We start from the raw sequence: 288358 nt of genomic DNA, 5'->3' as shown, positions 1-288358 counted from the left end.
TAACCTGTCAGATAACTCAAACAGGAGAATCTGTTTTGTAGTGGGCTATTTTGGCACCATGGGGTTAACAGCGGTCTGGCAGCTGGAAGGTAAGCTGGATTTCTGACTGACAGACACCTCACTTTACAAACTATGAAAGCTATGCAAAAAATTCACAAAGCAGAAATCTTCTATACATTTCCATGGAATTTTGTGAGGTTTCTCTCGTGAGCAGGGATGCCTACTTTGCGCTTAGCCCCTCAGAGGTTAAGTGAAGGAATCTGTACATTATCATCATTTCAATAGTAAGTTACATTTGACTCCTAATCAATACCATTTCTTTTGCAAGCTTTAATATAGGTACCTTGATATTGTGCACTGTTTTATATTATGCTGTAATCCACCGGTAGTTCTTTTTAGTTTTATACTGTGTAGTAAGTAACTCTGATTAAGATATTTTGTCTGTTATCTCTTGTCTGTTTAATAAATAATTCATTTAATAAATAGACTTCATCTGCCATCTTTAGAACTTGCAGGCCAGAGTAATTTCTTAACTTTAGGCTTCTGCCAAAATTCTGAGGCTAAGGCAGAGTTTGTCTGAAGCTTCCACATGTCCCATGACATTTTTGGCATAGTCAAAGGCAGGATGGCAAATGATTTTTAGAAACAAACCAAAGGCTTAGCAGATTACCTAGGAGGCACGGTGCTCATATTGAAACTGACAACCCTTGGCCAGTGGATAACTGGTATGACTGGGAAAAAATGCAAGAGAAAATAGATGAAAAATGGGGATCACTAAAAGATAAAAAAGGAGAAATTATTATTTGTCGTGCACTGGCACCATGTTTAAAATCTGCTTGGCAATAGAGGAAACAGATTATAAAAGAAACTGATAAGCTGAGAAACGAAATAAAGAAAACATGTGGAATTGTCTCTACAACACCAAGATGACAAATTGAAACAAGTTAAAAGAATCCAAGGGAAATACAAAAATCTTGGAAGAAAAATTAGAATTGACATTATTAAAAAAACCCAATTCTATGGATGTTTAAAAAATTAGAAAATTGATAACATCACCCAAAGATTGAGATGGTGATATTTGGGAAAGTTCTGATGAAATCAGTGATGAAAATATTGAATGGGATTCTGACAAAAGCACAGAACCCCCATCTCTTAAACAGGAAGAGGTTCCAGAATTTAAAATGAGACCCATAATTAAGATCGAATTTTCTGAAGGTCCCCAAGGAGGTCAGAGGAGGAACACAGTCAAAACTTCTCCCTGGATCCCCTGCAATTGGCAAACCTAAAAGAGAAATATCCACGAAGGTCAGGGGAGACAGAAACTGAATATTCGTGGAGAGTTTGTCTCACTGGGGGAGATTAGATATTATTGGACAGGGTGGAGAGTTTTGAGTTCTGGAGTGCAGGTGTTCTTTTGTACCTTGGACCAGACCCTCCTGACAAAGCCCATTCAATAACCAGCAGAACTGCATATTGGGCAAGAAGAATAAATATTATGGAGAGAAGAGAACCAGTCTCAATCTGCATGCAGTCAGTTAACGACATCTCATCTTCTGTTACAAAAACCACCTTTCTGCAGGCAATGTACAGACATGCAGAAAAAGACATTCCAATCTCCACAGAGGTAGATCCTGATATGTTAAGACCTTTGTTGAGGGGAGCACCAAATATGCTAAAAGGTTATTTGGTGGGGAGACAAAATGCAATCAAAAGAGATGTAATGCATAATGAAGCTTTCTAAGATGCACAAGCCCTGAGGACACCTGTCCCTACATGGGCAGAACTGCATGATATAGTAAACAATCCGAGAGAGACAGGCTGGGAAAAGCAGGAAAAGAACCCAAGTACTGAAATGTGGAAACGCCCTGAGAGACAGGTGAGAATTATTAAACATAACCCAACTGAGACACAAAAGAAAAACCTTACCAACCTAGCCTTCTCCAAGAGCAGAGAAATTAGTAATGGAGAATGGCTTTGGCTTTAGGAATACCCAGTGCTGCTTTAAGGATTAGATTAAATGAACAGGGGATAGAAGTGCCTTCAGCTAAATACCAAGGTCCCTCTAAGGAGATGCAGTTCCTGGTGATTTGCAGAAAAACTCCACAACTCATAAAAGTTGTAAAGTAGGTATGTATATTTATTCAGAGCCGGTGCATGCAGGATAGCTCCTCAAAGAACATGAGTACTCCTCACTCCTCGAGAGTCCAGACTCCCCCTTTGTCCCCTAACCTGTTGCATATGCATTAAGTTTCGAAGTAGGTCCATACATATTCATTTACTAGCCTGCGTGGCATTACAATTAGTCCTTATCAGTCCCTGCCTGAGAGCTCTCTGGTCTTCCATCTCCCAGGTATCTTGGCAGCTTCAGTTTTGGTTTGCTTCTAGTTTCAAGGTCCAAGGGGGCCCTCTTATCTCTCTCCAGCTTGGAAGCTCACATTCCTTTCACCTTGTTTGGGGAAGTTTTGCATTCTCTTGTCTACAGGCTTTTGCCAGCACAGCAAATTAACAGACTAAACAAGTTAAAACAACACACTTCATCTATGTGAAATTGATTTCTACCCCAAGTTAATTTCTAACCCCATGTCTCACTGGGAACCTGGTGGGTAGCAGGCCAAAATGTAATTCCAGATGAAACCATGACAAAATTAGGTGCTGTATCTACCCCTACTACTTAAAAGGAGCTTCAAAAGAGCATGGGCACTTTGGGATACTGAAGAAATCATGTTCATGTTTTTTCTATAATAGCAAGACCCTTGTACACATTAATGAGGAAAAACCAAAACTGGTAATGGCTTGACAGTCACAAACAGGCTTTGCAAACACTGATAGAAGAATTGAAAACATATCAATCACTTGGGCTAGTTCATCCCAGTGATCCTATAACAGCTGAATGGGGTTTTGCTGAACATGGAACGTACTGTGATATGTTTCAGAAAGGGTTGCATGGACCAGAACCACCATTAGGATTAATTTCCACAGCATTAAAGAATACTGAAAAGAGATATACTGACTGGGAAAAGGGATTATTATCTCTGACCTGAGCTCTTTAAAAAGTAGAAAAATTTCAACAGTGTGAAAAATGTGTATTTTATGATTGGCTTTTTGCAAATATTGAAATGAATATTATATGTGTTATGTTAGAAAGTTATGCTGTATTAATTTTCTTAAGTAGTGTGTTAAATATAGTTTTAGGTTATAAAATAATGTTAAAATAGAAACTATGCTATGTAAGATACTTTTTTTAAAGAGAGGACTTGCACCGAGATAGCAGCCACAGGACCCATAAATCTTTCAGAGAAAAAGAATTTATTGCTCTCCTATCAGAAGAAACTAACTTCTTCCTGCCTCTCAGCCCTGAAGATTCTGTTAGGATTCAGAGGAAGAAGCTGACACTGACCAGACAGAATCCTTTGTTTGAATGGAATTTCTGCATCATGTATGAGATGCATGAATATGCAACAGGCTATTGTTTTTACGGGTTAATCCTCTGTTAATGTGTGTCCTTTTATTTTTATTTCCTTTTAATTTTGCCCAGAAAGAGGTACCCAGACTGTCTGTAACTCTTTGTTTATATTGTCTCGTATTGTCCTAATCTCAATTGTTCAAATTTTTATTACTCTATTATATTACTATTTTTATAACCATTTTATTACTATTAAACTTTAAAAAATTTAAAAACAAGTGATTGGCATTTTTCACAGTTATCCACGGACCTTTCAATCTGTTAGCCAGTATTAAGAAAGGCAGTGCTCAGCCAGAGGGAATTGCATAAAGAGCAACAGTACACAAATGGTGTGCATATATCTCAAGGGTCACAAATCAAATTAATGTCGCTGAAGGGCCAACAAAACCTACAAAATTACAGATAACTGTGACTCCAAACATGCCAGCTTTGCAACAGCCATATAAACCTAGTCCTATGCTGGATGCTCCTGCATTCACTTCAGACTGAAGTTAAAGATGTCTGGCTCCCTGATGCCTCAGCCAAACACATTGATGCTAAATGGAAGTACAGAGCAATTGCTCTTAACACTGAAACAGGAATGGAAGTAGTAGAAGGAGGAATGTGAAGTGCATGGGTGGGAGAGTTAAAAGCTGTATCGCTGGCTGTAAAGGAGAAAGTAAGGATGGTGTACGTTGATTCTTATGCAGTCTGGGCTGGTTCCGCAGAGTGGTTGTGTCAGTGGGAAGCATTAGATTGGCAAGTGAATGGAAAAGAGATTTGGCAGAAGGAAGATATGAAATGGTTGTTGTCATAGTCTCAGTCTGAACAGATCCACATAGGATGGGTCAAAGCTCATGCAAATGACCAAGCTTTACAGACTCATTTGAACAACAAGGTGGACCAGCTGACAAAAATCAGAAAGATAGAAACTGATCAGTTTAAAGATCCACAACATTGGTATTGATTGAGTTGCACTGTAAATTAAGACATACTGGGCAAGAAGCTCTGTTTTTTGCAGCACAAAGCAGTCTGGTCATTGACCAAGATGTTTAAAGGCATTCTCACAGTGTCCCCAGTGCCAATTGAGACTTGAACAGAACCATCCAGACCTGGCATTGCCTTTACATATCAAAAGTAACAAAGCGTTCTGGTCCACTGGGCAAATAGATTATATTGGACTTCTTAAGACATCTAATGGTTTTGCAAACTGCTCCTACACTGCCACCGTCTGGTGGTAGCAACTATAGCATTTTGTCTGCAACTAGAGGCATGAGACTGATTTGCTGCCGTAACTGTCTGTGGGGGGGAAAACCCCTTTATCATTGTATAAGCTTTGTCGTTTTAGTTTCTCTAATAACCTTGGATGCTCAAGTATATCTTCGCCAGACAGAAAACTGGGTGTATATCCGGACATGAGACAAGGAGCCACTCAAGCAGCAGTGGGAAGCAGCATTGACTACCTACACATCTGTGAAGGCTACTGACAGAGACAAATAAAGCCAGTTCTGGACACAGATGGACCACACTGGACAGCACAGTAATTAATTAATCTGCTGTATCTAAAACTGCAACAGAATCAGAAACTCTAAAATGACAATCATTATATGATTTACCTTTTTATGTTTACAGGCCAACACTTTCCATATTGCACCACAGATGCTCCCACCTGGATTAGTCAGCCATCCCAACAAAACCTTGCAACTAACAATTGTAAAAAAAAAGAAAAGAGAGCAATGTTGTTTTTCCTAAGGGCCACTCTAATATAATACACATAGAACAAAAGCTACCTGACCCTTGGAAGAGAAATTCACACCTAAAGCTAATGCAAGCTGTGATGCTGATAACAAACCAAGTAACTGTTGGATTTGTCGTCAGTTTCTCACTCATTCAGATGAAAGTGTTCAGATGATGGGATTTCCAACACTAGACATATTTTTCAGTGGTCTTCCTCCAGCGGTCTTCCTCCAGCTGGAGTGATGCTCCTTCTGGAAGGAAAGACAGCCCAAATCTCCATAGATCAACAAATCCTGACAGTAGAAATAGCAGTCATTGAGACCTCCTGTGTTTGCAGATGCCTAAAGGGACCAGGAGTAGCTTCACACCAAAAAATGGAGTCACCTGAGTGTAACTAAGGAATAATGGTATGGGATTACCCCAAATATTGCTCATATTTGGATGTAACGGGAATAGACATTTTAGACACATGTTGGTGGTCCATTCCAGACAACATGGGATAATATTGGCTTTGTGGAAATCAATCTAGGAAAGCTCTACCCCCCTAAATGGCAAGGAATATGCACCACTGGAACTGTAGCCCCATAAATAAATATTATTGATAAATCAGAATTCCTCAGAGGATACCTGCAATCTTTTATAACAAGATAGAAACAAAATTTAAATCCCTTAACTGAGAGAGCCTCTGGATTTCACAAGTTTATGAGATGATTCTTACCATTGTTAAAAGTACCTTGACTGGAAAAGGCAATAGTGAATATATCCAGAGTTATTGAACAAATTGAAAATTGGACAAACAATGCAATCAATGCCTTGGAACAAGAAGTTACCAGCATTCCAAAGGTAGCTAAACAAAATTGGATAGCTTTGGATTTGCTTTTGGACTCCAAAGGTGGTGTGTGCACAGTTGTCAACACCAGTTGCTGTGTATATGTAGATCAGACTCTGAGAATACAGACTGATTTGGACAAAATTAGAACAAACATCAAAATCTTTCATGAAATACGAAAAATTCAAGGGGAAGATATATTTGATTGGTGTGAAAAATGCCAATCACTTGTTTTTAAAATTTTAAAAGTTTAATAGTAATAAAATGGTTATAAAAATAGTAATATATTTAGAGTAATAAAAATTTGAACAATTGAGATTAAGACAATACGAGACAATATAAACAAAGAGTTACAGACAGTCCGGGTACCTCTTTCTGGGCAAAATAAGCCCGAAAAAGCACACACGTTAACAGAGGATTAACCCGTAAAAACAATAGCCTGTTGCATATTCATGCATCTCATACATGATGCAGAAATTCCATTCAAACAAAGGATTCTGTCTGGTCAGTGTCAACTTCTTCCTCTGAATCCTAACGGCGTCTTCAGGCCTGAGCAAGGCAGGAAGAAGTTAGTTTCTTCTGATAGGAGAGCAATAAATTCTTTTTCTCTGAAAGATTTATGTGTCCTGTGGCTGCTATCTCGGTGCGAGTACCTCATTCTTCTCTTTAAAAAAATATCCCACATACATAGTTTCTATTTTAACTACAAAAATTACCTTTTAACTACAAAACTACATTCACCATACTATTAAAATGTTAATACAGCACTACTAATCAATATAACATAATACATATCGTAAATATCTGCATAGAGCCATATAATATGCACTTTTCACAATTGGATAACATCATGGTTTCCAGACTTAAATGTCTGTGGTGGTTTGAAAATAGCTTGGTTTTTGGCTAAGAGAAAAATTAGCCACAGAAGTCATTCTCTCTGTAAGGAACTTGTTAACAGCTTCCTCTGTGTCTGGCAGGGCCAATTGCTGGCTGGCTCTGAGAACTGACACCCTGCTAAGCCAATTAGAAAAGCTGAAGACACCTCTATGAACCATATTTAAGAACAAAAAAAACACAGGAAATTCCTCTTTCTTGTTCCTGTGTTTGGAGAGGTGGCCAGCGAGGGGGCCGCTGGGCCCCTAGTGTGGCGACCTGGGCTGGGCCAGGCCACAGCGCACCTGCCAAGATCCTTCCACCGCTGGGTCCCTGCCTGCAGCCGCTGGGCTGGGCCAGGCCGGGCCCCGTTGCGCCGCAAGCCTCCAAAATTGTCCACTGGAACCTGGGCAGCTTCCATTGCGGAGCCATGCAACCACCGCCATCATGGCCCGGTCACTGATAGACTTTGTGCGCCTGTCTGCTTCTAAGTGCTGCCTAAATAACTTAGGTCAAAGTTACAAGGTGCTTATGTAGCTTGAGTTATAAGATATCAATATAATCTGATATCAATATAGCCTGAGTCATGAATTTCCATATATCTATATAATCTGATATCAATGTAACCTGAATCATAACTTTCTATACTTATATAACCTGAATCATAGCTTTTTATACCTATATAACCTGATATAAATAACTTTCTATACAATATAATGGCTAGTATATGGTTAACTAGTTGCTCAATGCTGAATAGACAAAAAACCCACAAACCTCACCAGGTGGATAGTTTCAGAGAGAGATAAGTATAGTACTAATGAGAAATTGGCAAATGTAAAAACAACTAGCCACAAAATAAAGAATTTAGGCTGGTGACTTGTGGAAAAAAAGTCCACAACTTGTAAAGGTTGTAAAGCTGGTATGATTTTTTTCAGCGCTGGACGTATGTAGGATAGCTCCCCCAAAGGACACACGCACCCCTGAGAATTCCCACGTCTATTTTATCCCCTAACCTGTTGCATATGCATAAAAGACATATGCATATGTATTAAAAGTGTCTTATCAGTTTTTATGAGCCTGCACCGTTCTCCAGTCACGTAGCTGTAATCCAGATTCAGTTTTTCTGTCTGCTTCAGGCCCAAGGTCGGTGGGGCCCCTCCTTATCTCTCTTCAGCTTGGACAATTGTATTCCTTTCTAAGTAGCCTTGAATCTCCTTTGTTCTTTCTGAAGGCCTTTTGGGAGCACAGCAAGTTAACAGTCTAAACAAGTTTAAACAGCAGACTCCAGCTAAATCCAAAATTGGTTTCTACCCCAAGTTAATTCATAACCCCATGTCTCACTGGTTAGGACCAGACAGGCCAAGGAACACCGTAACTGTGCATGCTCCAAAGACAAAGTTGAAAAATTCAGATGTGAAGATGATTTTGGAAGCCTTCATCAAAGACCCCCGATGACCCCTGAATTGAGGAGGCACAAGCACAGTGCAAAAGAATGATTTATAACCATGAGATCATACTATGTAAATTAGTTCCAGAGCATATATGATGATGTTATAATGACTTAGTAACACTAAGCAATACTTACTGTATAAATATACCACAGCACTTGACAAAGGTGGGTGAGTTAGGAGGAGAAATCCCCCTCACCTCCAGCGCTGCAATAAACAAATATCTGCTGGTCTATGGGGATTTATTTCCAGCCTACCTTTCAGGCATCAGTTTTGGCGACCTAGCATGGCAGGACCTCTCTGCCTGGCTGCAAGATCCGTTGGAGTTGGGGACTCCCTTGGCATGCCCTGGGACTCCACGCTTCACTGCCTCTCTGCAGGGGCAGACTAGGACCAACCAACTGCAGAAAATTTAAGCTATCTGTAATTTTAAATATTTTTGTTTGGTTAGGAAACTCCCGTAAGACGTATGTGATGATATAAGCTGGGTGCTGTATCACAGGAGAATTCCTGAAGTTGATACATAGGGGTTAGAGGCCCGAAGGAAGGGGTTAGAGTCCTCAAAAGAAGACTGATGACTTTTACTATTGGTTTTGGTCTTGAAATTTTGAGATTGATTATTGTACGTGTTTTGTGTATTTTGTATAAAATTAGTGTTTCTTTTCCGTGTGTGTGCCAACAACTGTTACGGGCTGCTGTGTGTCTACCAAGTTTTCACTGTGTTGGTGCCTTTACAGCTGTTACTTTTTGGGTGTTTGCCAGAAGTTTTTACCGTTTGCTTTGCTAACAGTTTTAATCCATGTCCCATCCTGCTCCAATACCCTGTTTCATTCCTTCCATTTATAAGACCCCAATTCCTTGTTTTGTGTGTGGAATATTGTGTCGGTTCAGTGTCCTGTGGTTGTGTGACCCATGGGTGCATATTGAGTGTTTTAATTGTAAAAGAAAATATTGGAGTCTGTCACACCTCCGATATCTGCTGTGTGCTGGTGTTGTGAGTGGGGGCTAAGAGCTGACAAAAGTAGGATTTGTATTTTTGCTATGAAGTGCAATCATGTACAATTGAGATTATATTGAAATGGGTAGTTCCAGCAGTAAAGAAATAGTGATAAAGAGCCCTTTAGGGTGTGTTTTGGCCCATTGGGGGGAGTTAGGAGGCATTCCAGGAGGTAACCTAAAGAAAAGTGATTTATTAAAATATTGCAACCAGTGGTGGCACTTTATTGATTGGACAGTGGGGGAAAATGGCCTGTGAATGGTACTTTAAATTACAATATTGTTTTGCAGCTAATGTTGATTTTAAGGAGGGAATCAAAGTGGGATGGGGCAATGTACACAGTTTTTTTATTCTGAGAAATAAGCCTGAATGGCAGAGGGAATGTGGCATAAAATTGGCTCCACAGGACCCTTTGGTTTTAGCATTAGAAAAAGATACCAAGCAGACGATGAAGAGATGTTGTTCTGCATGTAGGATAGGGCAGAGGTGTTTGAAGTTAGCGGACAAGCATGAAGGAGACAGTGTTATACATGTTCAGGATTTACATCTGAATTATCCAAGGCCAGGTACACATTCTCCTCCAACTGCTCCCCCCCTAAGCCCGAGCGGTAGTGAGGATTAGATGGATGATCCTGGCGAGGGAACGAGTTTAGGGACTCCGATAACAGCATGGATGAGAAGTAAAGAGAAAAAGGTTTTGCCTTTAATAGCCCCTCTGTGACAGGTATTAGGTCCCTGGGGAGAAGCAATGCGAGTGAAGGTTCCCTTTTCCACTAGCGATCTGAATAGCTGAAGAGAAGTAGTTAGAAATTACAGAGAGGATCCCGGGAAAGTGTGGAAGGGGCTAACAGCGGGCCTGTTAGCTAAAGGAGCGAGAAGAAGCTGAGAAGTAAGAAGAAACTGATAAGGAGCTCTCTCCAAGGCTGTAACCAAGGAGACCGAGAGAGGAGGGACAGAAGAACTTTGCAGCTGGATGAAACATTTTTAGAAAGTTAATTAAGTCACCATAACTTTTTCACCAATAGTATTATGTTGATCTATTGTGGCCAATAGTAAAGATAGAAGAAGGATAAACAACTGGAAAGTGTATAAAAATCAGCCATATTCAATAATAAAGTGTTGCCAACTGAGACTGCTTGTGGTCTCTGCTTTATGTCGTGACCGCCTCGACAGCGACAGGAAAGCTGCAAAAAGATTTGAGTTTGTTGTAAAGAACCAGGACCCTGATTGGTGTGATATTGATTTAATGTTGTCACAGCTTACAGAAACAGAAAAGAAATTGATAATTAAAACAGCCAGAGGACATGTAGAGGGACAAATTGCTGGCAGAGACCTGCAGGGTACAGTGGAACAGGTGTTTTCCAATTCCAATTCCCAATGGAACCCAAATGATGAAGGAGATTATGCGTTGTTTGTTAGGTACCAAAATTTAATTAGAATCGGATTGGAAAATGCTATCCCAAAGGCAGTGAATTGGTCGATGATATCCCAAGTTAAACAAGGACGGTTTTTTGGACAGACTCCATGAAGCCTTGCAGAAATATACAACCCTAGAATACAACCCTAGACCCCTCATAAGACATGGGAAAGCAGCAGTATTGTATTTGCAGGGAGCCCCGACGAAGGCAGGAATGATGCCGGCGAAAAATGCTGTTTCCCAGAAAAGCAGCGAGTTTCAGTGTTCACTCTTGCGGCACCGGCTGTGAGCAAGCAAGCCGTACCGCCTCCGCTGTGGGACAGGCCGGTGTCGTCTCTCGCTGTCCCAGCCGCTGCCTCAGGGGAAGACAGCTTGGGACAGTCTGACGAACTACTTGGGGGGGGGGGGGGGGGCGCTGGGCCGGTCACAGGCTCCGACGCAGATGCTGATGCGGAGGACGGAGCCTCTGAAGGCGGCAGGACCGCCGCCAGGGGCGGCGGGGGTGCATGTCCCGCCGGCACCGATGCAGAGAGAGCAGCCACCGGAGGCTCGGAGGCGGCAGCCGCGGCTACTCCTGGTTCCAGGAGGGGCAGCGCCGGCGCAGTCTGCGTCGCCGCTGAACCGTTGCCAAGCAACACGCTGGGATCCGTGAGGGGCGGTGCAGAAGGCGGTGGGAGTGGCGGGGCGGGTCGGGGGCCGCCCTCAGCTTCTCAGCAGGCATCTTGAACGGGAGCCGGGCCGGCGGGAGGCGGTGGGGGCGGCGAGGCGGGCAAGGTCGCCGCGATTGGAACGATGACAGGCTGTACTGAAGGCGCGGCCGTTGGCGGGGCCGGCGGAGTCTCTGCGGCTGCCGGAGCGTTTTCGGGATGACACTCAGCAGCGGAGGCACGCCCCTTCTTGGTGACAGGCTGCCGTTGCTCACAGCTGCCGGCGATTGCGTTGCCTGGCAACCCAGACAAAACAGTGAGGGGCGGTGCTGGAGGCGGCTCCGCCGCTGCCAGAGCTGGCTCACATGCCTCACGGGGGAAAGGAAGAGGAGTTGGAGACGGCTCCTCTTGCGCATGCTCCAGAGAGGCAGAAAAAACTGCTTCTGAGTCGTGGGTAAAATGGAAAATGGGCCTCCCCTCCGCGGTGCGGGGGGTATGGGAACCAGCAGTTTCTGTCCTTGAACCGATTCTTCTGACGGCTGTGGCGGGGGGGCTGTCGGCCCTCTGCGCGAGGCGAGGTGTTCCCCCACGTCCAAGTCGGACATGCCCACCGAAGTGGATTTGCTTTCCCTCGGGATTTTGCTCCTTTGAGCTCGGGAGAGCATTGACCAGATCGGTAGTAGTTGGGGTACACTCGCATCTCGTCTGCGTTCCCCCCAGAGAAGGTGACCCAGTGAGTCCCAGACCTGCGGCTCCAGGGAGGTGACCTCACCCACGGGAAACCAATGACTTTTCGCCCAACTGAAAAGCTTGTAGAGAGCCTCTTCTGACACAGGGAGCTTCTTACCACGAATGAGAACTTTCCACACCCAAATGGCATCCTCTTCTGACGGAGAAAATCGGATACCTAATTCTGCAGGCATCTCTTTTCAACTGCAAACCCACCCCAGGTCGGGGGCAGTGCTGTTGTCGGGAGATCTGTCCCCCGCCCCTGCCTCTAAGGCTAGGGGCCAAAACGCTGTTCTGAGAGAGAAATCTTCTCCAGGAAAACGCGGGGAAGGGTTAATGTTACCTCTCCTGGGGAGGAGAAGGCGGCAGTGTCCGGTTTCAACAGGCTGCTCGGGGTCCGCGGGGTCCCAGAGGCTGTCCCTGCGGCGTCTCCCGTCCTGCAGCTCCACGAAGGGTCTCCAGACACTTTCCGAGAGGATTCAGCAGATCCTCACGTGTTCAGCCTTGGCTGCAAACTCCGCCCGATTTCAGGGTCTTGATTCTTCAGCTCAGGCTACAGCCAACGTCTAAGGGGTCACCACTTATTGTATTTGCAGGGAGCCCCGACGAAGGCAGGAATGATGCCATCTGACTCCATCTTATCAGAAGGCTAATTTATTACTTTCTTATACTATATTATATTAAAGAATATATAATATACTATACTAAAGAATATAGAAAAGATACTTACTGAATGCTAAAAAGATAATAATGAAAACTCATCACTCTTTCCAGAGTCCCAACACAGCTTGGCCCCAATTGGCCAAAGAGTAAAAACAACTCACACCACGATCCAATCAGGCAATCACCTTTGGGTAAACAATCTCCAAACACATTCCAGATGAGCACAACACATAAGAAGCAAATGAGATAAGAATTGTTTTCCTTTTCTCTGAGGCCTCTCAGCTTCCTAGGCGAAAAATCCTGGGCAAAGGGATTTTTTCAGAGAATGTGAATGCCACACAGCAGTTAGTTTCTCTAATGTTAGGGCAATCAATCTGAGACATCATATTTGAGCTTCAGAAAATGAGAGAGCCTTCAAGCAGGGACCTGGAAGCATTAATGGGAGAAGCTTGGAGAGTATATAATTATAGGAACAAGCAAGAACAGAAAAAGCTGACCATGGCTATAGTGGCTGCACTGAATCAGCACCAAAATGATGGGTGTGGTCAAGGACAGAGCAAAGGCAGAGGCAGAGGTGGAAGCAGCAGAGGGGGCTCAAATCAATCACAACCCAGACTGGGACCAATCAGTGTGCATTTTGTAAAAGAGAAGGTCACCAGAAGAGCCATAGCCCTGACTTGGCAAATCAAGTGCAAGAGGCTGTCACCACAGCTGTAGGTAACAGTGAGTGACGGAGACCAGCAGATCTGACCCTGGCAGACCTGCTGGTTAAAATGCAACTAGGGAATGATAAAGAAATTGAATTTTAATAAAGAAATTGAATTTTAATAGATACTGGAGCCACATTTTCAGTTTCGAATCAAGCTTTGGTGCCTGAAAGTGAAAAATACATTAGAGTCAAGGGAGCCCCGCCCAACCAGAAAATGCATTATTTTTAAAACTGCTTGAATACAAAATTGGGAAAAGAATGGGAATACCTCAATTCCTCTATTTACCTAATTCACCTAAATCTTTGTTAGGCAGGGATTTACTCAAAAATTTGGAAGCAACAATTGAATTTAAAGAAGGAGAAATAAAATTTAAAATGCCAGGATTAACAATTGAGTCAGACACAGGAAATAATGACACCTGGTTGGAAGAAATACTGAATCAGGTGTACCCAGGAGTATGGAATATTGGTTTCTTTGGGTTTGGATTGAAGGCACTTGAGACAGTAGTTCATGTTCGGACTCAGGTGTTTATTATTTCTTATCAGTAAAACAGTCTCACAATCATGAATTCGCCAGCTTTTCATTAAAAGGCACAAAATGGCTAACAATCTCTTGTTACAAGGTCTTTTAAGACTAAACTATCCAATTAAGAACTGACACCTAGATTATTTTCCCTTTTAACCCAATAACTGATCCTAAAGAGCCCGCAATGCAGACCTTTCTGCCCAATTACAAAATGCCACCCAAACCCATGAAGAAGAAGGAAGAAGCAGCATGAAGAAGAAACCCAGGACAACACCCTGTGCCCTCCATCTTGCTTCCATCCACAACATACTAAAAATCCCAAAACCTAAATTTCTCACCAAGTGATACACCTACACTACTCTCTATAATCTATTTCACACTTTTGTGGATTCTAGCCTATCTTGAAGTCTAGGAAACTTTCTCCATGAATGAGGGGGTCAAAGTCAGTGCTCCCCTTGGGGTCAGGACACCTCAGAGCAGAGAAATATTCCCGGGTGCCCTGGGTTTCCACAATGGAATACTGATACTCTGGGAAGATCAAAATTAGCTGACCCTATTAAAATTACAAACAGGAGCCAGGCCAGTGACTAAGAAACAATATCCCCTAAGATTAGAAGATAGAAAAGGAGTAGAGCCCATAATTAATAAGTTTCTAGCATCAGGACTATTGAAAGAATGTGAGTCAGAGTTTAATACCCCCATATTGCCAGTAAAGAAACCTAATGGAACCTCCAGACTATTACAAGATCTGTGAGTAGTTAATGGAATTACTGAAAGTATCCATCCAGAAGTAGCTAATCCTTACATGCTGATAGCAAAATTACAAGAGGATTTAATCTGGTTTGCAGTCATAGATCTCAGATGCCTTCTTCTGCTTACCTCTCACAGAAGAGAGTCAGATGATTTTGCATTTGAATGGGAAAATCCCAGTACAGGAAGGAAAAGCCAGCTTACCTGGACAGTGTTACCTTAAGGATTCAAAAACAGTCCCATGCTTTTTGGAAATCAATTGGCTAAAGAATTAGAGTAATGGCAATCTCCACCTGGGGAAGGTACACGTCTACAGTATTTAGATTACTTGTTGGTTGCTACAAAAACTTCTAAAGAGTGCCTTGAGTGGACAATGAGTGTTGTGTTGTGTTTTTTTATTTGGCATGTTTATTGTTTGATTTGTGGTTTAGTAGTTCTTTTGGGGTTTTTTTCCCCATTTTTAGAGTGACACAGACCTGCCTTAGTTATTTAATTGAGCCAGGTGTCAGTTTATCTGTTACTTAGCTACTTCCCTGCCAAGTTTCAAACCCCTTCCCCCCCCATCCAGTTGTTAACCCCTCCTATCCCAAGCAGTTTTTCTCCCTTGAAATCCTTTACTGGTTTATACACTGTATTCCCTGACTTGTGTTCCACCTCCAGTTCTCCTGATTAGTTGAACATTGTATCCTCCCTTGAGACCTGCCCCCCTTTATAAACTGTTGTTTGCCCCCAGTTCGATGCCTGGGTTCCCGGACTCGGGGAGTTTAACATCAAATAAAGGAACCTAGTGCCCCCCAGGCCCATGCTGTGGCCCTTTTGTTCCGTGTTGCGCCTGCACTGGTAGCTGGGATTCTGCAGAGCCCGAAAGAGGGGGACTGTCGCCCCCCCACTGTCACCATCTATCCAGGATGTGCAACAAATGAGCCTGTTGAACTTTTTGGGACTGAATAGCTATCAAGTTTCTCAACAGAAAGCTCAACTGGTGCAACAACAGGTGACCTACTTCCTATACAAGATCTCTGGAGGACAACGATCCCTGGGAAATACATGGAAGGAAGCAATCTGTCAAACACCTAAGCCACAGACTGTAAGAGAACTTTGCGTTTTTCTTGGTATGACAGGTTGGTGCTGACTGTGGTTGTATAACTATGGATTGATTGTGAAGCCTTTATATGAATGAGCAAAGATGTCTAAAGATGCTGTGGTATGGACTCCCGAAGCTAACAAGGCCTTCAAAGAATTGAAGTGCGAACTTATGAGAGCTCCAGCCCTCGGACTTCCTGACATGAGTAAGCCTCTCTAGCTGTTCTCACATGAGAGGCAGGAGATAGCTCTGGGAGTCTAAGCACAGCGATTGGGCCAACCAGTAGTACACAATTGCCTAGAAACCATTGAGGCTGTGTACTCCAGCCGCCCAGATCTGAAAAAAGAACTGCTCCCAGATGCCGACAACTGATAGCAGCAGTTTCATGAAACAAGAGATGCAGATGGCTGGATATGCTGTGACCACTGTCTCTAAGGTAATCAAGTCAAATTCACTACCTGCAGGAACTTCAGTGCAAAAGGCTGAGCTGATAGCTCTAACCCGAGCATTGGAGCTAGCCAAGGGAAAAATCATCAATAGTTGGACAGACTCCAAATATGCTTATGGGATTGTCCATGCTCATGGCCCGATTTGGAGAGAAAGTGGACTCTTAACAGCTCAGAAGAATGTTATCAAATATGCAATCAATGTCCTTAGACTCCTTGAAGCAGTGGAACTCCCATCACAGGTGGCAATTATGCATTGCTGGGGACACTACAGGTTACACTCTCCCTGAAGAAGGTAAGAGATTGGCAGATTATGAAGCTAGGCTGGCCGCTGAAAGGAAGGAGCCAGTACTGGCTGCATTGATACCCAGTGAAATAGATATTGGGCAACCAGTAAATTATCAGCCATCAGATTACAAATGGATGCAAGATAATAAAGGGAAACTTCTAGAGAATGGATGGAGACAGTTAGACCAATTAGTAATACCTGAAAGACCTTAGAAACATTTTGTGAAATCTGAACATGATACAACTCATTGGGGAGTAGACCCCCTCTACCAATATCTCAGAGCACGAGTTGCAGGCTTTGTTCTGTGCCATTTACATCTAACATGGGCTCGAAATTAAGCACAGCACAAAAAGGAGTGTATTATCATATTATTGGAATTTTAGTTAATGCAAACATAAAGTTCTCAAAAGGAAAATTGAAACAGTTTGTAAGGTGGCTTTTTCTGCACTTCCCACAGACTTCTCCTGAGGAAGTCCACAATATTCAATTTTGGGATAAAGTAGGGCATGAATTGATCACCTTGGGACAGTCTGGGAATACATCCTCAGCTAAATTTGTGTTCTGGAGCTTACAAATTTGGACTGCTTTGCTCAAAGAAAGGGAATTGGAGAAAAAGCCAAATATTAAGCCATGTACCTCTGCTCTCCCTGTGTCCCCCCCTTCCAGCCCTGAACCTCTTACCCCAAAATTTGGTATTTTAAAGAGAGCAAATCCTGCTCATGCGCTGAGAAGTTGACTCCCAGTGCAGGTTAAAATGCCTGAGTCCCCTTGTCCACAAGGCCCTGGCCAGGTCTCGTGGAAAACTTCCCAAAACCCTGTTTCCCCTGCTCTAAATCCCAGAGCACGTGTTAGCTTTTCGGAGAGCAGTGATCCCCAAAATGGCCCCCAGTGCCTAGGGCGTACCCAAGATGGAGGATGCCACGTGGCACCCTCCCAGACCTGGTCACCTTCTTCCCAAGATCCCCCTGAGCATCCCAAAATTCCTTTCCCATTCCCCTCTCCTCCTGTTCCTTGTGACACCTTCCCTCCCCCTCCTCTACCTGCTGTACCCTCAGCTCCGCCCCTCTACTCCTCACGGGGGGCGTCTGCCGAAGTGACATCACCAAGTGTCCCCGCCCCTTGCCAGACCCCTGTCCCCGCCCCCTGTTCCCACAGTATCCCCGCCCCCTGCCTTCCCCCTGTCTCTGCCCCCTGTTCCCATTGCGTCCCCGGCCCCTCCCTGGGTTCCCTCGGTAAGGGCACACCCACTGCATGTCCCCGAACGTGCTTCTGTGATCCCCTTGCTTCCAATGCAAGGGATACAGGGCAGGAAGCTGCAGACCCAATACAGGGTCCCACTTTGTCATTTGCTCCTGTTTCGTATCAGCCTGCAGCCCAAGGGGGAGCTGCTCAAACTGCTAGTTGGAGCTCTTTTGGACGTCAATTGATTAAGGAGATCTGTAAATCCCACAAAGAGTATGGTCCACACAGTCCATACTTCCGTGGCCTTTTAAAATCTGAATTGAGCAGGACTGTAGTCGTCCCGCATGATTTAAAACAGCTTTTCTCATGCCTCATGACATCTACAGAATTCAAATTATGGGAAGTAGCATGGAAACAACTGCTAAAGGAGGCTCTCCCATGCTTGAACGCTGATCCAAACACAGCGAAAGATGCTAATGGCATGCCAATTACCATTGAGCATCTCTTGGGTGAAGGACAGTGGTCTGCAGCCACGATCCAAGCAACTGTAATACCCGTAGAAGCACTGGAGAAGGTAAAAGAAGCTGCTGAAAAAGCATTCTTTTCCCTCCAACCTGAGGGGCCTTTTGAGCCCTACAGTAAGATCAAGCAGCTGCCATCAGAGCCTTTTCTGAAATTTGTCGAAAGGTTAACTAGAGCCATTGAAATCCAAGTTAAAAAAGAGAATGCAAGGGAAGAGGTTTTAGAGGAAATGGCATTTACAAATGCAAATGAACAGTGCCGAGCGGCAATTTTGAGCCTTCCTCTCGAACCCCCCCCTACACTAAAAGATATGCTTCTAGTCTGTAACAGGAAAGTGCCTCTGATGAGTGTTGCAGAAGACACCAGACCAAGGCTGCTGCCAAGACCACCTCAGCGTGTCGCCGTTGCCAGCCCTGCGCCCATTCCCTCAGCACAGCAGTACCCTGGGCAGCAGCGACAACCAGCAATGGTGGACCCCACAAAGCCATGCCTGATTTGCCACAACCTTGGGCATTGGAGTAACCAGTGCCCCCTGAAAAAGCAATTTGATGAGTTTAGAAATGGCACGGGAGGGAAATTAGAAACACTCCCAGGGGGTCAACAACAACAAAAAAACTGAATGGAGAGCGCTGGCCTGCCAGGTGTGCAGACACAGAAAGAGCAGGCCAAGGGAATAAGGGAAGCAAAACAAACCAAGCGTGCGGTAATGTTACTGTTTCTGTAAGTGAAGCAGATGCTTCAAAGACCACGTCTGCTGGTCCACTGTTAAAAACGCAACAAAATAACCTTTGTTATAATTTAAGTGAACCTATGTTAACCACGTCTTCTGTCAATGAGCCTTACAGGTTGCAGCTGACAGAATCACTCCATCTGAAAGACACGGACTGGCATTTTGTTTCTGTCAACCCAGAACAGAAGGGTACTTGGCACCGTATTCACTGTAAGTACATTGTCATTGGGGACACCAAACACACACCACATGAGATTGAAATTGCTCCAGGAATGACAACATCAGATCCTGAGCAATTCGTTCTCGGGCTGCACTGTTTCCACCCACCTCTGTTTCTTCCCAAAGGTCAAATTGTTGCCCAAGCTATCCCTGTGCCGTTTGTGCCTGAAGGCACCAAAAAACAAGGGCCCACAGTCGCCCGGGTCCAAGTTATTGGAAGAGATAAACCCAAATTATGGTGAAATGTCAGTGAGGGTGGGGAGTCAAAACGCATTGAGATGCTTGTAGACACGGGTGCAGACTGCACAGTGATCTCAGTACAGGACTGGCCTGCACATTGGCCTTTTCAAAACGTTGCTGGTCACATTAAAGGTGTAGGAGGCCTGCAATTGGCAAGACAATCCAAAAGCATTGTCCAAATAGAGGGACCAAATGGACAATTAGCGAATATCCGTCCATTTGTGTTAGATTATTCGGAACCTTTGTTAGGGAGAGATTTGATGGCCCAGTGGTGTGTCACAATTGATATTCCAGACTCCCCACAGGATTTTTGTACAGCGGTCATGGAACAACAGCGCCACACCCAAAAACTGAAGTGGAAAACAGACAAACCAGTTGAGGTGAAACAGTGGCCGCTCAGTAAACAAAAAATAAAGGCACTTGAAGAGCTAGTGGAAGAGCAATTGAAAAAGGGTCACATTGTGGAGACCACGTCCCCGTGGAACTCTCCAGTGTTTGTCATTCAGAAAGCTGACAAAAAGAGATGGCGGCTCCTCCACGACCTCTGACAAATTAATAATGTCATTGAAGATATGGGCTCTCCCCAACCTGGTATGCCATCCCCAACAATGCTTCCCCAGGATTGGAAATTAGCTGTTATTGATATAAAAGATTGTTTTTTCCATATTCCCCTCCACCCTGACGATGCACTGCGTTTTGCATTCTCAGTCCCCACCATCAACATGGAAGCCCCTATGAAAAGGTACCATTGGACAGTTTTTCCTCAGGGCCTGAAGGTTTCCCCAGTGATCTGCCAGTGGTATGTCTCTTCCCTGCTTTCCCCAGTGCGTGCAGCTGCAGAAAAGGCCATCATCTATCATTATATAGATGATATCCTTGTGTGTGCCCCCAATGATGATCTACTCACACATGTGCTTGACCTAACGATCCATGCATTGATTGTTGCAGGGTTTGAGCTCCAGGAAAAGAAAATTCAAAAGATGCCACCTTGGAAATATTTGGGCCTAGAAATTGGAAATAGGACCATTGTTCCTCAAAAACTAGAAATCAATCCAAGGATCAAGAGCCTTGCGGATGTCCACAAGTTGTGTGGGTCTTTGAATTGGGTAAGACCATGGCTCGGTCTGACTAACGAAGACCTTGCCCCTCTTTTCAATTTATTGAATGGGGGAGAGGACCCGGGTGCTCCTAGGTCTATTACCCCAGAAGCACGGAAAGCTCTAGAAAAGGTTCAGATTGCAATGTCCACAAGACATGCCAACCAATGTCAGCCTGACCTGCCATTCAAATTTATCATCTTAGGTAAGTCGCCATACCTCCATGGAATCATTTTCCAGTGGGAGGAAAAACAAACTCCTAAGGCCAAGGGCACACCTAAAAAGGGCCAGGACAAGAGGGACCCTCTCTTGATCATAAGAATGGGTTTTCCTCAGTCACAAAAGGTCCAAGAGAATGACAAAGCCTCAGGAGCTTGTAGCAGAACTGATCCGGAAAGCAAGAACCCGGATCAGGGAGTTAGCAGGATATGACTTTAAGTGCATTCACATTCCAATTGAGTTAAAATCGGGTCAAAATACTATGCAAATATTGGAACAATTGTTTTGAGAAAATGAAGTGTTGCAGTTTGCTCTGGATTCCTACTCAGGACAAATTTCTGTAGAGCGGCCTGCCCACAAAATGTTCGAACAAGATGTTCAATTTATTCTGAAATTGAGAAGTGCTCTGAGTAGGAGACCTTTAAAAACGGCTCTGACTGTCTTTACAGATGCGACCGGGAGGTCCCACAAGTCCGTTATGACTTGGAAGGATCCTCAAACCCAGCAGTGGGAGACGGACATTGCTGAGGTGGAAGGTTCACCTCAGGTTGCTGAATTGGCTGCTGTTGTTAGGGCTTTTGAAAGGTTCTCAGAACCATTCAATCTGATAATGGATTCTGCATATGTGGCAGGAGTAGTGTCCAGGGCAGATCAAGCAACACTGCAAGAAGTGTCTAACATCGCACTTTTTGAACTGCTCTCAAAACTTGTAAAGTTAGTCACTCACCGGGAGCAACCATTTTATGTGATGCACGTCAGGTCACACACCGACTTGCCAGGGTTTATCGCTGAAGGCAACAGAAGGGCAGATGCTCTTGCTGCACCTGCAGTGATGGCCACTCTTCCAAATGTTTTTGAACAGGCAAAAATCAGCCACCAGCTTTTCCACCAAAATGCACCTGGCCTGGTTCATCAGTTTCACGTCACTCGAGAACAGGCCAAAGCCATTGTGGACACATGCCCAAATTGCCAAAAACATGCACCCCCTACAGTGAGTACGGGAGCAAACCCTAGGGGTTAAACAGTTGTGAACTGTGGCAAACAGATGTTACACACATACAGTCATTTGGATGGCAGAAATACGTTCATGTTAGTGTAGATACCTTTTCTGGAGCGGTCTATGCCTCTGCCCACACAGGAGAGTCATCTAATGATGCCATTAAGCACCTCTTACAGGCTTTTTCTTTCATGGGCATCCCCAAGGAATTGAAAACTGATAATGGGCCTGCCTATAAATCCAAGGAATTCAGGAGCTTTCTGCAGCAATGGGGAGTAGAGCACAAAACTGGCATCCCCTACTCCCCTACAGTTCAAGCCATTGTAGAAAGGACTCACTGCAATATTACAAGAGTCCTAAACCAGCAGCAACAGGTTCTGAAGGTGGAACCCCCCCACATCCGATTGTCCAGGGCGCTGTTCACAATCAATTTTCTGAATTGTTCCTTTGGCAGCCTGAATCCTCCCATCCTACGCCACTTTGGGGGGAGCAGTCATACGTTGATGAAAGAAAAGCCTTGGGTTTTAGTAAAGGACCCTGAGACTTGGAAGACAGTGGGACCTTACAAATTGGTTACTTGGGGACGTGGATACGCCTGTGTGTCCACCCCCTCTGGGTTAAAGTGGGTTCCTTCCAAATGGGTAAGGCCCTATGTTCCCAAGGTCTCAGAGAAATCGAAAGAAGCACCCCAGGTTGCTAATGCTGCCTGGAGAAGGAAACGCCGCACGCGTTCTCTGGAGGAAATTCCATTTAAGCCTCCTATCTGGAATAGTTTGTAATATATGTTAGTCTTAAGTTCCTTGTACCAGTTTAGATCCCACAGTTCGTGTGTAGTCTCGAGACGCCATGAGACCAAGCCTGCTCCTCATCCTACTTGTGATCATCCCACCAGCGATCTCCTGGATAGTCCCTCAGCGCAAAGCACATATGGACCACCTTGGCAAAAGACCTCGGACATCAAGAGAGAAAGTGACAACTGGCTGAGTGGACTGTTCAAAGGCTGGGGACTCTCGGGCTGGTTGGGATCCATTCTGAAAACTGTGTTTTTAGTACTGTTTATATTAGTTGTTGTTGTAGTTGTTAGCATTGTTTTTGGACTAGTCAAACGCATGGTTCTCAAGTTGATTTCAAGCTCATCTCCCCCTCCTGAAGTTTACCATTTGGAAGCCATTCGTGTTCCAATGGATGACATGGAACCCTCAGTGGAGAACACTGACCCTCCTGTAGAGGAGGAACTGATTTACCAACCATGGTTTGGCAAGCATCCTGCACCACAAACCTAGTCCTCTTCTTTTTAAACAAAATTAGGGGGAGATGTTGCAGTGTGATGCCATTTCCTGTTTCACCTATCCCAACCCTCCATGTGTGCCAACCTCTCCTTTCCCCTCCCCCTGTCCCGGGCTTAAAAGGAGACGGGACCATGTGGTCGGGATTCTGTTGGGAGCTGTTACAAGATTCAGAGGTCTGTCATCCTGGAATAAAACTCTGGATTAAAACTCTACGGCAGAATCAATCCTCTCCTTTTTCTCTTCACCGTCGCCTGAACCTTTTCCACCAGATGTAAACTGAGTTTCTACTATGCCTGGATTTGTTCCAAGTGCCTAGCTGCAGCATCCAGCTGGCCAAAGGTATCTCTGAGGTGAAACACCACAGCTGCCGCCTTTGGCCCAGCAGCAAGGGTCAGACGAGGCCAGGCACATCCCACCCGGTAATATTTGGATTAATATTCCTTACACATCAGTATTATTCAGTACTAGATTTGAAAGATGCTTTCTGGGGGTGTCCAATTACAGAGGACAGTAAATAGTATTTCGCCTTTGTGTGGGAGCAGGAGGAAGGAAGGAAAATGGTTAAACAGCAATTAACATGGGCAGTCCTCCCACAGGGATATACAGAATCACCGGTTTTATTTGGGCAAGCCTTGCAGAAAAGTTTACTCCACCCTCGGGAGTTAGGTTGTTGCAGTATGTGGATGACTTGCTTTTATAAGGGGAACAGGAAAAGGTGGTTGAAGAGACTACTATGAAGCTGCTTAATTTTCTTGCTAAAAAGGGACTTAAAGTGTTTCAAAAGAAAGTGCGGTTGGTAGAGAAAAGGTTAAATATTTGTGACACATTTTGACTGGAGGGTTATGGTGTATTGATCCAGAAAGAATACAAGGAATTTTACAAGTATCATTACCCCAGACAAAGAAGGAATTATGGCAGTTTTTGGGGTTGGTGGGGTACTGCAGAGCATGGATTGAGGATTTTTCTATTTTGGCCAGGCCTTTATATGACTTTTTAACCCAAGACAGCCCTAATGTTGTGGTATGGACACCAGAAGGAGAGCAAAGCTTTAGAAAATTAAAAGACAAATTGGTTGATGCATTAGTCTTAGCTCTTCCAGACTCAGAAAAGGAACTTGAGTTATACGTGGATGTTAAACAAGGCCATGCTAAAAGAATTCTGGTACAAGAGCACGGGGCGGGGGGGGGGGGGGGGGGGGGGCATGGCAGTCTATTGCTTATTTTTCTAAGCTGTTTGAGTGGCCAGAGGCTGGCCTCATTGTCTGCAAAACTGTGCAGCCACAGCTTTGATGGTAACTGAGACCCAAAAACTGACAAGGGGAGGATATCTGATTGTTAAAGTTTCACATCAGGTTAAAGCTTTGTTAACTGAAAGAGCCTCTAAATGGATGACCAGCGCTCGGTTATTAGAATTGAAAAGTGGGAAAGGGTTTAACCCAACCTCCTGTCTGAACGGCCCTTAAGAGGGGGGTTGGGAAGAAACCAATGACTGTATTCAAGTGATAGATCCCCAGATCTGGGCTAGGGAAGATTTACGAGACACTCCCTGGCATGAGGGAGAAAATGTTTATTGATGTGTCTTCAAGGGTGGTAGAAGGGAAGCAATTTACAGGACAGCTATCATTAATGGAAGGGAATTAAAGGAAGGAGGGGGGTTACCGCCCACATGGTCAGCTCAGACAGCAGAGCTGTATGGGCTTGTGAGAGCCTGTGAATTATATCAGGACAAGATAGTGAATATTTTTACTGATTCTAAATATGCATATGGGGTGATACATGCATTTGGGAAATTATGGGAAGAAAGAAGTTTATTAACCTGCAGGGGAAGAACATTAACTCATCAGAGCCTAATTTCTCACCTATTGGAGGTGGTGAATTTACCAAACCAGGTGGGAATTACACATGTTAGGGGACACCAGGCAGGGTGCTCAGAGGAGGTATAAGGTAACAGACTGGCTGATGAAGAAGCTGACAGTTGCATTGTTACCAGAAATCTCTAAGATCCTCCCCTTGCTCCCAGTAACCCCACTGCTGCCAGAGAAACTGGCTTTTCCACCAGAGGAGCTTGAGCTAATTAAAAAGAGTGGGGCAGAGGAAAGAGGGGATAATTGGTTTACAAGGGATGGTAAGCAGTGGATACCAAAAGCTCTGGCCTTACAGATATTAAAACAACTCTATGAAGGGAGTGATTGGGGCTCTCGAGGACTGGCAGAAGCCTTCCTCAAAATTTATGTTACTGTGGGTCTTTTTACTCTGTCAAAACGAGCTACTGAGGGTTGTTTGATTTGTGCTAAAGCGAATAACAGGGTTACAAAGAAAATTGCCAGGGGAGGGAGGCCTTGCACTGTATGTCCTTTCCAATGATGCCAGGTGGATTTTACCGAAATGCTGGTAATTCCACGATTGGATTACGTTAGCTTTTGCGACTTTCACCTTCCTCTGACTTCTTCATCGTGTTTTTGTCGGCAAGAAGGCTAGAGGGTAGAATCACGACCCGCCGCGCCCACGGCGGACCGATCCTGGACAAGGACTTCTTTACAGCTGTCCTAGCCAGCCACAGTCCCCAAGCAGGGTGAGTATCCCCCGCGAGTGTTAGTGGGACCCCGGGGGGGCCCTCAGAGGGTGGGGGTGAGCTCCCGGTGCAGGGAAAATCCGGTCCCGAGGAGGGTTTGCGCATCCCGCATGGTCTGCGTGGGCAGAGCAGCTCCGGCGCTCCGGCGGCGCCTGTGCGCGGTTCTGGAGGCGGCGGGGTTCCATCAGTTGGGTATCTGCAGCTCGCGGTTCCCAGGAGCGGTGGCACCGTTGCGCGCGGCGCGATTCCGCGGCGCGGGCGTGTTTCGCAGTAAACCTGGTGCTACGGGCAGCTTTCACCATGGCGGCACGGGCAGTAGCAGAGTAGCTGCGGCTTGTGTTTTTGCTGTGAGCAGTCATGCCCGTGCAGCGGCAGACCCCAGCAGGTGGCAGCGGATCAGCGCGGGCAGCTCCGAGCATCCGCGCGGCACCCGCGTGGTCCGGGGTTGCCGGCAGCTGGCGCCTGCCATTTTAAAAACCGCGTGGTTTGTACGCAAGCAGTTCGTCTCTTCCCCAGAGAGGAGGGGCGGCACAGGCTGCCCGGATTCTTTCCCGGATTGGCTGTAGACTCAGTGCTTTCAGTTTTTGTTTGTGCTGGCTGTAAAGAAGGTAGATTGAGTGCTGCAGAGAGCAAAGATAGGTGCTAGGTTTTCTGCAACACAGAGAAGCATTTATACCCTAGTTTTAGACATCTTAAGTAGTGGAAATGTTACGGTTTCCAAAGCAGTTTTGAAACGGTTTGTTCGCTAGATATCTTTTCATTTCCCTCAGTTTACTCAGCAGAATGTTAATTCTGTCTCTGCCTGGGACAAAATTGGAGCCTTGTTAACAGCGAAAGCAGAACAAGGAGATGGGACAGTGTCTCAATTTTTTCCTGTGTTCCTGGTGATTCGGAAAGAAGTCCTAAAGAGGGATTTGAAAGGACAGCCAGAGCAAATCCCCCCTCATGCAGCTTCTCCTACCCCTCCTCCCCAACCGTCTGCCCCTGAACTGATAGAGACGAGCAAAGCTCCCTGGCAATTACAGGGTACCTGGCACTGCCACTGCTTCCCTGGCCTCCCACCTCTCTCTCAGTACCCTGGCCCTGGCAGTTGTGCGCAGGATGACAGAGCACCTTCCCTGCACCCCTCTAACCTAGTTCCTGTTACCCCAAATTCACGTTCCGACCCCCCCTATTCCCAAAATGGCTGCGACCACATGGTTGGCATTCAGGATACTGCTGACCGCATGGCTGGAGCCCAAAATGGCGGCATCCACATGTTTTTGCCCTCCCCCTACCCATCTTCTCCCCACAATCCCTTTCACCCACCTGTCCCCTCCCCCAACCCCTTCCGGTCTCACAACCCATTCCTTCCCTTGGATGCTCCTCCCCCTTCCTTCATGTCCCCGCCCCCATTACATCATCCTGTGACCCTGCCCCTGGTTCCCACGGTTGCCCCGCCCCCCTGCCTGTTCCCCACGCCCCCTTGCCTGGGTCCCAAGAGGGTGGGGCCAAGGGCTGGGGGAGTGGGCCCCTTCCTGGTTCCCACGGGGGTGGGGCAGGGGGAGGGGATGTCCCCCCTCCCAGTTACCAAGGTGCAGGGTGGGGGGGGCCAGAGGCAGGGGGTGTACCCTCTCCCAGTCCCCATGGGGGTGGGGTGAATGGTGTTTCCCCGCCTGCTTCCCAAGGCAGTGGGGCTGGGGGAGGGGGTGGTCCCCTTCCCGGTTCCCATGGCAGTGGGACCGGGGGACAGGGTGGTGCCCCTGCTGGGTCCCACGGGGGTGGGGCTGAAGGAGGAAACCCTGGGGTCCAAAACCGGGAGGAAGAACTCATCTCCTTGGTAGCCCCTGTTCAATACACGGGTGGTAGGGCTGGTCCTAGAACCTACCAGCCCTTCTCATATCACTCAAAGTGTGAGTTATGTAAAAGTCAATTAGAATTTGGGAGAAATAGTGAAATTTTAGAAGCATGATGAGAGCTACATTAACATTCCTTGAATTTGTTCCTACTGACATTGTAGATCTTTTCCAGTGCCTGCTTACCCAGTCAGAGTTTGATCTATGGGAAAGCTCCTGGAAGAGATCTCTCAAAGACCTTGTGGAGGAACTTAAGCAAACCCCTCAGGGTGCCAAAGATTTAGAGAATAATAACATTACTTATGAACATCTGTACAGCAAAGGGGAGTGGGATAACCCTGAGGACCAAGCTCAGGTGTTGTCAAGATTCATTCTAGATAAGATTTCAAAGACTGCAGATAAGGCTTTTAACCAGCTACCAACTGTGGAAGCTAGTGGTAGTTTCCTTGACATTAAACAGTCTCCTTCAGAAAGTTTCTTGCAGTTTGTCGACCGACTCCATGCACAGGTTGAGACACAAGTATGGGACCCCAAGACACAAATAGAGATAGTGAAAGAGATGGCACAGAGGAATGCCAATGAAGTCTGCAGCAGGGTGCTCCTGGGACTGCCTCTCAACCCCCCACCTACACTGGCAGAGATGATCGAGGCCTGTGCTAGGAAGGTGGAACTGTTTGCTGCACAGGAGGCGTGGTCAAGGCCGACAAACCCAGAGATGGTGACAGCTGTATTTCCAGGAGTGAGGAGGCAACAGATGTCACCAGAACAACTTCAACATGTCATTTGCTTCATATGCAATAAACCAGGACACTTTGCCCAGGACTGCCCCCAAGGCCAGCAATAAAAGACACCCTTCACACCAAAAAACCCCGATGCCAGCGCGCACCCGCCCTGCGCCACGACATAAATGCAGCGGACTTCCCTAAGAAAAAACCTCCCTCAAAACAGAAAAGGGGGAGAAAGAGAAGCGAGGTGCGGGAAAACAAAATAACCATTTACAGGATAAAATCTGGTGGTCTCACAAGCGTTTCAAGCTTGTGACCACCAAAGCTTTTGCTTTTAAGTCTACCCAGTGGACGGTCATTGGAGTGGACGTGCCAGAAGACTTGCAGAACTTGACAAAAGATTGCACAAGATTAGACAGTAAGTACTTTGTTATTGGGGACACTGCACACACCCCCATGGAGATTGAGGTGGCTCCCATGACCATCAAAGGGGACATACCTAACCTCATTCTCCTGACGTGCTGTCCACAGCCGCCCTTCTATTTGGCCAAGGGGCAAATCATCGCCCAGGCCATTCCTGTTCCAGCAGAAATTTCAGTAGATGACAAGGCACCAGGTGTATACTGGGCAGAAGTGGTTGGTGAGGACAAACCCATTATGGGATGCAACCTAATGCGTGGAGCAGAACATCTCCACGTGGAAGGGTTGCTTGACACAGAGGCAGATGTGACAATCATACCTGAAGGGTTGTGGCCGTCACATTGGGATTTGCAGCCCGTGGCTGGTCAAATCCAAGGTGTAAGAGGAGTCACATTAGCAAAGATATCAAAGAGCATTGTGCAAATTGAGGGACCAGACAGAAAATTGGCCAGTGTCCACCCATTTGTTACTAATTACAAAGCTCCCTTGTGGGGTAGAGACACCATGTCCCAGTGGGGGGTCAAATTGGTCATCCCTAAGACACCCCAAGATTTTTAGAAGCGGCCACTGTGGGGCGCCTCGCCCACAAGTTAACATGGCTGAAAAATGACCCAGTCTGGGTAAAACAGTGGCCACTCAGTAATGAAAAGATAGAGGCACTCAAGGAGCTTGTGGAAGAACAATTGGCTAAAGGACACATTGAAGAGACAACTAGCTGCTGGAATTCCCCGGTCTTTGTAATAAAAAAGCCAGGGAAGGATAAGTGGCGGCTCCTCCATGATTTAAGAGAAATAAACAAGAGAATTGTGGACATGGGGTCTCTCCAACCAGGGATGCCCTCCCTAACAATGCTCCCCCAAAATTGGCAATTGGCTGTCCTAGACATTAAGGACTGTTTCTTCCATATTCCCCTACACCCGGAGGATGCACCATGGTTTGCTTTCTCGGTTCCCACCACCAATCGAAAAGCCCCAATGAAGCACTACCACTGGAAAGTATTGCCACAGGGGATGAAATGCAGTCCATCCATCTGCCAGGGGTATGTGGCTTCATTGCTGTCCCCAGTGCATGCCCAGAAAAAAGAAGCAATCATCCTACACTACATGGATGATGTGCTTGTGTGTGCCTCCGATGACATAATACTCCAAGATACACTTGACCTAGTGGTTAAAGTTTTAACCTCTGCTGGATTCCAACTGCAGGAAAACAAGGTTCAGAGGATGCCACCTTGGAATTACCTGGGCTTGCAAATCACTGCGCGGACCATTGTTCTGCAGAAATTGGAAATCAAGAGTGATCCCAAAACCCTAGCAGATCTCCATTCCTTGTGTGGGTCTTTGAACTGGGTCAGGCCTTGGCTGGGCCTCACCAACAGAGACCTAGCTCCCCTTCTAGATTTACTGAAGGGAGATAGAGAGCTAGCCTCTCCCAGGGAACTGACCCCAGAGGCAAAAACCGCCCTCCAAAAAGTGCAGAAGGCTTTGGCCGAGAGGCAGGCTCATCGTTATAAGCCCGAGCTGCCTTTCAAATTCATTGTTTTGGGGAAGTTACCACACATACATGGGTTGATATTCCAGTGGTTTGAAGTACAAAAGGATCCACTTCTAATCATAGAGTGGGTTTTCCTCTCCCATCAGCGATCCAAAACCATCACACAGCCACAGGAGCTAATAGCTCAACTGATCTGGAAGGCCAGGTTAAGATTGCGTGAGCTGGCTGGTTGTGACTTTCAGTGTATTCACCTTCCAGTCCACCTTGCTAAGGAGGGAAAGAGCTCTCCCAAGAGGTTGACCAAAAAGAGGTTCAACGACCTGCTCCAGAGCAATGCCAGTCTCCAGCTATCCCTGGACAGCTACAGTGGACACGTATCAGTCCAGGCCCCGTCACACAAGCTGTTCAACGAGGAATTCCACCTTATTGCTTCTGAGAAAAGGAGTCGTAGGCCACTCAAGGCGCTTACAGTGTTCACTGATGTGTCTGGAGCATCCCACAAGTCGGTGATGACTTGGAGAAATCCCCAGACCCAGCATTGGGAAGCTGATTTTGAGTTTGTGGAAGGGTCGCCCCAGATTGCTGAACTGGCCACAGTCGTAAGAGCCTTTGAGAAGTTTTCAGAGCCAATTAATTTGGTTACCGATTCAGCCTATGTGGCGGGAGTAGTGTCCAGGGCAGAGCAGGCAGTTCTCAAAGACATCGAGGATGGGCATCTCCACAGGTTGCTCTCAAAACTAATTTATTTGGTTTCGCAGCGGGAGCACCCTTTCTATGTGATGCACGTGAGGTCACACACCGATTTGCCAGGTGAGGTCGCAGAAGGTAATCGCAAAGCAGATTCCCTTGCCGCCCCAGCAGAAAGGGCACACCTTCCAGGCATCTTTCAACAGGCAAAGCTAAGTCACCAACAATACCATCAAAATGTTCCAGGTCTAATCCGTCAGTTCCAGCTAACATGAAGTCAGGCTCGAGCCATTGTGGCCACCTGTCCCAATTGCCAGCTTCAGGCAGTGCCATCCCTGGGTGTTGGGGTTAACCCCCGAGGCCTTGGGAGCTGCGAAGTGTGGCAGACAGACATCACATACATTCTCAGTTTTGGTCACATGAAATACGTACATGTCAGCATAGATACATACTCAGGTGCGGTTTATGCCTCTGGCCACGCAGGAGAAAAGGCTGCGCATGCCAAACAACACTTGCTGCAAGTCTTTTCAGTATTGGGGGTCCCTAGGGAGATTAAGACCGACAATGGCCCAGTGTATGCCTCCAAGGAGTTCCTAGAGTTTGTCCAGCAGGGGGGAGTGGAGCATAAGACAGGCATTCCCCACTTCCCCACAGGTCAAGCTGTGATCGAGCGTGCCCATCATACACTCAAAGAAGTCCTGGCTAGGCAGGGCAATTCTGCAGCATGGATGACTCCACAACAAAAGCTCTGCAAAGCCTTGTTTACCATCAGTTTTTTTAATTGTTCATTTGAAAACATGAATCTTCCAGTAATACGTCATTTCAATAATAACAACCGGTTTAAGTTGTCAAAGCATCCACCAGTTCTCATTAAGGACCCAGAAACTTGGGAAACCAAGGGTCCTTATGAGCTCGTCACCTGGGGGCGTGGTTACATGTGTGTATCGACCCCCTCAGGCCCTCGACGGATACCCCTAAAGTGGGTAAAACATTTCGTCCCCAAAAATCCAGCTCCAGCAGACGGAGATAAGAAGCAAGCAGCTGTCGCCTCCAAGAGAAGACGCCGCCAGAAAAAGAAGGAAGAATCTTCCTAAAAGAGTTAGCTGCATTCCGACAGACCCATGAACTTGTATGTGTTTTTGAAAAAAATGTTTGTTTTCCTTTGTAGAACAGAAAATCTACCTCCCACCTAACCTCATGATGGGCCCTGTCCAAGTTGTCATCCTGTTCGTGCTGAGCAGTCTGACAGCTGCGTGGATTGTTCCTTAGCCACGCCAAAACATCTGGGTGACCCTGGCACAGATGCTTCAACAGGAAAATATATGCCTGTCCACAGCAGCAGCGAAAGACCCAATGTCTACCTGCCTGGTAGGGATTCCATTGCAAGCTGGAGAGTTCACAGACAAGTTAGATACGCCTATACCTCACCCAAGTCCCAAACCAAATCACACACAACCTCACAATATCCGTCACCAGTGAGCTGTAATGATTAAAAACCCCATAGAGGAGTGGCTGCCAAAGCTACCCAGAGCTGCTCAGGAGCCTCAAGAGTTAGAGCTGTTGGGCTCCTCCCCTGCACCATACTGCATACACTTCTTCTTTATCCCACATTCCAACACCAAACCTTTTAACAACATTAAACAGTATCAAGAGGAATTCACTGCCAAAAGGTGGTGTAAGGTTTTAAGCCATGTTGCAGCAGACAATCCAGACCATTCACATCCCAAAAGCCTCCCTAAAGGTTTGTTTTTAATTTGTGGGGATCGGGCATAGGCAGGAATCCCTTCTTGGCTTTTAGGAGGGCCATGTACCATCGGGCGATTGTCCCTGTTGGCACCTAACCAAACCATGATTGGTGAGTGGACTCAAAAGAACAATTCAGTCAGCAAAATTCATAAGAGAAGCGTTGACAATTTGGACCCAAATTGTGATGCAGAAATCTTCCATTGGGCCAAGTCAAAAAGAGTTGCTGTATCCCTGTTCCTTCCATGGGTTGCGGCAGCCAAGGCTCTAGGTGAATTGGGCCACCTAGAGTGCTGGGTAGTCAAACAGGCAAACTTGACATCCACGGCCATCAGCTCCCTCCTAGAGGACGAGGAGATTACCAGGCAGGCCACACTCCAAAATCGTGCGGCCATAGATTTCCTCCTGCTGCTGCATGGACACGAGTGCCAGGAATTTGAAGGACTGTGCTGCTTGAACCTAACATCAAAAGCACCCAATGTCCACGCGGCTCTCTGAGAAGTGAAAAGCCTGATCGAACGAGTCAAGCAGGAATCCAAGGACTGACTGGTTCAGCGGACTGTTCAAGGACTGGGGACTCTTGGCGTGGTGGACTTCTATAATTAGGACAATTTTGTTGTTTTTTGTTGTTCTTTTCCTAGTCATGTTAGCATTTGGGATTCTACGTCGCATACTTTTAAAGACTATCAACAGTTTGGTCTCCAGTACCGCAGAAGTCAACCGCTCAGAGTTTGTGGAACTAAAGCAAATTGACAGGTCTGCAAACCATGAGTGGTGGAAAAATTCATAATCAGCAGCAGAAATAGTCCGATGCATTTTCTTTTAATTTTAGTCAACAGAAAAGGTGGAGGTCTTGTATTGCACTAAATAGTTTATTTAGTTGTTGTTTTGCACTGGGTGATGGGAAATTTTTACTGAGTATGTTAGGTCACGTGGATTTTTTTTCCCCTCCCCCATTATTGAATATTTGACCCTGAATGTTTCCAGGTGTGGGGTGCCTGGCTTCATCTGGCCCTTGCTGCTAGACCAAAGGCTGCAGCTGTGGTGTTTTCACCGCAGAGATACCTTTGGCTGGCTGGGTGCTGCAGCTGGGCACTCAGAACAAATCCAGGCAAAGAAGGAACTCAGTTTACCTTTGCTGGAAAAGGTTCAAGCAGCAGTGAAGAGAAAAGAAGCGGGTTCTGTCATAGAGTCTTAGTCCAGAGTTTTATTGCAGCATGGTAGACCTCTGAATGTGGTAACAGCTCACAGACAGACAGCCCCGGGGACAGGGGGAGGGAAGGGACAGGTGAGGGCCAACCAGGTGTGTGGAGGGGAAGGTCCAAGGATACAGACACTTGGACAGGCCAATGAGCCCAGACCTGAGGAGCATCTGCCAACCACACGATGCCCTGCTGGAATGTTAAGATTGATGGACAGCTCTTAGGCAGGAGGGCAAAAGGGGGAGGGGGAAAGGTTGGCGCACCTGAGGGGGTTGGGATAGGTGAGACAGGAAACCACTGCAACACCCCATCACATGGTCTCTCCCTCACACACCCCCCCGTTATACACACCTGGTGGTCTTTCCGATGGGTACCCCTCCCCTCGCCCCTCCCCAATGGCATCCCATTGGCCGCAGTCCTCTCTCCCTGCCCCCATCCCCTTGGGTATAAAACTCCACTGCAAGGGTGCCACTCACTCTTTTCTACTTGGGTGGTCGCCGTCACCAGAAGTGTCCTGTCCCAAGCCATTAAACAGGATACTTGTCCCCACGTGGAGAAGAGCACTTCTTGTCTCTTACTTTCGTCTATGCAAGTCTGTGTGGGCCAGAGTCCAGAGCTAGCCGGATTTGGACTCATATAACAGCCCAGAGAGAGCCACGGATTACTGTAACGAGGGAGCTGGGAGATGAGCTTGCAAAGTCACTCTCCATCATTTACACCCAGTCCTATCTCACTGGTGAGGTTCCAGATGACTGGAAGCTGGTCAGTGTGATGCCCATTCATAAAAAGGGTGGGAAGGAGGATCCTGGTAATTATAGGCCAGTCAGCCTGACCTCAGTACCTGGTAAGGTTATGGAGCAGTTTATATTGAGTGTCATCACACAGAACTTACAGAATGGCTGAGGTATCAGACTCAGCCAGCATGGGTTTAGGAGGGGCAGGTCATGTTTGACCAATGTGGTCTCCTTTTATGACCAGGTAAGCTGCCTGGTGGATGCAGGAAAGGCTGTTAATGTTGTGTACCTGGACTTCAGCAAGGCATTTGACACTGTGTCCCACAGCATACTCCTGGAGAAGCTGGCAGCCCATGGCTTGGACAGGAGCACTCTTTGCTGGGTTAAGAACTGGCTGGATGGCTGGGCCCAGAGAGTGGTGGTGAATGGCGCTGCATCCAGCGGGCAGCCAGTCACTAGTGGTGTTCCTCAGGGGTCTGTGTTGGGGCCAGTTCTTTTCAGTATTTTTATTGACAATGTGGATGAAGGTATTGAGTCTTCATTAGTAAATTTGCAGACGACACTAAGCTGGGAGTGTGTGTCAACCTGTTGGAAAGTAGGAGGGCTCTTCAGAGAGACCTGGAACAGTTGGATGGATGGGCAGAGTCCAATAAGATGAAGTTTAACAAGACCAAGTGCCGAGTCCTGCATTTTGGCCACAATAACCCCCTGCAACGCTATAGGCTGGCGACCATGTGGCTGGACAGTGCACAGGCAGAAAGGGACCTGGGCATACTGGTCAACAGCCAACTGAACATGAGACAGCAGTGTGCCCCAATGGCCAAAAAGGCCAATGGCATCCTGGCCTGTATCAGAAATAGTGTGGCCAGCAGGACCAGGGAGGTCATTCTTTTCCTGTACTCGGCACTGGTGAGGATGCACCTTTGGTACTGTGTCCAGTTCTGGGCCCCTCAGTTTAGGAAGGATGTTGAGATGCTTGAGTGTGTCCAGAGGAGGGCAACAAGGCTGGTGAGGGGCTTGGAACACAAGCCCTATGGGGAATGGCTGAGGGAGCTGGGGTTGTTTAGCCTGGAGAATAGGAGACTCAGAGGTGACCTTATCACTCTCTACAACTTCCTGAAAGGTGGTTGTAGCCAGGTGGGGGTCAGTCTCTTTCTCCAGGCAGCAACTGACAGAATGAGAGGACACAGTCTTAAGCTGTGCCAAGGGAAATATAGGTTGGATATTAAGGAAAAGTTTTTTATGGTAGGGGTAATAAAGTACTGGAATTGTCTGCCTGAGGAGGTGATGGAGTCACCATCTCTGGATGTGTTTAAAAAAAGACTGTATGTGGTGCTTGGTGCCATGGTTTAGTTGAGGTGTTAGGGCATGGATTGGACTTGATGATCTTGAAGGTCTCTTCCAACCTTGTGATTCTGTGACATCAGGTACCAGAGAACACATTTTTAATTTAAATTGTATAATTAGGTTACAAGCTGTCTTTGCAATTACCAACCAGACATCTACAGCTCTTGACCTTCTTGCTGACCAATTAACTCAGATGAGGAATGAAATACTTCCACATTGGATCGTATTGGATTATCTATTAACAGAAGCAGGGGGAGTGTGTGGAAAATTAAATTATTCGAACTGCTGTTTGCAAATAAATGACAACGGAAAAGCGACAAAACAAATAACAAAGGGAATAAGAAAGTTAGCTCATGTACCAGTCCAAACATGGAAAGGATGGGAATGGGACATGTTATCGTGATTACCTGGTGGACTATGGGTTAAACAAATGCTTTTTTTTTCCTCTTATGGGCTGTAGCAACTCTCATCTTTTTACCATGCTTAATCCCTGGATTAGTACAACTTATTCTACATGTGATTGAGGGGATGCAGATAGTAGCCATGCCTACAGATCCAGAAATGGCTACAAAGGGACAGAAATTATGTCACTGCAAAAAATTGAAAACCAAAAAAGACCTAGGAACAGAAAATTAGGTCAGTGGTAACTAAGGTTTGTAAAGACACATTGAGAAAATCAAAGAGGAGCAATTGAAAGGAATGAGGAATTTGTCTTTACAAACAAACTGTGGGTCTGCTAGTAGATAAAACTAACACTGAGAGATAAAAGAAACAATGGGAAGGATTCCACTGGCCGATTAATGGAATGAGAGAGATTTGTCTTTACAAACAAACTGTAGGTCTGCTGATAAATTAAATTGGATACTGAGAGATGAAAGAAACAATGGGAAGAACCATAAATTCCATAGGAATTCCACTGATTGACACAAGGAAAAGATAAAGCAGGGGGTATACATTAGAAGGGAGTCTCAGGTATTAGGCTTTCTGGGAAGTTTGTACCTCTCAAGTACCTCAGCCAATGGGGAATGAGAGAGGGAAATGCGGCCAGGAAATTAGGATATAAGGGAGACTGTGTCCTCTAAAAATTTGAGAGACCCCATGGGAAATGCCCATGACCTCTCCCTTTATTCTAATCATGTTACAGGACTCCTATGTCTCCATTTTGGACATAAACCTCTGGTTTTTGTGGATTAATTTTCCTGACAACGTGTTGTTTCCTTTGTTCTCTCTGTTGGCCACATGGCCCAGAGAGGGGACTCTGCCATTTTTGTCTGTGTTCCCCAGGACAGTAAGGGGGACCTCTGCATTTATGGGTAAGGGTTGAACCATTCACCTTTGAATCTCTTGGTTATTGCTGTTTTCTTTTAGTAAACTGTTATTTTTAAACTTATGTATCTTTGCATTTATCTCTCCTTATCGGTAGACGGGAGAGGTTGAAAACTAAGGGGAGATAACTAATTTCAGAGTTTCTGCCCCATAAAATTTTTTTAAACTAAGACAATAGTCCAATATATGAGCCCATACAAGCCTTGTACATTATCACACAACAATAATGAGTGATAATGTATATTAGCTAGACACCTACCTCTGACAGATCCTTTCATCAGCTCATCAGCTTAATGGCTGTCTGCACCCCCCCCCAAGACAATAAACATAAGACCATTTACCATTGTGATGTGTTTCTAGATGTTGTTTTGCAGATCACTTCTCCCCTTTGATGTCCCCTGGTACTTCCATACCCAGTTTGTGATAGAATTCCATCTGCTTTTTCATTTCCACTGTTTAAAATAGTAAATATTAGTTTAGCAATAATGTTCTACCACAATATTTTTCATGGTATTCCAAAACCTTCCTCTGTTCTGTAAAAGAAGCTTGTCAGGCAGGAAGTGGTATTAGCCCTTTTTGCTACTTCTCTACTCTTGCTGCCATAATTGAATTAACCAAAATCTTATTCTTGAGAGCCAGAATACTACCAAGTCATTTGCAGAGCTATCATTACACCATTCTGTTATTACATATTAAATAAATTTTAAATGCTATAGCATACTTTGTGTTTTCCACATTCAATATTTCAGTCAAAAAATACTTGTTTTGAATATTTATCCATATTTTCAATTTCCAATATCCTAGAAACAATTTAAAAATAATATCTTCACCTAAAATTGTTTATAAATCTCCTATAATGTCCTCACTTGAGAGTTTAAATGGATTGAAATATTCTACTTAAATCATTGTAGCAACATACTGTTGAAAAAGAATACCGAACAATTTCTATAAAGCATTTTTTTAGTTCTACAGATTCATTGTCAAAGTAGATTATAAGAACACAAATACAAATGTACCCATCAGCAAAGGATTTAAGTACATCTTAGGAGAAGAAAAATTCACTGAAACTCAAAGTTATACTACATTAGTATTCTACCTCTGAGAAGGCTGCAAAGCTGTCAAAACCGACATGAATATGTACACAATTTATTAAAAAAGAATGTATGCAAATTATAGAATGCCAACATGAAAAAGTTGCAGTGCTAACTAAATTTACATAATGTTACTCTTCCCTGAAATAACACCAGCATTTTTCATTCCTGAAGTTTTTTCAGTAATACTGCTAGTACAAGTAGAAAATTTAAAGAAAGAATGAAGTGCAGAGGAAAAGTAGTGTTAAAACTGGAGCAAGTGGAGATGGTGTTTTTCATCCCTCCATGAACATGTTCATCACTTCCTCCTTTGATTAATATAAGGGAACTATGTCTAAATCTAATATTCAGTAAAAATTGGTCATAGTAGAAAACTTACCTTCTTGGAGGCCTGGCACAAGTTTGTAAACAATATCTTGCATTGTTCTATCATGACTAGCAGGGAAAAAAAGAAAAATTGAAGGTTTAAATTAGCCATCTTCATTTGAAATATTTCTCTTAAAGAGATTCAGTATTAAATCAACTCTGCAAACCTCCAAAGTCTTGTAAGAAATAAAAATATCTATGTTGAGTAACTGAAATATCAAACATGAAATAACAGCAAGGAAAGATTGCAGATAAGGTTCAGTCTTATCTAAGAACTGACAAAAGTTTAACAGAAATGCTAGGAAGGTTGGTCATTATGATGCAAAGGATGGCATCCCGTGAGAGATGCCAATAAACCTGGATGTGTTTCAGTAATATAACTCTCAAAATTCCTTTATAATTTTGACAAGGTATTTTTTATTTTCTGTTTCTAGACACTTGTTTCTAGAAACCAAACTGTTTCTTATCCCTTTTAATTAATCTCTTATGTTGCTAGGTTGCTTAATTAACTGTACTGGGCTTTTTCAAAATCACGAGGAAAAAAGTCGATAGGGAAAAAGAAGAGAGCAAAGGAATGAAAATTTGCATTTGCTCTTATAATCCAACATTTTACCCAAGAGCAACATCATATAGCTTAGCATCCCATCTAGCTAAGAAGGGTGGAACCCTGGTGACAAAACCCAGGATGATGAGGAGTTTGAGATAAGGATAGTAATTGGAAGAGGTAACAGACAAAACATGGACTGAACTGTCCTTGGTAACCCAAAATGTACTCCATATCTATCTGTGCTATGCCAAAAATTGTTACTGTCTCTTTAAGACTAAGAGGCTGGAAACAGAACCATTGAGGTCTGGTCTTAAGGTTGGGGTTGCTCAAGCAGAAAGGCTCTCTTGCCTTGCCCTTTTGTTCTCGTGGGGAAGCTGTGATGGTGCAAGGCAGAAGTCGCCTTTTTTTTCTCTCTGACCTAATTTCTTGGCTTAGGTCTACAAGAAACTGCATTTTGCAATCCTAGGCTGTTTTAGGACAAATTTCGCATACACCTGTCTACATCTGTGGCACCACGCTGAGAAAAATGGAACAGCTCCTGTTCCATATGGTCAGCCTGGCCTACCAGCAGCGCCTGGTTGAAGTGGGAAGGTATAGAGTCTAAGTCGCCCCAGCAGGCTGCCAGCCACTTTTGCCGAGGAGAAGGCGAAGTGCCTCCACGAATTCCAGACGCTGAAGAGATAAGAGGGGCATTTGGCTGTTTTTGAACTCTAGGTTTTCTTTTTGTTGTGTCCTTATTCCCTGTTGGTTGTCGTTTGGGGGGAGGAGGGAGTTTTTGTAATCTTGTAGGTTTGGTTTCTGTGTTGTTTTTCTCTGTTGCTCTGTTGTCTACACATGAGGTTGTCTGCAGAGAGTGCCATCATAGGGAGGAGGATTTGTCTGCCATTTTTCTATCTCTCTCTTCCCAGGGAGTCCACAAGATTCAGCAACTTTGTAACTAGTGTTTATGTTATAGATGGGTAATGCAATGGTTGGCTCTCGCAATTAAGGGATGAATATTATGTGTATGTTAAGAGAAGTTTTATTGCTGTACAGTTATGTTATTGTGATTTGTTGTTTGGATGGCCTCTGTTCTCCCCATAGTCCGTCCCCTCCCCCCCCCCCTCCCCCGTATGGTTGCCAAGGGACAGCCTTGGTAGTTGAGACAAGTGGAAGGAGGGTGTGTACCTGTGCCCCTTGCATGGGGCATTTGGGAGGAGGGAAGGCTTGTTACTAGGAGGTGCAGCATGACAACACCTGACTTCCAATCAAGTTGCAAGAAAGTAGTCTCCACCAATAAATGGCAAAGAAGAGTTGACTGACAGACTTTAGGAGGGGCCAGGGTTGCCTGATGAAACCCCCAAGGGTATAAAAGGCAGAGCAGCCATTTTGCAGATGAGCTTGTGGTTGCCGTGTCACCTACTCCCAGCATGCTGTCCTTTTTCCTCATTCAGTCGTTTATTGTATTTTGGTTTTTTAGTAAACTTTTATTTTTTAACTTATGTCTACTCGCACTCATCTCTCATTGATGATAAGGGAATGGTTGAATCTAAAAGGGAAGGTAATGCATTTTGGAGTGTCTACCCACTTAAATTGTCTTAAACCAAAGCAACTTTGGGGCCCAACTAAAGAGGCACGAGACAGAAAGTGAAAAAATAACAATTTTGACTGAAACATTTTTGTATTAGGTAAAGAACTCACTGGTAACCATGCTGTTCAGTCTAATAATGGGGGTGTGGCACCTAAGCTTGCATACTTCTCCATATATATGGTAAAATTTGCCTGCGATACAGATCTTTTTTGGACCAGTGACACAAACCAAGATTGCTTTGTTGATATACTCTGCGATATCAGTTTATATAAAGATAACATCAGAGGCAATGAAGATCATTTGGGATGTGTTGCTGTTTGCCTGTCCTGGTCTTGGCTGCTACTTCTGGGGGTCTATTAATAATCACACCCAGCTTCTTGGGAGAACAGGAGGGAATGATTTTTCCCAGCTTTTCACCTTTCTCCTCTTTCATGTCTGACACATCACTTTTTGAGAATGTTGAATTTCCTCTCGATGTTAAAGACACCATATTTTTGTTGCTAATTCTGCTATGTCTCCTCCATATGAACTACAACACATTTAGAATCAGGACTGAGATTTCCAAGTAGGTTGCCCAGAGATCTGCCCCAATGGTGGAAAATCCTGGGTGGCATGGAATGTGGGAGGATATAGGCCAGATTCTGAAGAAATACTCTACCCCAGTAGTTTGGAAGTTCCCCTCTGAACAAATACAGAACCCAGCTAAGGTAACAGAATATATGAAAGAAAATTGCAATGACAGCTCATTGCACTGTGCTGGGCCCTGGCTAATGTTTATTGCATGCTGCTCAATACTGTACAGCAGCAGCTACAGCCAGAGGGGAAGTAGAAAAAATCAGCAGACACCATGGCCACTCAGGCTGCAGTTAAACCAGAAAGACAGCCTAGGCCAAAAGCAGTTGCCCCTGTCCAGAGGAGAAAATATAAGACCATATCCATTAGCCCAATGGATGACGATGGGGAGGCAGCACCCTAACAGCCAGCAGAGGAATCAGAACCAGAAATAATCACTGAATCTTTATCCTTAGAAAATATCTGCAATCTGAGGAAAGACCTTACACAATGAACTGACAAGTCTATATTGAGCTGGTTGATCTGAGTCTGGGACACAGCAGGTGATGGTACAATTTTGGATGGTACTGAAGCAAAGCACTTGGGATCTCTGTCACGTGATGTGGGTATTGACCAGGGGATCATGAGGAGGCCAGAACCTCTCAGCCTCTGGATGCAACTCTTAGCAAGTGTGAAGGAGAGATACCTTTTCCCAGAAGATCTCCAGCTGCATCAAGGCCCTTGGAAGACCATGGAGCAAGGAACCCAACACTTGCGGGAACTGGCTGTGTTAGAGATCCTTTTCTCAGACGATAACCAACCCACTAAGAGTCTAGACCTGGTAAAATGTACAACATTGATGTGGATTAAACTTGTGTGACTTGGGACACAGGCATACTCCCAATTCCTAGTGATGCTGCAATGGAATGAGGGAGACAGTGAGTGCTATGACGAGAAGGTTCCAGACATATAAAGACACTCTCCATGCCCTGATAAGAGCCCAAGTCTCAGCAGTGGAAACAGACTTGACTAAGCATATGCAGAAATTGGAAGAGAGAATTAGAGACATCAGAAACTCAGCAAGGAACTTAAAGAGGGCCTTTCCCAAGTTTTATCAGTACACACCAGAGCCCCTCCTATCAGAAGCAGGATTCCCCTGGCTAGGGAGAGGAGGTACACCCCATGAGGTAACCTGTGGTTCTTCCTGTGTGAGCATAGGGAAGTATATTGGTTTTGCATGGCCTGATTTTTGGTAGTGAGCCACAGAAATCACTTTTGTGAGAAGCTGCTAGAAGCTTCCGCCATGTCTGGCAGAGCCAATCCCTGATGGCTCCAAAGATGGACGTGCCACTGGCCAAGGCTGGGCCAATTAAGAATGGCAGTAATGCCTCTGTGATAGTATATTTAAGAACAAAATCAAAACAAGGGTTGGGGTGCAGTTTTAATTCCAGCCAGAGAAGGGCAGGGTGAGAACATGTGAGATGAACAACTATGCAGACACTAAGGTCAGTGGAGAAGGAGGGGGAGGAGATGCTCCAGGTGTTGTAACCAAGATTCCTCTTCAGGCTGTGGTGCAGACTATGATGAAGCAGTCTGTCCTCCTGCAGCCCATGGAGATCCACGGGGATGCAGAGATCCATCCGCAGCCAGGGGAGGAGCCCCATGCCAGAGCGAATGGATGCCTGGAGGAGGCTGTGATCCTGTAGGAGACCTGTGGAGAAAGGGGCCCTGTGGAGAGCTTTTTGGATAATTGGCTAGCTGAGAAAGGCCACTTTGATGTGATACCGTTGGATAAGGATAGGGGAAGCAAGCTGGGGATTAAGTAATCAGTGTCCAATCACTGACAAGGGTCATGGTGACCTTTGCTGCAACATGAAGATGGGGGAGAAAATCTTTTGCCAGAAAAATGAAGATAGCCTAGGTAGAATAGCTACAAGAATGTAAACATAGAAACAAAATAATCATTAGAGCATAGAAGTAGGTGTGGTTGATTTAAGTGTGTTTTAACCAATAATGAGCTCAGCTTTTGCAATATGTATAAGCTTCATTAACACCAATATAAATATGTGTGAGTTATCAATAAACTTCGAGATTTGTTGTTCACGCATATTGTGTGCTGCATTTCTTCCGCCGTTCACGACAAATGGTGACCCGAGACGTGTTTCGCCGGTAGCCACGGTCGATCGGTGTAAGGAGTTCGGGTCCTACCGCAGCCGAGGATGGCGAAAGCACCGCTGAAAAAGGGAAAGTGCCACACCTCGGGGACCTCGTCAGAGACCCCGGCCGATACGTGCTGCCGACGCCTTGAAGGGCTGCAAGAAGCGCGCTGTTATTTTTAACATGGATAAAGAAAGGCAAGCAGCATATGATTTATTTACTGGCTTTTTACAAAAGCGTCAGGTTAAGGGTATAGATTTGCAGAAAGAGCTTCCTGGGTTGTTAGCTTATGGGTATGCACAGGGACTTTTTCAAAATCCTCACACAGTGCATGAGTTAACAGAGTGGCGTAAATTTGGGGATAAGTTGTGGCAGGCAGTCATAGATGATGATAAAACTGCAAAAAAGTTGGGAAAGTTGTGGCGAGTTGTGCATGATGAATTGTTGAAATATCAGGCAGAGGAAAAATCTGCTCAGCAGGCCAGTGCAGCCCATGAAGAAAACAAGAGTTATGGGGACTGGTTTGGTTCCCCGTTGCCCCGTTACGTCCACAGTTAATCTGCCGCCGGCATCGGCTTCTGCTTTAAACAGCAGTTCCCCACCGACATCGGCTTCTGCTTTAAACAGCACTTCCCCGCCAACATCGGTTCCTGCTTTAAACAGCAGTTCCCCGCCAGCATCAGCGCCTACTTTAAACAGCAGTTCCCCGCCGACATTAGCTCCTGCTTTAAGCAGCAGCTCCCCGCCAGTATCAGCGCATGCTTCAGGCAGCAGCTTCCCCCCGCGTGTGCTCCAACAATGCCGTCCGCACCGCCTGCCCCTGTGTCAAACCCTACACCTCCTCCTCCTAGTAATGCGCCGATCCTTGGGTCAGAAAATGACCTAGCGGGGGCCATTGCACAGCAGCAAAGGGAGGCATGGGCAGCAGTAGCAAAAGAAATCATGGACACGGGGGATGACGAAGCTATAGCAGCTGCTATGGAAATTGCCTGTCCAATGGTTTATTCTCCCCTGGCGGGGGGAGGGTTTCAGGCTAGAATAACTGCTTTGGATTGGAAATTGTTATCACAGTTACGATCCACGGTTAGTCAATTTGGAGTAACCAGTGAGCCCACAAAACAAATGCTGGATTACATCTGGGGCACTCAGGTTCTGCTGCTGGCAGATTGCAGGGCATTAGTGAAGCTTATCTTCACTCAACATCAGCAGCTTTTGTTCAATGCTCATTGGCAAATGATCTGTCAGCAATACGTCGCAATAGTACGACAACCAGGCGACCCGTTATATGGGGTAACCCTGGAGGAATTAATGGGGTTCGGGCCTTTTCTTCAAACGGAAGCACAAGCATTAATTGGTCCTGAAAAATGTAGGGAAGCTATGCGGTTGGTACGTTTAGCTATCGATAGAATAAAGGAGCCGGGAGGAATTCCTTCTTACATGGGAATAAAGCAAGATAGAGATGAGTCATTTGGAGCTTTTATAGATAAGGTAGCCAACGCTATTGAACGGGCAGGAGTCCCTGAATTCATGAAAGGGACCTTGCTAAAGCAATGCGCCCTCCAAAACAGCAATCAGCCTACCAAGAATGTGTTAAATACCCTGGGAGCTAATTGGTCTATAGAGGAAGCTTTAGAACGATTAGCAAATGTTCCAGTAGGATCACAAGCAATGCTAGTAAATGCTATTAAAGAGATAGGAGTCGGGTTACAGAAACAGGCAGAATCATCACAGAATCAGATGCTAGCAGCCCTCGCCCCACTCCAAGCAGCAGCAATAAATACTCCACGAGCTCCATCTACTGGCCGATTCAAATGCTACCGGTGTGGAGGTACGGGGCACACGCGACGGGACTGTCCCGCAATCAGTGTTTGGTGTCATAATTGCCACCTGGATACCCACAACACCGGAGCCTGCAGACGCCGCTCGGGAAACGGGAAAGCCAGTGCGCCCACCAGCCGCCGCGCTCAGACACAAGTAGCAGCTGTCACCGCTTCATCTCAACTTCCCTTCAACCAGCCACCGCCGGGAGCCTCGGATTGGATGTGGCAGCCTCAACAACAATAACTTTGATGACCACTCACCCAGAAAAGGTTCCAACTGGAATAAAGGGACCACTCATTATTGATGGATTACCTATGGGAGCTTTGCTTTTAGGTCGTTCCTCGGCTACCATGACGGGATTATTTGTTTTATCTGGAATAATAGACGCTGACTATACAGGGGAGATTTCTATTATGGTGCATACTCTTTTTCCACCTATGCAAATCGAAAAAGGACAAAGAATAGCTCAATTGATTCCTTTGGAACAGTTGGCTAAAACTATACCCCCTCGTCAAGCACAGTCGAGAGGAGAGCATGGATTTGGATCCACTGGGGGGCTTACTCTTTTAACAATGAACCTGAATGAACGGCCAAAGTGCACTGTAATATTGGATTATCGGGGTGAAAAGCAAACCTTGGTAGGATTATTAGATACTGACGCAGACTCCAGCATTGTGAGTCCGGATTTTTGGCCCCACAACTGGCCATTGCAGTCAACCACAGTGCCAGTAACCGGAGTTGGAGGCCTGACACTTGCAAGAAAAACACCTATGCTATCTGTGACTATTGATGGCAAAACTGTGCGGAGTGTTTTATCAGTTGTACCTTTGCCTCCTACTGTGCAGTGCCTTATTGGTTGGGACATTTTGGCTCAGTTGGGAGTAGTACTGACAAATGAACACCCTTTGGGCTAAAGGCCATTGCATGGACTTTCCCAATCCCATTAACCTGGACCACGGACGTTCCAGAATGGGCTAAGCAGTGGCCATTAAAAAGGGAGAGTCTCGAACAGGTTTACATACTGGTACATGAACAATATAAACAAGGACATTTACAGTTGTCAACAAGCCCATGGAATACCCCCATCTTTGTTATTAAAAAGAAGTCGGGGAAGTATTGCTTAATACATGATTTGCGGGCTGTAAATAAACAAATGGAGACTATGGGAGCCTTACAACCAGGATTACCTAACCCGGCTATGTTGCCAAGGGACTGGCCACTTTTGATTATTGATCTGAAGGACTGCTTTTTTACTATTTCTCTTCATCCTCGAGACACTAGGAGATTTGCATTCACTCTGCCAGCTCTAAACAGGAGAGAGCCGGACAAAAGATTTGAATGGGTTTCTTTTCCCCAGGGCGTGCGCAACAGCGCCACCTTGTGTCAACTGTATGTTGACAATGCTTTACAACCCTTACGGCATGCCTGGCCTGAAACAATCATCTATCATTATATGGATGATATTTTATTTGCACAGCCAAAACCTTTTACAGGTCAACAAATTCAAGCAATATATGATGCTTTGAAGCTTTATGGACTGACTGTAGCTTCTGAGAAAATTCAATTATCTGCACCTTGGAAATATCTGGGGTGGATACTTACTGATCAAATTGTTACCCCTCAGAAATTGCAATTAAACATTAAATTACATACATTGCATGATGTTCATAAATTGCTTGGTGACCTACAGTGGCTGCGCACCATTGTCGGTATCCCTAATGAACTGTTAGATGAACTTCGACCTTTGCTAAAGGGAACTGATCCGGCACAGCCTGTTCGTATAACCCCTGAACAGGTTGAGACACTGCAACAGATATTGGACTGTGTCACACAAGGCAGTGTTCGGAGACGTGATCTTGACCTTCCCATACAGCTGACAGTTTGGTGCGGACCAAAATTTTTACTGGGTGCACTTACTCAGCATAACAGAAAAACGGGGGAGATATGGGCCTTGGAATGGATATCTCCTCCACTTCAACAACATAAAACCCTTCTTCAAAAAATTGAAATTTTAGCTGATTTGCTCAAAAAGGGTCGTGAACGGGCGTTACAGATTACGGGAAAGGAACCTGATCAGATACAGATACCAATGAAGAAAGATACATTGACCTGGTACCTGACAAACAGTATGGAGTTACAAGAGGCCCTATTGGGAGCCGGTAGTGTGACTGCCACTGATGATACTCCCAATGTACCATTGAATTGGATAGGACAGTGGGGTTGGATTCAATGCCCAAAAAGATCACTAAAGCCCTTATCGAATGCTATAACTGTTTATACAGATGCAAGAAGAAAATCCAAAACTGCTGCAGTGACCTGGCAAGAAGAAGGACAATGGCATCATCATATACTCCAAGCTACCGAGATGGACACTTTGCAAACAATGGAGCTATTGGCTGTTGTATGGGCCATGATGCATTTCTCTGGACCTCTCAACATTGTAACAGATTCTTTGTATGTTTCAGGAGTGTGTGAGCGAATAGAGGATGCCTCTATAAAGGAGGTTCAAAACAGGACGTTGCATGAACTGTTTATGTAGCTGCAGAGAGCAATTAAGCTAAGAAAGCATTCTTTTTGTGTTATCCATATCAGAAGTCACAAATGGGATATTGGTCTGGGAGAGGGTAACATGCGAGCAGATAAATTAGTCTCAATCACACAAGCAACTCCAATTCCCAAACAAACCATAGCCAGAGAGGCACACTCCATGTTCCACCAAAATGCAAAAGGCCTTCATAGAGAATTTCAGATATCTATGGAGGAGGCACGGGCAATAGTCAAAGCCTGTCCTATATGTAGTCATCATAATGGAGGCTGTGGTTTAGGTCTGGGAGTTAACCCGAGAGGGCTGAGCACAAATGAGACCTGGCAGATGGATGTCACACATGTGGCAGAGTTTGGGAGGTTGAAGTACGTGCATGTTACCATAGACACTTACAGTCATTTTATATGGGCCACAGCACAGACTGGTGAGAAAGCAGGGCAGGTGGAGAGACATCTCAGTAGTTGTTTTGCAGTAATGGGAGTGCCACAGCGCATCAAAACAGATAATGGGCCTGCTTACTGTAGCAAAAGAATAAAGCAATTCATGCAAATGTGGGGGATAGAACACGTAACAGGCATCCCTAATTCTCCTACAGGGCAAGCGATTGTAGAGAGAGCAAATGGTACTTTGAAAAGATATCTGAGTAAATACACGGATACCAGAGAGCCACAAGAAAGATTGTTAAAGTGTTTGTTTTGAACCACTTGTGTGTTTTCAGGGAAAATAAGGTTCCTGCTGTGATTCGTCACTATGTACAAGAAACAGATGGTGTGAAGAAAGATGTATGGGTAAGATACAGAGATCCTAAAACAGGACAATGGCAAGGTCCTGCTAAAGTGTTATATTGGGGCCACGGATATCTTTGTGTTTCTACCCCTACAGGATCTCTGTGGGTACCTGCTAAATGGACCCAAGCAGCTGTGTTTGATGGAACACCTCGATCAACTGAGTGAAGAGGATCGTCAGCGAGTGGAGACGAGGCTGTTGATCATCCTTCGACCGATACTTCTTAAACTGAAAGGACAGTGTGATGCTGCCATCGATCGAGCAGTTGATCGGTGCAAATCTATTGATAACATATTAAGCTTGCATTCAATGTTTTTTGATTTTGAATTTAAAGGGCCTAGAAATTTAGCTTGTATTAAGTGTCAAGATAGATATTGTGCTGCATGGATACTGCTTTTTTGTGGAGGTTTTCAAGAAACTAAGTGGGTATATCAATCCCAATTATCTGAATTGTGGTGTGGAAAGTGTAGTTTCTATTGGCAGTTTAGCTCTTGGCAGAGAGAACTTAAATCGTTTACAGGACTACCTGGCCTCCAAGGGTTACAGTTGTATGAATCCCCAGAACAGAAAATCCTTGCATGGTTTAGATGGGAAACACAACACTTAGTCAAATGTGTTTTGGGGCTATCTCAGTCGTATATTTTGCAGACTAAGTGTGATAGAAATATTCCTGTCACAGTCAAGTGTGATAGGTCCTATTTCAGAAGGTCAGGATCCCAACCAAGTGTGGAAGGATTGTTTGAAGAACCTAAAGAAGCTAAATCTGAGAAAGAAGAGATATTCTTAAAAGTTTGGGATAGACATGATGGCTGGGTGGTTCAAAATAGTGCCTGGAAAGATCAGGGTGAGATGGAAACTTTATGCTATTGCTTTATTAATTTTCGCTTCTTTTGTGGACAGTGTAGACCATCAGGCATGGGCCCCACTTCAGCCCAAGACTAACATATGGGTCACCCTGGCAAACTTGACTAAACAGGAGACTATTTGCCTGTCATTATCTTCTCCTGGCAATCCTTTCACAACTTGTTTGGTTGGATTGCCGGCAGATCCCTGGCCGTGCCCTTCACATGTACCAACTTGTAAGGTCAGCAATGCTAGGACGAGTGTGGATAATTGGGATCAGTGGATTTCTCACTTTCCTATGGCACCGCAGGAACCCCAAGAGTTGGAGCTGTTAGGGTCAGTGATGGCAGATGCATGTATTCATTTTAACTATAGAAGCCTGCTGTCAGTCAAGAACCATTCTAATGTTGTAACTTCCAGCATGGCTGTCTACCGTAATGCATCGGCCTGGTGCAATTATACAACAAAGAGAGTGTCAGTCTCATCAAATGACCCTATTCAATTGCCAGCAGGATATTTCCTGATATGTGGAGACCGTGCTTGGGCCGGTATCCCATCAATGCTGCACGGGGGACCATGTACACTTGGACGGCTGTCTCTACTTACACCTAACATGTCTATGATACTGAACATGAGCCGCCGCCATCGTAGAAGCAAACAAATGGCTCATGCATTTGCAGCAGACTGCCGGGATGATGTAAAGTTTTGGTCCCCAGCGGCCATAGTTGCAGCATCTTTCTTAACTCCAGGGGTATCAGCAGCAGGTGCTCATGCTATTTTAAATAGGTTAGGATGTTGGCTTGCTAAACAAACAAATGCAACTTCTTTGGCGATTTCTAGTCTTTTGCTTGATGTTGATTCTATTCGCCATGCGACACTTCAAAATAGAGCTGCAATTAATTTTCTCTTACTTGCACAAGGCCATGGTTGTGAAGAATTTGAAGGCATGTGTTGCATGAATCTTTCTGATCATGCGCAGTCTGTTCACTCACAACTCTCTGAGTTCCGGAGGTTAACTGGGAACTTACAGGTAGAATCAGGCCTTGGTATTGATGGATAGCTCAAATCTTTAAGCTTAGGATCATGGTTACGCTCTATTGTTAAGGTTGGCATTGTAGTAGCCATTGTAGCTTTGTTGTTAGTATTAATTTTACCATGTTTTTGTATATGCTTGCAGAATATGGTGCAAAAGATGATATCTACCGCATTTAATCAAACCATGCTTGTTCAACAGAAAAATGGGGGAAATGTGGAGAGCTTTTTGGATAATTGGCTAGCTGAGAAAGGCCACTTTGATGTGATACCGTTGGATAAGGATAGGGGAAACAAGCTGGGGATTAAGTAATCAGTGTCCAATCACTGACAAAGGTCATGGTGACCTTTGCTACAACATGAAGATGGGGGAGAAAATCGCTTGCCAGAAAAATGAAGATAGCCTAGGTAGAATAGCTACAAGAATGTAAACATAGAAACAAAATAATCATTAGAGCATAGAAGTAGGTGTGGTTGATTTAAGTGTGTTTTAACCAATAATGAGCTCAGCTTTTACAATATGTATAAGCTTCATTAACACCAATATAAATATGTGTGAGTTATCAATAAACTTCGAGATTTGTTGTTCACGCATATTGTGTGCTGTATTTCTTCCACCGTTCACGACAGGGCCCTGTTCCTATGCTGGAGCAGCCTGTCCTTGAAGGACTGCACCCCATGGTAAGAGTGACCCACACTGCAGCAGTTTGAGGGGTACTGTTGCTTGTGGAATGGACTTACGTTGCTGCAATTTGCAGGGAGCTGTTGCTTGTGAGATGAACTCACGTTGGAGAAGTTAGCGGAGAACTGTTGTCATGGTTTGACACTGGCACAATGCCAGGGCCTCCATGAGAATACTCTCTCCCTGGTTTCTGCTGTGAGATGTGACCAGGAATAAGCAAAGCAGGCTCCTACTTAAGGAAAAAAAAAAAAAAAAAAGTTTATTAACTAAACTACAAGGGAAAGAAAAGAACACACACAAGGAAAATGAAAACTTCACAAATACATCTCCTCCTCCTCCCCACCAAATTCCCAATACAATACATCCCCCAAATCATCGACTCTCAGTCTGGCACCACCCTTCAGAATACTCAATGCTCAGTTCATCAAGAGGAGAAGGAGTCCTTCTTGTGCCAGTGGTGACCTGTTCCTTTCATGTCCAGCGCTCTCACCACTGAACACGGACCAGAGCTGCTTCTAGGGTCGACTTTTAAGGATGCTTCGTCCCACTGCAAAAAGGCACAGTCTCAACTTTGGGACATCTGTCCCCCCCATATTTTTCACCCCCTGGGGCCGAGGGGTACCCACACCGAACCCTCTTGGTCCTGAGGCATTGCCTCCCCCTAGAATGCAGTCTCTGTATCATAAGGAGACATGGCTCTGTCCATGGCTACACAAAAAGAGTCCAGCATAAGCTACTCCATCATCTCTTCCACCTGAGTTCTTCTCTATTTCTCTCGTGGCCCATTTCCTCTTATCTCATCTCTATCTCTCTTCTCATTCAGCTCCAGGAGGATTAGCATTTGTAAGGTTTCCATCATCCAAGAAAAGGGTTAAAAATCTGAACCTCTGTCTGTCCAGAACTCCCACGGCTGCCCTGCCGGGCACCTTCTCGCACCCCCCCCTTCTCCTTCTCGGCTGGCCAAGCACAGGCACCAGCTCTCTCTCTGTCTCTCCTGGGGGCAGGGGGGGTGGCTGCCCGATGCCTCTCAGTGCTCCTCCACCCTTCAATCCTGCAGGGGCCTTCACCTCTCTTCTGTCCAGGGCCCAGGCTACCTCACCTGGCCACATGGCTTCCCCTCCCCCGCCCAGCCCGCAGCTGGGCAGGGGAGGTCTGACCTCTTTCACCAACCAGAACCCAAGAGAGCCTCCCAGGGGAGAGCCCTGCTTTTAACCCTGTGTTCTCAGAGGCAGATCCAATGTCCCAATGGCCACATTAGGTGCCAATATTCAAATCTGAACATCCATTGGCCTAACCACAGCATCCCAGAAAACATATTTTCTGTCAAACCACCACAACTGTCTCCGGTGGAAGGACCCCACAGTGCAGCAGGGAAACGACTCCTCTTCCTGAGCAGCAGGAGAAACCACAGGTGATGAACTGACCATAACCACCATTCCATCTCCTTGCAACCCTGTAGATGTAGAGCTGGGAAGGAGGGAGGGGTGGGGGGAATGTGTTCTTAAGGGCTTATTTTACTTCTCATTATCCTGCTCTGATTTTGTTAGTAATAAATTCACTTTATATCCCTAAGTTGAGCATATTTTGCCTGTGATGGTATTTGATGAGTGATCTCTCCTGGTCCTTATCTTAACCCATGAACTCTTCATTATATTTTCTCTCCTCTGTCCAGCTGCAGAGAGGAGTGAATGAGTGGCTTTTGTGGGTGCCTGGCATCTGGCCAGCATCAACCCACAACAGGAAGACATGAGAAGATGAGATGGAAAATGTAATTGTGTCCTAGCAGCACGGGTGTGTAAGCTGAAAGAGGAAACTACTAGAAGAGGGAGTTCTACAGAATGAATGTAGATCCAGTTTCCAGTGACTGAGCTGCTAGGCATAACAGAATGGAGGATGATATGTCTGATCCCCTTGAAGGGACCTTCAGAATGTATGTGCAGGGAGGGAACGGTGGCCAGAACCAGAGGGGCCCTGCCTCTAGCCAGGTAGAGGCCAGGGAAAATTTGGTCTATTGGATTGTATGTATCTGATGACCTGGCACATCAGAAGCACAAATATACAAGGCTTTGGTTGATACTGCCATACAGTGTACTCTGATATCATCAGTACGTGGGGGCAGAACCTGTTTCTATTGCTGGGGTGATAGGGGGGTCTCAGCAGTTGACTCTATTTAAAGTTTATGTGAACTTGACTGGGAAGGAGTGGAAGAAACAACCTATTGTGACTGGTCCAGAGACCCCATGTATTCTTTGCCTAGATTACCTCAGGAGTGGGTATTTCAAAGACCCAAAGGGACATCAGTGGGCTTTTGAGATAGCTGCTGTGGGGACAGAAGACATTAGACAGTTTAACAACTTGCCTGGTCTTTCAGAGGACTCTTCTATTGTAGGACTCCTGAGAGTTGAAGAACAACAGGTACCGATCACCACCACAACAGGGCATTGTCAGCAATACTGCATGAACTGAGACTCCATGATCTGAAGCCATAAGATGATTCATTAACTGGAGAGCCAGGGAGTGGTCAGAGATACTTGCTCACCCTTCAATAGCCCCATATTGTCTGTGAATAAGTCTAATGGAGAATAGAGCCTGACAGAGGACTATCGTGGCCTGAACGAAGTCACACCACCCCGAGTGTTGTGCCGGATATGCTGGAACTTCAGTATGAGCTGGAGTCCAAGGCAGCAAAGTGGTGCCACCATCAACATTGCCAATGTGTTTTTCTCCATTCCTTTAGCAGCAGAGTGCAGGCCACAGTTTACTTTTAAGTGGAGGGTTGTCCAGTACACCTGTAACTGACTGCCCCAGGGGTGGAAGCACAATTCCACCATTTGCCATGGACTGATCCAGACAGCATTGGAAAAGGGTGAGGCTCTAGAACACTTGCAGTACATTAATGACACCATCGTATGGGAGAACACGGCAGAAGAGGTTTTTGAGAAAGAGGAGAAAATAATCCAGATTCTTCTGAAAGCAGATTTTGCCATCAAACAAAGTCAAGGGACCTGCCCAGGAAATTCAGTTCCTAGGAGTGAAATGGCAAGATGGATGCCAACAGATTGCAATCAATAAGATAGCTGCTATGTCCCCACTGACCAGCAAGAAACACAGGCTTTCTCTAGGTGCCCTGGGTTTTGGAAGGATGCACATCCTGTAGTACAGCCAGACTGTAAGCTACCTTGTGACATGGAAGAAAAACAATTTCAAGTGGGGTCCTGAAAAACAACAAGCTTATGAACAGATCAAATAAGAGATTGCTCATGCAGTAGCCATTGGGCCAATCAGGACAGGATGTAAAGAACATGCCCTACATTGCAGCTAGGGGGAATGGTCCTTTCTGGAGCCTCTTGCAAAAGGTACCTGGAGAGATTCAAGGGTGACCTCTGGGGTTCTGGAGTCCAGGATACAGAGGATCCAAGGCCTGTTACACCTCAACTGAAAAAGAGATCGTAGCAGCTTATGAAGGGGTTTGAACTGCCTCAGAAGTGATTGGCACTGAAGTACAGCTCCTTCTAGCACCCTGACTACCAATGCTGGGCTGGATGGTCAAAGGGAAAGTCCTTGCAACACATCATGCTGCTGATGTGATGTGGAGTAAGTGGATTGCTCTCATTGCACAGTGAGCTCAAATAAGAAATCCAAATCATCCTGCGATCTTGGAAATCATCACAAACTGTCCTGTAGGTGAGAATTTTGGATTATCATCAGAAGAGGAATAGGAGCGGGTGACACATGCTGAGGAAGCACCACCATATAACCAGCTACCAGAAAGTGAGAGATGATACACTGTCTTCACTGCTGGATTGTCATGGGTAGCCCAAAATGTTATTGTATTCCATATATATCTGTGCCCAAAATTTGTTATAGTTGCTTTAAGACCCTGCAGCCAGAAAATGAAACTGGAGAGGAAGGGAGGGCATTGCCCTTTTTATGTCAGAGCCTTGAAGCAGGGAGCTCTCTCTCTGTCCTGGCAGCATTCACTGAAGGTGGAGACTCCACTTTGGAGCATGTTGTTTTGGGCAGTTGTTTTTTTTTTTTCTAGGCTTGCAATGGTAGCCACTTGGAAAAACTGCATTTCACAACCAAAAACTCTTTTGGAGGGAACTTTGCAAAGCAAGATGGTCCCTGGGGCTGGGTCACCCTGTGTTGGTGCCAACAGACCGGTTTCCCCCTCCCAACACACGCGCAGTGCAGAGGAACACAGCACCAACACTGGTGGAGTCTAGCACCCAGGTGGCAGGAGGAAGTGGTGGGTGGCAGTATTGACCCCACACGTGCTGGCAATTCTCATCTGCCACTACAACTGCTTTGTAAGCTGGTACCTTCCTCAGAGGCTTTGCCGTCATCCTTTTCCTTTTTCTCCCAGACCATACAGTAACCTGCGAAGGCTGCCATCTTGGGAGAAGGGTCAGATGCCATTTTCCCCTTGCCTCCCTACACGCAGTCACCTGTGGTGGGCGCCATCTTGGAAAGGGTATTTGCACCATTCTGGGTGTCTCTTTGTTCTTGGGGAGTTAATGAGATTTAGCAATTTTATATCTAGCAATTATTTACTGTTATTAATTGCCTGTTACAGTTTTGCTTGTTAGTAAACTGTTATTTTTTTCATTTATATATACTTGTATTTTATTTCTCTTTATTGGTGGAAGAGGGTTTGCCTGTCATTTTCCCTTTGTGTCTCCATACGAGGTTGTCTGCGGAAGGTGCCATATTTGTCTGCCATTTTTGTTTCTCCTTGTTCCCAGGGAGTCCGTGAGATTCAGCAACTTTTTAACTAGTGATTATCACTGGGTTCTTCTGCCTGTTGCTGTTTAATTTTTTTAGTAAACTGTTACTTTTTTCACTTATATCTTCTTACATTCGTCTCTCCTTATTGGTTAAAAGGGAGTGGTTAAAACTAAAATGGGAGGTAACTCATTATGAAGTGTCTGCCCACCTAAATTGTCTTAAAACAAGATAGCTCTTATAATCCAGTATTTTACCCAAGACCAACATCATATAGCTCAGAATCTCATCTAGCTAAAAAGGGTGGACCCCTGGTGCCAAAACCCAGGATCATGAGGAAATGGATATAAGGACAGTAACTAGGAGGGGTAACGGGTAAAACACAGAGTAAAAAATGCTGGACAGTGGAATGATTTGCTGTTGTTGTGATTGGGGTGAAGGGAAAAGAGGTGGACTGTGTAAATTGTCCACTCTCATTCAGTGCTGTGATAATGTTATTTTGATTTTGGTGTGGGTAATTTTTTTTTGTTGTTTTGCTGACATGAGTGAGGATTGTGTTTATAAATGTAGATCTTAATGATAATTCTTAAATATGTGATTCACAGAGGGAAGGGGTAGAATGTATTTGGTTTGCCTGGCAAGGTTCTGGTAGCAGGGGGGGGCTACAGGGGTGGCTTCACTTAGAAGCTGCTGTAAGCTTCCCCCATGTCCAGCAGAGCTAATGTCAGCCATCTCCAGGGCAGACATGCTGCTGCAAGGCTGAGCCAATCAGAGATGGTAGTGATGCCTCTGTGATAACATTTTAAAAAAGGATAAAAAGTTATTGCACAGAAGATTGTGGCCAGAGAGGAGTGAGAATATGTGAGAGGAACAACTATGCAGACACCAAAGTCAGTGAAGAAGGAGGGGCAGGAGGTGCTCCAGGCACCAGAGCTGAGATTCCCCTGCAGCTCATGGTGAAGACCATGGTGAAGTAGGCTGTCCTGCTATGGCCTATGGAGGTCCACAAGGGAGCAGAGATCCACCTGCAGCTTGTGAAGGAGAGCCATGCCATAGCAGATAGGTGGATGCCCAAAAGAAGGCTGCGACCCCATGGGAAGCCTGTGCTGGAGCAGATTCCTGGCAGGGACCAGTGGAGAGAGGAGCCCACGCTAGAGAAGGTTTCCTTGTAGGACTTGTGACCCTTTGGGGGACCCACACTGAAGCAGGCTGTGCCTGAAGGACTGTACCCCATGGAAAGGGATCCACACTGGAGCAGTTTGTGAAGATCTGTAGCCTGTGGGAAGGACTCACATTGGAGAAGTTTGTGGAGGACTGTCTCCCGTGGGAGGGGCCCCCATGCAGGAGCAGGGGAAGGACTCCTCTTCCCGAGGAGCAACAGAAACAACCTATGATGAACTGATCATAACCCCCATTCCCTGCTTTCCTGTGCTGCTGAGGTGGATGAGGTGGAGAATCAGGAATAAAGTTGAACACAGAAAGGAGGGAGGAGTGGGGGGGGGGAAGGTGTTTTTAAGATTTGTTTTACTTTTCACTCTAATTTTGATTAGTAATAAATTAAACTAATTTCCCTTAGTCAAGTCTGTTTTGCCCCTGTAATCAGTGGGTGATCTCCTTGCCCTTAACTCATGAGCCTTTTGTTATATTTTCTCTCCCCAGTCTGGTAGAGGAAGGGAATGATAGAACAGCTTTGGTGGACACCTGGCATCCAGCCAAGGATCAAACCACCAGTGGAACAAAAAAGACTGATCCAGCACATAAGGAAGGAAATGGTGGGCAAGGAAGACTGTTTAAGATTCTTAACACTCATGTTTTCAACCAAAGTTTAAGTTTCCATTTCCTGTATTACTCTAAAATAAGTCATTGCCTGAAAGGACCAGAACATTACCTTGACTTACAAACAATAAATAAAATCCAGTACAGGCAAAAATGTCAGCCTCAGCTGCTACAAGGACATTAAACCCAGAAGAGTTTATAATACCAAAATCCAGCTTTGACTCTCTGGTTAGGATTTTTAAAGGTCATTTACAAAATGCAGGAATATCTCCAAAAACATTTAAATCTAAATGAATGCTTTTAGCCATCAGCACGAGAGCTAAGGTGAGAATTTAACAGCATTCTTAATGATAAAACATGAGATGTGCTTGTTTTACCTATTCTCCAGAGGGATAGGGATGAATTAGATCCCAGATTCTTTTATCTAAGGTATAATGCAAAGTTCCTCCCTATTAATTCTCTATTGAAGAAACCACAGACTTCCAAAACCAGGTTGGAAAAAGGCTCTCTGATCTTTAAGGGGCAGTATTTTGCAACTAGCTCAAGAAAATACTTCTCTAGGAGTGCATCTTCATTTTTCAAAGCAGCAAAGCAAAGAACTTAAACTGAAGAAAGGGATCAATTTTTAAAAGGACATAGTATTGTGCATTCCATATTCACAAATAACTGTCATCCATTTCTAACTACTCAATTTGAGGATATGCTTCCAGGCCTCTCTTTGCATTGAAAACAGGCTTCTGAACCAATACATGGATGTAGGTACATAGTTTGTGGTAATTGTGAGTGGGGCTGTGGCTGAGCCTCATCCTTAATGGGCTACAACTGTGAAAAGCAGGTGAACGGTATTGAAAGCAATGAGACATGAAGTGCCAAGGTGTACTGACCAATCACAAAAGGGAACAGAAGGTACACAAGTGCAATGCATGAACAATGAGGGGTATAAAAGGTTGGGCAAAGAACAAGAAGTGCTTGTAGCCTTCTGGTGTGATATTGTGTTACTTTGTATGGGTAGATGCTTGAAGCCTTCTGAAATTGTATAATAATACTCTGTGTATTGTGGCTGTCTCAACTGTAGCATGTGCTGTGACATATACTGCAACACATGGATGTATTCCGGTAACTTTACAGAAGACAACCGTGTTGTCTTAAGTGCCATTTGTTTCTTCTTGTCTACTGGTATGGCTTTGTCATTACTGTTTGTCATCTTTTAAAATACATTCTAGTACAATTTCTACAACATTCTCAGAAGGTATAAGAAAAACCTGTCTTATTTCTGACTCCTGAAGGAGACTAAGTTTTGAGCAGAAATTTAGAAAGCTTTTATAGGACATGCACAATTCTCAGTGAAAGTGGTGAAGGAATCAAATTCATTTTCTATAGCCACTTCTTCAAAAGTTGAACTAGAACTGAGACATACACACTTGAAGCAGTGCCACAAATGAAAAGAAACTTTGCACAGAGGTAGACAAGAGTACACATCTTACAGCAGCTATTGTAACCACACTGTCTCAATACATTTCTATCAGTGAAAGTTGCTATGGTACAAATCTCTCATGCAGATGCAGCCAAGTCAGGTGGTATAAATATTTGACTGATACCTTTGAAATTTTTAAAATGAGAGGAAGCTGTTGAAGAAAAAGAAAGGTAGTGTACAAATAAACAGAAAATACACTGAAAAATAAGGAACTTATGATTTAATACCCCATTCATTATAGGTCACAGAGTAAGGGAGCCCTGTATGGGAATGGAAAGAAGTAGGTACAAATCTTTCAGAAAGTCTTTCATTCAAGATGTTGAAGCCACTACTCTAACTTTTCTGCTACCAACTTCCTTATCTGGATCTATGAAGTAAACAGTTCTTTGAAAGACTAAATCAACAATAATGCTGTATATTTGCAACGTCTTTGAACACACCCCCCCAGTCACTGAAAACCACTGTCCAATTGACAGTCATTGTTCGGAAGATTTACTACAAGTGTAATTCATGTTGATGTTCCATATATGCAACTTCTATGATCCAGGTATGCAAAACAGGAAGAGACTAAATCTCATTATACTTCACTCAGGAATCAAACAATAAAGTCTAGTGTTTGTCTGATTCAAGAGAAAAGGATTTGTTTCAAAAAACTTGCAAATTCACAGCAGAATTCAATACCTTACCTCTTTTATATGAATCTTCTATCTTCTAAACAAACTTCTTTATAGATATTTAAAATATTTATAAGCAAATAAAAAAATGTAGAGAGAAAGTCTGCTGAATTTGAGAAGTTTGTACAGCCCAGAGAGTAACTAGTTGTGCTATTCCTTTCATACCCCACACTTACCTGATATACTGTAATGGGTGGCTCTGGTGTATAACAATCTGACATGTTGGACAGGTGTTGTTTTCCTCCAAATACTTCACCAAGCAGCTTCTACAAACTAATAACAAGAACATTATTAATTATAAAAAATAAACCAATACATAGTTTGAAGAAACCTGTGAGGTCACTGGCAGTATCTGAGTGGGTCTCTGAATCCCTTTTGCTGTGTCTGTGGAGAGACTGGCTGGCAGGTGACAGACAGGTCTTGCAAGAGGGAAATATTGGAATTAAATACCAATATTGCTGGATGGAACGTGCCTGGGCTCGTCTGGACCTTGCTGCTTGACCAAGGGTGGCAGCTGAGGTGGTTTCACCTCAGAGACACCTTTGGCTAGCTGGATGCTGCAGCTGGGCGCTTGGGACAAGTCCAGGCATGCAGGAGCTCAGGTTTACCTCTGGCAGAAAGGATTCAAGGCGAGGTGAAGGAAAAAGGAGTCGGGTTCTGCTGGAGGGTTTCGATCCAGAGCTTTATTCCTGGCACACAGGCCTCTGAATGCATCAACAGCTCCAACAGAACAAAGGAACCGTGTGGTTGCAGTGTCTTTTAACCCCAGGGAGAGGGGGAGGGAAGGGGTAGGGATCCCACCAACCAGGTAAGGGGGGGAAGTCTCAGGGGACAAATGACACCTGGATGGCCCAATGTCCCCAAGGCTGAGAGGCATCTTTTGAACTCTGCCAATCACACGATGCCCTTGCTGGAATGCCAAGATTGACAGACAGCTCTCAGCAAGGGGGCAAGGGAGGGGAAGGGAGAGGTTGTTGGCACACCTGGGGAAGGAACTGGGATAGCTGAAACAGGCTATTACATCACATTGCAACAGAAGAGTAAGGGCTGGATGTTGCTGATGGTCTCCATGGCCAATTCAAACCCCAGGAAGATGCATATAACTGGGCCCTAGGGGGCCCAGCCAACCAAGAGTGTGGCATCAGTGGGTGAAGCGGTCCAGCTGGAGAAAGATTGATTGTCCTTCTCGGACGTGCGGGCTAGCTATCCAGCACCACTAGCAGTAGTGGGGCATTATCCCGATTTCCGTGGTTCGGGACAGCACCTAAGGCAAACACTCTGTGCTATGACAGCAGCGCTACCTTGTGGTAGGACGTGGCTTGGCTTATGGCTACAGTCAGCAGAAATAAGAGAGCGTTCTCCAGCTGTGGTGAATCCGGGTTTATTGGGTCCCAGAGGAAACCGACAACCAAAGAGACCAAGGGAGGGGTTGCAACAGCTTATAAGGAGGGAGGGACACAGGGGAGGAGTCAGTCCTTGGACGAATAGGGTTTCAGAGGGGAGTGGGATACAAAAGATTGACTTAGAGAAAACCCCAATGGGGATAACTTGAGGGTGGGGCCCCGGCCCCTGAGCCAATCACTTGACGCTCTAGCTGGAAGTTTCTAGAGAGTTCTAGAGAAGGGTGGGAGCACCGAGTGACGGACAGGGCACTGGGGAGGGATTTGAGAAAGGGTACATTAATCTCCAAGGCAACTGGGGAGGAGTTGGGATAACTGGCAGCACAAGGGAGGGAAGGGAGAACCAGGGCAGAACCATTGCATGATAGGGGGAACAGAACAGTCCAACTTATACAGACACAACAGAAGTGGGGGCATTTTTTTTCTGAGAACTACGAGACAGTAGCCTGCAGAAAGAAAATGGTCCCCACCTGCGACAACTGCAAGGCTGAGACTGAAACACTAACAGACCTGGCAAGGACTGAAATAGCTGTCCAGAGCTGAGGTTGCATGGAGCTGCAGTACTTGGAGGTCCCCGTGGCACCTGAAGGCAGCAGTGGATGTCATAGCTGCAAGCATGCCCATCTAGAAGAACTCAAGCTATGTTACAAAAGGAGCTTGACAGGCAGCACAGTATTCAGGAATGTGAGCGGGAGATCCATACATGGCGTTGCACTCCTATTATTCCATGTAGGCTCCAACGATACTGCAATGAGGCAAATTAGAACCATTAAAAGAGAGTATATGCAACTTGGAACAATGTTAAAAGGATATGGAGCACAGGTGGCAGTCTCCTCTATTCTCTCAGAGTAAGGGGTTCAGGAAGGAGGAGCCAAAATGAACAGGTGAATGCCTGTCTGTGTGGCTAGTACCATACTCAGGGTTTTGGTTTCTATGAATGTAGATCTACCTTTGAGAAGCTCGATCTGTTGGGAGCTAATGGGATTCATCCAACCAAGGAGGGCAAGAGGGTCTTCGCCGACAGGCTGGCCAGACTTATAAAGAGGGCTTTAACCTAGATTTAGCAGGGGAAACGGATGGAGTTCTGAGCACCAGACAAGAGCCAGGAGCTGATGATGTATTAGGAACCAACAGAGAAAAACCTATGAAAAGCCTGAAAGGATTAGGGCGTGTTCGTCTAAAAAGGTGACAAGGTAGGTAGCTTAGCTGAAGTGCCTCTATACCACTGCATGGAGCATGGGTAAGAAAGTAAAGGAGCTGGAAATCACTGTCCAGCTAGAAAGCTATGATCAAATCACTATCACAGACATTTGATGAATCGCACTGCAATTGATGGCTATAAACTGTTCAGAAGGCACAGGCAAGGAAGGAGGGGTAGGGAGGATGCCCTCTATGTACAAAATATGGACTGACTGCACAGAGGTGCAGTGATCATGCCTAGGTGTGATTCACAATCTTCAGGGATAGGGCCAGGTGAAGTGTAGAGCCAGGACCCAGTGGGACCGAGTGCACCCTCAGCAAGTTTGCAGATGACACCAACCTGAGTGATGCAGTTGATTAACTAGTGTGAAGGAATTTCATCCAAAGGGATCTTGAAAGGCTTGAGGAGTGGGCCCATGTGACCCTCATGAAGTTCAACAAGGCCAAGTGCAGGTCCCACATCTGGGTCGTTGCAACCCCCAACATCAGTACAGACTGGAGGATGGATGAATTGGGAACAGCCCTGCTGAGAAAGACTTGGGGATACTGGTGGATTAAAAATTGAACATGAGCAATGTGTACTTGCAGCTCAGAAAGCCAATCATATTCTGGGCTGAATGAAAAGAAGTGTGGCCAGCAGATCAAGGGAAGTCATTCTCCTCCTCTACTCCACTCTTGAGAGACCCCACCTGGAATACTGTGTCCAGCTCTGGGATCTCCAACACAAGAAAAACATGGAACTATTAGTGCAGGTCCAGAGGAAGGCCATGAAAATGGTCAGAGGGCTGGAATTCCTCTCCTATAGAGAAAGTCTAAGAGAGTTGGGGTTGTTCAACCTGGAGAAGAGAACATTTTAATGAACATTCTTAATTTCTGTTCTTAATTCTGAAAAGTGATGTATTGTAGCTATGTTAAGACAATTATATCTAGTTAGAGTCTTCCTAACAAATCATGTTTAAATTTGGAACAGAGTTCCATTCCCAAAGCTACTAGAACAGTATTTCAAATAGGTCGGTAGCATATGTACTTGTTCTTTTCAGCTTTCACAAAGGATGTTACAGACTCTGCATGCCATTAAAATATGTAGCCATTTTTATTTTTATCATGGATGCACATAGAAGAAAAATGTGTTATGATAATAAGCATTTGGCAAAAGAATAACTTCTTTTTCCTCAAGTCCATTGCTTTGAATCATATTATTCAAATGCAATTCAACTTTTCACTTTCACAAAATGCACTACAAATAGGCTTTAATCAAAAAATTTAATTAGTATAGGTTTTTAGTATACAGATAAAAACTCTTAAAATGAATGCTACATAGCACATACTTTTGGAACTGTTTCTAAGTCTATATATGAGGATGTGACAGCCTGGTCAGAGAGCGAGAAAACGAGATTCGTTTTCTCACAGTGGACTTGTGAGACTTTTTCGGGAGTTGTAGAGAAACGATGATAACTTGTTAGTATAAACAACCTGCAGGTGGTGTTTTCCTACTCTGTTTTTCTGTTCTTCTCAAGGACTGTTTGTGAGAAAGATGTTTTTGTTAATTAGCCAATCAAGTAGAATGTGTCGAAGCTGTCTATAAAAGAGGAGAGTTTTCTGTATTAAAGTTGTTGTTGTGCAAACCAGCCTTCTGGTGAATCTGTGTCATTTCTTGCTCATCGGCGACATCTATAAAACCTCACAATATTTGATTCAAATAAAAACAATTCTGTCATTTCAACCCGTACTACTGTTTTTCCACTACATTGCAGTATTGTTTTCCTGACTCAAAGTTCTAAATGAATTCCAGCTCAAATTTCAGAAATTAAAAAAGCTCAAGCTACCAAAATGATATATATTCTTTTTATTATCAAGAAAGGTTAAACATATTTTCTCTCAACAGTAATTCCTTTAATCTTAGGTAGTCTTACAACAGTCCTTATGGAATAAGATGAGAGAACTATAGCTGTAGTGCCATCTGTCTCTCAGACATGATGGTATGCTTGAATAAATACCAGTTAAAGCAAAAAAAGTACTTATATTTGCTTTGCTTACATACTGTATTTACATATTTAAGATTAAATTACTGTTGCTATAGAGATTATTATTGGGCCTATCCTACTAATTTTGCCCCCTAAGCCCAGATCTTGCATTACAGTCTGCTCCAGTAGTATATGCTACCAGATCCAGTTGCAAGGGTGAGGCCATAACCTGTTTGAAACAAGTAAACAGAAGAACCAAACTGATCTTCTAAAATCACTAATTTCTCACTTGTCATCATTAGAGCCTCCAGTTTTGAATACGGAGATACCAGCCCCTTCTAAACTAAATTCAGCACAGGTCAGCTCAGTTTGTCACAGACAAGCTAAAAAGGTATAAATGAAAACATTCTACAGCTGTTCTTTAAAAAGCTGCTACCCACCCTTCCATCCATAATGTGAAGCCATGTCTCCCCTCAGAATTAATACCATAAGACTCAGAATGAAACCAAAGGCAAGAAAAGTTTCTGAAAACATAAATTTCTAATAAGGAACACTACACAAGACACCCCATAGGTTTGCTCTAAAAATGCATTCCTCAGAAATGGCATGGAGTTCATGAACTGGGCAAACTTGCTTGCAGTGCATGTTTCAGGGTTGCAAAGGCATAAATAAATACATTTTAGAAAAACGAAAAAGTGACCCTCCAGCAAGATAAATTTTAATAGTTAATGGCAGCATTACAGAATTTGGGACAAAGCAAAGTAAAAGGTTAGACTGTGGCAGGACATGTCCTCCCCCTCTCTACTACAGATGGTTGGTGCATATGAAAGAGATAGCCCATGTGGGTGAAAGACCCAGCAAGGGTTCATCTCTGGTGCCAAAAGGGCTCAGGCCCCCAACTAAGAATCAACATCTTAGTCTGGATAGCAGATGTGGGAAGAGATAAAAGAAAAATTCTTGACTGAGAGGCACTGTTTTACAAAGACTACAAAAGGGACACGAATTATCACGGAGGTAGAAGCCTCCTACACACACACCCTGAACAGGTGTGAGACCTCCCCAGAGTTTGGACGCAGATTTTGTGGTTACTTTCCTGGGAATTGAGGGAAAGGATTTTGATGTGTACTTCATGATAAATTGGTTTGTTGGAAACATTGGATTCTAAGTTATATTATTTCTTTGCTAGCTTTAAAATTAATGGTACCTTTAACTGTATTTATTTACTTACTATTTACTTATTTATTTACTTATTTACTTATTTATTAATTTACTTATTTACTAGTAGTCTCTTTTTGTCCTTATTCCTGTGTAGTATGTAGTTTAAGTCTTATGTCTGTTACTTTTGTGTCTATTAAATAAATAATTCATTCTATAATAGACCGAATCAACCATTATTAAAGAACTTGTGAATGAGAGTGGCTTATGAGGTGCTGGCCTCCACAATAAAGCTACCACCTGCTGCTGGAGGCCTGGGCAAAAGACAGGGACTTATCTAAACCCCCACATCTATTCATAACATAGATTAGGGTTCTAAATGCTTTACCCCAAACAGAACACTAAGGAACTTCAGATTTGGAGCACATGGAGAAGGGACACAAGAATGAACTAAAAAGGGATTATAGGAGAAACAAAAAAAGCAAATACATTAAAGCTGATCAACAGCATCTAGAAATCAGATGTAGTGGAAAAAACATTTCTAGCAAATTTGAAACATCATATCATCTCTGTAAAGCATGTCACATTTCTTCTAATGTTCAGCAGAAAAGCTACATTCTTAAAGATATGCATCACCATTTACCATATATGGTTTCAAGTTTGTTCTTATTTTTCTCACAAAACAATATATTTTTCTTGAAAAATTATAAGTGCATAGCATTTGCTTTATTCTGGCTGATACACAATAAACAACTAAAAACATCTAGCACATCAAGTAAAACAACAGTTCTAGCTTAATCACAGCATTATATTCCTACTTACAAGTATGTAAGCATTCTGTTACAGTGGTAGCATCAATCAGGTATCCATTGCATAAATGACAGGTTATATGGGCATTAATGTCCCAAAGCTTAATCTTTCTAGTCATCATCTTTGGTATCTGTAATAATAAAAAAAAAGTCACCCACACATTACATAGCAGCTCAGATGTACTGATAAGGTAAAAGTAGTTTTGAAATAGGTGAGTAATTATAATTCACCATAAAGACATGCTTATGTAGATAGCTTGAAGCTCTTGTATACTTCTGCACATATTTTGAGTGAGTACTAAAATTTTAAAATATTATAAAATTATATGGTGAAAAACCTGAAATCGATACTGAAATAATCTTTATCCTGGGAGCACAGGATCTTCATCACTCTTCTCTCCTTCTCTGTTCAAACTTCTCATAGGATCACAGCTACTTTAACATCTGCTTACTTTAGCATGGAGGCCTTTGCTTGATATCTACAATTGGAACATTTTCATCTCCCCATACCTTCATGCATATAGGGAAAAAGAGTCCTTCTCCATATCTTTACAAGAGGATTTCAGCCTAAAACTAAATGCACCTCCTCATCCCTCCCATCTGGGACTTGACTTCTTCTCCACTGACCTCAGTGTCTTCATGTTGCTCTTCTACATTGCCTGCATTTTTGTTCCTTCTCTCACTCAAGGGAGGATTGAAGCAGTGAAGGAGTTAATATCTCACCTGGGGCCTGCAGATGATCACCTTACCCCAGCCTGTCTCAGTAGCTTGCAGCAGGAACTGCGGCTGGGGGGCTGATGGCTTCTCCTCTCCCCTGCCTGGTGGTTGTGGGTTAATCTCCATGGTGGTAGAAGCTTGGCTAAGCTGGCCCCAGCCCAAGGCTGGGCAGCGGACCCGGCTGGGCCACGGCCCATCCCGGCATTGGCTCCGAGGCCTCCTACCCTGCCCAGCAGCTGATGATGGGGGGGAAGGAGGGGGGGAAGGGGGGCGGGGGGGCGGGGGGTGTGGGTGCCCCAGGAAGGGGCCCTGGCTTGTGGCAGTGGCCACCAGGCCCAACCCCTGTTTCCTCTTTACCGTCTAGAAAAGAAAGTTCCCGGGTTCTTTCATCTTTAGCATGTGTTTTTCACAGAGGTCTGTTGGAAGCTTTGCATCACTTCCATGAATGCCTCCCATGCAAAACCACCCCAATAATTAACACTGACCAAGTGTGGTGGGTTAGTCTTCACTAACAACCCTATGCAGCACTACAGGCTGGGGAAAGACTGGCTGGAAAGCTGCCCACCAGGAAAAGACTTGGGGGTACTGGTTGACAGCTGTCTTAACATGAGCCAGTGTGTGCCCAAGTGGCCAAAGAAGGCCAATGGCATCCTGGCCTGTATCAGGAATAGTGTGGCCAGCAGGGCCAGGGAAGTGATTGTCCCCATGTACTAGGTATTGGTAAGGCCATACCTTGAATCCTGTGTTTAGTTTTGGGCCCCTCACTACAAGAAAGACATTGAGGTGCTAGAGGGTGTCCAAAGAAGAGCAATGAAGCTGGAGAAGGACCTGAAACACAAGACTTGTGAGGAGCGGCTGAGGGAACTGGAGGCTGTTTAGCCTGGGAAAAGGTAGGCTCAGGGGAGACCTTATTGCTCTCCACCTGAAAGGAGGTTGCAGTGAAGTGGGTGTCAGTGTCTTCTCCCAGGGAACAAGTGACAGGATGAGAGGAGATGGCTTCAAGTTGCACCAAGGGAGGTTTAGACTGGATATTAGGAAAAAATTTATTCACAGAAAGGGTTGTCAAATGTTGGAACATGCTGCCCAGTGAAGTGGTTGCATCACCATCCCTGAAAATGTTCAAAAAACATGTGGATATGGCACTTGAGGACATGGTTTAATGGTGAACTGATGGTGCTAGGGTGACAGTTGTACTTGATGATCTTGGAGGCTTTTTCCAACCTTAACAATTCTATGATAATGGTTCCTCTCTACTACTTCTTCATTCTCACACTTTCCCTCTGCTCTGTTGTGGGTTCTGTACAGACAGCAGTTTCTTTAAGAATATCCATCTACTCTGTAATGGATCCTCCGCAGGCTGCAGGGAATATCTATTCCAATACCATGAAGCGCCTCCTCCTTCTCCTTTCTCTGATCTTGATGTTGCCTCTGTTTTTTCTCACGCCTTTTGATACTTCCTCCTCTCTCTGTTCAGTGTTTTCCACACTTCCTTCAATATGTTTTCATAGAGGTGCCACAAATTTGCTGACGGGCTCAGGTTTGGTTTGTGTTGGGTCCATTGCCAAGCCAGCTATGTCCAGCACAGGTCAGTCTCTGATCTCTTCCCACAGAGGCCACACCCCTATGCTCTGTCCCCCTTGCCATTTACATCCAATACACCAAGGGATGCAGATTTAAGACCAAATAAGATTTTAGTCATTTAAGCATTTTCGGTCAAGCTAGTAATTAAGACATCTGAAAATGAACATACATGATCCTCCTGTAATTAGCAAAGTACAAAATCAAAAGGAATAGCTCTAATTTGACAAATTTAACCCTACTGTCAGCTTCACATGTCCTTATATTTAGGGTGTGATGTTGAATCTATATCTGAAAAAGGGAGATGAAAAGTTAAATAAACTGTGTTTCTTCATGTTTCTTAAACATTAAAAATCAAATTAAATAAAGAAAATATTGTCCAGGTTTTAGCTGGGATAGAGTTTATTTTCTCTTTAGTAGCTGGTACAGTGCTGTGCTCTGGATTCAGTATGGGAATAATGTTGATAACACATTTATGCTTTGTTTGTTGATAAGTAGTGCTTACCCTAAGTCAAGGACTTTTCAGTTTCCCATGCTCCATCAGCAAGCAAGTATACAAGAATCTGGGAGGGAGCATCTCCAGGACAGCTGATCTGAACTAGCCAAAGGGATATTCCATACCATAGAACATCATGCTCAGTGTAGTAACTGGGGGGAGTTGGCCAGGAGTCATTGAGCACTGCTCAGGGACAGGCTGGGCATAGATTAGCAGTTGGTGAGCAATTGTATTGTGCACCACTTCTTTCTCTTGCGTTTTGGTCCTCTCTCCCTCTCATTTTCATTACCATCAGTAGAGCTACATCCTGTTGTACTAACGAATGTGAAATACAAAGCTTTCCCCCCTTCCTAAATTAAAGGATACTACATCCACCATTTAAAGGCGTTCAGAATTAAAAAATTAAATAGCTGCTTTAAATAATGAATATCTGCCTATGGAAACTCAAAAAGAAGAGTAACAAAAATTTTAAAAGTCACTTCAAACTGTGATAGGAAACTAAGAAACTTTAAACTCTTAAACATACAATTCTCATAAACTTACAGCCAAAAACTAAATTCAAGCTTCCTAAACTTTCCTCCTCACCAATTTCAATACTTGGATTTATGTCCTGTTTATCTTCAGATTATATGCAACATTTTTAATTCCTTTTGTTTAAAATACAAGAGAAAATAAGTTACCTGGGAAGCAGATACATTCTGGTCCCCTTATATGGGTAGTTTTAAATATGATAAAGAAACTGCCTGCTTATACATATATATCGAAAAAAATTGCAATGGTAGCATAGGATGACAGCATTACATTTAATTAAAACAGGAGATTAAACTGGTTTACAATGTGTTACATTTGGTTCCCACACTACAGATTACCAGATTACACCGTTACCAGATAACCTTGCTCTCCAGTAAAATGACTAAGTAGGCATGGCTCACAAATACTTGTTTTAACTGAGTTCATTCTGGAATACATTTCAGAATTGGAATAGTGGAACATTTTTTATAGTATACAAAGCTTCAGATAGAAATATGATGAGATGGTAGCCCAAACCCTAAATTTGTTAAACACAGATTAAGGTAAATAGACTGAGTGGTAAACTAATGTTGTGGTTTGATGCTGGCCAAATGCCAGGCCTCCATGAAAGCCGTTCAGCTGGGCAGAGAAGAGGGGAAAATAAAATTAATGAAGGGCTCATGAGTTGAGATGAGGACTGGGAGAAAACACTCTAAGAGCAAAACAGGTTCAAATTTAAAGATATAAAGTAAATGCATTATTAGCAGAGTTAGAGGAGGATAATGAGAAGTAAAATAAGCCCTTAAAAACACCTTTTTTCCTCCAACCCCTCCTTCCCACCAACAGCACAGAGAGACAGGGTGTGGGGGTTTTGGTCAGTTCGCCACTCGAGATCTTCTGTTTGTTCAGGGAGAGGAGTCTTTGCTATGCGGTGGGGTCCCTCCCACGTGAGACAGTTCTCCATGAACTTCTCCAGTGTGGCTCTAATCTCACAAGCAGCAGTCTGCCCAAAACTGCTGCAATGTGAGTCCCTCTCACAGGCAAACAGTCCTCTCAAAACTGATGCAGCATGGATCCCTCGTCCACGGGGTGCAGTCCTCTAAAGATAGACTGCTCAAGTTTGGAAGCAAGGGCCCTCTTTCTCTATGTCTGGAAGCAGGGGCCCTCTATCTCCATTCAGGTCTCCCACTGGATCACAGCTTTCTTTGGCATCCACCTGCCCTGGTGCAAGTGCTTCTCCTATGAGCTACGAGTGGATCTCTGCATCCCCCGTGGACTTCATGGACTGCTGCAGGGGGAGAGCTTGTTTCACTATGGTCTTCATCATGGCCTGCAGAGGAATCTCAGCTCCAGCCTATTGTAGTAGCAGTCCCCGCCGAGGAATAATGAGCATTGACTCCATGATTACAGAAGGCTGATCAATTGCTTTATTGTTACTACACTATACTATACTATACTATTCAGAAAAACCCATCGCCCTTGCCAGACAGTCACAACACACACGTGGATCCAATTGGTCAATGAATCCAAAACACCATCACCAGTGTCCAATTAAGAACTCACCCTTTGGTAAACTAGTCTCCATAACACATTCCACATGTGCATACCAACAGGTGCAGCAAGTGGAGATAAGAATTGTTTCTCATTCTTTTCTCTGAGCTTTCTCACAGCTTCCCAGGAAAATCCTGGGAGAGAGCTATGTCTCTCTCTGTTCAGAGGATATGTGATTACCACACCAGCACTTGGAGCATTTCCTCCCCCTCTTTTTCCACTGACCTTGGTGCCGCCATGTGTTCTCCCTCACATGTCCTCACTTCCTTCTCTTCACTGACTAGAAGAAAAATTGCTGCCTGTAGGTACCATTGCCAGCAAGTTCCAACAATTCAAAGATTCTTGCAGAATTTCACAATGCTGAGAGTTTGATTTCATCTAGGTTCCTCATCAGGGAGTAGCTCGGCATGTTTCCACCGCCGGCCAGGTGGCTCCACTGCCACTGCATGAGCAGTGGTGGCCGCCATGATGCTGGCACCTGTCATGGTTTGACACTTCCACAATGCCAATGCCCCCATGAAGATACCCTCTCCCTGGTAGCTGCTGTGAGATGTGACCAGGAATAAGCAAAGCAGGCTCCTACTTAGGGAAGAAAGAAAACAAAACTTTATTAACTACACTACAACTACAAATAAAAAGGAACACACACACAGGGAAAATGAAAACCTTACAAATACATTTCCTCCTCCCCCCATCAAATTCCCAACACAATACACCTATTCCTCAAATCACCAACTCCCGGTCCAGCACCACCTTTTAGACAATCAATCCTCAGTTCATCAAGAGGAGAGGAGTCCTTCTTGTACCATGGGCTTCCCCTGGAAACACAGTTGAAGCCTCGTGTGCTTCTGTGTCACTCGTGGCACCGCCCGGAGTACATCTGCCGTTGTGACCTCTTCCTTTTCATGTCCAGTGCTCTCACCACTGAACATGGACCAGAGCTGCTTCTAGGGTTGTCTTTTTAAGGATGCTCTGTCCTGATCCAAAAAAGGCACAGTCTCTCCTTTGGGACACCTGTCCCCACAATCTCTCCTTTGGGACACCTGTCCCCCCCATATTTTTTCACCCCCTGGGGCCGAGGGGCACCAACACTGAACCCTCTTGGTTCTGTGGCCATTGCCTCCCCCTAGAATGCAGTCTCTGTGTCACAAGGAACATGGTTCTGTCCATGGCTATACAAAAAGAGTCCAGCAAAAGCCACTCCATCATCTCTTCCCACTAGGATTCTTCTCTACTCTTCTACTATCTCTCGCTCGCCCAGACCTCTCTCACACTTGCACATTTCCTTCCTCATCTTCCACTCTATCTTCTAGGAAAGGTTAATAATCTGTAAAGTTCTCATTCTCCAAAAAGGGGTTAAAAGCTCCTACAAGTGGCTGGCTGAACCCCCCCTTCTTCTCCTTCCCAGCCGTGCTGCCGGCACAGGCCCATGTTTATCAAGCTTCAAGGTTACAGTCCCAGGCAGCGGCTCTCTCTCTCTCTCTCTGTGTCTCTCAGGGAGGGCTGCCCGATGGCTCCCGGTGTCTCTCTTTCTCTCTTCCACCCTTCCACCCCCGGGGTCAGGCCTACCTCTCCCGGCCACATGGCTTTTCCCCTCCCCCTGCCCAGCTAGCAGCTAGGCCGGGGGAGAGACCCGAACTCTTTCCTGCCGGAAACCCAAAAGGACCCTCCCAGGGGAGAGCTCTGCTTTTAACCCTGTGTTCTCAGAGGCGGACCCATGTCCTAAATGGCCAGGTTAAATGCCAATATTAAAGCCTGAATATCCATTGGCCAAAAACACAGCATCCCAAAAAACACATTTCCTGTCAAACCACCACAGCACCATTTAACGCCCCTCTTCATGCCAGATACTGGGAAGGAGTTGCTGCCACCCCTGCCCTTCTGCCCGCAGAGTGGCTGGCTAGGGGCAGCCAGGCAGGCAAGGTTAGCCGCAGGCTGCACCAAGATGGTGGCAGCCACAGCGCATAGCCGCACACTGCGCCAGGATGACCCCAGTGGCGGTGCCTTGCCACCTCTGGAAAAAACTGTGCATTGCACTGTTTTGATTTTCTTCTTAAACAGGTCATTACAGAGGCGTTACCAACCTCTCTAATTGGGCCAGAAGCATGTCCATCTTCAGAGCCATCAGAGATTGGCTCTGTTGGGCATGGTGGAAGCTCCTAGCAGCTTCTTACAGAAGCCGCTTCTGCGGCCCTCCCCTGCTATCAAAAGACCAGGCCATGCCAAATCAACATAACTAAGCATAAAGAACTATTAGAAGCTAAACTTCCAAACTAATGTGAAAGATATCAGGATTGAAAAAGGTAATTACATTCCATTACAAACTACTTCAATGCATTTTCTCTCAAGCTCTCTAAGATCTACACTGTGTGATATATAAGAACAACTAAAGACTTTTAGATTTTGGGGTTAAAGTAATAAAATATACAGAAAGAATCCAAATTTGTTTTATATTGTGTGATATTTCATTAGCCTACTAATTAGCTGTCAAGGAAGAATGAAAACATTATTTATTCACACAGTATATCAGAAATATCAGAACCTGTACCAGGAAATTCCATTACTTCTTTTCTAAACCTTATTTTATAGCTAGGTTTCCATGCAACTTAATAGCAGACACATATTTATCAGTTTCAGTATAGCAAATGAGATCTTCAATTAAAAAGCTATATGAATTACACACATTTCTATGGCACAGGAAAACAGCTATTTATGACTATTCTTAAGAGATATTTAGGAGATGGCTTAAACTGTTGAACTGTTGTTTGAAGAAGTAGCCAAATAGGAAGTGAACCCTTCTGAAAGCAATGGAAAGTCTAATTTTTAATAGGTAAAAATAGTTTAGAAAGCTAAAAGTATACCTAAAATGGCAAACACCCAGGAACAAAAATAAGTGTAAGTCTAGTTATTTGATGAGGCAGGAATTCAGCCAAAACTATGGGTGTACATGGATTACCAAGGAATTAATCCAAGCATTAGCCAGGATGAGAAGCTAAATGGTAAAAACAGAAATAAAGAACTAATTTCTCTTGAGAATATTAGATATTTTCCCCCCACTATGTTGTAGTCTAGCAATGCCAAATGTGGCATCAACCAGTAAGAGCTGAGGTAGGACAAAATATAATAAGATGCAAAATAACTATAGGGTACCAAAAAAGTGCTACAAAATAGGTAGCCTAATTAAAGCTATTTTTGTCAGAGAAACAGAGGATAGCAAAGGTAGTACACATATCTAAACAAACATCCATTAAATGAATGAAAAATAAAAATCAGATATTTTTGGTAATGAAAAATATATATCTAGTAGAATTCCCTGATTATACCTAAGCAGCAAATAAACCTATGTCTTGGTTTAAGATAATTTAAAGAGGTGGAAACTCTAAAACTAGTTACCTCCCCTTAGTTTCAACCAATCCTTTTTCACCAATAAGGAGAAATGAAATATGAGTGAAAAAAATAACAGTTTACTAACAAGCAAAACAGCAACAGGCAAAAAATAACAGCGAATAATCACTAGATACAAAATTTCTAAATCTCACAAACTCCCTGAAAACAAAGAGACACCTGAAATTGCAGAATACCCCTCCCTTTCAAGATGGTGGTCCCCACAGTTGCCCCCATGGCTTGAAAGACAAATGGAAAATGGTGTAAACTCTCTCCCCCAAGATGGCTCTCTCCAGTCGACCATGTGGTCCAGGAGACAAAGGGAAAAAGATGGTGGCCAAAAAAAATCCTCCCAAGAAGGTAGGAACTTACAGAGCAGTTCCAGTGGAAGATGAAGACTTGCCAGGGCATATGGGGTCAGTGCTGCCACCCACTGCATCCTCCAGCCACCAGCTGGACTCCGCTGGTGTTGTTGCTGCTGTCCTCTGATCTGTATGTGTTGGCAGGGAGAAGAACCAGTCTGTCAGCACCAATACAGGGTGGCCCAGCCACAGGTGAGCTGCTGAAAGGGTTTGAAAAGTTCACTCCGAAACAGTTTTTGATTGCAAAATGCAGTTTTTCCAAGTTGCTACTGTTGCAAGCCCCTCTCCAAAGTGGAGCCTCTGGCTTCAGCAAATGCTGCCAGGAGAGAGAAAGCTTGCTCCTTCCAGGCTCTGACTTAAAAAGGGACTGCTGCAATGCTCCCTCTCCTCCACGCCTGGAGATTCCAGTTCTGGCTGCAGCACTGGGTCTTTAAGAAAGAGTAACAATTTTTTTGGCAAAGGTAGATATGGAATACAATAACTTTTTGGGTTACCCACAACAACCTGGTAACAGTTTTATAGAATTTGCAAGAAGCACACCAGAAAGCTCAGAAGTTCTTTAAAGAAAACACTGGAATCAATTAGCAGGATGTAGAGGTACAGACAACTTTTTCCAGGGCATTAGTCACTTCAAAATAAGATGAAAGCCACAATAAGAAGTTTCTCCAGAAGGCCTGGCCCATACTGACAACATACAGCTGTTAAAGCAAGATAACAGATTCACTATACATGCAGAGGTTCCAACATGCCAGTTCCTGCATGACATGAATCTCTGACAAGCCATGAAATTTTGAAAGTTTGTAAGTACTCAGCATAAGATTTCAGTTTAGCCTGCATATTGTGGATCTGAACCATACACAACTCAAGATACACGCTGTCCTTTCTTGACAGAAGAGTCAAAGAATTGGGATACATGTCCTGATTCCAGCCAGGACCGGGTTCACTTTTGCAGTAGTCAGGAGGGGCATGTCCAGGACCCTAGTGTTATTCTATACCACTTCATGCCGTAGACAGGGGGGTAGCAACTTCCCAGTTTGCTAGAGCATACAGGAGCGATTGCCTGTGAATTGTTTGCCTATCTTGTACACTCTGCTATTATTATTGTTAATGTTTGTTTTTCTTATTTCATTGCTGTTCCTTTAAATTGTTCTTATCTCAACCTGTGATCTTTACCTTTTGTGCCTCCATTTCTCCTCTCCAGCCTGCTGCAGAGGGAGGGGGAGTGAGCAAGCAGCACATGGTCTGAGGTGTTTTGGTAGGAACATTAAATTGGTTAATACCATTCCTAAACCATGACAGCCTTATTTGCTGCCCACTGTGGGACATGAAGGGTTGAGATAACAACAGATCTGCCCAGAGTGTGTTTGAAACAATTTTGATCTAAGCATTTGTATTAGATACAGAGCCACTGGTCACAATGTTGCTTGGTCTGTTCATGTGGGTATGGTACTGAACTCCATAAATGTTCCTGTATATGCAGCATGTGCCCATCACAGTGCTCTTTTTCAGAGCAGGGAGAAGGGATCAGGATTGCTTTGTTGCTGTACTGTGGGATATCCGTTTATGATATGATAACATCAAGAGCAATGAGGGTCATTTGGGATGTGTACTCAGTGTTGCTCTCCTGCTCTTACTTCAGGCGCTACCTCTGAGAATTCATTAACAATCATACTCAGCCTGTGGGGGGAACAGGGGAAGATGAATTTCCCCAGCTTTTCACCCCCTTTTCCTCCTTCAGGCCTGTTACAGCAGCTTTTGAGAATTTTGAAACCCCTTTGGATGTTAAAGAAAGCATGTTCTTGTTGCTTAGTGTTCCAGGCCTCCTCAGTTAAGTCCACACCATGTTTAGAGTTATGAAAGAGATTTTTAGGAAGGTCATTCAGAGATCTGCTCTGAGGGGGAATTGTGGGCACAGTTTGTGGTGATTGGGAATGGGGCTGTGGCAAAGCCTCATCCCTAATGGGCTACAACTATGTAGGACAGGTAAACAGTATTAAAGGCAAAGAAATGTGGAATGCTGATGTATATTAACCAATCACAAAAGGGTAGAGAGGGCACACAGGTGTGATGCATGTAAGATGAAGGGTATAAAAGGTTGAACTGAAAAACAATAAAGTGCTGATGCTTGGAACCTTCTTTGGTGTCAGTCATCTCCACCATCATCTGGTGACCCTGACATGATCCCGAGGTGATTCGGGCAGACGACTGCAGACCTAAGAGCCATAAGACAGTGGAGCCTAGCCAAATTGAGCCAGGCGGACCAAGAGCCTGAACGTCTGGATGACTTTTAAACAAACGCACCACCCCCAGGTGAGCAGCTGGGAACTTAGGAATGGGGGCTCAGATATCGGCACAGGAAGAGTCCATAATGGACATCCTTCTGTGAATATTACAAAGGAAAGGTATTAAGTGTGAAGAGCGGGCGCTATGTACCTTGCTTATTTGGTGCAAAAGAAACAGCGTCAAGGCGGATTCACAGACTGCCTTTTTCGTTGAACCATGGGAGGAAGCAGGAAGCCTCATCCCTAATGGGCTACAACTATGTAGGACAGGTGAACAGTATTAAAGGCAAAGAAACGTGGAATGCTGATGTGTATTGACCAATCACAAAAGGGTAGAGAGGGCACACAGGTATGATGCATGTAAGATGAAGGGTATAAAAGGCTGTACTGAAAAACAATAAAGTGCTGATTCTTGGAACCTTCTTCAGTGTCAGTCGTACTTCTGCCGTCAGGGAATAGTCATGAGTGGCATGGAATGTGGGAGAATATGGGCTAGTATTTGGAGGACTTCTCTGCTCCAATGGTTTGGAAGTTCAAACCTGAACAACTATAGGACTATTGCAGTAAGGTAGAAAAATTATAAGAGAAAGGCCTCATAAAATCAGGCCTGCTCTGTTAAAAGGGTGGCTGGCCTTGTCACTTAGCAAATTCCCATGTGAAAGCAATCCTGTTGTGGGCAGTTTGTTAACATAACAATCTATTCCTGGGTGAAAAACAGCTAGCACCTGCATTAACATTAAACCTATCCCATTAGAACCAGTGAAAAAAATATGTAAACAATTGAAGGGTAGAGAGATTTGATGGACAAGTAAAATACCTTTTACTAACCAATAAAGTAATTGGCAAGAAAGCTACTAACTAATTGGAGTCACAGACGAGGTCTGTAAAACTGTATAAAATGAGTTACGTGAATAAAGAATGGGCTTTTCCACCATGAAGAAAATGGACTCTTGTGTGATTTATTCCAATATAGGACCATGATAAAGTGGTAAAATATTTGAAAGGAAAATGCTCTAGTGATTCCAGTGAGGTGGGAGGTACTGCAATGTCCTGAGCTCTTGGCTACTATTTGTCAGACACTGTTCAATACTAGACAGCACCCTCAGGGGGACGAGGAGGAAAGCAGACCAACAGGCATCATGGGCACTCAAACCACAGCTGAATCAAAGGAACAACCCATGCCGGTAAGCATAACTGTGAGATATGCAAACAGACTTCAACCACCAGCCCGATGAGTACATTGTGACCTGATGCTGGGATAGTGTGGCTGACAGTTGGAAACTAGAGAGTAGTGAAGCCAAGCAGCTGGGATATCTGTCCTGGGGTGTGGTCATTGACAAGGGGATTGGGAAAAGGAGAGACATTCTCAGCCTCTGGAGGCGACTCCTGTCAAGTGTGAAGGAAAGGTATCTTTTCAAGGATGATCTATCAATGCACTAAGAAAAGTGGAACACCATGGAGAAATTTATCCAGTTCTTGAGAGAATTAGCTGTGCTGGAGGTAATCTATAAGTATTAAAATAATGAGTAGTCCCCTACAGATCCAGATGAAGTAAAGTGTACACAATCCATGTGGCAGAAGTTTCTATGAAGCATGCCATTGTATGCCAACTCAGTGGCAGTGATGTCATGGAAAGAACAAATGATGGATAATTTGTTTGCCCAACTCTGGCAATATGAAGAAAGTCTCTCTTCCTTCCTATGGGCCTGCATCTCAGCTGTGGAAAGACTGTCCAAAGATCTCCAGCAATTTAAAGATGACCTCTAGCAATTTAAAGAGGAAATGTCCCATGCCCTGCCGGTACAGACCAGTCTCTGCTATTGGAAGCAAGGGCCTCCCTGCTTGAGAGAGAGGGTGCACACCATGAGGTAACCTGTGGTTTTACCTGCATGACCATAAAGACACGAGTGGGATGGAAAACCCACCTCTGCCCTAGCAGCATGGGTACATGACTTGAGAGGAAGAACAACCACTGCAGGAAATTCTTCAAGGATAAATGCTGCTCCAGTTTCCTGTGGGCAAGGGCTCAGACAGAATGGAAGGGCTGATGTTACTTCCTATCCTCTTGAAGGGACCTCCAGTTCATCATATTTACAAGATGTGAATAATGATTACTATGACCAGGACTAGAGATGATCTGCCTCCAGCCAGGAGGAGGCAAAAGAGAATCAGATCTATTGGACTGTGTGCATCCAATGGCCTGGCACATCAGACTCAACAGAGTATAAGGTTTTGTTGACATTGGTGTACAATGTACCCTGATGCCACTGAGATATATAGGGGGAGAATCCATTTCTATTTCTGGGGTGACAGAAGGATCCCAACAGCTGACTGTACTGAAAGCTGAAGATAGTCTGACTGGGAATGAATGGCAAAAACACCCCATTGTGACCAGCCCAGAGGCCCTGAGCCTCCTTGGCACAGATTACCTCAGGAGAGGGTATTTCAAGGACCCAAAAAGGCATCATTGGGCTTTAGGATACCTCCTGTGGAGACAGAAGAAACAAGACAGTTGAATACTTTGGTCTCTCAGAGGATCCTTCTACTGTAGGACTGCTGAGGGTTGAAGAACAACAGGCATGTATCACCACTGCAACAGCGCATCATTGGCAATACTGCATCAACTGAGACTGTGATCCCCATCCATAAGATGATTTGTAAATTGGAGAGCCAGGGAGTGGCCAGCAGACTTGTTCACTATTTCATAGTCCTATATAGCCAGTGTGTAAGTCCAACGGAGAGTGGAGACACAATAGACTATTGTGGCCTGAACAAAGTCACACCACCAAGTGCTGCTATGCCAGACATGCTAGAACTTCAGTACAAACTGGAGTCTAAGGCAGCAAAGTGGTGTCACCACTGATATTGTTAATATGTTTTTCTCCATTCCTTTAGCAGCAGAGTGCAGGCCTTTAGCAGGGCATCTCACTCCCCACAAGAGCTTATCTATTGTTTGTTAACCAGTCAGATAAATCAAACAGGACAAGCTTTTTTCTAGTGAGTTATTTTGGCACCACGGGGTTAACATGGATCTGGCATCTCCCAATGGCCAATAAACACTGTAGCCAATATATGGAATATTAATCCCAATATTACCGGGTGGGATGTGCCTGGGCTCGTCTGACCCTTGCTGCTGGGCCAAAGGCAGCAGCTGTGGTGTTTCACCTCAGAGATACCTTTGGCCAGCTGGATGCTGCAGCTAGGCACTCGGAACAAATCCAGGCATGGTAGAAACTCAGTTTACCTCTGGTGGAAAAGGTTCAGGCGACGGTGAAGAGAAACAGGAGAGGATTCTATTGTAGAGTTTTAATCCGGAGTTTTATTCCAGGATGACAGACCTCTGAATCTTGTAACAGCTCCCAACAGAATGCCGACTGCATGGTCCTGTCTCCTTTTAAGCCCGGGGACAGGGGGAGGGGAAGGGACAGGTGAGCCACCAACCAGGTGGGAGGAGGGGAAGGCTCAAGGGATAAAGACACTTGGACAGGCCAATGAGCCTGGACCTGAGTGGCATCTTTTGAACTTCTGCCAACCACACCACGACCCTGCTGGAATGTTAAGATTGATGGACAGCTCTCAGGAGGAGGGCAAAGGGGGAGGGGAAAGGAGAGGTTGGCACACCTGGGGGGTTGGGATAGGTGAAACAGGAAATGGCATCACACTGCAACAAAACACCTTACTGTTGAATTGAGATCTGGGAAGATAAGATGGATTTCTGACTGACAGACACCTCACTTTACGACTATAAAAGCAACACTAAATTTTCACAAATCAGAAATCTCCTGTACATTTTCCTGGAAATGTATGGGGTTTCTCCGATGAGTAAGGATGCCTGGTTTGTGGTTACTCCCCAGGGGTTAAATGAAAGGAATCTGTATATTATTGTCATTTCAATGGTAAGTTACATTTGATTCCTAATCAATACTATTTCTTTTGCTAGATTTAATATAGGCACCTTGATATTGTATAGTTTTATGTTATTCCATAATCTATTAATAGCTCTTTAGTTTTATACTGTATAGTAAGTAATTCTAAGCTTTTCATCTATTATCTCATCTGTTTAATAAATAATTCATTTTTATAAATAGACCTGATTTGCCATCATTAGAACTTGCGGGCCAGAGTGATTCCTTAAATTGGAACTGTTGCCAAAATCCAAGGCTAAGGCAAGGCTTGTCTGAGGCTTCTATTCGTCCCTTGACAAGGACACAGTTTGCTTTCACATGGAGGGGTGCCCAGTACACCTGGAACCGATTGCCCCAGGGGGTGTAAACACAGCCCCATGATTTGCCATGGACTGCTCCAGACTACACTGGAAAAGGGTGAGGCTCCAGAACACTTGCAGTCTATTGATGACATCATCATGTGGGGCAACACAGCAGAGGAAGTTTTTGAGAAGGGGGAAAAGATAATCCAAATCCTCCTGAAGGCTGGTTTGGCAATAAAGCAATGTAAGGTCAAGGGACCTGCCCAGGAAATTCAGTTTTTAGGAGTAAAATGGCAAGATGGATGTTGTCAGATTCCACTGGACACAGTCAATAAAATAGAAGCTATGTCCCCACCAACCAGCAAGAAAGAAACACGGGCTTTCCTAGGTGTTGCGCGGTTTTGGAGGATGCATATTCCAGAGTACAGTCAGATTGTAAGGCCTTTCTATCAAGTGACCCAGAAGAAGAACGATTTAAAGTGGAGTTCTGAACAACAACAAGCTTTTGAAGAAATTAAGCAGGAGATTGCTCATGCAGTAGCCCGTGGGCCAGTCAGGACAGGAGGAGATGGGAAAAATGTTCTCTAAACTGCAGCTGGGGAGACTGGTCCTTCCTGGAGCCTCTGGCAAAAGGTACCTGGGGAGACCCAAGGACGACCCCTGGGATTCTGGAGACGGGTATACAAAGGATACAAATCCTGCTACATTCCAAGTGAAAAGGAGATGCTGGCAGCTTGTGAAGGGGTTCAAGCTGCTTCAGAAGTGATTGGCACCAAAGCACAGCTCCTCCTGGCACCCCGACTGCCAGTGCTGGGCTGGATGTTCAAAGGGAAAGTCCCTTCTACACATGATGCCACTGATGCTACACAGAGCAAGTGGGTTGCTCTGGTCACACAGCAAGCTCAAAAAAGAAACTCAAATCACCCAGGGGTCCTGGAAGTCATCACAAACTGGATGGAAGGCGAAAATTTTGGACTATCATCAGAGGAGGGGGAGGAAGAGGTGACGTGCTAAGGAGGTCTTAACATATTATCAGCTACCAGAAATTTAAAAGTAATGCACTGTCTTTACTGATGGTTCCTGCCGTATTGTAGGGATGCATCAAAAATGGAAAGATGCTGTATCAAGTCCTACATGGCGAGTCACAAAAGCTATTTAGGGACAAGGCGAATCAAGTCAGGTTGCAGAGCTGAAAGCCGTCCAGCTGGTTTTAGATATGGCTGAATGAGAAAAATGGCCAGCATTCTGCCTCTACATTGACTTGTGGATGGTAGCAAATGCTCTGGGGGGGAGGTAGACTGATGGAAAAAGACCGATTGGCAGCGCAGAGGGAAACCCATCTGGGCTGCTGAATTGTGGCAAGACATCACTGCCCTGGTAGTGAAGTTGGCTCTAAGATTACATTATGTAGGTGCACACATATCCAAGAGCTGGGCTACCGAAGAACATTGCAACAATGCACAGGTGGATTGGGCTGCCAAGATTAGTGTCTCAGGTGGATCTAGACTGGCAACATAAGGGTGAATTATTTCTGGTTCAGTGGGCCCATGATGCCTCAGGTCATCAGGGAAGAGATGCAACATACAAATGGGCTCATGATCGAGGGGGAGACTTAACCATGGACACCATCTCCCAGGTTATCCATAACTATAAAACATGTGCTGCAATCAAGCAGGCCACACGGGTGAAGCCCCTCTGGTATGGTGGATGATGGTTGAAATACAAATATGGGGAGGCCTGACTGATTACATCACACTCACAGAAATCCACCAAGGCAATAGCTACATGCTTGCAGTGTTGGAGACAACCACTGGAAGGCTGGAGATGTACCCTGTGCCTCATGCCACTGCCTGGAACACCATCTTGGTCCTTGAAAAGCAAGTCCTGTGGCAACATGGCACCCCAGAAAGTATTGAATCCGACAACAGGACTAATTTCAAAAATAGCCTCATAGACACCTGGGCCAGAGAACACGGGATTGAGTATCATATTCCCTATCATGCACCAGCCTCTGCGAAAATTGAACAGTACAATGGACTGTTAAAAACCACGTTGAAAGCAATGGGTGATGGGATCTTCAAACACTGGTATCTACATTTATTGAAGTCCACCTGCTTAGTTAACACTAGAGGTTCTACTAATCAAGCTGACCCTGCCCAATCAAAACTGCCATATACCCCCAATCAAAAATTCCCCTGGTGCATATGAGAAATATATTATGGAAGACAGCTTGGATTAGTCCTGCCTCAAGCAAAAGCAAACCCATCTGTGGGATTGCTTTTGCTCAAGGACCTGGATGCACTTGGGGGGTTATGTAGAGGAATGGGGAAACCCAATGTGTACCTCAAGGGGATTTGATTTTGGGTGAGAACGGTCTGTAATGTTGAATTGTATAATATTGGTTGCTGAATGACACTGCCACTCTGTGTGCCAGAACTGCCACTGACAATGAGTACAGACTGCTCCAAATACACCAGTCACAAGCTCCTGATGCAGCTTGCAACCAGCTGACAGCCACCTACCCTCCTGCCCTGAAAGACATTTAGGACAGATAGAACCCACAGTCATGGACTAAATGAACTCAGCAGACATTTTAAGGGGGACAGCCATTGACTAAAAGAATGATACCCATTCTTATGGGTATATATCTATATGTATATATATATATATATATATATATATATATATACACATATATAGTTGGAAGGTATAGGAGCTGGGCATGATGGTATAGAATAAGGGATGGATAACGTCCTGGTTCCAGCCAGGACAGGGTTAACTTTTGTGACTTTTGTGGTAGCCAGGAGGAGTATGGCCAGGACCCTGGGGTTATTCTATACTATTGATTTGCTTATTTCATTGCTGTTTCTAGTAAATTGTTCTTATATCAATACATGATCTTTAGCTTTTTGTGCCTCCAATACTGTCCATCCCACCTCACAGGGAGGTGGGGGAGTGAGCAAGCAGCATGTGATCTGGAGTGTTTCAGTGGGAACAGTAAATTGGGGAATCCCATTCCTAGACCACAACAATATGTTGGAAGTTATATAACTTTTGAAATTAATTATTTTGAGTTAATTGTTTTAATTAATCATAAGCAGTGTATTAGTCCTAAGCAGTGTAATTTTCTACTTTAGTCAGCACATAGCTAAGTTTCTTTTCACAGACTGTTATTGTTAGACTTAGATCAACAAAACTTAAGGTTTTGGTAAACTGTGATAAGCTTCAATGAACAAAGCCTGAGTTAAAGGTGGGACACCTGGAATCCAGAATTTATAGCCCTTCAGACATGTTGGAGTAACCAGAAGATAAAGAAGAGACTAACAAAGACATTACAGCCTGAGCACTGCAGACTGCCTGTCTGGGAAAAAGATGATAAAAGGACTGAAAAATGTGAACTAATTAGCAGGAGAAGCGAGAAATCAATAAGCAATATAAGACAGAATACTAATTAATGAAGAAAATTATGTAATTTAGAAGCAAGGAACATTAATTTCTTTGTTTTCTAAAATTGTATAAATAAGCAAAAAATTTTGAAAGTGGAGTGTGTGTGCCTGGAATTATCCCCTTTGCACCCTGGATGGAATAAAGTAGTGCCTACTTGCTAATACTAAAAAAATAGTGTTAGTTTCATTTATGTGTTTGGTGACAATTTTTGGTGACCCAGGTGGGATTCTGCTTCTGACACTCCACAGATTCATGGGATCAGGAGGGGATCCAGCATACACTAAAGGTTTTTCATGGAGATCCTCTGATTGCCTAATCCAGTGAGTTCAAGGCAAGACCCCTGGGATTTTATTAAGGCATTACTGAGTGTAGGGTATACCTAACCATAAGCTGTGGCAGAAATTCCCCATAGAAATTGAGCTCTATAATATAATTGGATTATAAAAGTGGTGATATAACTGTGAAAAGGGAGTGTGATATTTGGGTTTCAAAAGAGAAATCAGTAGTGATGGTATAATTCACTATTTTTTATTAAAACTATAAAAGTGAGTATCAAAGGGTTTGTGTGTTCGAGTCCCACCACCTAGTCAGAAGACTGTATAAATAGTTAACAGAAGTGCGTACTGTGGATCCCAGTCCTACTTGCTTACATATTAGTCCGACTTAGTGCCGTAAGCACACAAGCCGTGTTGTGGATTTGTGTTTGCACTGCCCAAGGTGTATCTATTGAAGGCCTTTAATAAATACCTACTTTATTCTTTTAACTCTGTCTTGTCTCTGTTCTAGGTAGCCACTCCAAGGCATCACTGTGGATGTGATATTGAAATGGTTTTCAGTAAATTGGAGATTCAGTATCATAAGTGGCCACAGTATCCATTAGATTATCAAGAGAAGTAGCCTGTTAATGGTAGTGTGGATTGTAATATGGCTTTGCAGTTAATGTTATTTTGCCAGAAGAGAAGTGAAATGAAGTATATAGATTTGTTTTTTGAACTAAGAAATAATCAGGATAATAAGAGGATGTTGAATTGCTGGAATGAGGGAGAGAGGAGCTGACAGGGGAGTGGAAGAAAGGATTTTGGGTTTGGAAATAATGCAGGGTTTAGTCAGATACTAGGGACTTATAGGGAAGTGCCAGGGAAATCTGTGAGGGTACTGAAAATACCCTGACTGGAATGATATGCTGGTGGTATTTGGATACATTGTTACTAGAAATTTAAGTTGTTAGAAAGCAACATGGAGAGTGTACAATGGTCAGGAGCAAAAGCTCGTGGCTGCATTAGTGGAACAAAGCCCAAAAAGGGGACGGGAGGGCACCACCAGGGGAAAACCACAAAGGATACATGCTCAACAAGTCCAGGAGGGGACAGTAGATGATCATTTTTGGTCCACACACTCTCGGTGGGGTCCTAATAATTAGGTTTAATGAAAGTTATTAACCCGTGTCCTAGGGTGACATTATGATGCTTGTATCCCCAGTCATCTGTTCTGTTTATGCTGGACATTATATTCTGTGCCTTCAAGACTGGCTCTGAGAGCAAAGGCAGGGAGAAGAAGCACGGAGTTTGTTATCAGCCTGCACTCACTCCACATTCGGCTGGAACACAGAATTCCACTGTGGTGTCTGGGCATGGATGGAGAAGAACAGAGCACTCCTTTGCTTTTTAGTTAGTTTAGCTAGCTGAGGCAGAGAAGTTCCCTGGACTGTTTTTCTTTCCCTTTTCTTGGAACTGTTTGAACCTGCTCCGGACTGGGACCTGGGGAAACACCGAGACCTTGCACTTTGTAGCCTACCGGGGCCTACTCTGGGCAGCAGCCTTTCCTAGTGCCAGAGGGACTGATAACAGTGACCACTCGCAGAAGAGACTTTCTGAATTTGTCATCTGTTCAGAGCGGCAAATGAGTTTTGTCATCTGATATTGTTCATTTTTTGTGCTGGGGAGTGCTTTGCAAGTTAAATAAACAGGTTTTTTTCCACTTCTTTCTGAGGAAATTCTTCCCGAACCTGTTGGGGGAGGGGCCATGCAGGTTTGCTTTCTGGGGGGGCCCTTTTTGGAGGTTTTCTCCAAAATTTGCCCTAAACCAGGACAGAATCAGTTTTGTATACCTCTTCCTACCTCCTCAGGGTAAGGCATAAAATTCCTGACTGGAGTAATTAAGACTTTTTGTCTGTTATCTGCTGTCTATTCAGTAAATAACTCCTTTTATAAATAGACCTGATCTGCCATCCTTAGAACTTGCGGGCCAGAGTGATTTCTTAAATGTAAGCTGTTGCCAAAAATCTGAGGCTAAGGCAAGGCCTGCCTGAAGCTCCCACTGGTTCCATGACACTGATCTATAGATTTCTCCTAATTGATTATAGAGTAACTCCATTGTGGTCCTGCATGAGCTGCAGGGGGACAGTCTGCCTCACCACGGACTTCACCAAGGTCTGCAGGGGAATCTCTGCTCTGGCACCTGCGGGGGAATCTCTTCTGCCTGGAGCACCTCCTCCCCCTCCTTCTTCAACTGACCTCAGTGTTTGCACCTCGTTGTTTGTCTATGTCTACATACGCATTTTTGTTTGCATCAGAGCCGGAAGCTCCACTCCTACCACAAATGCTAAGGCCACTGTTTTGGACAATGCCATGAATCCAAGTAGTTTTGTATTGCCCTGTGATTGGCTGGTTGCCATTTTTGACACTGGTATACCCATGTGATCTCAGAGCATCCTCTGATTAACTGCCCATTTCTTTTGGACCCCCAAAGTGTTCACATATAAAAAACATATACATTTCCATGTATCTATACATCTTTTATATTTGCACCTTTCATATATTACTTATACATAGATTTTTTTTTATATCTATATACACACACAGGTAAACAGGTACTCAATATACAGGTGTTTACATATTGATAAAGATTATTAAAAATTAAAGTTTAAATGTGAATAGAAAGTAATTAAACATAAGTAAACATAAAAGGCAAGTTTAGAGATGCACACTGACTCCTTTTAAAAGTCTGCTGAACAAGCTCTAATGTGTTTGGAATTGGGAGGAATGCCAAAAGGTGGGGATAGGAGGTGGGACACAAACAACTCAGAAAATGCCTGAGGGTTACGGACTCTTATGAGGGACCCTTCCCAATCCCCACACCATGCAAAGAAGAGACCAATCATGCAAGCCAGACTGAGAGGCCTCCTATATCCAATCCCAGCCCAACAGGATGACCACACAGTGTTACTGAGACAGCTTCTGGACTTTGTACTGTGCTTTAAGATGTGGGCAAAATTTTTAAAAAGGAAAATCAGGACAAAAGGCCAACTTCAGAACAGCACATCCATGGGAACCACAAGGAAAAGCCCCCAAGGGATTCCCTCCCAAAGACCATATGAACCAGAAGAGCTAGCTGAAAGGCCCAAAACCAAAAAACTGTTATGAGGCAAGTCTCACAGAGAGAGGGCAGGTGGTGGTGGTAGCTCCCTTTGGCCATGGCTGCTGGAAAGAGTACTAGGGTTATGTGGCAAGATTTTGAAAGAGAGGAAGGGGCGGAAGGAAGGGGCGGAAGGAAGGGGCGGAAGGAAGGAAGGGGCGGAAGGAAGGAAGGGGCGGAAGGAAGGGGCGGAAGGAAGGGGCGGAAGGAAGGAAGGAAGGAAGGAAGGAAGGAAGGAAGGAAGGGGCGGAAGGAAGGAAGGGGCGGAAGGAAGGAAGGAAGGAAGGAAGGAAGGAAGGAAGGAAGGAAGGAAGGAGCGGAAGGAAGGAAGGAAGGGGCGGAAGGAAGGGGCGGAAGGAAGGGGCGGAAGGAAGGAAGGAAGGAAGGAAGGAAGGAAGGAAGGAAGGAAGGAAGGGGCAGAAGGGGCGGAAGGGGCGGAAGGAAGGAAGGAAGGAAGGAAGGAAGGGGCGGAAGGAAGGAAGGGAGGGGCAGAAGGAAGGAAGGGGTGGAAGGGGCGGAAGGAAGGGGCGGAAGGGGCGGAAGGGGCGGAAGGGGCGGAAGGGGCAGAAGGGGCGGAAGGAAGGAAGGAAGGAAGGAAGGAAGGAAGGAAGGAAGGGGCAGAAGGGGCGGAAGGGGCGGAAGGAAGGAAGGAAGGAAGGAAGGGGCGGAAGGAAGGAAGGGAGGGGCGGAAAGAAGGAAGGGGCGGAAGGGGTGGAAGGGGCAGAAGGAAGGGGCGGAAGGGGCGGAAGGAAGGAAGGAAGGGGCGGAAGGAAGGAAGGAAGGGGCAGAAGGAAGGGGCGGAAGGAAGGAAGGGGCGGAAGGAAGGAAGGGGCGGAAGGAAGGGGCGGAAGGAAGGAAGGGGCGGAAGGAAGGAAGGGGCGGAAGGAAGGAAGGGGCGGAAGGAAGGAAGGAAGGAAGGAAGGAAGAAAGGAAGGAAGGAAGGAAGGAAGGAAGGAAGGAAGGAAGGAAGGAAGGAAGGAAGGAAGGAAGGAAGGAAGGAAGGAAGGAAGGAAGGGGTAGAAGCAAGGCGGGAAGGCAGGAAGGAAGGAAGTGTGATAGATGAGTAATGCAACGATTGACTGTCACAATTAACAGACAAATATCATGTATATAGGTTAAGAAAAGTTTTATAGATTATAGTTATGTTTTACCCCCTTGCATTGTTATCAAGAGACAGCCAGGGTTAGGATGTTTGGGGGCATTGGCTTGTCACTACAGCGACATCTGACCTCCAATCAAGATTTGAGGAAGTAAACTCCACCACTGGACAGCCAAGAATGGATTGATGGACAGAACTTTGGGAAGGGTTAAAGGGTTAAAAGGCGAAACCTCCATTGTGTGGGCGAGCACATGGTAGGGAAAATCCTTTGCTCCTGGTGCCGTAACATTTTCTCAATTCAGTCTTCTGTTGTATTTTTGATAAGGTTTAATAAACCTTTGTAAAATTATGAAAAGTAAGTAGCCATTTCTCAAGGAAGGAAGGAAGGAGTGAGCCAGAGCAGAGATTCCCTTGCAGCAGCCCATGGAAAAGACCATGGTTATGCAGATTTTCCCTCTACAGCCCACCAACCACCGCATTGGAGTCCACATCTACACTGCATTTCATAAAGGAACCCAAGTTGAAGCAGCCTCCTGGCAGGATCTGTGGCCCATGGAGAGGAGCCCACACAGGAGCAGACTTTGTCAGAAACTGCAGTCCACACTGGAGCATTCTGTTCTTGGAGGACTGTACCCCATGGAAAGGGCCCTGTTCTTGAGGGACAGTATTCTGTGAGAGGGATCCCATGCTGAAGCAGGGGAACAGTGTGAGGAGGAAGGAGCAGCAGAGATGAAGTGTTATGAATTGAACACAGCTCCCACCCCACCATGCCACTCATGGGAGGAGGAGGTAGAAGAGTCAGGAGTGAAGAAAGGGAAGGTGGGAAGAAGGGGGGCGGAGTGTGTTTTTAGTTTTGTTTCTGAGTATCCTTCTCTGTTATTAAGTGTCAATAAGGTAATTGGTTCAGAAGATTCCTAAAACATCAGGATGATAACTTCATGGTGCAGGTACAAAGGGAACCAACTAGAAAAGGTGCCTTCCTTGACTTGTTGCTCATTAACAGAGAGGGTCTCATGAGCGAAGTGGAAACTGGTGGCTGGCTGTTGTGAATAGATATGAGGGTTTATCTAAGTCTTTGCCTTTTGCCCAGGCCTCTGGCAGCAGGCAGTAGCTTTATTGGGACGGCCAGCACCCCAAAACCCACTCTCAGTTGCAAGCTCTTTAATAATGGCCAATTTGGTCTATTATAGAATGAATTATTTATTTAACAGACACAAAACTAACAGACATAAGACTTTAAACAGTCTATTTACTACACAGGACTAAAAAAAAAAAAGAAACTACTAGTAAATAAATACAGCGTGAGGTTAAAGGTACCTAATAATTTTACAGATAGTAAAGAAATCATATAACTTAGAATCCAATGTTTCTTACCATCCAATTTCCCTTAATTCCCAGGAAAGTAACCGTGGAATCTGCATCCAAACTCTGGGGAGATGTCCTGCACATTTTCAGGGGGGGTGTGTGTAGGAGGCTTCTGCCTCCGTGATAATTTGTGTGTGCTTTTACAGTTTGCAAAATAGTGTCTCTCAGTCAGAAATATTTATTTTTCTTTTATCTCTTCCTACATCTGCTCTCCAGACTAAGATGTTGATTTTTATTTGGGGGTCTGAACCCTTTTGGCACCAGACATGACCCCTTGCTGGGCATTTGACCCAGCCTAGGTTATCTCTTTCATATGCACCTGTGGTAGAGAGGGGGGTGGACACGTCCTGCCACACTGTCTCGGCCACAGTGACCATGAAGCAATCAAGTTTAACATCTCTGTTGACCAGAGCAAAAGTGCCAGCTAAACTTCAACTCTGGACATGAGGAGAGCAGACTTCAGGCTGCTCAGGGAACTAGTGAGTAAGGTCCCCTGGTGTGAGAGTCTGTCCAAAATATCCTTCATTTTTGCCTCACAATTGCCATGAAGACCACCGAAAAGTTAAAAAAACTGTTGAGCCAGTGGGGGGGGGGGGATCATGCGCTTCTTAGCTCACTGTTTCCACAGGTGTTGTTTGCTAACACGCCACGCTGAACTTGAAGGGGCACCCTGCCCTTTCTGAACAATGGACCTGGACTTTCTCTCCACCTCCTGGCCTGGCTGGTTTGAGCTTTGGGGTGGTCCCTCTTCCAAGAGAAGACCCCTCTCATCCGCCCTCAACCATCGTGATAGACAAGCAGAGGTGTAGGCCTCTTCATCAAAGAACCAAGACAAGAAACCCCTGTGCAAGAAACCCCCCTCGCACCTTCTTCAAGAGACTGGGACTGAACCCCCCCCCCCCAACTCGGGGGAGGTGCACAGTGGGGGGAGGAAAAGCTGCCCAGAGTAAGCACAGGTGCGAGCACTGGGCCATGAAAACAATGGTTCTCGCCTGTTGCCTGGCTTGGGTTTGTGTACCCCTATTCTTTCCCCCCCCGAAGACCTTTGTTTCGGCTGAGAAACCATTCTCTTTCCCCCAATGAAAGATAGTATAACTGGGGTCCTGGTCAGCCATGCCTTTCGAGATCTCCCCAGACGTGGCCTGGTGAGCTTTTGACGGCTGGACCTCAAAGGATAAAAGCAGCATCACGTTTCAGTAGCTATACCCATCTCCCCTCCTTTCCTCCCTCTTTTCCTAATCTTCTCCTTGTCTCCCTGGTTCCCCCTCACCAACGCATTTCTGTTGTGGTTATTTGAATAAAACTGCATTTGTTGATTTTGTTACTGCAAATCCCCTGTGCCTTTGTTGGTTCTTTTGCACCTTAAAATCACCGCGTTACCCGTTCACTAGGACAGATCGCGACACCTGGGAAAATGCTTTTGAAGGTGCTGGGGGTCCATCAGTGCTGGTCACTTTTTAAACATCACCTCCTAAGGGCACAGGAGCAGCATTCCCAAACGTCAGAAGTCAAGCAGATGAGGCAGAAGGCTGGCTTGGCTGAACAGGGATCTTCTTCTGAAGCTAGGGCAAAATAAGAAGGTGTATACCCAGTGGAAGCAAGGTCAGCTGACATGGGAGGAATAGAGAGGTGCTGCTCACCACTGTACGGAGAAAATTTGTGCGGCCAAAGCTCAACTGGAGTTGAATCTGGCCAGAACTGTGGGGGACAATAAAATGAGGTTTTTATCAAATATGTCAATAGCAATAGCAATACATACTAACCATATGAAGTTCAACAAGGGAAAGTGTCGGATTCTGCACCTGGGACGGGGCAACCCAGGATCTATGTACAAACTGGAGAATGAGATGTTGGAAAATAGTGCTGCAGAAAGGGACCTGGGGGTCCTGGTCAGTGGCAAGTTGAATATGAGTCAGCAGTGTGCCCTGGCAGCCAGAAGGGTCAACTCTGCTCTGGGATGTATCAGGCACAGCATTGCCAGCCAGTTGAAGGAGGTGATTGTCCCTCTCTGCTCTGTTGCTGGTGGGGCCTCACCTCCAGTACTGGGTGCAGTTTTGGGCACGGCAATATAAGAAAGACATTAAGCTATTAGAGAGCGTTCAAAGGAGGGCAACAAGGATGGTGCAGGGCCTTAAGGAAAAGCTATATGAGATGGGGCTGAGGTTATTTGGTTTGTTCAACCTGGAGAAGAGGAAGCTGAGGGGAGATCTCATTGCAGTCTACAGCTGGGAAGTGGAGGGGCAGGGCCCGATCTCTTCTCCATGGTGACCAAAGACGGGACCCAAGGGAATGACCTGATGTGCCAGGGGAGGTTTAGGTTGGATATTAGAAAAAGGTTCTTCCCTTAGAGGGTAGTTGGGCGCTGGAACAGGCTCCCCAGGGAAGTGGTCACAGCACCAAGCCTGCCTGAGTTCAAGAAGCATTTGGACAATGCTCTCAGGCACATGGTGGGGCTCTTGGGAGTGTCCTGTGCAGGGCTAAGAGTTGAACTCCATGACCCTTGTGGGTGCCTTCCAACTCAGAATATTCTGTGATTCTGTGATAGTAAAAGACAGTCCAGAAATAACATTGGCCCGTTACAGGATGAGAATGGTCACCTCACAAACAGGAAGATAGACAAGGCAGAGGTGTTTAATGCTTTCTTTGCTTCAGCCTTCAACAATGATGATGGGCTAAGGGGGGTCTCAGAGCCCTGAGCTTGTTGCCAGATGAAAAATCATCTGTACCTGGTAAGCTAACGCAATGCTTATTCTTCAAAAAACACTGGCTTATGGAACTGCACAATGCCCGTTCCGTAAGAAGGAGAACTGGAAAGCAACCCACCCAGTTGTGCCAACTTTTACCAGTTCACCTGGTAGTCAGGTATGACTTTGGGGTCACCAACCACCAGGGACCACCAAAGAGACCCCCAGGACAGAAGAATGCATGTGTAAAGGAGGGGGAACATATGTTAATGATTTCAAGGAAATTATTATCATGTGTATGTTTATTCTGGGACAATCAATGAATATGAATGTAAAATATAGTATATAAACAGGAACTTTACTGTATTCAGCATGCATGATATTTCAAAGGAGATATCCCTTGCCCATCCGGCCAAATAGATAATGCCTGCTTCTTAATGCTACATTGATGTTCAGGAGGTTTTTCTTACTTTTACTGATTTTTGCTAAGAAGCTGAAAGACCATGACTGTGAGAAGGATCAACTCCCAGTCAGCCCTGAACTTGTGGGGGATTTGCCACTCCAGCTGGATCCCTATGAGTCTATGGGGCCTGATGTGATTCATCCAACAGTACTCAAAGAGCTGGCTGATGTCATCATGAGACCTCTCTCAAAGATTCGTGAGGGGTCTTTGGAACCTGGAGGGGGTCGGGGGGGGGGTGGGGGGGGGTGGGGGGGTGTGAGCGAGTGCCTGCATGGTGCTTAGTTGCCAGCTTGGCTTATACCATGGCAGCCCTTTTTGGTGCCCAGTGTGGAACTCAAAGGGTTGAGATAATGACAGATCTGACCAGAGTGTGTTCAAACCAAATTGTTATAAGCATTCATTGTATTGGTTTAATAGTCACTGGTTACAATGTTGATTTGTTTGCTCTCACAGTTGTTGCACTTGTTCTCAGGGTTGTGTTCTGTAATACCTGTCAGTTGCCCCCATACAGAAGCAGAAGAAATGCACACAAAAGTCACTCTGTCAAACAGCTTTAGCAAAAACAGTCAAGGAGGACAAGGAGGTCCGTCTTAGGCTGCAAATGCAAGATGTAGCTGGGGGTGTGTATTCTATTGCCATCTGTTAGAACCAGGTGGGACAGTCTTCTTTAGCTGAAATGAAAGCAAGCTTTGAGATACCTTAGTTACTGAACAACTGGAAAACAATGGTATGGCCCGGCAGAAGGTAATCCCCTTTTGATGAAACAATACCCTCTGCTTGCAGACAGGTCCAAGGGTCAGAACAGGCCCTACTAGCTTGTCAGAAGGGGTCCAAAGAGTAGTTTTTAGGGTTTAGAATGTATAACACAGTATGGTAATGTTATGATTCTTATAGGCTGTATCTTGTACTAGATTGGTTAGTGAGAATTAGAATATTCAACACAGAAGAAGATTTATTGTATTGTAACGGGAACCTCGCTCTCTTATCCTCTTTTACTCTTCCTCACTCTCTCTCATCCTCTTTACCACGCTCTTGCCTTCTCTCTCCTTACCACTCTCTTTACTTCTCTCGGGCCTGCTCTGAGCTGCCGCTGACAGCTCCAAGCAGGGCCCCTACACCCACGCCCTTTGCAATAAACTGCAAGTTCCACGACCTGGCTTCAGAGGTCTCTCATCTCCGTCCATCCCGACCGTCCTGACCCCCATCGTTCCTACAGAAAGGTATCTCTATAAGGAAGATATTCTATGTCACCCAGGCAAATGGACTGCAATAGAAAAAGGTATCCAATACCTGAGGGAATTTGCCACGCGAGAAATAATATATTATGACCCAGACAATACGCAGCTCCCCACAGATCCAGTTAAAGTCCTATGCCTATGACCCATGTGGCAGAAATCGGTACAGAGTGCCCAAAGGTGCATGCCACCCCCTTGGCAACATTAATTTCGAAAGATGATGTGCCACCAAAAGTAGATGAAGAGATTTATCAAATCTGGGAATATGAAGACAGTATTTCTTCTTCCCTCATCTTGGCCGTGGAGAAACTATCAGATGAACTGACCCAGGAGTTCCAGCAATTCAGAGAGGATATGTCCTACTCCTCACTTGTACGGGCCCATATCTCAGCAACTGACAGGAGTCTTCTTGCTCAAGAGAGAGGATATAGAAGGTACACACCACAGGGTACCCTGTGGTTTGACCTGTGGGACCACATAAGGAAGTACAGTAGAAAACCTACCTCAACCCTAGAGGCATAGTGGTGGGAAATGCAGAGAAAAACAATCACAAATGGGGGTTCTTCCAGGAAAGCTGCTGCTCCAGTCTCCAGTGGGCAGTTTCCCAGGCCTAGTGGAAGGGCTGATCATACTGCTGACTCTATGGAGAGAAGTTCTAGGCCATTTCTACAAGAAGTAAGGGAGGAATCTTGTGATCAGTATTAGAGGGGCCCTGCCTGCAGACAGGTGGAGAGGGATAACCAGTGTAGGAATGTGCCCCCTCTTGACGGAGTAACAAAACTATCCTTTGTCCCCTCAAAAAGGAAAGAAGCCCAGAAGTTTCTCTTCTCGATTAGGTGAAAAAAGCCACCTCATAGGCCCAGGGGACTTCACCTCAAACTTAAGGATAGCTAATTGGACAGAAGCCAAAAAAGTCCCGCCTGGGCAATTAACTAGAAAAAGGAGTGAACAAAGAAACTAATGGCTTTTGTGAGGTGTTTTACCGGGCGCAAGAATGTCTGGCACCTGGCTCGGTTTTTTTCTCTGTTTGTTATTTTGCCTTTTATTAAACCTTTTTGTTTCCAACACTGCAACAGAAGCCATCCTGCTGATTTTTATGCCTCCAAGGGTAGCTGAGCTGTCTTGGGTGTGTTATAGGCCTCCGAGAGCTTATTAGACCTGGCTCAAGTAGGTTACTATAACAAACCGGGTTTACTGGACTGTGCGGATTCAATGGCCTGGCACAGCATCCCCACAGGAGTACAAGGCTTTAGTAGACACTGGTGCACAGTGTACCCTAATGCCATCAAGCTATACAGGGGCAGAACCCATTTGTATTTCTTTAGTGACAGGGGGATCCAAACAGCTGGTTGTATTGGAGCCTGAGATTAGCCTGACTGGGAATGAGTGGCAAAAGCACCCCATTGGGACTGGCCCAGAGGCTCCGTGCATCCTTGGCATAGACTATCTCAGTAGAGGGTATTTCAAGAACCCAAAAGGGCACCAATGGGCTCTTGGGATAGCTGCCCTGGAGACAGAGGAAATTAAACAGTTGTCTCCCTTGCCTGGTCTCTCAGACAACCCTTCTGTTGTGGGATTGCTGAAAGTCGAAGAACAGCAGGGGCACCACAACGGTACACCAGCAGCAATATTGCAACAAATGAGACTGCCTGATTCCGATCCATAAATTGATTTGTTGACTGGAGAGCCAAGGAGTGATCAGCAGGACCCGCTCACCCTTTAATAGTCCCATATGGCCAGTGCAAAAGTTTAACAGAGAATGGAGACTAGTAATAGACTACTGGGGCCTGAACAAAGTCACACCGCCATCGAGTGCTGCCATACCAGACATGTTAGAACTTCAATATGAGCTGGAGTCAAAGGAAGCCCAGTGGTGCCACAATGGATATCGCTGATGTGCTTGTCTCAATCCCTTTGGCAGCAGAGTGCAGGCCACAGTTTGATTTCACTTGGAGGGGCATCCAGTACACCTGGAACCAACTGTCCCAGAGGTAGAAGCACAGCCTGACCATCTGCCATGAACTGATCCAGACTGTACTGGAACAGGGTGAAGCTCTGGAATGCCTGCAGTACATTGATGATGTCATTGTGTGGGGCAATGCAGCAGCAGAAGTTTTTGAAAAAGGGAAGAAAATAGTTAAAATCCTTCTGAAAGCTGGTTTTGTTGTAATATAAAGTTAAGGTACAGGGACCTGCACAGGAGATCCAGTTTTTAGAAATAAAATGGCAAGATGGATGTCGTCAGGTCCCAATGGATGTGATTAACAAGATAACAGCAATGTCTCCACCAACTAACAAGAAATAAACACAAGCTTTTTTAGCCATTGTGGGATTTTGAAGAATGCACATTCCAAGTTACAGTCTGATTGTCAGCCCTCTCTATTAAGTGACCTGGAAGAAGAATGATTTCAAATGGGGTCCTGAGCAGTGACAAGCCTTTGAAGAAAGTAAACAGGAAGCAATTCATGCAGCAGCCCTCAAGCTGCTCCAGACAGAACAAGATGTAAAACATGCTCTCCACCACAGTCAGGGTGAATGGCCCTACCTATAGCCTCTGGCAGAAAGCACCAGGGGAGACTCAAGGTCAACCCCTAGGCTTTTGGAGTCAGGGATACAGAGGATACGAAGCCCGCTGTACTCCAACTGGAAAATAAATACTGGCAGCTTATGAAGGGGTTCGAGCTGCTTCACAAGCGATTGGTACTGAAGCACAGCTCCTCCGGGCACCCTAGTTACCCATGTTGGGTTGGTTGGATGTTCAAAGGGAGGATCTCCTCTACACATCATGCAACAGATGCTACGTGGATAAGTGGGCTGCACTGATCACACAATGAGCTCGAATAAGAAACCCCAATGGTCCAAGAATCTTAGAAGTGATCACGGACAGGCAAGAAGGCAAAGAGCTTGGAATGTCACTAGAGGAGAAAGAGGTAACGTGCTGAAGAGGCCCCACTCCATAATAAATTTCCAGAAAGTGAGAAGCAATATGCCTTGTTTACTGATGGATCCTGCCGTCTTGTGGGAAGGCATTGGAGATGGAAAGCAGCTATATGGAGTCCCCAACAACAAGTAGCAGAAACTGACGAAGGACAAGGTGAGCCGAGTCAGTTTGCAGAGGTGAAAGCCATCCAGCTGGCTTTAGACATTGCTGAATGAGAAAAATGGCCAATACTTTATACTAATTCATGGACGGTGGCAAATGCCCTGTGGATAGTAGTTGCAGCAATGGAAGCAGAATAACTGGCAGTGTAGGAGTAAACCATCTGGGCTGCCACATTGTGGCAAGATATTGCTGCCCAGGTGGAGAACCTGGTTGTGAAGGTACGTGTGGGAAGATGACTGGGGGTAAAATTTGAGAAAACTGGGAAGTTAGATTCACGTTCTAACAGAAGTTATAACGGTACAGAAATTATAGGGTGAAATGCAGTTGCTACTCCCTGGATGGAATGCGGTTGGCATGCCTGAAATCTATTCCATGATGACTCCACACACACACACAATCCACAACCTTAAGCACATTCTAAGGGGGATGAAACAGAGGGTGGAGCGGAGTGGAGACACTGCAGCCAGGCTCTGTAGAAATCCTTGCGGGGAGGGGAACTCGATGGTACCTTGTAGCTGATAAACCGCATAGCACCTGTCAACCAGGGGAGATAGGAGATGTCTTGCTGCTGAACCAAAATCACTCTCCTCAGATGAACTTGGTTCATTATAATCTAATTGTAATACTAACGCACACCTCCATCCCAAAGTTACCTGCCTCCGAGGTATGACCATCCCTCACTGAGCATTAGTTCTATATTTTATTGACCATGTCTTTAAGAGCGAAGCGAGAGAATTTAACACCAATCAGTAACAAAGGTATGGATGACTAGAGTCATTCAAGCTCCAACTAAATGCGATTAAATAGTATAAAAGTAAGTTAAGAATGGGGAAAAGTTAGGGAAGACTCCATCATAACTGCTGGGATCAGTTAGCAGGCTGAACCTCTCTTCTCCCCCATAGGGACACTTATTGGGTAGGAACTGTATGCATGCAGAATGATTATCTTGAGCCAACTTTTATTGGTGATTAGAGCTTGTCTATATATTGCTTTGAATAGGTTCACTGGCAATCCTCGAACCTTAACCCATCACGATTTTCTGTTATCAGTGTATAGATTAATAAAGAATGTTATTCCAGAAACTGTGAGTCCTTCAAGGGTGCTAGCAGTCGCCAGCAGTAGGTAACATACTTGAAAAAAAGTGTGGAGACTCAGGAAGGGGGATGCCTCTCTTTTATGCTGTTGTCATGTGACCCTAAACAAGTTAGTCAAATCACCCTCCAAATCCAGCAGGCTACTTGGTGGAGAGTCCCCCTAACGGGATGCTGACAGACTGGTTGGGCATGAGAGTCTTGTCTTTCCTGGGGTGCTGACAGACCAATCAAACACAAAGGGGCTTGAGGAAATCCCCCCTTTCATGTGACAGTATGTCATGTGGATGCTGATGTACCCAAGAGTCGGGCTAATGAAGAACATCAGAACAACCAGCAGGTGGATCAGGCTGCTAAGATTGAAGTGGCTTGGGTGGATTTGGATTGGCAACATAAAGGTGAATTATTTCTAGCTCGGTGGGCCCATGACACCTCGGGCCATCAAGGAAGAGATGCAACATACAGGTGGGCTTGTGATCAAGGCGGGGACTTAACCATGGACCCTATTGCACGGCTTATCCATGAATGTGAAACATGAGCTGCAATTAAGCAGGGCCAAGGGGGTTAAAGCTTCTTTGGTATGGAGGATGATGGCTGAAATACAAGTATGGGGAGGCCTGGCAGATTGACTATATCCCACTCCCCCAAACCTGTGATGGCAAGCGCCATGTGCTTACAATGCTGAAAGCAACCACCAGATGGCTGGAAACACCCTGTGCCCCATGACACCGCCTGGAACACTATCCTGGGCTTTGAAAAGCAAGTCTTATGGCAACACCGTACTCCAAAAAGAATTGAATCGGACAACAGAACTCATTTCCAAAACAACCTCATAGACACTTAGGCCAAAGAACATGGCATTGAGTGTGCGTATCGCATTCCCTATCATGCACCAGCCTCTGGAAGGATCAAACTATGTAATGAACTGTTAAAGACTACACAGAGAGCAATGGGTGGTGGGACTTTCAAACACTGGGATACACATTTAGCAAAGGCCACCTGGTTAGTCAACACCAGAGGATCTGACAATCGAGCCGGCCCTGCCCAATCAAAACTTTCATGTACTGTAGAAGGGGATAAAGTCTCTGTAGTACACATTAAGAACATGCTGGGGAAAACAGTCTGGATTATTCCTACCTCAGGCAAAGGCAAACCCATCCATGGGATTGCTTTTGCTCAAGGACCCGAGTGCACTTGTTAGGTAATGTGGGAGGATGGGGAAGTGCGGTGTGTGCCTCAAGGGGATTTGATTCTGGGTGAGAAGAGCCAATGACTCTAACTGTATGATGTTAATAACCATTTAATACTGTGTATTATCACTTCTATGGTGGCTATGTGTGCATCACCACACCGGGCACCTTGCGGAATCTATCTTTGCCACATCCCTTCTGGGAATATGAATCTGACTTCCCCCCGATCATCGCATTAATGAGGAATGAACTTTGATAATATTGAACAAGTGCAGCAACAATGGAATCAGAACTGACTTCAACATGCAGCATGCAACAATCCAACACCTCACACCATCTTTCCTGCTTGAAAAACTGTTATCAGGGATGGAGGCCAAAGTCATGGACTAAGTTAATTCAACAGACATTTTGTGGACATTTTATGGACAATTTGCAGACGTGGTCCATAGACTAAGGGTATGACATCTGTGTGTATATCTATCAAAATAAATAAATAGGGAAGGTGGTGGAGGACTGGGAAGTGTGAGACCTGGTATGATGTAAATGGGATGGAATAAGGGGTGGCTATTGTTGGGCACAAAGGCTTATAGCAAACGGGGTTACATCAGGCTGGCATCCAGTCACTAGTGGGGTTCCGCAGGGCTCCATCCTGGGCCCGAGTCTCTTCAACATCTTCATTAACAACTTGGATGCAGGACTCGAAGCTGTACTAAGTAAGTTTGCCAACAACACCAAATTTAAAGGAGCTGTTGACTCCCTCAAAATCAGAGGGGCCCTGCAGAGAGACCTAGACTTATTAGAAGGCTGGACAATCACCAACCATATGAAGTTTAACAAGGGCAATGCCGGATTCTGCACCTGCGATGGGGCAACCCTGGATGCACATACAAACCAAATGTATCCTGGGGTACATCAGGCACAGCATCTCCAGCCGGTCAAGGGAGGTGACTGTCCCTGTCTACACTGCGCTGGTACAGCCTCACCTCCAGTACTGGGTGCAGTTTTGGTCACTGCAATATAAGGAGGATATAAAGCTATTAGAGAGCATCCAAAGGAGGGCCACAAGGATGGTGAAGGGTCTAGAAGGAAAGCCGTATGAGAAGGGCCTGAGCTCACTTGGTTTGTTCATCCTAGAGAAGAGGAGACTGAGGGGAGACCTCATTGCGGTCTACAGCTTCCTCGCAAGGGCAAAAGGAGGGGCAGGTGCCAATCTTTTCACTCTCGTGACCAGTGACAGGACCTGAGGAAATGGCCTGAAGCTGCGTCAGGAGAGGTATAGGTTGGCTAACAGGAGAAGGTTCTTCCCCCAGAGAGTAGCTGGGCACTGGAACAGGCTCCCCAGGGAAGTGGTCACAGCACCAAGCCTGCCTGAGTTCAAGAAGCATTTGAACAATACTCTCAGGCACGTGGTGGGACTCTTGGGGGAGTCCTGTTGTCCTGATCTTTTTCTCCTTAGAGTCATCATGGCAGTTCTCTTCCAGATATTTCCCCACCTCGTCTGGGTTCTGAATTTGTTCATGTGAAAATTCCCAGGCTGGGGCATCAGAAAATTCTTTCAGGGTTTGACTCATTCTCTCCCATTCTCCACACCACTCAGGATTTTCCACACCTGGGTCTACTTCTGGGTCAGATGTCTCATCAACTTCTCTGGACATCTCAGCCCTCGTTCTTGAGAAACTGAAGACCGTATAGGGGAAGCCTACCAGATTAAATACCAAGAAGGTGGTCTCTAACATTCAGGGGAAACAAAACATTCTCAAAAAGTGACTTAACAGATTTGAAGGAGAAAAAGGAAAGGAAAGGCAGAAAAGCCTCATCCCCTGCTCCTCCTGTAACAAACGGGGTGCAATTACTAATAAACCCCAAAAACATGCTACTGGAACTAGGATGCAGGGTAGGAAGAAGAAACAATAAACCATACATATCTTGAACAGAGTCCGGTACCTTTGTAAACTCTATAAATCATTATCGCCCAGCCCACCACAATAGCTATTCTAATCTGTGCCCCTCTACTGTAAAAACTATGTGTTAGAGACAATACTTGAGCTATTTCTGGATAAGAAAATAATCCTAGGGACCAGAAAGATATTAAAATTTTAGAAAAGCCTGGGGACCAGAAACACATGAAGGCCTTCACTCTGAGAGACATTATGAATTCAAGCAACATGGCTACTGACTACTTTATCCCAATACAGAGTAAATACAACCAAAATGCAATCAGTACAGGTTTTTTCTACTTTCTCGAGCCCTACGTTGGGCACCAATAAATGTATTTGTCCTGGTTTGAGGCAATTTTGGGAGACAAACCTCTAAAGGGGTTCCTCTAGAAAAACAAATTCAAACAGCCCCTCCCCCAACTGGTTCAGGAAAAAGATTTCCTTGGAGAAAAGTGGAAAAAACTGTTTATTTAACAGGCAAAGCATTCACCAGCACAAAAAAAATAATGAACAATATTAAACAATAAAACCGCTTGCCACTCCAAAAGAGATGACAAACTCAGAAAGTCCCCTTCGTGGGCTGTAGCTCAGCTCACTCAGTCTCTTATCAGTCCCTCCGGCACTGGAAATGCCACGGCCCAGGCCAGGCCAGGCCAGGCCAGGCCAGGCCAGGCCCCAGTGGGCCATAGGTGCGAGCTAGCGGTGCTCTTCTGGGTTTTCAGTCCAGAGCAGGTTTAAATAGGTCCAAAAAAAGAAGAAAACCTACAGTCCAGGGAACTTCTCTGCCTCAGCTAGTTAAAACCAACTAAAAGCAAAAGAGAGCTCTGTCCCACCATCTGTCCGTCCGCAGACAACACGGGAGCAGGGATATGTAGGAGTGAGTGTAGTTTCTGAAAACAAACTGAGTGCTGCTTCTTCTTCCCCCCTCCCCCCCCCCCCCCCCCCCGCCCCTTTAGCTCTCAAAACCAATCTTAAAGGTGCAAAATGTATTTCTGGGCTAAACAGACTAATGGGGATACGAGCATCATCAAGTCACCCCAGGACACCTGTGCAGGGCTAAGAGTTGGACTTCAATAATCTTTGTGGGTCCCTTCCAACTCAGGACATGCCATGATTATCTTCCGCAAATTGAGTCCGCTTTGCCCATGATGGTAATTGGCAAGTGATCTCCCTGCCCTTATCCTGACCAATGAGCTTTTTGTCTTATTTTCTCCCCTTCTCCTGCTGAGGAGGGAAAGCTGCTTAGTGGGCACCTGGCAGCCAGCCAAGGTTGAACCTTCATAGTTATATACCTCATTCAACAAAGAAAACATCTATACTTATTGCTTCAAAAACAACCTAAATATTTTAGCTTTACACCAGGACAGGTATAATTTGCAATGTATGCTTTAACCACCCAGTTCCCTCATGGAGGCAAAAAAACCTTTTCTCCTCAAGTGCAGGATCTTGGGGATTGGGGCAACACACACAGCAGCAGGCACCTGCATTTGGGGACAATATGTTCTAGGATTGGTGAGCACTCAACATGTTTAACAAGCGGCAAGGTTATATTTGTCTGCCTTCTCCCCCTCCCCAAAGGGAGGATTCAATTAGGCTTTAAAAACCACATATGAAAAAATATTTAAGTGTCAGAGATTAACCAGCCAGCATGATGCTAAAGCAAGAAGGGCAAATGTAATTGTTGGCTGTATAATTCAGGGGAATAACGAGTCAAGAGAGAAATATCTCAGTGGTGCAAACAGAATCAGCCAGATACCATATACAGTGCTGGAATCCATGCTTTAAAAAAAATAAACAAAAGCACAGAAGGAAAAAATTTTGAAATTAAGTTCAGGACCTCAAATATGCCTCAGAGAGGCAGAGAGAACCATCTGTTCAGTTATCAAAAAAAAGATGACTGGGAGGTCAACTGTGGTGTGTCAGCACCTTTGCAGAGTGAAAACAAAGTATTAAAGGGCTTTAGCTATCAGATAAAGGCATGGCAGGAGTTAGGGCTTTAATCCAATGCCAATTTGCATTAGAAAATAGGTATATGTTTTCAGCAGTTAGCATGATCAACCACTGGAAAAAGCAAATGAAAATCCCATGGATTCTGCATCTTTAGAATCATAGACTCAACACTGGATTCCTTTTGTCTAGGACACATTTTAGTCATATTCAATGCAAGGGCAACTGTATGGAAGTTAATGGTTTGATACACAGGCAGTCAGACAAAAATCTCAGTCCATTCTTGCCCTAAACTCTGAGGATACAGTCCTGGCTTCAAACAGTCTCCATGCCTTAATGTTTTGGGAGTTAGGTCACTCCAAATGAACAAAACATGCCAGAAGATTTCAAAGTTTCCATTCCACAACTCAAGCCTACAGATAACTACTGTTAAGTACAACAAATAAACTCAGTGTAATAAAAATTATATGCCACAAAAAATTCTCCTGTCTAATAAGTTAGCAGAAGAGCACTGTATTGCCAAATCTATTTCAAGTAATCAGTTGACTCACAGATTCCATTATATCAGTCTGTATATTTAAACTAGTAAATGGCTCCCACTCACCACAAAATCAGTCAGGTCAGTTGGTGGTGAGCAATTGTTTTCATTTGCATCACTTGCCTTTCTTGTGTTCTATCCTCCTCTCTTCTTTTTTTTCTATTTTCCTTACAATTTATTATTATTTATCTCTAATTATTAAACTGTCTTTATCTCAACACACGAGTTTCTCACTTTTACCCTTCCAATTCTCCCACATCCCACCGGTAGGGGAAGGGGAGGCGGTAAGAGCAGCTGTGTGGTCGTTAGTTGCTGGCTGGGGTTAGACCACAGCAATACATAAATGTGAAAAAAAAAAAAAAATCAGTTCAATTTATGAGCTAAATAATTGTTCACAAGCCAGCAGTTAAATTTTTGTTCCAGTAACCTGGAAAAAAAAGTGCTTTTAAGCAGATATTGCACAGCACACATTCCCCAACACAGATGCAAGTGTTCCCCACCACACTATGCTATGCACAAGTTGTTCCATGAGCAGTAGAACTGAGAGCCTGGTTTCCTTTGCATTTGTGCCTTTACTTTCCTCCATCATAGTAACGCCAACATATTCACCCTTGATAACTCCAGTTCTCACCCAAATCTCCACAACACTTTCTCCATCTGACTCCACATTGCCTAACTACAAGCTGGGCAAGAGGCAGTCATTGCTACACGACTGGTTGCCAAAAGCCAACCAGAACACAGGTAAGTCTTGAGCTCACCGCACTGTCTCACACACTTATTTAGGTCCCTTCTTTACCTTTACTCAGCCATCAACTTATTTTTATTATTATTTTAAAGAAAACATGTAGGTTTCATTTCTTTATCCCTCTAGAAAACATAGCACAAGTTCACTAGCATGAGGAATGTCAGGTTGACTACAAACAGGTGAGGTAAGAGGGTGTTGGGGGCAGGGGGTTTTTTTTGCAGTGTTTTTTTCAGGGCTTGGGGTTTTTGGGGGGTGTTTTGGTTTGAAAAGATAGGTATCTGCTAAGAAAGGCAGGAGCCTCCCTTGAAATGGAAAATTCAAACCCCCTCCCTCCAAATTATTATAATTTTGAAATTAAGAGGCTCTCAGGTAAAGATATAGGAGTGGGAATAACAGTTCTTTATTAGGAAAAAAATAAAAATAAAATATAAAAATAAAAATGCAGTAATACAAAACAACACTGACAGAGTCAGAATACGACGTGACACCCTGTTGGTCAGGGTGGTGGTAGCAGTCCAATTAAATGGTGGTTGCAGTCCTCCTGGAGTGACAAACGTGGTTCTGTTGAAGCAGTGATCCTGTAGAAGGCTGTAGTTTTCCTCTGAAGGTCCAGTGGTGGTGTAGATGGGCCTGGTCTTCCTCTGGGAATCCAGTGGAAAAGAGCTGATCCTCGGGGAATCCAGTGGAGAAGGCTGCCCTGGTGTCCCAAAATCTCAGATTATATCCAGGAAGGAATGCTTGACTCCTCCCCCTGGGCGGAGCATCTCACAATGGGATTATGTAATTTTTATCAGTCATGCAGTGAGACTCAATGGCCCATTAACAGAAGATATTTCCCAGAGGGAGGATTGGTTTGTGGAAGAGATAAAGAAAACTGCCCAATTAACAGAAGATAACTGCCACACCTCTAACAGATGGCAAATAGAATATACACTTATCTTGCAATCCAGGACAGTGCTATTAAGAATAATCTCTAAAAAGAATTTGTGAGAAGTTCTTCAAACAAAATGCAATTTGCTGAGCTCTTACTTTACAAGATACATAATGAGACACGGGGTTAGGAATTTGAGGGGTACTGATTAGAAATAGATATTTAGATTTTATATATATAAACACTATATATAATAATAATAATATATATATTGTTTAATATTTACTGCATTTTACCGTGCTAATTGCCTGTAAAGGGAAGACGGGGTATACGTGGGACACAGGGTCTATGTGTGAGAGCAATATGAAAGAATGCAAGGATGTGTGATAAGGGAAGGATGATGTTCATCAAAACAGGACAAAGTTACAAGGCTACCGAGATAACAAGGCTCCTCAGACCAACCTCATGGTTTGGACTGTGACCAAAGGATCAGTAAGCATGCGCAAGAAGACGGGGTGAGAAGGTCGACTTCGATGAAGACCATTTACTTCATCCCCCTGAGACCCCCAAGGCCCCCCAAAATGACCACCAGAGACAACTACGCAGGTGCAAGGGACTGATAAGTTAATTAGCATACGAAGCGGGACAAGGTGGAGCCAGGAAATGAATATGCATAAATGTATTGCAAAACCCAATGTATATGTAACATTTTAGAGGATAAAAAAGAACGCTGAGAGCGAGTAGACACACACGCCTTTGCAGAGCTATCCCACTTGCACCTGGCCAAATAAAAAGCATACGTACTTTATAACTCACTTTGTCTTTTAGAGTCTTTCCACGTATCAATAACACTATGTCATTATACATGTAACGGTTTTGGTTGGAATAGAGTTCAAATGTGAATAGAAAGTAATTAAACATAAGAAAACATAAAAGGAGGTTTAGAGACACACAAAGACCCCTTTTAAAAATCTGCTGAACAAGCTCTAACATGTGTGGAATTGGGGGGAAATGCCAAAAGGGGGAGATAGGGGGTGGGGCACAAACAAGTCAGAACATGCCTGATATCTATGTGCCTCTCTCCCCAGCTTGCACAACAGCCTGCATCTGCAGAAAGTTCCCAAGTTAACTGCACAGTTGTGAGACAAGCAGAGCCAACAATAATATTTACAGCTGTGGCCATGATTACATAATGACTGACTGTGAAAAATGCATATTATTTGATTGGCTCTTTGCAAATATTAAAATGAATTCTATATGTGTTATGTTGGAAAGTTATGTTGTATTAATATTAACATAATATTAAAATAGAAACATAATATTAAAATAGAAACTATGTGATATAAGATACTTTTTCGAACTAGCTCAAGGAATGGATAAGATAATCAAGATGTTATAGGTAATAAATGAAAAAGCCAAATTAATAATAATAATGATAAGTTTTATTTTTGCGACCGAAATATGGTCTCCGATAGCCACAATCAAAGGGACAGCGTCGAGCCCGGGATCAGTGCTGGGTGAACCCTGATCCAACCTCTATCACATCGGATCCCCTCTGTTCACGAATTCTGTCTCCGTCGGGGCTGGTTTTATACAGTTTTTTCCACCTGAGGCAGAGGTTCCTCTATTCTTTTCGTTGCTTCGCATATTCATGCTGGCTGAGGTCAATCCACAACACTCACAGAAGTTTCTTGCCCCAAATAACTTTTTGACAAATTTAACACCATAATAATATTCATAATGTAAAAGGAGGGAACAAGTCTTGGTATATCTAAGACTGTTGCTTGTTTTGCCAGTGAAAATAATTGGTAAGTGACCTCCCTGTCCTTACCTCAAGCCATGCACTTATTTTCTTCCTCTGCTCTGCTCAGGCAAGGGAGTTAGAGAGCATCTTGGTGGGCACCTGGAAGCCAGCCAAGGTTAAACCACCACAGTTTTCTATTACAGTATAATGTTTGTTATTGTCTATATACCTAAATAAAAGAAAATCTGAATGAATCCAGTGTTGGGTTCAGATCTGTGATGGAGAAAAGAGGGTGTTTAGAAACCCTGAGCAGTCTGTTACAACTAATAGGTGAGTTACCCTCAGAAGTTGGCAATGGTCTGTGGAGCACTGATAGCATCTAGGAAGAAAGATGAACCCTGGGAAGAAGAGCAAACAGTTGTTTGCTAAGGTTTACTTGTCTAGAACAAGTTTATGCATCATAGAATATCTCACTTTGGAAGGGACCTATAAGGATCATCGAGACCAACTCCCTGCTCCTCTCGCAGGACTACCTAAAACTAAACCATATGACTAAGATCATCGTCCAAGCACTTCATGAACTCTGACAGGCTTGGTGCCATGACCATCTCCCTGGAGAGCCTGTTCCAGTGACCAACCTCCCTCCCAGTGAAGAATCTTTTCCTAATGTCCAGTCTGAACTTCTCCTGATGCAGCTTTATTCCATTTCCTCATGCCCTATTACTGGTCACCAGAGAGAGAACAGTGTGGTATTCACATGCCCTCTGAACAGAGAGAAGCTGTGAGACAAGCAGAGAAGGAAAACACAATTCTTATCTTGCTTGCTGTGCCTGTGTTGTGCTAAAGTAGAATGCAATATGGAGATTGTTTACCCAAAGTGAGGATGTTTTGTTCCCTTGGCCTATCAGGGCCAAGAAGTGTGTGTGTGTGTCAGACTGTCATGGGACAGTCACGAGACAATGAGAGACGAGTGCAATGTGAGCAGTTGTGAGCAAGAGTGAGTGCAGGGCAGATTCAGTTTAGATACAATGTACATAGTATAGTATAATAAAGTAATTCTTTAGCCTTCTGATGATGGAGTCAGATGCATCATTCTCTCTCCCCTTTGTCCGAGTCGCCTTTGATTTACAATAGAACAGCACCTCCCTTTCTACTGCCCTTCTTGAGGAAGTTGTAGACTGTGATGAGGTCACCCCTCAGCCTTCTCTTCTCCAAGCTGAACAAACCAAGTAACCTCAGCTGCTGCTGGTAAGTCTTGCCATTGACACTTGTGGTGCATTTAACCCCAGCTGGCAAACAAGTACTGTGGGGTGGGGAGGAGAATGGAGGAAAAAAGTAAAACTTGTGGATTGAGATAAGAACAGTTTTTAATAATTGAAACAAATCAAATTATACTAATACTACAAATGATAATAATATCAATAATAATAGTAATGAAAAGGACACAGAGAGAGAAATGAAACCCAAGAAAAAGAAGTGATGCACAATACAATTGCTCACCACCCATTGACTGATGCCCAGCTAGTCCCCAAGCAGCGATCGGTGCCAACTCCCCTCATTTTATATGCTGAGCACAATGTTCTATGATATGGAATATCCCTTTGGCTAGTTCAGATCAGCTGTCAAGGCTATGCTCCCTCCCAGCTTCTTGTGCACCTGCTCACTGGCAGAGCATGGGAAACTGAAACATCCTTGACTTTGGGTAAGCACTACTTAGCAACAACCAAAACATCAGTGTGTTATCAACACTATTCACCCACTAAATCCCTAACACAGCACTCTACCAGCTACTAAGGAGAAAATGAGTTCCATCCCAGCTGAAACCTGTCGTGAACGGCGGAAGAAATGCCTCACACACTATGCGTGGATGGCAAATCCCAAAGTTTATTGAAAGCTCACACATATTTATATTGGTGTTAATGAAGCTTATACATATTGCAAAAGCTGAGCTCATTATTGGTTAAAGCACACTTAGATCAACCACACCTACTTCTAAGCTCTAATGATTATTTTGTTTCTATGTTTGCATTCTTCTAGCTTCTCTACCTAAGATATCTACATTTTCTGGCAAGCGATTTTCTCCCCCATCTTCCCGTTTCAGCGAAGGTCACTATGACCTTTGTCAGTGATTGGACACTGGTTGCATAATCCCCAGCTTGTTTCCTCATCCTTATCCAACGGTATCACATCAAAGTGGCCTTTCTCAGCTAGCCAATTATCCAAAAAGCTCTCCACATTTCCCCCGTTTTTCTGTTGAACAAGCATGGTTTGGTTAAATGCGGTAGTTATCATCTTTCGCACCATATTCTGTAAGCATATACAAAAACATGGCAAAATTAATATTAACAACAAAGCTACAATAGCTACTACAATGCTAACCTTAACAATAGAGCGTAACCATGATCCTAAGCTTAAAGATTTGAGCCATCCATCAATACCAAGGCCTGATTCTACCTGTAAGTTCCCAGTTAACCTCCGTAACTCAGAGAGCTGTGAGTGAACAGACTGTGCATGATCAGAAAGATTCATGCAACACATGCCCTCAAATTCATCACAGCCATGGCCTTGTGCAAGTAAGAGAAAATCAATTGCAGCTCTATTTTGAAGTGTCGCATGGCGAATAGAATCAACATCAAGCAAAAGACTGGAAATTGCTAAAGAAGTTGCATTTGTTTGTTTAGCAAGCCAACACCCTAACCTATTTAAAATAGCATGAGCACCTGCTGCTGATACCCCTGGAGCTAAGAAAGATGCTGCAACTATGGCCGCTGGGGACCAAAACTTTAGATCGTCTCGGCAGTCAGCTGCAAAGGCATGAGCCATTCGTCTGCCTCTACGATGGCGACGGCTCATGTTCAGTATCATGGACATGTTAGGTGTAAGTAGAGACAGCCGTCCAAGTGTACATGGTCCCCCGTGCAGCATTGATGGGATACCGGCCCAAGCAAGGTCACCACATATCAGGAAATATCCTGCTGGCAATTGAATAGGGTCATTTGATGAGACTGACACTCTCTGTTGTATAATTGCACCAGGCCGATGCATTTCGGTAGACAGCCATGCTGGAAGTTACAACATTAGAATGGTTCTTGACTGACAGCAGGCTTCTATGGTTAAAATGAATGCACGCATCTGCCATCACTGACCCTAGCAACTCCAACTCTTGGGGTTCCTGTGGTGCTATAGGAAAGTGGGAAATCCACTGATCCCAATTATCCACACTCATCCTAGCATTGCTGACCTTACAAGTTGGTACATGTAAAAGGCACGGCCAGGGATCTGCTGGTAATCCAACCAAACAGGTCGTGAAGGGATTGCCAGGAGAAGATAATGACGGACAAATAGTCTCCTGTTTAGTCAAGTTTGCCAGGGTGACCCATATGTTAGTCTTGGGCTGCGGTGGTGCCCATGCCTGATGGTCTACACTGTCCACAAAAGAAGCAAAAACTAACAAAGAAATAACATAAAGTTTCCATCAAACACAGCTGCTCAGGTCCATTTAGCAGGTACCCACAGAGATCCGGTAGGGGTAGAAACACAAAGATATCCGCGGCCCCAATATAACACCTTAGCAGGACCTTGCCATTGTCCTGTTTTAGGATCTCTGTATCTCACCCATACATCTTTCTTTACACCATCTGTTTCTTGTACGTAGTGACGAATCACAGCAGGAACCTTATTTTCCTCAAAAACACACAAGTGGTTCAAAACAAACAAACACTTTAACAATCTCTCTTGTGGCTCTCTGGTATCCATATATTTACTCAGATATCTTTTCAAGGTACCATTTGCTCTCTCCACAATCGCTTGCCCTGTAGGAGAATTGGGGATGCCTGTTACGTGTTCTATCCCCCACATCTGCAGGAATTGCTTTATTCTTTTGCTACAGTAAGCAGGCCCATTATCTGTTTTGATGCGCTGTGGCACTCCCATTACTGCAAAACAACTGCTGAGATGTCTCTCTACCTGCCCTGCTTTCTCACCAGTCTGTGCTGTGGCCCATATAAAATGACTGTAAGTGTCTATGGTAACATGTACGTACTTCAACCTCCCAAACTCTGCCACATGTGTGACATCCATCTGGCAGGTCTCATTTGTGCTCAGCCCTCTCGGGTTAACTCCCAGACCTAAGCCACAGCCTCCATTATGATGACTACATATAGGACAGGCTTTGACTATTGCCCGTGCCTCCTCCATAGATATCTGAAATTCTCTATGAAGGCCTTTTGCATTCTGGTGGAACATGGAGTGTGCCTCTCTGGCTATGGTTTGTTTGGGAATCGGAGTTGCTTGTGTGATTGAGACTAATTTATCTGCTCGCATGTTACCTTCTCCCAGACCAATATCCCATTTGTGACTTCTGATATGGATAACACAAAAAGAATGCTTTCTTAGCTTAATTGCTCTCTGAAGCTGCATAAACAGCTCATGTAGCCTCCTGTTCTGAACCTCTTTTATAGAGGCATCCTCTATTCGCTCACACACTCCTGCAACATACAAAGAATCTGTTACAATGTTAAGAGGTCCAGAGAAATGCATCATGGCCCATACAACAGCCAATAGCTCCATCGTTTGCAAAGTGTCCAACTCAGTAGCTTGGAGTATATGATGATGCCATTGTCCCTCTTTTTGCCAGGTCACTGCAGCGGTTTTGGATTTTCTTCCTGCATCTGTGTAAGCAGTTATAGCATCCGATAAGGGCTTTAGTGATCTTTTTGGGCATTGAATCCAACCCCACTGTCCTACCCAATTCAATGGTACATTGGGAGTATCATCAGTGGCAGTCACACTACCGGCTCCCAATAGGGCCTCTTGTAACTCCATACTGTTTGTCAGGTACCAGGTCAATGTATCTTTCTTCATTGGTATCTGTATCTGATCAGGTTCCTTTCCCGTAATCTGTAACGCCCGTTCACGACCCTTTTTGAGCAAATCAGCCAAAATTTCAACTTTCTGAAGAAGGGTTTTATGTTGTTGAAGTGGAGGAGATATCCATTCCAAGGCCCATATCTCCCCCGTTTTTCTGTTATGCTGGGTAAGTGCACCCAGTAAAAATTTTGGTCCACACCAAACTGTCAGCTGTATAGGGAGATCAAGATCACGTCTCCGAACACTGCCTTGTGTGACACAGTCCAATATCTGCTGCAGTGTCTCGAGGACGAAGAGCAATAGTAAAGAAGCAGTCCTTCAGATCAATAATCAAAAGTGGCCAGTCCCTTGGCAGCATAGCCGGATTAGGTAATCCTGGTTGTTAGGCTCCCATAGGCTCCCGGCGGTGGCGGGCTGGAGGCAGGTCGAGCTGAAGCGGTGACAGCTGCTACTTGTGTCCGGGCGCAGGGAGCTGGTGACCGGGAAGCAGAACCGCGCTGGGCGGCCGCGGGGCGGGCGGACCCCCCGGAGCCCACTGCCCCACGGGGGGTGGGAGGCCCGTCCTGCCGCCCCCCCGGCTCGGGGGTCGGGGCGGCTGCGGAGCGGAGCGGGAGGCGGCTGGGCTGCAGCTGCTAAGCCGCTTAGGGCCGGGGCTGGCATGAGCCTCCCCGGCGGGGCGGCTGCGGGCTGCGCACTGCGGCGGGGAGGCTGAGGGAGCGGAACCGGAGCGGGAGGAGGCGGAGGGGGGGCTGCTGCCTGAAGCAGGAGCTAATAGCGGCAGGGAGCTGCTGTTTAGAGCAGGAACTGGTGTCAGCGGGGAGCCAAACCAGTCTCTGTAACTCCTGTTTCTTTCATGGGCTGCACTAGCCTGCTGGGCAGCTCTTTCCTCTGCCTGGTATTTCAGCAATTCATCATGCACAACTCGCCATAAATTTCCCAACTTTCTCGCGGCTTTATCATCATCTATGACTGCCTGCCACAACTAATCCCCAAATATACGCCACTCTGATAACCTATGCACTGTGTGAGGATTTTGAAACAGTCTTTGTGCATACTCATGAGCTAACAACCCATGAAGCTCTTTCTGCAAATCTATACCCTTAACCTGACGCTTTTATAAAAAGCCAGTAAATAAATCATATGCTGCTTGCCTTTCTTTATCCGTGTTAAAGATAACAGCGCGCTTCTTTCAGCCCTTCCAAGCTCCGGCAGCACGTCTCGGCCGGGCTCTCCGATGAGGTCACCCGGGGCACGGCACTTGCCCTTTTTCAGCGGTGCTTTCGCCGTCCTCGGCTGAGATAGGACCCGAACTCCGTACACCGCTCGACCGTGGCTACCAGCAAAAAAATGTCTGGGGTCACCATTTGTCGTGAATGGCGGAAGAAATGCCTCACACAATATGCGTGAATGGCAAATCCCAAAGTTTATTGAAAGCTCACACATATTTATATTGGTGTTAATGAAGCTTATACATATTGCAAAAGCTGAGCTCATTATTGGTTAAAGCACACTTAGATCAACCACACCTACTTCTAAGCTCTAATGATTATTTTGTTTCTATGTTTGCATTCTTCTAGCTTCTCTACCTAAGATATCTACATTTTCTGGCAAGCGATTTTCTCCCCCATCTTCCCGTTTCAGCGAAGGTCACTATGACCTTTGTCAGTGATTGGACACTGGTTGCATAATCCCCAGCTTGTTTCCCCTATCCTTATCCAACGGTATCACATCGAAGTGGCCTTTCTCAGCTAACCAATTATCCAAAAAGCTCTCCATAGAAACCAGGACAAGACCTTTCACCATCCAAGCCAGCCTTCTGCCTCGCTTGCTTGACTTCCAACATTTTGGAATTGCCTACTCCTGCACTTTTAAGACATGGCTCTTAAAAAGTGACCAGCATTTGTGGACCCTAATACCTTCAAAAGCAGATGCTCTGCAGACCTTAATCCTTCTGGTTGCTCCTTCAGCAGCTTGAAGTCTGCTCTCCCCATATTCAGGGTTGAAGTTTTGATGACTGTTTTGATGGCTGTTTTTCTCCTATTGCCAACGATTTGAAACTCAGCTACTTCATGGTCACTGTGACCACCAATCACCACTTCTTCCACGAGTTTACAAACAACAAATCTAGGAGGGCACTTTTTCTAGTTAGCGCCCTTAGTATCTACACCAAGAAGTTATTTTCAGTGTGCTTCAGTGTCGTGGTTTGGAATAGGAGGAAAATTTAGGGAAGTGATGCAGAAGATTTTTGTGCAACTGACAGTCTGTTGAACCACTGAGAAGCTGGACACGCCTCTGTGAAACACATGTTAAAGACAAAAGAAACCCGGGAACTTACTCTTTCCCTTCTGGTCAGGAGCTAGGTAACACGGCTGGGCGGCCCCTGCCACGGGGCCAGGCCGGTCGGCCCTGCCGCGGGGTTGAGCCCCCTTCCCCCAGATCGCCCACCGGCCCCCCGCCATGGGCCCCTGTCCTGCTGCGGCCCGGGCCCTCAGAAGCTGCCAGGCAGGAAGGCGGGGGAGGCTGCGGAGCCCTGGCCGGAGCAGGACTGGCCGCGGCGGCTAAGATCTTGACGTCAAGTCCCCTCCCCCCAGCGCGGCTGAGACCAGAGACCCCTGCAGCCTGCAGCCCGTGCAGAGTGGCCCTGTAGCTGGAATTGAACACAGAGAAAACCAAAAACCCAACCATGAAACCGATCCTGACACAGCCCCAGCTGCAGCTCCCACCACAAGTTACCGGGCCGGCCGGAGTCAGGTAGGCCCTAGGCAGGATGTTAACCCTTTCAGTGCTTCAATCCTCCCTCGAGTGAGAGAAAGAAACAAAATGCAAGCATGTAAAGGAACAACATGAAGACATCGAGGTCAGTGAAGAAGTTAAGTCTCAGATGGGAGGGGTGAGGAGATACCGTGTTTTTGGAGCTGAAATCCTCTTGTAAGCTATGGAGAAAGGACTCTTTTTCCCTATAACACATGAAACTATGGGGAGATTGTTATAAACAAAAATCTGCCAATTTTTTTGCGGAAGAAAAAGAGTTGCAAAACCAGTCAGACTAGTTGTTGCCAAGGTGGAATTCTACCTGCTTTGTTATCTTAATCATGGGTCGTTGTAACTAATTGCTGCTTTTGTATTGGTAAAGCCCTGCCTGGGGCTAAATTGTACTTCTCCTCAGACAGTGAAGGGAGGAGATGTGGGAGGGGGGCATCAGGGAGAGTGCAAAATAACCTTGAGACCAGCATGCCATGGGAACCTCATCAAACTTACCAAAAAGACCCCAAAAACAACCAGCCAATACAGAATTAAGAAATTAGAGTGATGTCTAGACGTGAGGAACAGAGTGCTGAGCCTGCAGAGATGCTGAGAACCTTTGTTGCCCCTCACCCTGAGCGAAGACCTCATCTGAAACCAAGACCACGAGCTGGGAGTCACTAGAGAGTTGTGAAATTGGGGTTACGCCCACGGCTCCTGTGAGGACGGGACTCAAACCTCTGCCCCTAGTGGACAAAGCTGCGCATACCTCCTCCTCTGAGTCACCCGACGAAGACTGCAGACCTGTCGAGCTCCCCAAGTTTGAGCTGATCACTTTTAATAAAGGCATTAAAAGGAGAAAAAGTCTCCTGCCCTGTTTATTTCATAGATGAAAGTGTTCAAATTGATATTGAGCAAAGGCCTCCATGCTAAAGTAAGCAGATGTTAAAGTACCTGTGATCCCATGAGAAGTTTGAACAGAGAAAGAGAGAAGAGTAGTCTGGTGCCCCCAGGAGAGGATCTCTGTTCCCAGGGATGAAGATGATTTTAGAAATAGATAATGAGAACTTTTTTGCCTTTGAACAGCTCATCTTTAAAACAATACCCCATAAGTCGACATGGCTCATCGACAAGCTGTGAGAAGGCTTGTGGCAATGGAAAGGACTTCACGATGGCAGGGTTCCCTGGGCGGCTGTTATTCATGATGAAATTGAGAGCCACAAGAGAACTGGTTTTTTTCCTCTTGTGAAGTCTCCATAACCTTAACAAGAGGGACTTCTCTTCCTAAGTGAACTGAAGAAAGACTGTTTTAGAGGTGGTAAACTGACTGGAAATTTTAGGCTTTGTTTCTTTACATTGTCAGTGGGAAAGAAAAGGTTGTGGGGGGAGAAGAAGTGTTCTGAAGGGTTTGTTTTGATTTTTTTTTTTCTTAGATGCTTTTAATAAAAATTTCTTTATACTCTTTTAAAGTTTTGAGCCTGCTTTGCCTTTCTCCTAATCCTATCTCACAGCAGGAAATGAGTGCACTGGTGATTGGCCAGCACTGAGGCCCACCACACTCATCAGCACATTGGTTGGGAAATCTCAATATTGGAGAAATCTGAAATTGGTGAACCAAAACCAGTACATTCAGGAATTTCCAGGACCTGTTGGTATCTTCTGTATGATATTCCTGGTTGATGCCTGGGAAGTCAAAATCACCCATAAGAACAAAGGTAGCTGATATAGAGATATCCCTTAATTCCTTATAGAATAATTCTTTGATGTCATCATCCTGACTGGGTGGTCAATAGTAGGCTCCCACAACAACATCCACACTATTTACTTTGCCTTTCATCCTTACCCAGAGGTTCTCAACTGTGTCATCACCCACTGTGCCATACAAACCAACCCCTCCCTTATCTACAGCACCACTCCCACCTCACCTGGAGACCCTGTAACCATCCATCAGGGCACACCAGTCACAGGACTCATCCCACCAGGTTTCACTTATGCCAATGATGTCGTAGCTCTGGGACTGGGCCAAAGCTTCGAGCTCCTCTTGTTTATTCCTCATGCTGCGCACATTAGTATAGAGACACGATCGAATAAGGCAATGTTCTTTTACAATGTGGCAAAATCTATGGAATTTCATTTATAATTGTGATATAGGGAGGAAATTCAGGTTTTCCCTATTGTTGCAATTGTGGTATAGCCGAATATCAGAGCTGTACTTGTGTGTATACCTGGTGGGCCTAGTCATTGATTCCTGGGTGGTCCAGGAACTCCCCAGCTTGTCTCTGCCTAGATGAGACAGTGGATTGATTTGAGACAATGTGACAGGGTTCACAGGGGTTCTTGGACGAGGGAAGAGACGAGAATGTTGACTCCATGTTCAGAAGGCTTGATTTATTATTTTATTATATATATATTACATTATAACTATACTAAAAAGAATAGAAGGAAAGGTTTCCTCAGAAGGCTAGCTAAGAATAGAATAGAATAGAAAAGAATGATAACAAAAGAAGCTGGCTCGGACAGAGCGCGAGAGCCAGCTCTGCCGTGACTGGTCAGTAAATCCAAACATCCACAGGAGACCAATCACAGATGAGCCTGTTGCATTCCACAGCAGCAGATAACCATTGTTTACATTTTGTTTCTGAGGCCTCAGCTTCTCAGAAGGGAAAAAATCCCAAAGAAAAGGATTTTCACAAAAGATGTCTGCGACATATCACCTTTTTTTATTTAGTTAAATTAAAAAGAAAAGTGTTTATAATTTTCTCTGCTGGGCTCATGTGGAGGAAAGAACAAACACTTGACAGGTTATCTGTTGCCAATCAAACTTCAATCAAGTGCTCCTGTGGAATGAACAGGGAATTTCTTCACCTGTAGAACATAAAATTCTATCATATCACTAAAACAATTTTACAATATAAGAAAATGCAAAAACAATGCAAAGAAAATTCAAGTCCAAGCAGCTGAGTTTCAGGAAAAGTCCATGGACTGAAGATGGTCCTCTTTGACATATCTGAAAGTCCCTTTTGATCCTGAAACAGGCTTGCTACAGAAAAATCCATCAATAGTTATCAAAAGTCCATTGACAGTCATCAAACAATTTGAAACAATTTTGAGAAAATTTCTAGAGTGTCTTGGCCACAGCCCTTTATTGAACAACTTGGGCTGAGGCTAAGCTTTTTTGCCTCTTCAATGCTTTGAGCTGCTGCCAGCTCTTTCAACTCTTTTTATTTAATTTAATTTTTTTTTTTTTTTTTTTTTCCGGAAAGAGCAGCAGCAGCAGAGAGCCTGAGAGGCCCTGGGGGACCCTGGCCCTCTTGGAAAGATCAGGAACCCCAGACCTGGCCCACAAAACGGTGGCCCAGGACCTGAAGGGGGAAACGAAGCCCCCAAACCCAACAGGAGGCCAGGTGGCGGCCCTAGCCCAAGCAACCAAGCCAAACAGCCCAGGCCCAACCTGCTGGGCTGTCGTGAACGGCGGGAGAAATGCAGCACACGATATGCGTGAATGGCAAATCCCGAAGTTTATTGAAAACTCACACATATTTATATTGGTGTTAATGAAGCTTATACATATTGCAAAAGCTGAGCTCATTATTGGTTAAAGCACACTTGGATCAACCACACCTACTTCTATCTTCTAACAATTATTTTGCTTCTATGTTTGCATTCTTCTAGCTTCTCTACCTAAGATATCTACATTTTCTGGCAAGCGATTTTCTCCCCCGTCTTCCCGTTTCAGAGAAGGTCACTATGACCTTTGTCAGTGATTGGGCACTGGTTTCACAATCCCCAGCTTGTTTCCCCTATCCTTATCCATCGGTATCACATCGAAATGTCCTTTCTCAGCTAGCCAATTATCCAAAAAGCTCTCTACATTTCCCCCGTTTTTCTGTTGAACAAGCATGGTTTGATTAAATGCGGTAGTTATCATCTTTCGCACCATATTCTGCAAGCATATACAAAAACAAGGCAAGACTAATACTAACAACAAAGCTACAATAGCCACTACAATGCTAACTTTAACAATAGAACGTAACCATGATCCTAAGTTTAAAGACTTGAGCCATCTATCAATACCAAGGCCTGATTCTACCTGTAAGTTCCCAGTTAACCTCCGTAACTCAGAGAGCTGTGAGTGAACAGACTGTGCATGATCAGAAAGATTCATGCAACACATGCCCTCAAATTCATCACAGCCATGGCCTTGTGCAAGTAAGAGAAAATCAATTGCAGCTCTATTTTGAAGTGTCGCATGGCGAATAGAATCAACATCAAGCAAAAGACTGGAAATTGCTAAAGAAGTTGCATTTGTTTGTTTAGCAAGCCAACACCCTAACCTATTTAAAATAGCATGAGCACCTGCTGCTGATACCCCTGGAGCTAAGAAAGATGCTGCAACTATGGCCGCTGGGGACCAAAACTTTAGATCGTCTCGGCAGTCAGCTGCAAAGGCATGAGCCATTCGTCTGCCTCTACGATGGCGACGGCTCATGTTCAGTATCATGGACATGTTAGGTGTAAGTAGAGACAGCCGTCCAAGTGTACATGGTCCCCCGTGCAGAATTGATGGGATACCGGCCCACGCACGGCCTCCACATATCAGGAAATATTCCGCTGGCAATTGAATAGGGTTATTGGATGAGACCGAACCTCTTTTTGTTGTATAATTGCACCAGACGGATGCATTCTGGTAGACAGCCATGCTGGAAGTTACAACATTAGAATGGTTCTTGACTGACAGCAGACTTCTATGGTTAAAATGAATGCATGCATCTGCCATCACTGACCCTAACAACTCTAACTCTTGGGGCTCCTGTGGTGCTATAGGAAAGTGGGAAATCCACTGATCCCAATTATCCACACTCATCCTAGCATTGCTGACCTTACAAGTTGGTACATGTAAAGGGCATGGCCAGGGATCTGCTGGTAATCCAACCAAACAAGTTGTGAAAGGATTGCCAGGAGAAGACAATGACAGGCAAATAGTCTCCTGTTTGGTTAAGTTTGCCAGGGTGACCCATATGTTAGTCTTGGGCTGCGGTGGTGCCCATGCCTGATGGTCTACACTGTCCCCAAAAGAAGCAAAAATTAATAAAGCAACAACATAAAGTTTCCATCCCATCTTGATTTTCCCAGGCACCCTTTTGGGCCACTCGGCCATCATGTCTGTCACAAACTCTTAAGAACGTCTCTTTCTCCTCAGCTTCAGCTTCCTTAAGTTCTTCAGACAATCCTCCCACACTTGGTTGGGATCCTGACCTCCCAAAATAGGACCTATCACGTTCGACTGTGACAGAGGAATATTTCTACCACACTTAGTCTGCAAAATACAGGACCGAGATATCCCCAAAACACGTTTGACTAAATGTTGTATTTCCCACCTAAACCATGCAAGGATTTTCGGTTCCGGGGACTCATACAATTGTAACCCTTGGCGGCCAGGTAGTCCTGTGAACAATTCAAGATCTCTCTGCCAAGAGTTAAGCCGCCGATAGAACTTACAGCTTTCACACCACAATTCAGCTAATCGAGTTTGGTGTACCCACTTAGTTTCCTGACAACCTCCACAGAAAAGTAATACCCATGCAGTACAACGTCTATCTTGACACGTAATACAAGCTAAACCCCTAGGCCCTTCAGATTCAAAATCAGAAAGTATCGAATACAAGCTTAATATGTTATCAAGAGATTTGCACCGATCAACTGCTCGATCGATGGCAGCATCACACTGTCCTTTCAGTTTGAGAAGTATCGGTCGGAGGATGATCAGCACCTTCGTCTCCTGTCGTGATACGGCGGGACAAATGCGACACACCATATGCGATGATTAGCAAATCCCGAAGTTTATTGAAACCCCACACATATTTATATTGGTGTTAATGAAGCTTATACATATTGCAAAAGCTAAGCTCATTATTGGTTAAAGCACACTTAGATCAACCACACCTACTTCTATCTTCTAACAATTATTTTGCTTCTATGTTTACATTCTTCTAACTTTTCTACCTAAGATAACTACATTTTCTGGCAAGCGACTTTCTCCCCCGTCTTCCCGTTTCAGCGAAGGTCACTGTGACCTTCGTCAGTAATTGGGCACTGGTAGCTCAGTTCCCAGCTTGTTTCCCCTATCCTTATCCATTGGTATCACATCGAAATGTCCTTTCTCAGCTAACCAATTATCCAAAAAGCTCTCTACATCTCCCCTGTTTTTCTGTTGAACAAGCATAGTTTGATTAAATGCAGTAGTTATCATCTTTCTCACCATATTCTGTAAGCATATACAAAAACAAGGCAAAACTAATACTAACAGCAAAGCTACAATAGCTACTACAATGCTAATCTTAACAATAGAACGTAACCATGATCCTAAGTTTAAAGATTTGAGCCATCCATCAATACCAAGGCCTGATTCTACCTGTAAGTTCCCAGTTAACCACCGTAACTCAGAGAGGTGTGAGTGTACAGATCGTGCATGATCAGAGAGATTCATGCAACACATGCCCTCAAATTCATCACAACCATGGCCTTGTGCAAGTAAAAGAAAATCAATTGCAGCTCTATTTTGAAGCGTCACATGGCAAATAGAATCAACATCAAGCAAAAGACTAGAAATTGCTAAAGAAGTTGCATTTGTTTGTTTAGCAAGCCAACACCCTAACTTATTTAAAATAGCATGAGCACCTGCTGCTGATACCCCTGGGGTTAAGAAAGATGCTGCAACTATGGCCGCTGGGGACCAAAACTTTAGATCGTCTCGGCAGTCAGCTGCAAAGGCATGAGCCATTCGTCTGCCTCTACGATGGCGACGGCTCATGTTCAGTATCATGGACATGTTAGGTGTAAGTAGAGACAGCCGTCTAAGTGTACATGGTCCCCCGTGCAGCATTGATGGGATACCGGCCCAAGCACGGTCTCCACATATCAGGAAATATCCTGCTGGCAACTGAATAGGGTCATTGGATGAGACTGACACTCTCTTTGTTGTATAATTGCACCAGGCCGATGCATTTCAGTAGACAGCCATGCTAGAAGTTACAACATTAGAATGGTTCTTGACTGACAGCAGACTTCTATGGTTAAAATGAATGCATGCATCTGCCATCACTGACCCTAACAACTCTAACTCTTGGGGCTCCTGTGGAGCTAGAGGAAAGCGGGAAGTCCATTGATCCCAATTGTCCACACTCATCCTAGCATTGCTGGCCTTGCAAGTTGGCACATATAAAGGGCACGGCCAGGGATCTGCTGGTAATCCAACCAAACAAGTTGTGAAAGGATTGCCAGGAGAAGACAATGACAGGCAAATAGTCTCCTGTTTAGTTAGGTTTGCCAGGGTGACCCATATGTTAGTCTTGGGCTGAGGTGGGGCCCATGCCTGATGGTCTACACTGTCCCCAAAGGAAGCAAAAATTAATAAAGCAACAACATAAAGTTTCCATCCCACCTTGATTTTCTCAGGCACCCTTTTGGGCCACTCGGCCATCATTTCTGTCACAAACTCTTAAGAATGTCTCTTTCTCCTCAGCTTCAGCTTCTTTAAGTTCTTCAGACAATCCTCTCACACTTGGTTGGGACCCTGACCTCCCAAAATAGGACCTATCATGTTTGCCTGTGCCAGAGGAATATTTCTACCACACAAGTGGAAAAAATATACTGTAGCTAAAATACCACTTTTAAAATGAACAAATAGTTTAGATGCCTGATCTGTGTGAAGCCTTTGTTTCAGTGAAGTCTGATGTATCAACAAAGTCCTTCAGCATCTTGGTTTGACACAGGAAACAGAAAAAAATGACTCAAAACTAACTCACCTATAAAATATTAAAAAATACAAATCAGATGATGTGTTTTAGATCAGATGTTTGAGACAAATAAGCAGTGTAGAATAACTCATGTGCTTGTGAATCTCCTTATGCAAAGCCAATGAAGAACTTAACACATGAGAGACAAGCTACATCTCACACTGGTTATTTTCAGAGGGAAAAAAATATATAAGAAGTGATGGAGAAGTTACAAGTTGAGTCAGGTGCTTAGAGTATTGTGGGTTTGCTTTAAATTGAACAGGTACAAGAAATATGTTTCTGAGTGCAAAGGGACGTTAATGCTGTGGTATGATTTTTAAACCCATATCCTCTTTCAGATTAAAATGTAAATTAAATGAGAGAATATTTTAAATGACATATTTTGTTCTCACTTGGACAAAGAAAAAGGATAGCAACTAAGTACAAAATACTCTTTGTTCAATGTTACAGGAAAAGCTAAGCTACAGTTTTCCTGTAGACTGAAATCATTATTCAAACAATAGAATGAATGTTTTCTAGGCCTCAAACATCAGTGTTTATGTTTTATGTTTTAAAAGTCAATTGATGCTTGAACAGTAGGGATGAATATATTCTTTTTGGTAATTATTTATCAGAATTGTCCACAATAATAATAATAATAATAATAATAATAATAATAATAATAATAATACTAATACTAATAATAATAATAGTATTAATATTATGGTTGGGAGTCTATTATATATTTTAGTATCTGTTTTGAGTGGGAGTTTTGTTGTTTTTGTGCAAACTAACATTCAGATTAAATTATAATTCTAAATGTTACATGACATCCAGTCCAGTTTTCTAAACATATAAATATGTACAATGAGTAACAGTTGTTTGGATTTTCTTCCTGCACCTGTGTAAGCAGTTATAGCATCCGATAAGGGCTTTAATGATCTTTCTGGGCATTGAATCTAACCCCACTGTCTTATCACGACCTTTTTTGAACAAATCAGTTAAAATTTCAATTTTCTGAAGAAGGGTTTTATGTTGTAGAAGTGGAGTTGATATCCATTCCAAGGCCCATATCTCCCCCGTTTTTCTGTTATGCTGAGTAAGTGCACCCAGTAAAAATTTTGGTCCACACCAAACTGTCAGCTGTACAGGGAAATCAAGATCACGTCTCTGAACACTGCCTTGTGTAACACAGTCCAATATCTGCTGCAGTGTCTCACCCTGTTCAGGGGTTATACGAACAGGCTGTGCTGGATCAGTTCCCTTTAACAAAGGTCAAAGATCATATAACAGTTCATTGTTCGATTCGCATAGGTGGAAAAGCAGTATACAGCATAATAGAACTCTCCCTTATGTAGTTAGCGTGCATTATTCCAGATAAAACAAATAATCCCATCACTGTAACCGAGGAACGTCCTAAAAGCAAAACTCCCATAGGTAATCCAACAATAATGAGTGGTCTCTTCACCCCAGTTGGAATATTCTCTGGGTGAGCAGTTATCATGGTCACTGGCCACTGCTGCTGCCAGGTCCACTCCGAGGCTCTCTGCGGTGGCGGGCTAAAGGCAGGTCGAGCCGAGGAGGTGACAGCTTCTATTGGTGTCCGGGCGCAGGGAGCTGGTGGCCAAGAAGCAGAACCGCGCTGGGCAGCCGCGGGGCGGGCGGACCTCCCGGAGCCCGCTGCTCCACGGGGGGTGGAAGGCCCGTCCTGCCGCCCCCTCGGCTCGGGGGTCGGGGCGGCTACGGAGCGGGACGGGAGGCGGCCGCGCTGCAGCTGTTAAGTTGCCCAGGGCCGGGGCCGGCACGAGCCTCTCCGGCGGGGCGGCTGCGGGCTGTACGCTGCGGCGGGGAGGCTGAGGCGGTGTAGGGTTTAACACCGGGGCAGGCGGCGCGGACGGCACGGCTGGAGTACGCGCGGGGGGGGTGCCGCTGCCCAAAGCAGGAGCTGATAGCTGCAGGGAGCTGCTGTCTGGAGCGGGAACTCGTGTCGGCAGGGAGCCTCCGCTTTAACGTAGATGCCGGTGCCGGCAGGGGACCGCCGTATGGGGCAGGAACCGAAGTCGGCGAGGGGGTGCCACTTAAAACAGGCGCTGATGTCGGCAGGGCTGTGTTGCTTAGAGCAGGCACCGATGGGGGTGGGGAACTGCCGGTTCGAGCAGGAGCTAGTGTCGGCGGGGACCCAAACCAGTCTCTCTAACTCCTGTTTCTTTCACGGGCTACACTAGTCTGCTGGGCAGCTCTTTCCTCTGCCTGGTATTTCAAGAATTCAGCATGCACGACCCGTCATAAATCTCCCAACTTTCTCGCGGCTTTATCATCATCTATGACTGCCTGCCACAACTAATCCCCAAATATACGGCAGTCTGATAACCTATGCACTGTGTGAGGAGTCCAAAAAAGTCCTTGAGCATACCCATGAGCTAACAACCCATGAAGCTTCTTTTGCAACTCTATACCCTTAACCTTACACTTTTATAAAAAGCTAGGAAATAAATTATATGCTGCTTGCCTTTCTTTATCCGTGTTGAAGATAACAGCGCGCTTCTTGCAGCTCTTTCAGGCTCCCGGCAGCACGTATCGGCCGGGCTCTCCTTTGAGGTCACCCGGGGCACAGCACCTTCCCTTTTTTCAGCGGTGCTTTTGCCGTCCTCAGCTGCGATAGGACCCGAACCCCGCTCACGCCGCCGACCGTGGCTAGTGCCGAAGAAGAACGTCCGGGGTCACCATTTGTCGTGAACGGGGGGAGAAATGCAGCACACGATATGCGTGAATGGCAAATCCCGAAGTTTATTGAAAACTCACACATATTTATATTGGTGTTAATGAAGCTTATACATATTGCAAAAGCTGAGCTCATTATTGGTTAAAGCACACTTGGATCAACCACACCTACTTCTATCTTCTAACAATTATTTTGCTTCTATGTTTACATTCTTCTAACTTTTCTACCTAAGATAACTACATTTTCTGGCAAGCGACTTTCTCCCCTGTCTTCCCGTTTCAGGGAAGGTCACTGTGACCTTCGTCAGTAATTGGGCACTGGTAGCTCAGTTCCCAGCTTGTTTCCCCTATCCTTATCCATTGGTATCACATCGAAATGTCCTTTCTCAGCTAACCAATTATCCAAAAAGCTCTCTACACTGGGCAGGCTCTGCATTGTCACAGACTGGCACCACACTGCCAATGGAATGGCAGAACAAGTGACCAAACGCTTCCTCCCCCCAAAACCACCAACGCATGCCAGCAGTGAGGGAATAGAAGCTGTCCCGAGAATCTTCATCTCAGGTCTGGGGATGTTTTTTCCCCACAGCAGAAAAGCGATGATCGCCTCCCGCTGTCCCCTCTGCCTCTGCAATGCAAATGCAAAAGGTGTTCCTCCCATCTGCCTCCCGGTACCACCCCCACCCCCTCTGGGCTGGGGACCAAAGGCAGAACTTTAGGGACCCACCTCCCCCTCGCCGCTGGGGCGCGCGAGGGGCGGCAGGGATGGCAACCTCCAAGGGGGAACCCCCGACCAAACACCCCCCAACCCGCCAAGAACGCTGAGCTTGAAAGCAGGCATCTGGGCTGCGCCCGCACTCAGTGGCCGAGCCATGCCTCCTCCACGGAAGGAGAGGCCGGCCGCTGGAGCCGCCGCCGCAGGGGCAAACGGCTCGGGACGGTCCGAGCTCGAACATGCCGCCGGTTCCAGGGCAGCCTCTGACGCAGACACGGAGGACAGAGTCCCAGAAGGCGGCAGAACTGCCGGGGCGGCCAGTGGGGACAGCAGGGGTGCGCGGGAAAACGCCTCCGTTGTGTCGCTCAGCTCCGGGAGTGGCAGCGCAGGGGCGAGCTCTGCCCCTGTGGGAGGGGCTGGCGGGGATGGCACGGGGTCGCCAGCATCTTCTGCCCCTGGCTCTGGGATCGGCCACGGAAGCGCAGTCGCAGAAGGCGGCGAAGTCCGCACGGAAGGCAGTGGGGGGGCCGGCGGGGGCGACGCCGGGTCGCTGTTCTCAGCTGCAAGTGCGTTGCCTAGCAACACAGGCGCAGCCGCAGGAAATGGTGTTTCTGAGATCTCAGGCGCAGGCACAGAACCCAGAGGAGCCGCGGGCGGGACTGCCCCGAGAGGCGGCCGCGGGGAGAGCTGGACTGGCCCCCCAGGCCCGGGAGGCGGGACCTCGGGCACTGATGCCGCCCCCAGCTCTGAGCGGGGCGGGGTCCAAGAGGCCAACCAGGGCTGGGCCTGCAGGGCTGCCAGGGGCGGCACAGCCCACTCAGAATCCCCCGGAGAGCGATGAGGGGTGGGAAAAGACGGCTCCGTCTGAGCATGCTTCGAAAACGCAGGAAAAAAAACTTCTTCGTCTGCAGCCATAATCTGCGAAGGGCAGCATCCTCAGGAAGGGAAAAGCTAACAGTACCTTGTGACAGTGTCCAGCACGCTCTAGCCAGCTGCTTGGTGCTGCTAGGCTTTCCAAACATCTTCCCGGAGGCTTTTCAAAAGGTTCTCTTTGTGGTTAGCCTTGGCTGTGAACTCTGTCCAAATCAGGATTTTCAGTTCTTCAGCTCCTGGCTAGAATCCACTTCTGTGGTCACTTGTGAGGTGACCATCAACGCCACACGGGGTTTACCCAGTGCAGCAGCTCCTCTGGGGTCTCACCAAGTGATGTCTTCCTCAGTCAAGGGTCACCAACTGTGACAGTGTTCACAGGGGTTCTTGGACGAGGGAAGAGACGAGAATGTTGACTCCATGTTCAGAAGGCTTGATTTATTATTTTATGATATATATATTACATTATAACTATGCTAAAAAGAATAGAAGGAAAGTTTTCCTCAGAAGGATAGCTAAGAATAGAATAGAAAAGAATGATAACAAAAGCAGCTGGCTCGGACAGAGCGCAAGAGCCAGCTCTGCCGTGACTGGTCAGTAAATCCAAACATCCACAGGAGACCAGTCACGGATGATCCTGTTGCATTCCACAGCAGCAGATAACCATTGTTTACATTTTGTTTCTGAGGCCTCAGCTTCTCAGAAGGGAAAAAATCCCAAAGAAAAGGATTTTCACAAAAGATGTCTGCGACAAGACAAGGAGATTGTGAATCCGCATAGAAGTTAAGTCATCGAATCAATAACAGCTACAGGACCCCTCTTTGGGTGGGTGGGATTCTGGATAGTCCAGATGGTTCCCCCAGGCAGCCCCAGCTGTGCATAGGCAAAATGACAGGTGCTACTTCTATGCTTCAATGTGTTGATTAATATCCTAGGTGGAGAATTTGACAGTTCAAGTAGCTCCCCCCAGTTAGTTCTTGCTGTAGAGAAAGGAATTGACTGAACCGTACACAAATAAGATTATTTAAAATAGTCATTTGTATTGGGGTTGACATGGCAAGGTTTTGGTGGGGAGTGGAGTGGTCTGCAGAGGTGGTCTCTGTGAGAAGAGGCATGGGGCTACCCTGTGTCAAATATAGCCAGTTACCAATCAGCTCAGAGATAGACTGTAGGAATCCTGACCAAAAGACCATTGTACACTTAGGAGTTAGTGATCCACATAACAGTTAACCCAAGTATGTCCAGACCAGTGCTGTGCTGCACTACACGTACAACATACAACATGGCCTTCAGGTCTGTGTTGTGCTGCACATAGTCCTTGGTCAGAGGATAAGCTCAGTCACCTCATTGCGACACAGGAGCCTGAAGGCAGCTCCCACTCAGTACCAGCGATTATGCCACATGCGTGACCTTACCTTTATCTAACAGTGAAGCAAGAATTTATGCCTACACTTATGCCAGTACCAGATGGCAGTAGTGAACACACATGTAGGAGGCGTGCCCAGGTAGAGGAACTTCTTCACTTAGTGACAGAGCTCCAGGAGGAGGTGAGCAGGCTGAGGAGTATCAGGGAGTGCAAGAGAGAGATAGACAACCGGACTCGTACCCTACCTTCCCTGAGATAGGCCCAACAGGCAAACAGGATGTATGATACAGAGGATTCCCTATCCTCTCTCCACCTGGCTGAACGTGGTGACTTAAGGAATAGCGGGGGAATGGCAACAACTTCCTGCCTGGTGCAGCAGGTGCATCTCTTCTGTGACTACCCCATTTTTCCAGATGCCCTTGCATAATAGGCACGAGGCTCTGCAAGTGAAACCGAACAATAAGAAGGACAATGGTTCATCTGGCTTGGAGGTGTCACTAAAGTTAAGTTAGTCTGCTATCTATGTCAAAACCGCTTACATAAAGAAAAAAATAGATGGGTCATTCTCATAGGAGATTCCCTTTTGAAGGGAAGAAAAGGCCCAATATGCAGACTAGACCCACTTCTTAGGGAAGTCTGCTGCATCCCTGGGGCCCAGGTTAAAGATGTGAAGAGAAAGCTTCCTACCCTGGTATGGCCCTCAGATTATTATCTATTTTTGCTATGTTATGTAGGCCACGATGAAGTTGCAACAGGGAGTCTGGGGGCAATCAAGAGAGTCCCCAGGGCCTTGGGATGACTGATTAAGGGATCTGGAGCACAAGTAGTGTTCTCCTCTATCCTTCCAGTAGCAGGAAGCAATAAGGGAAGAGCCAGCAGATCAATACCCAGCTCCAAGCCTGCTGTCACCAACAGAATTTTGTGAGTTTTGATCATGGGTCACTTTACACACCACCAGGACTGCTGGTGACAGGCAAAGTACACCTTTCTCAAGGGGGATAAGGATCTTTGCACAGGAGCTGGCAGGGCTCATTGAGGGAGCTTTAAACTGTATGTGAAGGGGGAAGGGAAAGGGATAAAAGCAGGATCACCAGAGATACACCTGGGGGTGCCATGCAAAAGTTTGAGGGACAGTGTGCTAGCGAAGCCCTTCAGTCTGGCATCTCAGGGGAGGTAGGGGATGGAGATCCATGTGGCAGCAAGGATGCAAGGGTTATTGAGGTATTAGAAACTGTGGAAGCACCTGAGAACTTTTACATAGGAATTAGGGCTTCTCCCCCCAAAAAGATGGTGGGATCAATGGCCCAACTGAAGTGCATCTACACCAATGCGCTGAGTAAGGGCAATGAACAGGAGGAGCTGGAAGCCATGGAGCAGCAGGACAATTATGATATAGTTGCCATCACAGAGACTTGGTGGGATGAGTCACACCACTGGAGTGCTGCAATGGATGGCTATAAACTCTTCAGAAAGAACAGGCAAGGAAGGAGAGGCAGTGGGATAGTCCTGTATGTTAGGGAGTGTTTTGATTGTGTAGAGCTTGATGATGGTGATGAGTGTTTATGGGTAAGAATCGGGGGGAAGGCCAACAGGGCAGATATCCTGGTGGGAGTCTCTTATAGAAAGAAAAGGTAGACAAAATATTTTATAAGCAGCTGGGAAAAGTCTCGTGATCGCTAGCCCTTGTTCTTGTGGGGGACTTCAACTTACCAGAGGTCTGCTGGAAATACAGTACAGTCTGGGAGGCTCCTGGAGTGTGTGGAAGAGAACTTCCTGACACAGCTCGTAAGGGGCCCAACTAGGGAAGGTGCCCCGCTGGACCCATTGTTTGAAACAGAGAAGGACTGGTGGGTGATGTGATGGTCAGAGGTCATCTTGGGCAAAGCAATCACAAAATGAGAGTTTTTGGTTCTTGGAGAAGTGAGACAGGTGGTTAGCAGAACTGCTACCTCGGATTTCCAGAGGGCAGATTTTGGCCTTAGAACACTGGTTGACAGAGTCCCTTGGTATAGCAGGATGCTCTGCCTAGGTGGGGGTAAAACAGCTCAAACTTTACCCTATTTGCAAAAGTTTTCAGTGATATGGATGGAGAATGGGAGTCACGCTGCTTTTGGTGTCAAAGAATGCTGAGACCAGCCTGACTCATCAATTCCAAAGTTAAGCATTCTGAGGATGAGAAGAACAATGTTTCCGGACAGAAACTAGCACTGGTGAGGATGTGGCAGACAAAGATCCTGATAAAGGAACCAACAAGTCATAATACTGGTGACTTATCTAAGGCTGCTGAGCTAAAGGCTGATGAGCTGACACAGCTCACCTAGAAACATCTAACTGACAGTCAATCAATTTATGCTATTGTCATGGTTTGACACTGGCACAATGCCAGTGCTTTTATGAAGATACTTTTTTTCTGGTTTCTGCTGTGAGATGTGACCAGGAATAAGCAAAGCAGGCTCTTACTTAGGAAAGAAAAGAAAACAGAACTTTATTAACTACTCTACAATTATAGATAAAAGGAACACACACAGGGAAAATGAAAACTTTACAAATACATTTCTTCTTCTTTTTACTAAATTCTCAACACAATACATCTATTCTTCAAATCACTAACTCTTAGTCTAGCACTACTTTTCAAACAATCAATTTTCAGTTCATCAAGAGGAGAGGAGTTTTTCTTGTACTATGGGCTTCTTCTGGAAACACAGCTGAAGCTTCGTGTGTTTCCGTGTCACTCGTGGCACTGCTTGGAGTACATCTGCTGTCGTGACTTCTTCTTTTTCATGTCTAGTGCTCTCACTACTGAACACGGACCAGAGCTGTTTCTAGGGTTGTCTTTTTTTAAGGATGCTCTGTCCTGATTTAAAAAAGGCACAGTCCTTTTTTTGGGACACCTGTCCCCACAATTTCTTTTTTGGGACACCTGTCCTCTCCATATTTTTTCACTTCCTGGGGCCGAGGGGCACTAACACTGAACTCTCTTGGTTCTGTGGCTATTGCTTCTCTCTAGAATGCAGTCTCTGTGTCACAAGGAACATGGTTCTGTCTATGGCTGTACAAAAAGAGTCCAGCAAAAGCTACTCTATCATTTCTTCTTACTAGGATTCTTTTCTATTCTTCTACTATTTCTCACTCGCCCAGACTTCTCTCACACTTGCACATTTCTTTCTTCATCTTCTACTCTATTTTCTAGGAGAGGTCAATGTTCTGTAAAGTTCTCATTTTCTGAAAAGGGGTTAAAAGCTCTTACAAGCGGCTGGCTGAACCCCCCCCCCTTCTTTTCCTTCCCAGCCGTGCTGCCGGCACAGGCTCATGTTTATCAAGTTTCAAGGTTACAGTCCCAGGCAGCGGCTCTCTCTCTTTCTCTCTCTCTCTGTGTTTCTCAGGGGGGCTTCCTGATGGCTCCCGGTGTCTCTCTTTCTCTCTTCCACCCTTCCACCCCCAGGGTCAGGCCTACTTCTCCCGGCCACATGGCTTTTCCCCTCCCCCTGCCCAGCTAGCAGCTGGGCCGGGGGAGAGACTCGAACTCTTTTTGGCTGGAAGCTTAAAAGAACTCTCTCAGGGGAGAGCTCTGCTTTTAACCCCGTGTTCCCAGAGGCGGATCCATGTCTTAAATGGCCAGGTTAAATGCCAATATTAAAGCCTGAATATCCATTGGCCCAAAACACAGCATCCCAAAAAACACATTTCCTGTCAAACCACCACAGCTATAAAAGCCAAGTCCCACTTTTTAAAGGCAGGGACACATCCTTTCTAGGTGTGTGTGTGGAGATTCCTCCCTTGAGTGGGGATGCTCCTCAAGGTTACTCCTCAAGGCTGAGTGAAAGAGATTTGCCCATGGTTGTTGGTATAGGCGAGCAACATCAATCACTATTTAACAATTATTTTGCTAGTTTTAATATCATTGCTTCAATATTGCTTTAAAAATAGTGCATTATGCTAGTACTTTGAACTATCTATACTGTGTAGTAAATTATTATTTTTGTCTAATCATTATCATCATCAATTTAAATAAGTAATTTATTTTATTCATATAAATATATTTAGTTTTCCATCCTTAATCCTAAAGGACAAAGTTGTATAAAGGTTCAATTACACCTATATATAACTTTAGACATAAACGGTTGACCAAGTCTGGGACTAGGATTGGATCCAGCTGCACCCAGACTGCTCTCTGAGAAGGAGTTTAGAAAGCAAGGCAGTCCTTTCTGCACCTCATGACTCAATGGGAGGGTCTCCCTGACAAACCTTGTCCAAAGATTCCAATCGGCCTGTGACACTTGGGAGGCAGTCCTGAAGGGCAAAGCAGTGCAGAAAGGCTGGACATGTTTTAAGAAGGAAATCTTAAAAGTGCAGGAGCAGGCTGTCCCTGTGTGCTGAAAGATGAGTTGACAGGGAAGAAGACCGGCCTGGGTAAATACAGAGCTTTGGCTGAAACTCAGGGGAAAAAAAGACAGTTTACAACCTCTGGAAGAAGGGGCAGGCCACTCAGAAGGACTACAAAGGTGTCAAAATGCAATTTGATTAGCTCTTACTATACAAGGTAGGTTTAAAACAAATTAAATCAAGTTCTCTGAAGTAGACATATTTGTTCCTACAGACTTTGTCTTCCTTTTTAAGTAATCAGTCTTTCAGACAGAATTTACCCCTCCTTCCCCCCCCCCCCCCCCCCCCCCCCCCCCGGAACAACTCAACTCAACTTTCACTTTAAATGAAGTTTTCTTTCTGGTAGAAAAAGAAAAATGGAATTACCTATCAAGTCACTACTCTTTTATTTTGTCCTGTAACGTTCCTGTAAGACTTTCAGAGCTTTGTAATTACAAGTTTCATTCAAATCTTTAATAGCAAATAACCTTTTTCCATCTCCTAAGTTCTCATCACAGGGAATACTTTTCTATATGCTAGCAATTTAAAAAAAAAGAATTTATTCAGAAGATTAACAGAAACCTGATTAACAGAAACCTGATTTGAGAAAGAGCACCAAGCTTTTCATCAGCTCTTCAAAACAGACTACAGTAAAACTGCTGCATACAGTATCTGTTTCAAAAACAGTAAAACACAACAGTACATATCACAATAGCAAGGGCTGATTTTAATGCAATGCAAACCCCCTCTCTCCACCCTTTGATTGCATTAACTACTTCAGCATAGCAAGTACATTAAGTGAAACCTGGTGGGATGAGTCCTGTGACTGAAGTGCCCTGTTGGATGGTTACAGGCTCTTTAGGAAGAATAGGCAGGGCAGAAGAGGGGAGGGAGGAAGGGTGGAGGTGTATGTAACGGTGGAGGTGTATGTAACGGAGGGGCTGGAATGTATGGAGCTCACAGCTGGCAATGGCTCAGTTGAGAGCCTCTGAGTAAGAATCAAGGGATAAACAGATAAGGCAGATGTCACTGTGGGAGTCTACTATAGACCTCCTAACCAGGATGATGATGCCAATGAATTATTCTTTGAGGAACTAAGGGATGCTTCCAAGTCAATTGCCCTTGTCCTTATGGGACACTTCAACTGTCCAGAAATTAACTGGGAGCATCACACAGCTGGTACAACCTGGGCCGGAAGATTCCTAAAGGGCTTGGATGACAACTTTATGGAACAGGTCCTAAGGGAGCCAACTCGGAAAGATACCATCCTCGATCTACTGCTTGACAACAGAGAGGATCTTGTGAGTGAAGTGGAGATTGGTGGCCATCTTGGCCACAGTGACCACAAAGCAACTGAGTTTAAATACTCTGTGGACAGGAGGAAAAGTGCCAGCAAAACCTCAACTCTGGACATGAGGAAAGAAGACTTCAGGATGCTCAGGGAACTAGTGAGTAAGGTCCCCTGGGAAAATGCTTTTGAAGGTGCTAGGGTCCATCAGTGCTGGTCACTTTTTAAACACCACCTCCTAAAGGCACACAAACAGGCAATTCCCAAATGTCAGAAGTCAAGCAGATGATGCAGAAGGCCAGCTAGGCTGAACAGGATTCTTCTCTTGGAAACAAGGCAAAAATAAGAAGGTGTATACCCAGTGGAAGCAAGGTCAGCTGATATGGGAGGAATAGAGAGGTGCTGCTCGCCACTGTACAGAGAAAATTCATGTGGCCACAGCTCAACTGGAGTTGAATCTGGCCAGAACTGTGGGGGATAATAACAAGAGTTTTTTCAAGTATAATAATGGCAAAAGGCAGTGTACAAATAACATTGGCCTGCTAAAGGATGAGAATGGCCACCTCACAAACAGGAACATAGACAAGGCAGAGGTGTTTAATGCATTCTTTGCCTCTGTCTTCAACACAGATCACGGACCAAGGGGGGCTCAGTGCCCTGAGCTGTAGGACTATGACTGCGAGAATGATCAACTCCCAGTCAACTCTGAAATTGTGCAGGACCTGCTGCTCTGGCTGGATCCCTACAAATCTATGGGGCCTGATGGGATTCATCCAAAAATCCTCAAAGAGCTGGCTGATGTCATCGCAAAACCTCTCTTGATGATTTCTGAGCAGTCTTGGGAATGCGGAGAGGTCCCAGCTGACTGGAAGCTGCCTAAGATTGTCCCGATTTTCAAGAAGGGCAAGAAGGAGGACCCTGGAAACTACAGGCCTGCCAGTCTCATGTCAGTGCCCAGTAAAATCATGGAAAAGATTATTCTGGGAGGCATTGAAAAACACCTGGAGGACAATGCAGTCATCGGTCACAGCCAGCATGACTTCATGAAGGGAAAGTCCTGCCTGTTCAACCTGATGTCTTTTTATGACAAGATAACCCATCTAGTTGGTCAAGGGACACCAGTAGATATAAAGTTTTTGGATTCCCGTAAAGCTTTTGATACTGTCTCTCACAGGATGCTTCTGGACAAAATGTCCAGCATTCAGCTGGATAACCATGTGTCATGGTTTGACACTTGCACAATGCCAGTGCCCCCATGAAGATACCCTCTCCCTGGTAGCTGCTGTGAGATGTGACCAGGAATAAGCAAAGCAGGCTCCTACTTAGGAAAGGAAAAAAACCAGAACTTTATTAACTACTCTACAACTACACATAAAAAGGAACACACACACAGGGAAAATGAAAACCTCACAAATGCATTTCCTCCTCCCCCCACCAAATTTCCAACACAATACATCTATTCCTCAAATCACCAACTCTCGGCCCAGCACCACTTTTTAGACAACCAATCCTCAGTTCATCAAGAGGAGAGGAGTCCTTCTTGTACCATGGGCTTCCCCTGGAAACACAGTCGAAGCCTCGTGTGTTTCTGTGTCACTCGTGGCACCGCCCGGAGTACATCTGCCGTTGTGACCTCTTCCTTTTCATGTCCAGTGCTCTCATCACTGAACACGGACCAGAGCTGCTTCTAGGGTTGTCTTTTTAAGGATGCTCTGTCCCGATCCAAAAAAGGCACAGTCTCTCCTTTGAGACACCTGTCCCCCCCATATTTTTTCACCCCCTGGGGCCGAGGGGCACCAGCACTGAACTCTCTTGGTTCTGTGGCCATTGCCTCCCCCTGGATGCAGTCTCTGTGTCACAAGGAACATGGTTCTGTCCATGCCTATAACAAGAAGAGTCCAGCAAAAGCCACTCCATCATCTCTTCCCACTAGGATTCTTCTCTACTCTTCTACTATCTCTCACTCGCCCAGACCTCTCTCACACTTGCACATTTCCTTCCTCATCTTCCACTCTATCTTCTAGGAGAGGTCAATGATCTGTAAAGTTCTCCTTTTCCAAAAAGGGGTTAAAAGCTCCTACAAGTGGCCGGCTGAACCCCCCCCTTCTTCTCCTTCCCAGCTGTGCTGCCGGCACAGGCCCATGTTTATCAAGCTTCAAGGTTACAGTCTCAGGCAGCGGCTCTCTCTCTTTCTCTCTCTCTGTGTCTCTCAGGGGGGGCTGCCCGGTGGCTCCCGGTCTCTCTCTTTCTCTCTTCCACCCTTCCACCCCCGGGCTCAGGCCTACCTCTCCCGGCCACATGGCTTTTCCCCTCCCCCTGCCCAGCCAGCAGCTGGGCCGGGGGAGAGACCCGAACTCTTTCCCGCCGGAAACCCAAAAAGGACCCTCCCAGGGGAGAGCTCTGCTTTTAACCCTGTGTTCTCAGAGGCGGATCCATGTCTTAAATGGCCAGGTTAAATGCCAATATTAAAGCCTGAATATCCATTGGCCCAAAACACAGCATCCCAAAAAACACATTTCCTGTCAAACCACCACACCATGTTATGTGATGAGTGAGCAACTGGCTGATGGGTCGGACACAGAGTAAATGGGGTTACATCAGGCTGGCATCCAGTCACTAGTGGAGTTCCACAGGCCTCCATCCTGGGCCCAGTCCTCTTCAACATCTTCATTAACAACTCGGACACAGGATTCGAAGCTGTACTAAGTAAGTTTGCCAACAACACCAAATTTAAAGGAGCTGTTGACTCCCTTAAAATCAGAGGCCCTGCAGAGAGACCTAGACTTATTAGAAGGCTGGACAATCACCAACCATATGAAGTTTAACAAGGGCAATGCCGGATTCTGCACCTGCAATGGGGCAACCCTGGATGCACATACAAACCAAATGTATCCTGGGGTACATCAATGTATCGGTCTTGCACAGCCGAGTTTTTGGTAGCAGCAGGGCCACAAAGATGGCTCCTGTGCAAAGCTGCTGGAAGCTTCCACCATGTGCAGAAGAGCCAATCTCTGATGGCTTTGAAGATGGACATGCTGCTGGCCAAACCTGGGCCAATGAGAGAGGTTGGTAATGCCTCTGTGATGACATATTTGAGAGGAAAATCAAAACAAAATCACACCGTTTTTTCTTCTAGTCAAAGAGGAGGAGGTGAGAACATGTGAGGGAAAACAACATGGCGACACCAAGGTCAGTGGAGAAGGAGGGGGAGGCGGTGCTCCAGGTGCTGGAGCCAAGATTCCTCTGCAGGCCGTGGGGAAAACCACAGTGAAGCAGGTCGTGTCCCTGCAGCCCATGGGTCCACGGGGGATGCAGAGATCCACCTGCAGCCCATGGGGGAGGTGCCCATGCTGGAGCGGGTGGATGCCTGGAGGAGGCTGTGATCCAGTGGAAGACCCGGTAGAGAGAGGGGACCCCTGCTTCCAGGCTGGAGCAGCCTGTCCTTGGAGGACTGCACCCCATGGAATGAGAGACCCATGTCGCAGAAGTTTTGGGAGAACTGTCTGCCCATGGGAGGGACTCACATTGCAGCAGGTGCGGTGTGACTGCTGCTCGTGAGAGTGGACCCATGCCAGAGAAGTTCACCGAGAACTGTCTCCCATGGGAGGGACCCCACGGTCTCACAGGGGAAGCACTCCTCTTCTGGAGCAGCAGAAGAAAATCTCGGTGATGAACTGACCCAAAAACCCCCATGCCCTGTCTCCCTGCACTGTTGGTGGGAAGAAGGGAGGGGCTGGGGGGGAAAAAGGTGGTTTAAGGGCTTATTTTATTCCTCATGATTGTCCTCTGATTTTGTTAGTAATAAATTCACTTTGCACCTTAAGTTGAGCCTGTTTTGCCCTTGAAGTGTTTTCTTCTGGTCCTTATCTCAACTCATGAAGCCTTTGTTAACTTTTTTTCTCTCTCCTCTGCTCAGCTGTGGCAGGGGAGGGTGAGCAAACAACTCTCGTGGGTGCCTGGTGTTGGGCCAGTGTCAAACCACGACAATCAGGCATAGCATCTGCAGCTGGTCAAGGGAGGTGACTGTCCCGGTCTACATTGCTTTGGTGCAGCCTCACCTCCAGTACTGGGTGCAGTTTTGGTCACTGCAATATAAGGAGGATATAAAGCTATTAAAGAGCATCCAAAGGAGGGCCACAAGGATGGTGAAGGGTCTAGAAGGGAAGCCATATGAGAAGGGGCTGAGGTCATTTGGTTTGTTCAGCCTAGAGGGGGCTGAAGGGAGACCTCATTGCGGTCTTCAACATCCTCACGAGGCGAAAGAGAGGGGCAGGTGCCAATCTCTTCACTCTTGTGACCAGTGTCAGGACTCAAGGGAACGGCATGAAGCTGAGTCAGGGGAGGTTGAGGTTAGATATCAGGAAAAGGTTTTTCAACCGGAGGGTGGTTGGGCACTGGAACACGCTCCCCAGGGAAGTGGTCACAGCACCAAGCCTGCATGAGTTCAAGAAGCATTTGGACAATGCTCTCAGGCACGTGGTGGGATACTTGAGGTGTCCTGCGCAGGGCCAGGAGTTGGACTTTGATGATCCCTGTGGGTCCCTTCCAACTCAGCATATTCTGTGATTTTATGATTCTATGAACAAAGTCTGTGAGCCTTGACTTTCATCTTCCCAAAAATCTGTCTTTTATTGAAATTATTAATTTAGCCTGGAGACAGGACTTTAATACAAGTCTTCTATCAAGTAATGAATTCTGGAATTGGGCAGTATCTTTCTAGCTGTTCATTTATTTCAGTCAGACATTCTAATCTGACATTCCTAAGTCAGTTTTCTCTGGCCTCCCACCAAACCTGATAGGGCATTTATCAGAGCACAAGTGGATAGTTTGAACTGTCACTCGGCCCTTTTTACTAGTAAATTCAAAAAGGAATCCGTTTAAACCATGGGACATTCAAGAAAATCAACATTCTGAAATCCATTGCATCACCAAATACTGCTGATAAAGGCTTCCATTTAGTATCTCTCTCTCAAACTATGTGCCAGTCGGAATACTATCCCAATATAAAAGGATGAAGAGCTACATATACACGTATTAAAAAAAACCCCAGGAATATTCTACATTCACATTCTTGAAAGATCCCATTAAATTTATAGTGTTTTTCAAAATGTACATCCACTTTACAGGTCTTATCTAGCTTAAAGTTTCTATGGAAATACTTTTAATTTATTCCTGAAGTAGCTTCCTGGAGAGTCCCACAGTACTTTAGTCCAGAACGATTATTATGCACATGAGATTGCCAAGTTTGAATTAATGTTATGCTTAAATAGAATCTGAGGAGGGATTTATTTTAACTTTGTCATTCACAACTTTAATAAACATAGGTAGACAATTATGTAGGACTCCTGAAAAATAGCAAAACAAAAGACTTCTAAAGGAACATCCTACAGGACACATGGGTCAGAATTTCTAGATCTAGGTTTCTCAGTCACCCATCTTTCATATCCGGGGGAGGGGGGAAGAAAAAAAGACTAAACTGATTTGAGACTATACATGACTATGACAGAGTTATGGAGTATACAACATTTTCCAAAAGATATATGTGAGCTATCAAAGAGCATCCAAGTGTGAAAAATGCATATTATATGATTGGCTTTTTGCAAATATTAAAATGAATATTATGTGTGTTATGTCAGAAAGGTATGCTGTATTAATCCTTTTAAGTAGTGTGTTAAATATAGTTTTAGGCTACAACATAATATTAAAATAGAAACTATGCGATGTAAGATACTTTTCTAACTAGCTCAAGGAATGGATAAGATAATCAAGAAATTCTTCGCACAGAGATAACAACAACAAGACACTAAAATCCCAAGAGAAGAATTATTGCCTCCTTATCGGGAAGAACCAGGCTCCTTCTACCTCCTTTCAGATGCCACGGAGCCAAACCGTGATTTACAAGATGAAGGGGGGAAAGTTGGCAATAAACAGTAAAATCCCTAGTTTGAAAGGAATGTTTGCATCATGTATGAGATATATGAATATGCAACAGGCAATTGCTTTTAAGGGTTAATCCTTTGTTAGCGGACATGCTTTTTTTAGGAAAGCATCCAAACATTTGTAATTCTTTGCTTTTTTATTGTCCTAACTCTGATTGTCCAAATTCTTATTGCTCTAATTTGTATTACTATTTTTTATAACCATTTTATTACTATTAAACTTTTAACATTTTAAAACAAGTGATTGGCGTTTTTCACACAAGTATTACGCAACCATAGTATTGTAGTATTAAGTTGTAGGTACACAGTTTGTGGTAATTGGGAGTGGGGCTGTGGCCAAACCTCATCCCTAATGGGCTACAACTGTGAAAAGCAGGTGAACAGTATTGAAAGCAATGAGACATGGAGTGCCGAGGTGTACTGACCAATCACGAGAGGGAACAGAAGGCACGCAGGTGCAGTGTATGAACGATGAGGGGTAGAAAAGGTTGGACTAAAGAACAAGAAGGGCAGATACTTGAAGCCTTCTGAAGTGGTATGGTGTTACTCTGTATATCGTGGCTGTGAAAAAATGCATATTTTATGATTGGCTTTTCACAAGTATTAAAATGAATATTATATGTGTTGTGTTAGAAGGTAATGCTGTATTCTCTTATGTAGTGTGGCAAATATAGTTTTAGGTTATAACAAAATGTTAAAATAGAAACTATGCTATGTAGGATACTTTTTTTTCCTAAAGAAAGGACTCGCACTGAGATAGTAGTCACAGGACACCTAAATCTTTCAGAGAAAGGGAATTTATTGCTCCATTATCAGGAGAAGCTAACTTCTTCCCACCTCGGACAGCCAGGATGACACCATTAGGCTTATGAGGAAGAAGTTGACGATGACCAGACAGAATCCTGTATTTGAATGGAATTTATGCATCATGTATGAGGTGTATGAATATGCAACTGGCTATTGTTTTTAAGGGTTAATCCTTTGTTAACGGGTGTCCTTTTTCGGGCTTGTGCTGCCCAGAAAAAGGTACCCGGACGTCCGTAACTCTTTGTCTTTATTGTCTCATATTGTCCTAATTCAAATTGTCCAAATTGTTATTACTCTAATTGTATTATGATTTTTATAACCCTTTTATTACTATTAAATTTTTAAAATTATAAAAACATCTGATTGGCGTTTTTCACAACAATTATGGTAGCAGAGGATGGTTAACACCTCGCTGCTGGTGCTTTAGGAGAGTCAGGGTGGAGAAGGCGCCCCCTGCCCTCTTTGGCAGCCCCGCTCTGTTTCCCCTGGGGTGACCGACAGACGCAGGTTACAATTGGTGGACAAAAGGAGGGAATAAAACAAAGAGAAGGGAAAAAGGCTCGCTACAACCGCGGTAATTGGCCCCCTAAGACTAGTAGTGCGCACGGAGAACCCGGGAAGGAAAGGGGATTGGTAAGTATTTCTCAGGGGGGCAGTGGGGGAGATGAATGTGTGTGAATGAGAGGCGAGCTGGTTGTCCCTGACCTGCCAAGTGTGTGCAGGGTCTCCCATGCTGCATTTCCATCTTTTCACGAGAAAAGCGGCCAGTAAAGAGACGAAGCGAGTGATAAAGGAGTGAAAGAATCCCCCGGGGTAACTGGGACTGGGTCTCAGGGAGGGGTTGGACCCCTCGGAGGTAGGGAGCAAGGTTTCCTAGCCCAATCCACTAGGAAACGGGACAGGAGGGACCCCTAAAAAGCTGCTGGGTTGAGGGATTTATATTTCAAGAGCATCCAAGAGCAGGGTTGAGCACAATTCTGCCGGAGTGAGGATATGCCTGAGAACACCCAGGGTGGGACAATACAGCTAGATTGAGGGATGAAAATTTTGCCCAAGAGCATTTGGGTTGGACAACACAGCTAGATTGAGGGTTAAAAACATGCCAAAGAACATCCAGGGTTGGACAACACAGCCAAACAAAAATTAAATGCCCAAGACTATCTGTGGTTGTACCACACCGCTGGGTCGAGGGACAGAAAAAATGCCCAAGAGCATCTGGGGTTGGACAATACAGCTGGGTTGAGGGATATCCAATAGCACCGGGACTGGCCAGTAACACCTAAACTTGTAATAGGTGATGTGAAAGTAAAAGGTATCTTATAATTGTCTTGTTGCGTATGTGTGAGAGTGAGACAGGCACAAAATCAGCCTCAGCTTCTTGGGCGGGTGGGAAGGGGGGGGGCAGTGGAAAGAGGCGTGTGTAACCCGAAAACCAGGCTATTGTCTCCCGGGCAGGTGGGGGCTTTGGCTGAAGGGTGTGAGTGACCTGCAAACCAGGCTAGTGTTCCCCGGGTGTGTGAGGGGGCCATAGCTGAAGAGTGTGAGTGACACGCAGACAGCCTCACAGGTGAACGGGCACCGGAGGCAACCAGAGTCAGGGCCCTTCCAGGAGGCCCGGTGACACTGTGACCTGGAGGCCAATCCCAAGGCGAGGGGGGGGGGCCGCAGAGACCCGTGATTTTCTGACAATAGGGATCCACTTTGTGTCTTGAGGGTGTGAAGGAATGTGTATAGGTGAATGAGAAATAAAAGTGAGTGAATGTAGACGAATGAAAGTATGGGTAATGTGGATTGTGCATTTTAAGCTTTACCACATCTCCTTGGTGGGAGGTGTATTGTATTGAAAAGTAGTGTGAGAAAAAGGTTTTTTTGGGTGTAAGTAGTTGAAAGAAAGTGGTATTTAAGTTGTTAGTAAAAAGTGAAAAACAGAAGCAGGGGATGAATAGATAGAATATTGAAAAATGGGACAGAAATCCAGTAAGGTGGATACAGGAAAGAAAAGCAGGAGAAAAAAATTACCAACAGAAATACTCCAAGATAGCCCTCTGGGAGTTATGTTAGCCTACTGGGAAAAAAAACCCTTGTACAAGGAAAAAGGACAAGGTAAAGATGATACAATTCTGTATGCTCGAATGGCCAACAAAGGAAATAAGATCTGACCACGTTTATTGGCCTAGATACGGCTCTTTTGAAAAATTGATTTGTCAGGCTTTGAATGAATTTGTAAATTCAAAGGAACCGTTTAATTTAGAAGAAAGAGAATATGCCATGTGTTGGACAGGAGATTTAAGGAAAATAAAAATCTTTAAAGTATCAGACACTCCCGAAGCAAAACAAGAAAAGAAAAAGGGAAAAGGAAAGGGAGGGGAACAAGAGAAGAAAACAGAAAAAGAGTGGGACCCTTTGCAAGTCTTGCCCCCTCCGTTCGCGACCGAGGCGTCTGTCCCGGGTCCCAGCTCGCTGCCCATTTCAGCTCTGCTTGTCCCGGTCCCGGCTCGCTGCCCGTTTCAGCTCCGCCAGTCCCAGTCCCGGGTCCCGGCTCGCTGCCTGCTTCAATTCCGCCCGCCGTGGATCCCGTCTCAGGCCCCGCCTGCCCCTGCCCACACCGCAGCCCCGGAGGTGATTTCGTCTGCCCCGGTTCCGGCCGCCTGGTCCGCGGCTGCCCTAACGGCCATGCCTGGGGTCCCTCCTGCTTCATGGTCTATGACCACCGCCCCGATCGTGCCAGGGGTCCCGTCGGTCCCAGCCGTCCCATCCTCGACCGCCCCTCCCCCAGCCCCATCCTCGGCTGCCCTGCCCATGCCAACAACGCTGGGTGCCGTCGCTGCTGCTTTGCCTCTGCCGGGAGCCACTGACTCAACCGCCATTAACCACGTGCAGGCTGTCCGCGCTCCCATCTGGTATCCCCCGGAAATGCTCCCTCCTCTGGCGGTTCCGGCAGCAGACCACGCCTACGTCTCGCCCTTGGAGGACCAAGCTTCAGTGGGATATCCCTCCCCTCAGCCCCCGTCCTGCCCTGAGTTCCGTTCTCTTGGTAACCACAGCTCCGGCTGTTCAGAGAAACTCTCTCTTCGTAGAGGAAGCACCTTATCGAAACACTAGGAGCTCAGTTAAAAGGCAGTCCTCTCCAAATTCTTTCTCAAACCACGGGAGAAAGACTATAGAAGATAAAAAAGGAAAAGAGTTAGATGAAGGGATTGGTCTATTTCCGTTAAGAGAGGTTCCCATGGGAGGGGGCGGAACGGGGTTTGTAAATGCCCCTCTGACTTCCTCTGAGGTCAGAAATTTAAAGAAAGAGATCAAAGGGATTTTGGAGGATCCCATAGGTACAGCTGAACAATTAGACCAATTTTTAGGCCCAAACATTTATACTTGGGAAGAAATGCAATCCATAATGAAAATATTATTTTCTCAGGAAGAGAGGCAATTAATCAGAGCAGCTGGAATAAAAGCTTGGGAAAAGGATAAACCGCAGGGGCCCCCCCGGAGAAGATAAAATGCCAACTGCACCTCCTGAGTGGGGTCAAAATAATGAGGAGGGGAGAAAACACATGCATGAATATCGTAATTGAATAATCAAGGGAATAAAAGGGGCAGCACCCCGAGGGCAAAATGCTAAAAAGGCTTTTGAGGCACAGCAGGAGAAGAAAGAGACTCCAACAGAATGGTTAGACAGACTTAGGAGAAATATGAAACAATATTCTGGGATAGACCCTGAAGATGATGTGGGAAAAGCATTGTTAAGGATTAACTTTGTTACTAATGCTTGGCCAGATATTAGAAAAAAATTAGAAAAAATTGAGGATTGGCATAGTAGATCATTAGATGATTTATTAAAGAAAGCTCAGAAAGTTTATGTCCGGAAAGATGAAGAAAAGTCTAAACTGAAAGCAAAACTTATGCTAGCCACCATGTGAGAAAACAATTTCCAGAAAAATCAAAGCCATACAGGCACTACTCCTAAATATGAAGGTGGTAGAGACAGGGGAAGGGAAAGGAATAGAACCCCAATACAAACCAAGTCTCAGGAGCATTCTGGAATTGTCTGTCATTACTGGGGGGGCAAAGGGCATTATAGGAAAAATTGTCATAAGCAGGCACAAGATCTGAAAATCTTTAAAGAGATAGGCACAGAGGAGAAATAGGGAGGTCATAGGCTCTATTTTTTAGGGGACAAATACCATCTGGAGCCTGTGATAACTTTAAAAGTGGGTCCCCAAGAAGAAGAATTGGAATTTGTTGTAGACACAGGGGCAGAAAGAACCTGCCTGTTAGATATTCCAAAAGGATATAGTGTGAGCAAACATATGGCGAAAGTAACAGGGGCAAAAGGTGAAAGTTTTACAGTTCTGGTCATTAAAGATGTGGTAATTGAGGGGGAAACTAAAATTTGGATGGGAGATGTCTTATTGGTCCCAGGGGCGGGTAGCAACTTATTGGGGAGGGACTTACAAGTGCAATTAGGAATAGGGGTTATACCAGAAGATGGGAAAATGACAGCTAGAGTTTTAAAATTAGGCCAAGAGGATGAAGAAAAAATCAACAAGGAAGTTTGGGCTGGGGAAGGAAATAGGAAAGGATTCGATATCAACCCCATAAGGGTTAAAACTGAGAGAGAAGATTGTCCTATATGTGTACATCAGTATCCTGTATCTTTAGAAGGACGGGAAGGTTTGAAGCCAGTAATAGAAGGACTAATAAAGGATGGGACATTAGAACCTTCTATGTCTCTTCATATAATACCCCTATTCTCCCAGTAAAGAAGTCTGATGGGAGTTACAGACTAGTACAAGACTTAAGGGAGGTTAATAAAAGAACTCGGACTCTCTACCCAGTGGTACCAAATCCTTATACTCTTCTAAGTAAAGTCCCACCCCAGCATCAGTGGTTTAGTGTGGTGAATCTTAAAGATGCATTTTAGGCTTGCCCACTAGCCAAGGAGAGCCGGGATATTTTTGCCTTCGAATGGGAGGATCCAAAAACTGGGAGAAAGCAGCAATTAAGATGGACAAAATTACCACAGGGGTTTACGGAATCCCCAAACTTATTTGGGCAAGCTTTAGAAACAATACTACAAGATTTCCCTACTCTTCCTGGAATACAAATTATCCAATATGTGGATGATCTTTTACTATCTGGGGAAGCTGAAGTGAGAGAGGCTACTATACAACTTTTACATTTTCTCGGGGAGAAAGGATTAAGGATATCAAAAGGGAAGTTGCAATTTGTAGAAGCAGAGGTAAAATATCTTGGACACTTAATAAGTAAGGGTAGCTGGAAGCTCAAACCCGAGATAATTGCAGGAATTTTATCCCTTTCCCCTCCCTCTAAAAAGAGGGAAATCAGAAAGCTACTGGGGTTATTGGGATATTGTAGATTATGGATTGAGGGATACACACAGGCAGTCAAATTTTTGTATGAAAAATTGACAGAGGGAGATGATATAAAATGGACCAAGGAAGATGATGTTAAATTAGGAGAACTGAAGTCAAAACTGGCCTCAATACCAGCTTTAAGCTTACCCTCACTAGAAAAACCCTTTCATCTGTACATGAATGTAGAAAAGGGGGTAGCTCAGGGAGTTCTGGTTCAGGAGTGGGGAGGAGTAAAGAGACCAGTAGCTTATTTATCAAAGATGTTGGACCCAGTGAGCCACGGCTGGCCAGTATGTATTCAAGCTATAGCAGCTACTGCAATCCTGGTAGAAGAAAGTCGTAAGCTTACTTTTGGAGGTAAACTAATTGTGTGCACACCTCATGCAGTTTGAAATGTGTTAAATCAGAAGTCTGAAAAATGGTCGACAGACTCTAGGATGTTAAAATATGAAGCCATCTTAATAGACAGTGATGACCTGACATTAGAAGTAAACAGAAGTTTAAATCCAGCTCAATTCTTATATGGAGAACCAGCAGACAACCTAATACACAATTGTCTAGAAATTATCAAATACCAAACAAAGGTTCGAGAAGATCTTGAATAGCAAGCCCTTTCAGAAGGGGAAATAATCTATGTGGATGGTTCCTCCAGATGTCTACAAGGAAAAAAAATGTCAGGGTACGCAGTAGTTGATGGAAAAAAACATGCAAACTATTGAAAAGGGAAAATTACCTTCAAACTGGTCAGCTCAAACCTGTGAATTATATGTGCTAAAAAGAGCACTGGAATATTTAGCACACAAGAAAGGATCTATATATACTGATTCAAGGAATGCCTTTGGAGTAGTACATATCTTTGGAAAAATTTGGGAAGAAAGAGGACTACTTAATTCAAGAAGAAAAGGATTGGTACATGAAGGGCTCATTTTAGAAGTTTTAGAGGCACTAAAATTACCTGAAGAGATAGCTATAGTACACATCAAGGGACACCAAAAGGGAGTGACCCCAGAAATAAGAGGAAATAATTGCAGATCAGGAAGCTAGGGATGCAGCATAAAATGGAGCTGAGAGAGTTATGTTAATATTCACTCCAAATGAGGAAAAATTGGAAATTCCAAAGTTTAGCAAAGCAGAGAAAAAAGAATTAAACAAGATAGGAGGTCAACAAGATGAATCAGGGAAATGGAAACTTTCTGACCGAAGACAATTGCTTAATAAAATGATTACTAGGAAGATATTAGAAGACATGCATCAGAAAACCCATTGGGGTACCCAGGCCTTGTGTGATCATTTTTTAAGGAATTATGGGTGTATTGGGATTTTTGGAGTAGCAAAACAAGTAACTGAAATATGTATAATTTGCCAAAAGATCAATAAAATGTAATGAGAAAAATGACATTAGGAGGTCGTGAGTTAGCTCTTCGACCATTTCAAAGTATCCAGGTAGATTTTACTGAACTTCCTCAAGTACAAAGATGGAAGTATTTATTAGTAATGACAGACCATTTAACTCATTGGGTGGAAGCAGTTCCCACTGCCAAAGCCACAGCCAACATGGTAAGCAAAACCCTTTTGGAACAGATTATTCCCAGATATGGAATGGTTAATAGGATAGACTCGGACAGAGGGACGCATTTTACGTCAAAGGTGTTACAACAAATAATTAATGCCTTGGGGATAAAGTGGGAGTTACACACCCCATGGCATCCACAGAGTTCTGGCCATGTAGAGAGGATGAACCAGACTTTAAAGAGAACTTTGACTAAATTGATAATTGAGACCCGAATGTCATGGGTACAATGCCTACCTTTAGCCTTATTGAGAATCCGAACCCAACCCAGATCAGATCTGGGAGTGTCACCTTATGAAATGATGTTTGGGTTACCTTTTCTAACCACTCAACATGAAAATGCTACCTATGAGGTAGGGGAAATGAGAATCAGAGGATACGTTAACACCATTGCAAAAACTCTTGAAAACTTACGGTTGAAAGGAATAATCCCTCAAACCACACCTTTAGATTTTAAAATCCATAATATTCATCCAGGGGAGTAGGTGTTAGTAAAAACATGGAAAGAACAATCTTTAACTCCACAATGGGAAGGTCCTTTTTGGGTATTGCTGATGACCGAGGCTGCGATCCCGACCAGGGAACGAGGGTGGATCCATGCCAGCAGAATCAAAGGACCCGTGGAAGAACCTAAGGAGTGGACGATAACATCTGAACCGGGTGATACAAAACTGACTCTTAAACGGGGAATGGGTGGCAATGAACTGGGAAGACCCAAATGATCCAAGAAATATACACGGGATCACACCTAACTAGGAAATAAGACGGAGCTTATATCAGTGGTTTCAAGTACCGTCAGGAAAAGCTTTGAGACATCTCCGGTATTCTCCTTGGGGAGGAATATTTCCACTTGTCCTAGGGTGACGTTATGATGCTTGTATCCCCATTCGTGTGTTCTGTTTATGCTGGATATTATGTTCTGTGCCTTCAAGACTGGCTCTGAAGAGTGAAAGTTTTGTTTTGGTTTCTTATCAGCCTGCTCCCCCACAGCTGGTGGGACACAGAGATGGGGCAGTACATAGTGCTGCTTTTGCTTTTTTGCTTTTTTGCTTTTTTGCTTTTGCTTTTCGCTTTGCTCTCGCTCTTGCTTCTGCTTTGCTTCTGCTTGCTCTTGCTCATTAGCTAGTTTAGCTAAACAGTCCAAATTCCTTCCTGGACTGTTTCTCCTTTCCTTTTTTGGACCTACTCGAACCTGCTCTGGACTGGGACCTGGGAACACCGAGAGTTTGCACCTTGTGGCCTGCAGCAGCTGCCCCAGCGGCGGAGGGACTGATAACAGAGTGACCACCCCCAAGAGAGACTTTCTGAATTTGTCATCTTTTTCAGAGTGGTGAAAGAGTGGTGTCATCCAGTATTGTTCATTTTGTGTGCTGGGGGGTGCTGTGCCTGTTAAATAAACAGGTTCTTTCCACTTCTCTCTGAGGAATCCTTCCTGAACCGGTTGGGGAGAGGTACCGTGTGGGTTTGCTTTCTGGAGGGGCCCCCCTTTGGAGATTCTCTCCCAAATTAGCCCTAAACCAGGACACACTCCAAACAGGATGATCAGGGTTGTTTCGAACAGAGAACTCTTATGTTCAGGCCTTGGCCTCTGACTGATACAAAGAGGAGGAGGAGTTGCAACTTCCATCAGTGCCATATCAAATACCCTGTTTGATTCACCCAAATACCTGACATGCTAGCTGGGTTAAATGTAAATGTTTGAACTGTGGGAAGAATTGGTATTGTAGTTCACATAATCGATGCTCTCGTTGCAGGAAGTGTCAAGTGCCAAATTGATCTCCTATTCAGGTAGAACTTGAGGCAACTGAAATAATAATTTTATTGTGTGGATGGGAATTATTAGTGCCTGTTGAATGGGAGGTACCTGAGGAACAGTGGGAAACTACAGTTAAGGAGTGTCAAAAACAATTTGCCTGGAAATTAGCTAAGAGAAAGTGACAAGGAAATAGAGGGCAAGACCAGATTGGCCTCTGTATTCGCCACCAAGAAGATCAAATACACCTGCTGTGGGTTGCAACCCATAGGCATGGGAGGTGGGAGTATAAGCCATACTGGACCTCTGCTATTCCTTTTTCTGTCACTCATTTTTTGTCTTTTCCCTTTTGGGATATCGAGAAGGCCATGCTACAGATGTTACCGCAAGCTATACATGGAAAGACACCGAGGTTCCTTTTTTATTTCTCACACTCATGTCAACAGTCACTGTTGTAACCCATCCAAGTTAGGCAATTGCATGCACATTGGGAAAAAGTACTGGATTGCGGAGAACTTAGGAACAAGTGGTAACAGAATGGGAAGTCAATGCCCAAAAGGGGAGAAATGGATTTGCTTCACCTACGTTACTGGAAACAAAGCACAAGATTTAGTAAAAGAGCAATTGATAAGCACAAAGACTAAGCCAGTAAAACCACCTAAACCTGTGCCAATCTCAATTGATGATTTGTATACGAAACTTGAACAGCAATTAGAAAAAGAAATAGATATCTCAAGGATGGGTAAAAATCAGTTTGTGGAATTGGGGGAAAGGATAAGCAGAGTACTTAATATAAGCAATTGTTTGGTCTGTGGAGGGGCTTTGATGTCAGAAGAATGGCCATGGAAAGGCAGCAGCCTAGGCCCAATTGAGCTCCTTAAGTGGAACCAGACAAGTATAAGTGGGGAGAATCGACCAGAGGGGTGGATTTTGAGTTCAATAGTCATAGGGGAAGAATGTCTCTGGCGCACTGGGAAAAGGTTCATTCATGAAGTGGGAAAAACTCCCTGTAAAAATACAAGGTTAGTAACGGAACTTCTGTATGGTGGGTCCCAGAAGAACCAACCATGTACTGGACACAGGAAAAAAGAAAGAAAGGAAGCTGTAAGTATGATAATAAAATCAGACTTTTTCAATGCAATGATACAGGCAAAAATCCTTACTTTGGCATCCCAGAAATTTCCAAATTTTGGGAGGATATTGATCAGCAAAAGTTTGACTATTGGAAAGCTCCAGACGGCTTTTTTTGGATATGCGGAAAAAGAGAATACCCAGAACTCCCCTCTCAGTGGAAAGGGAGCTGTACTCTGGGAATCATACAGCCAGGATTTTTTCTTTTGCCAGGACCTGATGGGGATCAATTAGGGATATGAGTTTATAAGGATCTAAAGAGAAACAAAAGAGAGTTGATTGGAGGATTCCAAAAATGGGGAGATGAGGAATGGCCCCCGGAATGCATATTAGAGACATATGGGCCAGCCACCTGGGCACAAGATGGGAGTTGGGGATATCAGACCCCAATCTATATGCTAAATCGTATTATAAGACTCCAAGCCGCTGTAGAGATAATAACAAACAAAACTGGTCTGGCAGTGGAATTAATATCAAGGCAACAAACCCAAATGAGAGCGGCCGTGTATCAAAATAGGTTGGCTTTGGACTATCTATTGGCTGAAGAAGGGGATGTTTGTGGAAAATTTAATACATCAGATTGTTGCTTAAAAATAGATGACAATGGGGATGCTGTCCTGGATATAGTCAACGATATAAAAAAAATCACCCATGTACCAGTTCAAAAGTGGGAATCAATGCTAAATACTAGCTGGTGGGATAACGTACTAGGAATAGAATGGTGGAAAAAATTAGGCTTCTTCCTTTTGTGCACTACAGCTGGTCTAATATTTCTTCCTTGTTTGATCCCCTGTTTCATTTGGCTCATCACCAGTGTAGTCCAAGGCATGCAATTAGTGACCATGGATCAAAAGTTGGCTACAACAAACACGGTGCAAAGGATTATGGTGTTAAAGAAACAAAACCATATAGAAGACCCCTTCAGAGAAGCGAGATTGATTTGTGAAGAAAATAAGCAGCTGATGAAGGCTAGAAAGCCATGAATACTGCTCGAGCCAAATTAATTATAAAGAGGGAGGATTGTGAAAAGTGCATATTATATGGCTCTATGCAGATATTTACTATATGTATTTTGCTGTATTGATTAGTAGTGCTGTATTAACATTTTAATAATATGATAAATGTAGCCTTGTAGTTAAAAAGGTAACTTTTGTAGTTAAAATAAGAACTATGTAAGTGGGATATTTTTTTAAGAAAGGAATGAGGCACTCCCACCAGATGGCAGCCACAGGGCGCCTAGATCTTTCGGAGAAGGGGAATTTTGTTGTTCTCTTATCGGAAGAAACTGAATTCTTCCTGCCTAGCTAAAGATTGAGGGCACCTTGGGATTGGGAGGAAGAGGTTGACGATGACCAGACCGAATCCTTTGTTTGAATGGAATTTGTGCATCATGTGGGAGGTGTATGGGTATTCAGCGGGCTATCGCTCTTAAGGGTTAATCCTTTGTTAGCTGGGGTCCTTTTTTGGGCTTGTGCTGCCCAGAAAAAGGTACCCGGACGTCCGTGGCTCTTTGTCTCTATTGTCTCATATTGTCCTAATTCAAATTGTCCAAATTGTTATTACTCTAATTTTATAGCCATTTTATTACTATTAAACTTTTAAAATTATAAAAAAAACCCAAGTAATTGGCGTTTTTCACAACAGTAATCAGTGAGTGATCTGGCCCTGCCTTTATCTCAACTCATGAGTCTTTTGTTATATTTTCTCTCCCCTGTCCAGTTGCAGAGGGGAGTGGTAGAGTGGTTTTGGTGGGTACCTGGCATCCAGCCAGGGTCAACCCACCACAAATGAACATGAGGACATTGAAGTAGCATTGAGAACTTAGCAAACACCTCTGTTTCTAGAGGCATGTGATTTCTGGTTAAAAAGCTAACCCCTCTAAGAGAATCTATGTCAGTATTCATGACGAGAAAAACAGTTCAGGATGAAAGAAGTTAGCTGTCTCATTTGCAGCTCCCCTCTACCAGTGTAAAGGTATATAGTTAGCAAATGCATATTAACAGTAATGGCTTAGACAAGAAATGACGAGAAAATATCCAAGCAGGATACTTTTATGGGCACTCTTAATGCACAACCCATACAAAAACATAAAAATGATTCCAGTATAAGATTGAGAACAAATGGCTATGGAAGATATAACATTTGCAAACAGCCAAAATAAAGAACTGGTTAAAATCACCTGCTGCTGAGATCTCACAGAAAGCAATAAAAAAGGATTGACAAAAAAATCCAAATAGTCTAGGTTTGCAAAACCAAGAATACCTAAAATTACTTAATCATTGTCCCGAGAAGACAGAATAACTTCCTCTAAATTTGCAGACATCAATTTATTTGGATCCTTTGCTTTATTGGGGTAATGCTTATGTGGGGAATCAATTCTCTCAAACAGAATCTCTCTAAGTCACTAAGACAGCTCTCACTTAAACCCCACCACCCACTCTCCACAAGCTTTCCTTGTAACCTTGCTGAGGTACAGAGCTAAGCCAACCCACAGTAATGCAAGGTCTTCATGCAAACCTGAAAAAATAAAGGGCATTTTCTACATCAAAAATGCTCAAGCACAGCCTGCCCATACCCGACTCCATGTGGTGATGTGATGTTGTGTTGTGTTCCTTCGTCGTTGTGTTGCGCCCCCTCCTCCCACTCCTGCGGGCAGAAGACTGACCTGTCAACAAATGGCAGTGATGGCGACAGAGGAGAGGAGCAACGCTGTGTCCGGTCGCTGAGATAAGGGGGCGGAACAGAAAGCCTTTATCTTCAGGAAGTTGATTTCTGTCCCCTTTTCCTTCCAGTTCCTCTTTTATTTTTTTCCCTACCCCGTCAAAAAAAAAAAAAAAAAAAAAAAAAGGAGAAAAGAAAAAAACCACTTTTTCTCCTTCCTTCCTTCCTTCCTTCCTTCCTTCCTTCCTTCCTTCCTTCCTTCCTTCCTTCCTTCCTTCCTCGCTTCCCTTCCCGCCCAATCCAGTATTCCAACTCAGAGTTTAAAACAGAGACGGAAAGACGGAAATAGCCGAGTACAGACCGAAAGAAGCCAAGTGAGCGTGTCATGCATATAGCGCATGCACACTGCATGTACATATACGCTCAGATCTGTATCCTAGCCCCTGCTGAGATATGGGATTGGTTTTGCGTTATCCATTCCTCCTATCCCACTTCGGCTGGTGGTTGCTGAAATGGGAGTAGTGTCTTTCTGGTTCCCCCCTAAGCTCAGGGTGGAGGATTTTTCGCTGCTGTACTCCCTGCATTTCTCCCTAGGGTGGCCCCATAGGATTCCCAGCCCAGGATTGTCCCTCATGCATGCACATGTTTTTCAGGTAGCATCCTTTTATGCTATCTTTTCATCAAGATGGGAGTGATTGCATGAGAGGTGAATCTACTCTCATGCAGTGCATGCTTTTCCCCTGCCCCATTTAGTCTTCTTGACACACAGGGACAGGCACCCCTGGCACTGCTTTCCCCAAACTTATATTTGTCTACATGTGTGATGGTGTTCACAGGGGTTTTCAGATTGGGGAAGAGACGAGGATCTGACTCCATGTTTCAGAAGGCTTGATTTATTATTTTATGATATATATTACATTAAAACTATACTAAAATAACAGAAGAAAAGGTTTCATCAGAAGGCTAGCTAATCGTAAAGAATGATAAGAAAGGTTTGTGGCTCGGGCTCTGTGTCCGAGCCAGCTGGGCTGTGATTGGCCATTAATTCCAAACATCCAAGATGGGCCAATCACAGATCCACCTGTAGCATTCCACAGTAGCAGATAATCAATGTTTACATTTTGTTCCTGAGGCCTCTCAGCTTCTCAGGAGGAAAAATCCTAAGGAAAGGATTTTCCATAAAAGATGTCTGCGACACACGTGCAAAGACAAAAAAAAAGCAACAAAAAAGGGCTAAGGAGAATATCCATCATTTCTTAGATGAGGGGGAAATGTTGACAAAGGCTGAGGAAAAGGCTGAGGTACTTAATGCCTTCTTTACCTCACTCTTTAATAGTAAGATCACTTGCTTTCTGGGTACCCAGCTCCCTGAGCTTGAGGAGAGAGATGGGAAGCAAAATGAAACCCCCATAGTCCTATGGAAAATGCCTAGCAGCCTGCTACACCACTTAAACAGACACAAGTCTATGGGACTGGATGGGATCCACCCAAAGGAACTGAGGGAGCTGTCAGAAGAGCTTGATAAGCCATTTCCAATCATTTCTCAGCAGTCTTGGTGTGAAAAAGGCCAATCACTTGTTTATAGAATTTTAAAAGTTTAATAATAATAAAATTGTTATAAAAATAGTAATATAATTAGAGTAATAAAAATTTGGACAATTAGGATTAGGACAATACGAGACAATAAAAACAGAGAGTTACAGACAGTCCAGGTACCTCTTTCTGGGCAAAATAAGCCTGAAAAAGGACACCCATTAACAGAGGATTAACCCTTAAAAGCAATAGCCTGTTGCATATTCATACATCTCATACATGATGCATAAATTCCATTCAAACACAGGATTCTGTCTGGTCAGTGTCAACTTCTTCCTCTTAATCCTGATGGCATCTTCAGGCCTGAACAAGGCGGGAAGAACTTGATAAGAGAGCAATGAATTCTTTTTCTCTGAAAGATTTAGGTGTCCTGTGGCTGCTATCTAGCTGCGAGTCCTCTCTTAAAAAAAGTATCTTACATAGCTTAGTTTCTATTTTAACATTATTTTATAACCTAAAACTATATTTAACACACTACTTAAGAAAATTAATACAGCATAACTTTCTAACATAACACATATAATATTCATTTCAATATTTGCGAAAAGCCAATCATAAAATACGCATTTTTCACACTTGGTTAACCAGGGAGGTCCCAGATGACTGTAAGTTGGCCAATGTGACAGCCATCCACATGAAGGACCAGAAGGAGGATCCAGGAAACTAAAGACCTGTCAGTCTGACTTCAGTGCCCAGAAAGGTTATGGAGCAGAACATCTTGAGTGCAATCACACAGCATGTATGGGACAACCAGGTAATCAGGCCAAATCAGCATGAGTTTATGAAAGGCAGGTCCTGCCTGACCAACCTTTCTTCTATGACAAGGTGACCTGCCTAGCGGATGAGGAAAAGGCTGTGGATGTTGTCTACCTGGACTTTAGTAAGGCCTTTGACACCATTTATCACAGCATTCTCCTGGAAAAAATGCTATTTCATGGCTTGGATGGGCATACACTTCATGGGTAAAAAACTGTCTGGATGGCTGGGCCCAGAGAGTGGTGGTGAATGGAACTAAATCCAGTTGGCAGCCAGTCATGAGTAGTATTCCCCAGGGCTCAGTATTGGGGCCAGTTCCATTTAAATACTTGGCACTGGTGAGGCCACAACTCAAATACTATGCTGTCATGGTTTGACACTGGCACAATGCCAGTGCCCCCATGAAGATACCCTCTCCCTGGTAGCTGCTGTGAGATGTGACCAGGAATAAGCAAAGCAGGCTCCTACTTAGGAAAGGAAAAAAACCAGAACTTTATTAACTACTCTACAACTACACATAAAAAGGAACACACACAGAGGGAAAATGAAAACCTCACAAATGCATTTCCTCCTCCCCCCACCAAATTTCCAACACAATAAATCTATTCCTCAAATCACCAACTCTCGGTCCAGCACCACCTTTTAGACAACCAATCCTCAGTTCATCAAGAGGAGAGGAGCCCTTCTTGTACCATGGGCTTCCCCTGGAAACACAGTCGAAGCCTCGTGCGTTTCCGTGTCACTCATGGCACCGCCCGGAGTACATCTGCCATTGTGACCTCTTCCTTTTCATGTCCAGTGCTCTCACCACTGAACATGGACCAGAGCTGCTTCTAGGGTTTTCTTTTTTTAAGGATGCTCTGTCCCGATCCAAAAAAGGCACAGTCTCTCCTTTGGGACACCTGTCCCCACAATCTCTCCTTTGGGACACCTGTCCCCCCCCCCATATTTTTTCACCCCCTGGGGCCGAGGGGCACCAGCACTGAACCCTCTTGGTTCTGAGGCATTGCCTCCCCCTAGAATGCAGTCTCTGTGTCACAAGGAACATGGTTCTGTCCATGGCTATACAAAAAGAGTCCAGCAAAAGCCACTCCATCATCTCTTCCCACTAGGATTTTTCTCTACTCTTCTACTATCTCTCGCTCGCCCAGACCTCTCTCACACTTGCACATTTCCTTCCTCATCTTCCACTCTATCTTCCAGGAGAGATCAATGATCTGTAAAGTTTTCATTCTCCAAAAAGGGGTTAAAAGCTCCTACAAGCGGCCGGCTGAACCCCCCTCCCTTCTTCTCCTTCCCAGCCGTGCTGCCGGCACAGGCCCATGTTTATCAAGCTTCAAGGTTACAGTCCCAGGCAGCGGCTCTCTTTCTCTCTCTCTCTGTGTCTCTCAGGGGGGGCTGCCCGGTGGCTCCCGGTCTCTCTCTCTCTCTCTCTCTCTTCCACCCTTCCACCCCCGGGGTTAGGCCTACCTCTCCTGGCCACATGGCTTTTCCCCTCCCCCTGCCCAGCCAGCAGCTGGGTCGGGGGAGACCCGAACTCTTTCCCGCCGGAAACCCAAAAAGGACCCTCCCAGGGGAGAGCTCTGCTTTTAACCCTGTGTTCTCAGAGGCGTGTCCATGTCCTAATGGCCAGGTTAAATGCCAATATTAAAGCCTGAATATCCATTGGCCAAAAACACAACATCCCAAAAAACACATTTCCTGTCAAACCACCACATATGCTGATTTTTGGGCCAGGCCCCTCACTACAGGAAAGATACTGAGGTGATGGAGTGTGTCTAGAGAGGGGCAAGAAAGCTGGTGAAGGGTCTGAAGCACAAGTTCTATGAGGAGCAGCTGAGGGAGCTGGGGTTGTTTAGCCTGGAGTAAAAGAGGCTCAGGGAAGACCTTATTGCTTTCTACAACTACCTGAAAGGAAGTTGTAGCCAGGTAGATATTGGTCTCTTTTCCCAAGTAAGAAGCATTAGGACAAGGATAAATGGCCTCAATTGGTGCCAGGGGAAGTTTAGATTGGGTATTAGGAAAAATTTTGTTCACTAGAAGGGTTGTCAAGCATTGAAACAAGCTGTCCAGGGAAGTGGTTGAGTCACCATCCCTGGAGATATTTAAAAGACATATAGATGTGGTGCTTAGGGGCATGGTTTAGTGGTGGACTTGATGTTGTTAAGTTAGTAGTTGGACTTAAAGGTCTTTTCCAAACTAAATGATTCTGTGATTCTATGATTCTAAGTTCTCATTAACGTAATTTCTGTTTAACTGTAGATATTATAAATAGAGCTGTTTCCTTGTAATAAAATCCTTTAATAGCCTGAAAGACCAAAAGGGAAGGATTTCTGCTATGTGCGGTGACTGCATAGTATGCTGCATGTCCATTGGAGTCTTCTTTGATGCTACACTACTAAGGACTCCCTACGTATAAAGGGGTGTACAATTATCTGTGCTATTCTCTCCTTGCAGTGTTAGCTCTAATGAAAAGTATTTTAAATTATACTTTACAGAATCTGAGTGCTTTCTTCCTGTGATCGTAATGGATCAGCATGTCTTGGTGCAAATCATGGACCCCCTGCAGGCCAAAGGAAAGCTGATAAGAGAAGGTGCCTCTGAAAGCAAATTTAAGAAAGGGTATAAAATGATGCACAGGCAGTGAGGTGTGAAGAAAACAATAAAAGGAAGTCATGTAGACACCAAGGTCAGAGGAGGAGGAGGGGGAGAAGGTGCTTCAAGAATTGAAACAGATATTTCCCTGCAGCCCATGGAGAGAAGCACACTGGAACAGATAAGCACACTGGAGCATATATCCACATTTGTTGCAGTGTGATGCCATTTCCTGTTTCACCTATCCCAACCCCCCAGGTGTGCCAACCTCTCCTTTTCCCTCCCCCTTTGCCCTCCTGCTAAGAGCTGTCCATCAATCTTAACATTCCAGCAGGGGCGTCGTGTGGTTGGCAGAAGTTCAAAAGATGCCCCTCAGGTCCAGGCTCGTTGGCCTGTCCAAGTGTCTTTATCCCTTGAGCCTTCCCCTCCTCCCACCTGGTTGGTGGCTCACCTGTCCCTTCCCCTCCCCCTGTCCCCGGGCTTAAAAGGAGATGGAACCATGCGGTCTGGATTCTGTTGGGAGCTGTTACAAGATTCAGAGGTCTGTCATCCTGGAATAAACTCTGGATTAAAACTCTACAATAGAATCCTCTCCTGTTTCTCTTCACCGTCGCCTGAACCTTTTCCATCAGAGGTAAACTGATTTTCTACTATGCCTGGATTTGTTCCGAGTGCCCAGCTGCAGCATCCAGCCGGCCAAAGGTATCTCTGAGGTAAAACACCACAGCTGCTGCCTTTGGCCCAGCAGCAAGGGTCAGACGAGGCCAGGCACATCCCACCCAGAAATATTTGGATTAATATTCCATACACATTGCAGCCCATGGAGGACCCCATATCAGAGCAGGTGGATATGCTCTGAAGGAATTGCAGCCTGTGGAGATCCCATAATGAAGCAGTCTTTCCAGACAGAAACTGTGGTGTGTGAAGAGGACTCATGCAGGAGATTTTCTTGAAGAATTGCAGCCCAAGGGATGGACCTGTACTGAGGCAGGGGAAACATGTGAGGAAGGAGGAGCAGCAGAGCCAAAATGTTACAAACTCACTGCACCCCCCCATCCCCCTTGTGCTGCTGAGAGTGGTGGCAGGGAAGAGGGAGAGTTGTCAAGACAGGGAATGAAGGAATGAAGTCAAACCTATGAAAAAAAAGAGGGGTGGGGGGAAAGTATTTTAATTTTGTCCTTGTATCTTACCATCATATTTTTCATTGGCAATAAATTGAATTAATTCTCACCACATTGAATCTGTTTTGCACAGGATGGCAATGGGTAAGTGATCTCCCCATCTTTATCTTGACCCATGAGCTTTTCCATTTTTTTCTTCCCCCCATCTTGTTGAGGAGGAAGGGTGACAGAGCAGCTGGATGGGTGTTGGGCAGCCAGCCAAGGAAAAACAACTACATCATTAGAAACTGGTCTGGCACATGTGGAAATGGCCACATAAAACAGTCATTTTTTACATAGGATGGCTGTGTCCAAAGAGTTACAGTCAGTAGCTCAATGCCCAAGTAGAAACAGTAATGAGTGCTGTCCCTCAGGGGTCCATACTGAGACCAATATTATTTAATATTAGATATAGATATAGACAGTGTGTGGTATTCACATGCCCTCTGAACAGAGAGAAGCTGTGAGAGAAGCAGAGAAAAGAATGATCAAAACAATTCTTATCTCATTTGCTGCTCCTGTGTTTGTGCCCATGTGGAATGTGTTCTGGAGATTGTTTACCCAAGGTGATTGCTTGATTGGATTCTGGTGATGGTTGTTTGGATTCATTGACCAATTGGATCCACATGTGTGTGTTGGGACTCTCAGGCAGAGTTACGGGTTTGTCTAGTTAGTTAGTTAGTTAGTAGTAAGTATGATATAGTATAGTATAGGATCTCTCTTTAATATGGTTATAATGTAATAAATATAGTATAGTTTTAATAAAGCGACTGTTCAGCATTCCAAAGCCTTGGAGTCAGATGCCAGTCAGTCCCGTGATGGGGATGCCGTGCAATTACTATAACAGTGGGATTGAGTGCACCCTCAGCAAGTTTGCAGATGACACCAAGCTGAGTGATGCAGGTTGATTCACCAGTGGGAAGGGATGCCATCCAAAGGGATCTTGAAAGGCATGAGGAGTGGGCCCATGTGACCCTCATGAAGTTCAACAAGGCCAAGTGCAAGGTCCCACATCTGGGTCATTGCAACCCTCAACATCAGTACAGACTGGAGGATGGATGAATTGGGAACAGCCCTGCTGAGAAGGACTTGGGGATACTGGTGGATTAAAAATTGAACATGAGCAATGTGTACTTGCAGCTCAGAAAGCCAATCATATCCTGGGCTGAATGAAAAGAAGTGTGGCCAGCAGATCAAGGGAAGTCATTCTCCTCCTCTACTCCACTCTTGAGAGACCCCACCTGGAATACTGTGTCCAGCTCTGGGATCTCCAACACAAGAAAAACATGGAACTATTAGTGCAGGTCCAGAGGAAGGCCATGAAAATGGTCAGAGGGCTGGAATACCTCTCCTATAGAGAAAGTGTAAGAGAGTTGAGATTGTTCAACCTGGAGAAGAGATGGCTCCAGGGAGACCTTCTTGTGGCCTTTTAATATATAAAGGGGGCTTATAAGAAACATTTTACCAGGGCCTGTAGTGACAGGACAATGATTTTAAACTGAAAAAAATGTAGATATATATTGGCCATAAGGAAGTATTTTTATGATGAGGGTTGTGAGACACTGGGATAGGCTGCCCAGGGAAACTATGATGCCCCAGAAGTGGAAGTGTTCAAAGTTTGTTTGGATGGAGATTTGAGAACCTGAACTAGTGAGAGATGTCCTTGCCCATGGCAGTGACCTGGACCAGATGATCTTTAAAGGTCTCTTCAAATCTAAACCATTCTATGTTTTGGATATAGCTTAAGATAATAGAAACTGATCATGCATATGCTGTAGTGCTCACATAGAAAACAATGACCTAGCTAGAGTAAGTCTCACCTGATCTACATTAAGATGCTTTTAACAGAGTCGGCTCCTACCTTTCAAATAGTGACTGACCATCCTGTTTGAGAGAATTGATTCCCCACATAAGCATTACCCCAATAAAGCAAAGGATCCAAATAAATCGGGGTCTGCAAATGTAGAGGAAGTTATTCTGTCTTTGTGGGATAATGATTAAGTAATTTTAGGCATTCTTGGTTTTGAAAACCTAGACTGTTTTGATTTCTTTTTTTTTTGTCAGTCCTTTTTTATTGCTTTCTGTGAGATCTCAGCAGCAGGTGATTTTAACCAGTTCTTTATTTTGGCTGTTTACAAATGTTATATCTTCCATAGCCATTTACTCTCAATCTTATACTAGAATCATTATAGTGTTTTTGTATGGGTTGTGCTTTTGATGCCTTTTTGCCTTTTCCTGGTCTTAAAAAATTGAGAGCCAGACACAGTTAAGGGATAAGGAGTTTTACCTCAGTATTTTAATAAGGATCCTTATGGTGCACCACTTTGCCAATGTGGGATGCGCCGCAATATGCACACACAGCAGATCACTTATACAATTTAGACCTTACAAATTAGCAGATCTAAAAAGGATGCCCCAATGGGAAGCCTGGATGAATGGTGTGATATTCCCCCATGTGAGGAATTCCCCCGTGGATGGGTCAAACCTCTAGTTCATGGGGTATGTTCCAGAGGGGGCCTTGGTTTCTCAAGATAGCATAGGGTTTTCCAGCCTCCTACTATGTAGCCTTTAGGAGGTTTGGTCTCCTGGCCTAACAAAATACTAGGACTATGATAAGTTATCAGAATTAAGGAATTACAAGTATGCAAGTATACTGAGGATACATAAAAGTTATATAAAATAAAGAGGAAAAAATAATCTTGGCATCATTCCCCCCCTTTTAAAGACTAACAAGACTCTAGGTTGTCTAGTCTCTACTCTACATTACCTGCAGTACTGGTTTACACAACCAGCTGGCTCATAGGCTATTACACAAATGATAACTACAATTACAGTTATTATAAATGTTTCTTTTATCCAGGCCCAGTATTGCAGCAGCCCTCTTGTTAGAGGGTAGAAATGAGTCAAGATATAGACTTCTTGTTTATCACAGTATGAAAAGGGTCTTGGTTTATTCTTCGTCACAGTTCAGCCATCTGACTCGAACTATTTACTGAGTCTGGCTGCAGCAAGCTCCTACTATAAACTTCCCTTGCAGACTCTGAATGCAGGCTTTTCCTGCTAGACTATAGCTGTAGGTTCCAACAGTGAGCTCTAACTGCAGATCCAGACTGACCTCACAGCAGTGATTCTCTCTCCATCAGGAACCCTTCCTCTTCATCAAGGTCCTCTAGTCCCTCTGGATCATTCCTTCTTCCTCTGGGATTTCCCCCTGACCAGCCAGCCCACCCCTTTTATCACAGTTATCTTTATTGGATATAGCTGTGACTCATCAGGGGTGAGGCTGTTTTGGGTAATTAACACAGCTGTGACTCATCAGGGGCAAGGTTGCCTGTAATCCCTTCACCTACAACCCAGTTTGGTAACTATGAGGCGAGGGTGTTGAAGATATGGTCAAATTTCAAGGTGTCATTTCTGGAAGCTACTTCATGTAAAATTTGAGTTCCCTTCCAAATTTCATCCAAATCCTTCCTAATTGTCCCACTTTGGACCACACAGGAACAACAAATGGTATTGACCATAGCACATTCACCTCCCTGTGCGGCAAGTATGAAATTGAGAGCTGTCCTGTTCTGCATAACTACACAGGACAGACTGTCAACTTCCTCCTGTAAGGGTGAAATTGCATCTGCAGTATGCTGCTCAATACGTTCAATGATGGCCGAGATGTTTACAATTGCTCTCTCCGGTTCAACCACTCCATAAGACTGAAGGAGGGCTCTGACTATACTATGGAAAAGTGTGGGATGCTCAACGAGGGGATTAAGAAATCTTTTCTTCCTCCCATTTGGTTTTTCAAGATGATCAAATAATGTTATATTTGGGACCACAGCCCCAAGGGCACAAGCCTGATCTTTATTCATGGGCAGGACTTTCCAGGCCTTATCATCACATATCCAATACAACCCCATCCCAAATGGTAGAGCCAGTCTCCACCCTGTCAATTTCATCTTTGCCACACCTTTTGGGCTTATTATTTCCCTGAAGTTGGTCTTATGACAATATGAAGGAACAATGGCCTTTCCTGTGGCATTTACAACTGCACAGGGAACTGTATAGTCCCCATATTCTATCAGGCTACTCAGGGGTACAGGGGGCAGAAGGGTACTATTAATTGGTTCCCACCTTTCAGTACGGTTCTCTTCCATTAAAATGCCAATCAATGGCCAGTGACCACTCACAACCGGAGGTGGTAACTGGGTACAGATCCAGCAATTGTTCTTATTAAGAACTTTGGACACATTTTGGACTACAGTCCTATGCAAATCACGGGGTGAACTCTGAATCATGGTTGCCAGTTGGGCAGAAAACAGATGTAAAAAACAGTTTAAACCACATCCTCCTGATTTATATCAGTCTCTGTCTTCTCAATTGTTTCGGGAGCAGAAGCTTTCTTCACTCTGGAGTAGTGGATCCACGATCCCTTGCCAGCAACCTTGACTGCAGTGAGGGTGGTCAGCAAAACTTGGAACGGTCCCTTCCACTTGGCTTGCAAGGGGTCACTGTCCCACCACTTGATATAGACCCAATCTCCAGGCTGGAACAGATGGGCAGGTGTGTCCAATCCTATTGGCTAAGATAATGTGATGAATCTCTGGAGCTTCTGCAAAGTGGAGCTCAAAGCCATTAAGTACTTCAGCAAATCAGTTTTACCTTTCATATGAATTTCCCCTGGGATATCTGGAACCTGATATGGCCTGCCATATAATATTTCATAGGAATTTATGTTGTCCTTCTGCCTTGGCTGTATGTGGATTCGCAGCAAGGCTATAGGCAAGGCTTGAACCCATGTCATGGATGTCTCCTGACATATCTTACAAATCTGGGTTTTGAGGATTCCATTCATATGTTCAACTTTACCACTTGCCTGGGGCCTGTATGGTGTGTGCAGGTCCCAGGTAAGTCCCAGAATCCTGCTAACTTCCCCAACTACCATTGCAACAAAATGTGGTCCCCTATCTGATGACATTCCCAAAGGAACTCCAAACCTTGGAATTGGATGATTAAGCAAAGCTTTCACTATTTCCCTGCTGTGTTGGTGCGACAGGGGTAAGCTTCAGGCCATCCGTTGTGCAGCAGCATGGTAAAATGGATGGTATTTTGCTGCTACTTCCCAAAAGCATCTTCTGAGAAAGCCACTCAGGCAAGTACAGACAGCCACTCAATCCACACTCACACCACAGATAGGTCAGCAAAGAAAGACAGAAAGGGTCTCTGTATAGAGTTCCAGTGAGGTTTATTGCAGTCACACTGAAGGAGTCCAGGGACAAAGACAAGCAAATGGTGAGTGTCCTGGGTTAAGTATGGGGTCAGGAACCAATGATCTGCAGGCACAGGGGCAGTACAAGGGCAGGGCAAAGGGCAGTGACCAATAGGAAACTGAGGTGGATTAACATAGTGCTGCAGAGCACCATGGGAGAAGCCCCTTCCATCTCACTCTAAGCAGTGAGGCATTCTAGAAGCCTGTGGTAAATTATTCCAGGGCTATACCCTAGAAGTTTCCCTAATAGGCTCAAAGACCTCCACACTGCTGAAGGCATCAACCAGTACCAGTATATACCTGCATCCCTCCTTGCGTGGCATCTCAGCAAAATCTACTTGCCAATAATCTCCCGGGAGATCTCCTGTCTTTCTCACCCCTAACACAACTCTCTTGCTCGTGTCAGGGTTGTATTTACAACAGATTTCACACTTGCCTGTTATAGATTGTACGATATCAGTCATCCCTCTCCCTATCACTTCCTTCCTCAGATGTTTAAAAGATTTTCTGTTGCCCAATGGGAACTCTCATGCTCTTGCTGGGCTATTTCTTGAAGGAGCAGGGGTGGAACTTCAACCTGTCCTACTGGGGTAACAGCCCACCCACCTTCTTTGATCTCAACCTTAAGAAACTTATTAATTTGTGATCCCTCTGATTGCATTTTGGGGTAAACTGACAAATCTATTTCTTTCTGTGGTACCACTGCAAGAATGACCTTTCCTGCAACCCCTCTTGCTGTTTCGTCAGCAAAGCAATTTCCCAGTTTGGGGGCTGTTTTCCATTTTTGATGACTTCTGCAATGCATGATAGCTCCTTCTGTAGGCTTCCAAATATTCTGCAGGAGTGCAAGAATCTGTTCAGCATGCTTAAGCTCATTACCTTGAGCAGTTAGCAGGCCACGTTCCTTCCAAATAGCTCTGTGGGCATGAACAACACTGAAGGCATATTTGGAGTCAGTCCATATGTTCACCTTCTTTCCCTTGCTCAGTTCTAGAGCACTCGTTAGTGCAATGAGTTCAGCTTTCTGGGATGATACATCTGAAGGCAAGGCTTTTGTTTCAATGACTTTATCTGTGGTGGTTATGGCGTAACCTGTCATTCTCTTACCATTTCTTATGAAACTGCTTCTGTCAGTATACAATTCCTAATCTGGGCTCTCCAAAGGAACATCTTTTAGGTCTGGTCTTCTAGAATAAGTCTCCTCTATTGTCTGTAAACAATCATGTTCAGGCATGCTGTCAAGTAATGTGGATGATAAAAACATCGCAGGGTTTTCCACAGAAGTTGTTTTTAGAGTAACATCATCCTGTTCCAACAACACAGACTGATATTTTAGCATTCTGCTAGGGTATAGCCAGTGTTCCCCCCTTTTGTTCCAGCACAGTTATTACGGCATGGGGTACATACACAACAATGTGCTGCCCAAGGGTGAATTTACAGGCCTCCTGTATTAGGAGGACAGTTGCTGCCACAGCTTTCAGGCATCCAGGCTACCCTTGACTAACACTGTCTAGCTCTTTGGAAAACTAGGCCACAGTTTTCTGCTGGTCCCCAAGGTGCTGTGCCAGTACCCACAGAGCAACATTCAGTCGTTCATATGTAAAGAGTTCAAAAGGCTTAGTCAAGTCTGGCAGCCCCACAGCTGAGGCTGACATCAAGGAATGTTTCAGCTGTGTAAATGCAGGCCTTGCACTTTCTGTCCACATGATTATTCCCTTTTTGTCTGCTTTAAGGACCTCATAGAGAGGTTTTATTAGTAGTCCATAGTTTGATATCCACAGGTGACACCAACCTACCATTTCCAGAAAGGTCTGCATCTCTCTCACATTAGGGGGCTCTGGAAGGTGACAGATGGCTTCTTTCTATTCTCTGCTGAGTTGTCGATGTCCATGGAAAATTTCTAGCCCCAGGTAAACTACTGTTTCCCTGGCAATTTGTGCCTTCCCTTTTGAGACTCGATACCCACTTTGGCTCAAAAAGTTCAACAGACTTGCTGTGAGCTGGATGTAGTCATCTCGTGTTTTGGCCGCTATTAGGATGTCATCAACATATTGAAGAATAACTCCTCCTGGTTCCTGTCTCCTCCAGTCCTCCAGTCCCTTTGCCAGCTGGTTTCCGAATATTGTTGGGCTGTCCTTGAATCCCTATGGTAGAACTGTCCAGATGAGCTGGGTCTTCCTCCCTGTCTCAGGATTCTCCCACTCAAAAGCAAAGATTTCTTGGCTATTCTTGTGCACAGGAATGCAGAAAAAGGCATCCTTGAGATCTTAAACAGTGAACCACCCTAATTCATTTGTCAGTGTGGTCAAAAGAGTGTAGGGATTTGCTACAACTGGGTGTATGTCCTCTGTTATTTTGTTAATTTCCCTTAAATCATGCACTAATCGATAACTTTTGCCATCATCTTTCTTCACTGGCAAGATTGGTGTGTTTTACCTGGATTCGCATTCCACTAACAACCTGAATTTGAGAAACTTTTCAGTCACAGGTGCTAATCCCTTACGGCCCTCTAATTTCAGAGGGTATTGTTTCTGCCTTACCACTGTAGCCCCTACTTTAAGTGTAATACTCACAGGTTCAGCTCTTTTGGATCTCCCAGGAATATCATTGGCCCACACTATAGAACTGACAGCATCTTCAACTTCTTTGGGAATTTTCCCATAGCATTTCTGTATGAGAATAGCAGCTGCTTTGACAAATTTAGATTCGGGAATTATAATTTTCCCACCCCCTTCTTTGGAAAACTCAATTTCCACTTCTAATTGCTCCAATAATTCTCTGCCCAATAGTGGCATTGGGGAATTTGGCATATACAGGAACTGGTGAGTCACCCAGTGTTTTCCCAATTTAAATTTTAAAGGTTGGAAGAAAGGCCTTGTTTCACTTACCCCAGTGGCTCCGACCACATCCACAGTCTCCTGGCTCAGCTTACTTTTAAAGTATTTAACATAGACTATGTTGCCCCCATATCAACCAGAAATTCAACATTATCGTTCCCCAGCTTAACTACAACCGAAGGCTCCACTGGGGGTGATGCCTTCAGTCCCCGTCATTTCTTATTTACAGTTAGCTCTAGAACTGGGGGAGTCTTTTTTGCCCGTGTTGGACACTCATTTTTCCAGTGCCCCTTTTGCTTGCAGATGGCACACTGATCATCGGCTAGAGGAAAAGGGGGCCCCTTTTTTGGTGTGTTATATGACTTTCCCTTATCATGTTTTTTCTTGTGGTGGGGCTTATCATGTTTGTCCTTAACTGGTGAATCTCTATTCTGGTGTACCTTCCAAGCTACATTCAACAATTATGTCATATGTCCCATCCATCTTTTGCAGCTTTTTCCTTATGTCATTTGCAGATTGGCCTATAAACAGGTAGGCCAGGTGGAACTGCTGCTCAGGTGAGTTGAGGTCCAGATTAGTGTATTTCTGTGCAGCCTCTTTGAACCTATTCAGGAACTCTGTAGGGGTCTCATTTGCATTTTTCCTGACCTTGTATAATTTAGCAAAATTCACTGCTTTAGGAATGGCACATTTCAACCCAAAGACTACCCATTTCTAGTACTGCTTCAATTTTCCCATTTGTTCTGGGACGTTGGGGTCCCACTCAGGGTCGGATAAGGGGTATATATCGTGAACTGTCCCTTGGAGAGTCCCAGCAGCAATTTGGGCCTCTATAGCAGACATAGCAGCCTTATTAACCATCTCCTTTTCTGTACTATCTAATAATTCATCTAGGATAACATTCAGATCACCCCAATCTGGGTTTTGGGCTCTGATGGCCCTTTCTACCTGCATAGCTACTCTCTGGGCTGTCTCTGTATCTCCCAACTGAGTTTTTCCACAGCTGTAGTTCTCCAAGGGAGAACAGTGTCTTGATATAAATCACTCCCTGATTTCCCACAGCCTGTGTCAGAGGTACTTCCAATGCGGGCCCTTCCCTCCCCTTCATCTTTCTTCCATCTCGTGTGTTTGGCAATTGGACTGGCTGCTCCTATGGCTTCTTGGGCTACCTTTCCCCTTCTCCTACCACCCTCCTCGTGGGAACCATCCGTATCAGAATCATCCCATTTGCTTTTAATCGAGACTACTTCACGGGAATTAGGGTTGTCTCAGCCCAGGGCTGGTCGTGGACTGTTTCGCTCTTAACCATAGCACTGGCAGCACAGCGTAGCGAGAATCGTGGTGGACCCTCTCCGACCGCAGCTCCAGAAGAGCCATCTGGGTCGGAGTCATCCCGCCCACCTCTGGTCGGGGCGGCCTCGCCTCTAATCCTGACGCTGGCAGCACAGCAGAGCAGGAGCCGTGATTGGCCCCCCGCCCTTCCCCAGCTCCAGAGAAGCCGCGGGCGGTGGTGAGCCCGCCTTCATCTCCGCCCCTGCTTCCGTCTTTGGGGCGGTCGGGGGGCGGTAGGAAGCCCATCCCCGCTCCCGCCCCCACTGTCGTCACGGGCAGTTAGGGCCCCACCCCCATCTCCATGCCTGGAGCGGTCGGGGAAGGGGGCGGCAGCAGCGGCGGTGGCCCGTGGCCAGCCGCCTCCGCTTCTGAAGCGGCTGCTGACCGCGGTGTCTGGAGCGGCGGGGGGGGCATGGGCGGAGGCAGCTGTGGTGGTAGTTGCGCGCCGCTGTCCCCCCACCCCCAGCTGCACGGGCGGCGGCTGAGACGGCACGGGGAGTGACCCCCCCCACGCTCAAAGCCAGTGCCACCATATCCTCATCCAGCATTGTCGCAGACATCTTTCATGAAAAATCCTTTCTTAGGATTTTTCCTTGTGAGAAGCTGCAGTTTCAGCAACCAAAAGTAAACAATGGTTATCTGCTGCTGTGGAATGCAACAGGTAGACCTGTGATTGGTCTCCTGTGGATGCTTGGATTTCCTGACCACTCATGGCAGAGCTGGCTCTTGCTCTCTGTCTGAGACACAGATCTTTGTTATTCATTCTTGTCTATTCTTAGCTTAGCTAGCTTCTGAAGAAACCTTTTCCTTTCTATTTCTTTTTAGTATAGTCTTAATGTAACATATATCATAAAATAATAAATCAAGCCTTCTGATCATGGAGTCAACATTCTCGTCTCTTCTTCATCCTGAAAACCCTTGTGACCATGGTCACACAGCATGTCCATTTCCCCAGTTCCAACCAAATCAGCCTGCGGCTGTTTCACCCTGTCTCTTTCATTTTTCTTCCCTCGTAAAACCATTTTCAAATAGCCTTTCACCACCTTGTATACCTCCTCTATGTAGAAATATACTAAAGAGTTCCGTGTACTTCAACTCATCAAATTTGCGCAGGGACCGAAATTCTACTAATAACTCTGTGATTAATTCACTCTCTAAGCTAGTGTGAAAAACAGAGTTCACTCCTTAGAATTTTTAAATGTTTTATAATAATAGGATAAAAGAAGGACAATATTTCCAGTGCTGAGCTGCTTTTTACAAATGGCACACCAAAAACCGTAAAATCATGTTCTCTATATACGTTTACGTTGCTGGGGTTACATTCCCGAGAGCTTTTAATGTTGCAGGGGCTCTTCCTGTTTAGGTTTCCCATCCTGACTTATATGTATGACATCCTGAGATCAAGTCAATAAATTTTATTCCTTCCCGTGATTTCATCCCTGTTGTTTTACACTTTTCTGATAAGAGGAGTTAACGAGCTCTTCCCCAGTCTCCTCCTGTGCTTTATCTTGTGTCACTCTTATCACTTGGATGTGTCAGTCAGTGGATGGCCTTTGTAATATGTGATGTGAGATAATTCATGCTTAGATTAAATATGTATAAAATAAAGTTGTAAAATAAAATTGTACATGTAACAAAAATCCGAAAAGCCTAAGATCACGGACAGTCCGGAGACAGATTGCCTCACATAAGTTGCAAAACTCCTGATGGCAGCAAGGAAAGAATGTCTCATTAGCAAGCAAAAAGACGTGGCCGGTATGGAGATGGGCTTTTCCCGGGACCATCCAGGAACACCCAAGAGCTATCAACACTTGATAAGTATCTTCAATCAAGATAACCAGAGTCGTCAGGAACATACATCTGAATACCAGATTTCCCATAACACGATCAACACCCGCCACCTCCCAAGAAACAGAATTGTCCAGCCCTGTACAGAGAAAAGAAACTTTGTGCATATAAGGGGTAACAAAAGGAATAGGGGCACCTCTGCCTCAGGCAGAAAAAACTGTATAAAACCAGCTCGCCAGAGATGGCATTTGTGAACGGAGGGAGGTCTGATGCGATAGAGGCAAGATCTAGGTTCACCTAGCGCTGATCCCGGGCTCGACGCTGTCTCTTTGACTGTGGCTATCGAGGACCGTATTTTTGGTTGCGAAAATAAAATCTTTCCGTATTAATTTGGCTTTCTCATTAATTACCTATAACAGACTTGCACTGTTTTTCTTAGTTACACAAAAGCCTTTTCAATTCTTATGTTTTGCCAAGGTCTATAGTACAATATGTTCATCACACTACTATTTCTATAAGTGATACATAGACATTATATTCACTACACTACTATTTCTATGAGCAATACAGTACATACTTAAGCTGATGGATTATATTATATTATACTATATTTTATATTAACAAGCAACTAAAAAGTTATAATTTGTACGATATCTAGATACTTATGATCAATAATAACATGCAAAACTAATACATAAATGTGAAAGCCAATATTATCTGGTAATTTTTAACACAGTGCTGGGGTGTTTCTGGCGATCAGCCAAAGAACACACCGTAGCTTAAAACAATGTTCTCTATATACTGTTACATTGCTGGGAGTACATGCATATTCATGAGTTTATATATTACTCAAACATTCTTTTGAGTTTTTTTGATGTTCTAGGAACCCTTTTGTTGGGTGTCAACTTCTGACTTATCTGCATGACATTCTGTAGATTAGGTTGTTTTCCAGAGATAAACAAAACTCCACAACTTTGTGAAAGTTGTAAAGCCGGTATGTTTATTACAGCGCTGGACGCATGTGGAGATTACTCTCCTTAAAAGACATGCGTACCTCTGGGAACTCCAGGTCCCTTTTTATCCCCTTCTCAAATACATATGCATGCAATTTCACAATAGGTTCATACATATTCATTTTTACAAATTCCACGTGACATTTGCCGCTAGTTCTTCTTTATCAGAAAGAATTCCTAGGTCAGGCTGACCTGCTTCCACAGCAGTTTCTGTCTCTATCACTCTCTGTCTCCCCCTCCTTATCTCTGTCCTTCACTGAAGCAGTTTCTCTGAGCCTAAGCTTTTTACGAGAACAGGCAGTCAGACTAAATAGCCATGTTTTCAAACTACACACTTAACTCAAAGATGTACATTTCACCTAAATCAAAATGGATTTCTACTCTGGAGAATTTCTACTCTGTCTCAAGGTCAATATATTTTATTTCTTCTTTTTGATCCATCCTGTTTCACACTCCTTGATAATGAGGAGTCAATAAATTCTCTCTAGTACTCTGGGTTCTGTCACGGTTATCACTTGGAGAGGCCAGTTCCTAGATGTGAGAAACAACATAATTGTTTTACACCGTTCTCTGAGTTAGTTGCATAAAAGCATTTTAACATTACATAGTCTCTATTTTAACATTTTGCTAAAGTCTACAATATAATATTTTTATCACACCACTATTTATATAAACTATACAGTGCATACATAAACTGACAGATTATACTATACCAACAGCAGTTAAAAAGTAAGTATAAATTGTATCATATCAAAAATACTTGTGATTAATAATGTTATAAATACATATTATGTTGTTGGCTTTTCACAAATATTAGGATGAATATTATATGTGTAATGTTAAAATAACTTTGCTTTTATTTCTGCTATTGACAAAAACTTAGACATAGTAGTAGTGGTAGCTGATAATTATGAGTGAACTGTTTGTTTGGTTGGGATACGATCCAGCGATCCAGCGAACAGGTAATGTGGACCCTGCTATTGATATGCCAACTATCAGCATCTGCCATCTGAAGAAAGTATGGACCAAGGCCCAAACTGGAAGTGATAAGGAGAAGGAGCCAAAACCACAGCCAAGAAACACACATGCTCTAAAAAGGTGGACCTGAGAAGGGACCATGTAAAATACTTCCTGGAAAATGTAAACTACTTTCTGGATATGCATAAGGGTCTATGAATATGTAACAGGCTGATGTAATAGTAAAGGTATTTAAGGGGTATCCCGAAGGTAATGGGGTGCTCTTGGCTGAGTGCCAAGACACACACAGCCGTAATCTATACTTTACTTTGTCTCCTATTGTCCTTTATTAAACTGTTTAAATTTTCACAGGAGAGTGAATGTGTTTTTCACAATAACAACATGCAAAAGCTAATACATAAATGTGAAAGCCAATATTATATTGTCATTTATAACACTAGCAAAGCGAGGCCATCTTCACTGCTTTCCTAATTTTAAAGTTGGCCAGACCCGTGTCGAGTGCCTGATTAGTTCTTGTGTGTCAAGGGCAGGATCTTTTCCCTACTAGATACCGCCAGTGTTTTAATATCAAATCTAATGGAGAATTGCAGGGAATCTGTACACTTTCAGCAGAGGACGTGCAACCCATGATTACTCATAAACAGGAAAAACCAACCAGAAAAGAGTTATCAGGTCTGGAATTCACCCTGGGGTCCGACAGTCCTGGAATTTCCACCCCCCAGGCAAACTATCCAGCTTACAAATTACATCACCTAGCCAGAACTACCAGCATAAGTAGACTACAGAAAGCATGGGCACGAAAAACCTTCCCTTGCTGGAAACCAAACCCCTGGCCTCCCAACTATCCAACCAGCACCTTAAGCCTCTGAGTCACTCTGTGGCTGCACACTGGTATCTCCTAGACTCTGTAGTTTCAACAGAGGGTGTCCCCCTATTGCCACGATTTTGTGGGGATCTGGGATCCAATCCCCTCCCCCGCCCCCTTTTTGTGGGCATCCCTAGAGACACATGCCTAACCTTCTCGGAGATATCCCCTATCTGATGCCAGCACAATACGGACCCCTTTTAACTCACCTCCTTTCTGTGCTTCCGTGTTGGGGCCTGCAGCCCTGGTCACAGCCTTGGACTGGCCACCTCAGCCCTCGTTAAATGCCAGAAAAGGGGGTGAAGCAAAGATGTTCCTCAGTACAAGAACTGCAAGTTTCAGCGTTTCACACCAAGACTGCTGAGAAATGATTGGAAATGGCTTATCAAGCTCTTCTGACAGCTCCCTCAGTTCCTTTGGGTGGATCCCATCCAGTCCCATAGACTTGTGTCTGTTTAAGTGGTGTAGCAGGCTGCTAGGCATTTTCCATAGGACTATGGGGGTTTCATTTTGCTTCCCATCTCTCTCCTCAAGCTCAGGGAGCTGGGTACCCAGAAAGCAAGTGATCTTACTATTAAAGAGTGAGGTAAAGAAGGCATTAAGTACCTCAGCCTTTTCCTCAGCCTTTGTCAACATTTCCCCCTCATCTAAGAAATGATGGATATTCTCCTTAGCCCTTTTTTGTTGCTTTTTTTTTGTCTTTGCACGTGTGTCGCAGACATCTTTTATGGAAAATCCTTTCCTTAGGATTTTTCCTCCTGAGAAGCTGAGAGGCCTCAGGAACAAAATGTAAACATTGATTATCTGCTACTGTGGAATGCTACAGGTGGATCTGTGATTGGCCCATCTTGGATGTTTGGAATTAATGGCCAATCACAGCCCAGCTGGCTCGGACACAGAGCCCGAGCCACAAACCTTTCTTATCATTCTTTACGATTAGCTAGCCTTCTGATGAAACCTTTTCTTCTGTTATTTTAGTATAGTTTTAATGTAATATATATCATAAAATAATAAATCAAGCCTTCTGAAACATGGAGTCAGATCCTCGTCTCTTCCCCAATCTGAAAACCCCTGTGAACACCATCACACATGTGGACAAATATAAGTTTGGGGAAAGCAGTGCCAGGGGTGCCTGTCCCTGTGTGTCAAGAAGACTAAATGGGGCAGGGGAAAAGCATGCACTGCATGAGAGTAGATTCACCTCTCATGCAATCACTCCCATCTTGATGAAAAGATAGCATAAAAGGATGCTACCTGAAAAACATGTGCATGCATGAGGGACAATCCTGGGCTGGGAATCCTATGGGGCCACCCTAGGGAGAAATGCAGGGAGTACAGCAGCGAAAAATCCTCCACCCTGAGCTTAGGGGGGAACCAGAAAGACACTACTCCCATTTCAGCAACCACCAGCCGAAGTGGGATAGGAGGAATGGATAACGCAAAACCAATCCCATATCTCAGCAGGGGCTAGGATACAGATCTGAGCGTATATGTACATGCAGTGTGCATGCGCTATATGCATGACACGCTCACTTGGCTTCTTTCGGTCTGTACTCGGCTATTTCCGTCTTTCCGTCTCTGTTTTAAACTCTGAGTTGGAATACTGGATTGGGCGGGAAGGGAAGCGAGGAAGGAAGGAAGGAAGGAAGGAAGGAAGGAAGGAAGGAAGGAAGGAAGGAAGGAAGGAAGGAAGGAAGGAAGGAGAAAAAGTGGTTTTTTTCTTTTCTCCTTTTTTTTTTTTTTTTTTTTTTTTTGACGGGGTAGGGAAAAAAATAAAAGAGGAACTGGAAGGAAAAGGGGACAGAAATCAACTTCCTGAAGATAAAGGCTTTCTGTTCCGCCCCCTTATCTCAGCGACCGGACACAGCGTTGCTCCTCTCCTCTGTCGCCATCACTGCCATTTGTTGACAGGTCAGTCTTCTGCCCGCAGGAGTGGGAGGAGGGGGCGCAACACAACGACGAAGGAACACAACACAACATCACATCACCACATGGAGTCGGGTATGGGCAGGCTGTGCTTGAGCATTTTTGATGTAGAAAATGCCCTTTATTTTTTCAGGTTTGCATGAAGACCTTGCATTACTGTGGGTTGGCTTAGCTCTGTACCTCAGCAAGGTTACAAGGAAAGCTTGTGGAGAGTGGGTGGTGGGGTTTAAGTGAGAGCTGTCTTAGTGACTTAGAGAGATTCTGTTTGAGAGAATTGATTCCCCACATAAGCATTACCCCAATAAAGCAAAGGATCCAAATAAATTGATGTCTGCAAATTTAGAGGAAGTTATTCTGTCTTCTCGGGACAATGATTAAGTAATTTTAGGTATTCTTGGTTTTGCAAACCTAGACTATTTGGATTTTTTTGTCAATCCTTTTTTATTGCTTTCTGTGAGATCTCAGCAGCAGGTGATTTTAACCAGTTCTTTATTTTGGCTGTTTGCAAATGTTATATCTTCCATAGCCATTTGTTCTCAATCTTATACTGGAATCATTTTTATGTTTTTGTATGGGTTGTGCATTAAGAGTGCCCATAAAAGTATCCTGCTTGGATATTTTCTCGTCATTTCTTGTCTAAGCCATTACTGTTAATATGCATTTGCTAACTATATACCTTTACACTGGTAGAGGGGAGCTGCAAATGAGACAGCTAACTTCTTTCATCCTGAACTGTTTTTCTCGTCATGAATACTGACATAGATTCTCTTAGAGGGGTTAGCTTTTTAACCAGAAATCACATGCCTCTAGAAACAGAGGTGTTTGCTAAGTTCTCAATGCTACTTCAATGTCCTCATGTTCATTTGTGGTGGGTTGACCCTGGCTGGATGCCAGGTACCCACCAAAACCACTCTACCACTCCCCTCTGCAACTGGACAGGGGAGAGAAAATATAACAAAAGACTCATGAGTTGAGATAAAGGCAGGGCCAGATCACTCACTGATTACTGTTGTGAAAAACGCCAATTACTTGGGTTTTTTTTATAATTTTAAAAGTTTAATAGTAATAAAATGGCTATAAAATTAGAGTAATAACAATTTGGACAATTTGAATTAGGACAATATGAGACAATAGAGACAAAGAGCCACGGACGTCCGGGTACCTTTTTCTGGGCAGCACAAGCCCAAAAAAGGACCCCAGCTAACAAAGGATTAACCCTTAAGAGCGATAGCCCGCTGAATACCCATACACCTCCCACATGATGCACAAATTCCATTCAAACAAAGGATTCGGTCTGGTCATCGTCAACCTCTTCCTCCCAATCCCAAGGTGCCCTCAATCTTTAGCTAGGCAGGAAGAATTCAGTTTCTTCCGATAAGAGAACAACAAAATTCCCCTTCTCCGAAAGATCTAGGCGCCCTGTGGCTGCCATCTGGTGGGAGTGCCTCATTCCTTTCTTAAAAAAATATCCCACTTACATAGTTCTTATTTTAACTACAAAAGTTACCTTTTTAACTACAAGGCTACATTTATCATATTATTAAAATGTTAATACAGCACTACTAATCAATACAGCAAAATACATATAGTAAATATCTGCATAGAGCCATATAATATGCACTTTTCACAATCCTCCCTCTTTATAATTAATTTGGCTCGAGCAGTATTCATGGCTTTCTAGCCTTCATCAGCTGCTTATTTTCTTCACAAATCAATCTCGCTTCTCTGAAGGGGTCTTCTATATGGTTTTGTTTCTTTAACACCATAATCCTTTGCACCGTGTTTGTTGTAGCCAACTTTTGATCCATGGTCACTAATTGCATGCCTTGGACTACACTGGTGATGAGCCAAATGAAACAGGGGATCAAACAAGGAAGAAATATTAGACCAGCTGTAGTGCACAAAAGGAAGAAGCCTAATTTTTTCCACCATTCTATTCCTAGTACGTTATCCCACCAGCTAGTATTTAGCATTGATTCCCACTTTTGAACTGGTACATGGGTGATTTTTTTTATATCGTTGACTATATCCAGGACAGCATCCCCATTGTCATCTATTTTTAAGCAACAATCTGATGTATTAAATTTTCCACAAACATCCCCTTCTTCAGCCAATAGATAGTCCAAAGCCAACCTATTTTGATACACGGCCGCTCTCATTTGGGTTTGTTGCCTTGATATTAATTCCACTGCCAGACCAGTTTTGTTTGTTATTATCTCTACAGCGGCTTGGAGTCTTATAATACGATTTAGCATATAGATTGGGGTCTGATATCCCCAACTCCCATCTTGTGCCCAGGTGGCTGGCCCATATGTCTCTAATATGCATTCCGGGGGCCATTCCTCATCTCCCCATTTTTGGAATCCTCCAATCAACTCTCTTTTGTTTCTCTTTAGATCCTTATAAACTCATATCCCTAATTGATCCCCATCAGGTCCTGGCAAAAGAAAAAATCCTGGCTGTATGATTCCCAGAGTACAGCTCCCTTTCCACTGAGAGGGGAGTTCTGGGTATTCTCTTTTTCCGCATATCCAAAAAAAGCCGTCTGGAGCTTTCCAATAGTCAAACTTTTGCTGATCAATATCCTCCCAAAATTTGGAAATTTCTGGGATGCCAAAGTAAGGATTTTTGCCTGTATCATTGCATTGAAAAAGTCTGATTTTATTATCATACTTACAGCTTCCTTTCTTTCTTTTTTCCTGTGTCCAGTACATGGTTGGTTCTTCTGGGACCCACCATACAGAAGTTCCGTTACTAACCTTGTATTTTTACAGGGAGTTTTTCCCACTTCATGAATGAACCTTTTCCCAGTGCGCCAGAGACATTCTTCCCCTATGACTATTGAACTCAAAATCCACCCCTCTGGTCGATTCTCCCCACTTATACTTGTCTGGTTCCACTTAAGGAGCTCAATTGGGCCTAGGCTGCTGCCTTTCCATGGCCATTCTTCTGACATCAAAGCCCCTCCACAGACCAAACAATTGCTTATATTAAGTACTCTGCTTATCCTTTCCCCCAATTCCACAAACTGATTTTTACCCATCCTTGAGATATCTATTTCTTTTTCTAATTGCTGTTCAAGTTTCGTATACAAATCATCAATTGAGATTGGCACAGGTTTAGGTGGTTTTACTGGCTTAGTCTTTGTGCTTATCAATTGCTCTTTTACTAAATCTTGTGCTTTGTTTCCAGTAACGTAGGTGAAGCAAATCCATTTCTCCCCTTTTGGGCATTGACTTCCCATTCTGTTACCACTTGTTCCTAAGTTCTCCGCAATCCAGTACTTTTTCCCAATGTGCATGCAATTGCCTAACTTGGATGGGTTACAACAGTGACTGTTGACATGAGTGTGAGAAATAAAAAAGGAACCTCGGTGTCTTTCCATGTATAGCTTGCGGTAACATCTGTAGCATGGCCTTCTCGATATCCCAAAAGGGAAAAGACAAAAAATGAGTGACAGAAAAAGGAATAGCAGAGGTCCAGTATGGCTTATACTCCCACCTCCCATGCCTATGGGTTGCAACCCACAGCAGGTGTATTTGATCTTCTTGGTGGCGAATACAGAGGCCAATCTGGTCTTGCCCTCTATTTCCTTGTCACTTTCTCTTAGCTAATTTCCAGGCAAATTGTTTTTGACACTCCTTAACTGTAGTTTCCCACTGTTCCTCAGGTACCTCCCATTCAACAGGCACTAATAATTCCCATCCACACAATAAAATTATTATTTCAGTTGCCTCAAGTTCTACCTGAATAGGAGATCAATTTGGCACTTGACACTTCCTGCAACGAGAGCATCGATTATGTGAACTACAATACCAATTCTTCCCACAGTTCAAACATTTACATTTAACCCAGCTAGCATGTCAGGTATTTGGGTGAATCAAACAGGGTATTTGATATGGCACTGATGGAAGTTGCAACTCCTCCTCCTCTTTGTATCAGTCAGAGGCCAAGGCCTGAACATAAGAGTTCTCTGTTCGAAACAACCCTGATCATCCTGTTTGGAGTGTGTCCTGGTTTAGGGCTAATTTGGGAGAGAATCTCCAAAGGGGGGCCCCTCCAGAAAGCAAACCCACACGGTACCTCTCCCCAACCGGTTCAGGAAGGATTCCTCAGAGAGAAGTGGAAAGAACCTGTTTATTTAACAGGCACAGCACCCCCCAGCACACAAAATGAACAATACTGGATGACACCACTCTTTCACCACTCTGAAAAAGATGACAAATTCAGAAAGTCTCTCTTGGGGGTGGTCACTCTGTTATCAGTCCCTCCGCCGCTGGGGCAGCTGCTGCAGGCCACAAGGTGCAAACTCTCGGTGTTCCCAGGTCCCAGTCCAGAGCAGGTTCGAGTAGGTCCAAAAAAGGAAAGGAGAAACAGTCCAGGAAGGAATTTGGACTGTTTAGCTAAACTAGCTAATGAGCAAGAGCAAGCAGAAGCAAAGCAGAAGCAAGAGCGAGAGCAAAGCGAAAAGCAAAAGCAAAAAAGCAAAAAAGCAAAAAAGCAAAAGCAGCACTATGTACTGCCCCATCTCTGTGTCCCACCAGCTGTGGGGGAGCAGGCTGATAAGAAACCAAAACAAAACTTTCACTCTTCAGAGCCAGTCTTGAAGGCACAGAACATAATATCCAGCATAAACAGAACACACGAATGGGGATACAAGCATCATAACGTCACCCTAGGACAAGTGGAAATATTCCTCCCCAAGGAGAATACCGGAGATGTCTCAAAGCTTTTCCTGACGGTACTTGAAACCACTGATATAAGCTCCGTCTTATTTCCTAGTTAGGTGTGATCCCGTGTATATTTCTTGGATCATTTGGGTCTTCCCAGTTCATTGCCACCCATTCCCCGTTTAAGAGTCAGTTTTGTATCACCCGGTTCAGATGTTATCGTCCACTCCTTAGGTTCTTCCACGGGTCCTTTGATTCTGCTGGCATGGATCCACCCTCGTTCCCTGGTCGGGATCGCAGCCTCGGTCATCAGCAATACCCAAAAAGGACCTTCCCATTGTGGAGTTAAAGATTGTTCTTTCCATGTTTTTACTAACACCTACTCCCCTGGATGAATATTATGGATTTTAAAATCTAAAGGTGTGGTTTGAGGGATTATTCCTTTCAACCGTAAGTTTTCAAGAGTTTTTGCAATGGTGTTAACGTATCCTCTGATTCTCATTTCCCCTACCTCATAGGTAGCATTTTCATGTTGAGTGGTTAGAAAAGGTAACCCAAACATCATTTCATAAGGTGACACTCCCAGATCTGATCTGGGTTGGGTTCGGATTCTCAATAAGGCTAAAGGTAGGCATTGTACCCATGACATTCGGGTCTCAATTATCAATTTAGTCAAAGTTCTCTTTAAAGTCTGGTTCATCCTCTCTACATGGCCAGAACTCTGTGGATGCCATGGGGTGTGTAACTCCCACTTTATCCCCAAGGCATTAATTATTTGTTGTAACACCTTTGACGTAAAATGCGTCCCTCTGTCCGAGTCTATCCTATTAACCATTCCATATCTGGGAATAATCTGTTCCAAAAGGGTTTTGCTTACCATGTTGGCTGTGGCTTTGGCAGTGGGAACTGCTTCCACCCAATGAGTTAAATGGTCTGTCATTACTAATAAATACTTCCATCTTTGTACTTGAGGAAGTTCAGTAAAATCTACCTGGATACTTTGAAATGGTCGAAGAGCTAACTCACGACCTCCTAATGTCATTTTTCTCATTACATTTTATTGATCTTTTGGCAAATTATACATATTTCAGTTACTTGTTTTGCTACTCCAAAAATCCCAATACACCCATAATTCCTTAAAAAATGATCACACAAGGCCTGGGTACCCCAATGGGTTTTCTGATGCATGTCTTCTAATATCTTCCTAGTAATCATTTTATTAAGCAATTGTCTTCGGTCAGAAAGTTTCCATTTCCCTGATTCATCTTGTTGACCTCCTATCTTGTTTAATTCTTTTTTCTCTGCTTTGCTAAACTTTGGAATTTCCAATTTTTCCTCATTTGGAGTGAATATTAACATAACTCTCTCAGCTCCATTTTATGCTGCATCCCTAGCTTCCTGATCTGCAATTATTTCCTCTTATTTCTGGGGTCACTCCCTTTTGGTGTCCCTTGATGTGTACTATAGCTATCTCTTCAGGTAATTTTAGTGCCTCTAAAACTTCTAAAATGAGCCCTTCATGTACCAATCCTTTTCTTCTTGAATTAAGTAGTCCTCTTTCTTCCCAAATTTTTCCAAAGATATGTACTACTCCAAAGGCATTCCTTGAATCAGTATATATAGATCCTTTCTTGTGTGCTAAATATTCCAGTGCTCTTTTTAGCACATATAATTCACAGGTTTGAGCTGACCAGTTTGAAGGTAATTTTCCCTTTTCAATAGTTTGCATGTTTTTTTCCATCAACTACTGCGTACCCTGACATTTTTTTTCCTTGTAGACATCTGGAGGAACCATCCACATAGATTATTTCCCCTTCTGAAAGGGCTTGCTATTCAAGATCTTCTCAAACCTTTGTTTGGTATTTGATAATTTCTAGACAATTGTGTATTAGGTTGTCTGCTGGTTCTCCATATAAGAATTGAGCTGGATTTAAACTTCTGTTTACTTCTAATGTCAGGTCATCACTGTCTATTAAGATGGCTTCATATTTTAACATCCTAGAGTCTGTCGACCATTTTTCAGACTTCTGATTTAACACATTTCAAACTGCATGAGGTGTGCACACAATTAGTTTACCTCCAAAAGTAAGCTTACGACTTTCTTCTACCAGGATTGCAGTAGCTGCTATAGCTTGAATACATACTGGCCAGCCGTGGCTCACTGGGTCCAACATCTTTGATAAATAAGCTACTGGTCTCTTTACTCCTCCCCACTCCTGAACCAGAACTCCCTGAGCTACCCCCTTTTCTACATTCATGTACAGATGAAAGGGTTTTTCTAGTGAGGGTAAGCTTAAAGCTGGTATTGAGGCCAGTTTTGACTTCAGTTCTCCTAATTTAACATCATCTTCCTTGGTCCATTTTATATCATCTCCCTCTGTCAATTTTTCATACAAAAATTTGACTGCCTGTGTGTATCCCTCAATCCATAATCTACAATATCCCAATAACCCCAGTAGCTTTCTGATTTCCCTCTTTTTAGAGGGAGGGGAAAGGGATAAAATTCCTGCAATTATCTCGGGTTTGAGCTTCCAGCTACCCTTACTTATTAAGTGTCCAAGATATTTTACCTCTGCTTCTACAAATTGCAACTTCCCTTTTGATATCCTTAATCCTTTCTCCCCGAGAAAATGTAAAAGTTGTATAGTAGCCTCTCTCACTTCAGCTTCCCCAGATAGTAAAAGATCATCCACATATTGGATAATTTGTATTCCAGGAAGAGTAGGGAAATCTTGTAGTATTGTTTCTAAAGCTTGCCCAAATAAGTTTGGGGATTCCGTAAACCCCTGTGGTAATTTTGTCCATCTTAATTGCTGCTTTCTCCCAGTTTTTGGATCCTCCCATTCGAAGGCAAAAATATCCCGGCTCTCCTTGGCTAGTGGGCAAGCCTAAAATGCATCTTTAAGATTCACCACACTAAACCACTGATGCTGGGGTGGGACTTTACTTAGAAGAGTATAAGGATTTGGTACCACTGGGTAGAGAGTCCGAGTTCTTTTATTAACCTCCCTTAAGTCTTGTACTAGTCTGTAACTCCCATCAGACTTCTTTACTGGGAGAATAGGGGTATTATATGAAGAGACATAGAAGGTTCTAATGTCCCATCCTTTATTAGTCCTTCTATTACTGGCTTCAAACCTTCCCGTCCTTCTAAAGATACAGGATACTGATGTACACATATAGGACAATCTTCTCTCTCAGTTTTAACCCTTATGGGGTTGATATCGAATCCTTTCCTATTTCCTTCCCCAGCCCAAACTTCCTTGTTGATTTTTTCTTCATCCTCTTGGCCTAATTTTAAAACTCTAGCTGTCATTTTCCCATCTTCTGGTATAACCCCTATTCCTAATTGCACTTGTAAGTCCCTCCCCAATAAGTTGCTACCCGCCCCTGGGACCAATAAGACATCTCCCATCCAAATTTTAGTTTCCCCCTCAATTACCACATCTTTAATGACCAGAACTGTAAAACTTTCACCTTTTGCCCCTGTTACTTTCGCCATATGTTTGCTCACACTATATCCTTTTGGAATATCTAACAGGCAGGTTCTTTCTGCCCCTGTGTCTACAACAAATTCCAATTCTTCTTCTTGGGGACCCACTTTTAAAGTTATCACAGGCTCCAGATGGTATTTGTCCCCTAAAAAATAGAGCCTATGACCTCCCTATTTCTCCTCTGTGCCTATCTCTTTAAAGATTTTCAGATCTTGTGCCTGCTTATGACAATTTTTCCTATAATGCCCTTTGCCCCCCCAGTAATGACAGACAATTCCAGAATGCTCCTGAGACTTGGTTTGTATTGGGGTTCTATTCCTTTCCCTTCCCCTGTCTCTACCACCTTCATATTTAGGAGTAGTGCCTGTATGGCTTTGATTTTTCTGGAAATTGTTTTCTCACATGGTGGCTAGCATAAGTTTTGCTTTCAGTTTAGACTTTTCTTCATCTTTCCGGACATAAACTTTCTGAGCTTTCTTTAATAAATCATCTAATGATCTACTATGCCAATCCTCAATTTTTTCTAATTTTTTTCTAATATCTGGCCAAGCATTAGTAACAAAGTTAATCCTTAACAATGCTTTTCCCACATCATCTTCAGGGTCTATCCCAGAATATTGTTTCATATTTCTCCTAAGTCTGTCTAACCATTCTGTTGGAGTCTCTTTCTTCTCCTGCTGTGCCTCAAAAGCCTTTTTAGCATTTTGCCCTCGGGGTGCTGCCCCTTTTATTCCCTTGATTATTCAATTACGATATTCATGCATGTGTTTTCTCCCCTCCTCATTATTTTGACCCCACTCAGGAGGTGCAGTTGGCATTTTATCTTCTCCGGGGGGGCCCCTGCGGTTTATCCTTTTCCCAAGCTTTTATTCCAGCTGCTCTGATTAATTGCCTCTCTTCCTGAGAAAATAATATTTTCATTATGGATTGCATTTCTTCCCAAGTATAAATGTTTGGGCCTAAAAATTGGTCTAATTGTTCAGCTGTACCTATGGGATCCTCCAAAATCCCTTTGATCTCTTTCTTTAAATTTCTGACCTCAGAGGAAGTCAGAGGGGCATTTACAAACCCCGTTCCGCCCCCTCCCATGGGAACCTCTCTTAACGGAAATAGACCAATCCCTTCATCTAACTCTTTTCCTTTTTTATCTTCTATAGTCTTTCTCCCGTGGTTTGAGAAAGAATTTGGAGAGGACTGCCTTTTAACTGAGCTCCTAGTGTTTCGATAAGGTGCTTCCTCTACGAAGAGAGAGTTTCTCTGAACAGCCGGAGCTGTGGTTACCAAGAGAACGGAACTCAGGGCAGGACGGGGGCTGAGGGGAGGGATATCCCACTGAAGCTTGGTCCTCCAAGGGCGAGACGTAGGCGTGGTCTGCTGCCGGAACCGCCAGAGGAGGGAGCATTTCCGGGGGATACCAGATGGGAGCGCGGACAGCCTGCACGTGGTTAATGGCGGTTGAGTCAGTGGCTCCCGGCAGAGGCAAAGCAGCAGCGACGGCACCCAGCGTTGTTGGCATGGGCAGGGCAGCCGAGGATGGGGCTGGGGGAGGGGCGGTCGAGGATGGGACGGCTGGGACCGACGGGACCCCTGGCACGATCGGGGCGGTGGTCATAGACCATGAAGCAGGAGGGACCCCAGGCATGGCCGTTAGGGCAGCCGCGGACCAGGCGGCCGGAACCGGGGCAGACGAAATCACCTCCGGGGCTGCGGTATGGGCAGGGGCAGGCGGGGCCTGAGACGGGATCCACGGCGGGCGGAATTGAAGCAGGCAGCGAGCCGGGACCCGGGACTGGGACTGGCGGAGCTGAAACGGGCAGCGAGCCGGGACCGGGACAAGCAGAGCTGAAATGGGCAGCGAGCTGGGACCCGGGACAGACGCCTCGGTCGCGAACGGAGGGGGCAAGACTTGCAAAGGGTCCCACTCTTTTTCTGTTTTCTTCTCTTGTTCCCCTCCCTTTCCTTTTCCCTTTTTCTTTTCTTGTTTTGCTTCGGGAGTGTCTGATACTTTAAAGATTTTTATTTTCCTTAAATCTCCTGTCCAACACATGGCATATTCTCTTTCTTCTAAATTAAACGGTTCCTTTGAATTTACAAATTCATTCAAAGCCTGACAAATCAATTTTTCAAAAGAGCCGTATCTAGGCCAATAAACGTGGTCAGATCTTATTTCCTTTGTTGGCCATTCGAGCATACAGAATTGTATCATCTTTACCTTGTCCTTTTTCCTTGTACAAGGGTTTTTTTTCCCAGTAGGCTAACATAACTCCCAGAGGGCTATCTTGGAGTATTTCTGTTGGTAATTTTTTTCTCCTGCTTTTCTTTCCTGTATCCACCTTACTGGATTTCTGTCCCATTTTTCAATATTCTATCTATTCATCCCCTGCTTCTGTTTTTCACTTTTTACTAACAACTTAAATACCACTTTCTTTCAACTACTTACACCCAAAAAAACCTTTTTCTCACACTACTTTTCAATACAATACACCTCCCACCAAGGAGATGTGGTAAAGCTTAAAATGCACAATCCACATTACCCATACTTTCATTCGTCTACATTCACTCACTTTTATTTCTCATTCACCTATACACATTCCTTCACACCCTCAAGACACAAAGTGGATCCCTATTGTCAGAAAATCACGGGTCTCTGCGGCCCCCCCCCCTCGCCTTGGGATTGGCCTCCAGGTCACAGTGTCACCGGGCCTCCTGGAAGGGCCCTGACTCTGGTTGCCTCCGGTGCCCGTTCACCTGTGAGGCTGTCTGCGTGTCACTCACACTCTTCAGCTATGGCCCCCTCACACACCCGGGGAACACTAGCCTGGTTTGCAGGTCACTCACACCCTTCAGCCAAAGCCCCCACCTGCCCGGGAGACAATAGCCTGGTTTTCGGGTTACACACGCCTCTTTCCACTGCCCCCCCCCTTCCCACCCGCCCAAGAAGCTGAGGCTGATTTTGTGCCTGTCTCACTCTCACACATACGCAACAAGACAATTATAAGATACCTTTTACTTTCACATCACCTATTACAAGTTTAGGTGTTACTGGCCAGTCCCGGTGCTATTGGATATCCCTCAACCCAGCTGTATTGTCCAACCCCAGATGCTCTTGGGCATTTTTTCTGTCCCTCGACCCAGCGGTGTGGTACAACCACAGATAGTCTTGGGCATTTAATTTTTGTTTGGCTGTGTTGTCCAACCCTGGATGTTCTTTGGCATGTTTTTAACCCTCAATCTAGCTGTGTTGTCCAACCCAAATGCTCTTGGGCAAAATTTTCATCCCTCAATCTAGCTGTATTGTCCCACCCTGGGTGTTCTCAGGCATATCCTCACTCCGGCAGAATTGTGCTCAACCCTGCTCTTGGATGCTCTTGAAATATAAATCCCTCAACCCAGCAGCTTTTTAGGGGTCCCTCCTGTCCCGTTTCCTAGTGGATTGGGCTAGGAAACCTTGCTCCCTACCTCCGAGGGGTCCAACCCCTCCCTGAGACCCAGTCCCAGTTACCCCGGGGGATTCTTTCACTCCTTTATCACTCGCTTCGTCTCTTTACTGGCCGCTTTTCTCGTGAAAAGATGGAAATGCAGCATGGGAGACCCTGCACACACTTGGCAGGTCAGGGACAACCAGCTCGCCTCTCATTCACACACATTCATCTCCCCCACTGCCCCCCTGAGAAATACTTACCAATCCCCTTTCCTTCCCGGGTTCTCCGTGCGCACTACTAGTCTTAGGGGGCCAATTACCGCGGTTGTAGCGAGCCTTTTTCCCTTCTCTTTGTTTTATTCCCTCCTTTTGTCCACCAATTGTAACCTGCGTCTGTCGGTCACCCCAGGGGAAACAGAGCGGGGCTGCCAAAGAGGGCAGGGGGCGCCTTCTCCACCCTGACTCTCCTAAAGCACCAGCAGCGAGGTGTTAACCATCCTCTGCTACCATAATTGTTGTGAAAAACGCCAATCAGATGTTTTTATAATTTTAAAAATTTAATAGTAATAAAAGGGTTATAAAAATCATAATACAATTAGAGTAATAACAATTTGGACAATTTGAATTAGGACAATATGAGACAATAAAGACAAAGAGTTACGGACGTCCGGGTACCTTTTTCTGGGCAGCACAAGCCCGAAAAAGGACACCCGTTAACAAAGGATTAACCCTTAAAAACAATAGCCAGTTGCATATTCATACACCTCATACATGATGCATAAATTCCATTCAAATACAGGATTCTGTCTGGTCATCGTCAACTTCTTCCTCATAAGCCTAATGGTGTCATCCTGGCTGTCCGAGGTGGGAAGAAGTTAGCTTCTCCTGATAATGGAGCAATAAATTCCCTTTCTCTGAAAGATTTAGGTGTCCTGTGACTACTATCTCAGTGCGAGTCCTTTCTTTAGGAAAAAAAAGTATCCTACATAGCATAGTTTCTATTTTAACATTTTGTTATAACCTAAAACTATATTTGCCACACTACATAAGAGAATACAGCATTACCTTCTAACACAACACATATAATATTCATTTTAATACTTGTGAAAAGCCAATCATAAAATATGCATTTTTTCACAGCCACGATATACAGAGTAACACCATACCACTTCAGAAGGCTTCAAGTATCTGCCCTTCTTGTTCTTTAGTCCAACCTTTTCTACCCCTCATCGTTCATACACTGCACCTGCGTGCCTTCTGTTCCCTCTCGTGATTGGTCAGTACACCTCGGCACTCCATGTCTCATTGCTTTCAATACTGTTCACCTGCTTTTCACAGTTGTAGCCCATTAGGGATGAGGTTTGGCCACAGCCCCACTCCCAATTACCACAAACTGTGTACCTACAACTTAATACTACAATACTATGGTTGCGTAATACTTGTGTGAAAAACGCCAATCACTTGTTTTAAAATGTTAAAAGTTTAATAGTAATAAAATGGTTATAAAAAATAGTAATACAAATTAGAGCAATAAGAATTTGGACAATCAGAGTTAGGACAATAAAAAAGCAAAGAATTACAAATGTTTGGATGCTTTCCTAAAAAAAGCATGTCCGCTAACAAAGGATTAACCCTTAAAAGCAATTGCCTGTTGCATATTCATATATCTCATACATGATGCAAACATTCCTTTCAAACTAGGGATTTTACTGTTTATTGCCAACTTTCCCCCCTTCATCTTGTAAATCACGGTTTGGCTCCGTGGCATCTGAAAGGAGGTAGAAGGAGCCTGGTTCTTCCCGATAAGGAGGCAATAATTCTTCTCTTGGGATTTTAGTGTCTTGTTGTTGTTATCTCTGTGCGAAGAATTTCTTGATTATCTTATCCATTCCTTGAGCTAGTTAGAAAAGTATCTTACATCGCATAGTTTCTATTTTAATATTATGTTGTAGCCTAAAACTATATTTAACACACTACTTAAAAGGATTAATACAGCATACCTTTCTGACATAACACACATAATATTCATTTTAATATTTGCAAAAAGCCAATCATATAATATGCATTTTTCACACTTGGATGCTCTTTGATAGCTCACATATATCTTTTGGAAAATGTTGTATACTCCATAACTCTGTCATAGTCATGTATAGTCTCAAATCAGTTTAGTCTTTTTTTCTTCCCCCCTCCCCCGGATATGAAAGATGGGTGACTGAGAAACCTAGATCTAGAAATTCTGACCCATGTGTCCTGTAGGATGTTCCTTTAGAAGTCTTTTGTTTTGCTATTTTTCAGGAGTCCTACATAATTGTCTACCTATGTTTATTAAAGTTGTGAATGACAAAGTTAAAATAAATCCCTCCTCAGATTCTATTTAAGCATAACATTAATTCAAACTTGGCAATCTCATGTGCATAATAATCGTTCTGGACTAAAGTACTGTGGGACTCTCCAGGAAGCTACTTCAGGAATAAATTAAAAGTATTTCCATAGAAACTTTAAGCTAGATAAGACCTGTAAAGTGGATGTACATTTTGAAAAACACTATAAATTTAATGGGATCTTTCAAGAATGTGAATGTAGAATATTCCTGGGGTTTTTTTTAATACGTGTATATGTAGCTCTTCATCCTTTTATATTGGGATAGTATTCCGACTGGCACATAGTTTGAGAGAGAGATACTAAATGGAAGCCTTTATCAGCAGTATTTGGTGATGCAATGGATTTCAGAATGTTGATTTTCTTGAATGTCCCATGGTTTAAACGGATTCCTTTTTGAATTTACTAGTAAAAAGGGCCGAGTGACAGTTCAAACTATCCACTTGTGCTCTGATAAATGCCCTATCAGGTTTGGTGGGAGGCCAGAGAAAACTGACTTAGGAATGTCAGATTAGAATGTCTGACTGAAATAAATGAACAGCTAGAAAGATACTGCCCAATTCCAGAATTCATTACTTGATAGAAGACTTGTATTAAAGTCCTGTCTCCAGGCTAAATTAATAATTTCAATAAAAGACAGATTTTTGGGAAGATGAAAGTCAAGGCTCACAGACTTTGTTCATAGAATCATAAAATCACAGAATATGCTGAGTTGGAAGGGACCCACAGGGATCATCAAAGTCCAACTCCTGGCCCTGCGCAGGACACCTCAAGTATCCCACCACGTGCCTGAGAGCATTGTCCAAATGCTTCTTGAACTCATGCAGGCTTGGTGCTGTGACCACTTCCCTGGGGAGCGTGTTCCAGTGCCCAACCACCCTCCGGTTGAAAAACCTTTTCCTGATATCTAACCTCAACCTCCCCTGACTCAGCTTCATGCCGTTCCCTTGAGTCCTGACACTGGTCACAAGAGTGAAGAGATTGGCACCTGCCCCTCTCTTTCGCCTCGTGAGGATGTTGAAGACCGCAATGAGGTCTCCCTTCAGCCCCCTCTAGGCTGAACAAACCAAATGACCTCAGCCCCTTCTCATATGGCTTCCCTTCTAGACCCTTCACCATCCTTGTGGCCCTCCTTTGGATGCTCTTTAATAGCTTTATATCCTCCTTATATTGCAGTGACCAAAACTGCACCCAGTACTGGAGGTGAGGCTGCACCAAAGCAATGTAGACCGGGACAGTCACCTCCCTTGACCAGCTGCAGATGCTATGCCTGATTGTCGTGGTTTGACACTGGCCCAACACCAGGCACCCACGAGAGTTGTTTGCTCACCCTCCCCTGCCACAGCTGAGCAGAGGAGAGAGAAAAAAAGTTAACAAAGGCTTCATGAGTTGAGATAAGGACCAGAAGAAAACACTTCAAGGGCAAAACAGGCTCAACTTAAGGTGCAAAGTGAATTTATTACTAACAAAATCAGAGGACAATCATGAGGAATAAAATAAGCCCTTAAACCACCTTTTTCCCCCCCAGCCCCTCCCTTCTTCCCACCAACAGTGCAGGGAGACAGGGCATGGGGGTTTTTGGGTCAGTTCATCACCGAGATTTTCTTCTGCTGCTCCAGAAGAGGAGTGCTTCCCCTGTGAGACCGTGGGGTCCCTCCCATGGGAGACAGTTCTCGGTGAACTTCTCTGGCATGGGTCCACTCTCACGAGCAGCAGTCACACCGCACCTGCTGCAATGTGAGTCCCTCCCATGGGCAGACAGTTCTCCCAAAACTTCTGCGACATGGGTCTCTCATTCCATGGGGTGCAGTCCTCCAAGGACAGGCTGCTCCAGCCTGGAAGCAGGGGTCCCCTCTCTCTACCGGGTCTTCCACTGGATCACAGCCTCCTCCAGGCATCCACCCGCTCCAGCATGGGCACCTCCCCCATGGGCTGCAGGTGGATCTCTGCATCCCCCGTGGACCCATGGGCTGCAGGGACACGACCTGCTTCACTGTGGTTTTCCCCACGGCCTGCAGAGGAATCTTGGCTCCAGCACCTGGAGCACCGCCTCCCCCTCCTTCTCCACTGACCTTGGTGTCGCCATGTTGTTTTCCCTCACATGTTCTCACCTCCTCCTCTTTGACTAGAAGAAAAAACGGTGTGATTTTGTTTTGATTTTCCTCTCAAATATGTCATCACAGAGGCATTACCAACCTCTCTCATTGGCCCAGGTTTGGCCAGCAGCATGTCCATCTTCAAAGCCATCAGAGATTGGCTCTTCTGCACATGGTGGAAGCTTCCAGCAGCTTTGCACAGGAGCCATCTTTGTGGCCCTGCTGCTACCAAAAACTCGGCTGTGCAAGACCGATACATTGATGTACCCCAGGATACATTTGGTTTGTATGTGCATCCAGGGTTGCCCCATTGCAGGTGCAGAATCCGGCATTGCCCTTGTTAAACTTCATATGGTTGGTGATTGTCCAGCCTTCTAATAAGTCTAGGTCTCTCTGCAGGGCCTCTGATTTTAAGGGAGTCAACAGCTCCTTTAAATTTGGTGTTGTTGGCAAACTTACTTAGTACAGCTTCGAATCCTGTGTCCGAGTTGTTAATGAAGATGTTGAAGAGGACTGGGCCCAGGATGGAGGCCTGTGGAACTCCACTAGTGACTGGATGCCAGCCTGATGTAACCCCATTTACTCTGTGTCCGACCCATCAGCCAGTTGCTCACTCATCACATAACATGGTGTGGTGGTTTGACAGGAAATGTGTTTTTTGGGATGCTGTGTTTTGGGCCAATGGATATTCAGGCTTTAATATTGGCATTTAACCTGGCCATTTAAGACATGGATCCGCCTCTGAGAACACAGGGTTAAAAGCAGAGCTCTCCCCTGGGAGGGTCCTTTTTGGGTTTCCGGCGGGAAAGAGTTCGGGTCTCTCCCCCGGCCCAGCTGCTGGCTGGGCAGGGGGAGGGGAAAAGCCATGTGGCCGGGAGAGGTAGGCCTGAGCCCGGGGGTGGAAGGGTGGAAGAGAGAAAGAGAGAGACCGGGAGCCACCGGGCAGCCCCCCCTGAGAGACACAGAGAGAGAGAAAGAGAGAGAGCCGCTGCCTGAGACTGTAACCTTGAAGCTTGATAAACATGGGCCTGTGCCGGCAGCACAGCTGGGAAGGAGAAGAAGGGGGGGGTTCAGCCGGCCACTTGTAGGAGCTTTTAACCCCTTTTTGGAAAAGGAGAACTTTACAGATCATTGACCTCTCCTAGAAGATAGAGTGGAAGATGAGGAAGGAAATGTGCAAGTGTGAGAGAGGTCTGGGCGAGTGAGAGATAGTAGAAGAGTAGAGAAGAATCCTAGTGGGAAGAGATGATGGAGTGGCTTTTGCTGGACTCTTCTTGTTATAGGCATGGACAGAACCATGTTCCTTGTGACACAGAGACTGCATCCAGGGGGAGGCAATGGCCACAGAACCAAGAGAGTTCAGTGCTGGTGCCCCTCGGCCCCAGGGGGTGAAAAAATATGGGGGGGACAGGTGTCTCAAAGGAGAGACTGTGCCTTTTTTGGATCGGGACAGAGCATCCTTAAAAAGACAACCCTAGAAGCAGCTCTGGTCCGTGTTCAGTGATGAGAGCACTGGACATGAAAAGGAAGAGGTCACAACGGCAGATGTACTCCGGGCGGTGCCACGAGTGACACAGAAACACACGAGGCTTCGACTGTGTTTCCAGGGGAAGCCCATGGTACAAGAAGGACTCCTCTCCTCTTGATGAACTGAGGATTGGTTGTCTAAAAGGTGGTGCTGGGCCGAGAGTTGGTGATTTGAGGAATAGATGTATTGTGTTGGAAATTTGGTGGGGGGAGGAGGAAATGCATTTGTGAGGTTTTCATTTTCCCTGTGTGTGTGTTCCTTTTTATGTGTAGTTGTAGAGTAGTTAATAAAGTTCTGGTTTTTTTCCTTTCCTAAGTAGGAGCCTGCTTTGCTTATTCCTGGTCACATCTCACAGCAGCTACCAGGGAGAGGGTATCTTCATGGGGGCACTGGCATTGTGCAAGTGTCAAACCATGACACATGGTTATCCAGCTGAATGCTGGACATTTTGTCCAGAAGCATCCTGTGAGAGACAGTATCAAAAGCTTTACGGGAATCCAAAAACTTTATATCTACTGGTGTCCCTTGACCAACTAGATGGGTTATCTTGTCATAAAAAGACATCAGGTTGAACAGGCAGGACTTTCCCTTCATGAAGTCATGCTGGCTGTGACCGATGACTGCATTGTCCTCCAGGTGTTTTTCAATGCCTCCCAGAATAATCTTTTCCATGATTTTACTGGGCACTGACATGAGACTGGCAGGCCTGTAGTTTCCAGGGTCCTCCTTCTTGCCCTTCTTGAAAATCGGGACAATCTTAGGCAGCTTCCAGTCAGCTGGGACCTCTCCGCATTCCCAAGACTGCTCAGAAATCATCAAGAGAGGTTTTGCGATGACATCAGCCAGCTCTTTGAGGATTTTTGGATGAATCCCATCAGGCCCCATAGATTTGTAGGGATCCAGCCAGAGCAGCAGGTCCTGCACAATTTCAGAGTTGACTGGGAGTTGATCATTCTCGCAGTCATAGTCCTACAGCTCAGGGCACTGAGCCCCCCTTGGTCCGTGATCTGTGTTGAAGACAGAGGCAAAGAATGCATTAAACACCTCTGCCTTGTCTATGTTCCTGTTTGTGAGGTGGCCATTCTCATCCTTTAGCAGGCCAATGTTATTTGTACACTGCCTTTTGCCATTATTATACTTGAAAAAACTCTTGTTATTATCCCCCACAGTTCTGGCCAGATTCAACTCCAGTTGAGCTGTGGCCACATGAATTTTCTCTGTACAGTGGCGAGCAGCACCTCTCTATTCCTCCCATATCAGCTGACCTTGCTTCCACTGGGTATACACCTTCTTATTTTTGCCTTGTTTCCAAGAGAAGAATCCTGTTCAGCCTAGCTGGCCTTCTGCATCATCTGCTTGACTTCTGACATTTGGGAATTGCCTGTTTGTGTGCCTTTAGGAGGTGGTGTTTAAAAAGTGACCAGCACTGATGGACCCTAGCACCTTCAAAAGCATTTTCCCAGGGGACCTTACTCACTAGTTCCCTGAGCATCCTGAAGTCTTCTTTCCTCATGTCCAGAGTTGAGGTTTTGCTGGCACTTTTCCTCCTGTCCACAGAGTATTTAAACTCAGTTGCTTTGTGGTCACTGTGGCCAAGATGGCCACCAATCTCCACTTCACTCACAAGATCCTCTCTGTTGTCAAGCAGTAGATCGAGGATGGTATCTTTCCGAGTTGGCTCCCTTAGGACCTGTTCCATAAAGTTGTCATCCAAGCCCTTTAGGAATCTTCCGGCCCAGGTTGTACCAGCTGTGTGATGCTCCCAGTTAATTTCTGGACAGTTGAAGTGTCCCATAAGGACAAGGGCAATTGACTTGGAAGCATCCCTTAGTTCCTCAAAGAATAATTCATTGGCATCATCATCCTGGTTAGGAGGTCTATAGTAGACTCCCACAGTGACATCTGCCTTATCTGTTTATCCCTTGATTCTTACTCAGAGGCTCTCAACTGAGCCATTGCCAGCTGTGAGCTCCATACATTCCAGCCCCTCCGTTACATACACCTCCACCGTTACATACACCTCCACCCTTCCTCCCTCCCCTCTTCTGCCCTGCCTATTCTTCCTAAAGAGCCTGTAACCATCCAACAGGGCACTTCAGTCACAGGACTCATCCCACCAGGTTTCACTTAATGTACTTGCTATGCTGAAGTAGTTAATGCAATCAAAGGGTGGAGAGAGGGGGTTTGCATTGCATTAAAATCAGCCCTTGCTATTGTGATATGTACTGTTGTGTTTTACTGTTTTTGAAACAGATACTGTATGCAGCAGTTTTACTGTAGTCTGTTTTGAAGAGCTGATGAAAAGCTTGGTGCTCTTTCTCAAATCAGGTTTCTGTTAATCAGGTTTCTGTTAATCTTCTGAATAAATTCTTTTTTTTTAAATTGCTAGCATATAGAAAAGTATTCCCTGTGATGAGAACTTAGGAGATGGAAAAAGGTTATTTGCTATTAAAGATTTGAATGAAACTTGTAATTACAAAGCTCTGAAAGTCTTACAGGAACGTTACAGGACAAAATAAAAGAGTAGTGACTTGATAGGTAATTCCATTTTTCTTTTTCTACCAGAAAGAAAACTTCATTTAAAGTGAAAGTTGAGTTGAGTTGTTCCGGGGGGGGGGGGGGGGGGGGGGGGGGGGGAAGGAGGGGTAAATTCTGTCTGAAAGACTGATTACTTAAAAAGGAAGACAAAGTCTGTAGGAACAAATATGTCTACTTCAGAGAACTTGATTTAATTTGTTTTAAACCTACCTTGTATAGTAAGAGCTAATCAAATTGCATTTTGACACCTTTGTAGTCCTTCTGAGTGGCCTGCCCCTTCTTCCAGAGGTTGTAAACTGTCTTTTTTTCCCCTGAGTTTCAGCCAAAGCTCTGTATTTACCCAGGCCGGTCTTCTTCCCTGTCAACTCATCTTTCAGCACACAGGGACAGCCTGCTCCTGCACTTTTAAGATTTCCTTCTTAAAACATGTCCAGCCTTTCTGCACTGCTTTGCCCTTCAGGACTGCCTCCCAAGTGTCACAGGCCGATTGGAATCTTTGGACAAGGTTTGTCAGGGAGACCCTCCCATTGAGTCATGAGGTGCAGAAAGGACTGCCTTGCTTTCTAAACTCCTTCTCAGAGAGCAGTCTGGGTGCAGCTGGATCCAATCCTAGTCCCAGACTTGGTCAACCGTTTATGTCTAAAGTTATATATAGGTGTAATTGAACCTTTATACAACTTTGTCCTTTAGGATTAAGGATGGAAAACTAAATATATTTATATGAATAAAATAAATTACTTATTTAAATTGATGATGATAATGATTAGACAAAAATAATAATTTACTACACAGTATAGATAGTTCAAAGTACTAGCATAATGCACTATTTTTAAAGCAATATTGAAGCAATGATATTAAAACTAGCAAAATAATTGTTAAATAGTGATTGATGTTGCTCGCCTATACCAACAACCATGGGCAAATCTCTTTCACTCAGCCTTGAGGAGTAACCTTGAGGAGCATCCCCACTCAAGGGAGGAATCTCCACACACACACCTAGAAAGGATGTGTCCCTGCCTTTAAAAAGTGGGACTTGGCTTTTATAGCTGTGGTGGTTTGACAGGAAATGTGTTTTTTGGGATGCTGTGTTTTGGGCCAATGGATATTCAGGCTTTAATATTGGCATTTAACCTGGCCATTTAAGACATGGATCCGCCTCTGGGAACACGGGGTTAAAAGCAGAGCTCTCCCCTGAGAGAGTTCTTTTAAGCTTCCAGCCAAAAAGAGTTCGAGTCTCTCCCCCGGCCCAGCTGCTAGCTGGGCAGGGGGAGGGGAAAAGCCATGTGGCCGGGAGAAGTAGGCCTGACCCTGGGGGTGGAAGGGTGGAAGAGAGAAAGAGAGACACCGGGAGCCATCAGGAAGCCCCCCTGAGAAACACAGAGAGAGAGAGAAAGAGAGAGAGCCGCTGCCTGGGACTGTAACCTTGAAACTTGATAAACATGAGCCTGTGCCGGCAGCACGGCTGGGAAGGAAAAGAAGGGGGGGGGGGTTCAGCCAGCCGCTTGTAAGAGCTTTTAACCCCTTTTCAGAAAATGAGAACTTTACAGAACATTGACCTCTCCTAGAAAATAGAGTAGAAGATGAAGAAAGAAATGTGCAAGTGTGAGAGAAGTCTGGGCGAGTGAGAAATAGTAGAAGAATAGAAAAGAATCCTAGTAAGAAGAAATGATAGAGTAGCTTTTGCTGGACTCTTTTTGTACAGCCATAGACAGAACCATGTTCCTTGTGACACAGAGACTGCATTCTAGAGAGAAGCAATAGCCACAGAACCAAGAGAGTTCAGTGTTAGTGCCCCTCGGCCCCAGGAAGTGAAAAAATATGGAGAGGACAGGTGTCCCAAAAAAGAAATTGTGGGGACAGGTGTCCCAAAAAAAGGACTGTGCCTTTTTTAAATCAGGACAGAGCATCCTTAAAAAAAGACAACCCTAGAAACAGCTCTGGTCCGTGTTCAGTAGTGAGAGCACTAGACATGAAAAAGAAGAAGTCACGACAGCAGATGTACTCCAAGCAGTGCCACGAGTGACACGGAAACACACGAAGCTTCAGCTGTGTTTCCAGAAGAAGCCCATAGTACAAGAAAAACTCCTCTCCTCTTGATGAACTGAAAATTGATTGTTTGAAAAGTAGTGCTAGACTAAGAGTTAGTGATTTGAAGAATAGATGTATTGTGTTGAGAATTTAGTAAAAAGAAGAAGAAATGTATTTGTAAAGTTTTCATTTTCCCTGTGTGTGTTCCTTTTATCTATAATTGTAGAGTAGTTAATAAAGTTCTGTTTTCTTTTCTTTCCTAAGTAAGAGCCTGCTTTGCTTATTCCTGGTCACATCTCACAGCAGAAACCAGAAAAAAAGTATCTTCATAAAAGCACTGGCATTGTGCCAGTGTCAAACCATGACAATAGCATAAATTGATTGACTGTCAGTTAGATGTTTCTAGGTGAGCTGTGTCAGCTCATCAGCCTTTAGCTCAGCAGCCTTAGATAAGTCACCAGTATTATGACTTGTTGGTTCCTTTATCAGGATCTTTGTCTGCCACATCCTCACCAGTGCTAGTTTCTGTCCGGAAACATTGTTCTTCTCATCCTCAGAATGCTTAACTTTGGAATTGATGAGTCAGGCTGGTCTCAGCATTCTTTGACACCAAAAGCAGCGTGACTCCCATTCTCCATCCATATCACTGAAAACTTTTGCAAATAGGGTAAAGTTTGAGCTGTTTTACCCCCACCTAGGCAGAGCATCCTGCTATACCAAGGGACTCTGTCAACCAGTGTTCTAAGGCCAAAATCTGCCCTCTGGAAATCCGAGGTAGCAGTTCTGCTAACCACCTGTCTCACTTCTCCAAGAACCAAAAACTCTCATTTTGTGATTGCTTTGCCCAAGATGACCTCTGACCATCACATCACCCACCAGTCCTTCTCTGTTTCAAACAATGGGTCCAGCGGGGCACCTTCCCTAGTTGGGCCCCTTACGAGCTGTGTCAGGAAGTTCTCTTCCACACACTCCAGGAACCTCCCAGACTGTACTGTATTTCCAGCAGACCTCTGGTAAGTTGAAGTCCCCCACAAGAACAAGGGCTAGCGATCACGAGACTTTTCCCAGCTGCTTATAAAATATTTTGTCTACCTTTTCTTTCTATAAGAGACTCCCACCAGGATATCTGCCCTGTTGGCCTTCCCCCCGATTCTTACCCATAAACACTCATCACCATCATCAAGCTCTACACAATCAAAACACTCCCTAACATACAGGACTATCCCACTGCCTCTCCTTCCTTGCCTGTTCTTTCTGAAGAGTTTATAGCCATCCATTGCAGCACTCCAGTGGTGTGACTCGTCCCACCAAGTCTCTGTGATGGCAACTATATCATAATTGTCCTGCTGCTCCATGGCTTCCAGCTCCTCCTGTTCATTGCCCTTACTCAGCGCATTGGTGTAGATGCACTTCAGTTGGGCCATTGATCCCACCATCTTTTTGGGGGGAGAAGCCCTAATTCCTATGTAAAAGTTCTCAGGTGCTTCCACAGTTTCTAATACCTCAATAACCCTTGCATCCTTGCTGCCACATGGATCTCCATCCCCTACCTCCCCTGAGATGCCAGACCGAAGGGCTTCGCTAGCACACTGTCCCTCAAACTTTTGCATGGCACCCCCAGGTGTATCTCTGGTGATCCTGCTTTTATCCCTTTCCCTTCCCCCTTCACATACAGTTTAAAGCTCCCTCAATGAGCCCTGCCAGCTCCTGTGCAAAGATCCTTATCCCCCTTGAGAAAGGTGTACTTTGCCTGTCACCAGCAGTCCTGGTGGTGTGTAAAGTGACCCATGATCAAAACTCACAAAATTCTGTTGGTGACAGCAGGCTTGGAGCTGGGTATTGATCTGCTGGCTCTTCCCTTATTGCTTCCTGCTACTGGAAGGATAGAGGAGAACACTACTTGTGCTCCAGATCCCTTAATCAGTCATCCCAAGGCCCTGGGGACTCTCTTGATTGCCCCCAGACTCCCTGTTGCAACTTCATCGTGGCCTACATAACATAGCAAAAATAGATAATAATCTGAGGGCCATACCAGGGTAGGAAGCTTTCTCTTCACATCTTTAACCTGGGCCCCAGGGATGCAGCAGACTTCCCTAAGAAGTGGGTCTAGTCTGCATATTGGGCCTTTTCTTCCCTTCAAAAGGGAATCTCCTATGAGAATGACCCATCTATTTTTTTCTTTATGTAAGCGGTTTTGACATAGATAGCAGACTAACTTAACTTTAGTGACACCTCCAAGCCAGATGAACCATTGTCCTTCTTATTGTTCGGTTTCACTTGCAGAGCCTCGTGCCTATTATGCAAGGGCATCTGGAAAAATGGGGTAGTCACAGAAGAGATGCACCTGCTGCACCAGGCAGGAAGTTGTTGCCATTCCCCCGCTATTCCTTAAGTCACCACGTTCAGCCAGGTGGAGAGAGGATAGGGAATCCTCTGTATCATACATCCTGTTTGCCTGTTGGGCCTATCTCAGGGAAGGTAGGGTACGAGTCCGGTTGTCTATCTCTCTCTTGCACTCCCTGATACTCCTCAGCCTGCTCACCTCCTCCTGGAGCTCTGTCACTAAGTGAAGAAGTTCCTCTACCTGGGCACGCCTCCTACATGTGTGTTCACTACTGCCATCTGGTACTGGCATAAGTGTAGGCATAAATTCTTGCTTCACTGTTAGATAAAGGTAAGGTCACGCATGTGGCATAATCGCTGGTACTGAGTGGGAGCTGCCTTCAGGCTCCTGTGTCGCAATGAGGTGACTGAGCTTATCCTCTGACCAAGGACTATGTGCAGCACAACACAGACCTGAAGGCCATGTTGTATGTTGTACGTGTAGTGCAGCACAGCACTGGTCTGGACATACTTGGGTTAACTGTTATGTGGATCACTAACTCCTAAGTGTACAATGGTCTTTTGGTCAGGATTCCTACAGTCTATCTCTGAGCTGATTGGTAACTGGCTATATTTGACACAGGGTAGCCCCATGCCTCTTCTCACAGAGACCACCTCTGCAGACCACTCCACTCCCCACCAAAACCTTGCCATGTCAACCCCAATACAAATGACTATTTTAAATAATCTTATTTGTGTACGGTTCAGTCAATTCCTTTCTCTACAGCAAGAACTAACTGGGGGGAGCTACTTGAACTGTCAAATTCTCCACCTAGGATATTAATCAACACATTGAAGCATAGAAGTAGCACCTGTCATTTTGCCTATGCACAGCTGGGGCTGCCTGGGGGAACCATCTGGACTATCCAGAATCCCACCCACCCAAAGAGGGGTCCTGTAGCTGTTATTGATTCGATGACTTAACTTCTATGCGGATTCACAATCTCCTTGTCTTGTCGCAGACATCTTTTGTGAAAATCCTTTTCTTTGGGATTTTTTCCCTTCTGAGAAGCTGAGGCCTCAGAAACAAAATGTAAACAATGGTTATCTGCTGCTGTGGAATGCAACAGGATCATCTGTGATTGGTCTCCTGTGGATGTTTGGATTTACTGACCAGTCACGGCAGAGCTGGCTCTTGCGCTCTGTCCGAGCCAGCTGCTTTTGTTATCATTCTTTTCTATTCTATTCTTAGCTATCCTTCTGAGGAAAACTTTCCTTCTATTCTTTTTAGCATAGTTATAATGTAATATATATATCATAAAATAATAAATCAAGCCTTCTGAACATGGAGTCAACATTCTCGTCTCTTCCCTCGTCCAAGAACCCCTGTGAACACTGTCACAGTTGGTGACCCTTGACTGAGGAAGACATCACTTGGTGAGACCCCAGAGGAGCTGCTGCACTGGGTAAACCCCGTGTGGCGTTGATGGTCACCTCACAAGTGACCACAGAAGTGGATTCTAGCCAGGAGCTGAAGAACTGAAAATCCTGATTTGGACAGAGTTCACAGCCAAGGCTAACCACAAAGAGAACCTTTTGAAAAGCCTCCGGGAAGATGTTTGGAAAGCCTAGCAGCACCAAGCAGCTGGCTAGAGCGTGCTGGACACTGTCACAAGGTACTGTTAGCTTTTCCCTTCCTGAGGATGCTGCCCTTCGCAGATTATGGCTGCAGACGAAGAAGTTTTTTTTCCTGCGTTTTCGAAGCATGCTCAGACGGAGCCGTCTTTTCCCACCCCTCATCGCTCTCCGGGGGATTCTGAGTGGGCTGTGCCGCCCCTGGCAGCCCTGCAGGCCCAGCCCTGGTTGGCCTCTTGGACCCCGCCCCGCTCAGAGCTGGGGGCGGCATCAGTGCCCGAGGTCCCGCCTCCCGGGCCTGGGGGGCCAGTCCAGCTCTCCCCGCGGCCGCCTCTCGGGGCAGTCCCGCCCGCGGCTCCTCTGGGTTCTGTGCCTGCGCCTGAGATCTCAGAAACACCATTTCCTGCGGCTGCGCCTGTGTTGCTAGGCAACGCACTTGCAGCTGAGAACAGCGACCCGGCGTCGCCCCCGCCGGCCCCCCCACTGCCTTCCGTGCGGACTTCGCCGCCTTCTGCGACTGCGCTTCCGTGGCCGATCCCAGAGCCAGGGGCAGAAGATGCTGGCGACCCCGTGCCATCCCCGCCAGCCCCTCCCACAGGGGCAGAGCTCGCCCCTGCGCTGCCGCTCCCGGAGCTGAGCGACACAACGGAGGCGTTTTCCCGCGCACCCCTGCTGTCCCCACTGGCCGCCCCGGCAGTTCTGCCGCCTTCTGGGACTCTGTCCTCCGTGTCTGCGTCAGAGGCTGCCCTGGAACCGGCGGCATGTTCGAGCTCGGACCGTCCCGAGCCGTTTGCCCCTGCGGCGGCGGCTCCAGCGGCCGGCCTCTCCTTCCGTGGAGGAGGCATGGCTCGGCCACTGAGTGCGGGCGCAGCCCAGATGCCTGCTTTCAAGCTCAGCGTTCTTGGCGGGTTGGGGGGTGTTTGGTCGGGGGTTCCCCCTTGGAGGTTGCCATCCCTGCCGCCCCTCGCGCGCCCCAGCGGCGAGGGGGAGGTGGGTCCCTAAAGTTCTGCCTTTGGTCCCCAGCCCAGAGGGGGTGGGGGTGGTACCGGGAGGCAGATGGGAGGAACACCTTTTGCATTTGCATTGCAGAGGCAGAGGGGACAGCGGGAGGCGATCATCGCTTTTCTGCTGTGGGGAAAAAACATCCCCAGACCTGAGATGAAGATTCTCGGGACAGCTTCTATTCCCTCACTGCTGGCATGCGTTGGTGGTTTTGGGGGGAGGAAGCGTTTGGTCACTTGTTCTGCCATTCCATTGGCAGTGTGGTGCCAGTCTGTGACAATGCAGAGCCTGCCCAGTGTAGAGAGCTTTTTGGATAATTGGTTAGCTGAGAAAGGACATTTCGATGTGATACCAATGGATAAGGATAGGGGAAACAAGCTGGGAACTGAGCTACCAGTGCCCAATTACTGACGAAGGTCACAGTGACCTTCCCTGAAACGGGAAGACAGGGGAGAAAGTCGCTTGCCAGAAAATGTAGTTATCTTAGGTAGAAAAGTTAGAAGAATGTAAACATAGAAGCAAAATAATTGTTAGAAGATAGAAGTAGGTGTGGTTGATCCAAGTGTGCTTTAACCAATAATGAGCTCAGCTTTTGCAATATGTATAAGCTTCATTAACACCAATATAAATATGTGTGAGTTTTCAATAAACTTCGGGATTTGCCATTCATGCATATCATGTGCTGCATTTCTCCCGCCGTTCACGACAGCCCGGCAGGTTGGGCCTGGGCTGTTTGGCTTGGTTGCTTGGGCTAGGGCCGCCACCTGGCCTCCTGTTGGGTTTGGGGGCTTCGTTTCCCCCTTCAGGTCCTGGGCCACCGTTTTGTGGGCCAGGTCTGGGGTTCCTGATCTTTCCAAGAGGGCCAGGGTCCCCCAGGGCCTCTCAGGCTCTCTGCTGCTGCTGCTCTTTCCGGAAAAAAAAAAAAAAAAAAAAATTAAATTAAATAAAAAGAGTTGAAAGAGCTGGCAGCAGCTCAAAGCATTGAAGAGGCAAAAAAGCTTAGCCTCAGCCCAAGTTGTTCAATAAAGGGCTGTGGCCAAGACACTCTAGAAATTTTCTCAAAATTGTTTCAAATTGTTTGATGACTGTCAATGGACTTTTGATAACTATTGATGGATTTTTCTGTAGCAAGCCTGTTTCAGGATCAAAAGGGACTTTCAGATATGTCAAAGAGGACCATCTTCAGTCCATGGACTTTTCCTGAAACTCAGCTGCTTGGACTTGAATTTTCTTTGCATTGTTTTTGCATTTTCTTATATTGTAAAATTGTTTTAGTGATATGATAGAATTTTATGTTCTACAGGTGAAGAAATTCCCTGTTCATTCCACAGGAGCACTTGATTGAAGTTTGATTGGCAACAGATAACCTGTCAAGTGTTTGTTCTTTCCTCCACATGAGCCCAGCAGAGAAAATTATAAACACTTTTCTTTTTAATTTAACTAAATAAAAAAAGGTGATATGTCGCAGACATCTTTTGTGAAAATCCTTTTCTTTGGGATTTTTTCCCTTCTGAGAAGCTGAGGCCTCAGAAACAAAATGTAAACAATGGTTATCTGCTGCTGTGGAATGCAACAGGCTCATCTGTGATTGGTCTCCTGTGGATGTTTGGATTTACTGACCAGTCACGGCAGAGCTGGCTCTCGCGCTCTGTCCGAGCCAGCTGCTTTTGTTATCATTCTTTTCTATTCTATTCTATTCTTAGCTAGCCTTCTGAGGAAACCTTTCCTTCTATTCTTTTTAGTATAGTTATAATGTAATATATATATAATAAAATAATAAATCAAGCCTTCTGAACATGGAGTCAACATTCTCGTCTCTTCCCTCGTCCAAGAACCCCTGTGAACCCTGTCACATTGTCTCAAATCAATCCACTGTCTCATCTAGGCAGAGACAAGCTGGGGAGTTCCTGGACCACCCAGGAATCAATGACTAGGCCCACCAGGTATACACACAAGTACAGCTCTGATATTCGGCTATACCACAATTGCAACAATAGGGAAAACCTGAATTTCCTCCCTATATCACAATTATAAATGAAATTCCATAGATTTTGCCACATTGTAAAAGAACATTGCCTTATTCGATCGTGTCTCTATACTAATGTGCGCAGCATGAGGAATAAACAAGAGGAGCTCGAAGCTTTGGCCCAGTCCCAGAGCTACGACATCATTGGCATAAGTGAAACCTGGTGGGATGAGTCCTGTGACTGGTGTGCCCTGATGGATGGTTACAGGGTCTCCAGGTGAGGTGGGAGTGGTGCTGTAGATAAGGGAGGGGTTGGTTTGTATGGCACAGTGGGTGATGACACAGTTGAGAACCTCTGGGTAAGGATGAAAGGCAAAGTAAATAGTGTGGATGTTGTTGTGGGAGCCTACTATTGACCACCCAGTCAGGATGATGACATCAAAGAATTATTCTATAAGGAATTAAGGGATATCTCTATATCAGCTACCTTTGTTCTTATGGGTGATTTTGACTTCCCAGGCATCAACCAGGAATATCATACAGAAGATACCAACAGGTCCTGGAAATTCCTGAATGTACTGGTTTTGGTTCACCAATTTCAGATTTCTCCAATATTGAGATTTCCCAACCAATGTGCTGATGAGTGTGGTGGGCCTCAGTGCTGGCCAATCACCAGTGCACTCATTTCCTGCTGTGAGATAGGATTAGGAGAAAGGCAAAGCAGGCTCAAAACTTTAAAAGAGTATAAAGAAATTTTTATTAAAAGCATCTAAGAAAAAAAAAAATCAAAACAAACCCTTCAGAACACTTCTTCTCCCCCCACAACCTTTTCTTTCCCACTGACAATGTAAAGAAACAAAGCCTAAAATTTCCAGTCAGTTTACCACCTCTAAAACAGTCTTTCTTCAGTTCACTTAGGAAGAGAAGTCCCTCTTGTTAAGGTTATGGAGACTTCACAAGAGGAAAAAAACCAGTTCTCTTGTGGCTCTCAATTTCATCATGAATAACAGCCGCCCAGGGAACCCTGCCATCGTGAAGTCCTTTCCATTGCCACAAGCCTTCTCACAGCTTGTCGATGAGCCATGTCGACTTATGGGGTATTGTTTTAAAGATGAGCTGTTCAAAGGCAAAAAAGTTCTCATTATCTATTTCTAAAATCATCTTCATCCCTGGGAACAGAGATCCTCTCCTGGGGGCACCAGACTACTCTTCTCTCTTTCTCTGTTCAAACTTCTCATGGGATCACAGGTACTTTAACATCTGCTTACTTTAGCATGGAGGCCTTTGCTCAATATCAATTTGAACACTTTCATCTATGAAATAAACAGGGCAGGAGACTTTTTCTCCTTTTAATGCCTTTATTAAAAGTGATCAGCTCAAACTTGGGGAGCTCGACAGGTCTGCAGTCTTCGTCGGGTGACTCAGAGGAGGAGGTATGCGCAGCTTTGTCCACTAGGGGCAGAGGTTTGAGTCCCGTCCTCACAGGAGCCGTGGGCGTAACCCCAATTTCACAACTCTCTAGTGACTCCCAGCTCGTGGTCTTGGTTTCAGATGAGGTCTTCGCTCAGGGTGAGGGGCAACAAAGGTTCTCAGCATCTCTGCAGGCTCAGCACTCTGTTCCTCACGTCTAGACATCACTCTAATTTCTTAATTCTGTATTGGCTGGTTGTTTTTGGGGTCTTTTTGGTAAGTTTGATGAGGTTCCCATGGCATGCTGGTCTCAAGGTTATTTTGCACTCTCCCTGATGCCCCCCTCCCACATCTCCTCCCTTCACTGTCTGAGGAGAAGTACAATTTAGCCCCAGGCAGGGCTTTACCAATACAAAAGCAGCAATTAGTTACAACGACCCATGATTAAGATAACAAAGCAGGTAGAATTCCACCTTGGCAACAACTAGTCTGACTGGTTTTGCAACTCTTTTTCTTCCGCAAAAAAATTGGCAGATTTTTGTTTATAACAATCTCCCCATAGTTTCATGTGTTATAGGGAAAAAGAGTCCTTTCTCCATAGCTTACAAGAGGATTTCAGCTCCAAAAACACGGTATCTCCTCACCCCTCCCATCTGAGACTTAACTTCTTCACTGACCTCGATGTCTTCATGTTGTTCCTTTACATGCTTGCATTTTGTTTCTTTCTCTCACTCGAGGGAGGATTGAAGCACTGAAAGGGTTAACATCCTGCCTAGGGCCTACCTGACTCCGGCCGGCCCGGTAACTTGTGGTGGGAGCTGCAGCTGGGGCTGTGTCAGGATCGGTTTCATGGTTGGGTTTTTGGTTTTCTCTGTGTTCAATTCCAGCTACAGGGCCACTCTGCACGGGCTGCAGGCTGCAGGGGTCTCTGGTCTCAGCCGCGCTGGGGGGAGGGGACTTGACGTCAAGATCTTAGCCGCCGCGGCCAGTCCTGCTCCGGCCAGGGCTCCGCAGCCTCCCCCGCCTTCCTGCCTGGCAGCTTCTGAGGGCCCGGGCCGCAGCAGGACAGGGGCCGATGGCGGGGGGCCGGTGGGCGATCTGGGGGAAGGGGGCTCAACCCCGCGGCAGGGCCGACCGGCCTGGCCCCGTGGCAGGGGCCGCCCAGCCGTGTTACCTAGCTCCTGACCAGAAGGGAAAAAGTAAGTTCCCAGGTTTCTTTTGTCTTTAACATGTGTTTCACAGAGGCGTGTCCAGCTTCTCAGTGGTTCAACAGACTGTCAGTTGCACAAAAATCTTCTGCATCACTTCCCTAAATTTTCCTCCTATTCCAAACCACGACACTGAAGCACACTGAAAATAACTTCTTGGTGTAGATACTAAGGGCGCTAACTAGAAAAAGTGCCCTCCTAGATTTGTTGTTTGTAAACTCGTGGAAGAAGTGGTGATTGGTGGTCACAGTGACCATGAAGTAGCTGAGTTTCAAATCGTTGGCAATAGGAGAAAAACAGCCATCAAAACAGTCATCAAAACTTCAACCCTGAATATGGGGAGAGCAGACTTCAAGCTGCTGAAGGAGCAACCAGAAGGATTAAGGTCTGCAGAGCATCTGCTTTTGAAGGTATTAGGGTCCACAAATGCTGGTCACTTTTTAAGAGCCATGTCTTAAAAGTGCAGGAGTAGGCAATTCCAAAATGTTGGAAGTCAAGCAAGCGAGGCAGAAGGCTGGCTTGGATGGTGAAAGGTCTTGTCCTGGTTTCTATGGAGAGCTTTTTGGATAATTGGTTAGCTGAGAAAGGCCACTTCGATGTGATACCGTTGGATAAGGATAGGGGAAACAAGCTGGGGATTATGCAACCAGTGTCCAATCACTGACAAAGGTCATAGTGACCTTCGCTGAAACGGGAAGATGGGGGAGAAAATCGCTTGCCAGAAAATGTAGATATCTTAGGTAGAGAAGCTAGAAGAATGCAAACATAGAAACAAAATAATCATTAGAGCTTAGAAGTAGGTGTGGTTGATCTAAGTGTGCTTTAACCAATAATGAGCTCAGCTTTTGCAATATGTATAAGCTTCATTAACACCAATATAAATATGTGTGAGCTTTCAATAAACTTTGGGATTTGCCATTCACGCATATTGTGTGAGGCATTTCTTCCGCCATTCACGACAAATGGTGACCCCAGACATTTTTTTGCTGGTAGCCACGGTCGAGCGGTGTACGGAGTTCGGGTCCTATCGCAGCCGAGGACGGCGAAAGCACCGCTGAAAAAGGGCAAGTGCCGTGCCCCGGGTGACCTCATCGGAGAGCCCGGCCGAGACGTGCTGCCGGAGCTTGGAAGGGCTGAAAGAAGCGCGCTGTTATCTTTAACACGGATAAAGAAAGGCAAGCAGCATATGATTTATTTACTGGCTTTTTATAAAAGCGTCAGGTTAAGGGTATAGATTTGCAGAAAGAGCTTCATGGGTTGTTAGCTCATGAGTATGCACAAAGACTGTTTCAAAATCCTCACACAGTGCATAGGTTATCAGAGTGGCGTATATTTGGGGATTAGTTGTGGCAGGCAGTCATAGATGATGATAAAGCCGCGAGAAAGTTGGGAAATTTATGGCGAGTTGTGCATGATGAATTGCTGAAATACCAGGCAGAGGAAAGAGCTGCCCAGCAGGCTAGTGCAGCCCATGAAAGAAACAGGAGTTACAGAGACTGGTTTGGCTCCCCGCTGACACCAGTTCCTGCTCTAAACAGCAGCTCCCTGCCGCTATTAGCTCCTGCTTCAGGCAGCAGCCCCCCCTCCGCCTCCTCCCGCTCCGGATCCGCTCCCTCAGCCTCCCCGCCGCAGTGCGCAGCCCGCAGCCGCCCCGCCGGGGAGGCTCATGCCAGCCCCGGCCCTAAGCGGCTTAGCAGCTGCAGCCCAGCCGCCTCCCGCTCCGCTCCGCAGCCGCCCCGACCCCCGAGCCGGGGGGGCGGCAGGACGGGCCTCCCACCCCCCGTGGGGCAGCGGGCTCCGGGGGGTCCGCCCGCCCCGCGGCCGCCCAGCGCGGTTCTGCTTCCCGGTCACCAGCTCCCTGCGCCCGGACACAAGTAGCAGCTGTCACCGCTTCAGCTCGACCTGCCTCCAGCCCGCCACCGCCGGGAGCCTATGGGAGCCTAACAACCAGGATTACCTAATCCGGCTATGCTGCCAAGGGACTGGCCACTTTTGATTATTGATCTGAAGGACTGCTTCTTTACTATTGCTCTTCGTCCTCGAGACACTGCAGCAGATATTGGACTGTGTCACACAAGGCAGTGTTCGGAGACGTGATCTTGATCTCCCTATACAGCTGACAGTTTGGTGTGGACCAAAATTTTTACTGGGTGCACTTACCCAGCATAACAGAAAAACGGGGGAGATATGGGCCTTGGAATGGATATCTCCTCCACTTCAACAACATAAAACCCTTCTTCAGAAAGTTGAAATTTTGGCTGATTTGCTCAAAAAGGGTCGTGAACGGGCGTTACAGATTACGGGAAAGGAACCTGATCAGATACAGATACCAATGAAGAAAGATACATTGACCTGGTACCTGACAAACAGTATGGAGTTACAAGAGGCCCTATTGGGAGCCGGTAGTGTGACTGCCACTGATGATACTCCCAATGTACCATTGAATTGGATAGGACAGTGGGGTTGGATTCAATGCCCAAAAAGATCACTAAAGCCCTTATCGGATGCTATAACTGCTTACACAGATGCAGGAAGAAAATCCAAAACCGCTGCAGTGACCTGGCAAAAAGAGGGACAATGGCATCATCATATACTCCAAGCTACTGAGTTGGACACTTTGCAAACGATGGAGCTATTGGCTGTTGTATGGGCCATGATGCATTTCTCTGGACCTCTTAACATTGTAACAGATTCTTTGTATGTTGCAGGAGTGTGTGAGCGAATAGAGGATGCCTCTATAAAAGAGGTTCAGAACAGGAGGCTACATGAGCTGTTTATGCAGCTTCAGAGAGCAATTAAGCTAAGAAAGCATTCTTTTTGTGTTATCCATATCAGAAGTCACAAATGGGATATTGGTCTGGGAGAAGGTAACATGCGAGCAGATAAATTAGTCTCAATCACACAAGCAACTCCGATTCCCAAACAAACCATAGCCAGAGAGGCACACTCCATGTTCCACCAGAATGCAAAAGGCCTTCATAGAGAATTTCAGATATCTATGGAGGAGGCACGGGCAATAGTCAAAGCCTGTCCTATATGTAGTCATCATAATGGAGGCTGTGGCTTAGGTCTGGGAGTTAACCCAATAGGGCTGAGCACAAATGAGACCTGCCAGATGGATGTCACACATGTGGCAGAGTTTGGGAGGTTGAAGTACGTACATGTTACCATAGACACTTACAGTCATTTTATATGGGCCACAGCACAGACTGGTGAGAAAGCAGGGCAGGTAGAGAGACATCTCAGCAGTTGTTTTGCAGTAATGGGAGTGCCACAGCGCATCAAAACAGATAATGGGCCTGCTTACTGTAGCAAAAGAATAAAGCAATTCCTGCAGATGTGGGGGATAGAACACGTAACAGGCATCCCCAATTCTCCTACAGGGCAAGCGATTGTGGAGAGAGCAAATGGTACCTTGAAAAGATATCTGAGTAAATATATGGATACCAGAGAGCCACAAGAGAGATTGTTAAAGTGTTTGTTTGTTTTGAACCACTTGTGTGTTTTTGAGGAAAATAAGGTTCCTGCTGTGATTCGTCACTACGTACAAGAAACAGATGGTGTAAAGAAAGATGTATGGGTGAGATACAGAGATCCTAAAACAGGACAATGGCAAGGTCCTGCTAAGGTGTTATATTGGGGCCGCGGATATCTTTGTGTTTCTACCCCTACCGGATCTCTGTGGGTACCTGCTAAATGGACCTGAGCAGCTGTGTTTGATGGAAACTTTATGTTATTTCTTTGTTAGTTTTTGCTTCTTTTGTGGACAGTGTAGACCATCAGGCATGGGCACCACCGCAGCCCAAGACTAACATATGGGTCACCCTGGCAAACTTGACTAAACAGGAGACTATTTGTCCGTCATTATCTTCTCCTGGCAATCCCTTCACGACCTGTTTGGTTGGATTACCAGCAGATCCCTGGCCGTGCCTTTTACATGTACCAACTTGTAAGGTCAGCAATGCTAGGATGAGTGTGGATAATTGGGATCAGTGGATTTCCCACTTTCCTATAGCACCACAGGAACCCCAAGAGTTGGAGTTGCTAGGGTCAGTGATGGCAGATGCGTGCATTCATTTTAACCATAGAAGCCTGCTGTCAGTCAAGAACCATTCTAATGTTGTAACTTCCAGCATGGCTGTCTACCGAAATGCATCGGCCTGGTGCAATTATACAACAGAGAGTGTCAGTCTCATCAAATGACCCTATTCAATTGCCAGCAGGATATTTCCTGATATGTGGTGACCTTGCTTGGGCCGGTATCCCATCAATGCTGCACGGGGGACCATGTACACTTGGACGGCTGTCTCTACTTACACCTAACATGTCCATGATACTGAACATGAGCCGTCGCCATCGTAGAGGCAGACGAATGGCTCATGCCTTTGCAGCTGACTGCCGAGACGATCTAAAGTTTTGGTCCCCAGCGGCCATAGTTGCAGCATCTTTCTTAGCTCCAGGGGTATCAGCAGCAGGTGCTCATGCTATTTTAAATAGGTTAGGGTGTTGGCTTGCTAAACAAACAAATGCAACTTCTTTAGCAATTTCCAGTCTTTTGCTTGATGTTGATTCTATTCGCCATGCGACACTTCAAAATAGAGCTGCAATTGATTTTCTCTTACTTGCACAAGGCCATGGCTGTGATGAATTTGAGGGCATGTGTTGCATGAATCTTTCTGATCATGCGCAGTCTGTTCACTCACAGCTCTCTGAGTTACGGAGGTTAACTGGGAACTTACAGGTAGAATCAGGCCTTGGTATTGATGGATGGCTCAAATCTTTAAGCTTAGGATCATGGTTACGCTCTATTGTTAAGGTTAGCATTGTAGTAGCTATTGTAGCTTTGTTGTTAATATTAATTTTGCCATGTTTTTGTATATGCTTACAGAATATGGTGCGAAAGATGATAACTACCGCATTTAACCAAACCATGCTTGTTCAACAGAAAAACGGGGGAAATGTGGAGAGCTTTTTGGATAATTGGCTAGCTGAGAAAGGCCACTTTGATGTGATACCGTTGGATAAGGATGAGGAAACAAGCTGGGGATTATGCAACCAGTGTCCAATCACTGACAAAGGTCATAGTGACCTTCGCTGAAACGGGAAGATGGGGGAGAAAATCGCTTGCCAGAAAATGTAGATATCTTAGGTAGAGAAGCTAGAAGAATGCAAACATAGAAACAAAATAATCATTAGAGCTTAGAAGTAGGTGTGGTTGATCTAAGTGTGCTTTAACCAATAATGAGCTCAGCTTTTGCAATATGTATAAGCTTCATTAACACCAATATAAATATGTGTGAGCTTTCAATAAACTTTGGGATTTGCCATCCACGCATAGTGTGTGAGGCATTTCTTCCGCCGTTCACGACAGGTTTCAGCTGGGATGGAACTCATTTTCTCCTTAGTAGCTGGTAGAGTGCTGTGTTAGGGATTTAGTGGGTGAATAGTGTTGATAACACACTGATGTTTTGGTTGTTGCTAAGTAGTGCTTACCCAAAGTCAAGGATGTTTCAGTTTCCCATGCTCTGCCAGTGAGCAGGTGCACAAGAAGCTGGGAGGGAGCATAGCCTTGACAGCTGATCTGAACTAGCCAAAGGGATATTCCATATCATAGAACATTGTGCTCAGCATATAAAATGAGGGGAGTTGGCACCGATCGCTGCTTGGGGACTAGCTGGGCATCAGTCAATGGGTGGTGAGCAATTGTATTGTGCATCACTTCTTTTTCTTGGGTTTCATTTCTCTCTCTGTGTCCTTTTCATTACTATTATTATTGATATTATTATCATTTGTAGTATTAGTATAATTTGATTTGTTTCAATTATTAAAAACTGTTCTTATCTCAATCCACAAGTTTTACTTTTTTCCTCCATTCTCCTCCCCACCCCACAGTACTTGTTTGCCAGCTGGGGTTAAATGCACCACAAGTGTCAATGGCAAGACTTACCAGCAGCAGCTGAGGTTACTTGGTTTGTTCAGCTTGGAGAAGAGAAGGCTGAGGGGTGACCTCATCACAGTCTACAACTTCCTCAAGAAGGGCAGTAGAAAGGGAGGTGCTGTTCTATTGTAAATCAAAGGCGACTCGGACAAAGGGGAGAGAGAATGATGCATCTGACTCCATCATCAGAAGGCTAAAGAATTACTTTATTATACTATACTATGTACATTGTATCTAAACTGAATCTGCCCTGCACTCACTCTTGCTCACAACTGCTCACATTGCACTCGTCTCTCATTGTCTCGTGACTGTCCCATGACAGTCTGACACACACACACACTTCTTGGCCCTGATAGGCCAAGGGAACAAAACATCCTCACTTTGGGTAAACAATCTCCATATTGCATTCTACTTTAGCACAACACAGGCACAGCAAGCAAGATAAGAATTGTGTTTTCCTTCTCTGCTTGTCTCACAGCTTCTCTCTGTTCAGAGGGCATGTGAATACCACACTGTTCTCTCTCTGGTGACCAGTAATAGGGCATGAGGAAATGGAATAAAGCTGCATCAGGAGAAGTTCAGACTGGACATTAGGAAAAGATTCTTCACTGGGAGGGAGGTTGGTCACTGGAACAGGCTCTCCAGGGAGATGGTCATGGCACCAAGCCTGTCAGAGTTCATGAAGTGCTTGGACGATGATCTTAGTCATATGGTTTAGTTTTAGGTAGTCCTGCGAGAGGAGCAGGGAGTTGGTCTCGATGATCCTTATAGGTCCCTTCCAAAGTGAGATATTCTATGATGCATAAACTTGTTCTAGACAAGTAAACCTTAGCAAACAACTGTTTGCTCTTCTTCCCAGGGTTCATCTTTCTTCCTAGATGCTATCAGTGCTCCACAGACCATTGCCAACTTCTGAGGGTAACTCACCTATTAGTTGTAACAGACTGCTCAGGGTTTCTAAACACCCTCTTTTCTCCATCACAGATCTGAACCCAACACTGGATTCATTCAGATTTTCTTTTATTTAGGTATATAGACAATAACAAACATTATACTGTAATAGAAAACTGTGGTGGTTTAACCTTGGCTGGCTTCCAGGTGCCCACCAAGATGCTCTCTAACTCCCTTGCCTGAGCAGAGCAGAGGAAGAAAATAAGTGCATGGCTTGAGGTAAGGACAGGGAGGTCACTTACCAATTATTTTCACTGGCAAAACAAGCAACAGTCTTAGATATACCAAGACTTGTTCCCTCCTTTTACATTATGAATATTATTATGGTGTTAAATTTGTCAAAAAGTTATTTGGGGCAAGAAACTTCTGTGAGTGTTGTGGATTGACCTCAGCCAGCATGAATATGCGAAGCAACGAAAAGAATAGAGGAACCTCTGCCTCAGGTGGAAAAAACTGTATAAAACCAGCCCCGACGGAGACAGAATTCGTGAACAGAGGGGATCCGATGTGATAGAGGTTGGATCAGGGTTCACCCAGCACTGATCCCGGGCTCGACGCTGTCCCTTTGATTGTGGCTATCGGAGACCATATTTCGGTCGCAAAAATAAAACTTATCATTATTATTATTAATTTGGCTTTTTCATTTATTACCTATAACATCTTGATTATCTTATCCATTCCTTGAGCTAGTTCGAAAAAGTATCTTATATCACATAGTTTCTATTTTAATATTATGTTTCTATTTTAATATTATGTTAATATTAATACAACATAACTTTCCAACATAACACATATAGAATTCATTTTAATATTTGCAAAGAGCCAATCAAATAATATGCATTTTTCACAGTCAGTCATTATGTAATCATGGCCACAGCTGTAAATATTATTGTTGGCTCTGCTTGTCTCACAACTGTGCAGTTAACTTGGGAACTTTCTGCAGATGCAGGCTGTTGTGCAAGCTGGGGAGAGAGGCACATAGATATCAGGCATGTTCTGACTTGTTTGTGCCCCACCCCCTATCTCCCCCTTTTGGCATTTCCCCCCAATTCCACACATGTTAGAGCTTGTTCAGCAGATTTTTAAAAGGGGTCTTTGTGTGTCTCTAAACCTCCTTTTATGTTTTCTTATGTTTAATTACTTTCTATTCACATTTGAACTCTATTCCAACCAAAACCGTTACATGTATAATGACATAGTGTTATTGATACGTGGAAAGACTCTAAAAGACAAAGTGAGTTATAAAGTACGTATGCTTTTTATTTGGCCAGGTGCAAGCGGGATAGCTCTGCAAAGGCGTGTGTGTCTACTCGCTCTCAGCGTTCTTTTTTATCCTCTAAAATGTTACATATACATTGGGTTTTGCAATACATTTATGCATATTCATTTCCTGGCTCCACCTTGTCCCGCTTCGTATGCTAATTAACTTATCAGTCCCTTGCACCTGCGTAGTTGTCTCTGGTGGTCATTTTGGGGGGCCTTGGGGGTCTCAGGGGGATGAAGTAAATGGTCTTCATCGAAGTCGACCTTCTCACCCCGTCTTCTTGCGCATGCTTACTGATCCTTTGGTCACAGTCCAAACCATGAGGTTGGTCTGAGGAGCCTTGTTATCTCGGTAGCCTTGTAACTTTGTCCTGTTTTGATGAACATCATCCTTCCCTTATCACACATCCTTGCATTCTTTCATATTGCTCTCACACATAGACCCTGTGTCCCACGTATACCCCGTCTTCCCTTTACAGGCAATTAGCACGGTAAAATGCAGTAAATATTAAACAATATATATATTATTATTATTATATATAGTGTTTATATATATAAAATCTAAATATCTATTTCTAATCAGTACCCCTCAAATTCCTAACCCCGTGTCTCATTATGTATCTTGTAAAGTAAGAGCTCAGCAAATTGCATTTTGTTTGAAGAACTTCTCACAAATTCTTTTTAGAGATTATTCTTAATAGCACTGTCCTGGATTGCAAGATAAGTGTATATTCTATTTGCCATCTGTTAGAGGTGTGGCAGTTATCTTCTGTTAATTGGGCAGTTTTCTTTATCTCTTCCACAAACCAATCCTCCCTCTGGGAAATATCTTCTGTTAATGGGCCATTGAGTCTCACTGCATGACTGATAAAAATTACATAATCCCATTGTGAGATGCTCCGCCCAGGGGGAGGAGTCAAGCATTCCTTCCTGGATATAATCTGAGATTTTGGGACACCAGGGCAGCCTTCTCCACTGGATTCCCCGAGGATCAGCTCTTTTCCACTGGATTCCCAGAGGAAGACCAGGCCCATCTACACCACCACTGGACCTTCAGAGGAAAACTACAGCCTTCTACAGGATCACTGCTTCAACAGAACCACGTTTGTCACTCCAGGAGGACTGCAACCACCATTTAATTGGACTGCTACCACCACCCTGACCAACAGGGTGTCACGTCGTATTCTGACTCTGTCAGTGTTGTTTTGTATTACTGCATTTTTATTTTTATATTTTATTTTTATTTTTTTCCTAATAAAGAACTGTTATTCCCACTCCTATATCTTTACCTGAGAGCCTCTTAATTTCAAAATTATAATAATTTGGAGGGAGGGGGTTTGAATTTTCCATTTCAAGGGAGGCTCCTGCCTTTCTTAGCAGATACCTATCTTTTCAAACCAAAACACCCCCCAAAAACCCCAAGCCCTGAAAAAAACACTGCAAAAAAAACCCCCTGCCCCCAACACCCTCTTACCTCACCTGTTTGTAGTCAACCTGACATTCCTCATGCTAGTGAACTTGTGCTATGTTTTCTAGAGGGATAAAGAAATGAAACCTACATGTTTTCTTTAAAATAATAATAAAAATAAGTTGATGGCTGAGTAAAGGTAAAGAAGGGACCTAAATAAGTGTGTGAGACAGTGCGGTGAGCTCAAGACTTACCTGTGTTCTGGTTGGCTTTTGGCAACCAGTCGTGTAGCAATGACTGCCTCTTGCCCAGCTTGTAGTTAGGCAATGTGGAGTCAGATGGAGAAAGTGTTGTGGAGATTTGGGTGAGAACTGGAGTTATCAAGGGTGAATATGTTGGCGTTACTATGATGGAGGAAAGTAAAGGCACAAATGCAAAGGAAACCAGGCTCTCAGTTCTACTGCTCATGGAACAACTTGTGCATAGCATAGTGTGGTGGGGAACACTTGCATCTGTGTTGGGGAATGTGTGCTGTGCAATATCTGCTTAAAAGCACTTTTTTTTCCAGGTTACTGGAACAAAAATTTAACTGCTGGCTTGTGAACAATTATTTAGCTCATAAATTGAACTGATTTTTTTTTTTTTTTTCACATTTATGTATTGCTGTGGTCTAACCCCAGCCAGCAACTAACGACCACACAGCTGCTCTTACCGCCTCCCCTTCCCCTACCGGTGGGATGTGGGAGAATTGGAAGGGTAAAAGTGAGAAACTCGTGTGTTGAGATAAAGACAGTTTAATAATTAGAGATAAATAATAATAAATTGTAAGGAAAATAGAAAAAAAAGAAGAGAGGAGGATAGAACACAAGAAAGGCAAGTGATGCAAATGAAAACAATTGCTCACCACCAACTGACCTGACTGATTTTGTGGTGAGTGGGAGCCATTTACTAGTTTAAATATACAGACTGATATAATGGAATCTGTGAGTCAACTGATTACTTGAAATAGATTTGGCAATACAGTGCTCTTCTGCTAACTTATTAGACAGGAGAATTTTTTGTGGCATATAATTTTTATTACACTGAGTTTATTTGTTGTACTTAACAGTAGTTATCTGTAGGCTTGAGTTGTGGAATGGAAACTTTGAAATCTTCTGGCATGTTTTGTTCATTTGGAGTGACCTAACTCCCAAAACATTAAGGCATGGAGACTGTTTGAAGCCAGGACTGTATCCTCAGAGTTTAGGGCAAGAATGGACTGAGATTTTTGTCTGACTGCCTGTGTATCAAACCATTAACTTCCATACAGTTGCCCTTGCATTGAATATGACTAAAATGTGTCCTAGACAAAAGGAATCCAGTGTTGAGTCTATGATTCTAAAGATGCAGAATCCATGGGATTTTCATTTGCTTTTTCCAGTGGTTGATCATGCTAACTGCTGAAAACATATACCTATTTTCTAATGCAAATTGGCATTGGATTAAAGCCCTAACTCCTGCCATGCCTTTATCTGATAGCTAAAGCCCTTTAATACTTTGTTTTCACTCTGCAAAGGTGCTGACACACCACAGTTGACCTCCCAGTCATCTTTTTTTTGATAACTGAACAGATGGTTCTCTCTGCCTCTCTGAGGCATATTTGAGGTCCTGAACTTAATTTCAAAATTTTTTCCTTCTGTGCTTTTGTTTATTTTTTTTAAAGCATGGATTCCAGCACTGTATATGGTATCTGGCTGATTCTGTTTGCACCACTGAGATATTTCTCTCTTGACTCATTATTCCCCTGAATTATACAGCCAACAATTACATTTGCCCTTCTTGCTTTAGCATCATGCTGGCTGGTTAATCTCTGACACTTAAATATTTTTTCATATGTGGTTTTTAAAGCCTAATTGAATCCTCCCTTTGGGGAGGGGGAGAAGGCAGACAAATATAACCTTGCCGCTTGTTAAACATGTTGAGTGCTCACCAATCCTAGAACATATTGTCCCCAAATGCAGGTGCCTGCTGCTGTGTGTGTTGCCCCAATCCCCAAGATCCTGCACTTGAGGAGAAAAGGTTTTTTTGCCTCCATGAGGGAACTGGGTGGTTAAAGCATACATTGCAAATTATACCTGTCCTGGTGTAAAGCTAAAATATTTAGGTTGTTTTTGAAGCAATAAGTATAGATGTTTTCTTTGTTGAATGAGGTATATAACTATGAAGGTTCAACCTTGGCTGGCTGCCAGGTGCCCACTAAGCAGCTTTCCCTCCTCAGCAGGAGAAGGGGAGAAAATAAGACAAAAAGCTCATTGGTCAGGATAAGGGCAGGGAGATCACTTGCCAATTACCATCATGGGCAAAGCGGACTCAATTTGCGGAAGATAATCATGGCATGTCCTGAGTTGGAAGGGACCCACAAAGATTATCGAAGTCCAACTCTTAGCCCTGCACAGGTGTCCTGGGGTGACTTGATGATGCTCGTATCCCCATTAGTCTGTTTAGCCCAGAAATACATTTTGCACCTTTAAGATTGGTTTTGAGAGCTAAAGGGGCGGGGGGGGGGGGGGGGGGGGGAGGGGGGAAGAAGAAGCAGCACTCAGTTTGTTTTCAGAAACTACACTCACTCCTACATATCCCTGCTCCCGTGTTGTCTGCGGACGGACAGATGGTGGGACAGAGCTCTCTTTTGCTTTTAGTTGGTTTTAACTAGCTGAGGCAGAGAAGTTCCCTGGACTGTAGGTTTTCTTCTTTTTTTGGACCTATTTAAACCTGCTCTGGACTGAAAACCCAGAAGAGCACCGCTAGCTCGCACCTATGGCCCACTGGGGCCTGGCCTGGCCTGGCCTGGCCTGGCCTGGCCTGGGCCGTGGCATTTCCAGTGCCGGAGGGACTGATAAGAGACTGAGTGAGCTGAGCTACAGCCCACGAAGGGGACTTTCTGAGTTTGTCATCTCTTTTGGAGTGGCAAGAGGTTTTATTGTTTAATATTGTTCATTATTTTTTTTGTGCTGGTGAATGCTTTGCCTGTTAAATAAACAGTTTTTTCCACTTTTCTCCAAGGAAATCTTTTTCCTGAACCAGTTGGGGGAGGGGCTGTTTGAATTTGTTTTTCTAGAGGAACCCCTTTAGAGGTTTGTCTCCCAAAATTGCCTCAAACCAGGACAAATACATTTATTGGTGCCCAACGTAGGGCTCGAGAAAGTAGAAAAAACCTGTACTGATTGCATTTTGGTTGTATTTACTCTGTATTGGGATAAAGTAGTCAGTAGCCATGTTGCTTGAATTCATAATGTCTCTCAGAGTGAAGGCCTTCATGTGTTTCTGGTCCCCAGGCTTTTCTAAAATTTTAATATCTTTCTGGTCCCTAGGATTATTTTCTTATCCAGAAATAGCTCAAGTATTGTCTCTAACACATAGTTTTTACAGTAGAGGGGCACAGATTAGAATAGCTATTGTGGTGGGCTGGGCGATAATGATTTATAGAGTTTACAAAGGTACCGGACTCTGTTCAAGATATGTATGGTTTATTGTTTCTTCTTCCTACCCTGCATCCTAGTTCCAGTAGCATGTTTTTGGGGTTTATTAGTAATTGCACCCCGTTTGTTACAGGAGGAGCAGGGGATGAGGCTTTTCTGCCTTTCCTTTCCTTTTTCTCCTTCAAATCTGTTAAGTCACTTTTTGAGAATGTTTCGTTTCCCCTGAATGTTAGAGACCACCTTCTTGGTATTTAATCTGGTAGGCTTCCCCTATACGGTCTTCAGTTTCTCAAGAACGAGGGCTGAGATGTCCAGAGAAGTTGATGAGACATCTGACCCAGAAGTAGACCCAGGTGTGGAAAATCCTGAGTGGTGTGGAGAATGGGAGAGAATGAGTCAAACCCTGAAAGAATTTTCTGATGCCCCAGCCTGGGAATTTTCACATGAACAAATTCAGAACCCAGACGAGGTGGGGAAATATCTGGAAGAGAACTGCCATGATGACTCTAAGGAGAAAAAGATCAGGACAACAGGACTCCCCCAAGAGTCCCACCACGTGCCTGAGAGTATTGTTCAAATGCTTCTTGAACTCAGGCAGGCTTGGTGCTGTGACCACTTCCCTGGGGAGCCTGTTCCAGTGCCCAGCTACTCTCTGGGGGAAGAACCTTCTCCTGTTAGCCAACCTATACCTCTCCTGACGCAGCTTCAGGCCATTTCCTCAGGTCCTGTCACTGGTCACGAGAGTGAAAAGATTGGCACCTGCCCCTCCTTTTGCCCTTGCGAGGAAGCTGTAGACCGCAATGAGGTCTCCCCTCAGTCTCCTCTTCTCTAGGATGAACAAACCAAGTGAGCTCAGGCCCTTCTCATACGGCTTTCCTTCTAGACCCTTCACCATCCTTGTGGCCCTCCTTTGGATGCTCTCTAATAGCTTTATATCCTCCTTATATTGCAGTGACCAAAACTGCACCCAGTACTGGAGGTGAGGCTGTACCAGCGCAGTGTAGACAGGGACAGTCACCTCCCTTGACCGGCTGGAGATGCTGTGCCTGATGTACCCCAGGATACATTTGGTTTGTATGTGCATCCAGGGTTGCCCCATCGCAGGTGCAGAATCCGGCATTGCCCTTGTTAAACTTCATATGGTTGGTGATTGTCCAGCCTTCTAATAAGTCTAGGTCTCTCTGCAGGGCCCCTCTGATTTTGAGGGAGTCAACAGCTCCTTTAAATTTGGTGTTGTTGGCAAACTTACTTAGTACAGCTTCGAGTCCTGCATCCAAGTTGTTAATGAAGATGTTGAAGAGACTCGGGCCCAGGATGGAGCCCTGCGGAACCCCACTAGTGACTGGATGCCAGCCTGATGTAACCCCGTTTGCTATAAGCCTTTGTGCCCAACAATAGCCACCCCTTATTCCATCCCATTTACATCATACCAGGTCTCACACTTCCCAGTCCTCCACCACCTTCCCTATTTATTTATTTTGATAGATATACACACAGATGTCATACCCTTAGTCTATGGACCACGTCTGCAAATTGTCCATAAAATGTCCACAAAATGTCTGTTGAATTAACTTAGTCCATGACTTTGGCCTCCATCCCTGATAACAGTTTTTCAAGCAGGAAAGATGGTGTGAGGTGTTGGATTGTTGCATGCTGCATGTTGAAGTCAGTTCTGATTCCATTGTTGCTGCACTTGTTCAATATTATCAAAGTTCATTCCTCATTAATGCGATGATCGGGGGGAAGTCAGATTCATATTCCCAGAAGGGATGTGGCAAAGATAGATTCCGCAAGGTGCCCGGTGTGGTGATGCACACATAGCCACCATAGAAGTGATAATACACAGTATTAAATGGTTATTAACATCATACAGTTAGAGTCATTGGCTCTTCTCACCCAGAATCAAATCCCCTTGAGGCACACACCGCACTTCCCCATCCTCCCACATTACCTAACAAGTGCACTCGGGTCCTTGAGCAAAAGCAATCCCATGGATGGGTTTGCCTTTGCCTGAGGTAGGAATAATCCAGACTGTTTTCCCCAGCATGTTCTTAATGTGTACTACAGAGACTTTATCCCCTTCTACAGTACATGAAAGTTTTGATTGGGCAGGGCCGGCTCGATTGTCAGATCCTCTGGTGTTGACTAACCAGGTGGCCTTTGCTAAATGTGTATCCCAGTGTTTGAAAGTCCCACCACCCATTGCTCTCTGTGTAGTCTTTAACAGTTCATTACATAGTTTGATCCTTCCAGAGGCTGGTGCATGATAGGGAATGCGATATGCACACTCAATGCCATGTTCTTTGGCCTAAGTGTCTATGAGGTTGTTTTGGAAATGAGTTCTGTTGTCCGATTCAATTCTTTTTGGAGTACGGTGTTGCCATAAGACTTGCTTTTCAAAGCCCAGGATAGTGTTCCAGGCGGTGTCATGGGGCACAGGGTGTTTCCAGCCATCTGGTGGTTGCTTTCAGCATTGTAAGCACATGGCGCTTGCCATCACAGGTTTGGGGGAGTGGGATATAGTCAATCTGCCAGGCCTCCCCATACTTGTATTTCAGCCATCATCCTCCATACCAAAGAAGCTTTAACCCCCTTGGCCCTGCTTAATTGCAGCTCATGTTTCACATTCATGGATAAGCCGTGCAATAGGGTCCATGGTTAAGTCCCCGCCTTGATCACAAGCCCACCTGTATGTTGCATCTCTTCCTTGATGGCCCGAGGTGTCATGGGCCCACCGAGCTAGAAATAATTCACCTTTATGTTGCCAATCCAAATCCACCCAAGCCACTTCAATCTTAGCAGCCTGATCCACCTGCTGGTTGTTCTGATGTTCTTCATTAGCCCGACTCTTGGGTACATCAGCATCCACATGACATACTGTCACATGAAAGGGGGGATTTCCTCAAGCCCCTTTGTGTTTGATTGGTCTGTCAGCACCCCAGGAAAGCCAAGACTCTCATGCCCAACCAGTCTGTCAGCATCCCGTTAGGGGGACTCTCCACCAAGTAGCCTGCTGGATTTGGAGGGTGATTTGACTAACTTGTTTAGGGTCACATGACAACAGCATAAAAGAGAGGCATCCCCCTTCCTGAGTCTCCACACTTTTTTTCAAGTATGTTACCTACTGCTGGCGACTGCTAGCACCCTTGAAGGACTCACAGTTTCTGGAATAACATTCTTTATTAATCTATACACTGATAACAGAAAATCGTGATGGGTTAAGGTTCGAGGATTGCCAGTGAACCTATTCAAAGCAATATATAGACAAGCTCTAATCACCAATAAAAGTTGGCTCAAGATAATCATTCTGCATGCATACAGTTCCTACCCAATAAGTGTCCCTATGGGGGAGAAGAGAGGTTCAGCCTGCTAACTGATCCCAGCAGTTATGATGGAGTCTTCCCTAACTTTTCCCCATTCTTAACTTACTTTTATACTATTTAATCGCATTTAGTTGGAGCTTGAATGACTCTAGTCATCCATACCTTTGTTACTGATTGGTGTTAAATTCTCTCGCTTCGCTCTTAAAGACATGGTCAATAAAATATAGAACTAATGCTCAGTGAGGGATGGTCATACCTTGGAGGCAGGTAACTTTGGGATGGAGGTGTGCGTTAGTATTACAATTAGATTATAATGAACCAAGTTCATCTGAGGAGAGTGATTTTGGTTCAGCAGCAAGACATCTCCTATCTCCCCTGGTTGACAGGTGCTATGCGGTTTATCAGCTACAAGGTACCATCGAGTTCCCCTCCCCGCAAGGATTTCTACAGAGCCTGGCTGCAGTGTCTCCACTCCGCTCCACCCTCTGTTTCATCCCCCTTAGAATGTGCTTAAGGTTGTGGATTGTGTGTGTGTGTGGAGTCATCATGGAATAGATTTCAGGCATGCCAACCGCATTCCATCCAGGGAGTAGCAACTGCATTTCACCCTATAATTTCTGTACCGTTATAACTTCTGTTAGAACGTGAATCTAACTTCCCAGTTTTCTCAAATTTTACCCCCAGTCATCTTCCCACACGTACCTTCACAACCAGGTTCTCCACCTGGGCAGCAATATCTTGCCACAATGTGGCAGCCCAGATGGTTTACTCCTACACTGCCAGTTATTCTGCTTCCATTGCTGCAACTACTATCCACAGGGCATTTGCCACCGTCCATGAATTAGTATAAAGTATTGGCCATTTTTCTCATTCAGCAATGTCTAAAGCCAGCTGGATGGCTTTCACCTCTGCAAACTGACTCGGCTCACCTTGTCCTTCGTCAGTTTCTGCTACTTGTTGTTGGGGACTCCATATAGCTGCTTTCCATCTCCAATGCCTTCCCACAAGACGGCAGGATCCATCAGTAAACAAGGCATATTGCTTCTCACTTTCTGGAAATTTATTATGGAGTGGGGCCTCTTCAGCACGTTACCTCTTTCTCCTCTAGTGACATTCCAAGCTCTTTGCCTTCTTGCCTGTCCGTGATCACTTCTAAGATTCTTGGACCATTGGGGTTTCTTATTCGAGCTCATTGTGTGATCAGTGCAGCCCACTTATCCACGTAGCATCTGTTGCATGATGTGTAGAGGAGATCCTCCCTTTGAACATCCAACCAACCCAACATGGGTAACTAGGGTGCCCGGAGGAGCTGTGCTTCAGTACCAATCGCTTGTGAAGCAGCTCGAACCCCTTCATAAGCTGCCAGTATTTATTTTCCAGTTGGAGTACAGCGGGCTTCGTATCCTCTGTATCCCTGACTCCAAAAGCCTAGGGGTTGACCTTGAGTCTCCCCTGGTGCTTTCTGCCAGAGGCTATAGGTAGGGCCATTCACCCTGACTGTGGTGGAGAGCATGTTTTACATCTTGTTCTGTCTGGAGCAGCTTGAGGGCTGCTGCATGAATTGCTTCCTGTTTACTTTCTTCAAAGGCTTGTCACTGCTCAGGACCCCATTTGAAATCATTCTTCTTCCAGGTCACTTAATAGAGAGGGCTGACAATCAGACTGTAACTTGGAATGTGCATTCTTCAAAATCCCACAATGGCTAAAAAAGCTTGTGTTTATTTCTTGTTAGTTGGTGGAGACATTGCTGTTATCTTGTTAATCACATCCATTGGGACCTGACGACATCCATCTTGCCATTTTATTTCTAAAAACTGGATCTCCTGTGCAGGTCCCTGTACCTTAACTTTATATTACAACAAAACCAGCTTTCAGAAGGATTTTAACTATTTTCTTCCCTTTTTCAAAAACTTCTGCTGCTGCATTGCCCCACACAATGACATCATCAATGTACTGCAGGCATTCCAGAGCTTCACCCTGTTCCAGTACAGTCTGGATCAGTTCATGGCAGATGGTCAGGCTGTGCTTCTACCTCTGGGACAGTTGGTTCCAGGTGTACTGGATGCCCCTCCAAGTGAAATCAAACTGTGGCCTGCACTCTGCTGCCAAAGGGATTGAGACAAGCACATCAGCGATATCCATTGTGGCACCACTGGGCTTCCTTTGACTCCAGCTCATATTGAAGTTCTAACATGTCTGGTATGGCAGCACTCGATGGCGGTGTGACTTTGTTCAGGCCCCAGTAGTCTATTACTAGTCTCCATTCTCTGTTAAACTTTTGCACTGGCCATATGGGACTATTAAAGGGTGAGCGGGTCCTGCTGATCACTCCTTGGCTCTCCAGTCAACAAATCAATTTATGGATCGGAATCAGGCAGTCTCATTTGTTGCAATATTGCTGCTGGTGTACCGTTGTGGTGCCCCTGCTGTTCTTCGACTTTCAGCAATCCCACAACAGAAGGGTTGTCTGAGAGACCAGGCAAGGGAGACAACTGTTTAATTTCCTCTGTCTCCAGGGCAGCTATCCCAAGAGCCCATTGGTGCCCTTTTGGGTTCTTGAAATACCCTCTACTGAGATAGTCTATGCCAAGGATGCACGGAGCCTCTGGGCCAGTCCCAATGGGGTGCTTTTGCCACTCATTCCCAGTCAGGCTAATCTCAGGCTCCAATACAACCAGCTGTTTGGATCCCCCTGTCACTAAAGAAATACAAATGGGTTCTGCCCCTGTATAGCTTGATGGCATTAGGGTACACTGTGCACCAGTGTCTACTAAAGCCTTGTACTCCTGTGGGGATGCTGTGCCAGGCCATTGAATCCGCACAGTCCAGTAAACCCGGTTTGTTATAGTAACCTACTTGAGCCAGGTCTAATAAGCTCTCGGAGGCCTATAACACACCCAAGACAGCTCAGCTACCCTTGGAGGCATAAAAATCAGCAGGATGGCTTCTGTTGCAGTGTTGGAAACAAAAAGGTTTAATAAAAGGCAAAATAACAAACAGAGAAAAAAACCGAGCCAGGTGCCAGACATTCTTGCGCCCGGTAAAACACCTCACAAAAGCCATTAGTTTCTTTGTTCACTCCTTTTTCTAGTTAATTGCCCAGGCGGGACTTTTTTGGCTTCTGTCCAATTAGCTATCCTTAAGTTTGAGGTGAAGTCCCCTGGGCCTATGAGGTGGCTTTTTTCACCTAATCGAGAAGAGAAACTTCTGGGCTTCTTTCCTTTTTGAGGGGACAAAGGATAGTTTTGTTACTCCGTCAAGAGGGGGCACATTCCTACACTGGTTATCCCTCTCCACCTGTCTGCAGGCAGGGCCCCTCTAATACTGATCACAAGATTCCTCCCTTACTTCTTGTAGAAATGGCCTAGAACTTCTCTCCATAGAGTCAGCAGTATGATCAGCCCTTCCACTAGGCCTGGGAAACTGCCCACTGGAGACTGGAGCAGCAGCTTTCCTGGAAGAACCCCCATTTGTGATTGTTTTTCTCTGCATTTCCCACCACTATGCCTCTAGGGTTGAGGTAGGTTTTCTACTGTACTTCCTTATGTGGTCCCACAGGTCAAACCACAGGGTACCCTGTGGTGTGTACCTTCTATATCCTCTCTCTTGAGCAAGAAGACTCCTGTCAGTTGCTGAGATATGGGCCCGTACAAGTGAGGAGTAGGACATATCCTCTCTGAATTGCTGGAACTCCTGGGTCAGTTCATCTGATAGTTTCTCCACGGCCAAGATGAGGGAAGAAGAAATACTGTCTTCATATTCCCAGATTTGATAAATCTCTTCATCTACTTTTGGTGGCACATCATCTTTCGAAATTAATGTTGCCAAGGGGGTGGCATGCACCTTTGGGCACTCTGTACCGATTTCTGCCACATGGGTCATAGGCATAGGACTTTAACTGGATCTGTGGGGAGCTGCGTATTGTCTGGGTCATAATATATTATTTCTCGCGTGGCAAATTCCCTCAGGTATTGGATACCTTTTTCTATTGCAGTCCATTTGCCTGGGTGACATAGAATATCTTCCTTATAGAGATACCTTTCTGTAGGAACGATGGGGGTCAGGACGGTCGGGATGGACGGAGATGAGAGACCTCTGAAGCCAGGTCGTGGAACTTGCAGTTTATTGCAAAGGGCGTGGGTGTAGGGGCCCTGCTTGGAGCTGTCAGCGGCAGCTCAGAGCAGGCCCGAGAGAAGTAAAGAGAGTGGTAAGGAGAGAGAAGGCAAGAGCGTGGTAAAGAGGATGAGAGAGAGTGAGGAAGAGTAAAAGAGGATAAGAGAGCGAGGTTCCCGTTACAATACAATAAATCTTCTTCTGTGTTGAATATTCTAATTCTCACTAACCAATCTAGTACAAGATACAGCCTATAAGAATCATAACATTACCATACTGTGTTATACATTCTAAACCCTAAAAACTACTCTTTGGACCCCTTCTGACAAGCTAGTAGGGCCTGTTCTGACCCTTGGACCTGTCTGCAAGCAGAGGGTATTGTTTCATCAAAAGGGGATTACCTTCTGCCGGGCCATACCATTGTTTTCCAGTTGTTCAGTAACTAAGGTATCTCAAAGCTTGCTTTCATTTCAGCTAAAGAAGACTGTCCCACCTGGTTCTAACAGATGGCAATAGAATACACACCCCCAGCTACATCTTGCATTTGCAGCCTAAGACGGACCTCCTTGTCCTCCTTGACTGTTTTTGCTAAAGCTGTTTGACAGAGTGACTTTTGTGTGCATTTCTTCTGCTTCTGTATGGGGGCAACTGACAGGTATTACAGAACACAACCCTGAGAACAAGTGCAACAACTGTGAGAGCAAACAAATCAACATTGTAACCAGTGACTATTAAACCAATACAATGAATGCTTATAACAATTTGGTTTGAACACACTCTGGTCAGATCTGTCATTATCTCAACCCTTTGAGTTCCACACTGGGCACCAAAAAGGGCTGCCATGGTATAAGCCAAGCTGGCAACTAAGCACCATGCAGGCACTCGCTCACACCCCCCCACCCCCCCCCACCCCCCCCCCGACCCCCTCCAGGTTCCAAAGACCCCTCACGAATCTTTGAGAGAGGTCTCATGATGACATCAGCCAGCTCTTTGAGTACTGTTGGATGAATCACATCAGGCCCCATAGACTCATAGGGATCCAGCTGGAGTGGCAAATCCCCCACAAGTTCAGGGCTGACTGGGAGTTGATCCTTCTCACAGTCATGGTCTTTCAGCTTCTTAGCAAAAATCAGTAAAAGTAAGAAAAACCTCCTGAACATCAATGTAGCATTAAGAAGCAGGCATTATCTATTTGGCCGGATGGGCAAGGGATATCTCCTTTGAAATATCATGCATGCTGAATACAGTAAAGTTCCTGTTTATATACTATATTTTACATTCATATTCATTGATTGTCCCAGAATAAACATACACATGATAATAATTTCCTTGAAATCATTAACATATGTTCCCCCTCCTTTACACATGCATTCTTCTGTCCTGGGGGTCTCTTTGGTGGTCCCTGGTGGTTGGTGACCCCAAAGTCATACCTGACTACCAGGTGAACTGGTAAAAGTTGGCACAACTGGGTGGGTTGCTTTCCAGTTCTCCTTCTTACGGAACGGGCATTGTGCAGTTCCATAAGCCAGTGTTTTTTGAAGAATAAGCATTGCGTTAGCTTACCAGGTACAGATGATTTTTCATCTGGCAACAAGCTCAGGGCTCTGAGACCCCCCTTAGCCCATCATCATTGTTGAAGGCTGAAGCAAAGAAAGCATTAAACACCTCTGCCTTGTCTATCTTCCTGTTTGTGAGGTGACCATTCTCATCCTGTAACGGGCCAATGTTATTTCTGGACTGTCTTTTACTATCACAGAATCACAGAATATTCTGAGTTGGAAGGCACCCACAAGGGTCATGGAGTTCAACTCTTAGCCCTGCACAGGACACTCCCAAGAGCCCCACCATGTGCCTGAGAGCATTGTCCAAATGCTTCTTGAACTCAGGCAGGCTTGGTGCTGTGACCACTTCCCTGGGGAGCCTGTTCCAGCGCCCAACTACCCTCTAAGGGAAGAACCTTTTTCTAATATCCAACCTAAACCTCCCCTGGCACATCAGGTCATTCCCTTGGGTCCCGTCTTTGGTCACCATGGAGAAGAGATCGGGCCCTGCCCCTCCACTTCCCAGCTGTAGACTGCAATGAGATCTCCCCTCAGCTTCCTCTTCTCCAGGTTGAACAAACCAAATAACCTCAGCCCCATCTCATATAGCTTTTCCTTAAGGCCCTGCACCATCCTTGTTGCCCTCCTTTGAACGCTCTCTAATAGCTTAATGTCTTTCTTATATTGCCGTGCCCAAAACTGCACCCAGTACTGGAGGTGAGGCCCCACCAGCAACAGAGCAGAGAGGGACAATCACCTCCTTCAACTGGCTGGCAATGCTGTGCCTGATACATCCCAGAGCAGAGTTGACCCTTCTGGCTGCCAGGGCACACTGCTGACTCATATTCAACTTGCCACTGACCAGGACCCCCAGGTCCCTTTCTGCAGCACTATTTTCCAACATCTCATTCTCCAGTTTGTACATAGATCCTGGGTTGCCCCGTCCCAGGTGCAGAATCCGACACTTTCCCTTGTTGAACTTCATATGGTTAGTATGTATTGCTATTGCTATTGACATATTTGATAAAAACCTCATTTTATTGTCCCCCACAGTTCTGGCCAGATTCAACTCCAGTTGAGCTTTGGCCGCACAAATTTTCTCCGTACAGTGGTGAGCAGCACCTCTCTATTCCTCCCATGTCAGCTGACCTTGCTTCCACTGGGTATACACCTTCTTATTTTGCCCTAGCTTCAGAAGAAGATCCCTGTTCAGCCAAGCCAGCCTTCTGCCTCATCTGCTTGACTTCTGACGTTTGGGAATGCTGCTCCTGTGCCCTTAGGAGGTGATGTTTAAAAAGTGACCAGCACTGATGGACCCCCAGCACCTTCAAAAGCATTTTCCCAGGTGTCGCGATCTGTCCTAGTGAACGGGTAACGCGGTGATTTTAAGGTGCAAAAGAACCAACAAAGGCACAGGGGATTTGCAGTAACAAAATCAACAAATGCAGTTTTATTCAAATAACCACAACAGAAATGCGTTGGTGAGGGGGAACCAGGGAGACAAGGAGAAGATTAGGAAAAGAGGGAGGAAAGGAGGGGAGATGGGTATAGCTACTGAAACGTGATGCTGCTTTTATCCTTTGAGGTCCAGCCGTCAAAAGCTCACCAGGCCACGTCTGGGGAGATCTCGAAAGGCATGGCTGACCAGGACCCCAGTTATACTATCTTTCATTGGGGGAAAGAGAATGGTTTCTCAGCCGAAACAAAGGTCTTCGGGGGGGGAAAGAATAGGGGTACACAAACCCAAGCCAGGCAACAGGCGAGAACCATTGTTTTCATGGCCCAGTGCTCGCACCTGTGCTTACTCTGGGCAGCTTTTCCTCCCCCCACTGTGCACCTCCCCCGAGTTGGGGGGGGGGGGTTCAGTCCCAGTCTCTTGAAGAAGGTGCGAGGGGGGTTTCTTGCACAGGGGTTTCTTGTCTTGGTTCTTTGATGAAGAGGCCTACACCTCTGCTTGTCTGTCACGATGGTTGAGGGCGGATGAGAGGGGTCTTCTCTTGGAAGAGGGACCACCCCAAAGCTCAAACCAGCCAGGCCAGGAGGTGGAGAGAAAGTCCAGGTCCATTGTTCAGAAAGGGCAGGGTGCCCCTTCAAGTTCAGCGTGGCGTGTTAGCAAACAACACCTGTGGAAACAGTGAGCTAAGAAGCGCATGATCCCCCCCCCCCACTGGCTCAACAGTTTTTTTAACTTTTCGGTGGTCTTCATGGCAATTGTGAGGCAAAAATGAAGGATATTTTGGACAGACTCTCACACCAGGGGACCTTACTCACTAGTTCCCTGAGCAGCCTGAAGTCTGCTCTCCTCATGTCCAGAGTTGAAGTTTAGCTGGCACTTTTGCTCTGGTCAACAGAGATGTTAAACTTGATTGCTTCATGGTCACTGTGGCCGAGACAGTGTGGCAGGACGTGTCCACCCCCCTCTCTACCACAGGTGCATATGAAAGAGATAACCTAGGCTGGGTCAAATGCCCAGCAAGGGGTCATCTCTGGTGCCAAAAGGGTTCAGACCCCCAAATAAAAATCAACATCTTAGTCTGGAGAGCAGATGTAGGAAGAGATAAAAGAAAAATAAATATTTCTGACTGAGAGACACTATTTTGCAAACTGTAAAAGCACACACAAATTATCACGGAGGCAGAAGCCTCCTACACACACCCCCCCTGAAAATGTGCAGGACATCTCCCCAGAGTTTGGATGCAGATTCCACGGTTACTTTCCTGGGAATTAAGGGAAATTGGATGGTAAGAAACATTGGATTCTAAGTTATATGATTTCTTTACTATCTGTAAAATTATTAGGTACCTTTAACCTCACGCTGTATTTATTTACTAGTAGTTTCTTTTTTTTTTTTAGTCCTGTGTAGTAAATAGACTGTTTAAAGTCTTATGTCTGTTAGTTTTGTGTCTGTTAAATAAATAATTCATTCTATAATAGACCAAATTGGCCATTATTAAAGAGCTTGCAACTGAGAGTGGGTTTTGGGGTGCTGGCCGTCCCAATAAAGCTACTGCCTGCTGCCAGAGGCCTGGGCAAAAGGCAAAGACTTAGATAAACCCTCATATCTATTCACAACAGCCAGCCACCAGTTTCCACTTCGCTCATGAGACCCTCTCTGTTAATGAGCAACAAGTCAAGGAAGGCACCTTTTCTAGTTGGTTCCCTTTGTACCTGCACCATGAAGTTATCATCCTGATGTTTTAGGAATCTTCTGAACCAATTACCTTATTGACACTTAATAACAGAGAAGGATACTCAGAAACAAAACTAAAAACACACTCCGCCCCCCTTCTTCCCACCTTCCCTTTCTTCACTCCTGACTCTTCTACCTCCTCCTCCCATGAGTGGCATGGTGGGGTGGGAGCTGTGTTCAATTCATAACACTTCATCTCTGCTGCTCCTTCCTCCTCACACTGTTCCCCTGCTTCAGCATGGGATCCCTCTCACAGAATACTGTCCCTCAAGAACAGGGCCCTTTCCATGGGGTACAGTCCTCCAAGAACAGAATGCTCCAGTGTGGACTGCAGTTTCTGACAAAGTCTGCTCCTGTGTGGGCTCCTCTCCATGGGCCACAGATCCTGCCAGGAGGCTGCTTCAACTTGGGTTCCTTTATGAAATGCAGTGTAGATGTGGACTCCAATGCGGTGGTTGGTGGGCTGTAGAGGGAAAATCTGCATAACCATGGTCTTTTCCATGGGCTGCTGCAAGGGAATCTCTGCTCTGGCTCACTCCTTCCTTCCTTCCTTGAGAAATGGCTACTTACTTTTCATAATTTTACAAAGGTTTATTAAACCTTATCAAAAATACAACAGAAGACTGAATTGAGAAAATGTTACGGCACCAGGAGCAAAGGATTTTCCCTACCATGTGCTCGCCCACACAATGGAGGTTTCGCCTTTTAACCCTTTAACCCTTCCCAAAGTTCTGTCCATCAATCCCTTCTTGGCTGTCCAGTGGTGGAGTTTACTTCCTCAAATCTTGATTGGAGGTCAGATGTCGCTGTAGTGACAAGCCAATGCCCCCAAACATCCTAACCCTGGCTGTCTCTTGATAACAATGCAAGGGGGTAAAACATAACTATAATCTATAAAACTTTTCTTAACCTATATACATGATATTTGTCTGTTAATTGTGACAGTCAATCGTTGCATTACTCATCTATCACACTTCCTTCCTTCCTGCCTTCCCGCCTTGCTTCTACCCCTTCCTTCCTTCCTTCCTTCCTTCCTTCCTTCCTTCCTTCCTTCCTTCCTTCCTTCCTTCCTTCCTTCCGCCCCTTCCTTCCGCCCCTTCCTTCCGCCCCTTCCTTCCGCCCCTTCCTTCCTTCCGCCCCTTCCTTCCTTCCTTCCGCCCCTTCCTTCCTTCCTTCCTTCCTTCCTTCCTTCCTTCCTTCCTTCCTTCCTTCCGCCCCTTCCTTCCGCCCCTTCCTTCCGCCCCTTCCTTCCGCCCCTTCCTTCCGCCCCTTCCTTCCTTCCGCCCCTTCCTTCCGCCCCTTCCTTCCGCCCCTTCCTCTCTATCAAAATCTTGCCACATAACCCTAGTACTCTTTCCAGCAGCCATGGCCAAAGGGAGCTACCACCACCACCTGCCCTCTCTCTGTGAGACTTGCCTCATAACAGTTTTTTGGTTTTGGGCCTTTCAGCTAGCTCTTCTGGTTCATATGGTCTTTGGGAGGGAATCCCTTGGGGGCTTTTCCTTGTGGTTCCCATGGATGTGCTGTTCTGAAGTTGGCCTTTTGTCCTGATTTTCCTTTTTAAAAATTTTGCCCACATCTTAAAGCACAGTACAAAGTCCAGAAGCTGTCTCAGTAACACTGTGTGGTCATCCTGTTGGGCTGGGATTGGATATAGGAGGCCTCTCAGTCTGGCTTGCATGATTGGTCTCTTCTTTGCATGGTGTGGGGATTGGGAAGGGTCCCTCATAAGAGTCCGTAACCCTCAGGCATTTTCTGAGTTGTTTGTGTCCCACCTCCTATCCCCACCTTTTGGCATTCCTCCCAATTCCAAACACATTAGAGCTTGTTCAGCAGACTTTTAAAAGGAGTCAGTGTGCATCTCTAAACTTGCCTTTTATGTTTACTTATGTTTAATTACTTTCTATTCACATTTAAACTTTAATTTTTAATAATCTTTATCAATATGTAAACACCTGTATATTGAGTACCTGTTTACCTGTGTGTGTATATAGATATAAAAAAAAATCTATGTATAAGTAATATATGAAAGGTGCAAATATAAAAGATGTATAGATACATGGAAATGTATATGTTTTTTATATGTGAACACTTTGGGGGTCCAAAAGAAATGGGCAGTTAATCAGAGGATGCTCTGAGATCACATGGGTATACCAGTGTCAAAAATGGCAACCAGCCAATCACAGGGCAATACAAAACTACTTGGATTCATGGCATTGTCCAAAACAGTGGCCTTAGCATTTGTGGTAGGAGTGGAGCTTCCGGCTCTGATGCAAACAAAAATGCGTATGTAGACATAGACAAACAACGAGGTGCAAACACTGAGGTCAGTTGAAGAAGGAGGGGGAGGAGGTGCTCCAGGCAGAAGAGATTCCCCCGCAGGTGCCAGAGCAGAGATTCCCCTGCAGACCTTGGTGAAGTCCGTGGTGAGGCAGACTGTCCCCCTGCAGCTCATGCAGGACCACAATGGAGTTACTCTATAATCAATTAGGAGAAATCTATAGATCAGTGTCATGGAACCAGTGGGAGCTTCAGGCAGGCCTTGCCTTAGCCTCAGATTTTTGGCAACAGCTTACATTTAAGAAATCACTCTGGCCCGCAAGTTCTAAGGATGGCAGATCAGGTCTATTTATAAAAGGAGTTATTTACTGAATAGACAGCAGATAACAGACAAAAAGTCTTAATTACTCCAGTCAGGAATTTTATGCCTTACCCTGAGGAGGTAGGAAGAGGTATACAAAACTGATTCTGTCCTGGTTTAGGGCAAATTTTGGAGAAAACCTCCAAAAAGGGCCCCCCCAGAAAGCAAACCTGCATGGCCCCTCCCCCAACAGGTTCGGGAAGAATTTCCTCAGAAAGAAGTGGAAAAAAACCTGTTTATTTAACTTGCAAAGCACTCCCCAGCACAAAAAATGAACAATATCAGATGACAAAACTCATTTGCCGCTCTGAACAGATGACAAATTCAGAAAGTCTCTTCTGCGAGTGGTCACTGTTATCAGTCCCTCTGGCACTAGGAAAGGCTGCTGCCCAGAGTAGGCCCCGGTAGGCTACAAAGTGCAAGGTCTCGGTGTTTCCCCAGGTCCCAGTCCGGAGCAGGTTCAAACAGTTCCAAGAAAAGGGAAAGAAAAACAGTCCAGGGAACTTCTCTGCCTCAGCTAGCTAAACTAACTAAAAAGCAAAGGAGTGCTCTGTTCTTCTCCATCCATGCCCAGACACCACAGTGGAATTCTGTGTTCCAGCCGAATGTGGAGTGAGTGCAGGCTGATAAACTCCGTGCTTCTTCTCCCTGCCTTTGCTCTCAGAGCCAGTCTTGAAGGCACAGAATATAATGTCCAGCATAAACAGAACACCCGATTGGGGATACAAGCATCATAATGTCACCCTAGGACAGATTCCCTAATCATATGAAAATTCAAGTTACATTCAGGGAGAAATCTTTTCCATCCACTGTGACAACCAGAGTGAACACGAGCATTCTAAAGTAATACTTGCGGAAAACTACAAAACATGTAGGAATATTAATCAAAACAATTTAAAACTATCAAATTATCTAGTGCCTTAACAATACTGATCGAGAATTTTAATATCATGTAAACAAATTTGAGTAGAATAGTTGTCCATCCTTCTGAGACCCTTTAGAAAAAGCAGTTATTGTCAGATTTAGACATTTTGTTATATCCAGTTTTGCAAATTTGGAATAGAATCCATGTACCAGCCATTAATGTCAGAACTATGCTAATTATGCCAATGAGAAAATTTTCTCATGGTCACATTTAAATTTGGAACCCATGATGTTATCCAGTCAAATATATCTTCCCCTTGATTTTTTTGTATCTCATGAAAGATTTCGGTGTTCTTTCTAATTTCTTCCAAATCAGTCTGTATTCTCAGTCTGATCTACATATACACAGCAGCTGGTGTTGATAACTGTGCACACACCGCCTTTGGAAGTCAAAAGCAAATCCAAAGCCATTTGATTTTAATTACCTTTGAAAGGCTGGTAACTTCTTGTTGCAAGGCACTGATTGCATCGTTTTTCCGATTTTCTGTTTGTTCAGTAACTCTGGATATGTTCACTATAGACTACTGTCAGGATTTGTTGATCTATGGAGATTTGGGCTGTCTTTCCTTCCAGGAGCATCACTCCAGCTGGAGGAAGACCACTAGGAAAATATGCTTGGTGCTGGAATTCCCATCATCTGAACACTTTCATCTGAATGAGTGGGAAACTGACGACAAACCCAGCTGTTACTTCAGTTTGTTATCAGTGTCACAGCTTGCATTAGCTTTAGGTGTGAATTTCTCTTCCAAGGGTCAGGTAGCTTTTGTTCTATGTGTATTATATTAGAGCGGCCCTTAGGAAAAATGACATTGCTGTCTTTTCTTTCTTTTACAATTGTTAGTTGCAAGTTTTTGTTGGGATGGCTGACTAATCCATGTGTGAGCAGCCATGCTGCGGTATGGAAAACATTGGCCTGTAAACATAAAAAGGTAAATTATACAATGATTGTCATTTTAGAATTTCTGATTCTGTTGAAGCTTTAGCTACAGCAGATTCATTAGTTACTGTGCTGTCTAGTATGGCCCCTCTGTGTCTGAAACTGGCTTTATTCGCTTATAGGAGTCCAGGAGTCTCTGTCAGTAGCCTTCACAGACGTGTAGGTGTAGTGGTGTTCACAGGGATCCCAGGATGAAGGAAGAGATGAGAATCTTGACTCCATGTTTCAGAAGGCTGATTTATTATTTTATGATATATATTATATTAAAAGAAAATGATATACTAAAACTATACTAAAAGAATAGAAGAAAGGATTTCATCAGAATGCTTGAAAGGAAAGGAATGGAATGATAATAAAATCTTGTGACTGACCAGAGAGTCTGAGACAGCTGGACTGTGATTGGCCATTAATTAAAAACAACCACAATCAAAGATCCACCTGTTGCATTCCACAGCAGCAGAAAATTATTGTTTACATTTCGTTTCTGAGGCCTCACAACTTCTCAGGAGAAAAAATCCTAATGAAAGGATTTTTCATAAAATATTTCTGTGACAGTGTAGGTAGTCAACACTCCTTCCCACTGCTGCTTGAGTGGCTCCTTGTCTCATGTCCAGATATACACCCAGTTTTCTGTCTGGTGAGTGTGGGATTCACATTCTCTGAACCTGAGAGAAGCAGTGAGAGAAGCAGAGAAAAGAATGATCAAAACAATTCTTATCTCATTCGCTGCTCCTGTGTTGTGGCAACGTAGAATGCAATACGGAGATTGATTACCCAAAGTGATGGTGTTTTGTTTCCTTGGCCTATCAGCGCCAAGCACGTGTCCAGACTGTTGGTCAGGAGACAGTCACAAGATTTTGTTCAGTTGAGTGCTTGTGCAGTTTCAGTTTTGATGTAGTGTAATACAGCATAGAGTAATACTCAGATACCTCAGATCAGACATGGCGACCTGCTGAATTTAAGCATATTAGTCAGCAGAGGAAAAGAAACTAACGAGGATTCCCTCAGCAACGGCGAGCGAAGAGGGAAAAGCCCAGCACCGAATCCCTGCCCCGCGGTGGGGCGCAGAACATGTGGCGTACAGAAGTCCCCGTCTCCAACAGCGCTCTCAGGGGACCCAAGTCCTTGTGATCAAGGCTGCAGCCTGCGGATGTGTGAGGCCGGTAGTGGGCCCCTGGCGCGCCGGGCCCGGGGCTTCTCGGAGTTGGATTGCTTAGGAATGCAGCTCAAAGCGGGTGGTAAACTCCATCTAAGGCTAAATATCAGCACGAGACCAATAGCCAACAAGTACCGTAAGGGAAAGTTAAAATCAACTTTGAAGAGAGAGTTCAAGAGGGCGTGAAACCGTTAAGAGGTAAAGGGGTGGGGCCAGCGCAGTCCGCCTGGAGGATTCAACCCGGCGAGTTGCAGTTGGCCGGCGCGGGTTCGGCGGATCCTTGCCTCTGCCTCCCCTCCGTCCCCCGGGCAAACCCATCCATGGGGTTGGGCTGGGGGGGCAGGCCGGGGAGGGCAGGCCGGTGCAGGGACCACCGCCCAGCTGGCTGCCGGCCCTGGCCAGGCGCATTTCCTCCGCAGCTGTGTGGTTGCTTGATTTTGGGCTTTCTCCTAGTAATGGTCTTAACTCGGTCAAAATCTGTGGTTGGTACAAGTGTATGTGACCAAGTGGAGCCCTCCAAAAAGGATGCGTCTGTACAGACCCATTCCTGTGTGGAGTGTTTGAGCTTATCAGTGGTTTCAGGGGGTGTTGTGGAGGAGGCCTACCTACGATGTGAACAGGTGAACGACCTCCTTTCGCTGGTGGCTGAGCTTAGGGAGAAAGTTGAAAGATTAAGGAGTATCAGGGATAGTGAAAGGGAAATAGACTGGTGGAGTTCAGCCCTTACATCTTTAAGGGACACCCACCAAGAGCCAGAGGACTCTTATGCCTCTTATGCCTCTTACTCTCAGGCAATAGAGGGACACCTGGTAGACGCAGGAGAGTGGAAATGCGTCCCTGCTCGGGGAGGTAATAACAAAAATCCCTCCTGCCCCCCATCCCCTAGCCAGGTGCCACTTCAGAATAGGTATGAGGCCTTGGATCTAGAGAGCCAGTGAGATGATTTAGAAGAAAATTATCTCCCCAGTGAGCCTCCCAATTATGACTCGTCTAAAAAACGGATCACCACCTCTAACATCAAGAAGAAAAGAAGGGTAATCATAGTGGGTGATTCCCGTCTGAGGGGAACAGAGGGCCCCATATATCGACCGGACCCATCCCACAGGGAGGTCTGCTGCCTTCCTGAGGCCTGGGTACAAAATATCACTGAGAGACTTCCTAGGCTGATTCAGCCCTCTGATTATTACCCACTGCTGATACTCCAGGCTGGCAGTGATGAGATTGAAAAGAGGAGTGTCAAGGCAATTAAAAGGGAGTTTAGGGCACTGGGTCAAGTGGTTGATAGGACAGGGGCACAGGTAGTGTTCTGCTCAGTCCCTTTGGCAGCAGAGAAAAATGATGAAAGAAATAGGAGAACTCACATCATTAACAAGTGGCTCAAGGGTTGGTGTCATCGGCAAAATTTTGGATTCTATGATCATGGGGCAACTTTTACAGCACCTGCTCTACTGGAATCAGATGGGATACTCTCGTGAGCTTAGTTGTTAATTGCAGCTCCGAGATATGTAAAAAGTCTCTGTTTTGGCTCGCACGTCCGAAGAACATGTCAGAGCTCTTCAGTTTTCAGTCTGTGAAGTTGTTTATTAAATCTTATCTATAAAATTTTCCTCCTGCCCAGCTGAGGTCTGCTCAGCAAGGCAGCCAGCGGCACTCTGACTGCCCTCACGGCCATGTTGTCTTTTTATACTACAAACTACGTATAATATATTTACAATTATTTTCCGATACCTATCACCTATGTTAGACAGTGAACTTCTATTCTAAACCAATCCCAAAGTGCCAGCATCACAGCAGAAGATGGAGGCAGAGAAGAAGAAGAAGAAGGACTGGACACACCCAAGTCCCTCCATCTTGTCCCCAAAACTGCCATTCCAAAAATCCTAAAATCTACCTTTTCACCTGGTGATAATTTTATTATTGCACTATTTAAACTTCTGTGACTTTCAGGTCCTCATACAAAGCTGGTTATTTGCTCCACGGGTCATAATCAAATCCACAGGTGTTCTGGGCTGCCTGCCAGGGTCTCCAAGCTCCCTGGCAGGGGCCCTGGCAACTCTGGACACCCAGAGGGATGTACTGAGTTCTGACAGGATACATCTCTCTGTTGAGGGCAGAAGGTTTTTAGCTCATGAACTGGCAGACCTTGTTGAGAGGGCTTTAAACTAGATCTGAAGGGGGAAGGGGATGCATCTGGGCTGTCTGGAAGCATGCCCAAGGGTGGTAAGACTGTTTTAGGGGAGAAATCAGTGGCTCAGCTGAGGTGCATGTATACTAATGCACATAGCATGGGTAACAAACAGGAAGAGCTGGAGGCCATGGTGCAACAGCAGAGCTATGATGTAATTGCCATCATGGAAACGTGGTGGGATGACTCACATAGTTGGAGCACTGCACTGGATGGCTACAAGCTCTTCAGAAGAGACAGAAAAGGGAGAAGAGGTGGAGGGGTGGCCCTTTATATTAGGGAGGTTTTGGATGTCATAGGTATTGAAACTAATGACGATGAAGTTGAGTCCCTATGGGTAAGAATTAGGGGGAAGCCCAACAAGGCTGACATCCTACTGGGAGTCTGTTATCGTCCACCCAACCAGGATGAAGAGGTGGACAACTTATTCTATAAGCAACTAAACAATGTTTCAGGATCATCAACCCTTGTTCTTGTATGTGACTTCAACCTACCAGACATCTACTGGGAACTTAATACAGCAAGAAAAACAGCAGTCTAGAAAGTTTTTAGAGTGTGTGGAGGATAACTTTTTGTCACAACTGGTGGGAGAGCCCACCAGGGGAGGGACTGTGTTAGACCTGTTGTTCACAAATAGAGATGGACTGGTGGGTGATGTGGAGGTTGGACGCCACTTGGGGCACAGTGATCATGAAATTATAGAATTCTTGATAATTGGTGAAATAAGGAGGAATATCAATAAGATCTCTACGTTGGACTTCCAGAGGGCAGGCTATTGGAATAATACCAATATAGCCGGATATAGCCGGAACGAGACATGCCTGAGCATGTCTGGCCCTTGCTGCTTGACCAAAAGGCGGCAGCTGTGGTGATTTTACCTCAGAGACACCTTTCGCTAGCTAGATGCTGCAGTTGGGCACATAAAGACAAGTCCAGACATGCAGGAGCTCAGGTTTACCTTGGTGGAGAAGCTTTAAGGTGAGGATGAAGGAAAGGAGTCGGTTCTGATGGAGGGTTTCTATCCAGAGCTTTATTCTTGGCCCACAGGCCTCTGAATCCAGTAACAGCTCCAACAGAACTTCCAAACCGCGTGGTTGCTGTTCCTTTTAACCCGGGGGAGAGGGAAGGGGTAGGGATCCCACCAACCAGGTAGGGGGGGGAAGTCTCAGGGGACAAATGACACCTGGATGGCCCAATGTCTTCCAGGGGTGGAAGGCATCTTTTGAATTCTGCCAATCACTTGACGCCCTTCTGGAATGTCAGGACTAACAGACAGCGCTCAGCAGGGGTCATGGTAGGGGAAAGGAGAGGTGATTGGCACCTGGGGAAGGACTGGGATAACTGAGGTAAGCTATGACATCACACCGCAACAGCAGACTTTGGCCTATTTAAGAGACTTATTCAGAGTGTTCCTTGGGAAACAGTCCTTGAAAACAAAGGAGTTCAGGAGAGATGGGTGTGCTTCAAAGCAGAGATCTTGAGGGCACAGGAACAGACTGTCCCTGTCTGCCGAAAGATGAGTCGACAAGGCAAACGTCCAGTCTGCATGAGCAACAAGGTTTTGAAGGAACTTAGGATTAAAAAAAAAGATGTATCATCTTTAAAAGGAGGGGCTAATTTCTCAGGAAGTATTTAAGGGAGCTGCTAGGGCATGTAGAAAAATTAGGGAGGCCAAAGCTCAGTTTGAAGTTAACTTGGCAACTTCTGTTAAAAATAATAAAAAAAGTTTTTACAAATATATTAATGGTAAAAGGAAGGGTAAAACTGACCTCTGTTCCTTATTGGATGAGGCAGGCAACCTAGTAACTAAAGATGAGGAAAAGGCAGAAATGCTTAATGCCTTCTTCACCTCAGTCTTTAGTGGTAAGACAGCTTGTCCTCAAGACAACTGTCCTCAGGGATTGGTAGGTGGTGCCAGGGAGCAGAATGGTCCTCTTGTTATCCAAGAAGAGGCAGAGAACTGCTGGGACACTTGGATATTTATAAATCAATGGGACCAGATGGGATCCATCCTAGGGTGATAAGGGAGCTGGCAGATGAGCTTGCAAAGCCGGTCTCCATCATTTATCAAGAGTTGTGGCTCACTGGTGAGGTTCCAGATGATTGGAAACTGGCCAATGTGACATCCATTTGCAAAAATGGTAGGAAGGAGGATCCTGGTAATTACAGGCCAGTTAGCCTGACCTCAGTACCAGGTAAGATAATGGAGCAGTTCATACTGAGTGCTATCACACAGCACTTACAGGATGGCCAGGGTATCAGACCCAGTCAGCATGGGTTTATGAAGGGTAGGTCATGTCTGACCAACCTGGTCTCCTTCTATGACCAGGTGACCCGCATGGTGGATGCAGGAAAGGCTGTGGATGTTGTCTATTTAGACTTCAGCAAGGCCTTTGATACTGTCTCCCCCAGCACACTCCTGGAGAAGCTGGCAGCCCATGGCTTGGACAGGAGCACTCTTCGATGGGTTAGGAACTGGCTGGATGGCCAGGCCCAGAGAGTGATGGTGAATGGTGCTGCATCCAGCTGGCGGCCAGTCACCAGTGGTGTCCCTCAGGGGTCTGTACTGGGACCGGTTCTATTTAATATTTTTATAGACGACATGGATGAGGGCATCGAGTCCTTCATTAGTAAATTTGCAGATGACACTAAGGTGGGAGCTTGTGTTGATCTATTGGAAGGAAGGAGGGCTCTGCAGAGAGACTTAGATCGGTTGGATGGATGGGCAGAGTTCAACAGCATGAAGTTTAATAAGTCTAAGTGCCGAGTTCTACATTTTGGCCACAAAAATCCCCTACAATGTTACGAGCTGGGGACAGTGTGGCTGGACAGTGTTCAGGCATAAAGGGACCTGGGGGTGCTGGTCGACAGCTGGTTGAATATGAGCCAGCAATGTGCCTTGGTGGCCAAGAAAGCCAATGGCATCCTGGCCTGCATTAGGAATTGTGTGGCCAGCAGGAGCAGGGAGGTAATTCTTCCCCTGTACTTGGCGCTGGTGAGACCACATCTTGAGTACTGTGTCCAGTTCTGGGCCCCTCAGTTTAGGAAGGATGTTGAGATGCTTGAGCGCATCCAGAGGAGGGCAACAAGTCTGGTGAGGGGCTTGGAACACAAGCCCTATGAGGAACGTTTGAAGGAACTGGGGTTGTTTAGCCTGGAGAAGAGGAGGCTTAGAGGTGACCTTATTGCTCTCTACAACTTCCTGAAGGGAGGTTGTAGACAGGTGGGGGTCGGTCTCTTCCACCTGGCAGCAACTGACAGAACAAGAGGACACACTCTCAAGCTACGTCAGGGAAGGTATAGGTTGGATATAAGGAAAAAAATTTCACCGAAAGAATGATAAAGTACTGGAATGCTCTTCCCAGGGAGATGGTAGAATCACCATCTCTGGATGTGTTTAAACAAAGACTGGACATGGCACTTGGTGCTATAGTCTAGTTGAGGTGCTGAGACAAAGTAGAAATTGTCCAGAGTAGAAATCCATTTTGATTTAGGTGAAATGTACATCTTTGAGTCTGTGGTTAGAAAACATAGCTATGTAGCCTGACTGCAAAGCCTAGGCTCAGAGAAACTGATTCAGAGAAGGACAGAGATAAGGAGGGGGAGACAGAAAGTGATAAAGAGAGACAGAGAGACTGCTGTGAAAGCAGGTCAGCCTGACCTAGGAATTCTTTCTGATAAAGAAGAACTAGCAGCAAATGTCATGTGAAATTCATAAAAATGAATATGTATGAACCTATTGTGAAATTGTATGCATATGTATTTGAGAAGGGGATAAAAAGGGACCTGGAGTTCCCAGAGGTACGCATATCTTTTAAGGAGAGTAATCTCCACATGCGTCCAGTGCTGTAATAAACATACCAGCTTTACAACTTTCACAAAATTGTGGAGTTTTTAGCTATCTCCGCAAAACATTCTGGCGAAGCCAGGCAGGAGGAACCGTCTCTGTCCCTGCAGAGGCAGGGGAGAACAGACGGACTCCTAGGCACGCCCCGGGATTTTCCTGGAGGAGCTCTGCTCGTCTCGGCTTACCTCCTGCGGGGACAGACAAGGACCTGCTGGTGTGCAGAGGATACGGTATGTATTGAGGGACCCCCGGGAGAAAAAAGAGATAGGATGGCTGAGTAAGTCGCTCAGAGACGTCTGAGTGCTTGGCCTATAGTTGCAGTTGATAGAGCGGCTAGACTAGAGACGGGGGTTCACTGTCTGATAGAGCAAACCGCTAGCGACCCTGGGGGTGGGTCGAGTGAACCTGTGTGTGTGTGTGTGTGTGTGTGGTGTCCGGACACTGTATCATTGTATGGTTAATGCATTGTGTGGTTAATACATAGTGTTTGTAATCATGCAAGTGTATGGTGTATAAAAGAGAGTATATCTACAGTGTGGGGGGGTTTCTACCTGTGACTGAAAGGGCCGAGTGAGGCCTGAGGCACCAGCCGGAGCAGGCTGTGGGGGCAGGGAGCGCCTGGCAGAGAAGTAGAGCAAGTAGTGGAGAAGTGTGGGTGAGGACGTTCATTGAATAAAGGTGGTGAATTGTGGTGCAGATTGTGCACGCTTTTACCATAGCTAGATGAACCCAAGGGGTTCCTCTGCCCTAGTGGTTTAGACTCGACCCCTAGGAGTTTGTGAATCCTGTGAATTATTAGATAGATAGAGGAGACGAATGAGTTCATTTAGAAGAGCTTTATCAGACTTCAGCTGGTACTATAGTAAGTCTGGACTGGGAACAACCTGCCGTAGAGGATTTAGAGTTCCCTGTAATAAACAGAATAGCCTGCCTCTGCGAGCAATTCCTGAGAGCCTTTGGTGCATCAAGAGGCTGGCACACTGCGTGGGTACTATTGCAGTGCGGAGTTTGTGAGAGACGCTGGTATTGCTGTTCTAGTAAGCGTCAGGGCACATGCCCAAGTGTAAATTAAAGTTTCCTGATCAAGCTGATTCAGAACCTAAGATCTTAAAGCTTGTGTGTAGGAAATCACATCTGATACCTGCCGCCTGGACTTGTGTGTGGGAGGAAGACTGGGAAACTACTGTGAAGCTCTGTGAAGAGAGGTTTGGGTAGAAGCGAGATAAAGCAAGGAGAAGGAGATAATGAGAACTAACCAGAGGAAAGAAGTTCCTCGGGCTAGCCCCTTGGGGTGCATCTTGGCCCACTGGAAGGAAGTCACCAGTAGGGGGGCTCTGAGAATAAAAAAAGATCTAATCCAATATTGCACACGCTGGTGGCCATTATACAGGTTAGAGGATGGAGCGAAGTGCCCGCCCACTGGAACTTTAGATTATAATAGCTTACTGCAGTTAATGTTGTTTTTAAGACAAGAAGGTAAATGGGATGAGGTTTCGTATGCTGATATGTTTTTTGTTTTAAGAAATCACCAAGTATGGCAAAACGACTGTAGGATCAGACCGCCCTGGGACCCCCTGGTCTTGGCCCTTGAAAAGGAAAACAAGGCAAAGAGAGGGCAAATCAAACGTTGTTGTTCAGCATGCAGTATAGGACAACGGTGTATGAGATCAGATAAGGTTTATCATTCTGAGGAGAAAGAACGAGATACATTTGAGTGGATGAAAGCTCCGAGGAGGAGGAGGGAGGTTGAAGATGAAGATGAAGATGAAGATGAAGATGAAGATGAAGATGAAGTGAACTTCCCCAGAAAGGAAGAAGACTCAAGTTGAGAAGGCACATCCACTAGAATACACCCCCTCCCCTGACAGTCCAGTTGCATCTAGAACTAGGAGGCAAGCAGTGTTACAAGCCCCTCTGCGAGAGGCAGTGGGACCAGAAAGAGGGAGATTAATGGTTAAAGTGCCATTTACCACTCTTGATTTAGAGGCATGGGAAAAGATTGCTAGGAATTATCGTATTGATCCGATACTTACTGCCAAACATCTACGATATGTTATCAAGCAACACAATCCAGATTGGGCTGACATCCAGTTACTACTGGATGCTTTCAGTGAAACAGAAAAACAGCTGATCTTAAAGACAGCAGGGACTTTGGCAGAGGATCACTGCAAGAGCAAGCAGCTAGATGTAAAAGAACATTTCCCCCTCCAAGACCCAGAATGAGATCCTAATGTATCAGCAGAGGTAAAGAAATTAGCAGATTATCAAGAGTGAATAGCAACAGGGGTGGAAAGAGCTATTCCAAAAACCATAAATTGGTCTGCCTTAAATTCCCTTACCCAGGGGCCTTCTGAGACTCCATCTGAGTTTCTAGAGCGTTTAAAGGATGCTATGCGTCGTCACACATCATTAGATCCGAGATCTGAGATAAGGTTGAATCAGCTAGTTAATTCATTTTTAGGGCAGTCTGCTAGAGATATTAGATGTAAACTTCAGAAAATTCGGGGACTGGAAGGGAGAAATCTCGAAGTATTGCTAGAGGAAGCCTGGAGGGTATTTCGTAACCGGGAAGAAGGATATAAACAAGGAATGAAAAAGTTGGTGGCAGTGGTACAGGAGGAAAGGCAAAGAAGATACAACCAGGGGCCACACAGAAAAGGACCACCTCGGCTGGGCAGGAACCAATGTGCAATCTGCAAAAGAATTGGTCACTGGAAAGATCAATGCCCAGAACAAAGACGGGGTGACCAACAAGTAGCTGCACACGTACAAAACAACTGAGGAGGACTGGGGGATTCTGCCCCAGCAGATCCACTGGTTATAACAATGAGGCTAGGGGAAGAAGGGAAAAGGGTGGAATTTTTGGTTGATACAAGGGCTACATATTCAGTTTTAAATAAAGCTTTAGTAGCTGTGGAAAATGATTATGTTGTAGCGCAAAGGGCAACTGGCCAGTCTGAAAGGGCATATTTTTGCAAACCTTCGAGGTATAAATTGGGAAAACAATGAAGTATTCATAAATTCTTGTACATGCCCAATTCACCAAAGGCACTTTTAGGCAGAGATTTATTGGAGCAGTTACAAGCAACCATTACATTCAAAAATGGAGAAGTTACTCTGGAGGTGAATGATCAAAAGTACATAGAGGTATTAAGTTTAACCTTAACAGCTATTGAAATTGAGGAGGAAATTGATGAAGAGATACTAAGTCAAGTATTTCCCAGGCTATGGGCCTCCGATGTACCAGGGAGGGCAAAAACACCTCCCCTGTAGTAATTAAGCTCAAGGAAGGGACACAACCAGTGAGAATTAAGCAGTACCCCCTAAAGAAAGAGGACAGGGAAGGAATCAGCCCAATAATTGAAAATTTTCTGCAGTTAGGGTTACTGAAAGAATGCCAATCTGATTTCAATACTCCCATTTTACCTGTTCGGAAATCTGATGGGTCATACCGGATAGTACAGGATTTGAAGGCTGTCAATAAAGTAACAGAAGATTTGTATCTGGTGGTAGCCAATCCATATACTTTATTAACTTGTCTAACACGTGAGCTAACCTGGTTTACTCTTTTAGACCTACAAGATGCCTTCTTTTGCCTCCTCATCCACGAAGCCAGCCAGAAAATTTTTGCATTTGAATGAGAAAGCCCTAAAAGTGGGAGCAAAACCCAGATCACATGGTCAAGATTGCCCCAAAGCTTAAAAAATTCCCCCACTCTGTTTGGGGAGCAACTTGCAAAAGATCTGGAGTCCTGAGAAGCTCCACAGGAAGAAGGAAGGCTTTTGCAGTACGTAGATGATCTTCTAGTAGCCACTCGGATGAGACAAGCATGTGTGGCCTGGACGGCAAGCCTTTTGAATTTCCTAAGACTCCAAGGATACAGAGTATCAAAGAAAAAGGCACAGGTAGTGAAACAGAAAGTAATCTACCTAGGGTACGAGGTGAGTGCTGGGCAACAGACTTTAGGGCAGGCTTGAAAAGAAGCCATATGCCAAACCCCAAAACCCCAGTCAATAAAAGAACTCCGAACCTTCTTAGGCATGGCAGGGTGGTGCCAGCTGTGAGTTTATAATTATGGACTGCTCGTCAGACCCCTCTATGCTCTTATTGCCGATGGAAACAGAGATCTCCAGTAGACAAAAGAAGCCACACGGGCCTTTCACCAGCTAAAGAGTGCTCTCATGTCAGCTCCAGCTTTGGGACTTCTAGATGTAAGTAAACCATTCTTTCTATTTTCCCATGAAAGACAGGGAATTGCCCTGAGAATACTGGCTCAGGACTTGGGTCCATACCAGAGGGCAGTTGCTTACTTCTCCAAGCAACTAGATGCAACAGCCAAAGGATGGCCAGGTTGCCTCAGAGCTGTAGCAGCAGTCGTGCTGAATATTCAAGAGGCACGCAAGTTTACCCTGGGACAGAAAATTACTGTTCTAGTGTCCCACACAGTGTCCACAGTACTGGAAGTAAAGGGTGGCCACTGGCTTTCACCACAGGAGTTTCTGAAATACCAGGCCATCATGGTAGAGCAAGATGATGTAGAGATAGTGGTGACTAATATTGTCAACCCAGCTTCCTTTCTCAGTGGAAATCAAGGAGAAGCAGGACACCACGATTACCTGGAGACTATTGAAGCTACCTACTCCAGCCACCCAGACTTGAAGGACACTCCTTTAGACGACGCAGAGACCTGGTTCACTGGCAAGAGTAGCTATGTTGCCAATGGGAAGCAACATGCTAGGTATGAAGTGACCACCTGCAGAGAGGTAATAGAATCTGGACCCTTACCAACAAGTACCTCTGCACAGAAGGCTGAGATAATTGCCCTGACCCGTGCCTTGGAAATGGCAAAAAGAAAGACAATAAACATCTATGCAGACTCGAAGTATGCACTTGGAGTCATACATGCACATGGAGTCATCTGGAAAGAGAAGGGACTGCTGACCACACAGGGAAAGAATATCAAACATGCACAAGAGATAATCCAGCTGCTGGAAGCAGTTCACCTGCCTGAAAAGGTAGCAATTATACATATTAAGGCACACCAAAGAGTGAGCTCAGAATTAGAAGAAGGAAACGAGCTGGCAGATAGAGAGGCAAAAGAAGCAGCAAAAGGTGAGGTAACTACTAAAAGAGCCCTAATTCCAGATGGACAAATTTCCCTTGAAGGTAAGCCAAAATATAATAAGAGAGATAGAAAATTAATTGAAGATCAAAGAAAGACGTATAACCAAGAAGGGTGGGCTACCACTGAAAAGAAACTGGTAATCCCTTCCCATTTATTGTGGTCACTAGTAAGGGAAGAACACCAGAAAGCACACTGTGGAATAGATGCCCTATACACCTACTTGACTGAAAGAATTGTTGCTAGGAATTTATATGCCACTATTACTCAAGTGACCTGACAGTCTGATCTTTGCCTCCAGACTAACCCCAAAAATACCCCCAGGCTGAAACTCAGTCAGATTGGGAGAGGCCATGGGCCTGGATCGCAGTGGCAAATTGACTTTTCAGAACTCCCAAGGAAAGGGGGGTATCAGTATTTACTGGTATTGACAGATACATTTTCATGGTGGCCAGAAGCATTCCCCAGCAGAACTGTCAAAGCTCGAGAGGTAACCAGGGTATTATTACAAGAAATAATACCACACTTCAGAGTTCCAGCCACAATATACTCAGATAGAAGATCACATTTCATTTCCAAAATAGTGCAACAGATTAGTAGCCACCTAGGCATAGATTAGGAACTTCACACTCCATACCACCCCCAATCAAGCAGCCAGGTAGAGAAAATGAATCATTTGATTAAGCAGCAAATTATAAGACTGGAGCAAGAAGTTAATCTACCCTGGCCCCAAGCTCTTCCACTGACACTATTGCGAATTCGAACTAAATCTCGAGCTAAAGAAAAGTTGAGTCCTTTTGAAATACTCTATGGAAGACCATATGGAATACAAAAGGGAATGTCCACCCACATTAAGGAAGTAACACTGGCCACCTACATGGTGGCTTTAAGCAAACAGCTCAGAGAAATTGAGAAACACGTGGCTAGAACTCAGAGCAGGCAGCTAGATGGGCCAGTTCATAACATACAGCCTGGAGATTATGTATATGTTAAGTCTCTTACAGAAAAGACTTTAGAACCACAGTGGGAGGGACTGTTCCAAGTGCTTCTCACCACCTTCACTGCAATCAAAATCAAAGAGCAGAATGCCTGGATCCATCACTCTTGAGTGAAGAAGGCCCCAGAAGCCCCTTAGAGAGTGACACCAGGAGACAATGAACTGAGACTAAAACTTACTTGGGCAAAATGAGTATATTGCGGTCAGGGGTAGTTCATACTTTAATTTACAGAATTGTTTTGTATGTAATTATAACTGAAGTTTTAGAACTAGAGAGTACCTCTATCCAAAGCGATGCTGAATGGCCTTAGTCCCAGGCTTTTAGTCAGTATACTGGACCCATGGGAGAACCTTCTGAGATGAAAGATTTAAACCTATCCACTGTAGTAATCCACGGGAATCAGGTATATGAAGAGCAAGAATGGCAGGAACGAGAACTGTGGACACTTCAAAGGATCAGAAGAGAAGAAATCAAAGTAAGGTGCTGAGTCATCAATGGGACAGCTTATGAGAGACCAAATGCAATTAGTGTCTCAACCTCTCCTGGTGTATACAAACACCAGGAAGTTTGTGATAGCCTAAGTGAATCAGACTGTTGGTGTAATTTCACCTTAATACAGCCTGTAGAAGTGACTTGCCTTTGGGCTTGAGATGCTATTGGACTTGCATTTAAATTCAAAGTAGACACTGCACTTTTTAAAACAGCAAGACCTTATACAACTCACACTAGGACTCAAATAGTTCAGACTCAACCCAAACTTGAACCTGAAGTGTATGAAATAAGCCCCTATGTAGTGAGGAATGTGAGTGAACAACAATTGTTGTTCAATCCAGAATGGTCTGTCAAACGTGTTGAGTTGCTAATGCAAATTAACATCTCAAAAATCCAACCAGCCTGCTCCTCTTTCCTAAGAACATCCTTTGAGGGCTAGACAACATGGTTACAAAGACAAGTATATCTCAGGAGCAGAATAAGAAAGGATCTAACTGGAATATTAAGGACAAGATTAGGAGTTTTAAATAGAATTAATTCAGAAATACCGATGAATAAACTGGCCACTGCAGCAGTTGGCCTAACAAAATTGAAGCAGCCTTTACAGTCATCTCTATTGGCATTAAGAACTAGCCAGTGGCAGATTTCAAAAGTACTGCCAAAGTGGGAAAAGGCCGAGGACCAAGACCACAAGTTAATAGTAGAAGCACTTAGTACAGTTCAAGATAATGTGTCTTTAGCTTTCAGTTGTATACAAGCACAGTTACGAATGCAGGCAACAGCAGCTCTGATCATATGGGAAGGGGGTGAAAGTAATTTTCCAGCTGAAATTCAAAAAATTGTCTGGGATAATGCGATTGATTTTGAAAGGAAGTTTCAATCCTGGTGGACTATGGTAAATTTCACCTATGATCCTGCTTCTAATGTGGCCACTGCCTTTGTGCTTACCATACGTAATGCCACTGTTTATGTTATCCATCCCATCATTGCACTAGGATTAAACCATGGAAAAACAATACTCTACCCTTCAGAACATAGAATGTAGGCACGAAAAGTGAATGAAAAGTAGCAAACAGTAAACTTAGAATCCTGCATTACCAGAGGACAGATGAGATTAATTTGTGAAAGCAATACTATTAATGCCCAAGATGTGTGTCTAGACACTGAACAAAGTATTTGCCACTTCAAAGTTCATCCAGTCACTGACCAGAAAACTGTGCTCATATATACTGGAAAAGGGTGTGTGTGCCTGAGAACTGCCTGTGCTGCTGTAAAAATTGATAGCAACGATGTTATTTTGTCCAGTAGAAATCATTCCAATTTTTGTATTTCTAATTTTGTTAAGATTATCGAGTGTGATTTTTCATACTTTGCCCCAGTGACATCCCACCAGATGATTAAAACCAATTATACAATGTATTACAGACTATCACCTACGCCTATTGAGATGGACCTTACATTAGTAAAACAATTAATTAAGCACCAAGACCTACTGGAGATCTTGAAAGAAATCCAAGAAAGCAGAAAGAAAACCTTAATTACTGTCCAACATGATACAAAAGAAATAACCAGAATTCTACAGAGAATAAAACAAAATGCAGATCATCACTAGTGAGATGTGATCTTTAGGTGGTCACCAACTGCAAATGGAATCTTTAATAAGTTGTGTCATCCCATTGTAGTTTTGTTAATATTAGTTAGAATAAGTTTAAGATTATCCATTATATTGCTAATTTGGAATTGAAGAATACTACAGCGAGTAGCTGTGCTACCTTCCTTATCAAACGTACATGGTAAAGCATTAAGAGACACTTATTGTCATAAGAGTTTGAAGTAAGTAAAAGAATTTGTTTATTTTCTAGAAAAGGGGGGAAATGAGACAGAGTGAAATTCCCCAGAGTATAAATCCATTTTGATTTAGGTGAAATGCACATCTTTAAGTCTGTATAGCCTGACTGCAAGGCCTAGGCTCAAGAGAGACTGTTTCAGTGAAGGACAGAGATAAGGAGGGGGAGACAGAGAGTGATAGAGACAGAAACTGCTGTGGAAGCAGGTCAGCCTGACCTAGGAATTCTTTCTGATAAAGAAGAACTAGTGGCAAATGTCATGTGAAATTTGTAAAAATGAATATGTATGAACCTATTGTGAAACTGTATGCATATGTATTTGAGAGGGGGATAAAAAGGGACCTGAAGTTCCCAGAGGTACTGTGGTGGTTCGACAGGAAATATGTTTTCTGGGATGCTGTGGTCAGGCCAATGGGTGCTCAGATTTTAATATTGGCACCTAGTGTGTCCATTGGGACATTGGATCCGCCTCTGAGAACACAGGGTTAAAAGCAGAGCTCTCCCCCTGGGAGGCTCTTTTTGGATTTCCAGCGGGAAAGAGTTTGGATCTCTCCCCCCCCCCCCAGCTGCTGCTGCTGGGCAGGGGAGGGGCAGCCACACGGCCATGAGGTAGGCCTGGCCCCCTGCCCCTCCTCGGAGAGAGAGAGAGAGAGAGCACGCGCCAGTGCCGGGGACTGTTATCTTGTGCTGGCTGCGCAGCCCGCCGGCGAAAAAGGAGGGGGGGATACCTTGCGTCATGTGTCCAGCCGCTTGTAAGAGCTTTTAACCCTTTTGTGGACAATGAAAACTCTGCAGAGCATTGACCTCTCCTGAAGGGGGATGGAGCAGAAGATGAAGAGGGAGCTGAGTAAGAGTTGGAGGTCTGAGCAAGGGAGAGATCTGAAAAGAATAGAGAAGAACTCAGGTGGAAGAGATGATGGAGTAGCTTATGCTGGACTCTTTTTGTGTAGCCATGGACAGAGCCATGTTTCCTTGTGATACAGAGACTGCATTCTAGGGGGAGGCAATGCCTCAGGACCAAGAGGGTTTGGTGTGGGTACCCCTCGGCCCCAGGGGTTGCAAAAAATATGGGGGGGGGGGGGGGGACAGATGTCCCAAAGTTGAGACTGTGCCTTTTTGGAGTGGGACGAAGCATCCTTAAAAGACAACCCTAAAAGCAGCCCTGGTCCGTGTTCAGTGGTGAGAGCGCTGGACATGAAAGGAAGAGGTCACCGTTGGCACAAGAAGGACTCCTTCTCCTCTTGATGAACTGAGGATTGAGTATTCTGAAGGGTGGTGCCGGACCGAGAGTCGATGATTTGGGGGATGTATTGTATTGGGAATTTGGTGGGGAGGAGGAGGAGATGTATTTGTGAAGTTTTCATTTTCCTTGTGTGTTTCTTTTTTTTCCTTTCCCTTGTAGTTTAGTTAATTTTTTTTTTTCTAAGTGGAAGCCTGCTTTGCTTATTCCTGGTCACATCTCACAGCAGAAACCAGGGAGAGGGTATTCTCATGGGGGCACTGGCATTGTGCCAGTGTCAAACCATGACAGGTACGCATGCCTTTTAAAGAGAGTAATCTCCACATGCGTCCGGCGCTGTAATAAGCATACAGGCTTTACAACTTTCACAAAGTTGTGGAGTTTTTGGCTCTCTCTCCACAAAACAGAACCAAACTTTAAAAAGGACTTTAACTAAATTGATGATTGAAACTCAGATGTCAGTGGTAAAGTGTTTGCCTCTGGCACTACTAGGGGTCTGGACACAACCCAGATCAGACCTGGCAGTGTCACCCTATGAAATGATGTTTGGATTGCCCTTTTTGACCACTCAACATGAAACTGCTACTTACGAAGAAGGGGAAGCGAGTGTTAGAAAATATGCCACCAAAATTGCACAAACTCTAGAAAATTTATGATTAAAAGGGCTAATCCCTCAAACCACACCCCTAGATTTCAAGATCCATAACATTCATCCGGGAGAATGGGTATTGGTTAAAACATTGAAAGAACAATCTTTAACTTCACAATGGGAAGGTCCTTTTCAGGTACTACTGATGACTGAAGCTGCGACCTGAACCAAGGAAAGAGGGTGGATCCACGCCAGCAGAATCAAAGGACCTGTGGAAGAACCTAAAGAATGGACCATAGCATCTAGACCGGGTGATACAAAACTGACTCTTAAACGAGGACTGGGGTGTAATGAACTGAGATGACTCAAATGATCCAAGGAATGTTCCAAGGATCACAGATAATTGAGAAACAAGGCCAAGTTCATATCAGTGGTTTCAAGTACTGTCAGGATAAGTTTCGAGTAACCTCCAATATCCACTTCTGCTCCAGGCAGGAGGATCAGGACTGTATTGGTCAGGGGGTCCTAATGATGACTTAAGTTTTAGCTTTCATATTTTCTAGATTCTGTACTGCATTAGTATATAACTCTGAACTTCAAATAAAGTGTTAGCAAGTTCTCTTCACAGGGTAGTTAGACAAAACAATCCTTTTCCAGCCTGAGAACCAAGGACACTGTTGCAGCTTCTGGCCCAATATGTATAAACAACAGCGAATTGAGGAGAGCAAACTAGGAGGATGGGACTTCATAACCTGAAGCTGTAATTGAGCAATTAACCCCAATATGTAAATGGACCAAAACTTATAAAAGTGTGAAAACCTGTGACTCTGAGTCCATCTTGAGTGAAGCCTCGGCCGGGCTCTTGTACTGTCCAAGCAACCCCATAGGCATGAGAGGTGGGGGTAGAAGCCATACTCTGTTATTCCTTTTTTGTCCGTTACTCCTTTTTTGTCTTTTCCCTTTTGGAATTCAAGAAAATCCATGTCATAAGTACTACCAATCGCTTTACTTAGGAAAATCCCAAGGTTCTTTTTTCACTGCTCACACCCACATCAACAGATACTGTTGTGACTCATCCAAATTAGAAACCTGTACACAGAACAAGCCGACATTCTGGGTTGCAGAAAACTTAGGACAAGGTGGGCAAAGGCTGGGAAGTAGATGCCCAAAGGGGGAAAGATGGGTTTGCTTTACAATTGCTCTCAGGGATGGAGTCCAGGATTTGGTAAAAGAACAAATAGTAAGCAAGATGACAAAACAAATAAAGCAATCTAATTCGGGGGCAACCCCACATGAAGATTTGTATACAAAACTCAAATGACAATTGGAAAAGGAAATAGAAATCCCTAGATTAGTGAAAAACCTGTTTGTGTGTTGCCCTGTTCTTCTAAAGTTCTTCTAAGCCTTCTGATGTTTACATTTTTGTAATGGAGTTTCCCACACACTTTTCATGTAAATAATGATTGTTTTGCATTCCTTTCTGGAGGATGAGAGAACCGATGGACTGTTGGTTTGACCAGTGTGGTTGGAGAGGTGGCAATTTCATCCTCCAATCCATGGTCACTTTTGGAATTTTATAAATATAGAGGTCCCGAAATAAATGAGCCTTTTTTTGCCTTGGACATTCCAGCGTGTGAGTGTCCTTCATTTTGTGCCGTATTGGGACATTTGTGGATTTGGGGGAAAGAATAAGTAGAGAACTAAATGTAACCAATTGTTGGGTTTGTGGGGGGGCCATAATGATCGAGGAATGGCCATGGAAAGGCAGTAGCCTAGGCCCTGTTGAACTCCTTAAATGGAATCGAACAAATATAAGAGGGGACAACTGACCAGAAGGGTGGATCTTGAGTTCAACAATGGTAGGAGAAGAGTGCCTCTGGCACACTGGGAAAAATTTTCTTAATAAAGAAGGAAGTACCCTCTGTAAGATATATAAAGTTAATAATGGGACTTTTACATGGTGGGTCCTTGAAGAACCAACGGTGTACTAGGCCCAGAGAAAAACTAATAAAAATTGTGAATATAATAATGAAACTGGACTTTTTCTATGTAATATTACAGGGGAAAAAAATCCCTATTCTGAAATCCTGGAGATATCAAAATTTTGGGAAAATATACATCAACAGAGTAACGATTATTGGAGAGCTCTAGATGGCCTATTCTGGATATGTGGGAAAAGAGCTTACTCAAAATTCTCCCCATTGGAAAGGGAGTGGTACTCTGGGAATTACACAGCCAGGATTTTTTCTTTCACCAGGGCAGGATGGCGATGACTTAGGGGTGCCAGTTTACAAAGCCTTTAAAATGAAAGAGAATTAATCAGAGGACCTCAAAAATGGGAGAATGAGGAATGGCCTCCTGAACGAATATTGGAAATGTATGGGTCAGCCACATGGGCACAAGATGGGAGTTGGGAATACTGAACCCAAATTTATATGCTAAATCATATTATAAGACTCCAAACAGTTGTAGAAATAATAACTAACAAAACTGACCTAGCACCGCAATTAATATCAAACCAACAAATGCAAACAAGAGCTGCAGTGTATCAGAAAAGGTTGACTTTAGACTACTTATTAGCAGAAGAAGGGGGTGTCTGAAAATTTAATACATCTGACTGTTGCTTGAAAATAGATGATGACAGGGATGCCATCCTGGATATAGGCAAGGATATCAGAAAAATAGCCCATGTCCTGGTCCAGAAATGGGAATCAATACTAAAAGCCAGTTGATGGGACAATTTATTGGAAATGGAATGGTGGAAAAAGCTAAGCTTCTTCCTCTTATGTGCAGCAGCTGATTTATTATTTCTTCCTTGTCTGATTCAATGTTTTATTCAGCTAATCACTAGTGTAGACCAGGGTATGCCAGTAATGGCAATGCCTATGGACCCAAAATTGGCTATATCCGGAACGGCACAAAAGATAATGATGTTAAAGAAGACAAAACAAAGGACCCTTTCAAAGAAGCTTAATTGATTTATGAAAAACATGATTGTATCACCGAAGTTAAAAAAAAAGAATTTTTGCTCAAGCCAAATGATTTATGAAAAGGAAGAGGAGAGATTGTGATAAATATATTATAGTGCTGGCTTTCACAATTGTTAGAGTGAATACTATGTGTTTTATAATGTTGACTTTTGTAAAAGAATTTTTGCTAAAGTTTAGAGTTCTTTTAACGTGAATGTTGTGTTGTGATACCAGTGTTGGTGAAGAGTTGTTGTAATGTTAGCATTTAACCAATGAAGGAATTGAAACCTGTTAAATTTATCGAAAAGTAACAAATGACCACGACTAGGACCACTGCAAGCGCTCCAAAAAGGCGGAATGGAGGAGGAACTATGTTAAAATGTTTGGATATGTATAAGCATTTGTAAATATGTGTTAGGCTGATGCAATACCCAGGGTATATAAGGGGTGTTGCTGTTATGAAAAACAACATGTTTTAAAATTTTAAAAGTTTAATAGTAATAAAATGGTTATAAAAATAGTAATACAAATTAGCGCAATAAGAATTTGGACAGTCAGAGTTAGGACAATAAAGGACAGTAAAAGCAAAGAATTACGAACATTCGGATGCTTTCCTCTTGAAAGCATAGCTCGCTAACAAGGGATTAACCCTTAAAAGCAATAGTCTGTTGAACATTCATATATTTCATGCATGATTCAAAAATTCTTTTCAAACAAAGGGTGTTGTCTGGTTATTGTCAACTCCTCCTTATTAATCCTGTTGACGCCTTAAAGATGAAAAGATGAGAAGGAGGTGGAAGAAAGTTTGTCTCTTCTGATAAGGGGGTAATAATTCTTCTCTTTTAGGATATTAGTGTCTTGTTGCTGTTATCTCTGTGTGAAGAATTTCTTGATTATCTCATCTCTTTCTTGAGCTAGTTAAAAAGTATCTTACATAGCATAGTTTCTATTTTAACATTATGTTATAACCTAAAACTATATTTAACACACTACTTAAGAGAATTAATACAGCATAACTTTCTAACATAACACATATAATAATACTTTTAATAATTGCGAAAAGCCAATCATAAAATACACATTTTTCTCACTATGTTGGCTGGTGTGCCTCTGTCTGCAGCTAAGCACCTGATAGTATAGGGATAAAATGTTTCTAAAATCATGGTATATTCAGGGGAGTTAGAAAGAAAGTTAGGCTTGGTAGGCCCTGGGAAATGTTAAGCCTTGTGTTTGCCAGATCATGTGAAACTGCACGTGTGTAACCAGTATATGATAAATTATATAATTGTTAGATGTGATGATTGCTTAGTAATTAGATATAATTATTGTTTAATCGTAAGAAGAATCATGAGAAACTATGTTCAAGGGTTTGAGGGAGATCACTAGAAACCCATGCTTGGATGAAATCAATGTATACAATAGAACAATGTAAACTTAATAATTAATATGTAAGTTATATAACGATAAAATATAAAAACATGTTCATCTTGAACCCATGGTGGAGTCAGATTTGGGTCTGTACACCCCTGACACCCAGAGCTCTTCAATAAAAGCTCCTGCATATAATCATTCCATGATTATGTGTTCCTGAACACTAACACACCCAGTGCTGTTCCTTTTGCTTTATTGACTTTGTCCCCTATTGTCCCTTATTAAATTTTCTTTAAATTTTAATGGAGTAATGGGCTTAGTTTCTCACACTCTGGTGTTTGGGGATTAATTTTCCTGACAGCTTCAATAACTCCCTTTTCTTCTGCCACTGAGAGAAATGGACACCAGGGGATGACAGTGAAAAAATAAAAAATAGAACCCTACACCCCACCTCCACCTCACCCCATGGCCAAGAGGCAAAGATGGCAGCTGCCCTTCTTTGTCTCTGGGAAGTGGGGAGAAGAGTTCACGCAATGGCTGGGAACCTGTCGGATTTCTGGCATGGGTCTTCTCCTCACAGCAGTCAAAGTTGGTGGAGTTTAATGTCTTTTCTCGTGTTGGTTCAGCTCCTCCGAGGTCTCAGGTTTCGGGCGGTCGACCACCACCTCCCCAGACAGGCTGAAAAGAAAAACAAGCCAAGCCAAAAACAGTTCAAGGGGAAAAAAACCAAAAAAAACCTCAAAAAAGTCCCCAGTACAGCCTTCTGGCTAGGGGGAGGGAAGGGAAAAAAAACTTCTGGCTTCAAGCTAACAAAAAACTAATCCAACAAAAAGAACAATGCAACATCTACAATCCACCCTGTCCAGAACACACTGGGAAAAGAAATTGAACGGAGCTCACGCCCTGGGTTCCCAGGCTCTGGCCCCGCCTCCTGATTCATCTTAAAGATACTGCAGACATTTCTGGACATAAAGCAGATGGTTAGGGAATAAAGTACCTTCATAAAATCACCCCAAGACATCATGGCATTTACTAAAGATGTGGCATTAACAGCCTGAGAAACAACATTAGTAATTCAGTAAAATAACATCTTTGATTTTCTGAACTATCTTGCTCAGAAAAAGCATATAGACAATTGAAAAACAACCAGTCCTCACCCTTAGCAGCTACTCTCAAAAGCTGCCAACAAAGCCAAACCACCCCGGACAAGAACAGCTAAGATTTAAGCGTAAGTTATGACAGAACAGCTCCAACAAAACCACATATGGAATCCCTACAAAAGTTTGGGAGGATTGGGTAACTGTTTCAGGAGATTGGTCTCAAAGTTAAACAGAATATGATTATCTGACTTAAAACTGTAAATCAGTTGATCTTGTGTCGCAGACATCCTTTCACTAAAAATCCTTTCTTGGGAGTTTTTCCCTTCTGAGAAGCTGAGGCCTCAGAAACAAAATGTAAACAATGGTTATCTGCTGCTGTGGAATGCAACAGGTGGATCCGTGATTGGTCTCCTGTGGATGCTTGGATTTACTGACCCGTCACGGCAGAGCTGGCTCTCACGCTCTGTCCGAGCCACAGATCTTTGTTATTCATTCCATTCTATTCTTAGCTAGCCTTCTGAGAGAAAAACTTTCCTTCTATTCTTTAGTATAGTCTTAATGTAACATATATCATAAAATAATAAATCAAGCCTTCTGAACATGGAGTCAACATTCTCGTCTCTTCCCTCACCTGAAAACCCCTGTGACCACTGTCACAATCTTGATGAGAAATAGGTTGCTGTATTTAAATTCAATATTGCTGCATAGAATTATTTTAACTACTACTGCATTTTTATAACTTTTTTATTTTGTAGGGGAAAGTTTCAAAATTTGCAAAACTTATTAAGATTAATTTGCTTGAAGCCACTGAAGAATCTACTGGTCCTCCAGAAATGTACCAATTTCACTCTGAACTGAAAACCTTCAGAGAAAAGGAAAGAGAACTGGAGGTAAACATGCATGTCAGAGACATAGAGAACTGACTATAGGGAAAATAGCAAAATAAAATTTAATGTCAGATCTTATAGAAGAGGTAGGAGATATTTATTTACACAGTCTGTAAGTGGGTTGACTTTGCCCACTCATGTTCATTTGCTTTCAGATTTCATTTACTCATACATTCATGCTTGTGAGGACTAAGACATTTCTGTGCAAGTGGACTGGTACTGAGTAGAAGGGATGCCCATTGTCAAGTTCTCATAACTTCTCAGGATTCTTGACTGTCAAACTGTTTTCTGGACAGATCTTTTGTGCCCTTTAGGACTCATCAGCTGTTATGGAGTTATCCTTTGCCTCAGTCTTGCCAACTTCAGCTTTCATAAATTTTGGACAAGATTGTTGCCTATTACCTGTTTTCCCTTGTTTGGAATATAACACATGGTTAAACACGGAAAAGACTGGTGTATGTAATGTGCTACAACTTTGTTGCCATCCTCCTGGCATTTAGGATTCAGGGTCTTTCCCTGATATCATCTATGCAGTAATCTGACCAGAGAACAGGCTTTTTAATCTTGACAGAAATAATGTGTTTCTCACTTGCAGACATAAATGACAACTTAAGCCATCTCTAGCTAGTTCCACTTTATACAACTGTAACTTTTTTGCAGATATTCTACATTGGAGGGAATGGTGCAGTGCAGGTCTCCTTTCAGATCTCAATAAAAAATGCCTGACAACAAATAGCTTAAAAAAGCTGTTTTAATAAGTTAGATTAAAAAGAGGAATATATATAGCAAGTAGATCTTATTAACCTTCCGTTGCTGGGAACCCTGCCTTCATGCAGCATTGGATGGACCCTGGATGGATTTCCCCAGAGTGTGGTGTGCAGTTCTTGTCTGTGGAGAGATTCTTCCCTCCATACCATGGAAGGTTTTGTGTAACATTTAGTGTAACAAATCCATGTATCTTCTCCTGACAGGTTGGAATGATAACATCCACTAGTGCTTCACAGGCTGGCATGGGTCATTCCAGCAGATTGTTTTAGAGCAGTGATTAATGCTAACCTGTGGACTTCTCAAACCTCAAGTACAAGGCCAAGTAGAATAGACATGACTTGGCCAAGATCACTAACTCCTTGTGTACGACATCTGCAAGACTCCAAGTCTTCATAACCAGTTGATAGAAACAGACTCATTTCACTGTTTCAGATTCTGGCATAGCTTTTGCTTGTAGTTCTTTATGCTGTTGTCTTCTAAATAGTCTTTTAACTTATTTCAACGTATTGGGTTTGCATGGCCTGGTTTTTGGTAATAGGGGGTTACAGGGGTGGCTTCTGTGAGAAGCTGCTACAAGCTTCCTTCATGTCCAGCAGAGCCAATCCCTGGTAGCTACAAAGATGGATGTGCCTCTGGCCAAGGCTGGGCCAATTAGAAACAGTGGTAACACCTATGTGATAACATATTTAAGAAGAAATCAAAAAGTTGTTGCACAGTTATCATTTCAGCCACAGAAGAGTGGAGTGAGAACAATGAGTGAGAACATGTGAGAAGAACAACTATGTAGACACCAAGGTCAGTGAAGAAGGAGGGACAGGAGGTGCTCCAGGCACCAGAACCAAGACTCCTCTGCAGCCCATGGTGCAGAACATGGTGAAGTAGGCTGTCACCCTGCAGCCCATGGAGATCCATGGGGATACAGAGATCCACCTGTAGCCCATGGAGGGGCCCTGCTCCCAGGATGGACCAGCCTGTCCTTGCAGGACTGCATCCCATGGAAGAGTGACCCACACTGCAGCAGTTTGAGGAAGACTCTTGTGTGTGGGATGGACTTGCATTGCAACAGGTCTCAGAGAGCTGTTGTTCGTAAGATGGTGTATTGGGTCTGAGTGAGATAAAGTTAATTTTTTTCCTTAGCAGCCCTCACAGTGCTGTGCTTTGCATTGGTAGCTGGAAGGGTGTTGATAACACACCAGTGTTTTGGCTATTGTTGAGCAACGCTGTCTCTCCAGCATTCCTTCCCCTCCATCAAGGGGCTGGGAGTGAGCAAGATCCTGACAGGGGACACAACCAGGCCAACTGACCTAAATTAACCAAAGGGATATTCCATACCATATGACAGCAGCTCAGATATAAAAGCTAAGGGAGGGAGGAGGAACAGGGGGCATTCATTATTCTACATTTGCCTTCTGGAACAACCGCTATGTGTGCTGAAGTGTGATGGTGGTCACAGGAGTCTTTGGATGAGGGAAGAGACGAGAATGTTGACTCCATGTTCAGAAGGCTTGATTTATTATTTTATGATGTACATTACATTAAAACTATACTAAAACGAATAGAAGGAAAAGTTCTCATCAGAAGGCTAGGCTAAGCTAAGAATAGAAAGGAATGAATAATAAAGGTTTGTGTCTCGGACAGAGTCCAAGCTAACTGGGCTGGGATTGGCCATTAATTATAAACATCCAAGATGGGCCAATCACAGATGCACCTGTTGCATTCCACAGCAGCAGATAACCATTGTTTACATTTTGTTCCTGAAGCCTCTCAGCTTCTCAGGAAGAAAAATCCTAAGAAAGGATTTTTAATGAAAAGATGTCTGCGACACTGAAGCCCTGCTTCCTGGGAAGTCTGAACATTGCTCACTGATGGAAAGTAGAGATTAACTTTTTGTTTTGCTTATGTGCATGCAAACTTTTGCTTGTTTTTTTTTTCTTTGCTTTAGTAAATTGCCTTATCTCAACTGACTAGTTGTTTTCCATCTTATTCTCTCGATGATTAAAGAACCTAGAAATAAAACAACACACTTTTCAGGGTTGTCTGCCAGCACCTTTGGCTGCAGTGAAGATAGTCAGGACTTCTAAAGGGTCACTGTCCCACCATTTAACATAGCCTCAGTCTCCAGGCTGGAATGGATGAGCAGGTGTGTCCAGTCCTATTGGTCTGGATAACAAGACGAATCTCTGGAGCGTCTGCAAAGTGGAACTTAAAGCTATTAAATACCTCTGTAAGTTAATATGCAAAGACTAACTTCCCCTCATATGAATTTCTCCCTTAATATACATAATTTGATATGCTCTGCCGTGCAATATTTCATAAGGACTTATGCTGTCTCTCTGACTTGGTTGTATGCAGATTCTCAGTAAGGCTATAAGCTATTATGTTACGGTCGTAGGTTGGCGACACACACGCAACAGGACTCACTGAAGATCATGCGACAAACAGCAAAGATTTATTATGGCCGCCTCCTTTTATAGGGGGTTCAAAATTCCCATGCCTGAATGACTGATTGGTTGGGGCCTCAGCACCACTCAGCTCCCTGGCCAATGATATGTCTGCATTCAGGATTGAATGGGATTGGCTGGGGTCCCCTGTTTGAGTTCAAATCCATCCTATCATTGCTCACCCAGGGACTTGTTTACTTCTTTTCTATAACAAACTAGGCTAGCCAAATTGGATTTCTGTTATGGCCAGATTTATCTGTCCAGCTACAGACCAGCTGTGCTGTGACAATAGGCAAGGCCTGAATCCATGTAATGGATGTTTGTTGACAAATTTTAATAATCTGGGTTTTAAGGGTTTCATTCACATGTTCAACCTTATCACTTGTCTGGGGTGTGTAGGAAATTTACAGATCCCAAACAATTCCCAACATTTGACTAACTTTCCCAATCACTGGGGGAACAACCCCAAAAGAACCCCAAACAATGTAATTATATGATTGAACAAAACTTTCACCACCTCCTTTGCTGTGTTACTGCAACAGGGGTAAGCCTCAGACCATCCACTAAAGGTGTCAACAAACACCAATACACACCTGTATCCTTCTTTGCATGGTAACTCAGCAAAATCTACTCACCAATAATCTCCAGGAAAACCCCTTGCCTCTGTTATTTCTAACACAACTCTTTTGCTCATGTTGGGATGGTTTCTAGGGTAGATTTCACATCTGCTTGTTATAGACTGTACAATATCGGTCATTTCCCTTTCTATTACTACTTTCTTCAGATGTTTCAAAATGTTCTCTGTTCCCCTATGGGTGCTTTCATGTTCTCACTGAGGTGGGACTACAATCTGTCCCTCTGGTGTAATAGTCCATTCACTTTCTTTGATTTCAGCTTTAAGAGACTTGGTTAACTGGTGGTCTTGATGCACGGACAGATGACTCTTCAACTAATTAAAGTTGAAAAGGGGAATGTTGATTCAGTGCCCTGGGCACATGGGAGGTAGTCCTCCAAAGGCATGTGCGAATTTCCAAAACTGTAGCTTCTCCATATATCCACGAAAGTTCTACACATTCATAAAGACATCCGAGACGCCTATACATATGCATCACCTGCTCCTGCTTTGTATTATAATTAGCTGAATGTTCATTACGGCTGCGCAGTCCTCTTCTTTAATTGGGTCAGTGGGCTTCCGAAGATGAAGAAGGAGATCTTCCTCATGGTAAACTCTTCACCTTTATCTGGTTGGCAGGGTTTCTTGACCCGTTGGTCATGGTCCAAACCCCCTCTCCGGGGCTCAATTATTCTTAGAAGCCAGGTATATTTATGGTTCCTACACTTTTACAATACTTCATATATTTCCTGTTATTTCTAAGAACACAACTAAGTCAAATACATGATATATTGTCTTCAATTGTCCCCACCTGGTAACAATTAATTTCCTTGTTAAGCTCTTGTAGTGGTTTTGGTTTGCTAATTTAAGATTTCTCTAATTTTGAGATTTTCTTGGCTAATGCACAAATACACTCACTTCTTGCTGTGAGACAGGATTAGGAGAAAGGCAAAGTAGGCTCAAAACTTTAAGAGGGTATAAAGAAAATTTTATTAAAAGTAACTAGAAGGGGAAAAAAAGGTACTAAGAATGAAAACAAACTTTTCAGAACACTTCTCTTCTTCCTACAAATTTTTTTCTTACTGACAATGTAAAGAAACTACACCTAAGATTTCTAGTCAGTTTACCACTTCAAAAATAGGCTTTCTTTAGTTTAATGAGGGAGAGAAGTTCCTCTTGTTAAGGTTATGGAGACTTTTCTATAAGAGGAAAAAACAGTTCTCTTGTGGTTCTCAATTTCATCATGAGCAGCAGCCGCCTGGGGAACCCTGCCATTGTGAAATCTTTCCCATGTCTACAAGCCTTCTTACAGATTGTCGATGGGCTATGTTGACTTATGGGGTATTGTTTTAAAGATGAGCTGTTAAAAGGTAAAAGTTCTCATTATCTATTTTTAAAATCATCTTCATCTCTGGTGTGAGAAACAACTGCTCACTTTGAAAATTTAAAAAAGGTCTATTAAACCTTGATAAAAATACAACAAAATTACTATATAAGGAAAAATTTGCAGTGCTGGGATCTGACCCCCATGGATACCATGTGGACAGTTCGTCTTCAAGATGGATGCTCAGTCTTTTATACCCCTGGGGGTTGCATCAACTAGCCCTGGCCCCTCCCAAAGTCTGTCAGTCAGCTCTTCTTTGCCATTTATCAGTGGAGACTGCTTTCTTGCAACTTGATTGGAGATCAGGTGTTGCCATGCCACACCCCCTTAGCAACAAGCTTTTCCATTCCCAACTGCCCCAGGTAAGGGACACATGCACGCCTTCTGTCCTAGATAACCCCAGCTGTCTGATGGTAACAATACGGGGGGGGAAAGGAAACTATGGGGAGAACAGAGGACATTTAAACTACAATAACATAACTATACATCACTAAAGCTTTTCTTAATATTCACACAATAGTTATCCCTTAGTTGCGAGAGCCAATCATCTGGGAATAGAGATCTTCTTCTTCTCTTGGAAGCACAGGACTACTTTTTTATCTTCCACTGTTTAAACTTCTCATGGGATCACAGATATTTTAACATTTGCTTATTTTAGCATGGCGGCTTTTGCTCAATATCAATTTGAACACTTTAATCTCCCCATAGTTTCATGTGTTATAAGGAAAAAGAGTTCTTTCTCTACAGCTTACAAGATGATTTCAGTTTTAAAAACAAGGCTTCTCCTCCTCCCTCTTATCTGAGACTTTACTTCTTCCTCACTGACCTCAATGTCTTTATGCTGTTCCTTTATATGCTTGCATCTTGTTCTTTTATCTCACTCGAGGGAGGATTGAAGCACTGAAAGGGTTAATATCACGCCTGAGGCCTACCTGACTCCGGCTGGTAGCTTTTGGTGGGCTGTGTCACGATCAGCCTCATGGTTGGTCTTTGGTTTTCTGCATGGGCTGCAAGGGCTTCTGGTCTCAGCCATGCTGGGGGAAGGGGATTTGATGATAAGATCTTCACAGCCACGGCCAGTCCTGCTCCAGACCTGCTCCGGCCAGGGCTCTGCAGCTTCCCCTGCCTTCCTGCCTGGCAGTTGCTGGACCCTGGCCTGGTTAGACTGGAGCCGATTGGGGGGGGGGGGGGGGGGGGGGGGCGGCGGTGGGCAGCTCGGGAGGGTGGAAGGGGCTCAGCCCGTGGCCGGACTGCCCAGCCTGGCCTGGCTGAGACCAGGGGCCGGGTCCGGGGCCTGCCACCTCCTCGCTAATCAGAAAAAAAAGAGTGACTTCTTGGAGTTTCTTGTCTTTCACATGTGTGTTTCACAGAGGCATATCTAGCTTCTCAGTAGTTCAACAAACTGTCAGTTACACAAAAAGCTTTACATTACTTTCCTGAATTTCTTCCCATTCCAAACCAAGACAGCTCTTAACCAAAATATATAGCTTTCATCTTACTAGCTACATTTCTAACTTAACCCCTTGATTCATTGTCCCCTTTCTCTACAAAGTTAGTAAATTCTTTTACTAATATACAGATTCTTCTTCATCTAACCATCATACGATAAGAATCTCTTAAAATCATGCTGTACACTCTTGATAATGAAATTAAGGCTGTCACTCATTGTAGCATCCTCCAATTCCAAACAAGCATTACAACAGACAAAATCAAACTTATACAAACTAAAATCAGTAAAACAATAATTGGGTGAACTAAAGCATTAAGTATAATCGTTGCCTTTGGTGACCATCTGAAAAGTACATCCCACCAATGGTGAGACGTATCTTCTAGTCTTTTAAAAACTCTCCATATGGTCTCTGTGTCGTGATGTATTGTAATTAAGGTCCTCTTTCCCATAATTTCAATTTCTTCAAGAATTTCCTTTAGATCCCCATGTTTCAATAACTGCTTGACTAAAGTTAAATTCATCCCTATAGGTACAGGTGATATTGAAATGGAGGTTTTGGGGATTTGCTTAAGTTAGCAATATGAATTAAGCATTTAAATTTTAGCTTGTAGAATTGTGTGTTGAATTTTAACCTTTTACTTAAGAAGCCTCTGCCATGGTACAAAGGGCATAGGAAAATGAAGATCTCTGAAGCTTCTTGCGATAAAGAACAATACCAGGAGAAAACCAAGGAATGCAAGAAACTTAGATAAAGGAACTCCTCTGTCTCCAAGCTAATCAAAATCGACAGACGTACTCAGATAAGCACCAAGGGACCAAAGTGCACGTGCAAAGGAGAAAAGTTCAAAAGTTCAATCATGAGGAAGACCACGGCCTTAAGCCTCACAGACCACCTAAAGACCCCTTGCAACCACCACTGTAAACAATGCATGCTCAGAAGGGCGTGGATCTAATTACCATATGAGGCGAGAACAGGTGGGGCCAGGGGTTGAATATGCATGGAAAGGTTGTGCAATGTAATGTATATGGAACACCTTTGTGACTAAAAATGTGGCTCAGACCAGGGCTTGGGGTGCAAGTTTTCACGAGAGCTATCTCGCTTGTGCTGGGTGCTGACAATACATACCCACTTCATAACTACATCAGGTTGTGGAGTCTATTTATTCCACGTATTGCTTCAATATTTCTTGTATGATAGTCAAATTTGCCTCTAGATACTGATGTGATACAACAGGTGCTTGATACAGGACACAACCTTGACCTATATACATGTTATAAATGATCAAATAGTGAGCCAAAATTATCAAAAATTTAGTAAAGATTTATTAATTTTTCTGTGAGACCGAAGTTCGGTCTTCAAAACCACCACAGCCAAAAAGACAGTGTCGAGCCCAGGATCGGCGCTGGGTGAACCTGGGTCTGACCTCCCGAGTGTCAGTCCCCCCTGTTCACACTCGTGGTTTTGTGCGGCGAGGTTTTATACAGTTTATTCTGCCCGAGGCAAAGATGACCAAATTTTCTTTGTGTCTCTTCACATGCATCGCTGTTGCTTTCCATGTGCAGAGGTGGACAAAAGCCCAGTCCAGGTGTGCCATTGGTGTCAATCGACTTCAGAGGAGCCATGTATTCAGATGTATCAGAGTGGCGTTGCTGACTATCTTGATAGATGCAATCGGCAAGGCGGTAATCGCTCTTGGGTGGCTCCCGACTGTCGTGAACGGCGGAGGAATTGCAACACACCATATGTGTGGATGACAAATCCCAAAGTTTATTGAAAACTCACACATATTTATATTGGTGTTAATGAAGCTTATACATATTGCAAAAGCTGAGCTCATTATTGGTTAAAGCACACTTGGATCAACCACACCTACTTCTATCTTCTAACAATTATTTTGCTTCTATGTTTGCATTCTTCTAGCTTCTCTACCTAAGATATCTACATTTTCTGGCAAGCGATTTTCTCCCCCGTCTTCCCGTTTCAGAGAAGGTCACTATGACCTTTGTCAGTGATTGGACACCGGTTACATAATCCCCAGCTTGTTTCCCCTATCCTTATCCATCGGTATCACATCAAAATGTCCTTTCTCAGCTAACCAATTATCCAAAAAGCTCTCTACATTTCCCCCATTTTTCTGTTGAACAAGCATGGTTTGGTTAAACGCGGTGGTTATCATCTTTCGCACCATATTCTGCAAGCATATACAAAAACAAGGCAAAACTAATATTAACAACAAAGCTACAATAGCTACTACAATGCTAACCTTAACAATAGAACGTAACCATGATCCTAAGTTTAAAGACTTGAGCCATCCATCAATACCAAGGCCTGATTCTACCTGTAAGTTCCCAGTTAACCTCCGTAACTCAGAGAGCTGTGAGTGAACAGACTGTGCATGATCAGAAAGATTCATGCAACACATGCCCTCAAATTCATCACAGCCATGGCCTTGTGCAAGTAAAAGAAAATCAATTGCAGCTCTATTTTGAAGTGTCGCATGGCGAATAGAATCTACATCAAGCAAAAGACTAGAAATCGCTAAAGAAGTTGCATTTGTTTGTTTAGCAAGCCAACACCCTCACCTATTTAAAATAGCATGAGCACGTGCTGCTGATACCCCTGGAGCTAAGAAAGATGCTGCAACTATGGCCGCTGGGGACCAAAACTTTAGATCGTCTCGGCAGTCAGCTGCAAAGGCATGAGCCATTCGTCTGCCTCTACGATGGCGACGGCTCATGTTCAGTATCATAGACATGTTAGGTGTAAGTAGAGACAGCCGTCCAAGTGTACATGGTCCTCCGTGCAGCATTGATGGGATACCGGCCCAAACACGGTCTCCACATATCAGGAAATATCCTGCTGGCAATTGAATAGGGTCATTTGATGAGACTGACACTCTCTTTGTTGTATAATTGCACCAGGCCGATGCATTCCGGTAGACAGCCATGCTGGAAGTTACAACATTAGAGTGGTTCTTGACTGACAGCAGGCTTCTATGGTTAAAATGAATGCATGCATCTGCCATCACTGACCCTAGCAACTCTAACTCTTGGGGTTCCTGTGGTGCTATAGGAAAGTGGGAAATCCACTGATCCCAATTATCCACACTTGTCCTAGCGTTGCTGACCTTACAAGTTGGTACATGTGAAGGGCACGGCCAGGGATCTGCTGGTAATCCAACCAAACAAGTTGTGAACGGATTGCCAGGAGAAGATAATGACAGGCAAATAGTCTCCTGTTTAGTTAGGTTTGCCAGGGTGACCCATATGTTAGTTTTGGGCTGAGGTGGGGCCCATGCCTGATGGTCTACACTGTCCCCAAAAGAAGCAAAAATTAATAAAGCAACAACATAAAGTTTCCATCCCATCATGATTTTCCCAGGCACCCTTTTGGACCACTCGGCCATCATATCTGTCACAAACCCTTAAGAATATCTCTTCTTTCTCAGCTTCAGCTTCTTTAGGCTCTTCAGACAATCCTCCCACACTTGGTTGGGATCCTGACCTCCCAAAATAGGACCTATCACGTTCGACTGTGACAGAGGAATATTTCTACCACACTTAGTCTGCAAAATACAGGACCGAGATATCCCCAAAACACGTTTGACTAAATGTTGTATTTCCCACCTTAACCATGCAAGGATTTTCTGTTCTGGGGACTCATACAATTGTAACCCTTGGCGGCCAGGTAGTCCTGTGGACAATGTAAGATCTCTCTGCCAAGAGTTAAACCGCCAATAGAACTTACAGCTTTCACACAATTCAGCTAATCGAGTTTGGTGTACCCACATAGTTTCCTGACAACCTCCACAGAAAAATAATGCCCATGCAGTACAACGTCTATCTTGACACTTAATACAAGCTAAACCCCTAGGCCCTTCAGATTCAAAATCAGAAAGTATCGAATACAAGCTTAATATGTTATCAAGAGATTTGCACCGATCAACTGCTCGATCGATGGCAGCATCACACTGTCCTTTCAGTTTGAGAAGTATCGGTCGGAGGATGATCAGCAGCTTCGTCTCCACCCGCTGACGATCCTCTTCGCTCAGCTGATCGAGGTGTTCCATCAAACACAGCTGCTCGGGTCCATTTAGCAGGTACCCACAAAGATCCTGTAGGGGTAGAAACACAAAGATATCCGCGGCCCCAATATAACACCTTGGCAGGACCTTGCCATTGTCCTGTTTTGGGATCCCTGTATCTCACCCATACATCTTTCTTTACACCATCTGTTTCATGTACATAGTGATGAATCACAGCAGGAACCTTATTTTCCCCAAAAACACACAAGAGGTTCAAAACAAACAAACACTTTAACAATCTTTCTTGTGGCTCTCTGGTATCCATATATTTACTCAGATATCTTTTCAAGGTACCATTTGCTCTCTCCACAATCGCTTGTCCTGTAGGAGAATTGGGGAGGCCTGTTATGTGTTCTATCCCCCACATCTGCAGAAACTGCTTTATTCTTTTGCTACAGTAAGCAGGCCCGTTATCTGTCTTGATGCGCTGTGGCACTCCCATTACTGCAAAACAACTGCTGAGATGTCTCTCTACCTGCCCTGCTTTTTCACCAATCTGTGCTATGGCCCATATAAAATGACTGTAAGTGTCTATGGTAACATGTACATACTTCAACCTCCCAAACTCTGCCACGTGTGTGACATCCATCTGCCAGGTCTCATTTGTGCTCAGCCCTATTGGGTTAACTCCCAGACCTAAACCACAGCCTCCATTATGATGACTACATATAGGACAGGCTTTGACTATTGCCCGTGCCTCCTCCATAGGTATTTGAAATTCTCTATGAAGGCCTTTTGCATTCTGGTGGAACATGGAGTGTGCCTCCCTGGCTATGGTTTGTTTGGGAATCGGAGTTGCTTGTGTGATTGAGACTAATTTATCTGCTCGCATGTTACCTTCTCCCAGACCAATATCCCATTTGTGACTTCTGATATGGATAACACAAAAGGAATGCTTTCTTAGCTTAATTGCTCTCTGCAGTTTCATAAACAGTTCATGTAACCTCCCGTTCTGAACCTCTTTTATAGAGGCATCCTCTATTCGCTCACACACGCCTGCCACATACAAAGAATCTGTTACAATGTTAAGAGGTCCAGAGGAATGCATCATGGCCCATACAACAGCCAATAGCTCCATCGTTTGCAAAGTGTCCAACTCAGTAGCTCGGAGTATATGATGATGCCATTGTCCCTTTTCTCGCCAGGTCACTGCAGCAGTTTTGGATTTTCTTCCTGCATCTGTGTAGACAGTTATAGCATCCGATAAGGGCTTTAGTGATCTTTTTGGGCATTGAATCCAACCCCACTGTCCTACCCAATTCAATGGTACATTGGGAATATCATCAGTGGCAGTCACACTACCGGCTCCCAACAGGGCCTCTTGTAACTCCATACTGTTTGCCAGATACCATGTCAATGTATCCTTTTTCATTGGTATTTGTATCTGATCAGGTTCCTTTCCCATAATCTGTATTGTCCGTTCACGACCCTTTTTGAGCAGATCAGCTAAAATCTCAATTTTCTGTAGAAGGGTTTTATGTTGTTGAAGTGGAGGAGATATCCATTCTAAGGCCCATATCTCCCCCGTTTTTCTGTTATGCTGAGTAAGTGCACCAAGTAAAAATTTTGGTCCACACCAAACTGTCAGCTGTACAGGGAGATCAAGATCACGTCTCCGAACACTGCCTTGTATAACACAGTCCAATATCTGCTGCAGTGTCTTAACCTGTTCAGGGGTTATACGAACAGGCTGTGCCGGATCAGTCCCCTTCAGTAAAGGTCGAAGCTCATCTAAGAGTTCATTAGGGATACCAACAATGGGGTGTAGCCACTGTAGGTCCCCCAGTAATTTCTGAACATCATGCAATGTATGTAATTTAATGTTCAATTGCAATTTCTGAGGGGTAACAATTTGATCAGTAAGTGTCCACCCCAGATATTTCCACGGTGCAGATAACTGAATTTTCTCAGAAGCTACAGTCAGTCCATAAAGCTTCAAAGCATCATGTATTGCTTGAATTTGTTGACCTGCAAAAGGTTCTGGTTGTGCAAATAAAATATCATCCATATAATGGTAAATGATTGTGTCAGGCCAGGCATGCCGTAAGGGTTGTAAAGCTGCATCGACATAAAGTTGACACAAGGTGGCGCTGTTCCGCATGCCCTGTGGTAAAGATACCCATTCAAATCTCTTGTCCGGCTCCCCTCTGTTCAAAGCCGGCAGAGTGAATGCAAACCTCCGAGTGTCTCGAGGATGCAGAGCAATAGTAAAGAAGCAGTCCTTCAGATCAATAATCAAAAGTGGCCAGTCCCTTGGTAGCATAGCCGGGTTAGGTAATCCAGGTTGTAAGGCTCCCATAGGCTCCATCTGTTCATTCACAGCTCGCAAATCATGTATTAAGCGATACTTTCCCGACTTCTTTTTAATCACAAAGATGGGCGTGTTCCATGGACTTGTTGACAGCTGTAAATGTCCTTGTTTATATTGTTCATATACCAGTATGTGAACCTGTTCGAGACTCTCCCTTTTTAAAGGCCACTGCTTAACCCATACCGGAACGTCCGTGGTCCAGGTTAATGGGATTGGGAAAGTCCATGCAATGGCCCTTAGCCCAAAGGGTGTTCATTTGTCAGTACTACTCCCATCTGAGCCAAAATGTCCCAACCAATAAGGCACTGCACAGTAGGAGGCAAAGGTACAACTGACAAAACACCCCGCACAGTTTTGTCCTCAATAGTCACAGATAGCATGGGTGTTTTTCTTGCAAGTGTCAGGCCTCCAACTCCGGTTACTGGCATCGTGGTTGACTGCAATGGCCAATTGTGGGGCCAAAAATCCGGACTCACAATGCTGGAGTCTGCGCCAGTATCTAATAATCCTACCAAGGTTTGCTTTTCACCCTGATAATCCAAAATTACAGTGCGCTTTGGCCGTTCATTTAAGTTCATTGTCAAAAGAGCAAGGCCTCCAGTGGATCCGAAGCCATGCTCTCCTCTGGACTGTGCCTGACGAGGGGGTACAGTTTTAGCCAACTGTTGCAAAGGAATTAATTGAGCTATCCTTTGTCCTTTTTCGATCCGCATCGGTGGAAAAAGAGTATGCACCATAATGGAAATTTCCCCTGTATAATCAGCGTCTATTACTCCAGATAAAACAAATAATCCCATCATTGTAGCCGAGGAACGTCCTAAAAGCAGAGCTCCCATAGGTAATCCATCAATAATGAGTGGTCCCTTCACCCCAGTTGGAACCTTTTCTGGGTGAGTAGTCATCAAAGTCACTGTTGCTGCGGCTGCGAGGTCCAATCCAAGGCTCCCGGTGGTGGCGGGCTGGAGGCAGGTTGAGCCGAAGTGGTGACAGCTGCTACTTGTGTCCGGGCGCGGCGGCTGGTGGGCGCGCTGGCTCTGCCGTTTCCCGAGCAGCGTCTGCAGGCTCCGGTGTTGTGGGTATCCAGGCGGCAATCTTTACACCAAACACTGATGGCGGGACAGTCCCGTCGCATATGTCCCATTCCTCCACATCGGTAGCATTTGAGTCGGCCAGTCGATGGAGCTCGTGGAGCATTTATTGCTGCTGCCTGGAGCGGGGCGAGGGCCGCCAGCATTTGGTGCTGAGAAGACTCTGCCTGCTTCTGTAACCCGACCCCTAGCTCTTTAATAGCATCTACTAACATTGCTTGTGATCCCAGTGGAACATTTGCTAATCGTTCTAAAGCTTCCTCTATAGACCAATTAGCTCCCAGGGTATTTAACACATTCTTGGTAAGCTGATTGCTGTTTTGAAGTGCGCATTGCTTTAGCAAGGTCCCCTTCATGAATTCAGGGACTCCTGCCCATTCAATAGCGTTGGCTACCCTATCTATAAAAGCTCCGAATGACTCTTCCTTACCTTGCTTCATCCCCATGTAAGAAGGAATTCCTCCCGGCTCCTTAATTCTATCGATAGCTAAACGTGCCAACCGCATAGCCTCCCTGCATTTTTCGGGACCAATTAATGCTTGTGCTTCCGTTCTAAGAAAAGGCCCGAACCCCATTAACTCCTCCAGGGTCACCCCATATAACGGGTCCCCTGGTTGCCGTACTACTGCGACACATTGCTGACAAATCGCGTGCCAATGCGCGTTGAACAAAAGCTGTTGGTGTTGAGTAAAAATGAGCCGTATTACCGTCCTGCAATCTGCCGGCAGCAAAACCTGAGTGCCCCAGATGTAATCCAGCATTTGTCTTGTGGGTTCACTGGTTACTCCGAATTGACTAACCGTGGATCGTAACTGCGATAACAGTTTCCAATCCAAGGCAGTTATTGTGGCTTGAAACCCTCCCCCCGCCAGGGGAGAATAAACCACCGGGCAGGCCATTTCCATAGCAGCCGATATCGCCTCATCATCCCCCGTGTCCATAAATTCTTTAGCTACCGCCGCCCATGCCTCCCTTCGCTGCTGAGCAACGGCCCTTGCAAGGTCACTCTCCGACCCGGGGACGAGCGAACCACTAAGCAGAGGAGGTATAGGGCTTGACACCGGGACAGGCGGCGCGGACAGCACGGCCGGAGGACACGTGGGGGGGGGGGGGGCTGCTGCCGGAAGCAGGAACTGCTAGCGGCGGGGAGCTATTGTCTGAAGCGGGAACTAGGGTCGGCAGGGAGCCGCCGCTTAATGTAGATGCCGGTGCCGGCGGTGGACTGCCATATGAGGCAGGAACCGAAATCGGTGAGGGGGTGCCACTTAAAACAGGCGCCGAAGCTGGCGGGGCTGTGCTGCTTAGAGCAGGCGCCGATGGGGGTGGGGAACTGCCGTTTAGAGTAGAAGGCGATGCCGGCGGCAGATTTACTGTGGGCGTAACAGGAGGCAGCGGGGAACCAAACCAGTCCCCATAACTCCTGTTCCTTTCATGAGCTGCACTGGCCTGCCGGGCAGCTCTTTCCTCTGCCTGGTATTTCAGCAATTCATCATGAACGACTCGCCATAACTTCCCCCACTTTCTCGCGGTCTTATCATCATCTATAACTGCCTGCCACAGCTTATCCCCAAATATACGCCACTCCGACAATTCATGCACCGTGTGCGGATTACGAAAAAGCCCCTGTGCACACCCATAAGCTAACAACCCAGGAAGCTCTTTCTGCAAATCTATACCCTTAACCTGACGCCCTCGTAGAAAGTCAGTAAATAAATCATATGCTGCTTGCCTTTCTTTATCCATGTTAACGATAACAGTGCGCTTCTTGCAGCCCTTTCAGGCTTCCGGCAGCACGTATCGGCCGGGCTCTCCTTTGAGGTCACCCGGAGCCTTGCACCTTCCCTCTTTTCAGTGGTGCTTTTGCCGTCCTCAGCTGCGATAGGACCCGAACCACTTACGCCGCTTCGACCGTGGTTACCGTTGAAGAAGAATGTCCGGGGTCGCCATTTGTCGTGAACGGCGGAGGAATTGCAACACACCATATGCGTGGATGACAAATCTCAAAGTTTATTGAAAACTCACACATATTTATATTGGTGTTAATGAAGCTTATACATATTGCAAAAGCTGAGCTCATTATTGGTTAAAGCACACTTGGATCAACCACACCTACTTCTATCTTCTAACAATTATTTTGCTTCTATGTTTGCATTCTTCTAGCTTCTCTACCTAAGATATCTACATTTTCTGTCAAGCGATTTTCTCCCCCGTCTTCCCGTTTCAGCGAAGGTCACTATGACCTTTGTCAGTGATTGGACACTGGTTACATAATCCCCAGCTTGTTTCCCCTATCCTTATCCATCGGTATCACATCGAAATGTCCTTTCTCAGCTAACCAATTATCCAAAAAGCTCTCTACACCTGACAACTCGGGAAACGGACGATCATCATCCTGGAAGCTTCTATTCTTATAGTTAAGGCGTTGATCATTATCTTGTGTCGGGAACTAGTTGAATCTAAATAAGACAGCTGCTTCCGGCCGGGGTGGTCAAAAGACATGGTTTGGATTTCACAATATTTTATACCATACATTAATAGCATGAATTATCCCTTCCATATATTACAATACACAAGCAGGGTTGTCTGGTTGACTGAATGAACTTCAAAGTGATAAATGCTTTGTTCTGTATCTAGACAAGTATCTTGATCATTATTCATATTTCCTTCACATATAAAACCTAATTGTCTTCTCATGGCACATGACTCTATATTAATAGTCTGCCACTTCCCTTCAACTTTCCGTGCCCATATTGTGTTCAGAAGGATATAGTACAGTTCCTTCATGATTCAACCTTAAGGTGACTATTGGGTATATTAAATCCACTAATGCATTATGTATAGTCAAGACAAAAGCAGTCACTACACTTGTGACAGGATCATAGGTAAAATTGACCAAGACCCACCAAGACCCACCAAGACTGAAGTTCTCTTCCCGTTCTGGTAATATCTTGGACACTTTCCACTGAGTGGTACCTAAAGCTAATAAAGAAGATTGTAAAGGCTGTTGTAACTTAATTGTGTCACTACCAAATGCAGTTAATTTGTTCATTAATACATCTGAATCCATTGTATTCAAAACCCCCAGTCCTGTTTCTAATAGTCCAGTCAGATCTCTTTTTTGTCTGAGCGTATATGATGTACGCTTCTCTAACCAAGTGGTCCCATCCATAAAAGAGGTCTTAAGGAATGGGGTACACTCCGGTCTAGCGGCAGAAGCATTTACCTGCATTGTCATTTCTACTCGCTTCAGGGACAATTCTAGATTAAGCAGTAGTCTTTGGATTCCAGTCTTTTTAATGGCATATTGTGGCCGCAGCTCTCTTCACAGAGAGCAGTGGGCACAACTTCCCCAGGATTTTTCCTGGGGAAGGCAGTGAGAAAGCTCAGAGAGAAAGAAAAACAATTCTTATCTCTACCTGCTGCATCTGTTTTTTGGCACATGTGGAATGTGTTATGGAGATTGTTTACCCCAAAGGGATTTGTTAATTGGACACTGGTGATGGTGTTTGGATTGATTGACCAATTAGGTCAAAGCTGTGTCGTGACTGTCTGTAAAGGGTCACGGGTTTTTCTTTAGGATTAGGTGTAGTATTAGTTTAGTATAGTATTAGTATGTAGTGTAATATGAAATAGTATAGCTTAATAAAGCATTTGTTCAGCCTTCTGAATCATGGAGTCACAGTGCGTTATTCTCTGGCTGGGGGTCGCCCTGCATCAATAGCATATGGTCCAATTTTGGTAACTATAGGTTGAATTGCCTCTTTTAGGATCTGGGTGGGTGTAGTCTTAATCTGGGCAGTCTGTCTTGGTAGTGGCATTGTTCTAATTCTATACTTCCGAGAAACACCACAAACTTGCATTATATTATAGTCAATTCTATAGTTCTTGTCTGCACATCCTTCTGTTCTGAGTCTGAATTCAGGGCAGTTGCTTAAGCATTTGTCACAACATTCAGGGCCAATCAGGATGAGTTCCATAGGTTCTCAATAGAATTCAAGGAACCCATCCTGAACAAATGCATATTCACATCCCCAGGCAGATGCATTCGTAACTCTCATCATTTTCAACAGGGATCTATGGGAGTAAAAGTCATAAGCTGTTCCTTGACAAGTATATATACCAGTTGCGTTGTGGCCATAGCTATGATTGTGAAGGCCACAACTTTCCAAAGTATACTTGCCATTCTTTGAAACAACGTCATTATAAATACAAACTAGACTAAAATTTCTTCCTACAATCTATTTATTTTCCCAAGTGAGCTTTAATTTCAGTTCGTTAGTGTCACTTTCCAAACATCTCCTGGGTCCTTTTTCACTCGCATATGGTGGATCCAGGCATTCTGTTCCTTGACCTTGATTGCAGTAAAAGTGGTGAGGAACACTTGGAATGGTCCTTCCCACTGTGGCTCCAGAGTTTTTTTTGCAAAAGACGTGACATACACATAATCTCCAGGCTGTATGTCATGTACTGGTCCATCTAATTCCCTGCTCTGAGCCCCAGCCACATGCTTCTCAATTTCTCTGAGTTGTTTGTTTAGGACCACCATGTAGTTGTGTAAGGTTTCTTCCCCTACTTGAGTTGATGTTCCCTCTTGTACCTCATATGGCCTTCCATATAATATCTCAAAAGGACTTAATTTCTCTTTTGTCCTTGGTTTAGTCCAGATTCGCAGTAACGCTAACGGAAGAGCTTGGGGCCAAGGTAATTTTGCTTCTTGCCCTAGCCTTATAATTTGCTACTTAATTAAATGATTTATTTTTTCCACTTGGCCACTTGACTGGGAATGATATGGAGTATGAAGTTCCCAGTCTATGCCCAATTTGTGACTAATTTGCTGTACAATTTTTGAAATAAAGTGTGGCTCCCTATCTGAAGATATTGTGGCTGGGATTCCAAAGTGTGGTATTATCTCTTGTAACAGTACTTTAGTCACTTTGCGCGCCTTGGCAGTTCTGGTAGGAAAGGCTTCCAGCCATCCTGAAAAGGTATCTGTCAATACCAATAAATATCAATATCCCCCTTTCCTGGGGAGTTCTGAAAAATCAATTTGCCACTGCTGCCTAGGCCCATAGCCTCTTCCAATTTGTCCAAGTTTTGGTTTAGGAATATTTTTAGGATTAGTTTGGAGGCAAAGACTACATTGTCGAGTCACTTAAATAACTGTACCTTGTAAATTTCTGGCTACAATCCTATCTTTTAAATAATTAGACAAAGCATCTATTTCCCAGTGGGTTTTCTGATGCTCCTCTTTCACTAGTGACCATAACAAATAGGAGGCGACTACAAGCTTTCCTTTCCCTTCTTGTGTAATGGCCCATCCTTCCTGCTTGTATTTCCCATTCTCAGTCTCACTAAGTCTCTTGTCCTTCTTGTTATACTTTGGCTCACCTTCTAGGGAAATCTGTCCATCTGGAATTAAAGCTGCTTCAATGGATACTTTACCTTTAGCTGCTTCTTTTGCCTCTCTATCCACCAGCTCATTTCCTTCTTCCAATTCAGACCTCACTTTCTGGTGTCTCTTGATATGCATAATAGCTACCTTTGCAGGTAGCTGGACTGCATTTAACAATTTTACTCTTTCTTGTGCATGATTAATGTTTTTCCCTTGTGAGTTCAATAGTCCTCTTTCTTTCCAAATAGCTCCATGTGCATGTACAACCCCAAATGCATATCTTGAATCTGTATAGATGTTGACTTCTTTCCCCTTTGCCAATTCTAAGGCAGGGGTCAAGGCAATTATTTCAGCCTTTTGTGCAGAGGTGTTCATTGGTAATGGTCCAGACTCTATTACCTCTCTGCAGGTGGTAACTGCATACCCAGCATGCCTGTTTCCACTGATGACATAGCTGCTTCCATCAGTAAACCATGTCTCAGTGTCCTCAAGAGGAGTGTCCTTTAGATCCAGGTGACTGGAGTAGGTGACTTTGATAGTCTCCAGGCAATCATGGATCACTGGTTCTCCTGCATTCCACTGAGAAAGGAAGCTGGCTTCACAAGGTTAGTGACCAAAATCTCAACATCATCTTGCTCTATCATTATAGCTTGATATTTCAGGAACCTCTGTGGGGAGAGCCAATGTCCCTCCTTTACTTCCAGTACTGCAGACACTGTATGGGACACTAGCACAGTCATCTTCTGGCCCAGGGTGAATGTGCGTGCTTCCTGGATGTTCAGCACCACTGCTGCAACATCTCTGAGACACCCTGGCCATCCCTTTGCTGCCACATCCAATTGCTTGGAAAAATAGGCAACTGCCCTCCAATACAGGCCCAAGTCCTGTGCTAGTATACCCAGGGCAATCCCCTGCTTCTCGTGAGAAAATAGGAAAAATGGTTTATTCACATCTGCAAGTCCCAGAGCTGGGGCTGACATGAGGGCCTTCTTTAACTGGTCGAAGGCTTGTGTGGCTTCTTCTGTCCATTGAAGATCTCTGTTCCCTTCTGTGATTAGAGCATACAGGGGTTTAATCAACAGTCTGTAATTATAAATCCACAATCTGCACCACTCCATCATTCCCAAGAAAGTTCTTTGTTCCTTTATTGTTTGGGGTTTTGGGGTCTGGCATATTGCCTCTTTATGGTCTTGCCCTAGAGTTCTTTGTCCAGCACTGACCTTATAACCCAGATAGTTAACTGTTTATCTCACTATCTGAGCCTTCTTCTGAGATACTCAGTACCCTTGTAAGCCTAAAAGGTCAAGAGGCTTACCATCCACTCTATACATGCCTCTTGGGTTCGAGTAGCAATCAGGAGGTTGTCTACATACTGCAACAGCTGTCCTCCTCCTGATGGGGCTTCCCAGGATTCCATATCTCTTGCAAGTTGTTCTCCGAATATCGTGGAACTGTTTTAAAAACCTTGGGGCAAATCTGTCCATGTGAGATGGGTCTTACAACCACTTCTGGGAATCTCCCACTCAAATGCAAAAATTTTCTGGCTGGCTTCATGGAGACGGAGGCAAAAGAAAGCATCTTTCAAATCTAAAACAGTAAACCAAGTTAGTTAGTTCAGGTGTTAAACATGTTAGCAAGGTATATGGGTTAGCCACCACTGGGTGTAGATCCTCAGTTATCTTATTAACAGCCCACAAGTCCTGTACTAATTAATATAACCCATCAGGTTTTCAACAGTCAAGATGGGAGTGGTAAAGTCAGATTGACATTCCTTCAGTAGCCCTAACTGCAAAAAATTCTCAATCACTGGGCTAACTCCTTCCCTGTCTTCCTTTTTCAAGGAATAGTCTTTGACCCTAACTGGTTGCTTTCCTTCTTTAAGCCTGACCTGCACAGGGGATGCGTTCTTTACTCTTTCTGGTACACTAGAAGCCCATACCCCAAGAAATACCTGATCCATTATTTTCTTGTTAACCTTTTCTTCATCTTCACTTGTGGTCTTATTAATTGCTTCATTAATTTGTAATATTAAACTCAACATTTCTACATACTGTTGATCTTTGACCTACAAAGTAACCTCCCCATTTTTAAATATGATTTTTTCTTCTAGATGCTCCAACAAATCCCTACCCAACAGTGCCTTCGGAGCATTGTGCATATACAAAAACCTATGAATTCCCACTTATTTTCCAAGTTTATATTTTAATGGTTTGCAAAAATATGCTTTTTCAGATTGGCCAGTTGCACCCATTACCATAACATAACTGTTGGAATGTTGGGGGACACAAAACAGATGATGGACTTTGGACCTGGTTAACATAAGAGATTTGATAACAGTATGCCTTGGCGAAAGCAAATGGAACTTTGAAAATTAGACCTAGATTGCAAGAAGATTAAATCAGACAGGTTTACTAGAAAAAGAAAATCCCATTAAACTCTGCAAGCAAGACATGTTGTTATATGCATAAGTTTGTGTATGCAATTTTAACCTAATCATTGTAGTACACATTACTAGTCTCCCTGAAATAGTATATAAGTGCTTGTATTGAAGCGATACGCGGAATAAACTCCACAACCAGATACAGTTATTAAGTGGGTATGTATGTCAGCGCCCGGCACAAGCAAGATAGCTCTCGTGAAAACTTGCACCCCCAGCCTCAGTCTGACCCACATCTTTATTCACAAAGGTATTCCATATGCAATACATTGCACAACCTTTCCATGCATATTCAACCCCTGGCCCCGCCTGTTCTCGCCTTGCATGGTAATCAGATCCACATCCTTCTGGACATGTGTTGTTTGCTGTGGTGGTCACACAGGGGTCTCTGTGGTCTCTGAGGCTGAAGATTGTGGTCTTCCTCATGACTGAACTTTTGAACTTTTCTCCTTTGCGCATGTGCTTTTGGTCCCTTGGTGCTTATCTGAGTACGTCTGTCGGCCTTGATTAGTTTGGAGATGGAGTCCCTTTATCTGGGCTCCTTGCATCCCTTGGTCTTCTCTGGTATTGTTCTTTATGCAAGAAGCTTCAGAAATTTGCATTTTCCTATGCCCTTTGTACCATGGCAGAGGTTTCTTAAGTAAAAAGGTTAAAATTCAATACATAGTTCTACAGGCTAAACTTAAAAATGCTTAATTCATATTGCTAATTCAAGTGAACTCCAAAAATCTCTATTTCAGTCCCCCCTTTTCTTAAAATATAGTAAATTCTTTTACTATGGGGGTCTTGATCCAAATTTTGACCTACTATCAAGACAGCTCTCTTTCAGCAGGATTCCATAAGTCCTAGAGAGTGAAGTCAAAATGGCCACACGTCTCAACATTCTCCAATTCCACATGAGTGTTAAAATAGACATTATTAAACTTATAGTAACTAAAATTAATAAAACTATAATGGTATAACATAAAGTGTTCAAAATCCCAGTTGTGGTTGGTGACCATCTAAAGAGTGCATCCCACCAGTTATGACTTGTGTCTTGTTTTACTCTTTGCAGGACTCCATTTATTTAGGTTATGTCGTGATGGACAGTTACCAGAGTTCTCTGCCCATTCTTTTGAATCTCCTCTACAATTTTGATTAGATCCTGATGTTTCATTAATTGTTTTACTAGGGTTAAATTCATTCCAATGGGTGTGGGTGGTAACTTGTATGTTGTATAGTTTGATTTTATTAACTGGTGGGATATGACTGGTGCTGAATATACAAAGTCACACCCAGTAATCTTAATAAAGTTGCAAATACAAAAATTGGAATTATTCTTAACGGATAAGGGGACCTTGTTTTTATCAATTTCTATGATATCACACACAGTCCTTAAACACAGACAGCCATCACCTATACACACCAGTACAGTTTGTTGGTTGGTATCTGGGTAGATCTCAGAGTGACAAATGCCTTGGTCAGTGTCAAGGCATATGTCCTGAGCACTAATCAAATTACTCTCACTGATGAATCCCCGTTGTTCTTGAGCAATGCAAGGTTCCAGGTTCACGGTTTGCTATTTCTCCTGGATTTTCCAAGCCCATACCCTATGTTCTGAGGGGTATAATACCGACTTCTCATGACTTAACCCTAAGGCAACAATGAGGTGAATAGCGTGGACTGTGGCATTACATATAGTGAGCACAAAGGCAGTAGCTGTGTTAGTGGTGGGATTATATGTAAAATTTACCATGGTCCACCAAGACTGGAAATCTCTCTCGAAGTCTGTAGCACTGTCCCAGACAACCTTTCGTACCTCAGTTGGAAACACCCCTTCACTTCCTTCTCTTATGATTAAAGCAGCTGTTGATTGTATCCATAATTGTGTTTGTATACAGCTAAGGGCTAAAGATATGTTATCCTGTGCCACCTTTAATGCATCTACTAGTAAGATATGATCTTGATCTTCAATTTCTCTCCATCTTGGCAGCACCCTTGAGACTTGCCACTGACTATTTCCCAATGCCAATAGAGACGACTGTAAAGGCTGTTTTAATTTTATCAGATTGCTAGTTGCTGCAGCTAATTTGTTCATTAATATTTTGGAGTCAATCCCATTCAAAACCCCTAACCCGGTCCCTAATATCCCGGTTAAATCCCTTCGTGTTCTGTCTCTGAGGTGTACTTGTTTTTGTAGCCATTTTGTCCATCCCTTGAAGGAGGACCTTAGGAAGGGGGAGCAAGCTGGCGGAACCATTGAGATATTGGTTTGCATCAACAGTTCGACACGTTTAAGGGACCATTCTGGGTTAAATAACAGTTGTTGTCGACCCATATTCCTTATTACATATGGGCCGATTTCATAAAACTTAGGTTCAAGCTTAAATGGCATATTTTGGGTTTGTGCTTGAGTGCTGGGTTGGGTTGTAACGGGCTTGGCTATAGTGCTTATTTTAAATTTGAAAGATAGCCCAATAGTGTTGCGTGCCCAGAGGCAAACCACGTCAACAGTTTGTCTTAATGGGAAGTTGTACCAACAGTCTAATTCATTTGGACAATTGCAAACCTTCCAGGGTTTATTCACACTGATTTGGGTTGCTTTACTGTAGGTAGTTCCATTAATTATTTGACACCTGTGGTGGTTTGACAGGAAATATGTTTTCTGGGATGCTGTGGTCAGGCCAATGGGTGCTCAGATTTTAATATTGGCACCTAATGGGGACATTGGGTCCGCCTCTGAGAACACGGGGTTAAAAGCAGGGCTCTCCCCCTGGGAGGCGCTCTTGGGTTCTGGCAGGGAAAGAGTTTGTATCTCTCTCCCATCCAGCTGCTGCTGCTGGGCGGGGGAGGGCCAGCCATGCGGCCGGGTGAGGTAGGCCGGGCCTTGGACAGAGAAGGGAGGTGAAGAGGCCCCGAGGATGGAAGGGTGGGAGAAGCACCAGGAGGCATCAGGCAACCCCCCCCCAGGAGAGAGAGAGAGTACAGCCTGTGCCTGGACTGTGCTACCTTGAAAATATGTGCCGGCAGCAGCAGCACGGCTGAGAAGGAGAAGAAGGGGGGGGTGCAGCAAGAAGGTGTCCGGCCGCTTGTGGGAGCTTTTAACCCTTTTTTGGTCAATGAAAACTTTGCAGAACATTAACCTTCCTAGAAGAGAGATAGAGATGAAATAGAGGAAGAAATGGGAAAGTATGATGAAGGTTCGTGCAAGTGAAAGATGCGGAAAAGTAGAAAAGAATCTTAGGTGGGAAGATGTGACCGTGGTCACAAGGGTTTTCAGGATGAAGAAGAGACAAGAATGTTCACTCCATGATCAGAAGGCTTGATTTATTATTTTATGATATATGTTACATTAAGACTATACTAAAAAGAAATAGAAAGGAAAAGGTTTCTTCAGAAGCTAGCTAAGCTAAGAATAGAATAGAATGAATAACAAAGATCTGTGTCTCAGACAGAGAGCAAGAGCCAGCTCTGCCATGAGTGGTCAGGAAATCCAAACATCCACAGGAGACCAATCATGGATGAGCCTGTTGCATTCCACAGCAGCAGATAACCATTGTTTACTTTTGGTTGCTGAAACTGCAGCTTCTCACAAGGAAAAATCCTAAGAAAGGATTTTTCATTAAAGATGTCTGCGACATGTCACCTTTTTTTATTTAGTTAAATTAAAAGGAAAAAGTGTTTGTAATTTTCTCTGCTGTACTCATGCCGAGGAAAAGACAAACACTTGACAGGTTATCTGTTGCCAATCAAACTTCAATCAAGTGCTCCTGTGGAATGAACAGGGAATTTCTTCACCTGTAGAACATAAAATTCTATCATATCACTAAAACAATTTTATAATATAAGAAAATGCAAAAACAATGCAAAGAAAATTCAAGTCCAAGCAGCTGAGTTTCAGGAAAAGTCCATGGTCTGAAGATGTTTCTCTTTGCCATATCTGAAAGTTTCTTTTGGTCCTGAAACAGGCTTGCTACAGAAAAGTCCATCAATAGTTATCAAAAGTCCATTGACAGTCTTCAAACAATTTTGAGAAAATTTCTGAAATGTCTTGCCATAGCCCTTCATTGAACAACTTGGGCTGAAGCCAATCCCTAGCTCCTCAATACCTCTGAGCTGCTGCCAGCTCTTTCACCCTTTTTTATTTAATTTAATTTTTGGGGGGTTTTTTTGGGTTTTTTTGGGGTTTTTTTTTGTTGTTTTTTTTTGTTTTGTTTTGGTTTTTTTTGTCTTGTCGGAAAGAGCAGCAGCAGCACAGGAGCCAGAGAGAGGCCCTTGGGGGCCCTGGCACATGTGGAAGGATCAGGAACCCCAGACCTGGCCCACAGAAAGGTGGCCCAGGACCAGAAGGGGGAAGCAAAGCCCCCAAACCCAACAGGAGGCCGGGAGGTGGCCCTGGCCCAAGCAACCAAGCCAGACAGCCCAGGCCCAGCCCCCGAGGCAGGCTCTGCATTGGCACAGACCCACACCCTGCTGCCAGTACAATGGCAGAAGGGGTGACCAAATGCTTCCTTTCGCCAAAATCACCGAGGCATGCCGGCAATGGGAAGACAGAAGCTGTCCCGAGAAACTTCGTCTCGGGTCTGGGGATGTCCTTTCCCCACAGCAGACAAGCGGTGCTCACTTCCTGCTGTGCCCTCTGCCTCTGCAATGCAAATGCACCAGGTGTTCCTCCCATCTGCCTCACGGCACCACCTCCACCCCCTCTGGGCTGGGGACCCGAGGCAGAACTTTTGGGACCCACCTCCCCCTCGCCACTGGGGCGCGCGAGGGGCGGCAGAGAGATTCGCATCCCCCAGGGGGAAACCCCGGACCAAACACCCCCCAACCCGCCAAAAATGCTGATCTTGAAAACAGGCAGCCGGGCTGCACCCACAGCCAGCTG

The sequence above is a fragment of the Agelaius tricolor genome, unplaced genomic scaffold (genome assembly GCF_023055355.1).
Source record: "Agelaius tricolor isolate 1412-34295 unplaced genomic scaffold, bAgeTri1.0.p SCAF_21, whole genome shotgun sequence".
In the NCBI taxonomy this organism is placed as follows: Eukaryota; Metazoa; Chordata; class Aves; order Passeriformes; family Icteridae; genus Agelaius; species Agelaius tricolor.
Note: the sequence above shows the minus strand (reverse complement) of the source record.